General features: G+C 43.4%; 1 protein-coding gene across 1 annotated transcript; it reads left to right on the top strand.

Annotated features, from left to right (window-relative positions):
* The first annotated feature begins 41,920 nt into the window (after window positions 1-41,920).
* On the top strand, window positions 41,921-238,718 carry LOC126198686 (CD82 antigen-like). Its single transcript, XM_049935182.1, has 5 exons — window positions 41,921-41,986; window positions 164,243-164,458; window positions 176,746-176,928; window positions 213,463-213,675; window positions 237,806-238,718. The coding sequence occupies exons 1-5, from the start codon at window positions 41,927-41,929 to the stop codon at window positions 237,965-237,967; spliced, it is 834 nt and encodes a 277-aa protein (XP_049791139.1). The 5' UTR covers window positions 41,921-41,926; the 3' UTR covers window positions 237,968-238,718.
* Window positions 238,719-245,504: the final 6,786 nt, after the last annotated feature.

The raw sequence follows: 245,504 nt of genomic DNA, 5'->3' as shown, positions 1-245,504 counted from the left end.
TACAAAATCTGTGCATATAATACAGGGTGTCCCAGGAGGAATAGTTAGTATTCAGGAATAGGGCAGGAATGTTCATTCGAAGGAAAAAAGTCTAGCAAATGTGGGTTCTTAAAATGCATACATTAAGAGCTATAAGCACTTGTTCAGTGGAACAGATATGTTTCATATTAGTAAAGATGAACAAATGCTCATAGCTCTTAAGGTATGCCACTTTAAACCTCATGTTTATTGAACGTTTTGCTTCTTTTGGTCCATACTACCACCTCTCAAAATATGGGAAGCAAAGATATCTCACGAAAGGAGATTTCTTTCACAGCATTATGAAACGGGTAGATTGCTACTCACCAAGTAGAGGAGATGATGAGCTGCAAAAAGCCGCGACAGAAAGACTGCTGTACGGTTGAGCTTTCGGCCAAGAAGTCATTTTCCAAAGTAGAAAACAAATGCACATTCACACAAGAAAACTCGACACATGACCACTGTCTGTGGTAGCTGAGGCTGGAGTGCGTACAGTGACTGTGCTTGATGGGAGAGGCAATTTCTGCATGATGGTGGTGAGGAGGAGGCTGGAGCCGGGAGGAGGAGGGTATGGTGCTGCTTGTGAGAGCATGCAGGAATGTGGCAGGGACAGGGTATATATGGTATAAGGGATAATCAAAAAGTTTCCTTCTGAGGGTGTTGCTGCAGTGTATATGCAATATAGTGCTACTCCAATGCAGACATATGTGCTGACGTGTAGGCAAGGGCATTCATGTGGCATTTGTTACTGTCCCACATGTCTGCACTAAATGTGGAAATGTGAACTATGGTGACATTATTACCAAATGTTGCAAACAGAACAGTGTGCTGTTATTCTTCTCTTGGTGATGACAGCCTCAGTGCTCTCAGCAATTTTGCCTGGTTGGAATACTGATTCTGGAGTGTACGACCTTCAAACAGAAACTTGTCATCACCCCTTATGCACACTGACAGAAAAAAATTGCACTACGAAAAAACAATTAGTGTTGAGCAATGAAATTTCGGGAATACATTTGTCTAGCTAACATGTTTAAGTGATAACACTGCTAGATCACACACAAATGTAAGTGCAAGACAAGCCATTGCAAATGTGAAATGTTGATACATTAATAATCTGCATAACCACCAGAAAGCTGAATGCAAACGTTCATGAATTGCATTGTACAGGTGCTGGATGCCAATTTCGGGATGGAGTTCCATGCCCGTTGTACTTGGTTGGTCAATACGAGGTGGAATCCAAAATTTTTGGGACTGCTGCTGCCATCTGGGAAGTAGGAGTAGTAGGTCTTTGAACCGCTAGGTAGCGAGAGCTGCATATCTGATGAGTCAGTGTGCGGAGAGGCATTTTGCTGGGAGGACGAGTTGCCTGTCCACAGTGATTTCCGTAATACTCCGTGTTTGGTGTGTGGCGATTTTACGATGGATCCGCAAACAGAACAGTGCGTGTGTATCAAATTCTGTGCGAATCTCGGGAAAAGTGCTACAGAGAACCTTGCAATGATTCAACAAGTGTTTGGGGGACAAAGCATGAGCCGTACACGTGTGTTTGAGTGCTTGGTTCAGGGCCAGGCGTAGAGACGTCGAAGGTGATGCTCACACTGGAAGGCCCGTTAGCTGCACAACGCCAGACACTGTTGCCAAATTTCAACAGCTGGTTCATGCGGATCAACGTCAAACCATTCAAGACCTTGCAGATGAAGTGGGTATTGGTTATGGGACATGTCAACGAATGTTGACTGATGAACTGGGCATGCATCATGTCGCCGCAAAATTTGTTCCAAGGGTCTTGACTGCCGATCAGAAGGCACAGCGTTTGAAGTGTGCACAGACCTTCATCACACCGCATCTGATAATCCAACCTTATTGTCACGGGTTATCGCCAGCAACGAGAGCTGGATTTACGGTTATGACCCAGAGACAAAGCAACAATCATTCCAGTGGAAGAGCCTGGGCTCTCAAAGACCCAAAAAAGCGAGACAGGTGAGGAGCAAAGTGAAGAGCATGATCATCGTTCCATCCAACCAAACAGTGAATTCCATGTACTACTGTGATGATTTGCGACGGCTCCGTGAAAACGTGGCGATGACGGCCCAAACTTTGGTGTCAAGGGAACTGGCTGCTGCATCACGACAAAATGCCCTGTCACATGTCCAGGACCTTTTTGGCAAAAAACAACATGGCGGTTGTACACCACCAACCATACTTGCCAAATTTGGCACCTTGCAACTTCGCACTATTCCCAAAACTGAAACTCAAGTTGAAAGGACGTCGGTTCGACACTCTAGATTGGATTTAAGAAGCATCGCTGGCAGTGATAAACAACCTCAAAGAACGGGACTTCCAGAAAATGTTTGACCAGTGGCAGAAGTGCTGGAACCGGTCTGAACGTGCGGATGGGAACTCCTTTGAGGGTGACGGTGAAAATTACTTCAAAAGTAAAATTTTCAACAGGTGGCAGCACCAGTCCTGAAAATTTTGGATAGCACCTCGTATGTTAATGGTTAATGCTGTTTGTGGATGATGCTGGAGGTGTTGTCCGATGATGTCCCATTTGCGCTCTACTGGAGACACATCCGGTGATTGAGCATGCCAATACAACATGTCAACAGTCCGTAGAGCATGTTGGGGTACAACAGTGGTTTGTGGGCAGGCGGTATCCTGTTAAAAACCACCCCTCAGATGCTGTTAATGAAGGGCAGCATGTCAGGTTGAATCACCAGACTGACGAAAATTTTACGTAGGGGTAGGTGGGGTAACCACAAGAGTACTTCTTGTGTCATGTGAAATCGCACCCCAGACAATAACTCGTGGTTTAAGTCCAGTGTGTTTAGCATGCAGACAAGCTGGGTGCAGATCCTCAACTGGCATCTTTCTAATCAGCACATGAACATCTCTCACAGCAAGACAGAATTAATTTTCATCAGAAAACACAACAGACCTTCACTCTGCCCTCCAATAAGCTCTTGCTTGACACCACTGAAGTCGCAAATGGCGGTGATTTGGGCTCAGTCAAATGCATGCTACAGGGCATGTGCCTCAGATCTGTCCTTGAAGTAACGATTTGTAACAGTTCATTGTGTCACTGTGGTGCCAACTGCTGCTCACATTGCTGCTGCAGATGCAGTACAATGCGACGGAGCTATATCCTGAACATGATGGTGTTCCCTTTCTGTAGTGCCACGTGGCTGCCCGGAGGCCAGTCTTCTGTGTTTGTACCACCATCAGTAATCGTATAGAGTGGTTACATTCCTGCGAAGTGTTTCTGTAGTATTGTAGAAGCAACATCCAGCTCCTTGTAGCCCTATTACATGACCTCATTCAAACTCAGTGAGGTCTTGATAATGGCATCTTTGTTGCCTTAAAGACATTCTTGCCTAATATCAGCTCACCATATCCAGTCTCAACTATCACTCTTGACAGTTACAGTGTGTATTTAAAGCAAACCTGATCTACATCCTCATAATGGAACCATTAGTGCCAGTCTTATGCGACTAGTGTGACATTTGAATAGACATCTTCTTTCAGATGTAGAAAGCTGCCTAGCAACTTATGTTTGTCATACAATTTCTTGGAGTTATGATTTTGCATCAATGTATATGATGGAGTAGCAAACTATCCTTTTCATAATATTGTCGTTATTCTATTGTTGATTTTCAATGGTTTGTTTCACAGTATTGAAGATAAAGTAGTTCTCATAGCTCTTAAGGTATGCCTTTTAGAGTCCATGTTTACCAGACTTTTTTTGCTTTGAATGATCATTTCTGTCATATCCCTCAATATGGACCTTTCCATTCCACCTGTGACACCCTGTATATGACCCAATGTCTGTGTAGTAGTATTCTAAGGTAGAGACATTATTTTGTACTTTTTCTGTTTGGTAAATTGTGACAGGCATAAACAGTTGTTCTTCCAACCACTCCTTAGAGGAGTGGGGATAACCCACCTTGAAAGGTGTTCGCACTCAACTCCATGATCAGGCAGTCGTACAAGATACTGCATACCTGCCTCAGCAGGTTACCATATTTTTTATTGAAAACAGACTCAAAAAATGGGGTGATGTTTAATGACACTGTGCAACAATTTTTTTTTAAGCCACACGGAGTGGCCGCACAGTGTGAGGTGGCATGTCACTGACTGCGTGGCCCCTCCCGCCGAAGGTTCGAGTCCTCCCTCTGGCATGGGTGTGTGTGTTGCTCTTAGAATAGGTTAGTTTAAGTAGTGTGTAACTCTAGGAACTGATGACCTCTGCAGTTTGGTTTCTTAAGAACACACACACACTTTTTTGTAACCCTGTCATCTTCTTCCATTGTGATGCAGAACTTTGAAATTTGAGTCAAAGATGCCTACATCATTCCTCTGTAATGGTGCAAAAGCATAGTGCTCTATAGTGTCACCCTTGGGCTGGATGACACTTCAACCAACAAGGTGTTAACACATGAAAATAAGACCAGAGCTCAGGAGTTAAGATGAAGTCTAAAGAGGATTAATGATGTCACCTTGGCATGATATTTCACCACAGTTCTGCCCAATGCCTCTGTGGGTATGTCGCGCTAGGGGAAGGGCATCACACCTCCCCTTACCCATATTTCACCCCTTCTCTTGACGTCTCTGCGACAGAGATCAGAACTGTGATGCCCAGCATTGAAATCTCTCAGCCAACACGATACATCAGACTACTCGCTAGCAACAACTTACTGCTACACAGTTCCTACTGCATACAACACTGCTCTTTGGTCTCAAAATTCTTTAAATTGAAATGAATGCTTGTTAGAAATTACTTTATATGACAAAGTTTATTATTAGGACATTTTTTAAAAGATTTACATGGGAGTTCACATAACATTACTAGATGTGCGCGAGGCTGCTTTTACCTTATACTATAACGCTCAGGCTCCGCCATCGGTGCACCACGACCGGCCCAGCCAACACGATACACCAGACTACTCGCTAGCAACAACTTACTGCTACACAGTTCCTACTGCGTACAACACTGTTCTTTGGTCTCAGATTCTCTTATAGCTTACATATCGCAGGCAGCGAGGAAAACATTTTTATTAAAAATGAAACTCCTTAAGTACAGCTGGAGGAGCTTCATTTTTAATAAAAATTATACCAGCTGTGTCCCACCATCATCCAATTTAAATATAGATGTACGAAGATCAGTGGAGATTTGTGGAGAAACCAAACTGATCTGTGCTGCTTCGAGAATGGCAGTAGCCTTTCCAGTAGTTGCAGGGGCAACAGTCAGGATGACCAACTGATCTAACCTGAGTAGCCAATATGGGCTTGTTCTGAACGGCTAAAAGCTTGGTGAAACTACAGCCATTGTTTTTCCCAAGAGGATGCAGCTCTTCTGTTTAATTAAAAGATGATGTCATCCTTTTGGGTAAAATATTTTGGTCATAAAATATTCTCTTTTTGGATCTCTGAGTGGGGACTACTCAGGAGGATGTTATCAGGAGAAACAAGATTGGCATTCTATGGGTCGAAATGTGGAATGAGAGACTTTTTAATTGGGTGCATAGGTTACAGAATTTACAAAACGAAATTTACAGGTCGAAGCTAGATGCAATGAGAATAGCGAAGTGAGGTGGCAGGGAGAACAGGGCTTCTGGTCAATCAACAGTGTTATCAACACAAAATCAGATAGGGGAACTGCAGGAGCAGATCTAATAGTGAATAAAAAAAGTAGGAATGCAGATAAGGTGTTAATGGACAGCATAGCGAATGCATTATTCTAACCAAGGTGGACACAAGGTCAATGACCACTATAGTTGTAGTATTTGCAGCCAAGGGAAGCAACATGCTACAATTGATGTACCAGATAGCAAGGAACACACATTTGTTAATTCTAATGAACAAAATACAAGAAGCACAGTTTCTTCGGATTTGAGTCCGCACTGCTTGGTTCACACTGAAGTCAATGACTGACACTGCACTGGAAGGTTCTTGACAGAAATTCTATCACTGATGTTGCACAGGAATGTTCTTGTACAGATTAAGTTCATGAGGCTGGAGTTGGCAGTGAGCAGTAGAGTGCTTGAGGATGATTGGCGACTGATCCAGGGAGACAATGAGCTCGAGGACAGTTGAGACAAAGGTCAACGAGGTGGTGAGCTCAAGGATGGCTGAGACGAAGTCTAGTGATGCGATGAGCTCTAGGAAAACTGAGACTAAAAAGTCCAGTGAAGGGGTGAACTTGAAAACAGCTGAGACAATAGTCCTGCGAAGTATTGAGCTGAGAGTGCTCTCTACAATGGCTTGGTTGTGTGGATGTTGCAGTGAGATGCACCTCGTTCAGCTCAGCAAAGTGAACTCCTGATTGATGAGCTACTAAGTGCAGTTGGCATAAGCCTAAGTCCAAATCATGAACTGCTGTAGAGCGGCTGAGTTGTGCAATAAATACTGCTTGGCAGAAGGATGCAGGCACAACATTCAGCAGGCATTTATTTCATGGGAGAAAATGTTTCCATGATTGCAGTGCTGCTAGCAGGGAGGCTGGCGCCACATGGTACTGTGGCTGCTGCTGGAGATTCAGCTGAAAACACCCAGCATCTTTGCGTTTGGTGCTGGACTGTTTCTGTCCATGCACTGAGAGCAGTGTAGCTAGTAGACCTGAGCTGCAGCAAGCTGTGGTAAATGCCTGTATGGTTGGTGGCATGCTGCAGGCAGCAGCTTAGGTATGCAATATACCTCACCCCCTTAAGAAATAGTTGGTGGAGCTATCTCAGAAACAACGTGGAAGCCAAAGAGAGGGGGCACTGCCAGGACTGAGGAGCAATTCCTGATGTGGGTGCTCGCGAAGGTGGAGGCTCCGGGTAGGGCAACCTGGCTGCTACAAGTGTGGACGGGCAAATGCAGCGCAGCCAGGGTTAATGTTGTCGGAATTTCTAGGAGTGCACAACTGAAGATCTGAGAAAGTCCAGCTGGTGGCCTGCATAGGACATTCCAAGGGGGCACAGCAGCAACCCTGCATGATGCGAGAGATTCCCAGGGATGCACATCGTGCTACTAATGCAAGGCATCCAGGAGAGCTGACCAACCAGGGTAGGAGCAGGACGTAACCAGTTGGGCGGCACAACGTGTCTTGTGATGTCACCTGACTGAAAAAGAGAAGAAGTTTATATAATGTATGGCCATTCTGGAAAGGAGAACAGTGGGGTAAATGGAGAAGCATGTGAGAAATCACGGGACAATGCATAAGGGACAGAACAAAGATGCATCACCAACAGGCAGAAACCGAGGAGAACAAGCTGTGAGGTCCAGACCGAACATATAGGAATACCATGACTGGAGCAGCTTCTGCATGGTGTTGGCAGCCAATGAGAGGGAAAGCTCGACTAACAGCAGCGGCCATACATGTGACTGCTAAGTAAGTTCAGCTGCCAGGTGGAACCAAAGGGCAGAACAGTTGTCTGTTGGCTGTGGAGGACGCTTGGGAACACCACCGAAGATTCGTCATCCATGTGAACAGGAGTTTGAGGTACCTGAGGGATGCCCAAAAGAGAGAAGCCAGGGGCACCATATATGTCACACTCGATCAGTGCAGGATCCACAGAGAGAAAAGTTGTAGAGTATCGGAGGTGTAGGCTGAGTCTTGTCAACAGATGGGGGAAAAGGCGCTACCGAGGGCAGCATGACAATAAGCGATCTTCCTTGAGGGAAACTCACAGAGATGAATGACCGGCAGTCAGCTGAGCAAGTGGGAGATGGAACAATATCACTAGCGAATGGAGGGGAGGAGTGTCCAGGGTGTGCTTGCACAATGGTCACAGGAAACAGAGTGATGAGTGAGGCAGAAAACAAGCCCTGAGAAAAGGTAGGAGTACGTGTGAATCGGTGGTGATGGTGGCGCTAACAGTGATGGCAGGCCCAGCAGCGGAGGTGGCAGTGGCAGTTGGACCAAAGGTATTGGTGGAGGTGCCGGCGGCAGAAGAGGTGGTGATGAAGATATAGTGTTGAAACTGTGGCATCGTTTCAGACAATGTCACACATTCCATAGACTTATCAAAACTGTGAACAGCGACGGGGTCCCAAGAGAAGAAGGCATCTCCACAGATGCTTGGCCCTACACTAGTGCAACCTTCTCGGTGTAATTCTGCTCGTTGTTTGGGCAGCTCCTGCAGTAGCTTCAGCTGTAGTTGTTGCACTTGCATCTGCTTTTGGTGTTGTTCCTGCAGCGTTATGTGACTCTGTCAAAGCTCCAGAAACTTGGGTCCACTGTTACAAGCTAATTACGCAAACAAGAGTCAGCTTCATCACTACTTTAGTATTTGCGACTAATTGGAGCAACACGCTACAATTGGCGTACACAGATTGCAAGGAACAATGATACATTTTTTAAATCTGATGAACACAGTACAACAACGTAACTTCACACTACTTGGTTCAGGTTGAAAGTCAGTAACTGATGTTGCAGTGGAAGGTTCTTGATGGTAGGGGGACTGATGACCTTCGCTGTTTAGTCCCCCTTAAACATCCCAACAACCACCACCATCTTGATGGTAAGTCTATCACCGACATTGTACGGGAATGTTCTTAGATAGACTGAGTCTGTTGTTGGCAGTGAGCAGTAGGGCGCTCAAGGCTGATTGGTGAATGGGTCCAGAGAGACAGCTTGTAAACGGTCGAAACAAAGCTCAGACGGCTGAGATGGAAATGCTGCTAAGCACTGAGTGGAAGGTGCTCTCAATGATGGCATGATTGTGCGGTTGATGTGGTGAGATGCACCTCGTCTGGCTCTGTGAAGTGAACTTCAAATGATGGGATTGTAGGTGTGACAGCATAAGCCTGCAACATGAACTATTGTAGCACCCTAAATACCCGCTGGCAGAAGCAAATGGGCGCAGCATTCAGCCTGAAAAAGCGTACAGGTGCAGCATTCATCATGAACTAGCTGAAGAAAAGTGGTGCCCACAATTGCAGCACTGTTTATTGTGATACACGTTCCATTAGCTGTGAAGCTGGTACCATAAGGTACTGTGGTGGCTACTGGAGATTCACTTGGAAACAACTCTGTGTCAGTCTCTGGAAGGCAATGTTGCTAGCAGACCTGAACTGCAGCAACCTGCGTTATACACCTGTAGGTTGGTGGAGTGTCGCAGGAAGTAGCCTGGGTAATCATAAACAGAAGTACAAGAAAATATGCCAATTTGCTCCACAGATGACGAATAGATTGAAAGAATGTATGCGGAGTTACTCATATGGTTAAAGTGCGTGATGAGTGACTGGAATCTGTTACTGGGAGAAGGAAGGGAAGCAAAAGTAGTTGGAGTACAAGGACACGGGAAAGGAATGATAGAGAAACACGCCTATTACAATTTTGGACACAATTTAATCATCACTTTTTGGTTTAAGCATCATGAAACATGGTTATATCTGTGGAAGAGACCTGGGGCATTGAGTAGTTTCAGATTGATTGTATTATTGTAAGACAGAGATTTCGAAAACAAATTTTCAACTGTAAGACTTTTCCAGGAGAAGATCTGGACCCTGGCCTTAATTTACTGGTTATGAATTGGAGAGTAAAACTGAAGAAATTGCAAAAAAGTAGGAAATTACAGCGAGGGGACCTGCATAAATGGAAGGAACCAGTAATTGTTGAACATTTTGGAGGGGGCATTAGGTAACATTTGACTGAAACGGTGGAAAGAGAAAAAGTAAAAACGGAGCCAATAAAGCAGGAAAAATGGAATACTAATTAAAGGCACTGAGACAGAGATTCCGCAAAATATAGACACTAATGGACAAAAATAGCAACACCAAAAAATAATCAATCTGAGCAATTAAATTTCGGGAATACATATTTACACGATTAACATTAGAAAATCACATGTTAATGTAAGTGCGACATAAGCCATTACATTACTAAACTGTGTAACCGCCAGAATGTTGAATCCAAGCATCCATTGGTGTTGTATAGGTGCCATTATGTCTGTCTGTGGGATGGAGTTCCATGCCTGTTGCACTTGGTCAGTCAATACAGGGATGGTTAAAGCTGTTTTTGTGGACAACAGGTGGAGTTGTTGTCCATTGTACAGGGTGTTACAAAAAGGTACGGCCAAACTTTCAGGAAACATTCCTCACACATAAATAAAGAAAAGATGTTACGTGGACTTGTGTCCGGAAACACTTAATTTCCATGTTAGAGCTCATTTTAGTTTCGTCAGTATGTACTGTACTTCCTCAATTCACCACCAGCTGGCCCAATTGAAGGAAGGTAATGTTGACTTCGGTGCTTGTGTTGACATGTGACTCATTGCTCTACAGCACTAGCATCAAGCACATCAGTACGTAGCATCAACAGGTTAGTGTTCATCACGAACGTGGTTTGGCAGTCAGTGCAATGTTTACAAATGCGGAGTTGGCAGATGCCCATTTGATGTATGGATTAGCACGGGGCAATAGCCGTGGCGCGGTACGTTTGTATCGAGACAGATTTCCAGAACGAAGGTGTCCCAACAGGAAGACACTCGAAGCAATTGATCTTTCATTCCAGCCTATGACTCGCGACTGGGAAAGACCTAGAACGACGAGGACTCCTGCAATGGACGAGGCAATTCTTCGTGCAATTGACGATAACCCTAATGTCAGCGTCAGAGAAGTTGCTGCTGTACAAGGTAACGCTGACCACGTCACTGTATGGAGAGTGCTACAGGAGAACCAGTTGTTTCCATATCATGTACAGCGTGTGCAGGCACCATCAGCAGCTGATTGGCCTCCACGGGTACACTTCTGCGAATAGTTCATCCAACAATGTGTCAACCCTCATTTCAGTGCAAATGTTTTCTTTACGGATGAGGCTTCATTCCAACGTGATCAAATTGTAAGTTTTCACGATCAACATGTGTGGGCTGACGAGAATCCGCACGCAATTGTGCAATCACGTCATCATCACAGATTTTCTGTGAACGTTTGGGCAGGCATCGTTGGTGATGTCTTGATTGGGCCCCATGTTCTTCCACCTACGCTCAATGGAGCACATTATCATGATTTCATACGGGATACTCTACCTGTGCTGCTAGAACATGTGCCTTTACAAGTACGACACAACAGGTGGTTCATACACGATGGAGCTCCTGCACATTTCAGTCGAAGTGTTCGTACGCTTCTCAACAACAGATTCGGTGACCGATGGATTGGTAGAGGTGGAGCAATTCCATGGCCTCCACGGTCTCCTGACCTCAACCCTCTTGACTTTCATTTATGGGGGCATTTGAAAGCTCTTGTCTACGCAACCCCGGTACCAAATGTAGAGACTCTTCGTGCTCATATTGTGGACGGCTGTGATACAATACGCCATTCTCCAGGGCTACATCAGTGCATCAGGGATTCCATGCGACGGAGGGTGGATGCATGTATCCTCGCTAACGGATGACATTTTGAACATTTCCAGTAAGAAAGTGTTTGAAGTCACGCTGGTACGTTCTGTTGCTGTGTGTTTCCATTCCATGATTAATGTGATTTGAAGAGAAGTAATAAAATGAGCTCTAATATGTAAAGTAAGCGTTTCCGGACACATGTCCACATAACATATTTTCTTTCTTTGTGTGTGAGGAATGTTTCCTGAAAGTTTGGCCGTACCTTTTGTAACACCCTGTATATGCCCAACTAGCGACAGATCTGGTGATCAAGCAAACCAAGACAACATGTCGACACTCTGTATAGCATGTTGGGTTACAACAGCGGTGTATTGGCGAGTGTTATTGAGTTGGGCAACACCGCCTGGAATGCTGTTCATGAATGGCAGCACAATAGGTGGAATCCCCAGGCTGACGTATAAATTTGTAGTGAGGGTGGGTGGGATAACCATGAGAGTGCTCCTGCTGTCATATGAAATCGCACCCCAGACAATAACTCATGGTTTAAGTCCAGTGCGTTTAACATCCAGATAAGCTGAGTGCAGGTCCTCAACTGGCCTCTTTATAACCAACATATGAACATCTCTCGCGGCAAGGCAGAATCAGTTTTCATCACAAAACACAACAGATCTTCACTCTGCCCTCCAATGAGCTCTTGCTTGACACCACTGAAGTCGCATATGGTGGTGGTTTGAGGTTAATGGAATGCACGCTACAGGGTGTGTGGCTCACAGCTGTTGTTGAAGTAACAAGTTTGTAACAGTCCATTGTGTCACTGTGGTACCAAATGCTGCTCAAATTGCTGCTGCAAATGCAGTATGATGCAACGGAACCATACGCCATATGCGATGATCTTCCCTCTTGGTAGTGCAAACATACCCAACCCGAGCCCGATCTTTTTGTGACCATACATTCTCATGGCCACAGCTGCTAGCAGTCGTGCACAGTGGCTACATTCCTGCCAAGTATTTCTGCAATACAATGTTACTTATAATCCTTTTGCATTTGTGAAATAGTAAAGTAGTATCATTGTCGTTACAGATCTGAAGATGGTTCTAGATGAACCGAAACCGGTCATGTGAATAAACATTTTTGCAATCAAGACGGATTATAAGTAACATTGCATAACCAGTGATTGCCGTATCCCATCAGACATTATGTCTGTTTTTGCAAAATCTTTCTGCAATATTGCAGAAGGAGCATCCAGCTTCTCATAGTCCTATTACATGACCTCGTTCAAACTCAGTGAGGTATTGATAATCGTGTCTTTGTCACCTTAAAGGCATTCCTGATAAACATAAAGTCACCACGTCCAGTCTCAAAGGTAACTAACGCTTTCAACTGTTACAGCGTGTATTTAAAGCAAACCTGATTTTTCATCCTCATAGTGGCTTTACTAGCGCCACTTTTATCTACCTGGCGCGAAATTAGAATAGACATCTTTCACATGTAGAGACACGCCTATCAACTTTCGTTTATGTAGCACAACTCCTTGATGTTGCGATTTTTTTTCCATCAGTGTATTAAAACACATTAATTTGTTGGTGATGGACTATAGAAAATTTTTTAATTTTCAGTACACATTTTGAATATCTATCACTCGAATTTACAAAATGACAATAGAATTTTTGGAATAGTCGATATCGAGTGAGGTTTTTCGAAGCGACAGTAGCTAGTCTTAAGAGTGCACCTTGAAGTGCTGGTTAGGTCTACGTGACAGAGGTTTGGGGGTGCGCAGAGTCTCTTACAGGCCTCCCAGTCAGTCCCTTAAGCCTAGTCATCTTATGTCGCTTTGTACGTCAGGTCTGTGTCACAAGCAAAACTTGGGGGACACCATACTTGAGTTTGTCTTAATCAGTTGAAGCCCATATTTGATAGGTTTCATATTATAATGTACAGTGTTGCCAACAGTGAAATGAGATTTCCCACGAAAAAGCTTAACCACCAGAAACAACTAGAGCTTTTTTGTGTATTTGACAAAACCATTAGGTTCGTAGACCCATACAATGAGCACATAGCGTGTGGGGCAGAGTATATACAACATGATATTGTACAGAAATAATACTTCATTATGCTCAAATAGTACACAGCGAGAAAGTACATCTGCTCGTTTTTAATCCATAAAGTGCACTGTCAGCGCACAGTCAATACCATTATGAAGTGAAATCGATTGTAGCAGATTTACAGAACGAGGTGTCTCCACAGACACCCCCCTCCCTCGGAGTGCAGAACACTGGGGCGGCGGCAATGGTCGTGATTCAGTGATGATGCATGACCCTGGCATCCTTGTGATTTTGTGATGTGCCGTGAGCAGCAAACAGGATGGTGTCCAAGCTAGGGGTATGGCGATGTGGCTCTCATTGCAAATCATTAAGATGGCAGGTATGCGAGACAGCACTGAGTCCAACCATAGTGAGACTGTTGCGGGGTGTCAGCTGTGGCATAGTGGCAATGCCATATTTCATGGTCCTCCACTGTGGTGTCATGAGAGTGTGATGTTCTGGGAATGGTGACTGTTAGGAAACTATTGGGAGCCATGATGTGATGGCTACCATGTCCACATTATTGGGCAGTTTGTAAGAGTGCGTGAAATCCCATATGATGAAACCATTCCCAGCATCGCGTTTGATATGGTGACTTTCGTCGACCAAGAACTTGTCAAGCAGTTTAATTTTCAGGTCGTCTGGTCAGAAATCTTTGGTACCAAACTGTACTACAAAATCGGCGATGTCCACATTATGTCTCGTCACGTCGTTGTGTTGGTTGGTGGAGGCTGATGTACCATTGATGGACAGGTCATCCTGAAGTGTCCATGCAGGTTTCAGATAGTTTACAGATACTATGCTGGGTCTTTCATTCAGGAGTATTTCGAACATATGCGTACCACGTTTAAGAACCTTATGTAGACTTGTATAGGGGGGCTGTGAAGCAGACCAAATTGTATCGTCATGACATATGGTGTGGGTGATGTCCACAAGTACTTTATGAATGGAAACTGAGTGTACTGTGAGGTTGTGGAGATGGTATCTTAAGCCATGTGATGCGTTTTTCTGTTAACGTGGGCAGGAAATAAGAATGTTGCAGCTGGTGGTATTTGCAGCATGAAGTTTGAGGGAAGGACAAGGAACTCACCAGACAGAATTTCGACGAGGGAAGCACAGAGCTCTCTTTACTGGGATCTGCATTTGCCTAAAGCCACAGTAAAACTTCTGTCCAGTGTTCACCATGGCACATAAGAGTGGCTTTTAATGTGTGATGCCACCATTCTATAAGGCTACTGCTTTGCAGGTGGTAAGTGGTAATTTGATAATGATGGGTGCCACAATCGTTATACAGCTCATTGAACGGAGCACAATCATATTGTCGGCCTTGGTCGGTGGTTAAGAACACCAAACATCCAGGTGCCTATGAAGGGCTTGGCTGTTGATTTTGCTGACAAGTCTTGGGGAGGGTTGGCTTTGACCTACCATATCAGTGACTGAGACGATGTATTGATAACCTACAGATCAAGGTGCACATGCTGGAAACATCTGTTTGGTATTGTAAGCTGCCCGAGGGGTGGTTGTGTGTGGTAGCCCACTTCGCTTTTCTGACATGATACGCACATGCGTGTCCATTCCTTGCAATCTTTCGTGATATTTGGCCATACAATGTGATCTGTAGCAAGTCGTGTCATTGGTCGAATGCCAGGATGTGACAAGTTGTGCAGCATGTCAAAGATGATCTTTCAAAATGGCTGAGGTACTAAGGGACGAATTCTAATTTGTGAGATATGACACAAGATCTGTCTTGTGCCCAGTATTGCGCGATGTTGAGTTTTGAAATTCATAGTTGTATCATTGAGGAGGTCTTGGAGCTGTTTTCCTGCAGTTGTACTTCCGTGAAACTCTCGTAATCGATTTGTGCAGAGATGGCGTTGATCCGTGAAAGAGAATCAGTGATAATGATGTTCACATATCAACTGGCATACATTGGTTGTAAATTTTGCAATGTAATCCAGGTGGCAGAAGCATCTGGGGCACAAGTCTTTCGATGGGTTATGGCTGAGTCTGCTAGTGGTTGATGGTCAGTATAGATGACAGTGGCCTACCTTCAAGATCCCTCGTAACTGATGGATTGCGTCCTAGACTGTGAGGAGTTTGCGGTTGTAGGTAGACCATTTGCTTTGAGGAGGAGTAAATTTTTGCGAAAAAAAAAATATCTGAGCTGTTGTTGTATGCTTGCACTTCCTGTTGGAGGACGATGCCAATCTTGAAATCAGTAGCGTCTGCCACTATTGTTAAATGTGTGTGGGGAAGTGGGTGTGCCACAGTTGTTGCCTTGGTGAGACAGTCTTTGAACTGGTCAAAGTGTGCCAGTGTTCCATGTTAGTTTCCATTTACCGTTAGTGTTTCTTTCCTTCTAGGGCCCCTGTGAGTGGGACCTGATAGTGGGTGCCTGCAGAAGGTAGCGCCGGTAGTAGTTGCTCGTTCCTAGAAATCGACATGATTCCTGGTAGTCTTGTGGGGATGGTAGTTGGTGAGTGAATTTTGTTGATTGTGGGGTAGGGAGGGTGCCGAAGGAGTTGACAAAATGACCGATAAAAGCAACCTCAGGTTGTCAAAGGTGTGTTTTTTCATCATTAATTATGACGCCAAATGCAGTAAGTAAATGAAAATTTGTTACAGGTGGGAGTAATACGTATCATTATTCCGGGAAAAAATGAGCATATCAGAGTTGTAGCTTACATAGGATTCCGTCTAAAAACCATTACCATGTTTGGGCTGCATTTCTGAGGGAAAATGCATGAAAAGGTACTGGAATAGGCCAAAAGGTATGATGAGTACAGTATTTTGCACATCTTCTACACTCATCAATGTTTGATGATACGCATGTTTACAGACCAGGTCGCTGAAGACAGATACACCTGCAAAGTAAGGAGTAAAGTCCTATATCTCTGACGTCGATCTGTTGTAGAATTTTAGAACATGTTTTTTGCTCGAGTATCATGTCGTTTTTGGAAACCCAGAATCTACTCTGTAGGAATCAACATGGAATCCGGAAACAACGATCGTCTGAGACCCAACTCGCTTTATTTGTTCATGAGATCCAGAAAATATTAGATACAGGCTCCCAGGTAGATGCTATTTTCCTTGACTTCGGGAAGGCGTTCGATACAGTTCCGCACTGTCGCCTGATAAACAAAGTAAGAGCCTACGGAATATCAGACCAGCTGTGTGGCTGGATTGAAGAGTTTTTAGCAAACAGAACACAGCATGTTGTTCTCAATGGAGAGACGTCTACAGACCTCTGGCGTGCCACAGGGGAGTGTTATGGGACCATTGCTTTTCACAATGTATATAAATGACCTAGTAGATAGTGTCGGAAGTTCCATGCGGCTTTTCGCGGATGATGCTGTAGTATACAGAGAAGTTGCAGCATTAGAAAATTGTAGCGAAATGCAGGAAGATCTGCAGTGGATAGGCACTTGGTGCACGGAGTGGCAACTGACCCTTAACATAGACAAACGTAATGTATTGCGAATACATAGAAAGAAGGATCATTTATTGTATGATTATATGATAGCGGAACAAACACTGGTAGCAGTTACTTCTGTGAAATATCTGGGAGTATGCGTGCGGAACGATTTGAAGTGGAATGATCATATAAAATTAGTTGTTGGTAAGGCGGGTACCAGGTTGAGATTCATTGGGAGAGTCCTTAGAAAATGTAGTCCATCAACAAAGGAGGTGGCTTACAAAACACTCGTTCGACCTATACTTGAGTACTGCTCAACAGTGTGGGATCCGTACCAGATCGGGTTGACGGAGGAGATAGAGAAGATCCAAAGAAGAGCGGCGCGTTTCGTCACAGGGTTATTTGGTAACCCAAGTGGCAGACTCTGCAAGAGAGGCGCTCTGCATCACGGTGTAGCTTGCTCGCCAGGTTTCGAGAGGGTGCGTTTCTGGATGAGGTATCGAATATAGTGCTCCCCCCTACTTATAGCTCCTGAAGAGATAACGAATGTAAAATTAGAGAGATTCGAGCGCGCACGGAGGCTTTCAGACAGTCGTTCTTCCCGCGAACCATACGCGACTGGAACAGAAAAGGGAGGTAATGACAGTGGCACGTAAAGTGCCCTCCGCCACACACCGTTGGGTGGCTTGCGGAGTATAAATGTAGATGTAGATGTAGATGAATATCCGGAATGAGGTAACTGTCATTTATGGTACATGCATTAAGAGTTATGTAGTCACCAGAAAAGATCAAGTAACATCTTTCTTGGCGCTAGTTTAATCGATGAAGCCCATGAACTGTCCACAGGTCTGACTCTTACGGCTTCCAAAACTTCTCGGATCACTGTCTTAAGTGCATGAATTTTGTCTGGTCGGAGACGGTGTGGTCTGTGTCAGATAGCGAGGCCTGGTGTACTGGGAATCTTATGTACCATTTCGTTTGTGATAGCACACGGGATGAATAACACTCGGGAAAAATTCGTATCGTTGGGGTAAGAATGGGGAGCACTTGAGCAGGGGCGTATTACTAACCTTGTTGATATGTGAAGGCTGCGTAAACATTGCCACTTCCTCCGAGGCTATTTTAGGCATGTCTGAAGTGCGTGATGCGTCTGCATGATGGAGTCGTTGTTAATAGGTGAGGTTGGTCGAAGATTTTGTGTGTCATGTCGCGCTGCAGTGAGCTCTTCAGCCGTTTTTTGAATTGCCAGTCGTGGTGTTTCGTTTCCTCGTTGGAGATTTCATTTCTTTGTTGGAGATATAGTGACTCCAGCTGGGTGTCGAAGTAAAGAAACTCGTTTTCTTGAGTTTTAGCAAGTGAGCTGAGACAGTGAAATGGTTGATTGAAATGGTCATTTAATGGGGTACACTGATGATTGTCAGGACACCAAGTACTGGTTCATTGACATCCACGATTAGAAAGTTCCATGTGACCATTGTTCCGAAACCCAGGTCCGATGTGTAGGGTTCAGAGTCATAAATAGTGACCACTGAGTTGTTCACTGCACAGAGCTGTATAATGGTGTTGTCATGTGCCGCGACAGGGAAGGTCAGAAGTGCAGCACTTGTATCAGAGCCAGAATCGACTAAACAGTATTTCTGTCTGAGATAATCCAGGATATAGAGCCTGCCATAGTCCTGTGTGAGTGAAATGTGCAATGGTCCGTCGCTGTGTGTGAAGAAGTGGCTTGAATGATAGTCGCAGTCTGATGTGCATATTGTAGACCACGCAACTGTTTTGGGTAGTCACAGGGCAGACGGCATCTGCTGTGTGTGGTACCGAGAGAGGTGCAGGGTGGTGGCTTGTGGTAATGGTTGCCAGCGGTTTGTTTTGTTGAAAATGCTACGTACAGGTTGTTGTCCCTGATGCAGGCTGCGATGTACATTCGGTGGCTGTAGGGTAGAGTTGTGGCGATTCGTGAATGAGTCGTTCATTTGAACGACTCTAAATAAAGAATCGTAAGAATCGAATCGTGATACGGACGAATCGTCGTTCAAAAGAATCGTAAGAACGATTGCGTGTTTCCAAGTCGTGACGATTCCAAGTTCCAATGATTCATCGATTCTTAGTACGCTATGCTTCGAAGGCAACTTCCGATCGTGCCGAGTCGTGCCGAATAATTACGACCGCCAGATGCTTCTGCCACTACTATTTATGTGAGCAGACGACATATTTCTGAAGTGTAGGATACAAGCGTATACAGCGACATTACTTCACTGCTAATTTGCTAATTCTGTTAGTTCCACCAGTGCTGTCACTAAATGGCTGTCGCACTATACCAATATTACAGAGCCTATATAGAGAGAATGTAGGCTCTCTAACCAATACCTTTCTTGGCGGATTGCCGTGTAATACCGTCTTTAAACAAAAGCTTTTTAATTAATAATTTCAAGTTTGAGTTTTCGAATGTTTTCACGTTCAGATTCATATTAAATTTTAGTGAAGAAATGTCGCTGTATACGATTGAATCCTATTGTTCAGAAGTATGTCATCTTCTCACGTAAATAGTAGTGACAGCGGCAAGTTCTCAGACAAATTAAAAGCAAAATACCTATGCTTTGTATTTCGAAGAAATGACAGTTGAGCTAAATTTGCTGTGTGGGAGGGCTGTCAGCTGCGTTATGAATTACAAGGGTGATGTGGACTTGGAAAGACATCTTAGCACAGAAAAACATAGGATGATATGAACCAAACCACGTCTGCCTCACTGCTAGATTTTGTTACTAAAAAATAGATGTCTGTAGTTAGACACGTTCAAGCCACACAACCAAACTGGCATACCACGTAATTTTGCACCACCTTTCGCACAAATCGACTCCTCTCTCCTGGTATACTGAAATAAAACAATAGATGCAATCAAATCAAACGTGACCTTTCATCAATTAAGGCATTACACATATAAATCGAGAATCACACTTGTAACGTCATATGCATGTTTACTCATAAATAAACTATTTCTGGCATATCTTATCATGACACAGTTCAATTCTAATCCCATTGACAATTTCAGACATGTCCTGCCATCTGTGAGTAAGATGTAGAACTTTTCTGCATTCCGTAAGAATCGTGCAATCGCAGACTAGAATGAATTGTGAAAGAATCGTGAACGAATCGTAGGAATCGATTCGCAATGTGAGATAGAATCGTAGGAATCGAATCGGGAAAAAGAATCGTGTTGCCCAACTCTACTGTAGGGTATGGTCAGGTCGGATTGGCTGCTGTAGGGAGTAGTGCATGCTGAGGCTGGTACTTCTGTCCACACACAGTGGTACTGTTGTCAACTAAACTGATACATTGCCAGTCTTGAGTAACAGAGAAAATTCTATTAGCTAATTAAGCTGGTAGTCCAATGGTTCCTCCTCCGTGGTGATCCTGATGAGCTGCAATTGAGATGGTAGTTTAGCTACCCGCAATGTCCACAGCATCTGATTGGGCATCAATTAAGAGTCATTTAATGTGCATAACCATAGCCACAGTTCTGATGGGGCTCTGTTTCTTAATTGCTCAATGTAAATCACTTATTCCAGTTGGTCTTTCGGTGTCCTGGAAAGGCGTTGCAGGAGTGCTGATTTTGCTATAAGATATTTGTCATCTTCCGGTGGTGAAAGGATAATGTCACCTGCAACCTCTGCATATTCATCCAAGTGGCTGAGTAGAGTGTCGAATTTTGCAATGGCACCGGTGACGTCTTGTTTGGTGAAGATGCTGTCCACTATGGCAAACCAAACGGGTAGCTGATTGGGATGAAACAGTAGTAACTGGGCGTGAACACTAAATCAGTTGGAAGTGACATCAACGGTTGGTTGTGCTGTTGCCAAAGACGCATTGGTATCGGTAAGGTAATGCAGACAAATGTGCTTTATCAGACACGACATGTTTGATGGTGCAGGCAGACTGTATCAGCATTGGCGGGTATGACAACACCAGGTCGAAAATTAATTCCCACAGCGCTGAAGAGTGGTTATTTAAAACGGGATGTCGCGGATCCGATCAGTCGTGAACTGTCTGTGAAGCAGGGGTGGCGACGAAGTCACACAATTGGTGAGTCGTGGGAAACCGTTGTTCAGCACTATTGACAACTGTTGACAATGCACTGGCAAGTGCCACTGTCACTTTTAAGGTATACGCTTTGTTGGAGAGTCAGTTGCAGAGCACTGTATGCTGCAGCACTGCACTCATTGGTATAATTCGCAGATTGCAATGCACAATGGTTGCATCGTCATTGCATAGTATCTAGTTCGATGTTTGTATACCGCAATTCGGTCGTCATGGGTCACCAATGTGATGGTTTGGGGCGGAACATATACAACACGATATGGAACACAAAAGTAATACGTTATTACGCTCAGATGGTACAGAACGCGAATGCTTGTCTGTTCGATTTGAAACCATACAGCGCACTGTCGCTGGACAGTCAGCACCAAAGGTAGCCCGTTATGAAGCAGGATCGATTGTCAGGGGGTTAAACAACGTGGTTTCCCACAGACTTTTATATTTTTAAGCATTGAGTATGTCGAGTGACGAAAAAATGAGGCAGTTGAATTTATCCCCTGTATTTAAAGATAAAAAATATTATTAAATATGTCATGACGAACTTGCCTACGAGAAAATGAACGTCTTAGGATCATCAACGTCTTTCTCAATAGTATGTTAAACACCAGAGGCAGAGAGTAGCGAATAAAGCACATTGAGAAGCTTTATATGCCGTAACAGTTCCTATCTACTTCAAACTTCTGTTGGCAGTTCATAACTCTGGGAGCATTGTTTCTTCCTTCTCATTCCTGCTCGAATCTACAAAAGCGAGTCATCATTTCGGATTTCATCCTATTACTCGCTTGAGCTTTAACAATGTTCATCTGGCTAAAAGGTCTTCGCACATTAACATTAGACCATGGTAACACTAAATGTGACAATGCAAACGTTGCCATTCATGGAATGGGTTGATGTCACTTGCATCTCTATATTTAAACACTTCACACCAGAAACTAACAGTGTCTGTGGTTTCAGACCGTTTGACAACAGTTAAATTTTGCCTTTGAAAACAAATTTTGGTTACTGTGCCAGGGTCTCATCTACATCTACATTGTGGTGTCACCGCCAGACACCACACTTGCTAGGTGGTAGCTTAAATCGGCCGCGGTCCATTAGTACATGTCGGACCCGCGTGTCGCCACTGTCAGGATCGCAGACCGAGCGCCACCACAAGGCAGGTCTCGAGAGACGTACTAGCACTCGCCCCAGTTGTACGACGACGTTGCTAGCGACTACACTGACGAAGCCTTTCTCTCATTTGCCGAGAGACAGTTAGAATAGCCTTCAGCTAAGTTAATGGCTACGACCTAGCAAGGCGCCATTTGTACCATTGCATGTATCTCAAGATAGTCTCACTTGTATCATCAAGAATGCTGTATACCAAAGGACGATATAAAAGTTAAGTGTTCTAGTAGCTACGTTCTTTTCTTTATCACATTCATTACGAATCCTGTTCCAGACTTCGCGCCAGTCGGCGTGTGTGTACGTGTGCCCTTTCGGCTACCCGTCACTGTGGGCTGGCTGCCTTAACAGTCCACTACATTGGCGACGAGTCTCAAAAGGGACTTTAGCGTACGTATTGTATTAAATTGCTTGTGTCATGGCTTCGCCACATTCTCCAGATGTACTGTCCGAATTTTATCGCTTGCAGAATCAGCAGATGCAGGCGTTATTGGATGCCCTTGGACAGCTCGTCCAGGGGCAACGTGCACTGCAAACCGATGCGGCCGCCGCCGCTTCATCGCTACCGCAGCCACAACACGTCGTTGCACCGTCCTTCCGTAGTTTTGATGCAGCCAACGAATCTTGGACAGAATGGTCCCGACAATTTGGATTTCATCTCGCCGCCTACAGAATTCAAGGTAATGAGCGGCAGCCGTTTTTGCTTTCGTGTGTCGGTGTGTCCACCTACCGTGTGATAGTGAAATTGTTTCCCCGACGCGACGTAGCAACTCTGTCCTACGAAGAAATTTTGTCAGCTTTAGATGCCTATTTCAAGGAAACAGTCAATGTCGTTGCAAAATGGTATACGTTCTTTCGTACAAAACGTACGGCCGGTCAGACTCATAGGGAGTGGGTTGCAACTTTGCAAGGACTTACTAGGGAGTGTGCATTTGAATGTGACTGTGGACTCCCTTATTCAGATACTATGGTGCGTGATGCAATAGCACAGAACGTTTCTGATGTTCGCATACGGGAACAGATTTTGAAACTAGTTAATCCCTCCCTTCAACAAGTGATAGACATATTGGATAGGCAAGACACACTTGACTTTGCTCAGGAATCATTTGAAACTTCGCCAGCAGTGTGTCGCATTAACCGGCCTGCCGGGCGCGCTGCGCGGACCTGTAAACAGCCTTTGCGCACGTCCGCGCAGCCACGGGTGCCGCGCAAGCAAGCAAATGCAGTGAAATCATGCCCGCGGTGTGCAACTAGACATTCGCGTGAGAATTGCCCGTCACGCCAAGCTATTTGCTTTTACTGTCATAAGAAAGGACATGTTCAAAGTGTTTGCCAGAAAAAGCTCAGATCAGACAATCACAACCATTCCAGGCCCTTTGCTTCGCGCCGGAATCGAACCAAGGACAATCGGGCTCGTGAACCTTCGCCCATGGACATTCATGTAGTTACTTCCACCCCGTCCAGTGTTCCTCTCGCTAACAGTGACTGTGTTCGTCCCCAAAAAGTGTGCGTCGACGTCGACGGAAGTCCCGTCACGTCGCGCGTGATTCTGTTCCAGTGTCTGTTCAAGTTGCACAAAACAGTCGCTCTTGTCGTCAGCAGGACAATAAACTTTTTGTAGACTTGGACTTTGCCGGACAAGTGATACCGTTCCAGCTCGATACCGGAGCTGCAGTTTCATTGCTCAATCACGCCACGTACAAACAACTGGGCGCACCTCCGTTGCGTGCCGCAAATGTTCAGCTCACGAGTTATTCAGGACAAGCTATCCCTGTCTTAGGACAGTGCACTCTTCTTGCCACATACAAGGGACAAACAAAACTTGTGTCATTTTACGTTCTTCGTTCTTCTACTGCTGTGAACTTGTTTGGGTTAGATTTATTTCAGTTGTTTAACTTGTCTATCGTCAATCAGGTCCTATCAGTGAACCAGACTGTGCCTTCAGCCAGTGTTTCTAGTCTATGTGAAGACTTTGCAGACATTTTTGCACCGGGCCTTGGTTACGCTAAGAACTATAAAGCACCTTTGGACCTGAAAGTAAACGCGCAACCGGAATTTTTCCGAGCGCGCAATGTTCCCCACGCATTGTGTGATGAGGTCGCCAACCGCTACGATATCTTGTGTCGGTCCACTGCTAAGCACGGAAACGCTGATGCGTTGTCCCGTTTGCCTTTTGCTGCGGATAAAGCATTCGATTCTTCCGAACTTGCTTGCATGTTCATTGATGCGGAAACCGATAACGTGGTGGAATCGTTTCCGATTGATTTTCGTCGTGTCGCTACAGCCACAGCTGCTGACCCTGTCCTTGCTACTGTTTTGCGTTTTGTTGCTACGCAATGGCCCTTGTCGAAGTCACGGATCGAGGATCCGCTGGTTCGCCGATTTTTTGCTCACAAGGAGAGACTTTTTGTACGACGTGGTGTTTTGCTGTTGCGTTCTGATAATGACCAGTTCAGAGTCGTGGTCCCACGTTCGTTACAGTCCTCTGTCGTACGGCTCCTTCACCACGGACATTGGGGTATAGTGCGCACGAAACAACTTGCTCGTCAGCACTGTACTTGGTTCGGAATCGATGCTGCGATTACGACTATGTGCTCTTCTTGCATGGCGTGTGCCGAACAACAATCCGCACCGCCGCGGAAATTCTTTGCATGGCCGAAAGCCACTTCCCCTTGGCAACGCTTGCACATAGATTTTGCCGGTCCATTCTGGAATGCTCGATGGTTGGTTGTGGTCGATTCTTTCAGTACTTTTCCTTTTGTTGTCCGGATGTCTTCCACGACATCATCTGCCACCATCCAAGCGTTGTCTGCTATTTTTTGCATTGAAGGTCTTCCGCAGACTGTTGTTTCCGCCAATGGCCCACAATTCATGTCCGCAGAATTTCAGTCATTCTGCAAGGCCAATGGTATTCAACATCTGACATCCGCGCCGTTTTCGCCTCAGTCAAACGGTGCCGCTGAACGTTTGGTCCGGACTTTCAGGTCACGGATGTTGAAGTTGAAAGAGTCGCATTCTCGGGAGGACGCATTGTTGCTCTTTTTGTCCTCGTATCGCTCTCAGCCCCGAGATGGTCGCTCGCCGGCTGAGTTGCTCCATGGTCGTCCTCATCGAACCTTGATGTCTTTGCTGCATCCGCCGCATCAGGTTCCTGTGCAGCGGCAGACTCCTGCTTTTGCTCCTGGCGACGTTGTCTTCTATCGCAACTTTCGAGGTTCACGGCGTTGGCTCGCAGGGCGCATCCTTCGCTGACTCGGCCGCGCGATGTATTTGGTTTTGGGGGCCTCTGGTGAGGTGCGTCGGCATCTCAATCAGCTGCGCCTCTGTCGTCGCCCGGGTTCTGCCGCTCCCCGTCTGCTTTCAGCAACGGTGCCGTCCGGTCAGCGCCCTGGGGACCCATCTACTGGCTCGCCTCATCCCCAGGTGTTACCGACGTTGCCTTCCATTTTGCCCCATGGCGACGCGCCGCTGCCGCCGCCGCCGCCTGTTCTCCCGCCGGCGCCGCCCGCAGTGGACGCTTCGCTGCAGCCGCCCAGCGCCTCCCTGGGTCACGCGCCGCCGATCGTTTCCTGTGACCAGCTGTCCTCCGCCATGGAACTCTTGCCCGCTCCGGCCCAGATGTCATCGCGCGTCGGATCCCCCGACGCAATGGAGGTCGACCCTTCGGCCCCTCCTGTCTCATTACGGGCGCATACACCGCATGTTGACGTGCACCCTGGACTAGGTTTTCAGGCGTTTCCTAGCTCCCCTCGGACCGAATGGCAGGGTGCGGGTGGCACAGCCTCGCCTGTTGTTAGGCTCCCCACCTCATCGCATACGTCACCATGGGGTCCTCCCCACAGCGGGCGGAAGCCTTATCACACGACCGTTCGCCGATTTGCGGGGGAGGAATGTGGTGTCACCGCCAGACACCACACTTGCTAGGTGGTAGCTTAAATCGGCCGCGGTCCATTAGTACATGTCGGACCCGCGTGTCGCCACTGTCAGGATCGCAGACCGAGCGCCACCACAAGGCAGGTCTCGAGAGACGTACTAGCACTCGCCCCAGTTGTACGACGACGTTGCTAGCGACTACACTGACGAAGCCTTTCTCTCATTTGCCGAGAGACAGTTAGAATAGCCTTCAGCTAAGTTAATGGCTACGACCTAGCAAGGCGCCATTTGTACCATTGCATGTATCTCAAGATAGTCTCACTTGTATCATCAAGAATGCTGTATACCAAAGGACGATATAAAAGTTAAGTGTTCTAGTAGCTACGTTCTTTTCTTTATCACATTCATTACGAATCCTGTTCCAGACTTCGCGCCAGTCGGCGTGTGTCCTTTCGGCTACCCGTCACTGTGGACTGGCTGCCTTAACAGTCCATTACATACATAATACTCCACAAGCCACCTAACGGTGTGTGGCGGACGGTACTTTCGGTACCACTATCTGATCCCTCCAACCCTGTTCCACTCGCGAATAGTGCGTGGGAAGAATGATTGTCGATAAGCGTCTGTATTGGCTCTAATTTCTCGAATTTTCTGCGATATGTTGGCTGACTCCTCCTGAAAAGTACTGTCCCGAAATTTCAATAGTAACTCTCTCCGTGATGCACAGCGCCTCTCTTTTCACGTGACGGAACGCGCCGCTCTTCGTTGGATCTTCTCTATCTCCTCTATCAGTCCTACCTGATAGCGATCCCAGAGAGACGAAAAATACTCAAGAATCGGGCGAACAAGCACTTTATAAGCCACTTCGTTCGTTGATGAGTTTATGTTTCCTTGTGATTCTTCCGATGAATCTGAGTCTGGTGTCTGCTTTTCTCGCTATCTGTTTTGTATGATCATTCCACTTAAGGTCGCTCTGGATAGTTACGCCTAGATATTTTACGGCAGACGCTGTCTCTAGCTATTTGTCATCAATAGTGTAGCTGTACAGTAGTGGATTTCTTTTCTATGTATGCGCAATATTGTACATTTATTTACGTTCAGGGTCAACTGCTAGAGCCTACGCCAATCATCAATTCTCTGCAGGTCATCCTGCAAATTCTTACTACCTTCTGGCGTTGCTACTTTGGTATAGACAACTGCGTCATCCGCGATTAGCCTTAAAGAGCATCCGACGCTTTCTACTAGATCATTTACAAAACGTTTTGCATCACACCCGTTCCCAGAACTCCTGAAGATAGACGTTGACTGTGGATATGTGTCACAGACACAGTCCCTTTGAGTGTTCAGAGATGTCACTAAACCCGCCGAAAGATGTAAACAACCATGCATGAGCATCGCCTGTTAGATGGAGGGGGTCCGACCTGATCAGTTCCACTCATTCCACCAAGAAGGACGTAAAAGGCTTGTGTTGTCTGTAGTTCAACCATGCCTAGACGGTCAATACCTCAGTTTGATCGCGTCCACATTGTTACCTTGTGCCAGGAAGGGCTCTCAACAAGGGAAGTGTCCAGGCGTCTCGGAGTGAACCAAAGCGATGTTGTTCGGACATGGAGGAACTGTCGATGACATGCTTCACTCAGGCCGCCCAAGGGCTACTACTGCAGTGGATGACCGCTACCTACGGATTATGGCTCAGGGGAACCCTGACAGCAACGCCACCAAGTTGAATAATCCTTTTCGTGCAGCCATAGGACATCGTGTTACGATTCAAACTGTGCACAATAGGCTGCATGATGCGCAACTTCACTCCTGACGTCCATGGCGAGGTCCAACCACGACACGATGCAGTGCGGTACAGATGGGCCCAAGAACCGAATGGACCACTCAGGATTGGCATCACGTTCTCTTCACCGATGAGTGTTGAATTTATCTTCAACCAGACAATCGTCAGAGACGTGTTTGGAGGCAACCCGATCAGGCTGAACACCTTAGACACACTGTCCAGCGAGTGCAGCAAGGTGGAGGTTTCCTGTTGTTTTGGGATGGTATTATGTGTGGCCGACGTACGCCGCTGGTGGTCATGGAAGGCGCAGTAACGGCTGTACAATACGTGAGTGCCATCCTCCGACTGATAGTGCAATCATATCGGCAGCATTTTGGCGAGACATTCGTATTCATGGACGACAATTCGGGCCCCCACCGTGCACATCTTGTGAATGACTTCCTTCAGGATAATAAAATCGCTCGACTACAGTGTCTAGCATGTTCTCCAGACATGGACCCTATCGAACGTGCCTGGGATAGATTGAAAAGAGGTGTTTATAGAGGACGTGGCCCACCAACCACTCTGAGGTATCTACGCCGAATCGCCGTTGAGGAGTGGGACAGTCTGGACCAACAGTGCCTTGATGAACTTGTAGATAGTATGCTACGACGAATATAGGCATACATCAATGCAAGAGGACGTGCTACTGGGTCTCAGAGGTACCGGCGTGTACAGCAGTCTGGACCACCACCTCCGAAGGTCTCGCTGTATGGTGGTACAACATGCAATGTGTGGTTTTCGTGAGCAATAAAGAGGGCGGGAATGATGTTTGTGTTAATCTCTATTCCAATTTTCTGTTCAGGTCCGGAACTCTCGGAACCGAGGTGATGCAAAACTTTTGTTGATATCTGTATATTGTAAACAGCAACGGTCCTATTACACTTTCCTGTGGTACTCCAGATATTACCTATACATACGTCGATTTTGTTTCGTTAAGATCGGCGTGTTGAGTTCTATCTGCAAGAAAGTCTTGAATCCGATCGCAAGTCTGCTCCGATACTCCTTAAGCTCGTATTTTTTATATTAAACGGCAATTCGGGACGGCGTCAAATGCCTTACTGAAATCAAGGAACACGGCATCAACCTGAGCGCCATTGTCCACTGCACTGTGGATCTCGTGGAGGAACAGAGCGAGCTGAGTTTTGCAGGATCTGTTTACGGAATCCATGTTAAATTTTATAGAGGAGCTGTTCGTTTCCAAGAGTGTCATAATTCTTGAACATAATACATGTTTTATAATTCTACAACAAAAAAAATGGCTCTGAGCACTATGCGACTTAACAGCTGAGGTCATCAGTCCCCTAGAACTTAGAACTACTTAAACCTAACTAACCTAAGAACATCACACACATCCATGGCCGAGGCAGGATTCGAACCTGCGACCGTAGCAGTAATTCTACAACAGACTGAGGTCAACGATATAGGTCTATAGTTGTGTGGATCTGTCTTACGGCCTTTCTTAGAAACGGGAATAACCTGCGCTTTTTTTCCAATCCTTAGGTACCTTTCCTTGCTCAAGCGATCTACCATAAATTATTACTAGATGGGGAGCAAGTTCTTTCTCATAATCTTTATAGAATCTTATAGGTATCTCATCTGGTCCAGATGGCTTTCCACTACTAAGCGATTGTAACTGCTTTTCAGTTCCGCGATCGATTATCTCAATATCTGACATTTCGACGTTCGCACGATTCAAGGAGAGGAATTAGTGGCTCTTTAACGACCCGAAGAACTTTGGACACCGAAAGAAGTGAAATTCTCCTAAAAATTTCCACGTTGTCTGTAAGTCCTTGCAACAACTGAATTAAGAATTGGCAGACTTGATTACGACGAATGATGGCAAATTTGTTCTCCTCAGAGCCTACACACGGATACGAACATTGTGATGCAGTATGCAGTACCGGGGAACGTCTGAAAAGGCAATGTGCTGTTCCTTCTGAGTTTCTGTTATCGCCCTGCGCGTCATGGCTGGCGTGCCTCCCTCTGCTGCGCATGGGACACGTGGTAACACCAAGAAAGAAAGGTAACAATAAAAACGAGTTTCGTAGCAATTGACAGTGAGGATCAAGACTTTCGACAGATTGGTAGTAGGAGAAGTCGAATGAAAACTTTAAAAACGTACTAAACGTTGACTTCCTGCACCATTGTTCGTCAAGTTGGCATTACAGCTACTAGTGCTTTAAAGTACGCCCAACAGGTGGCAGCATGCTGCAAGCAAACGAAACGCTGCCACAGTACTACTTTGCAATGGCTGTTCAGTGTTCTGCTTGTGACGTGCACCAACGAAGACCAGCGTTATGTCATGAATTTCGTGATTAGTGAATGTACGAAACCACTTGGAGATCATTTGGCAAATGAGAGCCCATTATGGTGACGCGTGTTTATTACTGTGCAAGTGTGGGAGTGGAGTAGGAAGTTAAGAAATGTTGCGACTTCTGTGGCTGCAGTTCTCCCACCTGGTAAGGTACGGTATATCGCGTTTTGGCACCAGAGTCTACTGCTGCAGCTGAAGCCACTGCGAAGAACAGTCGCTCCATGAAGGGGGATGAAATATCTGTATGTCTGAAAATTAATCATGGCTCAGCACATAGCATAATTCATTACGTACTAAGGCTTTGCAAACAGTCTGAAAGGTGGATGCAGCGGTATCTCGCGCCAGAATTGAAAGATTGGCGGGTTGGCTTTAGTAAAAAACTTTTGGTGTGGTTTTGAAGCGGAAGATGATGGTTTCCTTGCAAGAACTATTACAGGAGGTGAAACCTGGATCCAGTACCACCAACTCGAATCCAAGAGAGCAAGCAAGGATCGGCACTATTCCTCATCACCAAAATCCAAGAAGATGCGGGCGCAGCCATCTGCAGGGAAGGTTATACTGACTCACTTCTGTGCTGAACCAGTCGTTATTTTGGAACACCACACGCCCAGCGGAAGCTCCACCCCCAGTTAATCATTTCCCGATTTGTTGTAAAATCATCTTCAACATGCAATCTGATCAAATCGACATGGACGTCTTATACGAGGGTTATTCGGAAAGTAAGGAACGATCGGTCGCGAAATGGAAACCACAGTGAAAAATCCGAGGAAGTTTAGCACAGGTGTGTTGGGCAGTGTCTCTAGTATGCCCGTCGATCGCATTACGTCGTTCGTTTTAGTTCTGAGCACACAGGGAGCACATAAAGATACCTAGAACAGTAGTGTCTCCCGCCAAGTACGAGGGCCTGGTGAGAAATTTTCAGCCAACATTACATAACTGTCGTGCGTTTTCTTCTTCAAGACAATTCTCAGCCTCATTCTGCAGGGGCAATGAAGATGCTCCTGCATCGTTTTCAATTGGAAATGTTTGATTACCCACAATACAGCCTGTAATTGCCTCCCTCTGAGTTTCATCTCTGCTCACATGAACCGCTGGCTATGAAGACAACATTTTGGCACAGCTAACGAGCTGTAGGCCGGCGAAGAGAATTGGCGGAAATCGCTGGTAGCAGCCTTCTATAACGAGGGTATTGGACAAACGTCTAAGTCGGATCGGCGACTATAGAGGTAAGTAGCTGGAAGTTGTAGCTAACTGTTTCAAATAAAACAGTTTTGATTTTTACTGTGGTTTGCATTTCGCGACCTATCGTTCCTTACTTTCCGAATAGCCCTCGTAACATACCTATAGTCTGCATTGTATATAAAGGTTTTTGTGACAATAATGGAACAAGGTATCGAATCCTAAGATCAATGCTTAGGACAGAATATAGATAGTTCCAACTTCATCGTTATCATACAAGCGTGTGCTGTGTACAACAACGACAGAAATGTAAAATAAATAAATAAATAAGTAAAAGATACATTGAAATTTCACTATAGTTAACCGTAATTTTGTATACCAAAATTGTTTGAATGAATTCAGATTGCAGAATAAAAGCGTTCGCCAACTCTAAAACGAGCAAAAGTTAAATTCTATAAGTGACTATATTGACTTCAAAAGCACATAAATACTGGGCAAGAATCAGAATACGGAACTGAACAAAAAAGCACTCGCGCGTGCTTAGATATAGAAAACATGTACAACATGAACTCTGAAGACGTTAATCTGGGATGCAATGATTATAAATATGAAAACCAATAACATGCAACGATTAGCAACACTTCATAGAAACTGTGCTGTATTACATAACTCACGGTAATGCTGTCTGCTGAATGTTTGCATAATCGTGACCGAATTTAATTACTGTTCTTTATTCATTACTTTCCAAATGATGCGCAAAAACATTCATTCATGGCACCAACTGTTTGTCAATACTAAAGTTACGTAGACATATGCATACAACATCATTTACAAAACATAACATAAAATTATTTTGACTGCAAGGGAGCCAGCATCCTTTTTCCACAGAAACATGAATTGCGTTTAAATCACTTTTACGAGGGGTGTTAAACAAGTAATGCAACACATTTTTTTTCTGAAAGCAGGTTGGTTTTATTCAGGATTCTAATACACCATATTATTCCCCACTCTTTTGGCCACCGAGCGAGGTGGCGCAGTGGTTAGCACACTGGACTCTCATTCGGTCGGGAGGACGACGGTTCAATCCCATCTCCAGCCATCCTGATTTAGGTTTTCCGTGATTTCCCTAAATCGTTTCAGGCAAATGCCAGGATGGTTCCTTTGAAAGGACACGGCCGATTTCCTTCCCCATCATTCCCTAACCCGAGCTTGCGCTCCGTCTCTAATGACCTCGTTGTCGACAGGACGTTAAACAACACTAACCTAACCTAACCTTTTGGCTAGAAAATCCTATTTTTGAACATAATCTCCGTTCGACGCGACGGCCTTACGCCACCTTACATGTGGAGGGCCTGCATGCCCGCTTGCTACCACTCTACTGGTCAACCTCGGAGCCAACGACATGCTGCATCAATAACTTCCTCATCATCCACGTACTGCTTCTTGTGGAGAGCATCCTTCATTGGGCCAAACAGATGGAAGTCAGGCGGTGCGATATCCGGGCTGTAGGTGGATGAGAAAGACCAGTACAGCAGACCTGTGTGAGCCCTTGCGTTGTCAAGGGAAGGAGAAGTTCGTTTGCATTATGATGCCGACAAACATGCTGCAGTCGTTTCTTCAACTTCCTGAGAACAGCACCACACATTTCAGAGTTGATCGTATTTCATGAGGGTAGACTTCAAATATAAAATACCTCTAGAGTGTTAAAAGATTGTCGTCATGAATTTACCGGCTGAGGGTTCGGCTTTGAACTTTTTCTTCGGAGGAGATGTGACATGGCGCTACTCCAAGAATTGCTGTTTTGTTTCTGGTTCGAAGTGACGAACCCATGTTTTATCACCTGTGACGATGTTGGACAGAAAATTGTCACAATCAGTCTCGTAATGCGCAAGCAATGCTGCACCGATGATCTTCGTTGCTCTTTACGGTCTTTGTTAGGCAGCGAGGGCTCCAGCAGGCACACACCTTCGAGTACCCCAAATGGTGGACGAGTGTATCAGCACAACAAGACGTCCAGTTGAGCCGCGAGGTGCTGGATTGTGATCCGTAGGTACTTTGAATGAGAATATCCGCACGTTCCAACATTGCAGGAGTCACACCTGTGTGCGGCCGACTTACACGCGGGATATCGAATAGGTTTGCCCGACATTGTTGCGATGATGACAGACACCACGCCCAATGCCTCACCGTGATTTTTTTTTTCACTGCCAGGTCTCCGTAGACATTCTGCATGCGCCTATGAATATCTGCAACACTCTGGTTTTCCGCCTAAAGAAACTCAATGACAGCTCACTGCTTGGAGAGCACTTCCGTTACAGACGCCATTTTTAAGACTACGTATTGCGCCGCCACCTATCAGAACTTCATGAAACTATAGGAGCTGAAGCGGGAATATTTCACGATGTCCCACAACAAATTCAGCATTTTCTTTTCAATCGAAACTGGCCGAGAAAGAACGTGTTGCATTAATTATTGAACGCCCGTCGTAAGTTGAGCTGATTGTCCGCAGTAGTAACACAACACTGTGTGAACAACTATTGTTAGTACTGCCTTTTATTACGGATAAATTCTAGTGTCCGATACCACCCGTCGGCTTTGACCAATGACGTCATACTAAGGCAAAGATGCTGCAATGGACAATCTATGAATGGAACGGATTATACTCGTAAGCAAATGAATGTAGTATGCCACAAAATAATACATTTAATGCAACTATTATTTACGCGCTAATTTCATTGAAACGAGTTGAAGATGACTGAAATAAATAAAAACACGAGAGCAATTACGAGTGCATATATTATGTAACATAATAGAACAGCGTTGTATAGAACCTGTTGCCAGCGATGTGGAAGGCGCAGTATACCGTTAGCAAAGCCTGTTCTATTATATTTTCCACACGTACTGCAAAACCGATCTAAATAATGAATCGTCGAATAGTTGGAATCGGTAACTAGAAGCAACCTATGTAGGAGGTCATTTCTAGTTACCGATTCCAATATTACTGTTTGTTGCGCAAAAATCTTATAACATATCAACGTGCGTAAAAAATGATCTTGTTAGTGAACTACAGAATACGACTAGACTTTCAAAAAAATTAAAATCTTTACGCACATTACTGCACACGCAAAGAAATAAAATGCAGAAAAGACCAAACCTTGCAACCGATAACTATACTACACGAAAGTCACACCAGCTGCAGTAGCTCCAAATAACACTCAGTAAAATCGATACACCAGGTATGACAGTAAAAATAAGACAAGTGTAGCAAAAACATCAAAAAGGAAAACATAATAGTGGCTACATAAAAAGAAACTTACCGCATATGAACTTCCGAAGGAATCAAAGATCGAGGCTGACAAGAATGAAATAAGAACATAACAAGAAATAACAGTGTTAGAAGGTCAAACTGCAACGAAAGAAGCAAAATCCAGAATAACTGATGAAAAATAATAAGAAACATAAAGTGCAGGCACGAATGAGGTACCACTCAAATCATTTCTTCCCTCCCTCAATCAGACGCAAAATTTTAAAATAATAAAAAGAATGAAACCACGAGTCAATCACATAAACCCTACGGCAAAGACACAGCAATACCCCTCGGCCTACCATTGTAACCAAAATATATTAAAACGACAGAAAAACCTCCCTCCAGAGAATTAAAAAAAGGAGCACTCGCACAATACAGTAACATAAAAAAACGCAACGTAAAACAAGGAAAAAGTATCAGACCCACCAACACATAACTAACAAAACGAGGCGTGACCATTTTGCTGACTACTTTCATAAATGCAAGAAATAAGCAATAGCCTTAAGTCATTGGTCAAAGCTGACGGGTGGTATCGGACAGTAGAATTGAGTCTTTCTTACAATAATTACTTGACTGAAAATCAACTGTAAATTTAACTGAATCTTTTTTAACTGTTTTAGTCACTCACTACTTTCTCGGAAGTTATAGTGAAGAAGATAGGACCCCGCTAATGGTTAACTACTTGGGTCAATAAAGTTTCACTTGCAAAGTTTATGCTTTGACTAAACACACTCTAATATTCCAAAAAAAGTTATTATTACGCTGGGGTGCCTATTACAAAGCTATAAAAAACTGGATGGCTCTTACGTTGCGATGAGCTGCTTGTGGTGTGATGTAATGCTTATTATGAAATTAATTATTGGCAATAGGCTCTTCTTGACTGGCGAGCAACTTGAATAAATTTGGGCCAGTAGAATCTTCGTTCGGCATTTGCGCGCCAATCCAGACGTCTGTACATCACAGATGCTTCGCTGCTCAACTCTGCACTCTCTGCTGCGACTGCACGCTCTCGCACCAACGACATTATTGTTACATGACACATAGTCTTTGCATTTCGTACAATATAAATTTCCCTGACATTGCCAGCGTGTTTACGACAACGATTTGACATAATTATTTCTTACTTATTTTTCCAGAATTTATTACATTTTCACAAACACTAGACAAATTCATAAATACCTTTAGTTAACAAAAAATGGTTTTAAACCCATGAAATTAAGTAGCTGAAAAATACGCGAGGTATATACTGAGTTGTAGTGTTACAGTCTCCAGGCGTCATTCTGTAGCATGCCAGTGCTTGACCTCATACTGGCCTTGCAGCAGTTGCAACTAACATAAACCGCCTTCGACATCCGCCATACACACCAGACCTCACCGAGTGGTTACCACATGGTTCCACCATTCGGAGGCGATAGGAAGATAAATTTCGTTTCGATGGTTAGGTGCACCAGGCAGTGCACGAGTGATTGTTCACACGACCACAAGATTTTTTTTTTTTCCGGAAGGAATCCGTGCACTCCCTGTATGCTGGAGGAAATCTGTTGAGCGTTATGGAGGCTACGTTGAAACTTGTTTCCACCTTTGTTCAAAGAATCATGAGTAAAAAAAATCTGTTTTTCGTTTGACGCATTCTTTTCAATGTTACGAGCCCTTTTGGTGAAGACAAACATCCAGTTCATATTGTGGGAGGAGAAACTCGCTACTGCTGCTTGTGTTGCTGTTTGAACGCGCACTGAAGGGGACAATGGGGGCGTAAATGCCTTCGCTGGCAGGTGCTGAAACCCCGTTGAGTCAGATACAACGGCTGCCGAGGAGCATGTTCTCCCTTGCCTTTAAAACTACGCTGATATAGGCCGGCACTTGAATTATGCATGTTATCTTTGCCATAAAAGGGAACCTAACTTCATTGCAAACAGGTGACGAGAGACTTTGTTCCAACTTGTCATCCGGGGAGAATTTTTTCATTGTACAACCGCCAGCTGATATATATATTGCAGATGATGCTGTTGTCTATAAGGAAGGATATATATATATATATATATATATATATATATATGTGTGTGTGGTGTTACAAAACCGTACGGCCAAACATTCCTCACACACAAATAAAGATGTTATATATATATATATATATATATATATATATATATGGTGTTACAGAAACGTACGGCCAAACATTACTCCACACAAATAAAGAAAAGATGTTATGTGGACATGTGTCCGAAAACGCTTAATTTCCATGTTAGAGCTCATTTTAGTTTCGTCAGTATGTACTGTACTTCCTCGTTTCACCGACAGTTAGCCCAATTGAAGGAAGGTAATGTTGACTTCGGTGCTTGTGTTGACATGTGACTCATTGTTCTACAGTACTAGCATCAAGCACATCAGTACGTAGCATCAACAGGTTAGTGTTCATCACGAACGTGGTTTTGCAGTCAGTCCAATGTTTACAAATGCGGAGTTGGCAGATGCCCATTTGATGTATGAATTAGCACGGGCCAATAGCCGTGGCGCGGTACGTTTGTATCGAGACAGATTTCCAGAACGAAGGTGTCCCGACAGGAAGACGTTCAAAGCAATTGATCGGCGTTTCTCATTCCAGCCTATGACTCGCGACTGGGAAAGACCTAGAACGACGAGGACACCTGCAATGGACGAGGCAATTCTTCGTGCAGTTGACGATAACCCTAATGTCAGTGTCAGAGAAGTTGCTGCTGTACAACGTAACGCTGACCACGTCACTGTATGGAGAGTGCTACGGGAGAACCAGTTGTTTCCGTATCATGTACAGCGTGTGCAGGCACTATCAGCAGCTGATTGGCCTCCACGGGTACACTTCTGCGAATGGTTCATCCAACAACGTGTCAATTCTCATTTCAGTGCAAATGTTCTCTTCACGGATGAGGCTTCATTCCAACGTGATCAAATTGTAAATTTTCACAATCAACATTTGTGGGCTGACGAGAATCCGCACGCAATTGTGCAATCACGTCATCAACACAGATTTTCTGTGAACGTTTGGGCAGGCATCGTTGGTGATGTCTTGATTGGGCCCCATGTCCTTCCACCTAAACGCAATGGAGCACGTTATCATGATTTCATTCGGGATACTCTACCTGTGCTGCTAGAACATGTGCCTTTACAAGTAAGACACAACATGTGGTTCACGCACGATGGAGCTCCTGCACAATTCAGTCGAAGTGTTCATACGCTTCTCAACAACAGATTCGGTGACCGATGGATTGGTAGAGGCGGACCAACTCCATGGCCTCCACGCTCTCCTGACCTCAACCCTCTTGACTTTCATTTATGGGGGCATTTGAAAGCTCTTGTCTATGCAACCCCGGTACCAAATGTAGAGACTCTTCGTACTCGTATTGTGGACGGCTGTGATACAATACGCCATTCTCCAGGGCTGCATCAGTGCATCAGGGATTCCATGCGACGGAGGGTGGATGCATATATCCTCGCTAACGGAGGACATTTTGAACAATTCCTGTAACAAAGTGTTTGAAGTCACGCTGGTTCGTTCTGTTGCTGCGTGTTTCCATTCCATGATTAATGTGATCTGAAGAGAAGTAATAAAATGAGCTCTAACATGGAAAGTAAGCGTTTCCGGACACATGTCCACATAACATATTTTCTTTCTTGTGTCTGGGGAATGTTTCCTGAAAGTTTGGCCGTACCTTTTTGTAACACTCTCTCTCTCTCTCTCTCTCTCTCTCTCTCTCTATATATATATATATATATATATATATATATATATATATATACTAGACGGCAGTTCGGGACGGTGTCAAATACCTTCCTGAAGTCAAGGAACAAACTTGAGCGCCGTTGTGATAGGGCTATGGATCTCAAGGAGGAATAGAGCGAGCTGAGTTTCGCAAGATGTCTGTTTGCGAAATCCATGTTGATTTTTATACAGGAGATTTTCGTTCTCCATATTTCTTGAGCTTACAACATTTACTGCTAGAAGTGGAGCAAATTCTTTTGCGTAATCTTTGTAGAGTATTACAGGTATCTCATCTGGTTCTGACGCCTTTACAGTAATAAGCGATTGTAGTTGCTTTGCGATTCCGCGATCGGTTATCTTAATATCTGCCATTTCGGCGTTCGTAAGATGATGGAAAGGAGGAACCGTCTCACGATCTTGCGCGGAGAAACAATTTCGGAAGGCCGAATTCAGTATTTCAGGCGTCTTTCTATCTTCCATTGCGATGCCAGTATGCTCACTGCGTGAAAGAATAGACGATTTTGAACCGCTACTGATTTTACATAAGACCAAAACGTCTGAGATTTTTCAGTCGGAAAGATTGATAAAATTTTAGTTAACTCGTTGAACGCTTCACTCTTTCCCTTCCTCACGCTCGTTTCCGCTTCCTTTAATTTTTGTTCGTCAGCTAGATTTTGATCTCTCTTGAATCTGTGATGAAGCTCTCTTTGTTTGCGTAGCAGTTTTCTAACACGGCTATTAAACCACGGTGTACTTTTCACATCCATTAAGATCTTGCTCGGAACGTACTTGTCTAAGGTGTATTGAACTATGCTTTCGAATTTTTCCCATTTGTGCTCCACATCTTCGTCCTTAGCACTGAATATTTGATGCTGACTAGTCAGCTACCTTGCGATTTGTAACCTGTCACTCTCCCTAATGAAAAATATTTTCCTACCGCTCTTAACAATCCTTGTACAACACGTGGTCATAGTCGGTATCACAGCATTATGGTCACTGATACTTTCCTCTTGCTTAACTGATTCGGTAAGTCTGTTTGTTGCTAGGAGATCTAAGATGTTACCTTCACGAGTTAATTCTTTAATTATCCGCTCGAAATAATTTTCGGACAACACATTCAGAATAATGCCACACGAATTCCTGGCTCTGGCACCTGTTTTGATGGCATGGCTCTCCCAAACTACACCTGGCAGGTTGCAGTCACCCCCTGTTACAACGTCACGATCAGAAAAATTGCTAACGCTATTCTGCAAATTCTCTCTGAAGTGCTGTATCACTACAGCTCCTGACCCAGGCGGTGTGTAAAAGCATTCGTTTACCATTTTTGACCGAATTTTGATGCCTAGCTTTACCCAGATTAATTCACATTCGGAGTCCACGATAACATCGCTAGATATTATCGAATTGTTTATCGCAATAAATACGTCACCTATGGGCGACTAACCTATCCTTACGATAAATTTTCCAATCTGAACTTAGGATTTAGTTACTGTTGACTTCTGGTTTCAACCACGTTGCTGTTCCTAATACTATATGGCCTTACAATCTTGAATAATAGATACTGAAACGTCCCTTAGAAAATTTTATAAATGACAGAACTGGAAAACCTCTACGTTATTTGATTTTCAAACAGTTCAGCAAAACTGAATGTACTCAGACATTTCACTCTTTACTTATTCTGATCAACGCTAAACTGACACACAATATTTTTTTTTAGCGCAACGCAATCTGACTTTCAATAATTCCTACAAAAGAATGGCCCTGACTAACAATAGCCTATACGTTTCACCAATCACTTACCTCACAAAAATCTTCGTTACTCAAACTACTGCAATACAGGGAGCGCCAATACTGCCAGCTAAATAAAAGATTCTAACTACTGAAGGCACTAACTACTGATAGGCATAGTTAGCAAATGAAAGATTTTGATGGAGAACAAACAATGTATTTACGTTAATAGTGTTCAAAAGTCCAGTCTTACAAATTTCCTTTTTCTGGCGGACACACGTCCAAATCGTCCGCTCTCAAAACTTTGCCATCTCTCTCCCCACATCCACCACTGCTGGCGGCTCACCTCCAAACTGCACAACGCTATGCGCTGTTCACTCCCAACTGCCCAACACTACAATAGAGAATATTCCAACAATTCCAACCAGTCACAGACTGCACACAGCACAGTCAGTGATTTTCATACAGAGCGCTACGTGGCGTACCAACATAGAAAGCTAAACAGCCTACTTACAATACTAATTTTGGAGTCTTTTCCTGGATACTCCAGCAGTTTAGCAACATCATATTAATACTTTCTATATCCGATCTGGGAGGCAATTACTCTCCAATCCCAAAGCGGTGGGGGGGGGGGGGGGGGAGGGAGGGGACGGCTGGGGGTTCTCTAACTGTGTTCAGTGATTATCATTGTAGCTGATGTATGCCTTTTAGTGATTAGCACTTCTCCAGTAATTCCCAAAGGTTAACTGTAAAAGAGACATGTTTATAGCAATAAATGTCTAGTCAACATGAGCTTCGTATATTCCTTTCCGGGTGGTTATCTAGCGGCGTTTTTCCTGCTGATGTTGTGAACCTACTATATGCAGAGTGTTTTGTGTCTCTGTTGTGCAAAAGGGCACATGGATGACAGTTTGGATTGGGAATAACGATGCTAGGGCAGCATAAAGCAGATCATGGTCTATTGGGTTCCGAAGGTGACGTAATTTCGCACACACTGGCGCTGCTGGGTCTCGGCATTGGACGTTACATTAGGGACTTCTCAAGCCGAAGGGAGTGCCATAAAACTCCCCGACCAATCCCCACTTCTCGTCATAACTCTTAGTATGTTACTTCCTGGCAGATTAAAACTGTGTGCCCGACCGAGACTCGAACTCAGGACCTTTGCCTTTCGCGGTCAAGTGCTCTACCATCTGAGCTACCGAAGCACGACTCACGGCCGGTCCTCGCAGCTTCACTTCTGCCAGTACCTCCTCTCCTACCTTCCAAACTTTACAGAAGCTCTCCTGCGTACGTTGCAGAAGTAGCACTCCTTCTGCAGAATGAAAATGTCACTCTGGAAACATCCCCCAGGCTGTGGCTAAGCCATGTCGCCGCAATATCCTTTCTTTCAGGAGCGCTGGTTCTGCATGGTTCGCAGTAGAGCTTCTGTAAAGTTTGGAAAGTAGGAGACGAGATACTTTGAGGACCGGGCGTGAGTCGTGCTTCGGTAGCTCAGATGGTAGAGCACTTGGCCGCGAAAGGCAAAGGTCCCGAGTTCGAGTCGCGGTCGGGCTCACAGTTTTAATCTGTCAGAAAGTTTCATATCAGCGCACACTCCGCTGCAGAGTGAAAATCTCATTATTAGTGTGTTATTTTGACAAATTCGTGCCTCCACAGTAGGAGGTGTGCGGCCCGTTGCCTGTCATCCGTGACAATAGCCACGGGGAAAGAGGCGCTGTGGTGTGGTGTGGTGCTGGCACGCTAGGCTACGCCACGCCACGCCGCGTCGGAAGCGACCACTGTGCACTGGAGTGTGTGTCCTGTACAGCAGTCACGCCCAGCCGACTAACCCGGCGCAGCGCAGCCCTGCGCTTGCAGTCTGCGTCGGCGCGCCGAGATGCCGAGTGACCTCCGCATCGGGAAGGCAGTGCTGTTCTGCTCCAACAGCGTATTCGTGGTAAGCTACTAGCAAGTGCTACACGCTGTTTACACCGTGTTTCTTTCCAATGAACTAACTCTCTTTTTTCCATAGAATATGCAATGCTTTGATTTATCTTTCTGAGACTGGTTTCGAGCGGAGTTTGTTATTAGGCGGTACCTGACCTAATGGAAAGGACTCGTATCACATGTTATAATCAGTAATACTACAGCTTATAAGCAAAATCATTAATCAGAGCCGGCCGGTGTGGCCGTGCGGTTCTAGGTGCTTCAGTCTGGAACCGCGTCACCGCTACGGTCGCACGTTCGAATCCTGCCTCGGTCATGGATGTGTGTGATGTCCTTAGGTTAGTTAGGTTTAAGTAATTCTAAGTTCTAGGGGACTGATAACCACAGATGTTAAGTCCCATAGTGCTCAGAGCCATTTGAACCATTTGAATCATTAATCAGAAGATGGTTTGGGCACCATAATGCTTTATTAGTCATGGTCCTGCTGCAGGTGGTATTACCTTCCTCCGACCTTAAACCAGCCATTAATGGGGGTGGGGGGTCTACAGTTCGGCGTGGATTCCGAACCACGGTGCAGCTCGGCATTTTTCACATCAACAATCATTGCCAGAAGTGAGAGCCGGCGGAGATTCGAGTCCTCCCTCGGGCATGGGTGTGCGTGTTTGTCCTTAGGATAATTTAGGTTAAGTAGTGTGTAAGCTTAGGGACTGATGACCTTAGCAGTTAAGTCCCATTGTGTTTCACACACATTTGAACATTTTTGAAGTGAAAGAAGTGTTAAAGTGAGAGATGAAAATCCTAGGATTGATCGGCGATCGAACACGAGACCTTTGGCTTGTAGTCTGGCACTTTATCACAGAGACACCCAAAATAAGTAAGATCTAAAACTTATTTTTATTATTGTATAAAGAAAGGGTCGGTCATTTTCAATCCCACTGGTTTTTTATTGTCCTTGCATATCCAGCTTTCAATTAGAAACAGCCATATTCAGTGCATTTGAGTGACTTACTTTGTTTTCTTATGCCTATATCCCAGTAAAGACATATGGTGGCATCTACTGCTGCGAATTTGTTGGAAAATAACTCACTCAGATGCACTGAAGGTGGCTGTTTATAGCTGAGAGCTGTATACGCAAGAGTAATAAGAAAAATGTGATTGATACTGATTGCTGTGTTCCTGTCCTTCCTTAACTGACGTACGGTAGCTGTGTACATCTGTTCCATATGGAATCAAATTTGCTTTTTACTGTATGTTAAAACCTTACGTTAAACGAATCGAATCATTACCGTTTGCGACTTAGTCATCGTCAGATGATACGTTGATTTATAACTTAGTTTCCTATTGTTTTACTAGCTCCATTTTTCGTCAAATCTTTGAGCGCAGCGAAAACGACTCCCTAGAAATTTGTCCCAGTTTTCATAGCCATACGAAGAGCGGCACATGGACAAATGGGGTATGAAATTGACCATCGTGAAGTCTAGTTTTGCAATAAAAAGATGTAATTGCTTCATAGTAATCAGCGTAATTAAGAAAGACTTAATTGATCTGAAGGAAAATTTTTGTCCGAAAGTTCACAGCCGAACGAAGAACTGGAAATGGACAACTGGGATATCAAATCAACCAGCGCGAGGTCAAGTTTCCAACAAAAAAATTGTTTGAAAATAATCAGGGCACTTAAGAAAAACATAATTAATGATCTGAGGGGAACTGAAACATTCCGCCAACAGCTGCTGCTAGCTATAAAAATGAAATGTCAAAAAGTTCACCTCTTCAAACTCCAGCTATTTTGTGCGTAAGAAGCTGCATTGGTGTAGAAATTGTGCAATTCTTTCTTTCATATTAAAAACATAAAATAAATATCAAATTGCAGCGTAAACTGAAACTTCTCTAATTTATTCATATAATCTTAATAATAATACAAAGCCGATCGGTATTATGATCAAAAAATGGGGAAAAATACCGTCAAATATTTTGTGAAATGATTTGCCTAAAAGTAGGAAGTGAAACAAATCTGAGAAATATTTGATGTACCACATTTACGGTACACGATTTCGAACACCATTCAAAGGCGCATCAAATGTTTCTCTAATCTATTTCATTTCAGAAAACATTTGACCACATTTTTTTCAGATGTTTCTTTCCTTGTGAAACAATTCAACGTCTAAATCTACATCCATACTCTGCAAAACAAAGTTCATGACAGTAGGTACTTCTAATTGTACCAGTTATTAAGGCTTCTTTGCACTCCATTCAAGTTCGGAACACGGGAAGGTCAGTTGTTTAAAGGCCTCTGTGCAATGATATAAGTAGTCTAATCTTGTAATCACGATCCTACGGCATCGATACATAGGGGGTTGTAGTATATTTCTAGATTCGTCGTTTAAAGCTGGTTCTAGAAACTTCGCAAGTAAATTTCCTCGGGACAGTTTGCGTCTTTCTTCAAGCGTCTGGCATTTCAGTTTCTTCAGCATTTCTGTCTACACGAGACACAACTTCCGGAAGACGAAAACCGAATTTCGGAAATAATTTTTTTGCTGTTGCGTTCACCTGAAGTGCTTTTGCTAGAACGGTCAAATATCGGTTTTCCGATCGTCAGTTGTTTTACACAAACAGCCACAGCAAATCACCCTTTCCGGTTTCTGGTTTTGTCAGCACAATGGCTGCTCCTCTTCAATTAAATAACGGAGGTAGACACTTTACGCTCAGTTTATTCTGCTTCTCCGCACTGCACAAAAAGTCACTCCGTCCAGATTATATGCAAATTTTTAAAAACAGCCTCATCACTGGAAAATCTCTTTCCTCCAGGGGCTCTTTCAGCTTGACGAAAAGATGGAAATCGCATGTGCAAGATGTGGACTGTATGGAAGATGATTCCCTAACCTCCCATCGAAAACGTTGAAGGAATGCTTATGTTGTGTACGCCGTGTGGGTTGTTGCATTGCAGTGCAGGAGAACAATACTTTTGCTTAATTTTCCACGCCACTTGCGCTCTATGGCGTTCCGCAGTGATGTCAGTGTTTCGCAGTACGAATCGGCATTAATGGTTGTCCCCTGTGTACGCAACTCCTTCGCTGTTTAAGAACATAGTGGTCGTGACCTTCCCTGCTCATGGCGCAACTTCGCGTGTCTTCCGCGGGGGCGAGAAGGTGTGTCTCCGTTCCATAGACGCTTTGTTGCAAGTGTGAAGTGATGGACCTATGTCTTATCGCCCGTGCGGCCTGGGAAAGCATTGGCTTCCGTGAACTAACCCTTAACCCTTTGTTTCCTGACGTAAGAAAAAATTTACTTTTTAACATTTTCTTTGCAGAATTTATGCTATTGCGGCCTCAAATGACGGTAGGATTTTTTGTAAAATTTTATTTCATTTTTCACAATTTTTTTTCCTCCTGGTACTCAGAAGTACCGTCAGACTCCATGGACAGAATCACAACATGCGCAGAAAAATGCTCCAATTTTTATAACTTGTACTTTATTCCATATAAATATTAAATATTTTTACATTAGAATATTAATTAACAGAAATATGATATTTCAGAATTTCTTTTTTAAAATTTCGCATAAATTTATTCTAGAGGAACTTCACAATACCTAGTAACTTAGCTATACATTTTTTACAGTATATACATATCACATATTTAGTGATACCTCATGAAATTGTAGGAAACTTCTTTTTCTCATTGCAGCACAATATATGTACTACATTGGGAATGTGGTCTCGACTGAATTTTATTTTTCGCACACATTTCGCATCGTCCTCTTTTACAACTGAACACTACAAAATGGTTTCCTCGTTTGCCAAGACGTACATCCTTCGGAACAGAAAGTTATCCTTCCTTCTCTTTGGGAGAGTTATTTCATCTTTACCAGAGTTTCTCTTTTTGAGATTTGGCACTTGCTGTTCATTCATTAGCCCTAGTGCCACAGCACGCCTGAATTCCAGCAGTGGCAGTGCCCCATGTAGATCACTGAAAATGACGTAAGCATTGACAAAAGCAATTTCTATTGCTCCCCAGAAGAGACGGTGCCAACATTTCTTTGATCGCTTGCCAAGACCATAAGTTGAACGTAATCTGTCTGCATGATCCACACCACCCATGTTTTTATTGTAATCACATACAATAACTGGACATGGTATAGTCATACTAGTTCCCTCTTTCTGTTTTCTTGTCACTACTCTCTGTTCAGTGCCATGAAAGTTTGACGCAAAATACACTACTTAATTTTCCTTCCATTGAAATACTGTTAGGTCTAAAGATGAATCTCTGTGATTTGATTTACACATTTCTCTTTAGGTAAATTCCCCGGCAAACCTTTCCTGTTTGTTCTAATTGTTCCACAGGCAAATGTATTTACGGATTTCTGTGTGAGAAAAAGTGGACAGAACAACTAGTGAGAGGTAACGCACTGTTGCTACAATAAAGTGTTCGCACAACCTGACGGTACTAATAAGTCCGCCTTATATTTTCCACTTTATCTCATTCACTTGTAATGCTTCAAACTATTATAAAACAACAAAGAAGGTAAGTACGTACAATGGAGAACTCAACGGGAGTTTCAATAAATTCCGCACAAATTCATGCAATACCATGGAAACAAGCACATACAATCTTCTGTTTTCACAGCAGCGCGCGAAAAACAATTTCAAGCTCTGACTGCCAGAGAGATCTATGTATTGCACAATAACATCTATGAAACAGTAGAGCAGAGTTACTGTTACGTACCAAAGACCGACAGGCTCTCAGATCACGAAACTGCACCACGAGAAAATAATGAGAATCAAAACTTACTGGTACTTTTAAGTACCGTCAGGCAACAAAGAGTTAAGGAAGTCCAGAGAAGCCATAACCTTGCGCATTTGCGTGCACGTGACGGTAATTGCGGAACCTAGTGCGAACACAATTTCCGATACTGCAGTCGATGTAGAACGACGGAATGAGCACTGCCTACTGAAGTAGGCACCTGCTGAGCGATGTCCTGGGTAGACACTCCGCGACTGCTGCGAATCGGTTTCTCGAATATCTGGACATTGTCGCCTGTGGTTAATGTCGACGATCTTCCTTGCAGATCAGTATCAACCACCTCTATCAAATTGTTGCCAACATTTCACTACGGTTGGACGCGATATGTCATTTGGTCCGTATACCGCCAGAATTTCACGACGAATAAGTGTTCAATTTAGCCGTTTTTCCGCACTTCATAGTACGTTTCCGGTTGCCGAACCATTTCACTCGCACTCTGCGAAACACCTGTTACCCGCACCGCAACAGAACTGCGCCTGCAGGAAATCCGGAACATGTTCTCTCTCCTGACTATGCGCCACTTTGTCGTGCAATGGCCTTCGCGTTGGACGACATGTTTAACTTACTTTTTGAACTACCTGCATGTTTCATGATACCCATAGTGGCTATTCTTGGCAAAACCGAGACGGTGAAAGTTAAGTTTGTCTGTTGACTTTCCAGTAGCGTTTTATTTCGCTTATCGAAGGACCTTAACTGCGACATTAACATGCCGGAAAGTCCATTGGTGAATGCTGCTGATTTCCAATGTATACTATATCATAATAAACTAACTTCCATAACAGTATTTGCGCTGCTACATAATATCACGTTGAAAATGGATCCTCAGCTGCGACAAGCTATTTAAATGACTTCATCCCACCTGCGACTGTCAGTTTTATTTAATTTTTTGTACTGCAGTACAATTTCGGCCTTGGGCCATTTTCGGGTACCTGGACATCTACAAGGTGTTACAAAAAGGTATGGTCAAACTTTCAGGAAACATTCCTCACACACAAAGAAAGAAAATATGTTACGTGGACATGTGTCCGAAAACGCTTACTTTCCATGTTAGAGCTCATTTTATTACTTCTCTTCAAATCACATTAATCATGGAATGGAAACACACAGCAACAGAACGTACCAGCGTGACTTCAAACACTTTCTTACAGGAAATGTTCAAAATGTCCTCCTTTAGCGAGGATACATGCATCCACCCTCCGTCGCATGGAATCCCTGATGCGCTGATGCAGCCCTGGAGAATGGCGTACTGTATCACAGCCGTCCACAATACGAGCACGAAGAGTCTCTACATTTGGTAGCGGGGTTATGTAGACAAAAACTTTCAAATGCCCCCATAAATGAAAGTCAAGAGGGTTGAGGTCAGGAGAGCGTGGAGGCCATGGAATTGGTCCGCCTCTACCAATACATCGGTCACCGAATCTGTTGCTGAGAATCGTACGAACACTTCGACTGAAATTTGCAGGAGCTCCATCGCGCATGAACCACATGTTGTGTCGTACTTGTAAAGGCACATGTTCTAGCAGCACAGGTAGAGTATCCCGTATGAAATCATGATAACGTGCTCCATTTAGCGTAGATGAACGAAACTAAATTGAGCTCTAACATGGAAATTAAGCGTTTCCGGACACATGTCCACCTAACATCTTTTCTTTATTTGTGTGTGAGGAATGTTTCCTGAAAGTTTGGCCGTACCTTTTTGTAACACCCTGTATAGACAACAATGTGCCATCGCTGATTTTTGGGAAGTATATTGTCTACAAATATTCACAAACCTGGAAAAGGCATAAGGTTGAAAATGTACAGTAACGTAACAAATAAAGTAAAACTGACAATTGGAGGTGGAATATATTTTACAGCATGGTCACAAACAGTCTGTAAAGCTTGTTGCAGGTCGTAGCGCTCGCAAATTCAAGCAATCGCACGCGCTAAAATTGGTAATGCACAGACATCTGTGGGTCCGTGAGTTACCACTTGTTCGAATGCTCATTACCGGTTAAAATGTGCCTTTTTCGGAAGTGATAAGTTTAGGCTAGATGAGCAGAAGCTGCGTTTGTTCGGTTTGAGGAAACCAAACGAAGTACACGTTTCGCGGCCTGTCAGGCTGCTTGAATTTTCGCGCACAATGGCCTGATTAGCTAACTTCAATGCTCATTAAATCGGAAACGGTGCAGCGTATAGAATTTTTTCCTTAAAAATTATTTCTCAGCACAGATTATCCTGCAACAACCATACAAGCTTTTCAGACTGTTTCTGACCACTCTGAGTGATAGCGTATCCACATGTTCTTTACGCTGGTATACAGAGTATTTATTTATTTGCTATTATATCTCTGTTTTGCTGCCTAGAAGTAAAAGCAAACCGCCCAACTGCTGCTACAACCGAAGAAACGAGAAGTATATCAAATTAATACCGAAGACTGACACAGGTGAATATACACGATACATAAAAACAAAAAATTTCCACAAATATGGGTCGATCTGTGAGGTAATTGGGAATGTGTCTGAACAATCCGTGACTGACTTCACTACGAAATTTTGTCTCAGTTAATACAAATACATTTTCAATGCTTTGTGATTGTGTCCCCATCTAATTGGGCTCAAATTTCATCCCGTAATTGTTACATGAGATATTCTAAGTGTTCTCGCATGTGAATGAAATCATGCACTCGTCTCCGGAAGGAGTTACATGTTCTTTCATATACCTCTATATCATTTCGGAAATCTTGACAAGACTACAATTCGCTGCTCTTTTTCTTCAACCGTATAAACGGGACTGCTCTGCACTCCACTTTTTACCTCCCTATACTTGGTATCTGTGTCAATACAATGAATGTCTCGTTGCAGAGGACCGCGGTAAAGGGAATCCCACGATACAACTTCACTCCAGCTCTATTTCTGGATGAACCTTGGGTCGGGTACTTTCTCCTTCACCTGTGCGTGTCCTACATCTTCTTTAATCGATAATCTTAGTGCACTGTCGTCCATAAGTCACGTCTTGTGAGAGAGTTATCGTTCTTGGCTCGACTCTATCCGTATCATTCGAAAAACTCTTCCATTGGCTACTGTGAAGCAACATCCACTCTGAGTCCCTCGGAATTCCCAATCATCACCATCATCATCATCATCATTTTAAGATGGTCGCAAACTGAAAAATCTTCTCTGTTTACGCTACCACTCCTACCTGGTACGGATCCAGTACTGATGAACAAAACTCAAGCGTTGGTCTAACAAGTTTTTTGGAAACTACTTCCTTTGATGATGGACTACATTTCCTGAGAATTCTTTCAATGACTGTCAGTCTGGCATCTGCTCTACTCGCGATTAGTTTTATGCCATCATTCCATGTGAAATCGCTCCATACACATACACCTAGGTATTTGATGGGAGTAACTGCTTCCGGTGATTGTTCTGCAATTGTGTAATTATAGAATAAAATGTCTTTCTATGTGTTCGCAATACGTTACATTTGTTTATGTTGAGGGACAATTGCCACTCCCTGCACCAAGCCTTTACCCTCCGCAGGTCTTCCTGCCTATCCCTGCAATTTTGTAGCATCATTCGCGAGAAGCCTCATGGAACTTCCAACGTTATGTCCTAGGTCTTTTATAAATATTGCCAAAAGTAATGGTCTCAAAAATATTTGAAAAGGTTGTATTCAAGTGTCTCCTTAAGCATCTGGCTGCAAATAATATATTGTCCAAGTCACAATTTGGATTTCTTAAGGGTTCTGATATAGAGAAAGCTATTTACACTTGCAGTGAGAATATACTTAATTCATTAGATAATAAATTAGAGGCTACTGGTATTTTCTGTAACCTGTAAAAAGCCTTTGACTATGTGAACCACAGCATTATTTTAAATAAATTAGAATATTATGGTGTCACTGGCAATGCTGCAAAACGGTTTGAGTCTTATCTATCTAACAGGAAACAAAGGGCGTCGTTGCAAAATACCTGTGCAGTAAGCAGCCAGTCTAAATCTGATTGAAATTAATTACAAGTGGCGTTCCCAAGGTTCCATCTTGGGTCCATTGCTTTTTGTTGTGTACATTTACGACCTCTCGTCTGTTACATTGCCAGATGCTAAGTTTGTTTTGTTTGCAGATGATGCAAACATTACAATAAGTAGCGAGTCAAGTACAGACTTAGAAATAGCTGCTAATCAAATTCTCACTGGTATTAATAAAAGGTTTAAAGCTAATTAACTGTCATTAAACTTTGAGAAGACACACTATATGCAGTTCAGAACCTGTAAGAGATTTCCTTCCTGCATGTGTATAACATAGGAAGACATGCAGATCGAAGAGTCTGACAGTGTTAAGTTTCTGGGATTAAAACCCAACAGTAAATTCCGTTGGGAAGGTCATACCACACAATTGGTTAAGCGCCTAAACAAGTCTGTATTTGCAGTGAGAATTATGCCAGATGTAGGAGATATTAATATAAAAAAAATTGCATACTTTGCTTACTTTCATTCTATTGTGTCACACGGGATCGTATTCTGGGGTAACTGATCAAAGCGAGCAAAAGTTTTTAGGGTGCAAAAACATGTGGTAATAATAATCATTTGTGGTGTAAATTCAAGAACATCATGTAGAAACTTGTTCAAGGAACTTGATATTCTAACCACTGCTTCTCAGTATATTTATTCCATAATGAAATTTGTCGCAAGTAATATACCTTTATTTCCAACCAATAGCTCAATACATAATATCAATACTAGGAATAAGAAGAATCTACATAGAGACCTAAAATCACTTACCTTGGTCCAAAAGGGGTCCAATATTCAGGAACGCACATTTTCAATAAATTGCCAGCAACCATTAAAAACTTGGTTTCAATATAGCACGGTTAAACAGAGTTTGAAAGACTTTTTGATAGGTAACTCCTTCTACGGTATAGATGAATATCTTAACAGAAACTGTTAAACCAGCTTAAGTTAAAATGTCTGTCAGTTTTCAGTTTCGACAGCACTTGGTCACAACAGCCAAGATTAGGTATTTTTTGTATGATAAATTTATTGATAGTGCTTAACAATGTTTCATTCTGACAGCGTGTTATTTCAGTAAATGTTAGCTGTTCCAGTTTACCGCGTTGTATTCAGCTATTTCGACAATCTCCTCACAAATGATCAGGGCAGTACGTATTATATTCAAATGTTTTATGTTTTTATGTTATACTTTCTGACATGTTCCACACCCACGAGAATCATCTCATTTTTTTGGTCTATGGAATGAAAAATGAATCTAATCCAATCCTGAAACACTCCCATGGGGCATAACCGAGGTTACTTTTACATCTGAAGATTTCGATCCATTCAGAATGACATCCTGCCTTCTTTTTGCTAGAAACTCTTCAATCCAATCACGCAGTTGGTCTGATACTCCGCACCGTCGTATTTTATTGATTAGGAGGCAGTGCGGAACTGTATCGAATGCCATCCGCGAGTTGGAACGAAAAATGAATCTAATCCAATCCTGAAACACTCCCATGGGACATTACCGAGGTTACTTTTACATCTGAAGATTTCGCTCCATTCAGAATGACATCCTGCGTTCTTTTTGCTAGAAACTCTTCAATCCAATCACGCAGTTGGTCTGATACTCCGCACGGTCGTATTTTATTGATTAGGCGGCAGTGCGGAACTGTATCGAATGCCATCCGCGAGTTAAGGAACACGGCATCTACCTGAGCGACTGTACCTACAGCCTTTTGGGTCTCGTGGACGAGCGGAGTGAGCTGGATGCCTGGAATGCCACGATCATCATTTCCTTGTGCCTTTGTCCCACTTCAACGCGGCGTCAGCCCTGTTAATATGAATTCGGTGATGTTAGTGTTAGAGGGTGGCTGGGTGCCCTTCCTGTCGCCACCCTGTACACCCCGGGATGGAATCAGTGTACCCTAGCTGTCTGTATCTAGTGTAAGCCATGGAATAGTGAGAACGTGTTCAGATGTCTGGGAGTCGTGTAACTGAGGCAGGACATTATAGCAAAATGCAGGAAGATCTGCAGCGGATAGGCACTTGGTGCAGGGAGTGGCAACTGCCCCTTAACATAGACAAATGTAATGTATTGCGAATACATAGAAAGAAGGATCCTTTATTGTATGATTATATGATAGCGGAACAAACACTGGTAGCAGTTACTTCTGTAAAATATCTGGGATTATGCGTGCGGAACGATTTGAAGTGGAATGATCATATAAAATTAGTTGTTGGTAAGGCGGGTACCAGGTTGAGATTCATTGGGAGAATCCTTAGAAAATGTAGTCCACCAACAAAGGAGGTGGCTTACAAAACACTCGTTCGACCTATACTTGAGTACTGCTCAACAGTGTGGGATCCGTACCAGATCGGGTTGACGGAGGAGATAGAGAAGATCCAAAGAAGAGCGGCGCGTTTCGTCACAGGGTTATTTGGTAACCGTGATAGCGTTACGGAGATGTTTAGCAAACTCAAGTGGCAGGCTGTGCAAGAGAGGCGCTCTGCATCACGGTGTAGCTTGCTCGCCAGGTTTCGAGAGGGTGCGTTTCTGGATGAGGTATCGAATATAGTGCTCCCCCCTACTTATACCTCCCGAGGAGATCACGAATGTAAAATTAGAGAGATTCAAGCGCGCACGGAGGCTTTCAGACAGTCGTTCTTCCCGCGAAACATACGCGACTGGAACAGAAAAGGGAGGTAATGACAGTGGCATGTAAAGTGCCCTCCGCCACACACCGTTGGGTGGCTTGCGGAGTATAAATGTAGATGTAGATGTAGACATGGGGACTAGCCTGGTATTCACCTCGGGGGATGTGGAAAACCGCCTAAAAGCCACATCCAGGCTGACCGGCACACCGGCCCTCGTCGGTAATCTGCCGGGCGGATTCGATCTGGGGCTGGGGGCGCACCTACCTGAGTCCAGGAAGCAGCGCTTTAGCGCTGTCGGCTGACCTGGCAGGTCATGGAATGTCACGATATGAGTGCCCAAATCATCATACAACCCTCGCCATGTTTCTCGCCTGGGACGTAAACTCGGCCAGAATTTGGAAACAGTGTGCAACAAGACTCATCCAACTAAATGACATTCTTCCATTGCTCCATAGTGCAGTTTCATGCCGGCCGCTGTAGCCGAGCGGTTCTAGTCGCTTCAATCCGGAACCGCACTGCTGATACAGTCGCAGGTTCTAATCCTGCCTCGGGGATGGATGTGTGTGATGTCCTTAGGTTAGTCAGGTTTGTTGTTGTTGTTGTTGTGGTCTTCAGTCCAGAGACTGGTTTGATGCATCTCTCCATGCTACTCTATATTGTGCAAGCTTCTTCATCTCCCAGTACCTACTGCAACCTACATCCTTCTGAATCTGTTTAGTGTATTCATCTCTTGGTCTCCCTCTACGGTTTTTACCCTCCACGCTGCCCTCCAACACTAAACTGGTGATCCCTTGATGCCTCAGAATATGCCCTACCAACCGATCCCTTCTTCTGGTCAAGTTGTGCCACAAATTTCTCTTCTCTCCAATTCTATTCAATACCTCCTCATTAGTTACGTGATCTACCCATCTAATCTTCACCATTCTTCTGTAGCAACACATTTCGAAAGCTTCTATACTCTTCTTGTCTGAACTATTTATCGTCCACGTTTCACTTCCAGGTTTAAGTAGTTCTAAGTCTAGGGGACTGATGACCTCAGATGTTAAGTCCCATAGTGCTTAGAGCCATTTGAACCTTTTATTTATTTATTTATTTTGCATTTTCATAGCTTCTCTACCACGTTGTCCCGTTACTGACGTTTGCTTCACTGATGAGTGTTCAAGGAAATTCCAGCTCGCCCTGCATTTCCCTGCTCATGGAGCTCCCTTCGTGTTGTTTTGGTGCTGCCAGTGTGCAGGGTTCAATTCTGCGGTGACTTCTGCTGCTATCGTGTTCTAATTTTTCGTCAGAATCCTCTTCCATGGTCGTACATCACCCAATTTCGTCCGCGTTGTGATTAGCGGATGATGTTTCTCAGCTTTCCATGTATGTGGTATACTTCTTCGATACGGTGCCTCTTGAAAGTCCAAACACTTCGGCCAACTTAAGGAGGCACCTCCCGTATGAGGACTAACAATTTTCCCATGATCGAATTCACTTAGCTCCGGGGAGCAAGGAAGGTGCCTCCACGTGTGCATTTTACTTACATGCTACATAGAAGAAAGTAAAATACCGGCGCTCCCCGGAAACGTTGCCCAATGGGACAACGGCCAAACCTTCCACCACCGGAAACCAATGCAATCAAAAGCCAAAAACAAAAACAGGTCCTCTTCAGGGCCAACCCTGACGATCGTCAGCCTGAACGTCGAGGGAATCACCAAGAATAAGGAGGATGTAATATCGCAACTATGCCGATCAGAAAAGTGGGACGTACTGTGCCTGCAGGAAACGCATAGAGATGAAACAGCAAGCAGACCCAATATCAAAGGAATGCGCTTGGCAGTAGAAGCACCTCACAGAAGGTATGGGAGCGCAATATTTACCAGACCCGAGATGCTGCTCTCTTCCACGAGGTAAGACAACCACCAACAACATTGAAGTGTTAGTGATAGAGAGTGGATCATTTACAATATGCTCCTTATATAAACCCCCCGGCCAGAACTTACACACTTCAACGCCAGTAAGCTTCAACAACCAAAGGACACACTTCGTTGTGGGCGACTTTAACAGCCACAGCACCACCTGGGGCTACGACGAGACAGACGCCAATGGTCAGCTGCTAGAACAATGGGCTGAGGCAAATAACCTCTCACTTCTCCACGACCCCAAGCTCCCCTGCTCCTTCAACAGCAAAATTTGGAAGCGAGGTTACAATCCCGATATTTGCTTCGTCAGCCGGAACATCTACGACACCTGCTGCAAAAGAGTATATGATGCAATCCCAAAGACACAACATCGACCTATTGGAATCCAAGTCTACTCAACAATCAAAACAACCAAAATACCTTTCCGTAGGAGATTCAACTTTAAAAAGGCTAGGTGGTCAGAATATTCCCAAGCGCTGGATGAGGAATTAGCCAGTCTGACCCCAACACCAAATAATTACCTTACCTTTGTTGAGACTTTGCGAAAGGTATCTAGACAATATATTCCTAGGGGTTGCAGACAACACTATATCCCAGGGTTCTCAAATGCCTCAAAGGACATCCTGGAGAAGTATCAAGTATTGTTCGCGGAAGACCCATTCAGCGACGAAACCATCACCTGTGGCACAGCTTTAATGTCAGCCCTCAGCGAGGCATGTGAGAAGAAGTGGATAGCAACCCTAGAAAGAATGGATATGTCCCACAGTAGCAAAATAGCCTGGAAACTGATTAAGAAACTGGATGGTGACCCAAGGCTAAGCAAGGCCCCGGCCAACGTAACTCCAAACCAGGTGACCAACCAACTCCTTCTAAACGGCAAGTTCAACTCCAAACGTCAGAAAACTAAAATCACACGCCTACTGCCAACGGAAAACACCAACTTCCAGAAACCATTTAGCATGAGAGAGTTGAACAATGGCATAAATACCATGAAGAATGGGAAAGCCGCTGGGTTTGATGAGCCGGCCGCGGTGGTCTCGCGGTTCTAGGCGCGCAGTCAGGAACCGTGCGACTGCTACGGTCGCAGGTTCGAATCCTGCCTCGGGCATGGATGTGTGTGATGTCCTTAGGTTAGTTAGGTTTAAGTAGTTCTAAGTTCTAGGGGACTGATGACCACAGCAGTTGAGTCCCATAGTGCTCAGAGCCATTTGAACCATTTTTGGGTTTGATGATATTTGCGTGGAACAGATTAAAAACTTCGGCCTTGGCGCCAGGGACTGGATACTTGGACTTTTTAACATGTGCCGTGAAACCTTTCAAATCCCGGAACTGTGGAGGAAGTCAAAAGTGGTAGCTCTCCTTAAACCCGGGAAAGACCCAGAGTCTCCGAAGAGCTATCGACCCATAACCCTTCTCTGCCATCTGTTTAAGCTCTATGAAAGATTGATCCTTAACAGAATAGAGAAGATCGTTGACTCGAAGCTAATTCCACACCAAGCAGGTTTTAGACCTGGAAAGTCCTGTACCAGTCAAATTCTAGCATTGACGGAACATATCGAGGATGGGTTTGAGAATAAACTAATCACCGGGCTGGCACTAGTCGACCTAAGTTCCGCCTATGATACAGTACATCACCGGACACTACTGCATAAAATCTACGAGACCCTGAAAGACTACCACCTAGTCAAGATAATCGAATCCCTGCTCCAAAATAGACAGTTCTTCGTAATGCTTGAGGGGAAAAAGAGTCGATGGCGGAATCAGAAAAATGGGCTCGCCCAAGGGAGCGTGTTGGCGCCAATCCTATTCAACATATATACAAATGACCAACCAACTCCAGACAAAACCAAAACTTTTGTATATGCAGACGACCTGGCAATAACAGTTCAAGGCAACAGGTTTGAAGCCATCGAGGAGAAACTAGAAACCGCCCTTTCTATAATGTCAACCTACTACAAAAAGAATTCTCTAAAACCCAATCCCTCCAAAACTCAAGTGAGTGCATTCCATCTGAACTCGAGGCAGGCAAAGTACAGGCTCAATGTTACCTGGGATGGGACATTACTAGAACACACAGATACTCCCACCTACCTTGGCGTCGTGCTGGACAGAACATTGACATACAAATATCATTGCGAAAAAACACGCAAAAAAGTAGAAGCACAAAATTCCCTAATAAGAAAGCTGTCCAACCGCAAATGGGGTGCCAGACCTACCGTGGTCAGAACTTTAGCCCAAGCTTTGTGCTTCTCAACTGCCGAATATGCCTGCCCGGTATGGTGCAGATCCGCCCACGCAAAAAAGGTAGATATTAGCTTGAATGAAACATGCAGAATAGTGACAGGCTGCATGAAACCTACCCCCATAGAAAATCTTTACAGGGCCGCAGGTTTCACAAACCCTGACGCACGTAGGAAAGCCCATGAACATACCGAGAAGCTAAAACAAACCTTTGATGCTCGTCACTCAATATTTGGCCTAGAGTGTGGCCCCAGCAGACTCAAATCCAGACACCGTTTCCTAAGTTGCGCCTTAGATGAGCCCCCCATCTACTATCCACTAAGAGAGGACCCACCAAGCGGCGTTTCTGGTGATTGGAAAAGCTGGAGAATGCTTAACCGCATCAGAACTGGGGTGGCTCCTATGAAATCTAATCTGATCAAATGGGGTTTGTTGGACGAAAATGACGACAAATGCGACTGCGGCGCTCGACAGGACATGGAACATCTCCTACAATGCCAAGCCTGCCCGCACAGATGCACCCTCGACGATCTATGGCTAGCTAAAGAAGAAGCATTGGACATTGCCCAATATTGGGCAAACAAATTGTAGTTTCCGGACACGAAAAAGTAAAAGTAAGTCACTTAGCTCCGACATAATGCACTCACAACTGCAGAAAAACACTTTTCTGTCCACCACCAACTCTTGCAACGCACAGAGTGCATTGCACACGCTCGTGGTCAAATTCAACAGCAACACATGCAGGCTTCACCAGCAACTGCTTTCATGTTCAAGCATGCATTTCTTGCGGTGTTTCCGTATTTTTGTACAACCCGTGTCGATAGGGACTTCGAAAAGTATAGATTTCAGATTCACTTATGCTAACTAGAACAATACTTCACACTAAAGCAGTGGTGGCTAGTCATCATGCATTCGCAGTACATCTCGCAAACGGTTCGCTTGGGGACCCAAGTGTACTGGTACGCTTTTGTTTCTATCGTTATGTCTTTTCACCCTTGTTAATTTCCGCCATTATTTATGCTTGTACCCTGCATATAGTGTAAATAACATCTGGAAATTTCTGCATTCCAATATGAGACGCAACAGAAATCGTCAAAATTTCCGCTGGTTTCGATGTGTGATATACACTTAACAAAATAAAATAAAACAAAAGCGACGCCTCACGAAGAAATTATCCGTATAGGATGGAAACAGTTAGATGTGATGTACGTCTACAGACAAACATATGATTACAATTTCAAAAATCTGGATGATTTATGTGACTTAAGAAGTCGGGATGAGGGGTACACTTAGCATGGAAGGTCAAGGCCCCTATAATGTCAAATGGCTCTGAGCACTATGCGACTTAACATCTGAGGTCATCAGTCGCCTAGAACTTAGAAGTAATTAAACCTAACTAACCTAAGGACATCACACACATACATGCCCGAGGCAGGATTCGAACCTGCGACCGTAGCGGTCGCTCGGCTATAATGTCACTCCTCAAACCCAACTAGTACCAAAACAATAAATTAGCAATTTCTTCAAGACAGTATTTATAAAACAGCTAAGAGACAATCAACACGTGTCCATCTTTAAGGTTAGACACTGGACTCGCATTCGGAAGGACGACGGTTCAATCCCGCGTCCGGCCATCCTGATTTAGGTTTTCCGTGATTTCCCTAAATCGCTCCAGGGAAATGCCGGGATGGTTCCTTTCAAAGGGCACGGCCGACTTCCTTCCTTCCCTGTCCTTCCCTAATCCTATGAAACCCATGACCTCGCTGTCTGGTCTACTTCCTCTAACAACCCAACCCCATCTTTAAGACAATACCAAAATCACAGATAGCTTGCTTCTTAAGCAAGGCAGCAAATTATAATTACCAAGACTGACTTAAAGAGATGAGCCACAAGGATTTCAGTAGTTAAAGGGACAATAAATTACCATCTGGAGGTGATTTAAAGAAATGTGAAACAGATAATTCTTTTTTAAAGAGCAATAATTTGTAATATGAAAGTGATTTATGAAACGCGAACCAGTTCATTAAGAACCCAAATACGACAAGCAGCAGAAAAAGTTACCGATTAATACAATTCACTCCCAAGTAAATTAAAAAACCTTATTTTTTAAAAAAATGTACATGAAACACGTTAAAATTTTACCAAACGGGCAGTAACGCCAGTCTGCCCTGGAAAAAGGTGAGTTAACTTAAAATGCCTGAAGCAGCAGACCAGTCGTCCAAAACAACACCTAAACGCCGGGGCCCAACCGGGAGCCACTTCTCGTTAGACGACACGTCGCAGCTTCTGTGCACCGAAGCGAAACGTGGCGCCGCTCCCACACACCCCAACTCGCAGAAAACTGGAACACAAACAGACTGCAGAAGACACGGCAAACACCAACAAAACATCAATCAATATAAGTTAAGAGATCAATAAATAACAATATAAATGAAGAGGCAATTGCTCTAATACTGAGTGAGCGCATTCAAATAAATGCACGTATATAAAGGAACTATGTATAAATGACTAGCTTTACAAAATATGAGTCTTTACTAATCAAAATATCCACGGGTGTACTGCCGGTCTACAGTGTCCAACGGGCACAATATTTCGGCGATCATACATGTCGCCATCATCAGGTGAACTGACGGACTGAGCTCCTGTGAACGTGCCGGCACGGAGATCCGTACGCTATGGCTGCCCCATTGTCAGCAAAATCAGGGCTCCTACATATTTGTTGGCCAAATACCTGAGGGAAATATTAAGTCCTTATGTGGGTAAATGCCCTCATCACATCCGTAATTCCGTGGATTTTGTTAAACGCCTTGATAGCTTCAGGTTGGATGAGTCAGATATCATGGTGAGTTTTGACGTCGTTTCCTTGTTTACGAGGGTACCCCTAAAAGAGTCACTAGAATTGATTAGTCAGAAGTTTGACGAGAAGACCACTGAACTTTTTAGGCATGTCTTGACTTCCACGTATTTTCTTTTTAATGGAGAATACTACGAACAAACGGAGGGAGTCGCCATGGGTAGCCCACTCTCACCGACCGTAGCGAATTTGTACTTGGAGAACTTCGAGGAGGAAGCCCTGTCGTCATCCGAATGGAAACCTACTTGCTTTTTCCGTTACGTGGACGACACGTTCGTCATCTAAAAATGGTTCAAATGGCTCTGAGCACTATGGGACTCAACTGCTGTGGTCATAAGTCCCCTAGAACTTAGAACAACTTAAACCTAACTAACCTAAGGACATCACACACATCCATGCCCGAGGCAGGATTCGAACCTGCGACCGTAGCAGTCGCACGGTTCCGGACTGCGCGCCTAGAACCGCGAGACCACCACGGTCGGCGTTCGTCATCTGGCCACATGGTATGGATAAACTCCTTGACTTCCTTACACATCTAAACTCCATACACCCCAACATCAAATTCACTATGGAGACTGAAACGGAGGGTAAATTACCTTTCCTTGACGTCTTGGTCAAGAGAAGGGCTGACGGCATCCTAGGTCATGGGGTGTATCGGAAGACAACGCACACTGATCTGTATTTGCACGCAGACAGCTGCCACCACCCTTCACAGAGGAATGGGATACTTAAAACTCTAGTACATAGGGCGTGCACTATCTCTACGCAGAGAGTCTACCCCAGGAATTGGAACATCTGAGAACTGTATTTCGAAAAAATGGGTACTCAGAGTGGCAGATTCAACGTGCTCTCCGCCAAACCACTACAGCACAACCCGTGGAGATGCATGAAATCACGAGGGAGGAGGTAGGCACTGCGTTTATTCCATATACAGGCGCACTCTCGAGGAAAATCGCCCGCATTTTGAAGAAACACCGGGTCGTAACTGTGTTTTGGCCTCCGAATAAAACTCGTGCACTGGTGGGGAGCGCCATAGATGACCTCGGTTTGAGGAAGGCCGGCGTGTACCAGATTCCGTGTCAATGTGGCAAGTCGTATATTGGTCACACGATGCGTACCGTCGAGGATCGATGCCGTGAACACCAGAGGCACACTCGACTGATGTATCCGAGCAAGTCGGCGGTCGCTGAACATTGTTTGTCGGAAAATCACGCTATGGAGTATGAACGCACGAGGATTCTGGTACAGACGTCGAGATACTGGGACAGCGTTGTTAGAGAGGCCATCAAAATTCGCACCAATGACGACCTCATAAACCGTGACTGTGGCTATAATCTTAGCAAGGCTTGGGAACCAGCGATTGGGTTAATCAAGAGTAAATCGAGCAAACGTATAGTTGTGACGACCACAGCGGACAGAGCCATCACTCCGACGTCATCTCAGACGCCGTCGCAGTCTGTTCCACCGCGCAACCGTGGCGCGGGGCGCGGACAGCGGGGGGAGCGCGCCGCGGGCGGAGGGTATTTAAATCGGCCGCCGCCGCGACCGAACCCAGTTCCCTCTGAGCAGCCGTAGCGTACGGATCTCCGTGCCGGCACGTTCACAGGAGCTCAGACTGTCAGTTCACCTGATGATGGCGACATGTATGATCGCCGAAATATTGTGCCCGTTGGACACTGTAGACCGGCAGCACACCCGTGGATATTTTGAGTATCAAATACGCCGGGAGAAACTCAAGAATCACATGAGTCTTTACTACTAATTGAATGAATGCTTTCAAATAAATGGACGTGTATAAGTGACCCAAATTTTTCAGCAATATACAAGGGACGTCGACTTGACGGCAATCAGTAGACACTGAAAATCTCATACAGACAATACATAAACTTCTGGATACAGTCCCAAAAAACCAAGAAATATAACACACACCTTCGTGCTAATCAGCTTCCTAATAGCAATCCAACCAGCGTATTTTTAAGAGGAAGTACGAGGGCAGTTCAATAAGTAATGCAACACATTTTTTTTCTGAAACAGGGGTTGTTTTATTCAGCATTGAAATACACCAGGTTATTCCCCAATCTTTCAGCTACACAACACTATTTTTCAACGTAATCTCCATTCAATGCTACGGCCTTACGCCACCTTGAAATGAGGGCCTGTATGGCTGCACGGTACCATTCCACTGGTCGATGTCGGAGCCAACGTCGTACTGCATCAATAACTTCTTCATCATCCGCGTAGTGCGTCCCACAGATTGCGTCCTTCATTGGGCCAAACATATGGAAATCCGACGGTGCGAGATCGGGGCTGTAGGGTGCATGAGGAAGAACAGTCCACTGAAGTTTTGTGAGCTCCTCTCGGGTGCGAAGACTTGTGTGAGGTCTTGCGTTGTCATGAAGAAGGAGAAGTTCGTTCTGATTTTTGTGCCTACGAACACGCTGAAGTCGTTTCTTCAATTTCTGAAGAGTAGCACAATACACTTCAGAGTTGATCGTTTGACCATGGGGAAGGACATCGAACAGAATAACCCCTTCAGCGTCCCAGAAGACTGTAACCATGACTTTACCGGCTGAGGGTATGGCTTTAAACTTTTTCTTGGTAGGGGAGTGGGTGTGGCGCCACTCCATTGATTGCCGTTTTGTTTCAGGTTCGAAGTAATGAACCCATGTTTCATCGCCTGTAACAATCTTTGACAAGAAATTGTCACCCTCAGCCACATGACGAGCAAGCAATTCTGCACAGATGGTTCTCCTTTGCTCTTTATGGTGTTCGGTTAGACAACGAGGGACCCAGCGGGAACAAACCTTTGAATATCCCAACTGGTGAACAATTGTGACAGCACTACCAACAGAGATGTCAAGTTGAGCACTGAGTTGTTTGATGGTGATCCGTTGATCATCTCGAACGAGTGTGTTCGCACGCTCCGCCATTGCAGGAGTCACAGCTGTGCACGGCCGGCCCGCACGCGGGAGATCAGACAGTCTTGCTTGACCTTGCGGCGATGATGACACACGCTTTGCCCAACGACTCACCGTGCTTTTGTCCACTGCCAGATCACCGTAGACATTCTGCAAGCGCCTATGAATATCTGAGATGCCCTGGTTTTCCGCCAAAAGAAACTCGATCACTGCCCGTTGTTTGCAACGCACATCCGTTACAGACGCCATTTTAACAGCTCCGTACAGGGCTGCCACCTGTCGGAAGTCAATGAAACTATACGAGACGAAGCGGGAATGTTTGAAAATATTCCACAAGAAATTTCCGGTTTTTTCAACCAAAATTGGCCGAGAAAAAAAATGTGTTGCATTACTTATTGAACTGCCCTCGTAGTAACTGCTGGTTTCCATGCGGTCACACACTTTGTCGACTTCTCTTGCTTTAACAACGCGTACATTAGGGCGACCAAGCAACAAGTACACTCGCTACAACGCAAATGGTTCAACGAAACGAAGGTACCAAATTCACTTACACCTTCGATGGAGAGCGTTGTTCGAGACGGTCTCCAGGGATGGGTCTCTCCGAGAAAACAGGCACCAAGGCAATGCGACGTACAGCGCCGGAGTTGACATCAGGCAGGTCCACCACAAACTCGCGACCGTCTTAGAAGGGGCCGGCCAGGGTGGCCGAGCGGTTCTATGCGCTACAGTCTGGAACCGCGAGACCGCTACGGTCGCAGGTTCGAATCCTGCTTCGGGCATGGATGTGTGTGATGTCCTTAGGTTAGTGAGGTTTAAGTAGTTCTAAGTTCTAGGGGACTGATGACCTCAGAAGTTAAGTCCCATAGTGCTCAGAGCCATTTGAATCGTCTTACAAGATAGGCCCGGCGTGCCGCTGCTGGCCGAGCACGTGTCTTTCGTCCATTCAAGCACGTTGTTGCGTCCCGTAGCGAGTCCAACACCAACTGCCGCGAGCGCGAAACACCCGCGAGATCACAACAGGGGCAAACATCCTAGTACAGCCGGGTAATCGATAGTGTCGTGCCAAAGAGCTGGTGTCCAGAAAAGGCGCACCACGGCAAAATTCAAGAGAAAATGAGCAAGTTAATGACGCGTTGGTACACTCTGGAGGTGGTTAGAGGGCCCTGCCCATAACTCAACTGGGGAGAGATCCGCCGACGTTGCTGGCCAAGGTAGGTTTTGTTAAGCATGAAGACAAGCAGTAGAAACACCCGCAGTGTGCCAGTGGGCATTATCTTGCTGAAATGTAAGCCCAGGATGGCGTGCCGTGAAGGGTAACAAAACGGGGCATAGAATACCGTCGACGCACCGCTGTGCTGTAAGGGTGCCAAGGATGACAACCAAAGGGGTCTTGCTATAAAAAGAAATGGCTATCGGGCCATAGTGTGGGCGACAGTCAGGCTGGCATTCCACCGCTGTCCGTACCGTCTCCAGACACGCCTTATATCTGGAGTCTCATTGGCTGGAGTAGAATTGTCTTCAGTGATGAGTCCCGCTTTGAACTGAGCCCCGATTACAGCGAAGACGTGCCTGGGGAAGCCCCAGAGAGCGGTAGGATACCAATCTGACTAACGCGCTAATTGGACATAATTTGGCATGACATCCCTCAGGAGGACATGCAGCAACTCTGTCAATCAATGTCAAGCCAACTAACTGCTTGCAAAGGGTCATAGATGGACCAACACGTTATTAAGTTTCTCAGTTTGTAAAACTGTTACTGTTAAATAAATGATCAAGCTTTTCTGAATCGGCAATCATTTGTTTGTCTGTACATGTACATCACATCAATCGATTTCCGCCCCATTCAGTTTATTCATTCGAGATCCATCTTTTTTCTTCTTCTTTATCTTAGAATGTATAAGAAATCGTTGATGGCGTAGCAATAAATGACCTTCGAACTCCAGCCTTGATGATGAAACTGTGATTCAAAAAGTACACTGGGTAAATAAAACGCCATCGAAAAGACAGTGGGCGTACTTCATTGTTAAGTTTGTATGAACTATGTACACTCCTGGAAATTGAAATAAGAACACCGTGAATTCATTGTCCCAGGAAGGGGAAACTTTATTGACACATTCCGGGGGTCAGGTACATCACATGATCACACTGACAGAACCACAGGCACCGCGGTTCCTGGTGTGTCCGCTGTGCCGTGCGTGTGATCATTGCTTGTACAGCCCTCTCGCAGTGTCCGGAGCAAGTATGGTGGGTCTGACACACCGGTGTCAATGTGTTCTTTTTTCCATTTCCAGGAGTGTATTTTACTGAACGTTGTACAAGCAAGGCGACAATCTGTCCCTCATATGGTATCAAACGTATGCCTGTTTTCATACAGTCGTTAGTTCTACACCTTATAACCACCTCGCACAAAACTGATATTACTATCTACAATGAACAAGAATGTAAGCTTGCAATTTTATGGAATCAACACTGATTTTGGAGTATTAATAAATTCGAATGAGAGAATGATGATCTTCAGCTTCGGCAGGGTTGTCTATGGGAAATTTCTTTCTGTTGCCGTCGTCGTATAATAATAGTCCAGGTTTTGATTTCAAGATTAAAAAACATTTCTTCTTGCTTGCGTATTCTGTTTGAAACTAATTTATGCACGTTGAAGATTGACATTCGTTTCCAGTTCGATACTAGTATTAGTTAACATCCACTCGAGTCTATTATCACATGACACAGAACACATTAATTACAAAAACTGGTCGTAACATAACAGTATCATAGTCACAACTTTTCACAGCTGCTCGCGCTCACTTATATATTCTATAGGTAAATTTTAAAGTATTTACAATGATTTAAAAATATAAATTGTGACGTTAATTGCGTACAACAAAACATGGAAATTCATGTGTTACTGTGAAATACGATTTGAATTGACTTTCGTAAATTGTTTTGTTTCGGTGTTTAAATTAACCAAGTATATACTAGGCTTACAAATTCTTCAAAGTTTCCATAAACTAGCACTCAAAACATACTGAAAATTATCGTTAAGTTTAAAAACGATAAAGATGCACTGTTGTTGTTGTTGTGGTCTTCAGTCCAGAGACTGGTTTGATGCAGCTCTCCATGCTACTCTATCCTTTCCAAGCTTCTTCATCTCCCAGTACCTACTGCAACCTACATCCTTCTGAATCTGTTGAGTGTATTCATCTCTTGGTCTCCCTCTACGATTTTTACCCTCCACGCTGCACTCGAATACTAAATTGGTGATCCCATGATGCCCAGAATATGTCCTACCAACCGATTCCTTCTTCTAGTCAAGCTGTGCCACAAATTTCTCTTCTTCCCAATTCTGTTCAATACTTCCTCATTAGTTATGTGACCTACCTATCTAATCTTCACCACATTTCGAAATCTTCTATTCTCTTCTTGTCTAAACTATTTATCGTCCACGTTTCACTTCCATACATGGCTATACTCCAAAGATGCATTAATAACCGAAAAACATGTTAGTAAACCGTTTCCCAGCAAAACCGAGAGTCGCATAATAACGAATAAAACGATGTCGGTAACAGTAGCAGAGATACCTGATGTCGGGAGATTCCATTTAGAAAAGATACTCAAAAATGGTTCAAATGGCTCTGAGCACTATGGGACTCAACTGCTGAGGTCATAAGTCCCCTAGAACTTAGAACTACTTAAACCTAACTATCCTAAGGACAACACACACATCCATGCCCGAGGCAGGATTCGAACCTGCGACCGTAGCGGTCGCGCGGTTCCAGACTGTAGCGCCAGAACCGCTCGGCCACCAGCGGCCGGCAGAAAAGATACTCCGAAGACACTGTGCACTGGGTGGTAGGAGGGGGGGGGGGCACTGTCAGCGACAAGAAGATTCGTAAAGGCTTGAAATCATGACTCAAGTTCCTTGGAAGTCGCTAAGTGCTTTCATTCTCAAATACTGCGTGAATATAGCCTGATAATTTGCACGCTATGAGTTACCCTGTCTTAGGGCATATATACAGTTTCTAACATTAATAGCTGACTTAGCCTATTGTGTTACACCTCTAACACATGATTACACACGGTCTAGTCACATTAATGTGACCACCGCCTATGTTCGACGTCGACTTTCAAAGACCACGCACAGACGGCAGGTGGCAGCACTAGCAGTGGAGGTTATATAAAGCGTGTTAGGGAGAAGTGGAAAACAGTGCAGTCGTTGTCGTAATGCGGAAATGGAACGATTTATATGGCTTCCAAAAGAGCATGATCAGTGACTATCGGACCAAGGGTGGAAGCCTTTCCCAAACAACTAAGTCTGCAAGCTGTTCACGTGCCACCGTTGTTAAAGTATAACGTGCATGTCAAAATGGCGCTATCCAAGCCGGCGCCGAGCTACCTGTGGTGCACCATTGATCATTGATGACAGGGGTGAACGACTGCTGTGGAGATGTGAGCGGATGACTAGACGTGCAACTGTTGAGCAACTGACCGCCCAGATGATCAAGGGGCTTCCAACCGTATCGCCTCAACGAGCGTTCAGGGAATGCGTCGTGCACCCATGCTGATTGCTGTTCACAGCCGATGAAGGCTGGAATTTATACGCCAATATCGCAATTTGACGTCCTCTGAGTGGCCAGGTGGCCTTTTCAAATGAATCACGTTTCGTGCTTCATTGGAGAGATGGTTGTTCGCGTGTACGCCCCTGCAACAATCGTTGGAAGGGTCCAGGGCAGAGGAGGGAGCGTTATAATCTGGGGAATGTTTTCTTGGCATTCTGTGGGTGATCTTGTCGTTCTGGAAGGCACAATGGATCAACACAAACATGCATCATTCATTGGGGATCATGTCGAGCCTTACATACAATTTGTTTTCTCCTTGCCACGATGGCATCTACCAGCAGGAAAATGCAACGTGTCATACAGCTCGCAGTGTACGTGCGTGGTTCGAAGAGCAGCAGGATGAGTTTACGTACTACCCTGTTCACTTTTTGGCTTTCTTCTTTCTTGTCGAAACTATTGTCATTATTGTGTACTTCCATAGTTTCCTTCTCTACAGCAAGAACTTTCGTGTCGGCGAATTTTCCTATGCGGTCGGTTTCACACAGCACGTGCTGTGCCACGGCTGATTTCTCAAACTGGCCGAATCTGCAATTCCTTTTATGTTCGGTGAACATGGTGTTGATTGCTCGTCCAGTCATTCAAACACAGAGTTTTCCACATGTAGGTGGCATGTGCTCTATTCCAAACAAATCCAGTGGGTCCCTTTTATTCCTTGCCAATCTGAGACAGTCTCTGATATTATACACACATCAAAAAAAGTTTTGCATCTCCTCAGTTGCCAGAGTTCAGGAACCTGTACATAAAAATGGAATAGAAATCAACATAAACATCATTTCCACCCTTTTTATTGCTCACGAAAACCACAAATTGCATGTTGTACCACGATACAGCGAGACCTTCAGAGGTGGTGGTCCAGGCTGCTGTACACACTGGTACCTCTAATACCCAGTAGCACGTCCTCTTGCATTGATGCATGCCTGTATTCGTCGTGGCATACTATCCACAAGTTCATCAAGGCACTGTTGGTCCAGATTGTCCCACTCTTCAACTGTGATTCGGCGTAGATCCCTCAGAGTCGTTGGTGGTTCACGTCGTCCATAAGCAACCCTTTTCGTTCTACCCCAGGCACGTTCGATATGGTTCATGTCTGGAGAGCATGCTGGCCACTGTAGTCGAGCGATGATGTTATCCTGAAGGAAGTCATTCACAACATGTGCACGATGGGGGCCCGAATTGTCTTCCATGAAGACGAATGCCTCGCCAATCTGCTGCCGATATGGTTGCACCATCGAGGAAAAACAATCTATATGTAGAAGTGGACCTGGTCCTCAAGAATAGATGCATACTTGTGTTGATCCATAGTACCTTCAGAATGACGAAATCATTCAAGGAATCTCATAAAAGCCTTCCCTAGACCATAATGCCCCCTCCTCTGGACTGCACCCTTCCTATAATTGTTGCAGGGCGTTTTCTTTATGTCTGATGGAGCTGTCGCCATTCAGTAGGCGTCCAATTGCGGTATTCTCTTTGGAGCCGATGAACAACAATCACCATGGATGGATGAAAAAGGCGCCTGGTGCGGAGGCCCATACATGCAACACAGGCATACACAGGCAACAGAGCATGCACAATGTCGGCACTAGTACAGTGTATATCCACCTTTCGCAGCAATGCAGGCTGCTATTCTCCCATGGAGACGATCGTAGAGATGCTGGATGTAGTCCTGTGGAACGGCTTGCCATGCCATTTCCACCTGGCGCCTCAGTTGGACCAGCGTTCGTGCTGGACGTGCAGACCGCGTGAGACGACGCTTCATCCAGTCCCAAATATGCTCAATGGGGGACAGATCCGGAGATCTTGCTGGCCAGGGTAGTTGACTTACACCTTCTAGAGCACGTTGGGTGGCACGGGATACATGCGGACGTGCATTGTCCTGTTGGAACAGCAGGTTCCCTTGCCGGTCTAGGAATGGTAGAACGATGGGTTCGATGACGGTTTGGATGTACCGTGCACTATTCAGTGTCCCCTCGACGATCACTAGTGGTGTACGGCCAGTGTAGGAGATCGCTCCCCACACCATGATGCCGGGTGTTGGCCCTGTGTGCCTCGGTCGTATGCAGTCCTGATTGTGGCGCTCACCTGCACGGCGCCAAACACGCATACGACCATCATTGGCACCAAGGCAGAAGCGACTCTCATCGCTGAAGACGACACGTCTCCATTCGTCCCTCCATTCACGCCTGTCGCGACACCACTGGAGGCGGGCTGCACGATGTTGGGGCGTGAGCGGAAGACGGCCTAACGGTGTGCGGGACCGTAGCCCAGCTTCATGGAGACGGTTGCGAATGGTCCTCGCCGATACCCCAGGAGCAACAGTGTCCCTAATTTGCTGGGAAGTGGCGGTGCTGTCCCCTACGGCACTGCGTAGGATCCTACGGTCTTGGCGTGCATCCGTGCGTCGCTGCGGTCCGGTCCCAGGTCTACGGGCACGTGCACCTTCCGCCGACCACTGGCGACAACATCGATGTACTGTGGAGACCTCACGCCCCACGTGTTGAGCAATTCGGCGGTACGTCCACCCGGCCGCCCGCATGCCCACTATACGGCCTCGCTCAAAGTCCGTCAACTGCACATACGGTTCACGTCCACGCTGTCGCGGCATGCTACCAGTGTTAAAGACTGCGATGGAGCTCCGTATGCCACGGCAAACTGGCTGACACTGACGGCGGCGGTGCACAAATGCTGCGCAGCTAGCGCCATTCGACGGCCAACACCGCGGTTCCTGGTGTGTCCGCTGTGCCGTGCGTGTGATCATTGCTTGTACAGCCCTCTCGCAGTGTCCGGAGCAAGTATGGTGGGTCTGACACACCGGTGTCAATGTGTTCTTTTTTCCATTTCCAGGAGTGTATTTTACTGAACGTTGTACAAGCAAGGTGACAATCTGTCCCTCATATGGTATCAAACGTATGCCTGTTTTCATACAGTCGTTAGTTCTACACCTTATAACCACCTCGCACAAAACTGATATTACTATCTACAATGAACAAGAATGTAAGCTTGCAATTTTATGGAATCAACACTGATTTTGGAGTAAATAAATTCGAATGAGAGAATGATGATCTTCAGCTTCGGCAGGGTTGTCTATGGGAAATTTCTTTCTGTTGCCGTCGTCGTATAATAATGGTTGATTTCAAGATTAAAAAACATTTCTTCTTGCTTGCGTATTCTGTTTGAAACTAATTTATGCACGTTGAAGATTGACATTCGTTTCCAGTTCGATACTAGTATTAGTTAACATCCACTCGAGTCTATTATCACATGACACAGAACACATTAATTACAAAAACTGGTCGTAACATAACAGTATCATAGTCACAACTTTTCACAGCTGCTCGCGCTCACTTATATATTCTATAGGTAAATTTTAAAGTATTTACAATGATTTAAAAATATAAATTGTGACGTTAATTGCGTACAACAAAACATGGAAATTCATGTGTTACTGTGAAATACGATTTGAATTGACTTTCGTAAATTGTTTTGTTTCGGTGTTTAAATTAACCAAGTATATACTAGGCTTACAAATTCTTCAAAGTTTCCATAAACTAGCACTCAAAACATACTGAAAATTATCGTTAAGTTTAAAAACGATAAAGATGCACTGTTGTTGTTGTTGTGGTCTTCAGTCCAGAGACTGGTTTGATGCAGCTCTCCATGCTACTCTATCCTTTCCAAGCTTCTTCATCTCCCAGTACCTACTGCAACCTACATCCTTCTGAATCTGTTGAGTGTATTCATCTCTTGGTCTCCCTCTACGATTTTTACCCTCCACGCTGCACTCGAATACTAAATTGGTGATCCCATGATGCCCAGAATATGTCCTACCAACCGATTCCTTCTTCTAGTCAAGCTGTGCCACAAATTTCTCTTCTTCCCAATTCTGTTCAATACTTCCTCATTAGTTATGTGACCTACCTATCTAATCTTCACCACATTTCGAAATCTTCTATTCTCTTCTTGTCTAAACTATTTATCGTCCACGTTTCACTTCCATACATGGCTATACTCCAAAGATGCATTAATAACCGAAAAACATGTTAGTAAACCGTTTCCCAGCAAAACCGAGAGTCGCATAATAACGAATAAAACGATGTCGGTAACAGTAGCAGAGATACCTGATGTCGGGAGATTCCATTTAGAAAAGATACTCAAAAATGGTTCAAATGGCTCTGAGCACTATGGGACTCAACTGCTGAGGTCATAAGTCCCCTAGAACTTAGAACTACTTAAACCTAACTATCCTAAGGACAACACACACATCCATGCCCGAGGCAGGATTCGAACCTGCGACCGTAGCGGTCGCGCGGTTCCAGACTGTAGCGCCAGAACCGCTCGGCCACCAGCGGCCGGCAGAAAAGATACTCCGAAGACACTGTGCACTGGGTGGTAGGAGGGGGGGGGGGGCACTGTCAGCGACAAGAAGATTCGTAAAGGCCTGAAATCATGACTCAAGTTCCTTGGAAGTCGCTAAGTGCTTTCATTCTCAAATACTGCGTGAATATAGCCTGATAATTTGCACGCTATGAGTTACCCTGTCTTAGGGCATATATACAGTTTCTAACATTAATAGCTGACTTAGCCTATTGTGTTACACCTCTAACACATGATTACACACGGTCTAGTCACATTAATGTGACCACCGCCTATGTTCGACGTCGACTTTCAAAGACCACGCACAGACGGCAGGTGGCAGCACTAGCAGTGGAGGTTATATAAAGCGTGTTAGGGAGAAGTGGAAAACAGTGCAGTCGTTGTCGTAATGCGGAAATGGAACGATTTATATGGCTTCCAAAAGAGCATGATCAGTGACTATCGGACCAAGGGTGGAAGCCTTTCCCAAACAACTAAGTCTGCAAGCTGTTCACGTGCCACCGTTGTTAAAGTATAACGTGCATGTCAAAATGGCGCTATCCAAGCCGGCGCCGAGCTACCTGTGGTGCACCATTGATCATTGATGACAGGGGTAAACGACTGCTGTGGAGATGTGAGCGGATGACTAGACGTGCAACTGTTGAGCAACTGACCGCCCAGATGATCAAGGGGCTTCCAACCGTATCGCCTCAACGAGCGTTCAGGGAATGCGTCGTGCACCCATGCTGATTGCTGTTCACAGCCGATGAAGGCTGGAATTTATACGCCAATATCGCAATTGGACGTCCTCTGAGTGGCCAGGTGGCCTTTTCAAATGAATCACGTTTCGTGCTTCATTGGAGAGATGGTTGTTCGCGTGTACGCCCCTGCAACAATCGTTGGAAGGGTCCAGGGCAGAGGAGGGAGCGTTATAATCTGGGGAATGTTTTCTTGGCATTCTGTGGGTGATCTTGTCGTTCTGGAAGGCACAATGGATCAACACAAACATGCATCATTCATTGGGGATCATGTCGAGCCTTACATACAATTTGTTTTCTCCTTGCCACGATGGCATCTACCAGCAGGAAAATGCAACGTGTCATACAGCTCGCAGTGTACGTGCGTGGTTCGAAGAGCAGCAGGATGAGTTTACGTACTACCCTGTTCACTTTTTGGCTTTCTTCTTTCTTGTCGAAACTATTGTCATTATTGTGTACTTCCATAGTTTCCTTCTCTACAGCAAGAACTTTCGTGTCGGCGAATTTTCCTATGCGGTCGGTTTCACACAGCACGTGCTGTGCCACGGCTGATTTCTCAAACTGGCCGAATCTGCAATTCCTTTTATGTTCGGTGAACATGGTGTTGATTGCTCGTCCAGTCATTCAAACACAGAGTTTTCCACATGTAGGTGGCATGTGCTCTATTCCAAACAAATCCAGTGGGTCCCTTTTATTCCTTGCCAATCTGAGACAGTCTCTGATATTATACACACATCAAAAAAAGTTTTGCATCTCCTCAGTTGCCAGAGTTCAGGAACCTGTACATAAAAATGGAATAGAAATCAACATAAACATCATTTCCACCCTTTTTATTGCTCACGAAAACCACAAATTGCATGTTGTACCACGATACAGCGAGACCTTCAGAGGTGGTGGTCCAGGCTGCTGTACACACTGGTACCTCTAATACCCAGTAGCACGTCCTCTTGCATTGATGCATGCCTGTATTCGTCGTGGCATACTATCCACAAGTTCATCAAGGCACTGTTGGTCCAGATTGTCCCACTCTTCAACTGTGATTCGGCGTAGATCCCTCAGAGTCGTTGGTGGTTCACGTCGTCCATAAGCAACCCTTTTCGTTCTACCCCAGGCACGTTCGATATGGTTCATGTCTGGAGAGCATGCTGGCCACTGTAGTCGAGCGATGATGTTATCCTGAAGGAAGTCATTCACAACATGTGCACGATGGGGGCCCGAATTGTCTTCCATGAAGACGAATGCCTCGCCAATCTGCTGCCGATATGGTTGCACCATCGAGGAAAAACAATCTATATGTAGAAGTGGACCTGGTCCTCAAGAATAGATGCATACTTGTGTTGATCCATAGTACCTTCAGAATGACGAAATCATTCAAGGAATCTCATAAAAGCCTTCCCTAGACCATAATGCCCCCTCCTCTGGACTGCACCCTTCCTATAATTGTTGCAGGGCGTTTTCTTTATGTCTGATGGAGCTGTCGCCATTCAGTAGGCGTCCAATTGCGGTATTCTCTTTGGAGCCGATGAACAACAATCACCATGGATGGATGAAAAAGGCGCCTGGTGCGGAGGCCCATACATGCAATATTCACTGAATGGTCGCTTTAGGAGACGCTGTTGGTAGCCCCTTGATTCGTATGGATAGCTGGTTGCACAACATTGGCACGTCTGTTCGCCTGTACGCATCTTTGCAGACATTGTTCACCCCTGTCATCTACGGCCCTTGGTTCACTACAGCTGCCTCGGCGCCGGTTTTGGATGGCGCCATTTTGCCATGCTCTGTATACTTTAAACATGGCGGCACGTGAATAGTTCGCAAACTTAGCCATTTTGGAAATGCTTCCACCTTTGGCCCGAAAAGCAATGATCATGCCCATTTGGATCTCTGATAAATCACTCCATTTCCATACTTTGACAATAGCTGCAGTGTTTTTCTGTTTCCCCGACACACTTTGTATACCCTCCACTGCTAGTGCTTCCACTTGCCGTCTGTGAGTGGTTAATGCACGTTGACGTCGAACATTAATATTACTGGAACGTATATTAAGGAACCTGTAGGTTTGCTCTAGAGAACTGTTCCATTGCATATGAAACTAAGTGATGTGTTTGACTGAAGACATTAGTTTATACAGAGACGAACAGCTTGCATCATAACAAGTTCATATAAGCCATATGAACGTACAACAGAGATGTTTATGAACATTGGATGAAAACCATTACCAAAGGGACGACGTGGTTATCACGAAGTCCTATTGATCAAATTTGCAGAAAAGGTACACGAGGTAGCGATTCTAATATCTCAATCGTATATCACACGATAATAAGCTGAAAGAACAGTGTGCGTGGAAGGCATGTAAACTTTCCTGTTTTGTCGTCCCGTAAACTAACGGAATGGGAGACAGTCAGTATTGTTACAAAGAAGAAAACTCCTAAATTACCTGTAGAACAACTTCCAGAGTATCTATGTAAATTGTGGAAATGTATGAAACACTTGAAATTTTATCTGTTTGCATGCAGGAATCAACAGACTCCATTTTTCAACGCTTTTGGATTCCCAGAGAAAGTAAAAAGAAATATTGTATTTATGTAAATTGCACCACTTGATCAGCCAGAGCTCCTAGAAATATATGTCACTATCCGGTCAGCAGATCATCAACCACTTTAGTTTCCACTATTTAGCCTGCGGCATGTACACTAGTTAACACAGGCCCTGACTGTACTACAATAAGGAGTCTGTTGATCTTAAAAGTGCAACGTAAGGAAAGATAACTAATAAGGAAAATTTACTTATTGTGTGTATACATAACTGTAGGAAGATTAAACCTGTAAGTAATTTGGGCTATATAAGGTGCTAAATGTAGCACACACACAGCTGCCCCCTCTGTCTGCAACAACGGCTCTATCCTGGCTGAATACTGGGTCGAGCTGAGCTTGGAGGTCACATGCTTGTACACTGCTGGGCATTAAAATTGCTACACCAAGAAGAAATACAGATGATAAACGGGTATTCATTAGACAAATATATTATACTAGAACTGACATGGGATTACATTTTCACGCAATTGGGGTGCATAGATCCTGAGAAATCAGTACCCAGAACAACCACCTCTGGCCGTAATAACGGCCTTGATACTCCTGGGCATTGAGTCAAACAGAGCTTGGATGGCGTGTACAGGTACAGCTGCCCATGCAGCTTCAACACGATACCACAGTTCATCAAGAGTAGTGACTGGCGTATCGTGACGAGCCAGTTGCTCGGCCACCATTGACCAGACGTTTTCAATTGGTCGGTGAGAGATCTGGAGAATGTGCTGGCCAGGGCAGCAGTCGAACATTTTCTGTATCCAGAAAGGCCCGTACAGGATCTGCAACAAGCGGTCGTGCATTATCCTGCTGAAATGTAGGGTTTCGCAGGGATCGAATGAAGGGTAGAACTCCGGGTCGTAACACTGAAATGTAACGTCCACTGTTGAAAGTGCCGTCAATGAGAACAAGACGTGACTGAGACGTGTAACCAATGGCACCCCATACCATGACGCCTATGGATTCATTCGAGAAAATGACGTTTTGCCATTCGTGCACCCAGGTTCGTCGTTGAGTACACCATCGCAGGCGCTCCTGTGTGTGATGCAGCGTCAAGGGTAACCGCAGCCATGGTATCCTAGCTGGTAGTCCATGCTGTTGCAAACGTTGTCGAACTGTTCGTGCAGATGGTTGTTGCCTTGCAAACGTCCCCATCTGTTCACTCCGGGATCGAGACGTGGCTGCACGATCCGTTACAGCCATGCGGATAAGATGCCTTTCATCTCGACTGCTAGTGATACGAGGCCGTTGGAATCCAGTACGGCGTTCCGTATTACCCTCCTGAACCCACGGAATCCATATTCTGCTAAGAGTCATTGGATCTCGACCAACGCGAGCAGCAATGTCGCGATACGATAAATCGCATTCGCGATAGGCTGCAATCCGACCATTATCAAAGTCGGAAACGTGATGGTACGCATTTCTCCTCCTTCCACGAGGCATCACAACAACGTTTCACCAGCCAACGCCGGTCAACTGCTGTTTGTGTATGAGAAATCGGTTGGAAACTTTCCTCATGTGTTCACGTTGTAGGTGTCGCCACCGGCGCCAGCCTTGTGTGAATGCTCTGAAAAGCTAATCATTTGCATATCACAGCATCTTCTTCCTGTCGGTTAAATTTCGCGTCTGTAGCACGTCATCTTCGTGGTGTAGCAATTTTAATGGCCAGTAGTGTACATCATTCCAGGCGATTCAACTCTGTGTCACAGTTCATCAATCGTAGTGGTTTGTGAGTGGTGGCATGCCAGTCTCTTGGGAACCTATGACGAGATGTTTTCAATGGGTGGCGGATGTGGAAAACGTGCTGTTAGTGAACAGTAGATCACTCTCTGTACTGAGGTAGGTGAGGACAGCATGGGCGACATGCCGTCTTGCGTTATCTTACTGAAAAATAGCGTCACACAGACCTTGAAGATAGAACACAGCCACTGACCTTAACACATCAGATACAGGTTATGTGTCAGCTGCTGTGCAAAGTACCAGGTATGCAAACCAGAAGTGATGATGTTGTGTATCTGATGGCACAGCACAATCAGGCCAATGCTGCTGAATGTGATCTGCCAATATTTGTACTCTTCAGAGACTCCACACAAGGGCACATCTTCCATGATGATGTACTCAGAACAGGCACTGTACTGACCATCAGTAGTTTTTCAGACATCATAGTACTGTCTTTGTGGACACCTACCTAGCTGCAAAAAGCTTATTTCCTGATCCAAGGTGTGTGACATGCCTGTATGATCCTGCATGGCCAAGCAAACAATACGTATGTCCTCTCAGGTGCTAATCTCGTGGTGCAGTTAACATCCAGTATGGCATTGAGAAAACACTCCTGAACTCATCTATTCCATATTTGAATGGCTGTCTAAGCATCCCATCAAACACGAGTACCAGAATGTGGAACCACAAACCAGTGTCTCAGTAGGCCATGATCCTGATACTGTCAAATTTCGACACAGTGCTGTTCAGCATACTCATAAGATGATGTAAGTCCGATCGCAGATGACGTACAGGGAAATGAAGCTCCCCATATGATCAAGCAAATTCAAATAAAACAGTGTCATCCACCACAAATGTCTTATTGATGGAAAACTACTAGGGGTGGCCCAATCAGGCATGAAAATATGAGTACCACGCCAAAGATTGGCATATTAATGAAAGGGCTCGTCCAAACTACAAAAGAAACTAGTAGTTCCTATAAGAATTTGGTTTATTAGCTTAAAGCTAAGAACAAATGAATTCCCACAGAGATAAGTAAGTAAATCTTTAATAAGTGGACAATGAAATTATGAAATATAACCTCGCCACAGGTGGGTGAACACATGAAAGCATAACGTGAAACCATTTTGCAAATACAGTCAATGAATGCGAGAATGCTTAGTGGTTTCAAGAAAGAAGCTGGAAAATTAATTACACCTTGAAATCAGACTATTTCTGCAAATCTAGGAATCTCACCAGCCAATTACTGCAGACCTTGTGAGTTCTAACCAATAATAATTATGTAAATAAGTTAAACAAATTCCTACACACACGGATTTTTCTCCTGGTTAACCATCGATGAGGAGGAAGGCAGAAAAACTCACCCACTCCATGAAGAGTTTCTATCGCTGGCCAACGACAAGGCTTACATGGAGACACTTGTGTGAAAGCATGCCTTCTACAGAAATAATTATTGCTAGCCAATCAGAGTGCTCGTTCTTTTGCGGCACGACTGTATGGGAATGGCTGGTCTCACGCTTAACCATTCTGGTGGCAACATCTGGTTTCACAAGTTATCTTCCCAATAGGCTCCTTTCTAGCATCTCACACGATATGGTTTTGTGGGAGATAGGCTGACCGACGTCACCTGCTATGCTGAGATGGCTGTTGCGAATTCTCTGTCTGCTATCTCCCCTGGCTGACAACTTTCAGCTCCGAACATGTTTATGATCCCTCGTGGTCATTTTAAGTAAACTTGTATATTGTGTGAGCCAGCTAGAAAAGTTTTAAGCCTGCAGAAAATAACAGGTTCTCTTTCACCGAAGTAAAAGGAGAGATGAGGAGAAGTAACTATATGAGGAATCATTGTCAGTATCGTCTCCAGTTATGGCACAGCATTAAATGGTCGACTGTATCGAGTATTGGGATATGCCTTGTAGTAATACCCCGCTTTTTGTCAGTGGGCGTGGTTCCAACATGACGGAACTCCAGTTCACTTTGGACTGAGGGTTCATGAACATCTGCATCAGATGTTCTCTGAAAAGTGGGCAGGCAGAGGAAGTACTGTTTCGTGGCCAGCACATTTACCTGATCTCACCCCACTTGATTTCTTCTTGTGGGGCCATGTGAGAAGGCTCCTGTGTGAGGTCGCCGTCGAAACTGAAAAGGATTTGCTGTAAAGAATTCTCACTGTATGCTGGAGCATTAGAACAGGTACAACAGAACTTTGTGCAACGATGCCATGCCTGTTTGACGGTGGGGAACATCGTTTTGAATAAGTATTGTAAATGTAGCTCTTGTGAAACTCGTACAAGTAAATGGAATTCATTATTACTGTACCGTAGACAGGATTTTCGCTCTCTCTGACATCAAGTTAGTGTGGCATTAATAATCCACCAACAGGAGAAATTTTGTGCGGGTATCAGTGGGAATTCTATATGCCATGACCATGGTTCAGAAGTTGGGGCTCTTGGTTTGGGTGCTGCAAGAGGCTGAGGCAGAATTTGAGTCGATTTCGCATATACTTTTCCGAACTGGGGTCCCTTACCTCAAGTTGATACATTTGCCCTTTTCCACCATCCATGAAAGTTTATAAAACCATCACAGAATCATACTGTATATTGATTTACTACATTTCATGGCAATCTGACATTTTTTTGCAGACTTACTTCGTAGTATTGCTCTTTCTACGTCTACATCTACAGGATTACTCTGCAATTCACATTTAAGTATTTGGCAGCGGGTGCATAGAATTACTTTTGGCCTACGAGTATTTCTATATCGTTTCACTCTCGAATAGCACATGGTAAAAGTCACTAAATCTTCTTGTGCAAGTCTTGATTCTCTGAATTCATTGCGATGGTGAATTCCTCAAATGGTTCAAATTGCTCTAAGTACTATGGGACTTAACATCTGAGGTCATCAGTCCCCTAGACTTAGAACTACTTAAACCTAAGGACACCACACACATCCATGCCCGAGGCAGGATTCGAACCTGCGACCGTAGCAGCAGCACGGTTCCGGACTGAAGCGCCTAGAACCGCTCGGCCATTCCGGCCGGCTTGAATTCTTGCTATGTAGGTGGGAATCAACAAACTATTTTGGCACTGGGAGAAGAAAGTTAGTAATAAAACAAAACGAGCTGTCATGTGAACTTTTTCGACGTTCTCCGCTAATCTCTTTTTTTTTATTTTTTATTTTTTTTATGAGAATCCCACACTGTGGAGCAACGATCCAGATGAGGACGAACAAACGGAGTGTAGGTAATCTCTAGTAAAACTGCTGCACCTCCTAAGTGTTGTTCCAATAAAATGCAATCTCTGTATCACATTTTCCACAACTTTTTCTGTCTAGCGGCTCCAATTTATGTTATTCGTAATTGTAATCCCGATGTATTTACTCGAATCAGCAGCTACTTTTCACGCCATGCAGATGTCTTGCCTTCTAGAGTCGTTCTTATCTTCTGATGACTTTACTAGACAATAAACGACAGCATCACTCACAAACAATCCAAGGTGGCTGCACAGATTGTCTCCCAAACCGTTTATATTGTTTAAGAACAATATAACGCTACTTTGGGGAGCCCCAGATAAAACTGCAGATTCAGTCTATGACTGACTGTCAGTTACTACGAACTGTGGCCATTTCGACGGCAAATCACGAATCCAGTTTTACAGTTCAGATAGAATCCATAGGCACGCGATTTGATTAGAAGCCGCTTGTGAGAAACTGTGTCAAAAACCTTCTGGAAATCTAGAAATATAGAATCAATTTGAGGTCACTTATCAACGGCACACATCACTTCGTACGAATAAAGAGCCAGTAGTGTGTTAATAAGAACGATATTTTCTGAAGCTCTGGCGTATTTTGTGTCAATAGAGCGTTTTTTTGAGTTATTTTTGAAGTTCAAGCACGGTATACAATCGAAAATCCTTCTAGCGCCAGGTTAACTATTCCTGGGTGCCGTAACACAAGCCCGACCAACCTGTCCCTATTGCTAAATTTCTGTACCTACTTATTAATTTCCTTTTACTTCATTACGTCGTCCTTTATTCTTTATCTTTGCATTGTAAAAGCCACAAAGCTCCTCGTGCGTCTGAAGACAGTCTCTGCTCATACTTAGGAGGAGCATGTACAAGGCAAATCGACCTATCTGACATAATTAAGTGGACCTTTTATCAGCAGATTTGTTGATGGATATTTCCGGCGTTTGCAATACAAAATAATGCAAAGACTACCTACAGGAAGATTATTTCTGTCAGTCATGTTACAAGAATTGTAACGAGAGTAATACTAAGAAGAACTGAAAAGAAATTGGAGGAGAAGACCGGGGAAAACAAGCTTGGATTTAGAGAGGATAAAGGAACAAATAACACTATAGGTTGTGAGATGATGACGGGAGAAAGAATGATAGAAATGAACAAGGAGGAGTAGATTTGTGTTACCGACTGGGGGAAGACATTCGATAGAGTCAACTGGAGTATATCGCTGAGAATTTTATAAAACGGCAGAATAGCCTGGAGAGACAGAAGGTTAATAAAGGAGATGTACACCAAGCCGGACGTAAGAGAGTAGAGAATAAGGAGACGGAAGAGATTAGCATTGTAAGGGGTATAAGGCAAGGATGCTCACTGATGCCGAAGCTCTACTACTGGCCATTAACATTGTACACCAAGAAGAAATGCAGATGATAAACGGGTATTCATTGGACAAATATATTATACTAGAACTGACATGTGATTACATTTTCACGCAATTTGGGTGCATAGATCCTGAGAAATCAGTACCCAGAACACCCATCTCTGGCCGTAATAACGGCCTTGATACGCCTCGGCATCGAGTCAAACAGGGCTTGGATGGCGTGTACAGGTACAGCTGCCCATGCAGATTCAACACGATACCACAGTTCAGCAAGAGGAGTGACTGGCGTATTGTGACGAGCCAGTTGCTCGGCCACCATTGACCAGATGTTTTCAATTGGTGAGAGATCTGGAGAATGTGCTGGTCAGGGCAGCAGTCCAACATTTTCTGTATCCAGAAAGGCCCGTAAAGGACCTGCAACATGCGGTCGTGCATTATCCTGCTGAAATGTAGGGTTTCGAAGGGATCGAATCAAGGGTAGAGCCACGGGTTGTAACACATCTGAGATGTAACGTCCACTGTTCAGAGTGCCGTGAATGCGAACAAGAGGTGATCGAGACGTGTAACCAATGGCACCGCATACCATCACGCCGGGTGATACGCCAGTATGGCGATTACGAATACACGCTTCCAATGTGCGTTCACCGCGATGTCGCCAAACACGGATGCGATCATCATGATGCTGTATACAGAACCTGGATTCATCCGAAAAAATGACGTTTTGCCATTCGTGCACCCAGGTTCGTCGTTGAGTACACCATCGCAGGCGCTCCTGTCTGTGATGGAGCATCAAGGGTAACCGCAGCCACGGTCTCCGAGCTGATAGTCCATGCTGCTGCAAACGTCGTCGAACTGTTCGTACAGATGGTTGTTGTTTTGCAAACGTCCCCATCTGTTGACTAAGGGATCTAGACGTGGCTGCAGGATCCGTTACAACCATGCGGATAAGATGCCTGTCATGTCGACTGCTAGTGATACGAGACCGTTGGGATCCAGCACGGCGTTCCGTATTACCGTCCTGAACCCACCGATTCCATATTCTGCTAACAGTCATTGGATCTCGACCAACGCGAACAGCAATGTCGCGATACGATAAACCGCAATCGCGATATGCTACAATCCGACCTTTATCAAAGTCGGAAACGTGATGGTACGCATTTCTCCTCCTTACACGAGGCATCACAACAACGTTTCACCAGGCAACGCCGGTCCACTGCTTTTTGTGTATGAGAAATCGGTTGGAAACTTTCCTCATGTCAGCACGTTGTAGGTGTCGCCACCGGCGCCAACCTTGTGTGAATGCTCTGAAAAGCTAATCATTTGCATATCACAGCATCTTCTTCCTGTCGGTTAAATTTCGCGCCTGTAGCACGTCATCTTCGTGGTGTAGCAATTTTAGTGGCCAGTAGTGTATTTAACGTATACGGAGGAGTACTGATGGTAAGGCCATAGAGGACGCAAGAGACATTCTACACCGATGGAAAAAAAATCGCAACACCAAAAAAATAATTAATGTAGAGTAATGACATTTTGGGAATACATTTGTCTAGGTAACATATTTAAGTGATTAACTTTGGAAGCTCACAGGTTAATGTAAGCGCGAGGTAAGCCATTGCAGATGTGATATGTAGGTACGTTAATGCATTGTGTTGACGGTGGCGAATGTCAGTTTATGAATGGAGTCCCTTGCCTATTGTGCTTAGCTAATCAGTACAGGGACGGTTAATGCTGGTTGTGGATGGCGCAGGAATTGTCGTCCGATAATGTCCAGTATATGCTCAATTGGAGACAGATCTGGTGACTGAGCAGGCCAAATTAATATGTCGATACTCTGTAGAGTATGTTAAGTTACAACATCAATTGTGGGCGATGATGTTCATGAATGGGAGCGCAACAGGTAGAATCACAAGGCTGACATATAAATTTGCAGTCAGGGTGGGTGGGATAATCACGAGAGTACTTTTGCTGTCATACGAAATCACACTTCAGACCATAACTAGAGGTATAGGTCCAGTGTATGTAGCCCGCAGACAGGTTGGTTCCAAGCCCTCAGCTGGCCTCGTTGTAACCAACACACGGCCATCCCTGGCATCGAGGCAAAACCATCTTTCATCAGAAAACACAATGGACCTCCACACTGTCCTCCAATGAGCTCTCGCATGACACCTCTAAAATCGCAAATGGCGACGGTTTGGGGTCAGTGGAATGCATGCTCTAGGGCATGTGGCTCGGAGCTTTGCTTGAAGTAACCGATTTGTAATAGTTAGCTGCGTTATTGTGGGGCCAACTGGTGTTCAAATTGCTGCTGCAGATGCAGTACGATGTGCCAGAGCCATACGCCGAACACGATGGTCCTCTCTTTCGGTAGTGCCACGTGATCGTCTGCGGGCTACATACACTGGACATACACCTCTAGTTATGGTCTGAAGTGTGATTTCGTGATTATCCCACCCACCCTGACTGAAAATTTATATGTCAGCCTTGTGATTCTACCTGTTGCGCTACCATTCATGAAGATCATTCCACGGAGTGTTTTCCAACAAGATAACGATCGCCCATGATGTTGTAACCCAACATGCTCTACAGAGTGCCGACATATAATTTGGCCTACTCGATCACCAGATCTGTCTCCAATAGAGATCGTGTGGGATATCATCGGACGACAACTCCTGCATCATCCACAACCAGTGACCGAGTTCAACAGGCGTGGGACTCCATCCCCCAAACCGAAAACCGACACATTGTGTTTAACATTCTGGTGGTTACACCGATTGTTAATGTATCAGCATTTCACATTTGCAATGGCTTATCTTGGGCTTACATTAACCTATCATCTTGCAATTATAATCTCTTAAGTATGTTACCTAGGCAAATGTATTCCCGAAATTTCATTACTCTACATTAATTATTTCTTGGTGATGGGATTATTTTCCGTCAGTGTATGTCACCTGATAATGCTCCGACGTGATGTTAAACCATAAGTTTACTTCCCTCCTTGAGAAAATCTCGAGATTACTATGAACATCATGACTGGTGAGCAAATGGACAGACAACGGAAAGGATTTCGTGAATTGACCGAGGAATATGAAATTGGAAGCCACTTTTCTGTCGGCCTATGAGCCAGACGTGTAAACGAAAATCTACATCTACACTACTGCCCACTAAAACTGCTACACCAAGAAGAAATGCAGATGATAAACGGGTATTCATTGGACAAATATATTATACTAGAACTGACATGTGATTACATTTTCATGCAATTTGGGTGCATAGATCCTGAGAAATCAGTACCCAGAACAACCAACTCCCGGCCGTAATAACGGCCTTGATACGCCTGGGCATTGAGTCAAACAGAGCTTGGATGGCGTGTACAGGTACAGCTGCCCATGCAGCTTCAACACGATGCCATAGTTAATCAAGAGTAGTGACTGGCGTATTGTGACGAGCCAGTTGCTCGGCCACCATTGACCAGACGTTTTCAATTGGTCGGTGAGAGATCTGGAGAATGTGCTGGCCAGGGCAGCAGTCCAACATTTTCTGTATCCAGAAAGGCCCGTAAAGGACCTGCAACATGCGGTCGTGCATTATCCTGCTGAAATGTAGGGTTTCGAAGGGATCGAATCAAGGGTAGAGCCACGGGTTGTAACACATCTGAGATGTAACGTCCACTGTTCAGAGTGCAGTGAATGCGAACAAGAGGTGATCGAGACGTGTAACCAATGGCACCGCATACCATCACGCCGGGTGATACGCCAGTATGGCGATTACGAATACACGCTTCCAATGTGCGTTCACCGCGATGTCGCCAAACACGGATGCGATCATCATGATGCTGTATACAGAACCTGGATTCATCCGAAAAAATGACGTTTTGCCATTCGTGCACCCAGGTTCGTCGTTGAGTACACCATCGCAGGCGCTTCTGTCTGTGATGGAGCATCAAGGGTAACCGCAGCCACGGTCTCCGAGATGATAGTCCATGCTGCTGCAAACGTCGTCGAACTGTTCGTACAGATGGTTGTTGTTTTGCAAACGTCCCCATCTGTTGACTAAGGGATCTAGACGTGGCTACAGGATCCGTTACAACCATGCGGATAAGATGCCTGTCATGTCGACTGCTAGTGATACGAGACCGTTGGGATCCAGCACGGCGTTCCGTATTACCGTCCTGAACCCACCGATTCCATATTCTGCTAACAGTCATTGGATCTCGACCAACGCGAACAGCAATGTCGCGATACGATAAACCGCAATCGCGATATGCTACAATCCGACCTTTATCAAAGTCGGAAACGTGATGGTACGCATTTCTCCTCCTTACACGAGGCATCAATCAATATAAGTTAAGAGATCAATAAATAACAATATAAATGAAGAGGCAATTGCTCTAATACTGAGTGAGCGCATTCCAATAAATGCACGTATATAAAGGAACTATGTATAAATGACTAGCTTTACAAAATATGAGTCTTTACTAATCAAAATATCCACGGGTGTACTGCCGGTCTACAGTGTCCAACGGGCACAATATTTCGGCGATCATACATGTCGCCATCATCAGGTGAACTGACGGACTGAGCTCCTGTGAACGTGCCGGCACGGAGATCCGTACGCTATGGCTGCCCCATTGTCAGCAAAATCAGGGCTCCTACATATTTGTTGGCCAAATACCTGAGGGAAATATTAAGTCCTTATGTGGGTAAATGCCCTCATCACATCCGTAATTCCGTGGATTTTGTTAAACGCCTTGATAGCTTCAGGTTGGATGAGTCAGATATCATGGTGAGTTTTGACGTCGTTTCCTTGTTTACGAGGGTACCCCTAAAAGAGTCACTAGAATTGATTAGTCAGAAGTTTGACGAGAAGACCACTGAACTTTTTAGGCATGTCTTGACTTCCACGTATTTTCTTTTTAATGGAGAATACTACGAACAAACGGAGGGAGTCGCCATGGGTAGCCCACTCTCACCGACCGTAGCGAATTTGTACTTGGAGAACTTCGAGGAGGAAGCCCTGTCGTCATCCGAATGGAAACCTACTTGCTTTTTCCGTTACGTGGACGACACGTTCGTCATCTAAAAATGCTTCAAATGGCTCTGAGCACTATGGGACTCAACTGCTGTGGTCATAAGTCCCCTAGAACTTAGAACTACTTAAACCTAACTAACCTAAGGACATCACACACATCCATGCCCGAGGCAGGATTCGAACCTGCGACCGTAGCAGTCGCACGGTTCCGGACTGCGCGCCTAGAACCGCGAGACCACCACGGTCGGCGTTCGTCATCTGGCCACATGGTATGGATAAACTCCTTGACTTCCTTACACATCTAAACTCCATACACCCCAACATCAAATTCACTATGGAGACTGAAACGGAGGGTAAATTACCTTTCCTTGACGTCTTGGTCAAGAGAAGGGCTGACGGCATCCTAGGTCATGGGGTGTATCGGAAGACAACGCACACTGATCTGTATTTGCACGCAGACAGCTGCCACCACCCTTCACAGAGGAATGGGATACTTAAAACTCTAGTACATAGGGCGTGCACTATCTCTACGCAGAGAGTCTACCCCAGGAATTGGAACATCTGAGAACTGTATTTCGAAAAAATGGGTACTCAGAGTGGCAGATTCAACGTGCTCTCCGCCAAACCACTACAGCACAACCCGTGGAGATGCATGAAATCACGAGGGAGGAGGTAGGCACTGCGTTTATTCCATATACAGGCGCACTCTCGAGGAAAATCGCCCGCATTTTGAAGAAACACCGGGTCGTAACTGTGTTTTGGCCTCCGAATAAAACTCGTGCACTGGTGGGGAGCGCCATAGATGACCTCGGTTTGAGGAAGGCCGGCGTGTACCAGATTCCGTGTCAATGTGGCAAGTCGTATATTGGTCACACGATGCGTACCGTCGAGGATCGATGCCGTGAACACCAGAGGCACACTCGACTGATGTATCCGAGCAAGTCGGCGGTCGCTGAACATTGTTTGTCGGAAAATCACGCTATGGAGTATGAACGCACGAGGATTCTGGTACAGACGTCGAGATACTGGGACAGCGTTGTTAGAGAGGCCATCAAAATTCGCACCAATGACGACCTCATAAACCGTGACTGTGGCTATAATCTTAGCAAGGCTTGGGAACCAGCGATTGGGTTAATCAAGAGTAAATCGAGCAAACGTATAGTTGTGACGACCACAGCGGACAGAGCCATCACTCCGACGTCATCTCAGACGCCGTCGCAGTCTGTTCCACCGCGCAACCGTGGCGCGGGGCGCGGACAGCGGGGGGAGCGCGCCGCGGGCGGAGGGTATTTAAATCGGCCGCCGCCGCGACCGAACCCAGTTCCCTCTGAGCAGCCGTAGCGTACGGATCTCCGTGCCGGCACGTTCACAGGAGCTCAGACTGTCAGTTCACCTGATGATGGCGACATGTATGATCGCCGAAATATTGTGCCCGTTGGACACTGTAGACCGGCAGCACACCCGTGGATATTTTGAGTATCAAATACGCCGGGAGAAACTCAAGAATCACATGAGTCTTTACTACTAATTGAATGAATGCTTTCAAATAAATGGACGTGTATAAGTGACCCAAATTTTTCAGCAATATACAAGGGACGTCGACTTGACGGCAATCAGTAGACACTGAAAATCTCATACAGACAATACATAAACTTCTGGATACAGTCCCAAAAAACCAAGAAATATAACACACACCTTCGTGCTAATCAGCTTCCTAATAGCAATCCAACCAGCGTATTTTTAAGAGGAAGTACGAGGGCAGTTCAATAAGTAATGCAACACATTTTTTTTCTGAAACAGGGGTTGTTTTATTCAGCATTGAAATACACCAGGTTATTCCCCAATCTTTTAGCTACACAACACTATTTTTCAACGTAATCTCCATTCAATGCTACGGCCTTACGCCACCTTGAAATGAGGGCCTGTATGGCTGCACGGTACCATTCCACTGGTCGATGTCGGAGCCAACGTCGTACTGCATCAATAACTTCTTCATCATCCGCGTAGTGCGTCCCACAGATTGCGTCCTTCATTGGGCCAAACATATGGAAATCCGACGGTGCGAGATCGGGGCTGTAGGGTGCATGAGGAAGAACAGTCCACTGAAGTTTTGTGAGCTCCTCTCGGGTGCGAAGACTTGTGTGAGGTCTTGCGTTGTCATGAAGAAGGAGAAGTTCGTTCTGATTTTTGTGCCTACGAACACGCTGAAGTCGTTTCTTCAATTTCTGAAGAGTAGCACAATACACTTCAGAGTTGATCGTTTGACCATGGGGAAGGACATCGAACAGAATAACCCCTTCAGCGTCCCAGAAGACTGTAACCATGACTTTACCGGCTGAGGGTATGGCTTTAAACTTTTTCTTGGTAGGGGAGTGGGTGTGGCGCCACTCCATTGATTGCCGTTTTGTTTCAGGTTCGAAGTAATGAACCCATGTTTCATCGCCTGTAACAATCTTTGACAAGAAATTGTCACCCTCAGCCACATGACGAGCAAGCAATTCTGCACAGATGGTTCTCCTTTGCTCTTTATGGTGTTCGGTTAGACAACGAGGGACCCAGCGGGAACAAACCTTTGAATATCCCAACTGGTGAACAATTGTGACAGCACTACCAACAGAGATGTCAAGTTGAGCACTGAGTTGTTTGATGGTGATCCGTTGATCATCTCGAACGAGTGTGTTCGCACGCTCCGCCATTGCAGGAGTCACAGCTGTGCACGGCCGGCCCGCACGCGGGAGATCAGACAGTCTTGCTTGACCTTGCGGCGATGATGACACACGCTTTGCCCAACGACTCACCGTGCTTTTGTCCACTGCCAGATCACCGTAGACATTCTGCAAGCGCCTATGAATATCTGAGATGCCCTGGTTTTCCGCCAAAAGAAACTCGATCACTGCCCGTTGTTTGCAACGCACATCCGTTACAGACGCCATTTTAACAGCTCCGTACAGGGCTGCCACCTGTCGGAAGTCAATGAAACTATACGAGACGAAGCGGGAATGTTTGAAAATATTCCACAAGAAATTTCCGGTTTTTTCAACCAAAATTGGCCGAGAAAAAAAATGTGTTGCATTACTTATTGAACTGCCCTCGTAGTAACTGCTGGTTTCCATGCGGTCACACACTTTGTCGACTTCTCTTGCTTTAACAACGCGTACATTAGGGCGACCAAGCAACAAGTACACTCGCTACAACGCAAATGGTTCAACGAAACGAAGGTACCAAATTCACTTACACCTTCGATGGAGAGCGTTGTTCGAGACGGTCTCCAGGGATGGGTCTCTCCGAGAAAACAGGCACCAAGGCAATGCGACGTACAGCGCCGGAGTTGACATCAGGCAGGTCCACCACAAACTCGCGACCGTCTTAGAAGGGGCCGGCCAGGGTGGCCGAGCGGTTCTATGCGCTACAGTCTGGAACCGCGAGACCGCTACGGTCGCAGGTTCGAATCCTGCTTCGGGCATGGATGTGTGTGATGTCCTTAGGTTAGTGAGGTTTAAGTAGTTCTAAGTTCTAGGGGACTGATGACCTCAGAAGTTAAGTCCCATAGTGCTCAGAGCCATTTGAATCGTCTTACAAGATAGGCCCGGCGTGCCGCTGCTGGCCGAGCACGTGTCTTTCGTCCATTCAAGCACGTTCTTGCGTCCCGTAGCGAGTCCAACACCAACTGCCGCGAGCGCGAAACACCCGCGAGATCACAACAGGGGCAAACATCCTAGTACAGCCGGGTAATCGATAGTGTCGTGCCAAAGAGCTGGTGTCCAGAAAAGGCGCACCACGGCAAAATTCAAGAGAAAATGAGCAAGTTAATGACGCGTTGGTACACTCTGGAGGTGGTTAGAGGGCCCTGCCCATAACTCAACTGGGGAGAGATCCGCCGACGTTGCTGGCCAAGGTAGGTTTTGTTAAGCATGAAGACAAGCAGTAGAAACACCCGCAGTGTGCCAGTGGGCATTATCTTGCTGAAATGTAAGCCCAGGATGGCGTGCCGTGAAGGGTAACAAAACGGGGCATAGAATACCGTCGACGCACCGCTGTGCTGTAAGGGTGCCAAGGATGACAACCAAAGGGGTCTTGCTATAAAAAGAAATGGCTATCGGGCCATAGTGTGGGCGACAGTCAGGCTGGCATTCCACCGCTGTCCGTACCGTCTCCAGACACGCCTTATATCTGGAGTCTCATTGGCTGGAGTAGAATTGTCTTCAGTGATGAGTCCCGCTTTGAACTGAGCCCCGATTACAGCGAAGACGTGCCTGGGGAAGCCCCAGAGAGCGGTAGGATACCAATCTGACTAACGCGCTAATTGGACATAATTTGGCATGACATCCCTCAGGAGGACATGCAGCAACTCTGTCAATCAATGTCAAGCCAACTAACTGCTTGCAAAGGGTCATAGATGGACCAACACGTTATTAAGTTTCTCAGTTTGTAAAACTGTTACTGTTAAATAAATGATCAAGCTTTTCTGAATCGGCAATCATTTGTTTGTCTGTACATGTACATCACATCAATCGATTTCCGCCCCATTCAGTTTATTCATTCGAGATCCATCTTTTTTCTTCTTCTTTATCTTAGAATGTATAAGAAATCGTTGATGGCGTAGCAATAAATGACCTTCGAACTCCAGCCTTGATGATGAAACTGTGATTCAAAAAGTACACTGGGTAAATAAAACGCCATCGAAAAGACAGTGGGCGTACTTCATTGTTAAGTTTGTATGAACTATGTACACTCCTGGAAATTGAAATAAGAACACCGTGAATTCATTGTCCCAGGAAGGGGAAACTTTATTGACACATTCCGGGGGTCAGGTACATCACATGATCACACTGACAGAACCACAGGCACCGCGGTTCCTGGTGTGTCCGCTGTGCCGTGCGTGTGATCATTGCTTGTACAGCCCTCTCGCAGTGTCCGGAGCAAGTATGGTGGGTCTGACACACCGGTGTCAATGTGTTCTTTTTTCCATTTCCAGGAGTGTATTTTACTGAACGTTGTACAAGCAAGGCGACAATCTGTCCCTCATATGGTATCAAACGTATGCCTGTTTTCATACAGTCGTTAGTTCTACACCTTATAACCACCTCGCACAAAACTGATATTACTATCTACAATGAACAAGAATGTAAGCTTGCAATTTTATGGAATCAACACTGATTTTGGAGTATTAATAAATTCGAATGAGAGAATGATGATCTTCAGCTTCGGCAGGGTTGTCTATGGGAAATTTCTTTCTGTTGCCGTCGTCGTATAATAATAGTCCAGGTTTTGATTTCAAGATTAAAAAACATTTCTTCTTGCTTGCGTATTCTGTTTGAAACTAATTTATGCACGTTGAAGATTGACATTCGTTTCCAGTTCGATACTAGTATTAGTTAACATCCACTCGAGTCTATTATCACATGACACAGAACACATTAATTACAAAAACTGGTCGTAACATAACAGTATCATAGTCACAACTTTTCACAGCTGCTCGCGCTCACTTATATATTCTATAGGTAAATTTTAAAGTATTTACAATGATTTAAAAATATAAATTGTGACGTTAATTGCGTACAACAAAACATGGAAATTCATGTGTTACTGTGAAATACGATTTGAATTGACTTTCGTAAATTGTTTTGTTTCGGTGTTTAAATTAACCAAGTATATACTAGGCTTACAAATTCTTCAAAGTTTCCATAAACTAGCACTCAAAACATACTGAAAATTATCGTTAAGTTTAAAAACGATAAAGATGCACTGTTGTTGTTGTTGTGGTCTTCAGTCCAGAGACTGGTTTGATGCAGCTCTCCATGCTACTCTATCCTTTCCAAGCTTCTTCATCTCCCAGTACCTACTGCAACCTACATCCTTCTGAATCTGTTGAGTGTATTCATCTCTTGGTCTCCCTCTACGATTTTTACCCTCCACGCTGTTCACAGCCGATGAAGGCTGGAATTTATACGCCAATATCGCAATTTGACGTCCTCTGAGTGGCCAGGTGGCCTTTTCAAATGAATCACGTTTCGTGCTTCATTGGAGAGATGGTTGTTCGCGTGTACGCCCCTGCAACAATCGTTGGAAGGGTCCGGGGCAGAGGAGGGAGCGTTATAATCTGGGGAATGTTTTCTTGGCATTCTGTGGGTGATCTTGTCGTTCTGGAAGGCACAATGGATCAACACAAACATGCATCATTCATTGGGGATCATGTCGAGCCTTACATACAATTTGTTTTCTCCTTGCCACGATGGCATCTACCAGCAGGAAAATGCAACGTGTCATACAGCTCGCAGTGTACGTGCGTGGTTCGAAGAGCAGCAGGATGAGTTTACGTACTACCCTGTTCACTTTTTGGCTTTCTTCTTTCTTGTCGAAACTATTGTCATTATTGTGTACTTCCATAGTTTCCTTCTCTACAGCAAGAACTTTCGTGTCGGCGAATTTTCCTATGCGGTCGGTTTCACACAGCACGTGCTGTGCCACGGCTGATTTCTCAAACTGGCCGAATCTGCAATTCCTTTTATGTTCGGTGAACATGGTGTTGATTGCTCGTCCAGTCATTCAAACACAGAGTTTTCCACATGTAGGTGGCATGTGCTCTATTCCAAACAAATCCAGTGGGTCCCTTTTATTCCTTGCCAATCTGAGACAGTCTCTGATATTATACACACATCAAAAAAAGTTTTGCATCTCCTCAGTTGCCAGAGTTCAGGAACCTGTACATAAAAATGGAATAGAAATCAACATAAACATCATTTCCACCCTTTTTATTGCTCACGAAAACCACAAATTGCATGTTGTACCACGATACAGCGAGACCTTCAGAGGTGGTGGTCCAGGCTGCTGTACACACTGGTACCTCTAATACCCAGTAGCACGTCCTCTTGCATTGATGCATGCCTGTATTCGTCGTGGCATACTATCCACAAGTTCATCAAGGCACTGTTGGTCCAGATTGTCCCACTCTTCAACTGTGATTCGGCGTAGATCCCTCAGAGTCGTTGGTGGTTCACGTCGTCCATAAGCAACCCTTTTCGTTCTACCCCAGGCACGTTCGATATGGTTCATGTCTGGAGAGCATGCTGGCCACTGTAGTCGAGCGATGATGTTATCCTGAAGGAAGTCATTCACAACATGTGCACGATGGGGGCCCGAATTGTCTTCCATGAAGACGAATGCCTCGCCAATCTGCTGCCGATATGGTTGCACCATCGAGGAAAAACAATCTATATGTAGAAGTGGACCTGGTCCTCAAGAATAGATGCATACTTGTGTTGATCCATAGTACCTTCAGAATGACGAAATCATTCAAGGAATCTCATAAAAGCCTTCCCTAGACCATAATGCCCCCTCCTCTGGACTGCACCCTTCCTATAATTGTTGCAGGGCGTTTTCTTTATGTCTGATGGAGCTGTCGCCATTCAGTAGGCGTCCAATTGCGGTATTCTCTTTGGAGCCGATGAACAACAATCACCATGGATGGATGAAAAAGGCGCCTGGTGCGGAGGCCCATACATGCAACACAGGCATACACAGGCAACAGAGCATGCACAATGTCGGCACTAGTACAGTGTATATCCACCTTTCGCAGCAATGCAGGCTGCTATTCTCCCATGGAGACGATCGTAGAGATGCTGGATGTAGTCCTGTGGAACGGCTTGCCATGCCATTTCCACCTGGCGCCTCAGTTGGACCAGCGTTCGTGCTGGACGTGCAGACCGCGTGAGACGACGCTTCATCCAGTCCCAAATATGCTCAATGGGGGACAGATCCGGAGATCTTGCTGGCCAGGGTAGTTGACTTACACCTTCTAGAGCACGTTGGGTGGCACGGGATACATGCGGACGTGCATTGTCCTGTTGGAACAGCAGGTTCCCTTGCCGGTCTAGGAATGGTAGAACGATGGGTTCGATGACGGTTTGGATGTACCGTGCACTATTCAGTGTCCCCTCGACGATCACTAGTGGTGTACGGCCAGTGTAGGAGATCGCTCCCCACACCATGATGCCGGGTGTTGGCCCTGTGTGCCTCGGTCGTATGCAGTCCTGATTGTGGCGCTCACCTGCACGGCGCCAAACACGCATACGACCATCATTGGCACCAAGGCAGAAGCGACTCTCATCGCTGAAGACGACACATCTCCATTCGTCCCTCCATTCACGCCTGTCGCGACACCACTGGAGGCGGGCTGCACGATGTTGGGGCGTGAGCGGAAGACGGCCTAACGGTGTGCGGGACCGTAGCCCAGCTTCATGGAGACGGTTGCGAATGGTCCTCGCCGATACCCCAGGAGCAACAGTGTCCCTAATTTGCTGGGAAGTGGCGGTGCTGTCCCCTACGGCACTGCGTAGGATCCTACGGTCTTGGCGTGCATCCGTGCGTCGCTGCGGTCCGGTCCCAGGTCGACGGGCACGTGCACCTTCCGCCGACCACTGGCGACAACATCGATGTACTGTGGAGACCTCACGCCCCACGTGTTGAGCAATTCGGCGGTACGTCCACCCGGCCGCCCGCATGCCCACTATACGCCCTCGCTCAAAGTCCGTCAACTGCACATACGGTTCACGTCCACGCTGTCGCGGCATGCTACCAGTGTTAAAGACTGCGATGGAGCTCCGTATGCCACGGCAAACTGGCTGACACTGACGGCGGCGGTGCACAAATGCTGCGCAGCTAGCGCCATTCGACGGCCAACACCGCGGTTCCTGGTGTGTCCGCTGTGCCGTGCGTGTGATCATTGCTTGTACAGCCCTCTCGCAGTGTCCGGAGCAAGTATGGTGGGTCTGACACACCGGTGTCAATGTGTTCTTTTTTCCATTTCCAGGAGTGTATTTTACTGAACGTTGTACAAGCAAGGTGACAATCTGTCCCTCATATGGTATCAAACGTATGCCTGTTTTCATACAGTCGTTAGTTCTACACCTTATAACCACCTCGCACAAAACTGATATTACTATCTACAATGAACAAGAATGTAAGCTTGCAATTTTATGGAATCAACACTGATTTTGGAGTATTAATAAATTCGAATGAGAGAATGATGATCTTCAGCTTCGGCAGGGTTGTCTATGGGAAATTTCTTTCTGTTGCCGTCGTCGTATAATAATGGTTGATTTCAAGATTAAAAAACATTTCTTCTTGCTTGCGTATTCTGTTTGAAACTAATTTATGCACGTTGAAGATTGACATTCGTTTCCAGTTCGATACTAGTATTAGTTAACATCCACTCGAGTCTATTATCACATGACACAGAACACATTAATTACAAAAACTGGTCGTAACATAACAGTATCATAGTCACAACTTTTCACAGCTGCTCGCGCTCACTTATATATTCTATAGGTAAATTTTAAAGTATTTACAATGATTTAAAAATATAAATTGTGACGTTAATTGCGTACAACAAAACATGGAAATTCATGTGTTACTGTGAAATACGATTTGAATTGACTTTCGTAAATTGTTTTGTTTCGGTGTTTAAATTAACCAAGTATATACTAGGCTTACAAATTCTTCAAAGTTTCCATAAACTAGCACTCAAAACATACTGAAAATTATCGTTAAGTTTAAAAACGATAAAGATGCACTGTTGTTGTTGTTGTGGTCTTCAGTCCAGAGACTGGTTTGATGCAGCTCTCCATGCTACTCTATCCTTTCCAAGCTTCTTCATCTCCCAGTACCTACTGCAACCTACATCCTTCTGAATCTGTTGAGTGTATTCATCTCTTGGTCTCCCTCTACGATTTTTACCCTCCACGCTGCACTCGAATACTAAATTGGTGATCCCATGATGCCCAGAATATGTCCTACCAACCGATTCCTTCTTCTAGTCAAGCTGTGCCACAAATTTCTCTTCTTCCCAATTCTGTTCAATACTTCCTCATTAGTTATGTGACCTACCTATCTAATCTTCACCACATTTCGAAATCTTCTATTCTCTTCTTGTCTAAACTATTTATCGTCCACGTTTCACTTCCATACATGGCTATACTCCAAAGATGCATTAATAACCGAAAAACATGTTAGTAAACCGTTTCCCAGCAAAACCGAGAGTCGCATAATAACGAATAAAACGATGTCGGTAACAGTAGCAGAGATACCTGATGTCGGGAGATTCCATTTAGAAAAGATACTCAAAAATGGTTCAAATGGCTCTGAGCACTATGGGACTCAACTGCTGAGGTCATAAGTCCCCTAGAACTTAGAACTACTTAAACCTAACTATCCTAAGGACAACACACACATCCATGCCCGAGGCAGGATTCGAACCTGCGACCGTAGCGGTCGCGCGGTTCCAGACTGTAGCGCCAGAACCGCTCGGCCACCAGCGGCCGGCAGAAAAGATACTCCGAAGACACTGTGCACTGGGTGGTAGGAGGGGGGGGGGGGGGGGGGCACTGTCAGCGACAAGAAGATTCGTAAAGGCCTGAAATCATGACTCAAGTTCCTTGGAAGTCGCTAAGTGCTTTCATTCTCAAATACTGCGTGAATATAGCCTGATAATTTGCACGCTATGAGTTACCCTGTCTTAGGGCATATATACAGTTTCTAACATTAATAGCTGACTTAGCCTATTGTGTTACACCTCTAACACATGATTACACACGGTCTAGTCACATTAATGTGACCACCGCCTATGTTCGACGTCGACTTTCAAAGACCACGCACAGACGGCAGGTGGCAGCACTAGCAGTGGAGGTTATATAAAGCGTGTTAGGGAGAAGTGGAAAACAGTGCAGTCGTTGTCGTAATGCGGAAATGGAACGATTTATATGGCTTCCAAAAGAGCATGATCAGTGACTATCGGACCAAGGGTGGAAGCCTTTCCCAAACAACTAAGTCTGCAAGCTGTTCACGTGCCACCGTTGTTAAAGTATAACGTGCATGTCAAAATGGCGCTATCCAAGCCGGCGCCGAGCTACCTGTGGTGCACCATTGATCATTGATGACAGGGGTGAACGACTGCTGTGGAGATGTGAGCGGATGACTAGACGTGCAACTGTTGAGCAACTGACCGCCCAGATGATCAAGGGGCTTCCAACCGTATCGCCTCAACGAGCGTTCAGGGAATGCGTCGTGCACCCATGCTGATTGCTGTTCACAGCCGATGAAGGCTGGAATTTATACGCCAATATCGCAATTTGACGTCCTCTGAGTGGCCAGGTGGCCTTTTCAAATGAATCACGTTTCGTGCTTCATTGGAGAGATGGTTGTTCGCGTGTACGCCCCTGCAACAATCGTTGGAAGGGTCCAGGGCAGAGGAGGGAGCGTTATAATCTGGGGAATGTTTTCTTGGCATTCTGTGGGTGATCTTGTCGTTCTGGAAGGCACAATGGATCAACACAAACATGCATCATTCATTGGGGATCATGTCGAGCCTTACATACAATTTGTTTTCTCCTTGCCACGATGGCATCTACCAGCAGGAAAATGCAACGTGTCATACAGCTCGCAGTGTACGTGCGTGGTTCGAAGAGCAGCAGGATGAGTTTACGTACTACCCTGTTCACTTTTTGGCTTTCTTCTTTCTTGTCGAAACTATTGTCATTATTGTGTACTTCCATAGTTTCCTTCTCTACAGCAAGAACTTTCGTGTCGGCGAATTTTCCTATGCGGTCGGTTTCACACAGCACGTGCTGTGCCACGGCTGATTTCTCAAACTGGCCGAATCTGCAATTCCTTTTATGTTCGGTGAACATGGTGTTGATTGCTCGTCCAGTCATTCAAACACAGAGTTTTCCACATGTAGGTGGCATGTGCTCTATTCCAAACAAATCCAGTGGGTCCCTTTTATTCCTTGCCAATCTGAGACAGTCTCTGATATTATACACACATCAAAAAAAGTTTTGCATCTCCTCAGTTGCCAGAGTTCAGGAACCTGTACATAAAAATGGAATAGAAATCAACATAAACATCATTTCCACCCTTTTTATTGCTCACGAAAACCACAAATTGCATGTTGTACCACGATACAGCGAGACCTTCAGAGGTGGTGGTCCAGGCTGCTGTACACACTGGTACCTCTAATACCCAGTAGCACGTCCTCTTGCATTGATGCATGCCTGTATTCGTCGTGGCATACTATCCACAAGTTCATCAAGGCACTGTTGGTCCAGATTGTCCCACTCTTCAACTGTGATTCGGCGTAGATCCCTCAGAGTCGTTGGTGGTTCACGTCGTCCATAAGCAACCCTTTTCGTTCTACCCCAGGCACGTTCGATATGGTTCATGTCTGGAGAGCATGCTGGCCACTGTAGTCGAGCGATGATGTTATCCTGAAGGAAGTCATTCACAACATGTGCACGATGGGGGCCCGAATTGTCTTCCATGAAGACGAATGCCTCGCCAATCTGCTGCCGATATGGTTGCACCATCGAGGAAAAACAATCTATATGTAGAAGTGGACCTGGTCCTCAAGAATAGATGCATACTTGTGTTGATCCATAGTACCTTCAGAATGACGAAATCATTCAAGGAATCTCATAAAAGCCTTCCCTAGACCATAATGCCCCCTCCTCTGGACTGCACCCTTCCTATAATTGTTGCAGGGCGTTTTCTTTATGTCTGATGGAGCTGTCGCCATTCAGTAGGCGTCCAATTGCGGTATTCTCTTTGGAGCCGATGAACAACAATCACCATGGATGGATGAAAAAGGCGCCTGGTGCGGAGGCCCATACATGCAATATTCACTGAATGGTCGCTTTAGGAGACGCTGTTGGTAGCCCCTTGATTCGTATGGATAGCTGGTTGCACAACATTTGCACGTCTGTTCGCCTGTACGCATCTTTGCAGACATTGTTCACCCCTGTCATCTACGGCCCTTGGTTCACTACAGCTGCCTCGGCGCCGGTTTTGGATGGCGCCATTTTGCCATGCTCTGTATACTTTAAACATGGCGGCACGTGAATAGTTCGCAAACTTAGCCATTTTGGAAATGCTTCCACCTTTGGCCCGAAAAGCAATGATCATGCCCATTTGGATCTCTGATAAATCACTCCATTTCCATACTTTGACAATAGCTGCAGTGTTTTTCTGTTTCCCCGACACACTTTGTATACCCTCCACTGCTAGTGCTTCCACTTGCCGTCTGTGAGTGGTTAATGCACGTTGACGTCGAACATTAATATTACTGGAACGTATATTAAGGAACCTGTAGGTTTGCTCTAGAGAACTGTTCCATTGCATATGAAACTAAGTGATGTGTTTGACTGAAGACATTAGTTTATACAGAGACGAACAGCTTGCATCATAACAAGTTCATATAAGCCATATGAACGTACAACAGAGATGTTTATGAACATTGGATGAAAACCATTACCAAAGGGACGACGTGGTTATCACGAAGTCCTATTGATCAAATTTGCAGAAAAGGTACACGAGGTAGCGATTCTAATATCTCAATCGTATATCACACGATAATAAGCTGAAAGAACAGTGTGCGTGGAAGGCATGTAAACTTTCCTGTTTTGTCGTCCCGTAAACTAACGGAATGGGAGACAGTCAGTATTGTTACAAAGAAGAAAACTCCTAAATTACCTGTAGAACAACTTCCAGAGTATCTATGTAAATTGTGGAAATGTATGAAACACTTGAAATTTTATCTGTTTGCATGCAGGAATCAACAGACTCCATTTTTCAACGCTTTTGGATTCCCAGAGAAAGTAAAAAGAAATATTGTATTTATGTAAATTGCACCACTTGATCAGCCAGAGCTCCTAGAAATATATGTCACTATCCGGTCAGCAGATCATCAACCACTTTAGTTTCCACTATTTAGCCTGCGGCATGTACACTAGTTAACACAGGCCCTGACTGTACTACAATAAGGAGTCTGTTGATCTTAAAAGTGCAACGTAAGGAAAGATAACTAATAAGGAAAATTTACTTATTGTGTGTATACATAACTGTAGGAAGATTAAACCTGTAAGTAATTTGGGCTATATAAGGTGCTAAATGTAGCACACACACAGCTGCCCCCTCTGTCTGCAACAACGGCTCTATCCTGGCTGAATACTGGGTCGAGCTGAGCTTGGAGGTCACATGCTTGTACACTGCTGGGCATTAAAATTGCTACACCAAGAAGAAATACAGATGATAAACGGGTATTCATTAGACAAATATATTATACTAGAACTGACATGGGATTACATTTTCACGCAATTGGGGTGCATAGATCCTGAGAAATCAGTACCCAGAACAACCACCTCTGGCCGTAATAACGGCCTTGATACTCCTGGGCATTGAGTCAAACAGAGCTTGGATGGCGTGTACAGGTACAGCTGCCCATGCAGCTTCAACACGATACCACAGTTCATCAAGAGTAGTGACTGGCGTATCGTGACGAGCCAGTTGCTCGGCCACCATTGACCAGACGTTTTCAATTGGTCGGTGAGAGATCTGGAGAATGTGCTGGCCAGGGCAGCAGTCGAACATTTTCTGTATCCAGAAAGGCCCGTACAGGATCTGCAACAAGCGGTCGTGCATTATCCTGCTGAAATGTAGGGTTTCGCAGGGATCGAATGAAGGGTAGAACTCCGGGTCGTAACACTGAAATGTAACGTCCACTGTTGAAAGTGCCGTCAATGAGAACAAGACGTGACTGAGACGTGTAACCAATGGCACCCCATACCATGACGCCTATGGATTCATTCGAGAAAATGACGTTTTGCCATTCGTGCACCCAGGTTCGTCGTTGAGTACACCATCGCAGGCGCTCCTGTGTGTGATGCAGCGTCAAGGGTAACCGCAGCCATGGTATCCTAGCTGGTAGTCCATGCTGTTGCAAACGTTGTCGAACTGTTCGTACAGATGGTTGTTGCCTTGCAAACGTCCCCATCTGTTCACTCCGGGATCGAGACGTGGCTGCACGATCCGTTACAGCCATGCGGATAAGATGCCTTTCATCTCGACTGCTAGTGATACGAGGCCGTTGGACTCCAGTACGGCGTTCCGTATTACCCTCCTGAACCCACGGAATCCATATTCTGCTAAGAGTCATTGGATCTCGACCAACGCGAGCAGCAATGTCGCGATACGATAAATCGCATTCGCGATAGGCTGCAATCCGACCATTATCAAAGTCGGAAACGTGATGGTACGCATTTCTCCTCCTTCCACGAGGCATCACAACAACGTTTCACCAGCCAACGCCGGTCAACTGCTGTTTGTGTATGAGAAATCGGTTGGAAACTTTCCTCATGTGTTCACGTTGTAGGTGTCGCCACCGGCGCCAGCCTTGTGTGAATGCTCTGAAAAGCTAATCATTTGCATATCACAGCATCTTCTTCCTGTCGGTTAAATTTCGCGTCTGTAGCACGTCATCTTCGTGGTGTAGCAATTTTAATGGCCAGTAGTGTACATCATTCCAGGCGATTCAACTCTGTGTCACAGTTCATCAATCGTAGTGGTTTGTGAGTGGTGGCATGCCAGTCTCTTGGGAACCTATGACGAGATGTTTTCAATGGGTGGCGGATGTGGAAAACGTGCTGTTAGTGAACAGTAGATCACTCTCTGTACTGAGGTAGGTGAGGACAGCATGGGCGACATGCCGTCTTGCGTTATCTTACTGAAAAATAGCGTCACACAGACCTTGAAGATAGAACACAGCCACTGACCTTAACACATCAGATACAGGTTATGTGTCAGCTGCTGTGCAAAGTACCAGGTATGCAAACCAGAAGTGATGATGTTGTGTATCTGATGGCACAGCACAATCAGGCCAATGCTGCTGAATGTGATCTGCCAATATTTGTACTCTTCAGAGACTCCACACAAGGGCACATCTTCCATGATGATGTACTCAGAACAGGCACTGTACTGACCATCAGTAGTTTTTCAGACATCATAGTACTGTCTTTGTGGACACCTACCTAGCTGCAAAAAGCTTATTTCCTGATCCAAGGTGTGTGACATGCCTGTATGATCCTGCATGGCCAAGCAAACAATACGTATGTCCTCTCAGGTGCTAATCTCGTGGTGCAGTTAACATCCAGTATGGCATTGAGAAAACACTCCTGAACTCATCTATTCCATATTTGAATGGCTGTCTAAGCATCCCATCAAACACGAGTACCAGAATGTGGAACCACAAACCAGTGTCTCAGTAGGCCATGATCCTGATACTGTCAAATTTCGACACAGTGCTGTTCAGCATACTCATAAGATGATGTAAGTCCGATCGCAGATGACGTACGGGGAAATGAAGCTCCCCATATGATCAAGCAAATTCAAATAAAACAGTGTCATCCACCACAAATGTCTTATTGATGGAAAACTACTAGGGGTGGCCCAATCAGGCATGAAAATATGAGTACCACGCCAAAGATTGGCATATTAATGAAAGGGCTCGTCCAAACTACAAAAGAAACTAGTAGTTCCTATAAGAATTTGGTTTATTAGCTTAAAGCTAAGAACAAATGAATTCCCACAGAGATAAGTAAGTAAATCTTTAATAAGTGGACAATGAAATTATGAAATATAACCTCGCCACAGGTGGGTGAACACATGAAAGCATAACGTGAAACCATTTTGCAAATACAGTCAATGAATGCGAGAATGCTTAGTGGTTTCAAGAAAGAAGCTGGAAAATTAATTACACCTTGAAATCAGACTATTTCTGCAAATCTAGGAATCTCACCAGCCAATTACTGCAGACCTTGTGAGTTCTAACCAATAATAATTATGTAAATAAGTTAAACAAATTCCTACACACACGGATTTTTCTCCTGGTTAACCATCGATGAGGAGGAAGGCAGAAAAACTCACCCACTCCATGAAGAGTTTCTATCGCTGGCCAACGACAAGGCTTACATGGAGACACTTGTGTGAAAGCATGCCTTCTACAGAAATAATTATTGCTAGCCAATCAGAGTGCTCGTTCTTTTGCGGCACGACTGTATGGGAATGGCTGGTCTCACGCTTAACCATTCTGGTGGCAACATCTGGTTTCACAAGTTATCTTCCCAATAGGCTCCTTTCTAGCATCTCACACGATATGGTTTTGTGGGAGATAGGCTGACCGACGTCACCTGCTATGCTGAGATGGCTGTTGCGAATTCTCTGTCTGCTATCTCCCCTGGCTGACAACTTTCAGCTCCGAACATGTTTATGATCCCTCGTGGTCATTTTAAGTAAACTTGTATATTGTGTGAGCCAGCTAGAAAAGTTTTAAGCCTGCAGAAAATAACAGGTTCTCTTTCACCGAAGTAAAAGGAGAGATGAGGAGAAGTAACTATATGAGGAATCATTGTCAGTATCGTCTCCAGTTATGGCACAGCATTAAATGGTCGACTGTATCGAGTATTGGGATATGCCTTGTAGTAATACCCCGCTTTTTGTCAGTGGGCGTGGTTCCAACATGACGGAACTCCAGTTCACTTTGGACTGAGGGTTCATGAACATCTGCATCAGATGTTCTCTGAAAAGTGGGCAGGCAGAGGAAGTACTGTTTCGTGGCCAGCACATTTACCTGATCTCACCCCACTTGATTTCTTCTTGTGGGGCCATGTGAGAAGGCTCCTGTGTGAGGTCGCCGTCGAAACTGAAAAGGATTTGCTGTAAAGAATTCTCACTGTATGCTGGAGCATTAGAACAGGTACAACAGAACTTTGTGCAACGATGCCATGCCTGTTTGACGGTGGGGAACATCGTTTTGAATAAGTATTGTAAATGTAGCTCTTGTGAAACTCGTACAAGTAAATGGAATTCATTATTACTGTACCGTAGACAGGATTTTCGCTCTCTCTGACATCAAGTTAGTGTGGCATTAATAATCCACCAACAGGAGAAATTTTGTGCGGGTATCAGTGGGAATTCTATATGCCATGACCATGGTTCAGAAGTTGGGGCTCTTGGTTTGGGTGCTGCAAGAGGCTGAGGCAGAATTTGAGTCGATTTCGCATATACTTTTCCGAACTGGGGTCCCTTACCTCAAGTTGATACATTTGCCCTTTTCCACCATCCATGAAAGTTTATAAAACCATCACAGAATCATACTGTATATTGATTTACTACATTTCATGGCAATCTGACATTTTTTTGCAGACTTACTTCGTAGTATTGCTCTTTCTACGTCTACATCTACAGGATTACTCTGCAATTCACATTTAAGTATTTGGCAGCGGGTGCATAGAATTACTTTTGGCCTACGAGTATTTCTATATCGTTTCACTCTCGAATAGCACATGGTAAAAGTCACTAAATCTTCTTGTGCAAGTCTTGATTCTCTGAATTCATTGCGATGGTGAATTCCTCAAATGGTTCAAATTGCTCTAAGTACTATGGGACTTAACATCTGAGGTCATCAGTCCCCTAGACTTAGAACTACTTAAACCTAAGGACACCACACACATCCATGCCCGAGGCAGGATTCGAACCTGCGACCGTAGCAGCAGCACGGTTCCGGACTGAAGCGCCTAGAACCGCTCGGCCATTCCGGCCGGCTTGAATTCTTGCTATGTAGGTGGGAATCAACAAACTATTTTGGCACTGGGAGAAGAAAGTTAGTAATAAAACAAAACGAGCTGTCATGTGAACTTTTTCGACGTTCTCCGCTAATCTCTTTTTTTTTTATTTTTTATTTTTTTTATGAGAATCCCACACTGTGGAGCAACGATCCAGATGAGGACGAACAAACGGAGTGTAGGTAATCTCTAGTAAAACTGCTGCACCTCCTAAGTGTTGTTCCAATAAAATGCAATCTCTGTATCACATTTTCCACAACTTTTTCTGTCTAGCGGCTCCAATTTATGTTATTCGTAATTGTAATCCCGATGTATTTACTCGAATCAGCAGCTACTTTTCACGCCATGCAGATGTCTTGCCTTCTAGAGTCGTTCTTATCTTCTGATGACTTTACTAGACAATAAACGACAGCATCACTCACAAACAATCCAAGGTGGCTGCACAGATTGTCTCCCAAACCGTTTATATTGTTTAAGAACAATATAACGCTACTTTGGGGAGCCCCAGATAAAACTGCAGATTCAGTCTATGACTGACTGTCAGTTACTACGAACTGTGGCCATTTCGACGGCAAATCACGAATCCAGTTTTACAGTTCAGATAGAATCCATAGGCACGCGATTTGATTAGAAGCCGCTTGTGAGAAACTGTGTCAAAAACCTTCTGGAAATCTAGAAATATAGAATCAATTTGAGGTCACTTATCAACGGCACACATCACTTCGTACGAATAAAGAGCCAGTAGTGTGTTAATAAGAACGATATTTTCTGAAGCTCTGGCGTATTTTGTGTCAATAGAGCGTTTTTTTGAGTTATTTTTGAAGTTCAAGCACGGTATACAATCGAAAATCCTTCTAGCGCCAGGTTAACTATTCCTGGGTGCCGTAACACAAGCCCGACCAACCTGTCCCTATTGCTAAATTTCTGTACCTACTTATTAATTTCCTTTTACTTCATTACGTCGTCCTTTATTCTTTATCTTTGCATTGTAAAAGCCACAAAGCTCCTCGTGCGTCTGAAGACAGTCTCTGCTCATACTTAGGAGGAGCATGTACAAGGCAAATCGACCTATCTGACATAATTAAGTGGACCTTTTATCAGCAGATTTGTTGATGGATATTTCCGGCGTTTGCAATACAAAATAATGCAAAGACTACCTACAGGAAGATTATTTCTGTCAGTCATGTTACAAGAATTGTAACGAGAGTAATACTAAGAAGAACTGAAAAGAAATTGGAGGAGAAGACCGGGGAAAACAAGCTTGGATTTAGAGAGGATAAAGGAACAAATAACACTATAGGTTGTGAGATGATGACGGGAGAAAGAATGATAGAAATGAACAAGGAGGAGTAGATTTGTGTTACCGACTGGGGGAAGACATTCGATAGAGTCAACTGGAGTATATCGCTGAGAATTTTATAAAACGGCAGAATAGCCTGGAGAGACAGAAGGTTAATAAAGGAGATGTACACCAAGCCGGACGTAAGAGAGTAGAGAATAAGGAGACGGAAGAGATTAGCATTGTAAGGGGTATAAGGCAAGGATGCTCACTGATGCCGAAGCTCTACTACTGGCCATTAACATTGTACACCAAGAAGAAATGCAGATGATAAACGGGTATTCATTGGACAAATATATTATACTAGAACTGACATGTGATTACATTTTCACGCAATTTGGGTGCATAGATCCTGAGAAATCAGTACCCAGAACACCCATCTCTGGCCGTAATAACGGCCTTGATACGCCTCGGCATTGAGTCAAACAGGGCTTGGATGGCGTGTACAGGTACAGCTGCCCATGCAGATTCAACACGATACCACAGTTCAGCAAGAGGAGTGACTGGCGTATTGTGACGAGCCAGTTGCTCGGCCACCATTGACCAGATGTTTTCAATTGGTGAGAGATCTGGAGAATGTGCTGGTCAGGGCAGCAGTCCAACATTTTCTGTATCCAGAAAGGCCCGTAAAGGACCTGCAACATGCGGTCGTGCATTATCCTGCTGAAATGTAGGGTTTCGAAGGGATCGAATCAAGGGTAGAGCCACGGGTTGTAACACATCTGAGATGTAACGTCCACTGTTCAGAGTGCCGTGAATGCGAACAAGAGGTGATCGAGACGTGTAACCAATGGCACCGCATACCATCACGCCGGGTGATACGCCAGTATGGCGATTACGAATACACGCTTCCAATGTGCGTTCACCGCGATGTCGCCAAACACGGATGCGATCATCATGATGCTGTATACAGAACCTGGATTCATCCGAAAAAATGACGTTTTGCCATTCGTGCACCCAGGTTCGTCGTTGAGTACACCATCGCAGGCGCTCCTGTCTGTGATGGAGCATCAAGGGTAACCGCAGCCACGGTCTCCGAGCTGATAGTCCATGCTGCTGCAAACGTCGTCGAACTGTTCGTACAGATGGTTGTTGTTTTGCAAACGTCCCCATCTGTTGACTAAGGGATCGAGACGTGGCTGCAGGATCCGTTACAACCATGCGGATAAGATGCCTGTCATGTCGACTGCTAGTGATACGAGACCGTTGGGATCCAGCACGGCGTTCCGTATTACCGTCCTGAACCCACCGATTCCATATTCTGCTAACAGTCATTGGATCTCGACCAACGCGAACAGCAATGTCGCGATACGATAAACCGCAATCGCGATATGCTACAATCCGACCTTTATCAAAGTCGGAAACGTGATGGTACGCATTTCTCCTCCTTACACGAGGCATCACAACAACGTTTCACCAGGCAACGCCGGTCCACTGCTTTTTGTGTATGAGAAATCGGTTGGAAACTTTCCTCATGTCAGCACGTTGTAGGTGTCGCCACCGGCGCCAACCTTGTGTGAATGCTCTGAAAAGCTAATCATTTGCATATCACAGCATCTTCTTCCTGTCGGTTAAATTTCGCGCCTGTAGCACGTCATCTTCGTGGTGTAGCAATTTTAGTGGCCAGTAGTGTATTTAACGTATACGGAGGAGTACTGATGGTAAGGCCATAGAGGACGCAAGAGACATTCTACACCGATGGAAAAAAAATCGCAACACCAAAAAAATAATTAATGTAGAGTAATGACATTTTGGGAATACATTTGTCTAGGTAACATATTTAAGTGATTAACTTTGGAAGCTCACAGGTTAATGTAAGCGCGAGGTAAGCCATTGCAGATGTGATATGTAGGTACGTTAATGCATTGTGTTGACGGTGGCGAATGTCAGTTTATGAATGGAGTCCCTTGCCTATTGTGCTTAGCTAATCAGTACAGGGACGGTTAATGCTGGTTGTGGATGGCGCAGGAATTGTCGTCCGATAATGTCCAGTATATGCTCAATTGGAGACAGATCTGGTGACTGAGCAGGCCAAATTAATATGTCGATACTCTGTAGAGTATGTTAAGTTACAACATCAATTGTGGGCGATGATGTTCATGAATGGGAGCGCAACAGGTAGAATCACAAGGCTGACATATAAATTTGCAGTCAGGGTGGGTGGGATAATCACGAGAGTACTTTTGCTGTCATACGAAATCACACTTCAGACCATAACTAGAGGTATAGGTCCAGTGTATGTAGCCCGCAGACAGGTTGGTTCCAAGCCCTCAGCTGGCCTCGTTGTAACCAACACACGGCCATCCCTGGCATCGAGGCAAAACCATCTTTCATCAGAAAACACAATGGACCTCCACACTGTCCTCCAATGAGCTCTCGCATGACACCTCTAAAATCGCAAATGGCGACGGTTTGGGGTCAGTGGAATGCATGCTCTAGGGCATGTGGCTCGGAGCTTTGCTTGAAGTAACCGATTTGTAATAGTTAGCTGCGTTATTGTGGGGCCAACTGGTGTTCAAATTGCTGCTGCAGATGCAGTACGATGTGCCAGAGCCATACGCCGAACACGATGGTCCTCTCTTTCGGTAGTGCCACGTGATCGCCTGCGGGCTACATACACTGGACATACACCTCTAGTTATGGTCTGAAGTGTGATTTCGTGATTATCCCACCCACCCTGACTGAAAATTTATATGTCAGCCTTGTGATTCTACCTGTTGCGCTACCATTCATGAAGATCATTCCACGGAGTGTTTTCCAACAAGATAACGATCGCCCATGATGTTGTAACCCAACATGCTCTACAGAGTGCCGACATATAATTTGGCCTACTCGATCACCAGATCTGTCTCCAATAGAGATCGTGTGGGATATCATCGGACGACAACTCCTGCATCATCCACAACCAGTGACCGAGTTCAACAGGCGTGGGACTCCATCCCCCAAACCGAAAACCGACACATTGTGTTTAACATTCTGGTGGTTACACCGATTGTTAATGTATCAGCATTTCACATTTGCAATGGCTTATCTTGGGCTTACATTAACCTATCATCTTGCAATTATAATCTCTTAAGTATGTTACCTAGGCAAATGTATTCCCGAAATTTCATTACTCTACATTAATTATTTCTTGGTGATGGGATTATTTTCCGTCAGTGTATGTCACCTGATAATGCTCCGACGTGATGTTAAACCATAAGTTTACTTCCCTCCTTGAGAAAATCTCGAGATTACTATGAACATCATGACTGGTGAGCAAATGGACAGACAACGGAAAGGATTTCGTGAATTGACCGAGGAATATGAAATTGGAAGCCACTTTTCTGTCGGCCTATGAGCCAGACGTGTAAACGAAAATCTACATCTACACTACTGCCCACTAAAACTGCTACACCAAGAAGAAATGCAGATGATAAACGGGTATTCATTGGACAAATATATTATGCTAGAACTGACATGTGATTACATTTTAACGCAATTTGGGTGCATAGATCCTGAGAAATCAGTACCCAGAACAACAACCTCTGGCCATAGTAACGGCCTTGATACTCCTGGGCATTGAGTCAAACAGAGCTTGGATGGCGTGTACAGGTACAGCTGCCCATGCAGCTTCAACACGATACCACAGTTCATCAAGAGTAGTGACTGGCGTATTGTGACGAGCCAGTTGCTCGGCCACCATTGACCAGACGTTTTCAATTGGTCGGTGAGAGATCTGGAGAATGTGCTGGCCAGGGCAGCAGTCCAACATTTTCTGTATCCAGAAAGGCCCGTAAAGGACCTGCAACATGCGGTCGTGCATTATCCTGCTGAAATGTAGGGTTTCGAAGGGATCGAATCAAGGGTAGAGCCACGGGTTGTAACACATATGAGATGTAACGTCCACTGTTCAGAGTGCCGTGAATGCGAACAAGAGGTGATCGAGACGTGTAACCAATGGCACCGCATACCATCACGCCGGGTGATACGCCAGTATGGCGATTACGAATACACGCTTCCAATGTGCGTTCACCGCGATGTCGCCAAACACGGATGCGATCATCATGATGCTGTATACAGAACCTGGATTCATCCGAAAAAATGACGTTTTGCCATTCGTGCACCCAGGTTCGTCGTTGAGTACACCATCGCAGGCGCTTCTGTCTGTGATGGAGCATCAAGGGTAACCGCAGCCACGGTCTCCGAGCTGATAGTCCATGCTGCTGCAAACGTCGTCGAACTGTTCGTACAGATGGTTGTTGTTTTGCAAACGTCCCCATCTGTTGACTAAGGGATCTAGACGTGGCTGCAGGATCCGTTACAACCATGCGGATAAGATGCCTGTCATGTCGACTGCTAGTGATACGAGACCGTTGGGATCCAGCACGGCGTTCCGTATTACCGTCCTGAACCCACCGATTCCATATTCTGCTAACAGTCATTGGATCTCGACCAACGCGAACAGCAATGTCGCGATACGATAAACCGCAATCGCGATATGCTACAATCCGACCTTTATCAAAGTCGGAAACGTGATGGTACGCATTTCTCCTCCTTACACGAGGCATCACAACAACGTTTCACCAGGCAACGCCGGTCCACTGCTTTTTGTGTATGAGAAATCGGTTGGAAACTTTCCTCATGTCAGCACGTTGTAGGTGTCGCCACCGGCGCCAACCTTGTGTGAATGCTCTGAAAAGCTAATCATTTGCATATCACAGCATCTTCTTCCTGTCGGTTAAATTTCGCGCCTGTAGCACGTCATCTTCGTGGTGTAGCAATTTTAGTGGCCAGTAGTGTATTTAACGTATACGGAGGAGTACTGATGGTAAGGCCATAGAGGACGCAAGAGACATTCTACACCGATGGAAAAAAAAAATCGCAACACCAAAAAATAATTAATGTAGAGTAATGACATTTTGGGAATACATTTGTCTAGGTAACATATTTAAGTGATTAACTTTGGAAGCTCACAGGTTAATGTAAGCGCGAGGTAAGCCATTGCAGATGTGATATGTAGGTACGTTAATGCATTGTGTTGACGGTGGCGAATGTCAGTTTATGAATGGAGTCCCTTGCCTATTGTGCTTAGCTAATCAGTACAGGGACGGTTAATGCTGGTTGTGGATGGCGCAGGAATTGTCGTCCGATAATGTCCAGTATATGCTCAATTGGAGACAGATCTGGTGACTGAGCAGGCCAAATTAATATGTCGATACTCTGTAGAGTATGTTAAGTTACAACATCAATTGTGGGCGATGATGTTCATGAATGGGAGCGCAACAGGTAGAATCACAAGGCTGACATATAAATTTGCAGTCAGGGTGGGTGGGATAATCACGAGAGTACTTTTGCTGTCATACGAAATCACACTTCAGACCATAACTAGAGGTATAGGTCCAGTGTATGTAGCCCGCAGACAGGTTGGTTCCAAGCCCTCAGCTGGCCTCGTTGTAACCAACACACGGCCATCCCTGGCATCGAGGCAAAACCATCTTTCATCAGAAAACACAATGGACCTCCACACTGTCCTCCAATGAGCTCTCGCATGACACCTCTAAAATCGCAAATGGCGACGGTTTGGGGTCAGTGGAATGCATGCTCTAGGGCATGTGGCTCGGAGCTTTGCTTGAAGTAACCGATTTGTAATAGTTAGCTGCGTTATTGTGGGGCCAACTGGTGTTCAAATTGCTGCTGCAGATGCAGTACGATGTGCCAGAGCCATACGCCGAACACGATGGTCCTCTCTTTCGGTAGTGCCACGTGATCGCCTGCGGGCTACATACACTGGACATACACCTCTAGTTATGGTCTGAAGTGTGATTTCGTGATTATCCCACCCACCCTGACTGAAAATTTATATGTCAGCCTTGTGATTCTACCTGTTGCGCTACCATTCATGAAGATCATTCCACGGAGTGTTTTCCAACAAGATAACGATCGCCCATGATGTTGTAACCCAACATGCTCTACAGAGTGCCGACATATAATTTGGCCTACTCGATCACCAGATCTGTCTCCAATAGAGATCGTGTGGGATATCATCGGACGACAACTCCTGCATCATCCACAACCAGTGACCGAGTTCAACAGGCGTGGGACTCCATCCCCCAAACCGAAAACCGACACATTGTGTTTAACATTCTGGTGGTTACACCGATTGTTAATGTATCAGCATTTCACATTTGCAATGGCTTATCTTGGGCTTACATTAACCTATCATCTTGCAATTATAATCTCTTAAGTATGTTACCTAGGCAAATGTATTCCCGAAATTTCATTACTCTACATTAATTATTTCTTGGTGATGGGATTATTTTCCGTCAGTGTATGTCACCTGATAATGCTCCGACGTGATGTTAAACCATAAGTTTACTTCCCTCCTTGAGAAAATCTCGAGATTACTATGAACATCATGACTGGTGAGCAAATGGACAGACAACGGAAAGGATTTCGTGAATTGACCGAGGAATATGAAATTGGAAGCCACTTTTCTGTCGGCCTATGAGCCAGACGTGTAAACGAAAATCTACATCTACACTACTGCCCACTAAAACTGCTACACCAAGAAGAAATGCAGATGATAAACGGGTATTCATTGGACAAATATATTATGCTAGAACTGACATGTGATTACATTTTAACGCAATTTGGGTGCATAGATCCTGAGAAATCAGTACCCAGAACAACAACCTCTGGCCATAGTAACGGCCTTGATACTCCTGGGCATTGAGTCAAACAGAGCTTGGATGGCGTGTACAGGTACAGCTGCCCATGCAGCTTCAACACGATACCACAGTTCATCAAGAGTAGTGACTGGCGTATTGTGACGAGCCAGTTGCTCGGCCACCATTGACCAGACGTTTTCAATTGGTCGGTGAGAGATCTGGAGAATGTGCTGGCCAGGGCAGCAGTCCAACATTTTCTGTATCCAGAAAGGCCCGTACAGGATCTGCAATAAGCGGTCGTGCATTACCCTGCTGAAATGTAGGGTTTCGCAGGGATCTAATGAAGGGTAGAACTCCGGGTCGTAACACATCTGAAATGTAACGTCCACTGTTGAAAGTGCCGTCAATGAGAACAAGACGTGACTGAGACGTGTAACCAATGGCACCCCATACCATGACGCTGGGTGATACGCCAGTATGGCGAATGGCGATGACGAATACACGCTTCCAATGTGCGTTCACCGCGATGTCGCCAAACACGGATGCGACCATCATGATGCTGTAAACAGAACCTGGATTCACCCGAAAAATGGCGTTCTGCCATTCGTGCACCCAAGTTCTTCGTTGAGTACACCATTGCAGGCGCTCCTGTCTGTGATGGAGCATCAAGGGTAACCGCAGCCGTGGTCTCTGAGCTGATAGTCCATGACTCTGCAGACGTCGTCGAACTGTTTGTGCAGATGGTTGTTGTCTTGCAAACGTCCCCATCTGTTGACTAAGGGATCGAGACGTGGCTGCACGATCCGTTACAGCCATGCGGATAAGATGCCCGTCATGTCGACTGCTAGTGATACGAGACCGTTGGGATCCAGCACGGCGTTCCGTATTACCCTCCTAAACCCACCGATTCCATATTCTGCTAACAGTCATTGGATTCCGACCAACGCGAACAACAATGCGCGATACAATAAACCGCAATCGCGATATGCTACAATCCGACCTTTATCAAAGTCGGAAACGTGATGGTGTGCATTTATCCTCCTTACACGAGGCATCACAACAACGTTTCACCAGGCAACGCCGGTCAACTGCTGTTTGTGTATGAGAAATCGGTTGGAAACTTTCCTCATGTCAGCACGTTGTAGGTGTCGCCACCGGCGCCAAACTTGTGTGAATGCTCTGAAAAGCTAATCATTTGCATATCACAGCATCTTCTTCCTGTCGGTTAAATTTCGCGCCTGTAGCACGTCATCTTCGTGGTGTAGCAATCTTAATGACCAGTGGTGTATACTCCACAAGTAGTCGGTGTGAGTACTTCCAGCACCACTGTGTTTAACGCCATTTCCTGTTCCAATTACGAATGACACGTGGGATGAACAGTTGTCGAGTTAGCTAGAATTACTATAATTTTCCCGTTATTGTGATTTCGCGAGATGTACGAGGGGTCAGGAAGAGGAGTTAATGTCCTGCCGACAACGAGGTCAGTCCGCAGCTCGTGGTCGTGCGGTAGCGCTCTCGCTTCCCGCGCCGGGGATCCCGGGTTCGATTCCCGGGGGGGTCAGGGATTTTCTCTGCCTCGTGATGACTGGGTGTTGTGTGATGTCCATAGGTTATTTAGGTTTAAGTAGTTCTAAGTTCTAGGGGACTGATGACCATAGATGTTATGTCCCATAGTGCTCAGAGCCATTTGAACCATTTTTGACAACGAGGTCATTAGAGATGGAACACAAGCTCGGATTAGGGAAGGATGGAGGAGGAAATCGGCCTTTCTCCATCAAAGGAACCGTCCCGGCATTTCACTCGAACTGGAATAACGACAAAATTCCTAATGTATAAGTAAGGGCTACTTCTAGCGGTCTGACGGCACCAGATGCGTAAGCTACGCAGCCATGAACAGTGGCAGATCATACGTTTGTTTACACGAGAGATCAGCTTAGATGAACAAGATGAACAGAGTATATAAGGTGTCTGTGATAGAGGTATAAAAAAACATTTCCTTATATTTCAGTACCTATTAAAGTTTATAGCTTTATTTGTCCAAAACTGTATTTTTATACATGTTGCTACAGTTCAGGAGAGCGCCGTTTGTAGCTCGACAGATATCGAAACAGTACTCCGCTTCTCGCCACATGTTCATAAGCATAACAGGTGTTATGGCCTCTACTGCGGCGTAGATCCGTTGTCTAAGATCTACCAGATCTCGGACCCTTGTTGCCGGCCGGAGTGGCCAAGCGGTTCTAGGCGCTACAGTCTGGAACCTCGCGACCACTGCGGTCGCAGGTTCGAATACTGCCTCGGGCATGGATGTGTGTGATGTCCTTAGGTTAGTTTGGTTTAAGTACTTCTAAGTCCTAGGGGACTGATGACCTCAGAAGTTAAGTCCCAGAGTTCTCAGAGCCTTTCGGAACCTTGTTCTGTAAACAATATCGTTGATAAACTCCCATGCACTGAAATCCAGCGGAGTCATATCTGAAGAGCGAGGGGGCCAGGTAATGGGATCCCCCTTCTGATCCAACGCTCAGTAAACGTCTCATGGAGAAATTTCGCAACATCCCCATAATAGTGGGGTGGGGCACAATACTGCTGGAAAATGACGTTGAGATGATTCTGTGTAAGTGCATAGTTCGAGGTAGGTATGCCCTATCACTGTAGACACCATAAAAATAGACCAATTACACCATCTTTATGTAATCCAAACCACATATTAACTTATCGTGTGTCCTTTCTCGCTCATTCACTTCTCCTGGAGTCTCACTTCCGATATTCGACGGTTATGTCGTTTAACGTTGCCACATACGTGGAAGGTAGGATCATCATTGAACAGCACTGCACTGAGGTAGTCGTTCTTTCCGTCTATACGATGCAACATTTCAGCAGCAATGTCACATCGTATGAGGTGATCCTCAGGCTCAGTGCGACACAAAAGTTGGAGCTTGTAAGCACCCAACAGCAAACGTTTGTGCACAATATCGTGCACCGTCGAAGGGGGGTACGGCTAGTCTCCTACTAGTTTTTCTAACGGACTTGGTTGGCTTATAGCGAATGCTTCGCGCGCACGTTCCACGGTCTTTTCAGTCACATGCTTTGTAGGATTTTCCAGCGTTTGAACAAGCTCTCCGTTTCTCGAAGGGTTTTGTTGCACTGGTAAATGGATTTACGCGTGGAAAGGATCCATGTTGCATTCTCTTCTTCCACGCTGCTGAACACGTGTTAGCGATTTTAAATCTGCTAACCATAGCACACACTGTACCGTTCGTTGAGGGGTCCACATGTTGCCTGTCAGCAATACGTCTGCCTACTGCACTGTAAACATTTGTGCGTGTGCGCCATACGACTCAACGCTGTTCACGAAATTAGGATCACTTCTCGGAGAGTGTCTCTAACGACTGCGTATTTACCCAACAACGTAAAATATTGAGTTCTTCCGTTATAAGCATTGATCGTGTATACCTCTTACTCGGATAGCCTTTAGCTGTCTGCAGGCACAAGGACTACCGACTTCCGTAATATTATTAATCATCTACAGAAGGATTAATCTTGAGTTTTGTTTTATTTAAGTAACAGATGGTATCAACCGATACCTGAGGGAACAGAAAGTGCTTGCTGAAGGGGAAAGTAAATTATTCATACCTTCAACATTTTTTGCTTGCATTTTCCACTGTCGTGTCGTGTCCCAGTCTTAAGTCAACAAAAGATCGGTAAAAATCGGAATTCATCGCTGAATTAACATATTTGCTCCAGCACCCGCTCGTCCCCCTTTGAGATTCTGCAACACCGCGACGAGATAGCAGCAAGAACTCCGTTAAGGACACGAGCGAGCTGTGTAGGTGGCAGTAACTGTGTGAAGCAAGAGCACTGTTGCACGTAAATCATGTTGCGGTAGATGTCTTTTCGGTAGCAGTCGTTTCCTTACGATGATATTTGGAAGAAAAGACACAATAGAAATGGGACTGTGACGACGGCTTACGTTTACAGTTGCCGACCGAGGGGAAGGCTTCTTCTCATAGGCAGAAGACAGGGACTCCCGAGGTATGAGAAATCACATACTTCTTCCAATTAATTCATAAATCTTCGTTCTTTTTCTTCTCCTTCTGCACCCTATGAATAAGGCAATGTTGCTTGTTTCGGCTTCAAAACATACCTGATCATTGTTTACTTCTTCTCTTGGGCCTATAGTACAACACTCTTCTTGGGATTCTCTCCTTCGGCTTTCTATCAACATGCTGTCTCCAATCAATTTATAGTTTACAGTTTTTCCTTCCAAAGAATTTATTTCTAGTTCTTTCCTCAATTTTTCATTTAAAATTTTATCTTTTTTTTCATTTTTTAGAGTTTCGTACGTCAGTCGGTAAAAAAGGAACCCTTGCAGGATCACTTCCTTGCCCGTCTGTCTTTCTGTCTGACTGTTTCACCAACGGGTAGGCGTATCAACCTGAAATTTATGCCACGTACTAATGTCTACTGTCTCATGTGGGGAAAAAAATTTAAACTTCTAAGTCAATGAAATCAAAACAGACGGTGATTTATGTCACATATTTTAATATTAGAAAACTCACTCACTGAAACCTCTGGAATACTTCCCGTTGACCTGGAATCTTGAAATTTGGCAAGAAGCTGGGTTCCACAGTATAAGTAAAAGAAAAAAAATCAGAAAACTGTTAATTTCTAATTAAATCACAGCTAAAATATTCCTTTTGTCATTTGTTGTACGACTTCAAACTTAAAATTAAAATATTCTCGAAAATCATGGACTTCCCGGGGTCCGATATATTGACAGTATTAATGTCGATAATAGGTCAAACTCATCGAGATTCTGGATTCCCAGGATGGGTGAACTATCTATATGCATAATTAAGTTTTAGTGAAGCCTGAAATTGTGAGAGAGGAGACAGCAGTCTTAATGTAATTTATTAAATGATTTTTACAGTAAAAAACGTTTAAAGCCTAGATCACAATTTTCCTGTTGGAATTAAAGTACAATAAACAGTGTCGGTTGCTTCGTACAACCATCTTCAGATCGTTTAAAACGTAAACAAGTGGTGAATATGCACTGTAAAGCATCATTAACTGCAGCGATGCAGCGATATTCGTTCGTAAATACTAAGACAATGACAGTACGTAGTTTACAAACATCACCGTGAACAATCCAGGTTGTAGATCGTAATCTCTACGGTAATAATGAAGGAGAATGGCCAAATGTTACTGCGAGAACAGTATATGCAACGGTTCCAAAAATTATCAGCCTTACCGTAGCCTGGGTTACCTGCGTGGTGTATGACATAGTCGTCTTTATAAAATACGCACAGGCTGAATAATAAGAGGAAAGTGCCACAAGCTGACCAGCCTGACGAGACACGTCAATAAATAAGTTGATGCAGAAGCCTAGTGAGCGAGTCGTACTCGCACCTGACCAATTTTTTTACTCATTTATTTATTTATTTTGTCCCTTCTCATCTTGCGTTCTTGATAGAAGCTCTTTTACCACCCGCTTGGTACGGCGTAGTGAGGACTATACTTCTCAGAAGGTTAGCCACATTCGTACACGGCATGTGTTGCGTGGTGAATACGTCAGTACGCCAACAACAGCATCCTTGCAGTTCGTTACCTATTGTTAATGAGGCGCTGAGTAGTAGCGGTAACAACTGCTGAAGCCTTCTCCGCTAAGCTGGGCAAGAAAGACGGCAAGGTACAAGCCTGCAGTCCAATAATCCGTCCTAATTTCTTTTCCAACTACGTTCCACTACGCTCAGATAATCACTTCAGTCTTGAGGACCAGCCATTAAACTATTTTCTCCATCCTAATTTGGCAGCATCCGTGGTGTATCAAAAGAAACACTCTAGTGTTAAGAAATTCCATCCTTTCATCCTAGATACCACGTATGAAAGAAGACAAAACCACTTAAGCACCTACGCAGTCAAAGCTGTAGAGAGCCGGCCGAGGTGGCCGAGCGGTTCTGGGCGCTACAGTCTGGAACAGCGTGACCGCTACGGTCGCAGGTTCGAATCCTGCCTCGGGCATGGATGTGTGTGATGTCCTTAGGTTAGTTAGGTTTAAGTAGTTCTAAGTTCTAGGGGACTGATGACCTGAGAAGTTAAGTCCCATAATGCTCAGAGTCATTTGAACCATTGAAAGCTGTAGAGAGCTTTTGAAGCCTACTGCAGCTACGAATAGATACTCATTACAAATTTTTTATTGGTATAGTGGAGCACAGTTGTGATGAGACTATCAACTTTTGGGTTTAGAACTGGAATGGGTTGTTTCAAATGCCTCTGCTGCTTTATGTAGGCAGTATTGTGCATTCACGTCCCAGTTTTCGAAGAATGAGCCACTAAATCAGTTAGCAGAAATGTTAGAGAGGCCAACATGCAGCTTAAGACTAATGGTACTAACAGTTTTGGAATTTCGACAGTATAATTATAATTGATGTTAATGAAAATTAAGAGAAGAATCTCACGAGAAGAAAATTATGACCAAGTTACAACTAAGCTCAACAAATTGTAGATACGGAAATGCTTTGCAAAATGAATAGCGTGGAGCGCATTTCTCTACAGATGTTAAGCCGGCCGCTGTGGTCGAGCGGTTCTAGGCGCTTCAGTCCGGAACCACGCGGCTGCTACGGTCGCAAGCTCGAATCCTGCCTCGGGCATGAATGTGTGTGATGTCCTTAGGTTTGTTAGGTTTAAGTAGTTCTAAGTCCAGGGGACAGATGCCTCAGATGTTAAGTCCCATAGTGCTCAGAGCCATTTGAACCATCTACAGACGTTAAAATTGGACACTGCGGTAACAAGAGATTAGTTGATTGGAGACCACAGAAATGTGAATATAGCGGAAACTTAAAGAGCAGTCAGATCAAATTGAGACATGTGGAAAAAAGTCAGTAAATTGTTTATTATTGCAAAAGTAATCGCCATAAATGCCAATACGTTTATCCCTGTGTGAGACAAGACGGTCAAAGGCTTCATAGAAAAATGTTTGCGGTTGCCTATGAAACTACGATTTTACTCAGGAGTCCACGTCTTCATCAGAAACAAATCGACGGTCGCGAATGACTTTCTCTACAGCACCAAAAATATGGAAATCTTATGGGGAGATATTGGAATTGTGTGAAGGACGTGTAAGGGGTTCATAGCGTAAATTCTGCAATGTGGTCGAAATGAAATGCCAATAAAGTGCCCACATGTTTCCAAGGTTGTTCGAGTACGTTGCAGAAGTTTCACTTGGAATCCCTTACACATCCTCCGAACAGTGCCGATGTCTTCCCATGCGTTTTCCATAATTCTGGAGCCCTGAAGAAAGACGTACGTGGCTCTCGGTTTGCTTCGAACAAAGAGGTGCACACCTGGGTACAACCATGCTTCCATAAGCAATCGCCAACATTTTTCCATGAAGGCATTGACCGTCTTGTCTCACAGTGGGAAAAGCGTATTAAAAGTTATAGCGATTACTTTTGAAATAGTAAACTCTCGCATGTGTCTTTGGGAAAGTGGGTCTCAACCGAACGAAGGAGCATTCTGAGTGGCACTTGGAGATAGAGGGCAAGCATCTTCTGAATTAGAAGCCACATGTCCGCAGCGGGTCCACATTCCATGTGATGCTCATCCATGTCGGTCACACGATACCATATGCAAATTATCGAGTCAGCTAGAGCAATGTCGAGCAGTCGACATCTCGTAGAAAACTTTTCCCGGAGGTATCAGGTGGCATGGATCTCCGAAGTGAAATACACTACTGGCCATCAAAATTGCTACACCACGAAGATGTCGTGCTACAGACCCGATTGCGATTTATCGTATCGCGACATTGCTGCTCACGTTGGTCGAGATCCAATGACTGTTAGCAGAATATGGAATCGGTGGGTTCAGGACGGTAATACGGAACGCCGTGCTGGATCCCAACGGCCTCGTATCACTAGCAGGCGACATGACAGGCATCTTATCTGTATGGCTGTAACGGATCGTGCAGGCAAACGTAGATCCCTGAGTGAACAGATGGGGACGTTTGCAAGACAGCAACCATCGCATTGGGTGAGATCCAATGACTGTTGGCAGAATATCGAATCGGTGGGTTCAGGAGGTCAATACGGAACGCCGTGCTAGATCCCAACGGCCTCGTACCTCTAGCAGTTGAGATGACAGGCATCTTATCCGCATGGCTGTAACGGATCGTATAGCCACATCTAGATCGCTGAGTGAACAGATGGGGACTTTTGCAAGACAACAACCATCGCGTTGGTTGCGATCCAATGACTGTTAGCAGAATATGGAATTGGTGGGTTCAGGATGGTAATACGGAATGCCGTGCTGGGTCCCAACGGTCTCGTACCACTAGCTGTCGAGATGACAGGCATCTTATACGGAACGCCGTGCTAGATCCCAACGGCCTCGTACCTCTAGCAGTTGAGATGACAGGCATCTTATCCGCATGGCTGTAACGGATCGTATAGCCACATCTAGATCGCTGAGTGAACAGATGGGGACTTTTGCAAGACAACAACCATCGCGTTGGTTGCGATCCAATGACTGTTAGCAGAATATGGAATTGGTGGGTTCAGGACGGTAATACAGAACGCCGTGCTGGATCCCAACTGCCTGGTATCACTAGCAGTCGACATGAAAGGCATCTTATCCGCATGGCTATAACGGATCGTGCAGGCACACCTAGATCCCTGAGCGAACAGATGGGGACGTTTGCAAGACAACAACCATTGCTTTGGTCGAGATCCAATGACTGTTAGCAGAATATGGAATCAGTGGGTACAGGGTGGTAACACGGAAGGCCGTGCTGGATGCCAACGGCCTCGTATCACTAGCAGTCGAGATGACAGGCATCTTATCCGCATTGTTGTAACGGATCTTGCAGCCACGTCTACAAGCCTGAGTGAACAGATGGGGATGTATGCAAGACAACAACCATCGCGTTGGTCGAGATCCAATGACTGTTTTCACAATATTAAATCGGTGGGTTCAGGAGGGCAATATGGAACGCTGTGCTGGATCCCAACGGCCTCGTATCACTAGCAGTCGAGATGAAAGGCATCTTATCTGCATGGCTGTAACGGATCGTGCAGGCACACCTAGATCCCTGAGTGAACAGATGGGGACGTTTGCAAGACAACAACCATTGCGTTGGTCGAGAACCAATGACTGTTAGAAGAATATTGAATCGGTGGGTTCAGGACGGTAATACGGAACGCCGTGCTGGATCCCAACGGTCTCGTGTCACTAGCAGACAAGATGACAGGCATCTTATCCACATGGCTGTAACGGATCGTGCAGCCACGTCTAGATCCCTGAGTGAACAGATGGGGACGTTTGCAAGACAACAACCATTGCGTTGGTCGAGATCCAATGATTGTTAGCAGAATATGGAATCGGTGGGTTCAGGACGGTAATACGGAACGCCGTGCTGGATCACAACTGCCTCGTAACACTAGCAGTCGACATGACAGGCATCTATTCCGCATAGCTGTAACGAATCGTGCAGGCACACCTAGATCCCTGAGCGAACAGATGGGGACGTTTGCAAGACAACAACCATCACGTTGGTCGAGATCCAATGACTGTTAGCAGAATATGGAATCGGTGGGTTCAGGACGGTAATACGGAACGCCATGCTGGATCCCAACGGCCTCGTATCACTAGCAGTCGACATGACAGGCATCTTATCCGCATGGCTGAAACGGATTGTGCAGGCACACCTAGATCCCTGAGTGAACAGATGGGGACGTTTGCAAGACAACAACCATCGCGTTGGACGAGATCCAATGACTGTTAGCAGAATATGGAATCGGTGGGTTCAGTGTGGTAACACGGAACGCCGTGCTGGATCCCAACGGCCTCGAATGACTATTAGTCGAGATAACAGGCATCTTATCCGCATTGTTGTAACAGATCTTGCAGCCACGTCTACATGCCTGAGTGAACAGCTGGGGACGTATGCAAGACAACAACCATCGCGTTGGTCGAGATCCAATGATTGTTATCAGAATATGAAATCGGTGGGTTCAGGTGGGCAATACGGAACACCGTGCTTGATCCCAACGGCCTCGTATCACTAGGAGACGAGAGGACAGGCACCTTATCTGCATTGCTGTAATGGATCGTGCAGCCACGTCAAGATATCTGAGTGAAAAGATAAGGACGTTTGCAGGACAACAACCATCGTGTTGATCGAGATCCAATTACTGTTAGGAGAATATGGAATCGGTGGATTCAGGACGGTAATACGGAACGTTGTGCTGGATCCCAACGGCCTGGTATCACCAGCAGCCGAGATGACAGGCATCTTATCCACATGGTTGTAACGGATCTATCAGCCACGTCTACATGCCTGAGTGAACAGATGGGACGTTTGCAAGACAACAACCATTGCGTTGGTCGAGAACCAATGACTGTTAGAATAATATTGAATCGGTGGGATCAGGACGGTAATTGCGGAACGCCGTGCTGTTTCCCAACGGTCTCGTATCCCCAGCAGACAAGACGAAAGGCATCTTATCCGCATGGCTGTAACGGATCGCGCAGCCACGTCTAGAATCCTGAGTGAAAAGATGGGGACGTTTGCAAGAGAACAACCATCGCGTTAGTCGAGTTCCAATGACTGTTAGCAGAATATGTAATCGATGGATTCAGGACGGTAATACGGAACGCTGTGATGGATCCCAACAGACTCATATCACTAGCAGTCGAGATGACAGGCATCTTACATGCGTAGCTGTAACAGATCGTGCAGCCACGTCTAGATCCCTGAGTGAACAGATGGGGACGTTTGCAAGACAACAACCATCGCGATGGTTGAGATCCAACGACTGTTAGCAGAATATGGAATCGGTGGGTTCAGGACGGTAATACGGAATGCCGTGCTGGATCCCAACGGTCTCGTATCACTAGCTGTCGTGATGACAGTCATCTTATCTGCATGGCTGTAACGGATCGTGCAGCCATGTCTAGATCACTGAGTGAACAGATGGGGACGTTTGCAAGACAACAACAATCGCATTGGTCGAGATCCAATGACTGTTAGCAAAATAAGGAATCGGTGGATTCAGGACGGTAATACGGAATGCCGTGCTGGATCCCAACGGCCTCGTATCACTAGCAGTCGAGATGAAAGGCATCTTATCCGCATGGCTGTAACAGATCATGCAGCCATGTCTAGATCCCTGAGTTAAGAGATGGGGACATTTACAAGACAACAATAATCGCGTTGGTCGATATCCAATGACTGTTAGCGGAGTATTTTATCGGTGGGTTCAGGATGGCAATACGGAACGCCGTGCTAGATCCCATCGGCCTGGTATCACTAGCAGTCGAGATGACAGGCATCTTATCCCCATGGCTATAACAAATCGTACAGCCACGTGTAGATTCCTGATTGAACAGATGGGGACGTTTGCAAGACAACAACCATCGCATTGGTCGACATCCAATGACTGTTAGCAGAATATGGAATCGGTGTGTTGAGGAGGGCAATGCGGAACGCCGTGCTAGATCCCAACGCCTCGTATCACTAGCAGTCGAGATGACAGGCATCTTATCCGCATGACTGTAACGGATCGTGCAGCAAAGTCTAGACCCCTGAGTGAACAGATGGGGACGTTTGCAAGACAACAACCATCGCGTTGGTCGAGATCCAACGTCTGTTGGCAGAATGTGGAGTCGGTGCGTTCAGGACGGTAATACGGAACGCCGTGCTGGATCCCTACAGACTCGTATCACTAGCAGTCTAGATGACAGGCATCTTACCTGCATAGCTGTAACAGATCGTGCAGCCACGTCTAGATCCCTGAGTGAACAGATGGGGACGTTTGCAAGACAGCAACCATCGCGTTGGTTGAGATCCAATGACTGTTAGCAGAATATGTAATCGGTGGGTTCAGGACGGTAATACGGAATGCCGTGCTGGATCCCAACGGTCTCGCATCACTAGCAGTCGAGATGACAGTCATCTTAACCGCAAGTCTGTAACGGATCGTGCAGCTATGTCTAGATCACTGAGTGAACAGATGGGGACGTTTGCAAGACAACAACCATCGCATTGGTCGAGATCCAATGACTGTTAGCAAAATATGGAATCGGTGGATTCAGGACGGTAATACGGAATGCCGTGCTGGATCCCAACGGCCTCGTATCACTAGCTGTCGAGATGACAGGCATCTTATCCGCATGGCTGTAACGGATCATGCAGCCATGTCTAGATCCCTGAGTTAAGAGATGGGGACATTTGCAAGACAACAACAACCGCGTTGGTCGATATCCAATGACTGTTAGTGAAATATGGTATCGGTGGGTTCAGGAGGGCAATACGGAACGCCGTGCATGATCCCAACGGTCTGGTATCACTAGCAGTCGACATGACAGGCATCTTATCCACATGGCTGTAACAAATCGTACAGCCATATATAGATCCCTGATTGAACAGATGGAGACCTTTGCAAGATAACAACCACCGCGTTGGTCGAAATCCAATGACTGTTAGCAGAATATGGAATTGGTGTGTTCAGGACGGTAATACGGAACGCCGTGCTGGATCCCAACGGCCTCGTATCACTAGCAGTCGAAATGACAGGCATCTTATCCGCATGGCTGTAACGGATCGTGCAGCAACGTCTAGATCCCTGAGTGAACAGATGGGGACGTTTGCAAGACAACAAACATCGCGTTGGTCGAGATCCAATGACTGTTATCAGAATATGAAATCGGTGGGTTCAGGAGGACAATACGGAACTCCGTGCTTGATCCCAACGGCCTCGTATCACTAGCAGTCGAGATGACAGGCATCTTATCCGCATGGCTGTAATGGATCGTGCAGCCACGTCTAGATCCCTGAGTGAACTGATGGGACGTTTGCAAGACAACAACCATTGCGTTGGTCGAGCACCAATGACTGTTAGAATATTATTGAATCGGTCGGTTCAGGACCGTAATACGGAACGCCGTGCTGGTTCCCAATGGTCTCGTATCCCTAGCAGACAAGATGACAGGCATCTTATCCGCTTGGCTGTAACGGATCGTGCAGCCACGTCTAGAATCCTGAGTGAACAGATGGGGACGTTTGCAAGACAACAAACATCGCGTTCGTCGAGATCCAATGACTGTTAGCAGAATATGGAATTGGTGGGTTCAGGACGGTAATACGGAACGCCGTGCTGGATCCCAACTGCCTCGTATCACTAGCAGTCAATATGACAGGCATCTTATCCGAATGGCTGTAACGGATCGTGCAGGCAAACCTAAATGAACAGATGGGGACGTTTGCAAGACAACAACCCTCGCGTTGGTCGAGATCCAATGACTGTTATCAGAATATGAAATCGGTGGGTTCAGGAGGGCAATACGGAACGCCGTGCATGATCCCAACGGCCTCGTATCACTAGCAGTCGAGATGACAGACATCTTATCCGCATGGCTGTAACGGATTGTGCAGCCACACCTAGATCCCTGAGTGAACAGATGGGGACGTTTGCAAGACAACAACCATTGCGCTGGTCGAGAACCAACGACTGTTAGAAGAATGTTGGATCGGTGGGTTCAGCACGGTGGTACGGAACGCCGTGCTGGATCCCAACGGTCTCGTATCACTAGCAGACAAGATTACAGGCATCTTATCCGCATGGCTGTAACGGATCATGCAGCCACGTCTAGATCCCTGAGTGAACAGATGGGGACGTTTGCAAGATAACAACCATCGCGTTGGTTGAGATCCAATGACTGTAAGCAGAATATGGAAACGGTGGGTTTAGGACCGTATTATGGAACGCCGCACTGGATATCAACGGTCTCGTATCACTAGCAGTCGAGATGACAGGCATCTTATCCACATGGCTGTAACAAATCGTACAGCCACGTCTAAATCCCTGATTGAACAGATGGGGACGTATGCAGACAACAACCATCGCGTTGGTCGAGATCCAATGACTGTTAGCAGAATATGGAATCGGTGGGTTCAGGACGGTAATACGGAACGCCGTGCTGGATCCGAACGGCCTCGTATCACTAGCAGTCAAGATGACAGGCATTTTTGCAACGGATCGTGCAGCCACGTCTAGATCCCTGAGTGAAGAGATGGGGACTTTTGCAAGAAAACAACCATCGTGTTGGTCGAGATCCAATGACTGTTAGCAGACTATGGAATTGGTGGGTTCAGGACGGTAATACGGAATGCCGTGCCGGATCCTAATGTTCTCTTATCACTAGCTGTCGAGATGACAGGCATCTTCTCCGCATGGCTGTAACGGAACGTGCAGCCACGTTTAGATCCATGAGTGAACTCATGGGAACGTTTGCAAGACAACAACCAACGCGTTTGTTGAATTCCAATGAACGTTAGCAGAATATGGAATCGTTGGGTTCAGGATGGTAATACGGAACGCCGTGCTGGATCCCAACGGCCTCTTACCACTAGCAGTCGAGATGACAGGCATCTTATCCGCATGGCTGTAACGGATCGTGCATCAACGTCTAGATCCCTGAGTGAACAGATGGGGATGTTTGCAAGACAACAACCATTGTGTTTGTCGAGATCCAATGACTGTTAGCAGAATATGGATCGGTGGGTTCAGGAGGGCAATACGGGGCGCCGTGTTGGATCCCAACGGTCTCGTATTACCAGCAGTCGTGATGACAGGAATCTTATGCGCATGGCTGTAACGGATCGTGCAGCCACGTCTACATCCCTGAGTGAACAGGTGGGGACGTTTGAAAGACAACAACCATCACGTTGGTCGAGATCCAATGAATGTTAGCTGAATATGGAATTGGTGGGTTCAGGACGGTAATATGGATCGCCGTGCTGGATCCCAACGGCCTGGTATCACTACCAGTCGAGATGACACGCATCTTATCCGTATGGATGTAACGAATCGTGCAGCCACGGCTAGATCCCCCCTGAGTGAACAGATGGGGACGTTTGCGAGACAACAACCATAGTGTTGGTCGAGATCTAATGAATGTTTGCAGAATATGGAATCGGTGGGTTGAGGACGGTTATACGGAACGCCGTGCTGGATCTTAACTGCTTCATATCACTAGCAGTCGAGATGAAAGGCATCTCATGCACGTGGCTCTAACGGATCGTGCAGCCATGTCAAGATATCTGAGTGAACAGATAAGGACGGTTACATCACAACAACCATCGTGTTGTTCGAGATCCAATGACTGTTAGCAGAATATGGAAACGGTGGGTTCAGGACAGTAATACGGAACGCTGTGCTGGATCCCAACGGCCTGGTATCACTAGCAGTCGAGATGACAGGCATATTATCCGCATGGTTGTATCGGATCGTGCAGCCACGTCTAGATCCCTGAGTGAACAGATGGGGACGTTTAAAAGACAACAATCATCGCGTTGGTTGTGATCCAATGACTGTTATCAGAATATGGAATCGGTGGGTTCAGGAGGGCAATACCGAACGCCGTGCTTGATCCCAACGGCCTCGTATCACTAGCAGTCGAGATGACAGGCATCGTATCCGCATGGCTGTAACCGATCGTGCACCGAGCGAGGTGGCGCAGTGGTTAGCACACTGGACTCGCATTCGGAAGGACGGCGGTTCAATCCCGCGTCCGACCATCCTGATTTAGGTTTTCCGTGATTTCCCTAAATCGCTCCAGGCAAAGGCCGGGATGGTTCCTTTGAAGGGGCACGGCCGACTTCCTTCCCCATCCTTCCCTAACCCTCTGAGACCGATAACCTCGCCGTTTGGTCTCTTCCCCCAAACAACCAACCAACCAACCGATCGTGCAGTTACGTCTAGATCCCTGAGTGAACAGATGGGTACGTTTGTAAGACAACAACCATCGCTTTGGTCGAGATCCAATGACTGTTAGCAAAATATGGAATTGTTGGGTTCAGGACGGTAATACAAAACGCCGTGCTGGATCCCAACGTCCTCGTATCACAAGCAGTCGACATGAAAGGAATCTTAACCACATGGATGTAACAGATCGTGCAGCCACGTCTGGATACCTGAGTGAACAGATCGGGACGTTTGCAAGACAACAACCATCGTGTTGGTCGAGATCCAATGAGTGTCAGCGGGATATGGAATCGGTGGGTTCAGGACAGTAATACGGAACGCCATACTGGATCTCAACGGCCTCGTATCACTAGCAGTCGAGATGAAAGGCATCTTATCCGCATGACTGTAACGGATCGGGGAGGCACATCTTGATCCCTGACTGAAAAGATGGGGACGTCTGCAAGACAACAACCATCGTGTTGGTCGTGATCCAATGACTGTTAGCAGAATATGGAATTGGTGGGTTCAGGACGGTAATGTGGAACGCCATGCTGGATCCCAACGGCCTCGTATGACTAACAGTCGAGATGAGAGACATCTTATCCGAATGGCTGTAACGGATCATTCAGGCACATCCTAATCCCTAAATGAACAGATGTGGACGTTTGCAAGACAACAACCATCGCGTTGGTCGAGATCTAATGACTGTCAGCAGAATATGGAATCGGTGGGTTCAGGATGGTAATACGGAATGCCGTGCTGGATCCCAACGGCCTCGTATCACTAGCAGTCGAGATGACAGGCATCTTATCCACATGGCTATAACAGATCGTGCAGCCACGTCAAGATATCTGAGTGAACAGATAAGGACGATTACATGACCCAAACACAGAATTGTATTCATCTTCTGCAGCAGGGCTACAGACCCGTATAGTAGCCCTCTGCCAACTTCTATGGCCATCTTCATGCTGCTGCCTGATATATTCGCATACTGCTCGATCCATCCCAGCGTCATCCGGATCTCCTCTTTAGGACAGGCGAGAAAGACTAGCTCATATGCAAAGCATTGGATTGAATATTGTGTCGTCTCAGCGAGATCACCAAAAGACGTTGTTTCAGCCCATATACAACCGGTTATGTCGCTATTGCATAGAGGGTCATTGAAAGGGGACAGCCTTGTTGGACCGAATATAAGATTAGGGGGTATCCTTCCACCCTATGTTTAATCATCACCCTCGACAAGGCACTAGTTAAAGGTGGCAGGGAACGCCATACAATCCATCACAGCCAGGAAACAATAACTCACTTTATGAAATGCACTATCAAAGTCCATGGAGACCAGGGCACCGCGTAAGCTACGCGACGGGCCAGCCCAGGGCCATTCACATCTCGATTGTCAGTGAGGCTGTCTGAATATTAGAGTACCTACCGCCCCTCCCCAAAAGACGTTTTTTTTCATATGAAGTAGGCGCAATACACGCTTAAGATGCAACTCCAGAATTCTTGTGAAGATCTCGAAAACACAGTTAAAGAGGGTGATTGGTTGGTAATGTCCAATCCATGTGGATCCAGCTGGTTTGAGAGCTGGTAACGAGACCTGCCACGAAAGTCGGCAGAATGGGCACAGCTAATGACAGCGACTCTTGGTGCATCTCCTTCCAATGCATGGCTGTTAGATCCTTGAAATTCTGATGTAATTCCAACGGAAAACTATCTAGACCTGGTGATTTATTAACTGCCGCCTTTGCAAGGGCGTCCACAACATCATCGCTCGTAATCTCCTCCAAAAGAGATGCCAACACTATATCATCAAGAACTGCTGCCAAGGCCGCATTATCATGGCGCACCTCCTGATACATTCAGTGATACTGGTCGACGAATGCACGTGCGATATTTACCTGGGACGTTGCCCTGCTACTGTCAAGGACATCCAGAGCACGTAAGAATATTCGCTGTCTTTGTCGTCGTTCGGAGATAATGTGCTGCATAGAGATATATTTTCGACGATCCTGTCTTAGCATCTCGTTCGCACCATTACACCGTCAAGCTTATGGTGGGTAAAGGTGGGAATCTTCCTTCGGCATGATTGATCTCCGCCTGAAAACCGGGGTATGGTGGGAGCAATGTAAGTTATCAGAGAAGCGCATAATAGTAACCCGTTGTCTGTCAGTGTGAGAGCGATCTTTCCCTATTGTAACCGATCAGCGCACGTCATAAAGCTGGTTTGACTCATTTGAGCCACCATTGAAGTCACGACGTACACTGAAGCAACTGATGTTCACATGAGGCCTGTGTACTCACTGTGAGTTGCTTAGATTCCTGTAGGAGTGGCGCAATCAATTTCCATAGTCCCGACTTCTCTACACTGTCTACCTCCGGAGGTTGACTGTGCAGTTGTATGGACCGAGAAAGCCGAGGGCCATCACTCCACTACTAGAATTGCCCTCGCAAGGTCAGAGGAGATGCAGATACGATCAGGTCTGCTGGTGGAATTACTTGTCACACAAGTAAAGCCAGAGCGATCACCATGTAACACCTCCCAAGTATCAGCAAAACGCAGGTATTGAGCCAAGAGGCGCAGTCTTTTTCCCATGAATCCCTAGGAGGAGGTGGCGGTCGAGTGACTTAGGTTAGTGGAGGTAATCTAAGTGTCCTTTCTTTCGCGCTATTTTCTTTGATTAGTAGAAATACATGAATTGACCTTTCTTTACCACCAAAATTCAAACTTGGTGCCAGTTCCTAGGAAGAGGTGGCGGTCAGATGACTTAGGTTAGTGGAGGTAGCCCAAGTGACCTATCTTCCTGTGATTTTCTTCGGTTAGTAGAGATAAACTGGTGTGACGCATTATCCTTTTGGAATTTGAACTTCCCACCATTTTTCTGGGGTAGTGCGCCAATAGCCGCCATCTTGAATGACGTCATCGCCGCCATCTTGGATGACGGTACTTTGGGGTGGTGTCCCTCTTGCCCCAATACTCGTACTGTCTCTCCTACTAACTCGTGTTGCAGGGCAAAGCTTCGTTTGGCGTTGACTTTACACTCTGTACACGGTTGGTGGAGCTATGACAACATGTTCCTATTTCCTCCGAGTGGTCTAAACAAGCTCCTGTTGCATTAACTCAACTAGTCCTGTTTCCCTACAGGATGCAGAAGGTCTTCGATATAGTGCACTATGACATCCATACAGGTCAGACTTGAAATGGGACGATCATATGGACTAAGCTGCAGGGAGGGCGGGGCAGAGACTTAAGAGCTGTTACAAGATGCAGAGGGACTGTCTAAAAACAGCGCTGCAGTTCTTGGAGTATGGAATCCTTAGGAGATAGGTTCGAAAAAAAAAGAAAGAAAGAAAGAAAGAAAAAGATGACACGTTTCGAGATACGCGAGTGGCACAAATATGATTTACCAGTGGCTGGAACCATTAAAAGACGTCTCTACAAGATACAATTTGCGTACATGGTAGAATGGATAGACTTGATCCAAATGACAGACAGCATTTCTACCTGAAAGAGTAACACTATCAGCGATTTGTGTGTGTGCCTGTAGACTCAAGACCGCTTTTTATGCAGGGTGACGGTAACATAGGCGTTATGATCGTGTTTCAATAGCGCAGTTCTTATGTGAAATATACACTCCTGGAAATGGAAAAAAGAACACATTGACACCGGTGTGTCAGACCCACCATACTTGCTCCGGACACTGCGAGAGGGCTGTACAAGCAATGATCACACGCACGGCACAGCGGACACACCAGGAACCGCGGTGTTGGCCGTCGAATGGCGCTAGCTGCGCAGCATTTGTGCACCGCCGCCGTCAGTGTCAGCCAGTTTGCCGTGGCATACGGAGCTCCATCGCAGTCTTTAACACTGGTAGCATGCCGCGACAGCGTGGACGTGAACCATATGTGCAGTTGACGGACTTTGAGCGAGGGCGTATAGTGGGCATGCGGGAGGCCGGGTGGACGTACCGCCGAATTGCTCAACACGTGGGGCGTGAGGTCTCCACAGTACATCGATGTTGTCGCCAGTGGTCGGCGGAAGGTGCACGTGCCCGTCGACCTGGGACCGGACCGCAGCGACGCACGGATGCACGCCAAGACCGTAGGATCATACGCAGTGCCGTAGGGGACCGCACCGCCACTTCCCAGCAAATTAGGGACACTGTTGCTCCTGGGGTATCGGCGAGGACCATTCGCAACCGTCTCCATGAAGCTGGGCTACAGTCCCGCACACCGTTAGGCCGTCTTCCGCTCACGCCCCAACATCGTGCAGCCCGCCTCCAGTGGTGTCGCGACAGGCGTGAATGGAGGGACGAATGGAGACGTGTCGTCTTCAGCGATGAGAGTCGCTTCTGCCTTGGTGCCAATGATGGTCGTATGCGTGTTTGGCGCCGTGCAGGTGAGCGCCACAATCAGGACTGCATACGACCGAGGCACACAGGGCCAACACCCGGCATCATGGTGTGGGGAGCGATCTCCTACACTGGCCGTACACCACTGGTGATCGTCGAGGGGACACTGAATAGTGCACGGTACATCCAAACCGTCATCGAACCCATCGTTCTACCATTCCTAGACCGGCAAGGGAACTTGCTGTTCCAACAGGACAATGCACGTCCGCATGTATCCCGTGCCACCCAACGTGCTCTAGAAGGTGTAAGTCAACTACCCTGGCCAGCAAGATCTCCGGATCTGTCCCCCATTGAGCATGTTTGGGACTGGATGAAGCGTCGTCTCACGCGGTCTGCACGTCCAGCACGAACGCTGGTCCAACTGAGGCGCCAGGTGGAAATGGCATGGCAAGCCGTTCCACAGGACTACATCCAGCATCTCTACGATCGTCTCCATGGGAGAATAGCAGCCTGCATTGCTGCGAAAGGTGGATATACACTGTACTAGTGCCGACATTGTGCATGCTCTGTTGCCTGTGTCTATGTGCCTGTGGTTCTGTCAGTGTGATCATGTGATGTATCTGACCCCAGGAATGTGTCAATAAAGTTTCCCCTTCCTGGGACAATGAATTCACGGTGTTCTTATTTCAATTTCCAGGAGTGTATGTTGTGTGCTGTAGAATCCCTCTGTGGTCAGCTTCAAATCTCATTTCTGAATAGTGTTCCTCGTAAGGAACATCGCATTCCCTAGATGGATTCGCAGTTGTCCTACTTGGCGAGTGTAATACGACTGCTGAAAAAGAAATTGCTCGTCATACAAAGTGATTCTCATGACCAATTTAATTAATTAACCTATCAAATTTATATCAATGACGTACCGCCTGGTGGGTGGAAGAGATGGCTTGGGCACCGCGGAATGATTCTTGACAAGCGTTTCTTTTCTTTCGTTTTGGCAGTATCTGTTAACGAAATTTCAATCAGCCACCCACACAGGGCGAGACAGGCTCTCAAGATTTGTTTTGTAAACGCTAGTATGATATAGCATCACACTGGTAAAAGGGGTCCTCTCATAGAGTACAAAACAGCTACCTTCTCTTAAATTATAGCTTCTTCTTGTCAGACGAAAAAATGACTGTTTTTTTCCCGACATGTGTGCCAATGGCGTGAAAGATTGTCTGAAATGTTTGTAATACACACGTGCATGACAGTTTATGACGGTTTCGAGGACACTCTTTTATGCAGGGTGGACTTGTCTCTGCTGATCGTTTGTGATCGGTGGCGGTACACTTATGCTGGACGTCACAATGCATGCACAGGATGCATTATAAGATGCGACTGCAGTCGAGTGTAGATACTATACCGATTTTGCTCATAACACTAAAAGAAAATGGACTTTACCTATTTTCGTGGAAAGAGGACAGTTACGAGAGGGGACCCAAAAGTAACCGGAATCGTAATGCTGCACATCGTATACTTGTAGTAGCAGGTTGTGTCACCATAGGGTTGTAGTAGGAGCTCTGCTGAGTCATTCTGCCATGCGGCGTCACCCAACAGTGAAAAGTGTGGTTTCTTTGGCAGTTCTTTGAGTGTGCGTACAGTGCAGACGTGACATGAGGAAATGGCTAGTTCTTACGAACAACGTGCGGCAGTGAAGTTTTGTTTCTTGCTCGACGAGAACGCAGCAGAAACTGTTGCGATGATTCAGACAGCCTACAAAGACCATGCTCTTAGTAAACCGCAGGTGTGTGAATGGTTTTCTCGGTTTAAAAAGGGAGAAATGGTGGTTGAAGATCAGCCCCGTTCCGGTCGACCTTCAACTGCTCGAAGCGAAGACAAAACCCTTGATCTTATCAGTGAAGATCGACGCAGGACAATCGACCAACTCGAGAACTTGTCAGGGTTGTCCTGGAGCTCAATTCAGCGCATCTTGACCAACATTTTGGGGATGCGAAGAGTGGCAGCAAAATACGTGCCGAAGCTTCTTACCGGAGATCAAGTGTTCAAGTGTGTGTGAAATCGTAGGTGACTTAACTGCTAAGGTCATTAGTCCCTAAGCTTACACACTACTTAACCTAAATTATCCTAAGGACAAACACACACACCCATGTCCGAGGGAGGACTCGAACCTCCGCCGGGACCAGCCGCACAGTCCACGACTGCAGCGCCCGAGACCGCTCGGTTAATCCTGCGCGGCTTACCAGAGATCAAAGGGATCATCGCGTTCAAGCCTGTCTCGAAATGAAGGACGCGTTCAAAGATGATCCACATTTTTTCAACAAAATCATTACAGGTGATGAGTCATGGTGCTATGGGTATAATCCAGAAAGTAAACGACAGTCATCACAGTGGAAGTCATCCATCCGGCTCACCTCGACCAAAAAAAGCTTGACAAGTGAAATCGATTGTGAAAACGATTTTGATCTGTTTTTTTGTCATCAAAGGGATCGTACACTCAGAATTTGTCCCTGAAAACCAGACAGTAAACCAACAATTCTATTTGGAGGTTATGAAACGGCTTCGCAGTAGTTTATCACAAAAACGTACGGCTTTGTGGGATGCTGGCGTGTGGTTCTTGCATCACGACAACGCTCCTGTGCACACGGCTCTCAGCGTTCGCCTGTTTTTGGACTCAACGAAGACGACTACCTTGACCCAAGCGCCGGATTTAACACCCTCGGACTTCTTCCTATTCCCGAGGATGAAAAGAGACTTGAGAGGGAAGGGTTTGCGGATGTGGAAGATGTAAAACGCAATGTCATGAAAGTGCTAGCAGGTATCAAAGAGGACGAATTTAAAAGGTGCTTCGAACACTGTAATGAACGTTTGGACAAGTGTATTAATGCTAATGGAGAGTACTACGAAGGAGATTAAGGTTGTATTTGAAAACAATAAATATATGCTTTCTAGGAATAAATTCCGGTTATTTTTGGGTCCCCCCTCGTATTATGGTTGCAAATGTGTTTTGCTTTTTTTAATAGATGCTTGATTATAGATACATTGACCTCAAATAAATTGTTCTCCATCACGGAACGGCGGGCTGCTCTGTGGGCAGGGGAGCGGGGGGCGGGGGGGGGTCTACACTCCTGGAAATTGAAATAAGAACACCGTGAATTCATTGTCCCAGGAAGGGGAAACTTTATTGACACATTCCTGGGGTCAGATACATCACATGATCGCACTGACAGAACCACAGGCACATAGACACAGGCAACAGAGCATGCACAATGTCGGCACTAGTACAGTGTATATCCACCTTTCGCAGCAATGCAGGCTGCTATTCTCCCATGGAGACGATCGTAGAGATGCTGGATGTAGTCCTGTGGAACGGCTTGCCATGCCATTTCCACCTGGCGCCTCAGTTGGACCAGCGTTCGTGCTGGACGTGCAGACCGCGTGAGACGACGCTTCATCCAGTCCCAAACATGCTCAATGGGGGACAGATCCGGAGATCTTGCTGGCCAGGGTAGTTGACTTACACCTTCTAGAGCACGTTGGGTGGCACGGGATACATGCGGACGTGCATTGTCCTGTTGGAACAGCAAGTTCCCTTGCCGGTCTAGGAATGGTAGAACGATGGGTTCGATGACGGTTTGGATGTACCGTGCACTATTCAGTGTCCCCTCGACGATCACCAGTGGTGTACGGCCAGTGTAGGAGATCGCTCCCCACACCATGATGCCGGGTGTTGGCCCTGTGTGCCTCGGTCGTATGCAGTCCTGATTGTGGCGCTCACCTGCACGGCGCCAAACACGCATACGACCATCATTGGCACCAAGGCAGAAGCGACTCTCATCGCTGAAGACGACACGTCTCCATTCGTCCCTCCATTCACGCCTGTCGCGACACCACTGGAGGCGGGCTGCACGATGTTGGGGCGTGAGCGGAAGACGGCCTAAAGGTGTGCGGGACCGTAGCCCAGCTTCATGGAGACGGTTGCGAATGGTCCTCGCCGATACCCCAGGAGCAACAGTGTCCCTAATTTGCTGGGAAGTGGCGGTGCGGTCCCCTACGGCACTGCGTATGATCCTACGGTCTTGGCGTGCATCCGTGCGTCGCTGCGGTCCGGTCCCAGGTCGACGGGCACGTGCACCTTCCGCCGACCACTGGCGACAACATCGATGTACTGTGGAGACCTCACGCCCCACGTGTTGAGCAATTCGGCGGTACGTCCACCCGGCCTCCCGCATGCCCACTATACGCCCTCGCTCAAAGTCCGTCAACTGCACATACGGTTCACGTCCACGCTGTCGCGGCATGCTACCAGTGTTAAAGACTGCGATGGAGCTCCGTATGCCACGGCAAACTGGCTGACACTGACGGCGGCGGTGCACAAATGCTGCGCAGCTAGCGCCATTCGACGGCCAACACCGCGGTTCCTGGTGTGTCCGCTGTGCCGTGCGTGTGATCATTGCTTGTACAGCCCTCTCGCAGTGTCCGGAGCAAGTATGGTGGGTCTGACACACCGGTGTCAATGTGTTCTTTTTTCCATTTCCAGGAGTGTATTATGGTGGTCGCCGGAGACACAGCTGCTCTCTGTCTGGGGGGGCGGCTTGTGGGGGCTATATTTAGACGAACAGGTTGCACTTGAGGTGGCCGTCCTCTTATCTCCTTTTGCTTAGTTGACTATACACGCTACTGTGTTGGCATAGGAGCGTCGCCTTAAGGCGGCGGCCAGATGGTGGAAAGCCGAGTGCGGCCAGCGACCGCAGAGGGTGGCAGCAAAGGAGAGACAGCGGCTTGCCCACGCCGCGAGGCGGTTGGCTGAGCAGCTGGCCGTTTGAAGGAGCATGTTGTCCCCCCCACCCGCAGGTGGATGGATGGAGGGAGTGAGGGAGAAAGGGGGCCTCGATTTTCGGCAGTTTGTGGACGCCTACCGAGGAGAACGCACATTCAACTACCTCCTCCTCTGCAGTCTTTTAGAACGACAAAAAAATGGCTCTGAGCACTATGGGACTCAACCGCTGTGGTCATAAGTCCCCTAGAACTTAGAACTACTTAAACCTAACTAACCTAAGGACAGCACACAACACCCAGCCATCACGAGGCAGAGAAAATCCCTAACCCCGCCGGGAATCGAACCCGGGAACCCGGGCGTGGGAAGCAAGAACGCTACCGCACGACCACGAGATGCGGGCTTTAGAACGACAGTTTTCCCCAATACATGTGCTGCATTATGACTCCTTCATTACGAGTGCTGGTGTTTTCACGACAGTTACGAAGTGTAATTAGAACTGTGACACATTTTTGTCCATCAGTTGCGGTAGCGTGTATTGGCTTCGATTACCTGGGCTGCAGGATGGTTTATTTGAACAGGCATCTGTAGCGAACTCTGACGTCAAACAGCGATAGATACTGAATGCTTACAGGTAATACACTTTTTAAACACCTCTCTGTCCAACACCAGCATCTCGTCAGTTGAACATATTTCCCACCAAAAAGAATAAAGATAGCACCTTACACCCCAGCCTTTTTCCGACCAGCTTTTAGGTCTAGGGTAGACTTTGAATGTGTCTGTCGCTAGTTTAGAGTGGTATTGCGCAATTTTTTCCCAGCAGGATAAGTCCAGTTGTATGGTATCGTCAGTTTCTGGTCTGTATTACGCTTTTATGCCGCCCTTGTGTAGCGCTATGCATATAGTGGTGTAATTAGGACCAATCTATGTGATTAATTACATAATTTGGATCGGTCTTTGTTTCAGTTTCCCGACTAAAATAAATGAAGTACACTAAACTAACCTTCCTCTTCCGCATCTGGACTGTTTCCATGTGTTAGTGGGTGCACTTGGGCTTTCCATCCAGGAGCACCAGGTTTCGAGTCCCAGAAAGGACACAGCAATTTTTAATTTTCCGTCAGTTCCAAGCGCCTCTAGTGGTTTAATTGTGTTAGAGGGGTACACTTGAGCTTTCCGCTCAGGAAAGGGTACTGCCATTTTTAATTTCCAGTCAGTTCCCGGGTGGGATGGGGTGGAATGTCAGCGCAGCCCTGGGACGAAGAAATACCCATGAAAATTCGAAATTCCCGTCAAAATTAGAAAAACCCGGCAAAATTCGAACTTCCTGCCAATAGGGTAGGTTGGGGGATGGGGGTGGGGGAGGGGGAGGAGGAGGCTGGGGCACACGTGCAGGCTGAGAAAACACGTGACATCACCTGGGGGCGGGGGTGGGCGAGGTTGGGGGCAGTGGTGGGTGGGGGCTGGGCTGGTTAATATATCGATTTAATTAATTTGCATATCAAGTTGATATCAAAAGTGTCCTGACGCCGCCAGTTCCCTACTACTAACGAACAGTTTAAAAGGAGCGATAAAAATGTTTTCAGACAGCACAGTTTAAAAAACACACGAAGGACACTAAAAAAATCGGGAAAACACTGGAACAACATCAAACAACACGGAAGAGACACTGACCATTAAAAATTGAGCACTGTACACTTTCAATAAATCTCGAAAGGACCTGTCCTGGAATAATAGACGAAAAGGAGAGAGGAGAGGGATGGGGATGGGAACTGAGGGCTAGTAAGAGTTAGTTAGTGAGATAGGGATGGCTGTTGGGGGGGGGGGGGGCAGGGAGAGAGACATATCTGGCACTGGGATCTGTGAATTTGAAAGAGAAAATGGAAATAGGAACGACTGGGAGGGGAAAAAGAGGAGGTGGAGGAAGGGGGAGAATAAGGAGAGGAATACCCTGGGGGGGGGGGGGGGTCAGAGTTGGTATGAGGGGTATATTTTGGGGCAGAGTTCTTGATCTGAGAGAGGGAAATTTTTGACATTTCTTTGGGAGAGGATATGGAGGGTGTGCAGGTGGAGCGTTGGTGGGATGCGTAGGTAGAGGCGCAGCAGCACTCTAGCACTGGAGAAGAGAGAGGACACAATAGGACTGTTGGGATTGAGCTTGCAGATGGAGTAGATTACCCGGAGGTGTTCTACATGAGGGGGAGAGGTGGGAATTTGATAAGTTGGTAAAGGATCTGTGTGGCGGAAGATAAGCGGTATGCGGAAAGCTAGGCGGAAAGCATGGCATTCGATAATCTGTAGGGACTTATAGAACTTGAATGGGGCGACAGCGCCGGTAAAGCACTGCCCTTTTATACCTTGTGTACGCGATACTACCGCCATCTGTATGTGTGCATATCGCTGTCCTACGACTTTTGCCATTTCACAAGGGAAAGCCCCCATTGCACCCATCTCAGACTTAGTGGTAAGAGAGACCAGTGCACAGTCCGTCAAAAACTGAACACAGATAAGCATGAAAAAAGGAAGAAGATATACTGGACTGTGAAAAAAAGCAAGATAGAAACAGTGAACGGTCCAAGAACAAGAAGTGCAATACGGAGCAGTCAGTAACAGAAATGGCGACGTTGTTAAGTGCTTACGATGTTGGACTGCCTAACGGGTGAGCTGTGCTCAAATCTCCTCGTGCCTTTTTTTTTATGATCGCTTTATTCAAATTTGTGTCTGTTTCATGGTGTAACATCTGTTTGCAACAGCGAGGTGTATGATAGGGACCTGAATGGAAACCGGAAACGTTGGTGACAAGGCGACAAGTCAACCGTATGCTCCATCAGACGATGTGTCATACACGCCATTAGAGACAGTTATTGTGTCATATGACAGAAATCCCTTATCGATGCACCTAATTTGTACGACTGGTAAGTGAGTGGATATGCCTCTTTGCCGATATAGGTTGGTTGGGTGGGTTGTTTGGGGGAAGAGACCAAACAGCGAGGTCATCGGTCTCATCGGATTAGGGAAGGACGGGGAAGGAAGTCACCCGTGCCCTTTCAAAGGAACCATCCCGGCATTTGCCTGGGCCGATATAGGTGTTCGTATGAATGTGAAAACTCCCAACGAAATGAAGAAAACATAATAGTTTGCCGCATAAGCTGCAATAAATGAACGCAAGAATTTCACAATCACACAGTTTCTCTGTGCTCTGTCAAAACGTATGTTTTTAAACTTTTTGAAGTTGTGTTCCATTTTGGAAGTCTGGACTCTCGAATTCCTTTGTTGTAACATAGTTCACACCCGTTTATTTGTTGTTTTCATTTCTGTGAGACGTCTATGTGGTATCTCACTATTCATCACATGTACTTGCGATGGTAACGTATTCTTGCCTCATGACTCATATTCTACAACCAGTCTGTTGCATAACAAGTGCCAAGACTACAGAAAGAGAACAAACATTTCAATCACCGGACGGACAGTTCATAATGTTGTGGACAAAATAAAATAAAAATAAATCGCGCAAGGAAGTTTCGAATACGCTTGCTCGTTTGGTAGTCCAACATCATGATCACTTTTTTTATCTCATGTTGTTCTTTATTGGTTGTTGCATTTGTTCGGGGTGGACATTCCACGACATCTGTTCAGGTTCATCGTTGATCTGTTCACTCAGTTTATTTATTTATTTGGTTACAGAGGATAGTTAACCGACCGAACATGCAGAGCTACCGTGCCAGCGGTCAGAACATGTGTTTTTAACGTTTTCGAACTTGCGTTCCATTTTGGAAGTCTTGACTCTTGAATTCCTTTGTTGTAACATAGATCACATTGTTTACTTGATGTTTTCATATCTATGAGACGTCTATGCAGTATCTCGCCTGCTCTCACTGTTCATCACATTTACTTGCGACAGTAACGAATTTTTATCACATGACTCATATTCTATAAGCACTGCTTAGTATGACAACTACCAAGACTACAGAAAGAGAACAAATGTTTCAATGACCGAACTGATAGTTCATAATGTTGTGGGAAAAAAATAAAAATAAAGCGCACAAAGAAGTTTCGAACACAGCTTGCTCACTTTTTTTTTCCCAGGGGAATCTAAAATGGATTCAAATATGATGAAGGAAAACTGCCACAGCCACTTTTACCCTACACAAAAAAACACCACTTCAGACGTTGGCCCCTTAGTCATACTTCAAGTATGGCTAACCTACATCTACGAGGGGGCAAGAAAGAATAACGGAAAGGAAACCACAGGGGAGTCATCAAAACTAATTGTAAGCATAATTAGTTTTTTCGTTTTATTTATTTATTTTAAATATGAGCGCTTTGAGTAGCGAGTCCTGTGTCGGCCAGGATGTCCAAGTATGTCTTCTCGTTGAGTGGGTGTAGATTCTGTTATCGGTTCCGTTCGGTTCGGGTATGTATGTATGTATGTATGTATTAAACTGGGGACCTAGAAACGAGGGAGAGGCTTCGTCCCACCTTAGCCCTCAGTGGTTCACAACCCTACAGCTGACCACCCACCCCACCGCTGCCCCACGCCGAAACCAGGGTTAACGCACACCGGGAACGTCTCAGACCAGACTAGTGTAGCCCCAAATGTTTGCGTGGTAGAATAATAATGGTGTTCGCGTATGTGTAAATGCTGTTTGTGCAGCAATCGCCAATACAGTGTAGCATTCACTGAGGTAGATGTAAAACTGCCTTAACAACCATCCACAGGCTGGTCGGCACACCGGACCTTGACCCTATAATCCGTTCATCATAAGAATAAACCTTATGTAAACAAACACAAACGCGATGATTGCTCAGAAGCCATAGCACATGTACTCTGGTGTTGTTACGCTCTTGGAAGTAGGTCCTACTTATGTATTAGATATCTTATTACTAAGTTACGTTGAATGAAAATTTAAGATATTCAAATGTATTAACAGCCATCAACGTTTTTCTTATTCACGCTTTAGCCACGTAGTTTGTATTTCAAAAATCGTGTACAGTCATAGCCTCTGCGGCGTTGTGCTTGGATTGTCGCGCTGTTAATGCCCAGTATGAAAATGGCTGAGGCTGCTTTCTGTTACGTAGTGGATCACGTGCTGAAGTTTTCCCAGCGCTGTATGTACACTCTTTGACATAAAACTTGACCGGCGGCCGGCCGCTTCAGAGGCTAAGTCCGCGCCGATCGCGACATGGGACAAAAAAACTGGCCAAATCGCTCATTCTCTAAGTCCGGTTATCTGCACAATCTGGCAACACTGTAGACTGCGGCACTTCCTGGAGGAAAACTTGTCCCATGATAGAGAAACTCTAGGCTGATTACGCCTGTGGTCTAGCGGTAGCGTGCGTTGTTTCTGTTCATAATGTCAGTGGATCGAGAGCGGCTGGCATAAAATATTTTTATAGCCTCTTCTGTCTGAATGCTGAAGACGTGAATGTAATGGTAGCGCAGATTCAATCTATTTCGCTTTGTGACACACCGATATCAAAATTTTATCCAGTAACGATTTTGCGGCAGATTTCCTGCAGACTGTCCTCCTCTGGACGCCGTATGCGGCAAAGCTCCGGGATCCATTTGCTGGCTACTGGCAGCGGCCGTGGCGACAGCAGCGGCGCTGCACTCCCCCGTTCTTTATCGAAAGCGCCTGCTACCGCTCATCGCTTTTGATGATTTAAAACGCTTTATTATTAAATGTTGCTCCACAGAAAATTTCTACAATTTCCATTCACGCTCAAAAGCAACGGAGACAGACGCCCTGATTAGTAGGCGGGTATTATATTACATTAATCGGCAAGAGCTGAGTATGGCCCGAAATTAATTTTATAGACTGGGACGAAATTAAACCACCTCACTACATTCGATGAATTTATAAATGCTTCATACCTCGTTTCTTTTCCTTTCAAACTCAATTATTTGTGCAACTTTTGGTCAATGTTTGGATGTTTTCGTCAAGCCAGAGTGAGCGTCTGTGGTGTAAAGTGTATTACAGTTCTTGTTTCATTCCTTATGGTAAGTCTATGCGATAAACTGTGTGAATACCTTGCAATGCATGCTCTGTAGCAGTGCAGGAACACTGCACATTTGGAGTTCCATGTATGGGTTCATGAAGTATTTATTGTTGATCGGAAGTGATAGTTAAGGTCATCAGATTTAAACCAGAAGAATTTGTCGTTTTGAAGGTTTCAGAGAACGGAAAGGAATTGCTAACGCCGGTGTTAGAAAACGTCTACAGTTAAATGCTATTGCAAAAATTTAGAAGAAGGGAACTATATTAATGAACATGTGCACTTCATAAACAACCTTCTGACATGTTAGACCTATATGACGAACAAAGCTCAAATTTATATCGTTGACAGTCGGTTTGAATCTTTTCAGGGTCTATTTTACAGTGAAGCACCTTGGAATTTGCAAAGCAGAAATCCATGATATTAACTTAATTTACTAAGTCGAAATCGGACGAAGATTGATGTTTAAAGGCATTCTTCAGATTTCGCATAAGAAATTTTTACTAGCAGTTTGCAACTCCATTAATTAAAATGGAAAATAAAAGGTTGTAGTCAGCGGCTTCTACCGTGATTCGAACTGCTATGTCTTATAGTACAAGCACTGCAACGCACAGGGGAACCTCCGAGCTAACGACACACTGGCGGCCTGAGGCGGAATATAGTCACTGCGATGTTGCCTGAGCCTCAAAACGCAACCTTAAACACACGAACAGAGGAGGTGGAGATTACTGTTTTAACGTCCCGTCGACAACGATGTCATTAGAGACGGAGCACAAGCTCGGATTAGGGAAGGATGGGGAAGGAAATCGGCCGTGCCCTTCCTAAGGCACCATCCCGGCATTTGCCTGAAGCGATTTAGGGAAATCATTGAAAACCTAAATCAGGATGGCCGGGCGCGGGATTGCACCGTCGTCCTCCCGAATGCACACACAAACAGGTGTTACTTATGTGAAGAACGCCGTTCTTGGCGTCCAGAAATTAAATATACTTTCTAACTGTGTCATCTTGCAGTGGATTATATCGTACGAGTCTTCGATGTGGAAAACGAATGTCAAGTGAATTTAGCGAGGTAACGCCGACCTACACCCGGAAGTAAATGCACTATCAGAGTGTTGACAAATACTTGCTACGACGCTGCCATTTCTAGGCTCTCTGACGAGGCAGCTCTTCAGCGAAATGCTTGCCGTGATTCTCCGATACGGTTCTTCAGAGTGGAGACGCGCGCGCACTTTTGGTTTTTATGCGGCGTTCTCCCCTGATGGTTTCTGACGTCGCCTTGTGGGCTATGTATACATATGAGACATTCAATTATCATTAATCCAGAATCATACAAGTTTCAGCTTCCGGCGTGGAAGAAGGCTGTTGACGCCGACATTATATCATTTCAACGTAGGGAAAGCAAAACGGATCATTCAATGTTTCTCATTCAACATAAAGCATGTGAGATACTTTTCCGTAACGTTCATAATCATCTAAAAATACAAACGAAGTAAAAATACACCGGAAGCTTATTCGAATTGAATTTAACGCTTTGCACCTCGATGTCGAATTTGTCCACTTGCAATCTTTTGCAGCATACACATAGAATGTCATGATTACCACGAGAATGAAGAAATATGTTGGTAAGGATGGAAGCAAGAAGAGACGCAGTCAACAAATATTCTATTCCTCATGGCATTCATTTCATTTGACACGTAAGAAGAGGTAAAGCGGGAATTTACTTTCGTTAACACGAAAGATATGCCGCACATATTGATAACGAGGAAGTCTGCGTCTTCATACGTTTCCTCCTTGAAATCTGTATGCTCTATTATATACTAAGTAGCCCGATCATTGTTTCAGTAATGTTACCCTCTTGTTTGACCCCGTAACGATGAACAGATTCCAAATGCATGTCTCCCTTCCTGGGTTGTTTTTTGTGTTTTATTGCTTGGAATTCCTGAAGCAGACCACTGTGCCTTCCCCCCTCGTGGGTTAGGTCTCAAAACTAAACCGCTTTGTAACCAATGGCATAATTTATTCAGACAGCATCAGCATAAGACTATCAAACAAAGCCTTCCATTTACAGTTGCAGCACTCTAACCAGCACTGACCAAAGTGTAATCGACGGTCATGGTCCTAAATTACCAGCTGTCTGCTACTGTGGCAAAGTCCGTACTACACTTTCGATTCCGCAGCACCATTTTATCTGGTAACACTGTGTAGTTGCACAGTTGTGCTACCAGGTCTGTCCTCACACTGTCAACTTTATGTATCTCACTTCTCCTGTAGCGTAGATCACGAGGAGCCGAAGTAAATGAGTGTATTCTGCATGACGTAACATTCAGTATTCCCTTCTTTCATAGCCACTCTTCATGTGCATCGATACCAAATAGGAATGCGAAAACTCTTGCGAGTGAGAGAATGACAATAACAATCGTAACAAGAACAAGCAAATAATGAATGATGTTTATTCCAACGCAGAACTAGAATGGCTTTAAATATAAAAATCTGTATCTATATCTATATCCATATCTATTGATCTTTGAGTTGGCACAATGCAAATATATTCTTAGCATTTAGTTACTGAATTTAGTTCTGGATGTTTGCAGAGAAAAGGAAAAGTCGGTACTTCTCGCTAGTGTAATATAATGTGAACCAGCAACTACCCTTTCCTTAGAACACGACTCAAGCAGGTCCTCAAGTAGGTAGCAAGGCACTGCTGCATTCTGTTCCCTGACATTGCTCTGATGACGGTTAATGCAGATAGTTCCGATTATGAAACACAAAACGTATTGCAGGTTAGTTCCTAGGATAGTAACATTAAATTTGCGTTGTAGACGGCACATGAACGTGACGACTATCCATATTACTCATCAATATAAAAAGACAATATTTTGGGAATTGAGCAGGATTACTCAAAATGAATTCTGAAATTGGGTGACTGACTGCACAGGTGCTAAACGTCGTCAAGAGTATACGATGTCCTAATCGCATTAGGAATATGAAGATCGTCTTCGACAGCTCGCAACTTTCACATTGCTATCTCCACCCTACTCCAGACAGCCCTCGGCGGAGTTGCACTACGTTGCCGATGTTATGGAAGGCCTTCAAACCGACAACAGACCACATATTGAAAAATACAAGCGAATTCTCTTGCAGCGTAAGCTTATTGTAACTAATCTAAAAATTATTGGAGAGGAACATTGTCCTATTCAAAAAAAGTAAAATGTTACACACTGTTGACGTCAAACGGACATTATCTATGTCCTGTCTTGTGTCCTACTCATCTATAATATCAAGTGTACTATGAAAATGATTATATATAATGGATGATAGGGTAATGCATTGATACCAGATGGTGGGGGCCGGCCGGTGTGGCCGTGCGGTTCTAGGCGCTTCAGTCTGGAACCGCGTGACCGCTACGGTCGCAGGTTCGAATCCTGCCTCGGGCATGGACGTGAGTGATGTCCTTAGGTTAGTTAGGTTTTTCTAAGTTCTAGGGGACTGATGACCTTAGAAGTTCAGTCCCATAGTGCTCAGAGCCATTTGAACCATTTGAACTATTTAACACAAAATGACATTAAAAATTAAAGTTATTCACGAGCAGCTAGTTGAGAATATGTATGAACATTAAATGACACGACGAACTGAAATAATATGACGAAGAGTTCAGCGCTCACTGGGAATAGAGCCCCACACATATCGTTGTTGACTACACACAAAGAGACGTCAGCTACCGAATTTTTCTCCACCAGCTGCTCAGAATAGCATCTTGAACAGTCATCTCGCAAATAGTTCTGTGTCTCACTGGGAGGTAAAAACGTCAGATATCGTTAGTGTTGACAACGAATGAAAATACATTAAAAATCAAAATTATTACCCACCAGCAGATAGGTGTTCTCATGATAGAGCTTGATAATACATAATTAAATCTTTAGTGCCGGGCCAGGATTCGATCCCATTCACGCGTAATATGTGAAGGTGTTGAGGAATCTGCAGTTTTGAACAAACAACAAATTGTAGCCGAGCTGTATTGCCACGAAGGGATCGAATTCCGCGTTAAGGGCGGTCTGAGTTGCATTCCCAGTTTAGAACCAATTTTATCGACATACAGAAGCTCAAATAAAAGATGGAATAAGTGTCCTGTGACCATACATAGCGTTTGTGTCGTCACTTGAAATAAATAACTAGTATAAGAAAGGTTACTGGTGATAGAGTTTCTACATGTCGCCACTCCAGACTTTATTGTGGTTCAACCTACCGTCTACTTGGTAAAGAAGGAATATCATCTTTAATGTGAATTTTCAGACCACGCAGCCATTATATCTCCTTCACTTGGTGTAGCCAGGAGAGAATGGAATCTGTCTCTCCCTATCTAAAATCGTTGACGGAAGTGGGAATCGAACCCAGACCATAGGTATAACAACCTACCATCCGTCCAACAGACCACGAAATCCTCTTCTCTGCGAGTCATTTTTCTATCGTAACGCAGTTGCGCCACACTGGATGAGAATTCTGACACACAGGCTCCCTGTAGTAATTTGCAGCATGTTCAGTAAATTCATTTACTTGGTTGACCGAATCACCATGAACTAGCTGCCTCGGCTACCCAGTGCATACATTCGACTATTTTGTAATCACAGAAATAAAATCACGTAACTGCCACCTACACACAACTACCAACAGTGTAGGATGCAGAAGTTTAAATAGGAAGTGTTCCTTTCCACTTGAGCTATTCTATTGCGCTATCTGTTACTAGAAAACGTCGTTCAGCCCAAAAGAAAAGCTGTAACTGTTTGTCTCTCAGAAGTCAAGACCTGGCCATATGCATAATCTCACAGTGCTGTGGAATCCAAAAGTTCTGGAGGAATAGTTGCCGAGCTCTGGAGCTGCTGTAGCTACGTGTCAGCTTGTAGCATAGATAAGATGTCGCGAGTTCGAATACATTCAGTGCTACATTTTTTAAAACGCAATTCTGCTCTCTGCTGAAGGTATCAATCTAATGGAACTTTGAACATAATTCCCTTCACTTCTCAACCCAAAGTAGTCGCATGTGGAAAAAGGGCTAACTACTGTGACATTTTGTTCTATTCAGGTTTAATAGACAGCAGGCAGCAGATGCATCTCGACGATGTGCAGGGAGAGCGCATCGTGCCATAATATGTCAGAAAAGTATTTTCTACATTAGCCGTCGTGTGGTAGTGATATTTTATTCTTCTTCAAACTTTGTTTGACAGCTTTAACTCAGAACAAGTTTTCTACATGCATGTAATCAATAAACTGCATGTGCATTGTCAGACTGTCATAGGTAACATCAGAGAATTCGCATATATCGTTGATGATTAATTTCTCTCTCATGTTTACTATTGTTTTAACAACACTAAAGGAAACCTTACGAAAATTGTGCACTGTATTATAAGACATGAAATAAAACTAACCATGATAACCTTACGACGAAAGTATCTGTATACAAGCATGCCTCTATCGACACGAATTAGTAAAATACTACTCACTTAGATTTTGATTGGGTCTGTGTTTAATTGGTATGCTGTGTCATACTCAAGAGGTATGCAAATGTGGCAATTCATAAATATAGTTACGTCTTCCTAGAAACCCAAAATTCGCTTGGCAGCAGCGGAAAGAGGCCTTACCTGTTGTGCAGCATTGTAAGTTTTTCAACATTGCACTATGAGCTGAAAGCATTTTCTTGCGATTTCCTTATTGATGTTTGATCTGACTGCTTGTAGCTCTTTCACAGAAGGGATAAAAACATTACAGTCAGTGAGACTGGAACTGCGAACCGTAACAGACGCTTTCTCACAGGTCAGCACGTTACCACAGAGCTGGCGAGGAGGTATGGGTCTTAGCTTCCTATTACGAGGACAATAGTAACTAGAACTCGTAAACCGCTATTTGAAGGTCGAGATTAGTTGCGGTTTCCACCTGCAACGACTTTCCTGGGCTGAAAACCGTAAATTTTCAATCTTTTGTTACCCTTCAAGCGATAATAACTCAGATTATTCAATGGAAATGACAGGTAAAATCAAGTGAACTTTGAGGCTTAATTCCGTGCACACCAGGAAGTAACTCGTCGATCACAGAGTTGCCAAACATACGTTGCCTTGTTGCCAAATCTCAGTTACAGTACCAGCAGGAAGAAGACGAACCGATGTGATCCTACAGCGGTCTGGGAAGTGACCATAGCTGGTGTCTCCAAGTCGCGGCTGCTACGGCCTGGAATACGTAATGCGTCTGTTTCGCTTTCTGTAACTAGGTTTAGGGACTGGAGCGTAGTTACTAATAATACTCAGAAATGACTGCAAACTGAGCATCATAAATCAGTAACTCTCATTGTTGTTTTTATATTTCTTTCGTAAGTGTACTCAAAACTAAGAAAGTCATTCACAGGCGTTTTCGTGCCTCGCCGATAGTCGAGCACAACAGACAAATAAAAATAAAAAAGAATGTGTGTGTGTGTGTGTGTGTGTGTGTGTGAGAGAGAGAGAGAGAGAGAGAGAGAGAGAGAGAGAGATAAATAAAAAGCAATGAGAGAGAGTGTAAAAAATTGTTGTAAAGAAATTGAATCATGGTATTTAAAGAAATCTTTCATTAAAATGACACGTTCCACATCATTACGAAATGTCGTATTCATGATCTATGGAACAAGAGTTAATCTAATGTAATGTAATCTAATCTAATCACATCATATTGATGATTAGCCATGAAGAGTCATGAATTACCGAAATTTTGGCCCATACCAGTAACCAAATCTAAACTCGAAAATAAAAGACGACAATTTTTGTAATAAACCGTGACTCCTATCAAGACTCTTTCGTCCCTGTTATCTAACCACGAAAGATGTCTGATATACCTCCATTCTGAAGTAACAAAGTGTGCATGCATTTAAAGATGAAGTGCATGATGTGAAGTTCTGTGACGGAGATACGAACCCAACACGTAATCCGGTTGTTAACTAAGAAAAATCAAATGTTACGTATCGGTTTTTCTTACGAGCCGCTAGGTGTCTGAATCTAAAATAAGGATACAAACTTTTGTGCCTAAGCGACAATCGAACTGCACACCTACCGTGCATCCACGAATATAGCTTAAGTATCAGTTGCTTACTCATGAACAGTAAGATGTGTGCGTGTTTGACCAGAAATAACGACACCTGTTGCGATTGTTGGAAACACATGAACAGACATTGAAATTGCGCGTTAATTTTCACTAGCAGGTGGGTGTGCACTTGATAAAGCTAGAAATGAAATTATGAATATTTTTGTACTGGATCAGGTTTCAGACCCACATACTTACCTTTGGAGGAGACCTAGAGAAGATTGCAGTCTTGGGAAAAGGAACGAAATGACTGAACTATACTGTTCCGAGAGATTCAGGTCCTCGAAAGAGGAGATACGAATTCGAATCACAGTCCAGCACCAAATTTTTAAACGTCTCTAGTTCAATCAAGTACAAGTAAAATAAGAGCCCTGTCCCTTTAAATGGCTATCGGTTCATCAAATAAAATAAAATTTTCTAATGTAAGTAAGCTTACTGGCGACTGTATTTCTGTTTACCATGACTTCCGCTGTGTCATTTCCCAACGTAAACCGGCTCTGCCCAGTTGGTAATGAAGGAACGTGATGTTTAATGCGGATTCTGGATTATAACGTCTTTCTCTTGAGGTTACCAGAGGTAAAATAAATCTGTTTGTGCCTCTTAAAAGTAAATGCCTGAACCCACGCATTGCACCTGTGATAGCTCGTTCCACCATACCATTGTGGCCACATTACCCAGCCCCAAGAGTGTGCTGTAACGGATGATGTGCTTAGCTTACATAATTAGTCACGGTGGAAAAAATGCGAGTCTATTAAATGGTCAAGTAGAAGCAAGCTTCTGACGCAGAGATTATGCTATTCTCATGTCAGCAGGATGTAAAGACTCTGCTAGGCATCATAGGCTGGATGTGAAGCCATTTTGATTTTGCACAAATTCAGCAAATTTCTTAGTTCGAGAAAATCCACTGGTGTTTGATATTAACATGAAAAGGATTCCGTAGACAGGGAAAGAACCTGTTCTTGGGAAACTACATCTATAGTGACCAAAAGGCATTAAATGATGTTCAAGCATTTGTGTTCCAGCAGCGGTATGAATAAAATGATATTAATAATAACAGCAATAATCGAATTATCCGGCAACTTCACACTTCACAGTGGATTTTCTCGAACTAAGAAATTTCAATGTCTGCTCATGTGTTTCCAACAATCGCAACAGGTGTCGTTATTTCTGGTTAAAAATGGTTCAAATGGCTCTGAGCACTATGGGACTCAACTGCTGAGGTCATTAGTCCCCTAGAACTTAGAACTAGTTAAACCTAACTAACCTAAGGACATCACAAACATCCATGCCCGAGGCAGGATTCGAACCTGCGACCGTAGCGGTCTTGCGGTTCCAGACTGCAGCGCCTTTAACCGCACGGCCACTTGGGCCGGCTCGTTATTTCTGGTCAAACACACACACATCTTACTGTTCATGAGTAAGCAACTGATACTTAAGCTATATTCGTGGATGCACGGTAGGTGTGCAGTTCGATTGTCGCTTAGGCACAAAAGTTTGTATCCTTATTTTAGATTCAGACACCTAGCGGCTCGTAAGAAAAACCGATACGTAACATTTGATTTTTCTTAGTTAACAACCGGATTACGTGTTGGGTTCGTATCTCCGTCACAGAACTTCACATCATGCACTTCATCTTTAAATGCATGCACACTTTGTTACTTCAGAATGGAGGTATATCAGACATCTTTCGTGGTTAGATAACAGGGACGAAAGAGTCTTGATAGGAGTCACGGTTTATTACAAAAATTGTCGTCTTTTATTTTCGAGTTTAGATTTGGTTACTGGTATGGGCCAAAATTTCGGTAATTCATGACTCTTCATGGCTAATCATCAATATGATGTGATTAGATTAGATTACATTACATTAGATTAACTCTTGTTCCATAGATCATGAATACGACATTTCGTAATGATGTGGAACGTGTCATTTTAATGAAAGATTTCTTTAAATACCATGATTCAATTTCTTTACAACAATTTTTTACACTCTCTCTCATTGCTTTTTATTTATCTCTCTCTCTCTCTCTCTCTCTCTCTCTCTCTCTCTCTCACACACACACACACACACACACACACACACACATTCTTTTTTATTTTTATTTGTCTGTTGTGCTCGACTATCGGCGAGGCACGAAAACGCCTGTGAATGACTTTCTTAGTTTTGAGTACACTTACGAAAGAAATATAAAAACAACAATGAGAGTTACTGATTTATGATGCTCAGTTTGCAGTCATTTCTGAGTATTATTAGTAACTACGCTCCAGTCCCTAAACCTAGTTACAGAAAGCGAAACAGACGCATTACGTATTCCAGGCCGTAGCAGCCGCGACTTGGAGACACCAGCTATGGTCACTTCCCAGACCGCTGTAGGATCACATCGGTTCGTCTTCTTCCTGCTGGTACTGTAACTGAGATTTGGCAACAAGGCAACGTATGTTTGGCAACTCTGTGATCGACGAGTTACTTCCTGGTGTGCACGGAATTAAGCCTCAAAGTTCACTTGATTTTACCTGTCATTTCCATTGAATAATCTGAGTTATTATCGCTTGAAGGGTAACAAAAGATTGAAAATTTACGGTTTTCAGCCCAGGAAAGTCGTTGCAGGTGGAAACCGCAACTAATCTCGACCTTCAAATAGCGGTTTACGAGTTCTAGTTACTATTGTCCTCGTAATAGGAAGCTAAGACCCATACCTCCTCGCCAGCTCTGTGGTAACGTGCTGACCTGTGAGAAAGCGTCTGTTACGGTTCGCAGTTCCAGTCTCACTGACTGTAATGTTTTTATCCCTTCTGTGAAAGAGCTACAAGCAGTCAGATCAAACATCAATAAGGAAATCGCAAGAAAATGCTTTCAGCTCATAGTGCAATGTTGAAAAACTTACAATGCTGCACAACAGGTAAGGCCTCTTTCCGCTGCTGCCAAGCGAATTTTGGGTTTCTAGGAAGACGTAACTATATTTATGAATTGCCACATTTGCATACCTCTTGAGTATGACACAGCATACCAATTAAACACAGACCCAATCAAAATCTAAGTGAGTAGTATTTTACTAATTCGTGTCGATAGAGGCATGCTTGTATACAGATACTTTCGTCGTAAGGTTATCATGGTTAGTTTTATTTCATGTCTTATAATACAGTGCACAATTTTCGTAAGGTTTCCTTTAGTGTTGTTAAAACAATAGTAAACATGAGAGAGAAATTAATCATCAACGATATATGCGAATTCTCTGATGTTACCTATGACAGTCTGACAATGCACATGCAGTTTATTGATTACATGCATGTAGAAAACTTGTTCTGAGTTAAAGCTGTCAAACAAAGTTTGAAGAAGAATAAAATATCACTACCACACGACGGCTAATGTAGAAAATACTTTTCTGACATATTATGGCACGATGCGCTCTCCCTGCACATCTTCGAGATGCATCTGCTGCCTGCTGTCTATTAAACCTGAATAGAACAAAATGTCACAGTAGTTAGCCCTTTTTCCACATGCGACTACTTTGGGTTGAGAAGTGAAGGGAATTATGTTCAAAGTTCCATTAGATTGATACCTTCAGCAGAGAGCAGAATTGCGTTTTAAAAAATGTAGCACTGAATGTATTCGAACTCGCGACATCTTATCTATGCTACAAGCTGACACGTAGCTACAGCAGCTCCAGAGCTCGGCAACTATTCCTCCAGAACTTTTGGATTCCACAGCACTGTGAGATTATGCATATGGCCAGGTCTTGACTTCTGAGAGACAAACAGTTACAGCTTTTCTTTTGGGCTGAACGACGTTTTCTAGTAACAGATAGCGCAATAGAATAGCTCAAGTGGAAAGGAACACTTCCTATTTAAACTTCTGCATCCTACACTGTTGGCAGTTGTGTGTAGGTGGCAGTTACGTGATTTTATTTCTGTGATTACAAAATAGTCGAATGTATGCACTGGGTAGCCGAGGCAGCTAGTTCATGGTGATTCGGTCAACCAAGTAAATGAATTTACTGAACATGCTGCAAATTACTACAGGGAGCCTGTGTGTCAGAATTCTCATCCAGTGTGGCGCAACTGCGTTACGATAGAAAAATGACTCGCAGAGAAGAGGATTTCGTGGTCTGTTGGACGGATGGTAGGTTGTTATACCTATGGTCTGGGTTCGATTCCCACTTCCGTCAATGATTTTAGATAGGGAGAGACAGATTCCATTCTCTCCTGGCTACACCAAGTGAAGGAGATATAATGGCTGCGTGGTCTGAAAATTCACATTAAAGATGATATTCCTTCTTTACCAAGTAGACGGTAGGTTGAACCACAATAAAGTCTGGAGTGGCGACATGTAGAAACTCTATCACCAGTAACCTTTCTTATACTAGTTATTTATTTCAAGTGACGACACAAACGCTATGTATGGTCACAGGACACTTATTCCATCTTTTATTTGAGCTTCTGTATGTCGATAAAATTGGTTCTAAACTGGGAATGCAACTCAGACCGCCCTTAACGCGGAATTCGATCCCTTCGTGGCAATACAGCTCGGCTACAATTTGTTGTTTGTTCAAAACTGCAGATTCCTCAACACCTTCACATATTACGCGTGAATGGGATCGAATCCTGGCCCGGCACTAAAGATTTAATTATGTATTATCAAGCTCTATCATGAGAACACCTATCTGCTGGTGGGTAATAATTTTGATTTTTAATGTATTTTCATTCGTTGTCAACACTAACGATATCTGACGTTTTTACCTCCCAGTGAGACACAGAACTATTTGCGAGATGACTGTTCAAGATGCTATTCTGAGCAGCTGGTGGAGAAAAATTCGGTAGCTGACGTCTCTTTGTGTGTAGTCAACAACGATATGTGTGGGGCTCTATTCCCAGTGAGCGCTGAACTCTTCGTCATATTATTTCAGTTCGTCGTGTCATTTAATGTTCATACATATTCTCAACTAGCTGCTCGTGAATAACTTTAATTTTTAATGTCATTTTGTGTTAAATAGTTCAAATGGTTCAAATGGCTCTGAGCACTATGGGACTGAACTTCTAAGGTCATCAGTCCCCTAGAACTTAGAAAAACCTAACTAACCTAAGGACATCACTCACGTCCATGCCCGAGGCAGGATTCGAACCTGCGACCGTAGCGGTCACGCGGTTCCAGACTGAAGCGCCTAGAACCGCACGGCCACACCGGCCGGCCCCCACCATCTGGTATCAATGCATTACCCTATCATCCATTATATATAATCATTTTCATAGTACACTTGATATTATAGATGAGTAGGACACAAGACAGGACATAGATAATGTCCGTTTGACGTCAACAGTGTGTAACATTTTACTTTTTTTGAATAGGACAATGTTCCTCTCCAATAATTTTTAGATTAGTTACAATAAGCTTACGCTGCAAGAGAATTCGCTTGTATTTTTCAATATGTGGTCTGTTGTCGGTTTGAAGGCCTTCCATAACATCGGCAACGTAGTGCAACTCCACCGAGGGCTGTCTGGAGTAGGGTGGAGATAGCAATGTGAAAGTTGCGAGCTGTCGAAGACGATCTTCATATTCCTAATGCGATTAGGACATCGTATACTCTTGACGACGTTTAGCACCTGTGCAGTCAGTCACCCAATTTCAGAATTCATTTTGAGTAATCCTGCTCAATTCCCAAAATATTGTCTTTTTATATTGATGAGTAATATGGATAGTCGTCACGTTCATGTGCCGTCTACAACGCAAATTTAATGTTACTATCCTAGGAACTAACCTGCAATACGTTTTGTATTTCATAATCGGAACTATCTGCATTAACCGTCATCAGAGCAATGTCAGGGAACAGAATGCAGCAGTGCCTTGCTACCTACTTGAGGACCTGCTTGAGTCGTGTTCTAAGGAAAGGGTAGTTGCTGGTTCACATTATATTACACTAGCGAGAAGTACCGACTTTTCCTTTTCTCTGCAAACATCCAGAACTAAATTCAGTAACTAAATGCTAAGAATATATTTGCATTGTGCCAACTCAAAGATCAATAGATATGGATATAGATATAGATACAGATTTTTATATTTAAAGCCATTCTAGTTCTGCGTTGGAATAAACATCATTCATTATTTGCTTGTTCTTGTTACGATTGTTATTGTCATTCTCTCACTCGCAAGAGTTTTCGCATTCCTATTTGATATCGATGCACATGAAGAGTGGCTATGAAAGAAGGGAATACTGAATGTTACGTCATGCAGAATACATTCATTTACTTCGGCTCCTCGTGATCTACGCTACAGGAGAAGTGAGATACATAAAGTTGACAGTGTGAGGACAGACCTGGTAGCACAACTGTGCAACTACACAGTGTTACCAGATAAAATGGTGCTGCGGAATCGAAAGTGTAGTACGGACTTTGCCACAGTAGCAGACAGCTGGTAATTTAGGACCATGACCGTCGATTACACTTTGGTCAGTGCTGGTTAGAGTGCTGCAACTGTAAATGGAAGGCTTTGGCTCAAATGGTTCAAATGGCTCTGAGCACTATGGGACTCAACTGCTGAGGTCATTAGTCCCCTAGAACTTAGAACTAGTTAAACCTAACTAACCTAAGGACATCACAAACATCCATGCCCGAGGCAGGATTCGAACCTGCGACCGTAGCGGTCTTGCGGTTCCAGACTGCAGCGCCTTTAACCGCACGGCCACTTCGGCCGGCATGGAAGGCTTTGTTTGATAGTCTTATGCTGATGCTGTCTGAATAAATTATGCCATTGGATACAAAGCGGTTTAGTTTTGAGACCTAACCCACGAGGGGGGAAGGCACAGTGGTCTGCTTCAGGAATTCCAAGCAATAAAACACAAAAAACAACCCAGGAAGGGAGACATGCATTTGGAATCTGTTCATCGTTACGGGGTCAAACAAGAGGGTAACATTACTGAAACAATGATCGGGCTACTTAGTATATAATAGAGCATACAGATTTCAAGGAGGAAACGTATGAAGACGCAGACTTCCTCGTTATCAATATGTGCGGCATATCTTTCGTGTTAACGAAAGTAAATTCCCGCTTTACCTCTTCTTACGTGTCAAATGAAATGAATGCCATGAGGAATAGAATATTTGTTGACTGCGTCTCTTCTTGCTTCCATCCTTACCAACATATTTCTTCATTCTCGTGGTAATCATGACATTCTATGTGTATGCTGCAAAAGATTGCAAGTGGACAAATTCGACATCGAGGTGCAAAGCGTTAAATTCAATTCGAATAAGCTTCCGGTGTATTTTTACTTCGTTTGTATTTTTAGATGATTATGAACGTTACGGAAAAGTATCTCACATGCTTTATGTTGAATGAGAAACATTGAATGATCCGTTTTGCTTTCCCTACGTTGAAATGATATAATGTCGGCGTCAACAGCCTTCTTCCACGCCGGAAGCTGAAACTTGTATGATTCTGGATTAATGATAATTGAATGTCTCATATGTATACATAGCCCACAAGGCGACGTCAGAAACCATCAGGTAAGAACGCCGCATAAAAACCAAACGTGCGCGCGCGTCTCCACTCTGAAGAACCGTATCGGAGAATCACGGCAAGCATTTCGCTGAAGAGCTGCCTCGTCAGAGAGCGTAGAAATGGCAGCGTCGTAGCAAGTATTTGTCAACACTCTGATAGTGCATTTACTTCCGGGTGTAGGTCGGCGTTACCTCGCTAAATTCACTTGACATTCGTTTTCCACATCGAAGACTCGTACGATATAATCCACTGCAAGATGACACAGTTAGAAAGTATATTTAATTTCTGGACGCCAAGAACGGCGTTCTTCACATAAGTAACACCTGTTTGTGTGTGCATTCGGGAGGACGACGGTGCAATCCCGCGCCCGGCCATCCTGATTTAGGTTTTCAATGATTTCCCTAAATCGCTTCAGGCAAATGCCGGGATGGTGCCTTAGGAAGGGCACGGCCGATTTCCTTCCCCATCCTTCCCTAATCCGAGCTTGTGCTCCGTCTCTAATGACATCGTTGTCGACGGGACGTTAAAACAGTAATCTCCACCTCCTCTGTTCGTGTGTTTAAGGTTGCGTTTTGAGGCTCAGGCAACATCGCAGTGACTATATTCCGCCTCAGGCCGCCAGTGTGTCGTTAGCTCGGAGGTTCCCCTGTGCGTTGCAGTGCTTGTACTATAAGACATAGCAGTTCGAATCACGGTAGAAGCCGCTGACTACAACCTTTTATTTTCCATTTTAATTAATGGAGTTGCAAACTGCTAGTAAAAATTTCTTATGCGAAATCTGAAGAATGCCTTTAAACATCAATCTTCGTCCGATTTCGACTTAGTAAATTAAGTTAATATCATGGATTTCTGCTTTGCAAATTCCAAGGTGCTTCACTGTAAAATAGACCCTGAAAAGATTCAAACCGACTGTCAACGATATAAATTTGAGCTTTGTTCGTCATATAGGTCTAACATGTCAGAAGGTTGTTTATGAAGTGCACATGTTCATTAATATAGTTCCCTTCTTCTAAATTTTTGCAATAGCATTTAACTGTAGACGTTTTCTAACACCGGCGTTAGCAATTCCTTTCCGTTCTCTGAAACCTTCAAAACGACAAATTCTTCTGGTTTAAATCTGATGACCTTAACTATCACTTCCGATCAACAATAAATACTTCATGAACCCATACATGGAACTCCAAATGTGCAGTGTTCCTGCACTGCTACAGAGCATGCATTGCAAGGTATTCACACAGTTTATCGCATAGACTTACCATAAGGAATGAAACAAGAACTGTAATACACTTTACACCACAGACGCTCACTCTGGCTTGACGAAAACATCCAAACATTGACCAAAAGTTGCACAAATAATTGAGTTTGAAAGGAAAAGAAACGAGGTATGAAGCATTTATAAATTCATCGAATGTAGTGAGGTGGTTTAATTTCGTCCCAGTCTATAAAATTAATTTCGGGCCATACTCAGCTCTTGCCGATTAATGTAATATAATACCCGCCTACTAATCAGGGCGTCTGTCTCCGTTGCTTTTGAGCGTGAATGGAAATTGTAGAAATTTTCTGTGGAGCAACATTTAATAATAAAGCGTTTTAAATCATCAAAAGCGATGAGCGGTAGCAGGCGCTTTCGATAAAGAACGGGGGAGTGCAGCGCCGCTGCTGTCGCCACGGCCGCTGCCAGTAGCCAGCAAATGGATCCCGGAGCTTTGCCGCATACGGCGTCCAGAGGAGGACAGTCTGCAGGAAATCTGCCGCAAAATCGTTACTGGATAAAATTTTGATATCGGTGTGTCACAAAGCGAAATAGATTGAATCTGCGCTACCATTACATTCACGTCTTCAGCATTCAGACAGAAGAGGCTATAAAAATATTTTATGCCAGCTGCTCTCGATCCACTGACATTATGAACAGAAACAACGCACGCTACCGCTAGACCACAGGCGTAATCAGCCTAGAGTTTCTCTATCATGGGACAAGTTTTCCTCCAGGAAGTGCCGCAGTCTACAGTGTTGCCAGATTGTGCAGATAACCGGACTTAGAGAATTAGCGAGTTGGCCAGATTTTTTGTCCCATGTCGCGATCGGCGCGAACTTAGCCTCTGAAGCGGCCGGCGGCCGGTCAAGTTTTATGTCAAAGAGTGTACATGCAGTTGATACTGCAACCCACATCTAACGTGTAGTGCAGACAGTAGCGTAATGGAATGTGAATGATATTCAGGAAATGGTTCATTGATTCAGATCACTCCAGTCTCATTCTTTTTCGTTCAGTTTGAAATACTTACATCTCGTAATTTTAAAACTCGTCATCATTTTTTTATGAATAATGCACGTCTTCTTGTTTCTAATTACATATTGGACGCGAAATTCCTGTTTCCATTTCAAATACAAATCCTTAATTATCGATGTTTTATGAAAGACTGTTCATAAAAGTTGCTTGAATTAAGAAAACATAACAATTTAATTTTGTAAGGGAAAAATGAAAAACCAAATCCTCTGTATTTGGACTATGTCCATCGTTTTATACCACGGAGGTAGATAAGTATCGCAGGCACATGAAGAACAATCATTTTCACAGCATCGAGCACATCATACAAATGCTGCATTTTTACATTTGCTACTGTAACATTACAATACGAACCCAGCAGAACTGATGTAGACTGATGTTGGAGGATTTGACCCGAGTGGTAAAAAGACTGTTAAGTTGCCAGACATGCTGGAACTAACACATGCAGCCTTTTCACATGTCACTGCCAGATGCTGACGGGATATATGAGGTGCTATCCCAAATTTTCGGGACTGGTGTTGTCATCTGCTGAAAACCTTACCTTTGGACTAATGGTCACCATCACCCTCGTAGTTCCCATCCGCACGTACACAGCAGTCCTAGTGCTTCTGCCACTGGTCAAACGTTTTCTGGAAGTCCTGTTCTTTGAGGGTGATGCTTCTTGAATCCTCTCTAGAGTGTCGGACCGACGGTCTTTCAACTTGAGTTTCAGTTTTGGGAATATCTCGAAGTCGCAGGGTGCCAAATCTGGTGAGTACGGTGGCTGGGGTAAAACCACCATGTTTTTTTGCGAAAAAGGTCCTGGTGAGCAAGGACGTGTGACAGGGCGCGTTGTCGTGATGCAGCAGCCAGTTCCCTTGATGTCAAAGTTTGGGCTGTCGTCGCCGCATGTTTCCACGGAGCCGTCGCAAAACGTCATAGTAGTAGGCGGAATTCACTGTTTGGTTGGGTGGGACGAATTCTTTGTTCACAATTCCCTTGGTATGAAAGGAAACGATGATCATGTTCTTCACTTTGCTCTACACCTGTCTTGCTTTTCTGGGTCTTGGAGAGCCCGGGCTCTTCCACTGTGACGATTGTTGCTTTGTCTTTGGGTCATAACCATAAATCCAGCTCTCATCGCCGGTGATAACCCGTGACAAGAAGGATGGATCATCAGATGCGGTCTGACGCGCTGTTCTGTTTGCGGATCCGTTGTAAAATCGCCACACACCAAACACAGAGTATTACGGAAATCACTGTGGAGCCGCAACACGTCCTCCCAGCAGAATGCTACTCCACACACTGACTCATCAGATATGCAGCTCTCGCCGCATAGCGGTGCAAAGATCTACTACTCTTACTTTCCAGATGGCAGCTCCAGTCCCGAAAATTTTGGATTGCACCTCATAGAACGGCTCGTCATAAAAGAAGAAGAGAAAATACTGCGCCTGGTTGGCTTCGTGGATTCTGTTGTTGATAGGTTCGTTATCAACGTAGCAGGTGACACTTCCAGCACTGAAATGTATTTCTCGGATTTGGATAAGGAAGGAGCTAATAGACTACCAGACGACTGACCGTAATACCTCCAATGGTTTCAATATATAACCATACGGTGAAATCCTTCAATACTCTCTTATGTTACACACAGCTTATGCAGAAAAATTACCTTGTGGTTAAGTCAGGAATTTATATCATTCTTTTTTCCTCAATTACTAAAGTACTTTAGCTAAAAACAATAAGGTGTTGCTGTTTTCGTCTAGTCGTGTAAGGAGCGTATTGTGGGAGATTTTCAGTGTTTTGTTTCAACCCGCTTAAAAATTTAATGACATTCGAACCTGTATTCCTCCTCTGCTCGTCTCTTTTTACGTGTGAACTGCAGCTGGCCACGTCGCTGCAGGCTAGCTGTACCACCTGACCGGCCAGTGCTGTCCATGTTAAATGCGCCGGTAAAGCTGTTGTCCCGTATTATCACTAAGTCACTGTGCGCGTAAGGCACAGCACAAAACGTACCCTTATTATCGTTCTTGACAGTACTCGAGACAGCTTGGCTGCAGCCCCACGTGAAACAGAAATCCAATGAGGTTCCAGCTGTAGTGTTGGCAGAAGAGCCAACACCGTGTTGCTAGAGGAGGCCGAAATGCACGCGTTTAATTACGCGCAGACTGGCGTGAGGTCTGGAACAGGACAATGTCTTGAGAATTGCAAATAAAGTACGTAGATGATGTAATACTTAACTTTAATCCATAATTGGTGTACATCGCTCTTGACGGTACAGGTTTTACAATAAGCTCAATATAACTGGTAATGGCGCCTTGCTAGGTCGTAGCAAATGACGTAGCTGAAGGCTATGTCTCGGCAAATGAGAGCGTATTTGTCAGTGTACCATTGCTAGCAAGGTCGGCTGTACAACTGGGGCGAGTGCTAGTAAGTCTCTCTAGACCTGCCGTGTGGTGGCGCTCGGTCTGCAATCACTGACAGTGGCGACACGCGGGTCCGACGTATACTAATGGACCGCGGCCGATTTAAAGGCTACCACCTAGCAAGTGTGGTGTCTGGCGGTGACACCACACCAGCAAACGTGGAAGGATACATAGTGTAATTTTTACATAAGGTTTATTCTTATGATGAGCGGATTATAATCCGCCGGCACGCCTTCCCAGTCGGGAAGCGGCGCGTTAAACGGCGCGGCTAGCCGGGAGGTCTCGGTTCGGGTAGGTTCAGATCAGTTCTGAGCTTCTCATGGCTTGGACGTTTCAGCTGTGAGGCGGATCATTGCAGAAGTAGTGCTGATAATGTGGTAGTTGGTAGTCCAACACCATGGTTATTTCCCCACGACGCCGTTGCTGTTTCAGTCTGCTCTTTATTGCACTTCTGGACATTGGATGGTTCACTGTTTCTATTTTGCTTTATTGTCACATTTCAGTACACCTTCTTCCTATTTCCATGCTTGATCTGTGTTCAGTTTTTGACGAACTATCCACTGACCCATCTTACCACTAAATCTGGGGGGGGGGGGGGGGGGGGGATGCGATGGGGAGTTTCCCTTGTCAGTGTATAGCGTGCCTCCTGGGCGGCTGGGTCTTACGCGACTGACGATCGCCGCCTGCTGCAGGTGGTGGGCCTGAGCGTGGTGGCGGCGGGCGGCGTGCTGCTGACCGACTCCGGCCGCGTGCTGCTGTCGCGCCTGCTGACGTCACACGACGCGCCGCGCCAGCCGCTCTTCTACTACGTGGGGCTGGCCGCCGTCTGCGCAGGCGTCGTCGTGGCGGCCGGCGGCGTGCTGGGCTGCTGGGCCGCCAGCCTGCACAGCCGCTGCTTCCTCGCCGTGGTGAGTGCGGCACGCGCGCTGCGTTCAGAGGGAGAGGCGGCGCCTGTAATAGTAGCTAGAGGGGGGGGGGGGGGGGGAAACCTACCCTTTAAAACAGATACCGTAACTTTAGTTACCGTGTTTTACGGACTGTAAGATGCCACATTTTTCTTCGAAACATTGCCCTCCAAAATTAAGATACATCTTATACTCGAAATTAATATAAAAATGTCCAGTATTTGATTTAAAATTTCCACCGGTCTTAAAAATGGCCGTATATTCGATGTCGCGGGAATCCTATATCTATTTGGCAGTGGCGGCTCGTGAATATACGTTCTGGGTGCTCACAAATTTTTACATTCAGATAAATTTGAGTGTGTGAAATTAATAGCATCTGCTGTATAAGAGTTTTGCTTATCAACAAGTTAACACAACTACAGCCACAGCCAACAGTAATAACAGTGATGATTATGATACTGATAATAATAAAATACATAACTTACCTGACAAAAGAAAGGATTATCGTGAAATTTTGTTGTTATGGGGTCAGGGATTTTCCCTACCTCGAGATGACTGGGTGTTCTTATGTCGTCATCATCATCATCATCATCATCATCATCATATCATCATCATCATCATCATTCATCCCCATTATGGTCGGAGGAAGGCAATGACAAACCACCTCCGCTAGGACCTTACCTAGTAGGCAGTGCGGGTCTCCCACATCGTCCCCTACGCTCCTCGGAGTATGGGACCTCATCATCATCCTCACATGATTAAGTAAAGTTTAGGGCAAGAACGAAATAACGCGTAAGCTTTCGAGCTCTCCACTTCGCATTTTTGTGTAAGAGGGAGTTTTCGGTCTTTTCCATTTTTTCTGACAAATGTACAAGATCCATAACTTCCGGGCTGAAAACCAGATATTCTTAAGCTGCACTCTCACAACACTTCTTTGTTAAACGTTCGCCTGTGGTCACGCTCATTTCATTTCGTCACTCTCTCAATCAAAGGGGAATTGTTCTCGGAGGCCCTAGTTCCTTTGCGGCCAACTTTTCCTGGTAATTTACTTTTATGTTCCCAGAATAAGATTTTCACTCTGCAGCGGAGCGCGCGCTGATACGAAGTGCTGGCAGATTAAACCTATGTCCCGGACCGAGATTCGAACTCGGGGCCTTTTTGCGGGCAAGCGCTCTATCGACTGAGCTACCCAAGTTCGACTCACGGTCCCTCCTCACAGCTTTATTTCTGCCAGCTGCTAGCACTTACAGTGTTTACACTGCACACGAAAGTCGATTCCCGATAGTAAACAACCATCTCCAAACACAAAGTGCCGTTTGTGGGAATGATTAAAATCAAGTAGTAATGTCTACCAACATGGTCACTTAACTAGAATACAAATGAGGCACTGATATCCATAAGGACCTAAAGCACACCGCCGTCGATTCCACTTTTAAGTGAGTATCAGAAAGAACAGTGATACAGCTTTTCGTGAATTTTCATATACGCAATGTGGGCCGGCAGCACAGATAAACCTGACGCACCATAAGATAAACAGATTTCAGAAGCATGAATAACTGGTACAATCTCACAATCGACAGTGATGTGCTTTAGGCCCTTATGATTCTCAGCGCCTCAAATGGATTACTGTATGATAAAATTCGTAAGTTACTATACTACTACGACTAGGCCGGCCGAAGTGGCCGTGCGGTTAAAGGCGCTGCAGTCTGGAACCGCAAGACCGCTACGGTCGCAGGTTCGAATCCTGCCTCGGGCATGGATGTTTGTGATGTCCTTAGGTTAGTTAGGTTTAACTAGTTCTAAGTTCTAGGAGACTAATGACCTCAGCAGTTGAGTCCCATAGTGCTCAGAGCCATTTGAACCATTTTATACTACAACTCATTCAGAAACCAACAAAACAGGTTTACTGCCAGTACAGCTTTAAGACCATATACTGACGTCTGACGTAATTTTACTACAGTATATGTGAGTGAATTTGGATATCTGAGGCGTGTGCTATCATCTAGCAGTGTTTATGCCGAGTGAATGGGGATAAAAATCTGCTGCAATGTGCTACCGCCTGGTGGCGCTGACGTAAATTTCTGGTTGCATGGCAAGGACTAGCTGTGCACGTCGTGAAAAGTGCACGTTGTTGTGAATTTCGTATGTTTTTGGCCTGGAAACCAATTACGTCACGCGAATTGCGCTTGCGCAAAAGCTCCTTAAACCTTGCACAACTGAAGATTTGCTCCCGCTCCTGATGCCAAGTTTCACGAGTCAAGAGGGGCAGTAGCTGTATCTTTCAGAGTCCAGTATCTATGTTAAGTTTACAGAATTCAAGGACAAATAATCAATAAATCCGCAAGGTGTCGAAAGTTAGGGTGTTTGCGTGCTCTTGTGCCCTTACACAGACCAGCCACTGCCATCTGGCAACATTGGATTCAACTCCCAGCAGCAGTAACCGATGCAAAGAACATGAATTGTGGGGATTCACAACTTTGCTAACACTGTCTCCATCCCAACCTGCAAACACAAACCCAGAAACACTATCTAGCCTATGATGCGTCATTGCAGTCTACGGTGCGAGTGAATTTGAATTGAAAGTGATATATGTTATCGGTAACAATACAATATTTTTGTTCGTAGCAAGTTTCGTAAAGGTAAAAAATAAAAGGTACTGACATGATGCGGGCTATAAATTCGAAGAAATAGCATATGCAGAAGAACATGGAAACAAAGTAGTTGAGCGGAATTTCAGCCCTCCATCGACAGAAAAAAATCATTCGCGATTGGCGGGCTAATAAAGAACAAGTGAAAAAATAAGGAAGTTTAAATGTGTAAGCCGGCCGCAGTGGCCGAGCGGTTCTAGGCGCTTCAGTCCGGAACCGCGCTACTGCTACGGTCGCAGGTTCGAATCCTGCCTCGGGCATGGATGTGTGTGACGTCCTTAGATTAGTTAGGTTTAAGTAGTTCTAAGTTCTAGGGGACTGATGACCTCAGATGTTAAGTCCCACAGTGCTCAGAGCCATTAAATGTGTAAATAGAGGACTGAATGCAAAATGGCCAAACGTAGAAGGTGACGTTTTGAATTGGATTCAAGGACACTGTCAAGATGGTAATGGATTTAACATAAAATGATTCAAATACACGTTCGTGAACCAGCAATGCCTTGGAATGGTCGGAGTTGGTTGGTGCCACAGGTTTTCGAAGCGTCATTGTCTTAGCATGCGAACTATAACCAAAATATCTCAGAAGATGTCACAAGAGTATGAAAAGAAAATACCACCTTTCCATCGCATCACTGGAGAACTAAGCCAAATAGCGAATATTGATGAAACTCTCTGATATTTGATGTGCCGGGCAACAGAACTGCTGCCATGAAAAGTGTTAAAACTATAAAAACAAATGGACATGAAAAATGCACTACACTGCTGCCCTTTTATGTTTACTGACGGTACTTAACTTAATCCAGTTATCATTTTCCAGCGTAAAACAATGCCAGAACCTTCTCAAATACCGCCAGGTGTTATTGTTCACGTGCATGACAAGGGTTCGATGGACGAGGCTGGTTTTATGGATTTATAGAGTGTGAGATAGAAGGGAAGATACTTTACTGAAGAAGAGTTCCCTTCTTGTGCTAGATCAATTTAGCAGTCGTTTGAAGAACTCTGTGAATGAGAAATTGAGACAGGGAAATATAGAGGTTGCTGTTATTCCGAGAGGACTTAATTCACATTTGCGGCCTCTTGATGTCTCGATAAATAAACCACTTAAAGGGTATAGGAGAGAGGAATGGAACAAATGGATGATGGATGAAACCCACCATGAATTCACGCCGAAGGGAGATTTAAAACGACCTACAATCAAACAAGTGTGACACTGGATAAAACAGTCGTGATCTAGAGTGAAAGAAGACATTACTGTAAAATGTCTCAAGAAGTGTCGCATAAGTAATGCCCTCGATTCCAGTGAAGACCATCTTATATCTGAAAAGGACAAATTACGACGAAGAGGAAGGTGAAGAAGCAAGGTCAGATGATTTTCAGGTGTTTTAAAGGTCAGTTCGATTTTATAAACTAAGAATTGTTTTAGCTCGCTTGGCAACCTAATAATAAAAATGGCAGAAATGTTATTTTTTTAAAAATCTCTTAAAAATTAAGGTTTTTCTTATAGTCCGCAGCGTCTTATAGTCCGTAAAATATGGTATGAATAGCCGGTATCTTCAGTGTATATGTTTTCTCTCGGTTGTAAAAAAATGGTTCAAATGGCTCTGAGCACTATGGGACTTAACATCTGAGGTCATCAGTCCCCTAGAACTTAGAACTACTTAAACCTAACTAACCTAAGCACATCACACACATCCATGCCCGAGGCAGGATTCGAACCTGCGACCATAGCAGTCACGCGGTTCCGGACTGAAGCGCCTAGAACCGCACGGCCACCGCGGCCGGCTGTCGATTATAACTGGTGTCTTTTGTGCTTTACTAATAACAGACGAAATATCGATTACCCGTAGCAGCAGCGCTACAATTCTTCGTTTTTAATAAACTTTTTTAAAAAGTGAAGTAACTTTTATTCTTAAGAATGGTATTTTAATAACACGTGGCATAAGAATTGGTACAGCATTGCAGAGACAGTAATGCCCCCGTTGCTGTCATCGCCAGATATCCTTTGTTTTGTAGAATGGCAGTGTCCGTAATCTGGAAATATTTTTACAAAGTAATACAATGCTTCATTTGTTTTAAAAGCTTGGTTTAAAATTGGTCTGTGACTTCTATGGGATACTAAAACAGGAAGGTTCAAAATGGTTCAAATGGCTCTGAGCACTATGGGACTTAACTTTTAAGGTCATCAGTCCCCTAGAACTTAGAACTACTTAAACCTAACTAACCAAAGGACATCACACACATCCATGCCCGAGGCAGGATTCGAACCTGCGACCGTAGCGGTTCCAGACTGTAGCGCCTTTAACCGCTTGGCCACTCCGGCCGGCAAACAGGAAGGAAATTATGGTAACAGTAGTAAATAAAAAGTTAACGACAGTTCATTCATATTATACAATACAAATAAAAAGTTGCTGATCCACTGCCTATGACTATGCAATGAACCTTATCTGTTTGTAGCCACTGAAAACGAACAGAGTAACACGAAAAAGAGTTATTCAACCTCAGTTTGCACCATTTAGCATTCACTATTCTAATCCCCAAATAGTGGTATGATCCCCAATGAAAATATGATTTTTGAGCAATTAAAGAAAATAGAATCAATAAGAGAACACAGGTGATTTTTTGTAGTATTCAACCACTTATCACTTCTGGAGAAAAGCAGCGAACGTTGATAGACTCAGTTTCCTATTGTTTGCATATTTAATTTAATTTCAATATATCTTGAAACTGAGAGAGTCAAAATTATTCAATCTTTATTCGATTTCTACGTTTATTATAGGAAATAATAGGAATCGGCTGTTTCGAGCGGTTGTAACAGTCAGGTTAAAATGCTGTGGGGAGGAAAAAAAAACACTATATAGGCTAACGCAAAACTTGTTTTTTCAGCGATAACCGCTATCCCCACTAGTAGCCCAGTCACCGAAGACCATAAAAGGTATAAAATGAAAAAAAAAGTGGAATCGCGAGTTTTTTGCACAGTGGTAGGAGGGAGTGTCATGAACAACATAGGCCTACTAAAAACCTCCACCGGTGGAATGTGAGATTGGGGATGGGGGGGAAGGGATGGGGGCGTTTAAAGGTCACTTTTTTATGCTTTTCTTGAGTAACTCGAAAATTGTGATATCTAGCGAAAATGTTAGTTGTTGTGGTCTTCAGTCCAGAGACTCGTTTGATGCAGCTCTCCATGCTTCTCTATCCTGTGCAAGCCTCTTCATACCTGAATAACTACTGCAACCTACATCCTTCTGAATCTGCTTAGCGTATTCATCTCTTGGTCTTAGTCTACAATCCTACCATCCACGCTTCCCTCCAGTACTAAATTGGTATCCCTTGATGCCTCAGAACGTGTCCTACCAACCGATCCCTCTTTCTAGTCAAGTTGTGCCACAATTTTCTCTTCTCCCCAATTCTGTTCAGTACTTCCTCATTAGTTACGTGATCTACCCATCTAATCTTCAGCATTCTTCTGTAGCACCACATTTCGAAAGCTTCTATTCTCTTCTTGTCTAATCTGTTTATCGTCCACGTTTCACTTCCATACATGGCTACACTCCATACAAATACCTTCAGGAAAGACTTTCTGACACTTAAATCTACACTCGATGTTAACAAATTTCTCTTCTTCAGAAGCGCTTTCCTTGAAATAGCCAATCTAGATTTTATATCCTCTCTACTTCGAACATCATCAATTATTTTGCTCCCCAAATAGTAAAACACATTTACTACTTTAAATGTCCCATTCCCTAATCTAATATCCTCAGCGTCACTTGATTTAATTCGATAACATTCCATTATCCTCGTTTTGCTTTTGTTGATGTTCATCTTATATCCTCCTTTCAAGACACTGTCCATTCCGTTCAGCTGCTCTTCCAGGTCCTTTGCTGTCTTTGACAGAATTACAATGTCGTCGGTAAATCTCAAAGCTTTTATTTCTTCTCCATGGATTTTAATTCCTACTCCAATTTTTTCTTTTGTTTCCTTTACTGCTTGCTCAATATACAAACTGAATAACATCGGAAACAGGCTACAACCCTGTCTCACTCCCTTCTCAACCGCTACTTCCCTTTCATGCCCATCGACTCTTGTAACTGCTGTCTGGTTTCTGTACAAATCGTCAATAGCCTTACGCTCTCTGTATTTTACCCCTGCCTCCTTCAGAATTTTGACGAGTGTGTTCCAATCAACATTGTCAAAAGCTTTCTCTAAGTCTACAAATGCTAGAAACGTAGGTTAGTCTTCCCTTAACCTATCTTCAAAGATAAGTCGTAGGGTCAGTATTGCCTCGCGTGTTTTTACGGAGTTCAAATTGATCTTCCCCGAGGTCGGCTTCTACCAGTTCAGTTCTTCTGTAAAGAAGAATCCGAAAATGTTTACCAGCACAATATAAAACTGCATTAAATTTCGTACAAAAAACGTCCGATTCATTTTTTCTCTAAGACTAACAGTTTCCACATTGCAGTGGAGAGAACGATCACAGATTATTAAAAATAGTTCTTTGATGGTATAAAATTACGGTTTGCTGTTAAATTAAGTGGATTAAGAACTAATATTAAAATTGTGTACCATGTATCAGTGCAGTAGAATCGTATTAAAGGATAAACAGCGTTCTGTTAGTGTAAAGGTGTGGATATGGTAGAGGCGGAGGGGAAGAGAGCAAGGGAAGGTACATTGCAGGATTGTAGTTATGGGCTTCTCTCCTTCATAGGTCTGCAAACTGAGGAGTGAGCACATGACTCGCCACTCTGTCTTCCCCACTATGTTACAAGAAGCAACTTGCTTTTCAACTTGCAGACAGAACATACCTCCCCACCTTTTTCTGTCCAGTTCTCTTATGTGAGCAGACAAACTAACTTCAGTCAGCTTGTGTTTTTACAGCGGAGCTCTTTTCAGTTTATTAAATGAGTAATTATTTGGAATTGTTAAGTTGGATTTTATACAAAAAAAGTTCAACATCTAGAGCTGTCAACTGTCTGCTACACTGAGAAGCCTGTCTCAAGTTAACATGCTGTCAATACGTATTTGTCAGTGTCAGTTTCGTTGTCCACATTACCATTGGCTGGAATATTTTTCACACCATAGGGAATATGAAATGCATCACCCCAACCTCAGCTCTCCCAACATTTGAAGAATCCACGAGGCTTAAATTGTCTCCCTCTGGACCAGAAGTAGGTCATCTAGGTGATCTGGAGCTTCAGATATTTCAGCATAAGTCAAGCAGTTCATTACAGCAGATTACTGCCGATTATTCGTATGAGTTTGAAACGCATCCCAGTTGGCTTTTGAGCATTTTTAATACATTCTAAGCTGATTTCTGAACGAAGTAACGAACTGTAATTTGGTTTTTGAATGCTTGCATAGTGTACGTGATGTCTCTGCCAGGGGAATCCCGCTCGCAATTAGAAATAAAAAACTTGCACACAGGCAAAAATTGACGAGGCCGTAGAGCAGACCCGAATAAACCCGAACGGGCGAATGCCAGTCGCTGTTTTGGTTGTATGACTGATTAGGTGTGTGATAAGCGTTGTTATAATTATTAGCGACATTCGTAGATTCCGTCTACAAGAGTGGAAATAAACGACTAACAGGAATAACAGGTAAGAAAGATCACATATTATCTTCTCGGTGTATCCAAGAAAATGAAATTTTGACAGAAAATCTTTGCCAGATCGCTACAATACCAGTTGTACATTCCCCGGTTAGCAGTCGCTTTAAGTGCTGTTCTCGGAATAGTGCGGAAAACGCATTGTACGGGCACGTAATAATGGCTAACCGGTGAATAAATGCGGAATAACTGAACTTGTGGTTCTAGCAGGGTCAGTGAAGTTAATCGGAGAATAAGTTTTGACAATGGCGGGAATATTTACAGAACTAGTGGGGACAAGATTGATTGTTAGAACAAGGAAGGAGAAGAAAAGGGGACATCACACATATTGTATGGAAGAATATGATGATTCCAAATTTAAATAAAATTTTCGTGCTACCACTTTTATCTCAAGCTTGAGAAAGTGGAGCATGTGAATGAAATGTCAAACTATTCCCTAACATAGAATTTTCTGCTTGTGATAGGCCTAATAGGCATTTGATATTGGTACTTCTTGAATTATTTTCTGCCTTCGTTATTTAGGGAAAAGGAAGTACATAAAAATGACCATTTGTGCCAAAACCGTCTTACTTATGTGGCGTGTGTTACAACTACTGCAATCTTCGTTTTATCTAACTGACAGTGACAAAATTGACATAATCAAATCAAGAAACCACACCAGTCTTGTGTTATTATTCATATTAACAGCTTTTTCAGTGTTAGACTACGACATTACGATTCTTCATGTAGCAACGCGTTTAACGGACTTTGATGAAGTAAGGGATTCAGTCGCAGAATTCGTGTAAAGCTGTAGAAAGATTAGAGAGAAAAAATGCTGAGACCTAAGGAGTGAAGAAATGTGTACTGTCTTGCTTCTCTCTTGTCCTGTCTTCCCAAAACAGAAAGTTACTATAGTAAACAAACGCAATGATTGGTCAGAAGCCGTAGCACACGTACACCGGTGTTGTTGCGCTCTTGGAAGTAGGTCCTATTTATGTATTAGATATCTTGTTACTAAGTTACATTAAATAAAACTTTAAGGTATTCAAATGTATGAACAGCCATCAACGTTTTTCTTGATGACGCTTTAGCCACGTAGTTTTTATTTCAAAAATCGTGTACAGTCACAGTCTCTGCGGCGTTGTGCTCTGATTGTCGCGCTGTTAATGCGCAGTATGAAAATGGCTGAGGCTGCTTTCTGTTCCGTGAAACACGCGAGTGGAACACAGTCGACATCACGTAATTATCAAACTCATCATAATTTGTTATGAATAATGCACGTCTTCTTATTTCTAATTTAATATTAGGCGCGAAATTCCTTTTTCCATTACAAATACAAATTATTAATTATCGATGTTGTTTAAATTAAGAAAACATAACAATTTAATTTTTAAGGCAAAAATGAAAAAAAACAAATCCTCTTTATTTGGACTATGTCCATCGTTTTATAACACAGAGGTAGATAAGTATCGTAGAAACACGAAAAACAATCATTTTCGCAGTATCGAGCATATCATACAAAGGCTGAATTTTTACATTTGCTGCTGTACCATTACAATATGAACCCAACAGAACTGATCTGGACCCATGTTGCGGGATTTGACCCGAGCAGTAACAACTTAACAAGACTGTTAAGCTGCTAGACGTACTGGAACCAACTCACGCAGGTTTTACACTCGTCACTGCCTAACGCTTGCGGGATATACAACGGCTCATCATTAAAGAAGAAGAGAAAATGCTGCGCCTGTTTGACTTCGTGGTTTCTGTTGTTGATAGGCTCGTTATCCACGTAGCAGGTGACACTTCCAGAATTGAAATGTATTTCTCGGATTCGGATAAGGAAAGAGCTAAGATATTACCGGACGACTGAATGTCAGTAATAGCTTCACTGGCTTCAATATTTAACTACATGGCGAAATCCTTGAATACTCTCTTACGTTACACACAGCTTATGCAGAAAAAATACCCTGTGGTTAAGGTTCAAATGGCACTGAGCACTATGCGACTTAACTTATGAGGTCATCAGTCCCCTAGAACTTAGAACTGCTTAAACCTAACTAACGTAAGGACATCACACACATCCATACCCGAGGCAGGATTCGAACCTGCGACCGTAGCGGTCGCGCGGTTCCAGACTATAGCGCCTAGAACCGCTCGGCCACCTGGGCAGGCGCCCCGTATTATCGCTAAGTCGCTGTGCGCGTAATGCACAGCTCAAAATGTACCCTTATTATCATACTTGACAGTACTCGAGACAGCTTGGCTGCAGTCCCACGTGAAACTGAAATCCAATGAGGTTCCAGCAAATGCGGTAGAATACATAGTCCAATGTTTACATTAGGTTTATTCTTATGATGAACGGATTATAGCTAACAAACAGTGAAGCGCGTAAAATTTTCTGAAGAGTTCTTATTCTCCCTGTCACAAATAATTCCACCAAGTATTAAATGAGCTTTTTTAAAGGGGGGTAGGGTGTCAATCTAGTAGACTGAGAGCAGGAGAGACACCACAGGTCATTTTAATATCCACTGTCCTGAATATACTGGGAGCAGGAGAGGCGCCACAGGACATTTTAACTTTCGCTGACGTGAATTTAGATTTGACGGCTTCCATTACAAAATATGCACGTTTGAATTACACAGAGTGAAATACAGCAGTAGAAGAATGCTGTGGAAGAGGTGTTGCACTGCACTTTGGTACACTTAAGAGTGAATAACATGCAGTACATTTCCTCGAACATTAATGTTTTATATATGAAACTATTTGGAAGGATGTGCACTCCAAAATGAACATATTTTTAAAATGTAATTTTTTTTTTAATTTTTGGCGTCCGACCTCAAACGCTTGAGGTGTGTGTGGGTGAGGGGGTGGGGGGCACTATAAAGTTTTTGCCCCAGTTTGGAAATAAAGGAGTGTAGTAACTTTCCGGCCATTCATAATTCAGCACCAAGTGACTACAACAGAATTGTGCAGCCTTAGGATATGCTCTCAATCACAAATAGAAGCAAGATGCCACATTTACCAATCCCTTTCCCATCAACACTAATAAGGTCACTGACAACATCACACTTACAAATTATACACTTCTCAGCCACTCTTTATAGAAATGTGCTATACATAAAAACTCCAAATGAGTACTTATTTAATAAATTGAAAAAACTCCCTTACCTAAATAAAAGCTCCATTCTACTCATATAAGGAAACTAGATAGGACGTGCTAATAAATTATAGTCTGTCTGTAAACTTAAAACCCTGCAGCATTCATGGTGAGGGAAGTTGCCTTTCTTGGCAGAATGTTACAGTGCTGTACAGAAAACTAAGAATTAATTTCCCCTCTAGCAGTGTAGAACAGTGAGCAAAGATTTACATAAATTCTGTCCGTTTGCATTATTATTATACTATCTGAACCTCTATCTACAAACCATTTAGTATTAACACACTTCGTGGAAAATAAACACCTCCCGGAGCGTCTCTGCACATTGCATAGCCAGTGGTTCACACAGCACGCTGTAGAGGGTTGGCATAACTTTGTGCAGCACCTTGTGTTGATCCTTGTGGAGTGTGAGATAGACAGCGTGGGGAATCAACTGCTCGCTCTCCAGTTTGCAGACCTATGAAGGAGGGAAGTGCATGACCACAGACAGGCTATCTACATTCCCTTGCCCTTCTTCCCTCCATTCCCACCCCTTTACCCTGTTACACCACAGAACACTATTTATCTCTTAATACAGCTCTAACTGCACTTAGATGTGGTACACACATTTAATATTTGTTCTTCTCCACTTCATATAACAGTAAACATAATTTTATACCATTGGAACAATATGCAACATGGAAATAATCAGTCCTGGAGACGAAAATGGATAGGACCTTTCTTTGTAGGAAATTTAATGTAGTGGCAAGAAACATTTTCGCCAAAAGCCATAGTTTTCTAGTTCTCCGAATGCAATATGCTATCTTGCCCACCATATCTATGTTAATTTAACAATTTTCTTTGCAAAAGTATCCTTTTTCCCAATTCAGAGTTGCTTATTTATTGGTTTTGTCATCTTTTTTTGTTTCAGTATCTGTTTGTGCTGGTGTTGTTACTGCTTGCTGAATGCTCTGTCGGAGTGTTGGTAACAGTGTGCCCTCGGTACCTGGGGGTTGGACTGTCTGCTGAGGATCTTATGGATAACCTACAACGCTATTATGCCACTCCAGGAGCAGACCAGTTTACAGCAGCCGTTGATCTGGCACAGGCGCAGGTACATGTAACTCAAGCTGTTGAGCTCCTGTGTTTTATTCAGTCAGCAGTAACTGTGCAAGGGTCATCCAACCCCGTCTCCTTACAATTAACATTCTGTCTTTTAGTGTGGAAGAATGAAATTTTTTTGCATACAAAAAAAAAAAAATAATATAGAACATAAACTGAATTCTCCCAAGAAAACTTATAAATCTAGAGTCAAAATTGTTGGCCAGTAGACAAAATGTGTAATACTGGCAATATACAAGGGTAAGTCAATTATTATCCGCAAAGTAGTTATAAATTTTCATTGTAATCAAATAGGAAACTTACAAGAACATCATTTTTCGATATAATCTCCTTGCATTTCAACGCACGTGGTCCATTGTTGTACAAGCTTCCTGATACCCTCATAAAAGAACATTCTCGATTGAGCTGTGAGTCAGGAATGCACTGCTTCTTTCGCTGCTTCGTCTGAGGGTAATCGATGGCCCCTTAATGCCTGTTTGAGTGGACCAAACAAGTGATAGTCAGAAGGGGCAAGATCGGGACAATATGGAGGATAATCCAATACTTCAAATTTGAGTTTCTGGAGCATTTCAGCAGTGTGAGTAGCAGTATGCGGACGGGTATTGTCGTGCAACAACATAGTGCCTTTTGACAGCAATCCTCGGCGTTTGCTTCGAATTGCAGGCTTTAGCCTGGCAGTAAGCTTCTCACTGTAACGTACACTGTTTATTGTTGTGCCCTTTCCTCATAATGTTCCAGTACTGGACCTTGTGCATCCCAAAAAACAGTACGCATCACATTTCTTGCAGACTGTTGGGTCTTGAACTTTTTCTTGCATGGCGAATTTGGATGTTTCCATTCCATACTCTGCCATTTACTCTCCGGCTCGTAATGATGGATCCATGTTTCGTCACCAGTAACGATCCTGTCTAAGAAGTTGTCCCCTTCATTACCATAGTGATCAAAATGTTTTTTGCAGATGTCCAAGCACATTTGTTTATGCATCTGTGTGAGTTGTTTTAGGGCCCATCTTGCACAAACTTTATGAAACCTAAAATCTGTTGTGGATGATTCCTTAGGCAGAACCATGACTAATTTGGAGACAATGTGCCACTTTATCAGTAGTTAATTGTCTGTCTAAGAGAATCATTTCACATGAACGCTCAATGGTTTCTTCATTTGTGGCAGTAAACTGTCGTCCAGCTCCTTCATTGTACATAACACTTGTGTGACCATATCAGAATTTTTCAATCCATTCTTAGACAATCCGTTGTGGCAAAACACTGTTCCCGTACTGTACCGAAAGTCTTTGATGAATTTTGACCTGATATGCCTTCCGACCACAAAATACGGATCAATGAACATTACTCTTCTTTGGTGCAAATAGACAGCGGAGCAGCCACGATTAACAGCATGGCAGCGATAACGAAACTAACCTAGCAGCTTGAAAATTACAAAAATATAACAACAAATAAACAAAGCATGCATCATCAACGAAAAATGACAGTACTACCAAAGTAAACAAAAATATAACTAAATTGCAGATAATAATTGAATTACCCTTGTACATACAAAAGTGAAAGAGACACACTTCCTAGCTTTCAGAGCTAAGAGTCACAGGGGAGATGGATTGATACACAATTTCTGCCTCACTGCTATGGTTACAATACTGTTACTTTGATAGGCTGACAATGAGTGTAAACATTCCAGAATGGCATGAGGTCGGGTGACTTTCACTGATCAGCTCTCTGGTAAGCATGTATTTTCACATCTTGTTGACATTAATTGGCCCTGGGTATCACCTGATTTGTCAATGTGCAATTTGTAGAACCTCCTCAAAAGCAAAATGTACACATCTCTCTCAATGACAGTTACCAAGCTGAAAACAAGGTTTTGATGTGAAATTGCTGCAAAGTGTCTGAAACTATTTCAAAGTACCATGCAGTATCTCAGCTTGCATACATCTGAATAGCCGTCATCTTATGGACTTTTTTTCTTTTCAAAACTAATGCTTCTGTTGCACGACTTAATGGCTTGGAATTTCATGTAAATTCATTTTATTTGCTTTTTATGTATGAAGATGGTATCTGTTCTTTCGGACATGTCAGAAAGAACAGATGGGCACGGGCACTATGAGCACAGTGTGGGACAATAAGTTGCGAATGTGGGTCTCACAGGAAGTATGCCAGAGATAAGTCCCTGCAGTCGCACTATCCTCTGTGTCCTCGATGGCTCAGATGAATAGTGTGTCTGCCATGTAAGCAGGAGATCCCGGGTTTTAGTCCCAGTCGGGGCACACATTTTCAACTGTCCCCGTTGACTTATATCAATGCCTGTATGCAGCTAAGGGTATTAATTTCGTTGTGCCACCCTGTATAAATATTACCGCAGAACTTATACAGTTTGCATAATATGTTGTACTCACTGGTGGTACACTGATGCATTTCTGATTGGATCCTACTGTGGAGACCCATACAATATTTGAACACTGGGTATTAAATCTATTCAGCAGAACTGAGGAGGGTCCTTCGTGGTATACAGTCACTGTAAAGAAATTTCTAAAGAAACAGATATTACTGCATAATTATGAGTAAAGCAAAGTACAGGGCAACAGAAAGAGACATTGAGCATCAAGAGAGCAATGTCTGATGCCTTCATTGACCAACATAGCAAATATTGCCAAATGATATTTCACAAAACCCAAAGAAATTCTGGTCATATGTGAAGGCTGTTAGTGGCACCAAAGTTAGTGTCCAGCCCCTAGCGAATGAGATGGGAAATGAAATTGAGAGTAGCAAAGCAAAAGCTGAAATGATTAACTCCATCTTCAAATGTTCCTTTACACAGGAAAACAGAGGAGAATTGCCCCAGTTTAATCCTTGTAACACTGAAAAGATGAATGAAATAAGTATTAGTGTTAGTGGTGTTGAGAAACAGCTAAAATCGTTAAAACTGGGCAAACCTCCAGGGCACAAAGGAATGTCTGTCAGATTGTATTCTGAATTTGTGACTGAATTAACCGCTCTTCTAACTATTGTCTATAATAGATCCTTTGAACAAAAAACCATACCCAGCTGTAGGAAAAAACCACGCGTCACACCCGCCTACAAGAATGGTAATAGAAGTTATCCACAAAACTACCATCCAATCTCCTTTACATCAATTTGTTGCAGACTCTTAGAACATATTTTGAACTCAAACATAATGAGGAATCTTGAACAGAATGGCCTCTTGCAAGTCAACCAACATAAGATTCCGAAAACGTCAGTCATGTGGAACCCAACTTGCACTTTTCTCACATGACATACTGGAAGCTTTGGATCAAGGCAGTCAAGTAGATGCAGTATTCCTTGATTTCTGAAAAGCATTTGATTCATTACCACACCTATGCTTATTGTTAAAAGTATGATGATATGGGGTATCAATTGAAATCTGTGACTGCATTGAGGACTTTTCAGTAGGGAGAATGCAGCTTATTATCTCAGGTGGAGAGTCATTCTCAGATGTAGAATTAACTTCAGGTGTTATTATAGCTTCACAGTTGTGGACATATTCAGTTTACAAACACAAGAACATTAAAAAAAGTTTAGAACTAAAGGTGAATTATACACAGTAACATTAAAAAATCCTTGATGGAGTACAAACATTTATCAATTAACAGTTGCTTTAATTTTGCCTTAAGAGAATAGAAGCTTTTGAAATGTGGTGCTACAGAAGAATGCTGAAGATAAGGTGGGTAGATCACGTAACTAATGCAGCTGTACTGTATGATTAAATGATGATGGCGTCCTCTTGGGTAAAATATTCCGGAGGTAAAATAGTCCCCCATTCGGATCTCCGGGAGGGGACTACTCAAGAGGATGTCATTATCAGGAGAAAGAAAACTGGCGTTCTACGGATCGGAGCGTGGAATGTCAGATCCCTTAATCGGGCAGGTAGGTTAGAAAATTTAAAAACGGAAATACATAGGTTAAAGTTAGATATAGTGGGAATTAGTGAAGTTTGGTGGCAGGAGGAACAAGACTTTTGGTCAGGTGATTACAGGGTTATAAATACAAAATCAAATAGGGGTAATGCAGGAGTAGGTTTAATAATGAATAAAAAAATAGGAGTGCGGGTTAGCTACTACAAACAGCATAGTGAACGCATTATTGTGGCCAAGATAGACACAAAGCCCATGCCTACTACAGTAGTACAAGTTTATATGCCAACTAGCTCTGCAGATTACGAAGAAATTGAAGAAATGTATGACGAGATAAAAGAAATTATTCAGGTAGTGAAGGGAGACGAAAATTTAATAGTCATGGGTGACTGGAATTCGTCAGTAGGAAAAGGGAGAGAAGGAAACATAGTAGGTGAATATGGATTGGGGGGAAGAAATGAAAGAGGAAGCCGCCTTGTAGAATTTTGCACAGAGCATAACTTAATCATAGCTAACACTTGGTTCAAGAATCATAAAAGAAGGTTGTATACCTGGAAGAATCCTGGAGATACTAAAAGGTATCAGATAGATTATATAATGGTAAGACAGAGATTTAGGAACCGGGTTTTAAATTGTAAGACATTTCCAGGGGCAGATGTGGATTCTGACCACAATATATTGGTTATGAACTGCAGATTGAAACTGAAGAAACTGCACAAAGGTGGGAATTTAAGGAGATGGGACCTGGATAAACTGAAAGAACCAGAGGTTGTAGAGAGTTTCAGGGAGAGCATAAGGGAACAATTGACAGGAATGGGGGAAAGAAATACAGTAGAAGAAGAATGGGTAGCTCTGAGGGATGAAGTAGTGAAGGCAGCAGAGGATCAAGTAGGTAAAAAGACGAGGGCTAGTAGAAATCCTTGGGTAACAGAAGAAATATTGAATTTAATTGATGAAAGGAGAAAATATAAAAATGCAGTAAATGAAGCAGGCAAAAAGGAATACAAACGTCTCAAAAATGAGATCGACAGGAAGTGCAAAATGGCTAAGCAGGGATGGCTAGAGGACAAATGTAAGGATGTAGAGGCTTGTCTCACTAGGGGTAAGATAGATACTGCCTACAGGAAAATTAAAGAGACCTTTGGAGAGAAGAGAACCACTTGTATGAATATCAAGAGCTCAGATGGCAACCCAGTTCTAAGCAAAGAAGGGAAGGCAGAAAGGTGGAAGGAGTATATAGAGGGTTTATACAAGGGCGATGTACTTGAGGACAATATTATGGAAATGGAAGAGGATGTAGATGAAGATGAAATGGGAGATAAGATACTGCGTGAAGAGTTTGACAGAGCACTGAAAGACCTGAGTCGAAACAAGGCCCCGGGAGTAGACGACATTCCATTAGAACTACTGATGGCCTTGGGAGAGCCAGTCATGACAAAACTCTACCATCTGGTGAGCAAGATGTATGAGACAGGCGAAATACCCACAGACTTCAAGAAGAATATAATAATTCCAATCCCAAAGAAAGCAGGTGTTGACAGATGTGAAAATTACCGAACTATCAGTTTAATAAGTCACAGCTGCAAAATACTAACGCGAATTCTTTACAGACGAATGGAAAAACTGGTAGAAGCGGACCTCGGGGAAGATCAGTTTGGATTCTGTAGAAATGTTGGAACACGTGAGGCAATACTAACCTTACGACTTATCTTAGAAGAAAGATTAAGAAAAGACAGACCTACGTTTCTAGCATTTGTAGACTTAGAGAAAGCTTTTGACAACGTTAACTGGAATACTCTCTTTCAAGTTCTGAAGGTGGCAGGGGTAAAATACAGGGAGCGAAAGGCTATTTACAATTTGTACAGAAACCAGATGGCAGTTATAAGAGTCAAGGGGCATGAAAGGGAATCAGTGGTTGGGAAAGGAGTGAGACAGGGTTGTAGCCTCTCCCCGATGTTATTCAATCTGTATATTGAGCAAGCAGTAAAGGAAACAAAAGAAAAATTCGGAGTAGGTATTAAAATTCATGGAGAAGAAGTAAAAACTTTGAAGTTCGCCGATGACATTGTAATTCTGTCAGAGACAGCAAAGGACGTGGAAGAGCAGTTGAACGGAATGGACAGTGTCTTGAAAGGAGGATATAAGATGAACATCAACAAAAGCAAAACGAGGATAATGGAATGTAGTCAAATTAAATCGGGTGATGCTGAGGGGATTAGATTAGGAAATGAGACACTTAAAGTAGTAAAGGAGTTTTGCTATTTAGGGAGCAAAATAACTGATGATGGTTGAAGTAGAGAGGATATAAAATGTAGACTGGCAATGGCAAGGAAATCGTTTCTGAAGAAGAGAAATTTGTTAACATCGAGTATAGATTTAAGTGTCAGGAAGTCGTTTCTGAAAGTATTGTATGGAGTGTAGCCATGTATGGAAGTGAAACATGGAGAATAACCAGTTTGGACAAGAAGAGAATAGAAGCTTTTGAAATGTGGTGCTACAGAAGAATGCTGAAGATAAGGTGGGTAGATCACGTAACTAATGAGGAGGTATTGAATAGGATTGGGGAGAAGAGAAGTTTGTGGCACAACTTTACTAGAAGAAGGGATCGGTTGGTAGGACATGTTTTGAGGCATCAAGGGATCACAAATTTAGCATTGGAGGGCAGCGTGAAGGGTAAAAATCGTAGAGGGAGACCAAGAGATCAATACACTAAGCAGATTCAGAAGGATGTAGGTTGCAGTAGGTACTGGGAGATAAAGAAGCTTGCACAGGATAGAGTAGCATGGAGAGCTGCATCAAACCAGTCTCAGGACTGAAGACCACAACAACAACAACAACATGTTTTCTTTTAACAATTTTATATTATTTGGCAATATGTTATAAAAATTTCTTCCAGCAGAAAATGGACTATGATCTGTTGCTCTTTTATTGCTAAATTTTATGTGGTAATTCTCTCTTTTTCTTGCATTACAGTTATGGATTTCACTATTGATTACAGTACGCTCCATATTTTCTTTTACAAACAATATAGTTCTGAGAACATACAATGAATACACTGTTAGTATGTTGTATTTAATGAAATATTCTCTACAGGACCGACACTTACTGATATTAGCTATTATCCTAATTGCTCTTTTCTGGGATTTAAAAACCCTATCCATATAGATAGTTGGTGCGCCACCCCAGATGTTGATACCATATTGCAGTGGGAGTGTATAATTCCAAAATAGATGTCTTAAAACAGGTTGCGCTATTATTCTAGAAAGGCGTTTTTGCAGGTAGGTCTTACAGGAGACTTTTTTACACATGTGGCTGATGTGCTCCTTCCATGTAAGATGTTTGTCTACTATAATACCCAGGAATTTATGTTTGTCATTTGTTTCGATTGATAGCTCTGGTTCTGTATCCACTTGTCTTGATTTATAATTTAACAGAAACTCCATCAGAATTGTCTTGTCCTTATTTAATGCCAATTTGTTTTTGGTGAGATATTCTGTGATGAGGCTCTGCATTATTTTGCACTGCTAACAGTTTTGTAGGACTCCGACTTATGAAGGAGGTATCATAAGCAAAATTTACTAGATTTGAATTTTGTGGAATTATTATATCATTGATGTACACAATAAATAAAAAAGGCCCGATAATGCTTCCCTGAGGGACTCCACAGTTAAGAATTTTATAAGATGATTTTACTGTTTGTGTATGTCTCCCAGTAGTATAATACGGCTTTACACATTGTCTCCTGTCTGCAAGGTAGGATCTTAACAAATCTAATGCTACTCCTCTGACCCCATGGGTTTCTAATTTATGTAGAAGAACAGAATGATTTACAGAGTCAAAAGCCTTGGATACTTGGATAGGTCTAAAAAGGTGCCAATAACTTTGTTTCCATCATCAAGCTTATTAAATACCATTTGCAAAAATGAAACTACAGCTGTTATTGTAGACCCTCCCTTCCTGAAACCATTCTGACAGCTTTTTAATCGAGTGTACTTACAGAAAAATGATTCAAGTTGATCAAGAAGTGATCTTTCCAACAGCTTACTAAGTATTGATATCAATGAAATAGGCTTATAATTTTGTGTATCTGTAATTATTCCCTTTTTATGCAATGGTCTTATTTCAGTGACTTTTAACAGGTCAGGAAATGACCCCTGACTGAAAGAGCTGTTTATTAAAGTTGCAGTGACTTTGTTGATTCATTACTGCATTATTTTAGGAATTTCAATGAGATGTCATCCCAGCCACTGGATGTATTTGATTTTAAGTTGGAAATGGTTTTCAGATTTCCAATTCTGTAACACACTTCAGGAATTACTGACATTTCTGGGATTTAGCACCTATGGTGGGTCGATTACATCCTCCCTACTCATCTTACTAAACGAGTCTGTGAATCTCTCACATACTTCCTTTGGGTCATTCAGCAATTTTCATTGTCACTTAATATTCTGTTATTACACACTGCATTGTCACTCCCTCTTCTTTCCTTATTTACTATATTCCATACTGTTTTGGTAACATTACTAGCTTGCCTCATCTGTTCAGCATACATCTGTGCTTTTAATGTCTTAAGCGCTTCCCTGTAGGTTTTTCTACAGGCTTTGTTTTAGATTGGAAGTACTGCAGTTTGGTGTCTCTAAAAAGAATATATAAATCCTTCATATCTTCCTTTAATTTTATCAAGTTAGGAGGAAGTTTAAGATTCCTGGAACTGTCAGTTTTCTTTAGTGTTTTGACCACTGGGCACATTTGGTTAAGACAATGGATTAATGTTGTATAAAACTCGTCCCACTTTTCATTAATATCTTCGATTTCATATAGGCCTAACTGACGTCAATTTATGTGTGCCAGGGTTTCCTTTAATGTACATAGTCAAGCTTTCTTTTATAGATAAGTGGGTCCCCACCAGATACTATTTCTTTGTCTGTATGAAGCTCTAGGACTAATGCACTATGAACTGAAATGTGATTCTCAACAGTTCTGACTACAAGGTCTTCCTTTCTTAAGTTTGTAATAACATGGGCAACACATATCTGAGATTCACATGTCATTCTTGCTGGGGTTGAATTCACAAGGGTGTAGTTATAGGACTGCAAAATATCAATATATCTAAGATAAACTATACTATTAGTTAAAGAATCTATGTTCACGTCCTCTACTATTATACCGGTAGTCTGTTTTTGATGAGATGAGAGTTTGTCAACAAGTTCCTCTAGCTGACAGAAAAATTCTTCCCTGTTACTGTTAGGGGATCTGTACAGGCTAGTTATTATTAAACTGCTATTTCTAAGCTTTATTCCTATTGCAGCTATTTCAAAAACCATCTCACATGCAAGTTTATCTACTCAATCAATTTTTTCGCACTGGACATTATTTTTGACATAAATAATGATACCCCCACCTTTTTGTTTTTGCTACAATAGGCACTGACCATTTTATAATTACTTAAATTAATGCTTCTGCAGTTTTGCACCCTAGTTCATTCACAAGATAAATATGAGGACTACTAACACTTAAAATTTCGTCAATTTGTTCTGTTTTGTAGGTAATGCATTGGACGTTACATTTCAAGTCAGCGCCATGTACAATGTTTTTTGTTTTCACGCCAGATTTCACAGCATTGCTCACTTGAAGATGATTGTTTGAGTTGTTTAGGATTTCAGCTAGATTTCTTCTATGGCTATCTGCGAGTAAAATCACATTGCACTTTGGTGTATGTTTCATTGAAGAATTACGGAGTTCATTGAAGGAGTCACTAACTGCATTGCCACGATTATATTTGCACTGTGTACTCCACCCATTTTTCTTATTAACAGTCTTTTTTTCGTTAGTTTTTGGGAGTTCATTACACTTCATTACAATAGTTTTCAGGGGTTCACTACACTTTTTACTGAGAATCTGGTGTTGTATCTTACTTTCATACTTTTCAGTCTGTTTCTTCCAACATCACATGTACGATGTTTGTTATTGGGTTCTGCATATTTACTGCAGTCACTATGACCACTTAATGAGAGTACACTATAGCTGTTTTTATCAACAAACTTTTGTTCATTTGCTATGATTGATACCTTTTTTGCTTTCACAGCACTTACTTGTTTCCAGTCTTGCAATTTAGGCCTACTTGTTTGAAAATCAGGAACTTGTGTTGTCTGTAGCTTTCACAGCACAAAATTTTCAGTACCGTAGTTAGGCAGTAATTTTTATGTCAGTGCATCCATTATGAACTGTAGGCTTATTAAGCGTTCATTTAGCTTCACAATTTCCCCGTTACGATCACTACAAAATCGCGTTTTCACCACCTCACTCTAAATTTTGTTCACTTTATTGAGACATACAACTTCAAACGGCGCCAGCTTGGCCAAAGTCAGTATGACCTCACAGACAATATTAATTAATAAATTCTTTTGTAGAGTCTTGCCTTTGTTCTCATTCTGTTATAATCTGTTTCTACGTAACTTGCCCGATAAGTTGATAATGCTATCTTTAATGTTTTACGCATACAGGCCTGAAGAAGACGCAATGAAGCATTGAAACTGGTAGCAACAAAATAAAATAAAATCGTAAGGACGGCTGTAGGTGTTCTTATTTTTTGTCACTAATATTAACAGTAATCTCAGACATTTTAGCAGATGATGCAGTTATCTGTAATGAAGTACTGTCTGAAAGAAGCAGCATAAATATTCAGTCAGATCTTGATAAGATTTCAAAGTGGTGCCAAGATTGGAAACTTTCTTTAAATGTTCAGAAATATTGGCCAACTCATAGAAATACTTGGGTGTAACACTGTGTAGTGATATGAAATGGAATGATCACATAGGCTCAATCGTGTGTAAAGCAGGCGGCAGATTTTGGTTTATTGGTGGAATACTGGGAAAGTGCAATCAGTCTACAAAGGAGATTGCTTAAAAATCACTTGCGCGACTCATCCTAGAAAAATCACTTGTGTGACTCATCCTAGAGTATTGCTCAAGTGTGTGAGACCTGTACCAAATAGGACTAACAGAGAATATTGAATGTATACAGAGAACGGCAGCACAAATGGTCACAGATTTGTTTGATCCATGGCATCGTGTCACAGAGATACTGAAGAAACTGAACTGGCAGAATCTTGCAGATAGATGTAAACTATCCTGAGAAAGTCTATTAGCCAAGTTTTGAGAACTGACTTTAATTAATGAGTCTAGGAATATATTATTACTCCCTACGTATTGCTCACACAGGGATTGTGAGGATAGGATTAGAATAATTACTGCATGCACAGATGCATTCAAACAGTCATTCTTCCCACACTCCAAACGTGAATGGCATGGAAGAAACCCTAATAACTGGTACAATGGGCTGTACCATCTGTCGTGCAGCTCATGGTAGTTTGCATTGTACAGCTGTAGATGTAAACTGTGCTTGTCCTTCTTCCGGGCTTAGCCCACATCTCAAGACTATTTTGGTTACATTTCAAACAGTGACAATAATGTGTTGTACCATTTCAGTCTTGTAATTTCATCCCTGTGACTTGTAATTGTGTACTTGCTGTGTATATGCAGTTCTTTCTTGTTTTCAATAAATGTCTGTCTATAACAGAACAACTATTGCGCATTTGTGCCTCATGAGATGAGGGTAGTTTTGATGAAAAGCCAATGGTATAGTTACAAAGTGCTTCAGTTTTAGAGACTGTTCTTCATTAACTCATGTGGAGTATTGACCCTATACACATGAATGTTTATTGTCATTTTTATGATAACGAATATCAAGCTCTTTTGTGGATGAATAAGAAAGTCTTCAGAGAAGAGTGTTCAAGTACAATCAGTCTCCCTTATAATGGAATACATTTGAATAAGTTTACGACTTACTAATGCAGCTGAAAAGAATTTAAGGCCAGTCAAGTTTCTCTTACTTTAACCTAGTCCCAAAAATCAGTCTTGTTTCAGTCCACATAAGTTGTGCTGCTCCATACAAAATTCTTTAATATGACATACAAAATTTTTATTGTTTGGAGACAATCATAATTACTTTGTTTATTAGAATAATTTTTCCCAGACAAAAACAAATTTAGGCCTTCAGATTACCAGTTTTAATCATCTCAAGCATTTGTCCATAGTAATGTGACATGATGGCATATTATTTTTCTTGTTCAACCATGAAACACAGTCCCAGACTGTAAGCCACCCTCTCCTTGGCACTACATATGATGACAGATAACATTCTCCAGGCATTCACCAAACTCAAACCTTTGCATTGGATTAGCACAGGTGATTCGTTACTCACTGCCAGTGATCCACCGTCCTGTGACATCACTCTTTACATCAAATCAAGCGTCACTTAGCACTGACTAGAGAATGTGTGGCATATGAGGAGCCCCTTGACCATTGTTCCTCATTCACTATGGACAGTCTACGGCAAGAAAAAAGGAATAAAAGTGAGATAGTGTTAATACTTTCATCCTTCTTTACCTCCTCTGCATTACTGCAGATGTCGTGTCACTGAGCACATTTGTACTGTGCATGCAGGACACGTGAGGTGCCTAGTTGTTTCCACTGCCCTGTGTGGAATACATAAGTTCTTGTACACTTCACTAACCTGCTGTCTTCATGATGATGATGTCCCTAGTGCAGAAAACATCACGCAGGTCGTAGGTTCTTTTTCTTGAGGCTGAAATTAACTTTGCGAGGAACTGCTGCTATGAATAAACTATAACTCATTTGGGATGCCACTCGCATTTTTATTCATATAGACATGAGAAACTATTCTTGATCACAACGTATTGAACATATCGTTCCACAATCATTATATCTGGCTAAAATAACATGAAATACATCCTGCCACAGTCAACATGTCTGTCTACTGGAACCGTCAGAACTGGAGAATAAAATTACATGAATCAAATACTGCTATTACAGACAACATGTCTGTACCTAGCAACGGTCTGAACTGTAGTAAATAAAATTGCATGAAACAAATATTGCTATAACAGACAACATACTGGAACGGTCAGAACTGGAGAGCCGGACTGCCTGAGACACTTCGCATGCCAAGCCAGCAAGGCCTGACCCGAACGCCACCGAAGTGCATTGGCAGTAATATCGTCAGTCCTTTGTTTTAGTAATACTTTGATTTTAATACTTTTGAAATGACTGATTGATAGCTGGCTGTTAAGAGATGTTTATTTTTTTAAAAAATGAGGTAATTTGGATGACAGGTTTAATTAATAATAGCAACTAAAGTTTAACGTTTTGGCGCCCTACCGCCGAACACAGCAGCCAATCACAGAGCAGCAGCATCATGCAGGTGGTCTTTCTCACGGGAATGGTACCGAATCTAACATCTGTCACCGGTACCTCATCCCACATTGCGTCATCTCTATGCTTCTTGCATCTCCACTGCCCTGGGAATAGCTTCCTGGAGCCTAATATGATGGCTGAATAAACCAGAAATATTACAAGCCTCATGCATTTTTGTTTTACATTCACCCTCTACTATGCTGAATGGTTCCTGGTTGTCAGTAAATGAAGTCTCTCTGGTTTAGCTGTGGTTGTTTCTTCATGTTTCCATTTCACTGTCCCATCAACATCAGTCAACTTGGGCAGCCTTAGAAGGGTTATATGACAGTGAGGGATTTTTATTTCTATGCGGATATCCAATGATTAGTCTATTTTCAAAGTCACTGAGCTACCCTGATTGACTCATTCTGTTGTTACTGCTTCTTTACTGACAACACGATTTTGGTGACTTTACCTCTCATGACATCTACTGATCAATTCTGCTTGACATAGGGGTGTCCATATGCTTTTGATCAGATAGTGTACTACTGCTGATAGACAGGCAAAAGTAAAAGTTACAACTTCCTAGCTTTCAGAAATAATAGCTCCTTCCTCAGGGAGGAGAGAGGGATAGGTTGGTAGAGGCTGAAGAGGAAGGGCAGGTAACTCAGACCTCATGATGAAATACACACATCAAAAAAAGTTTTGCCTGAACCCAGTTCCCAGAACTCCTGAAGATAGACATTGACTGTGGATATCGTATCATGAACCATGGACCTTGCCGTTGGTGGGGAGGCTTGCGTGCCTCAGCGATACAGTAACCGTACCGTAGGTGCAACCACAATGGAGGGGCATCTGTTGAGAGGCCAGACAAACGCGTGGTTCCTGAAGAGGGGCAGCAGCCTGTTCAGTAGTTGCAGGGGCAACAGTCTGGATGACTGACTGATCTGGCCTTGTAACACTAACCAAAACGGCCTTGCTGTGCTGGTACTGCGAATGGCTGAAAGCAAGGGGAAACTACAACCATAATTTTTCCCAAGGGCATGCAGCTTTACTGTATGGTTAAATGATGATGGCGTCCTCTTGGGTAAAATATTCCGGAGGTAAAATAGTCCCCCATTCGGATCTCTGGGTGGGGACTACTCAAGAGGATGTCATTATCAGGAGAAAGAAAACTGGCATTCTACGGATCGGAGCGTGGAATGTCAGATCCCTTAATTGGGCAGGTAGGTTAGAAAATTTAAAAAGGGAAATGGATAAGTTAAAGGTAGATATAGTGGGAATTAGTGAAGTTTGGTGGCAGGAGGAACAAGACTTCAGGTCAGGTAAAGCAGGAGTAGATTTAATAATGAATAGGAAAATGGGAATGCGGGTAAGCTATTACAAACAGCATAGTGAACGCATTATTGTGGCCAAGGTAGATATGAAGCCCACGCCTACCACAGTAGTATAAGTTTATATGTCGACTAGCTCTGCAGATTACGAAGAAATTGAAGAAATGTATGATGAAATCAAAGAAATTATTCAGATAGTGAAGGGAGACGAAAATTTAATAGTCATGGGTGACTGGAATTCGTCAGTAGGAAAAGGGAGAGAAGGAAACATAGTAGGTGAATATGGATTGGGGCTAAGAAATGAAAGAGGAAGCCGTCTGGTAGAATTTTGCACAGAGCACAACTTAATCATAGCTAACACTTGATTCAAGAATCATAAAAGAAGGTTGTATACATGGAAGAAGCCTGGAGATACTGACAGGTTTCAGATAGATTATATAATGGTAAGACAGAGATTTAGGAACCAGGTTTTAAATTGTAAGACATTTCCAGGGGCAGCTGTGGACTCTGACCACGATCTATTGGTTATGAACTGTAGATTAAAACTGAAGAAACTACAAAAAGGTGGTAATTTAAGGAGATGGGACCTGGATAAACTGACTAAAGCAAAGGTTGTAGTTTCAGGGAGAGCATAAGGGAACAATTGACAAGGAGGGGGGAAAGAAATACAGTAGAAGAAGAATGGGTAGCTTTGAGGGATGAAGTAGTGAAGGCAGCAGAGGATCAAGTAGGTAAAAAGACGAGGGCTAGTGGAAATCCTTGGGTAACAGAAGAAATATTGAATTTAATTGATGAAAGGAGAAAATATAAAAATGCAGTAAATGAAGCGGTCAAAAACGAATACAAAGTCTCAAAAATGAGATCGACAGGAAGTGCAAAATGGCTAAGCAGGGATGGATAGAGGACAAATGTAAGGATGTAGAGGCTTATCTCACTACGGGTAAGATAGATACTGCCTAAAGGAAAATTAAAGAGACCTTTGGAGAAAAGAGAACCACTTGTATGAATATCAAGAGCTCAGATGGAAACCCAGTTCTAAGCAAAGAAGGGAAAGCAGAAAGGTGGAAGGAGTATATAGAGGGTCTATACAAGGGTGATGTACTTGAGGACAACATTATGGAAATGGAAGAGGATGTAGATGAAGATGAATTGGGAGATACGATACTGCGTGAAGAGTTTGACAGAGCACTGAAAGACCTAAGTCGAAACAAGGCCCCGGGAGTAGACAACATTCCATTAGAACTACTGACAGGCTTGGGAAAGCCAGTCCTGACAAAACTCTACCATCTGGTGAGCAAGATGTATGAGACAGGCGAAATACCCACAGACTTCAAGAAGAATATAATAATTCCAATCCCAAAGAAAGCTGGTGTTGACAGATGTGAAAATTACCAAACTATCAGTTTAATAAGTCACGGCTGCAAAATACTAACATGAATTCTTTACAGACGAATGGAAAAACTAGTAGAAGCCAACCTCGGGGAAGATCAGTTTGGATTCTGTAGAAATGTTGGAACATGTGAGGCAATACTGACCCTACGACTTATCTTAGAAGCTAGATTAAGGAAAGGCAAACCTACGTTTCTAGCATTTGTAGACTTAGAGAAAGCTTTTGACAACGTTAACTGGAATACTCTCTTTCAAATTCTGAAGGTGGCAGGGATAAAATACAGGGAGCGAAAAGCTATTTACAATTTGTACAGAAACCAGATGGCAGTTATAAGAGTCGAGGGACATGAAAGGGAATCAGTGGTTGGGTAGGGAGTGAGACAGGGTTGTAGCCTCTCCCCGATGTTATTCAATCTGTATATTGAGCAAGCAGTAAAGGAAACAAAAGAAAAATTCAGAGTAAGTATTAAAATCCATGGAGAAGAAATAAAAACTTTGAGGTTCGCCGATGAAATTGTAATTCTGTTAGAGACAGCAAAGGACTAGGAAGAGCAGTTGAACGGAATGGACAGTGTCGTGAAAGGAGGGTATAAGATGAACATCAACAAAAGCAAAACAAGGATAATGGAATGTAGTCGAATTAAGTCGGGTGATGGTGGATGAATTAGATTAGGAAATGAGACAGCCGGCGGGTGTGGCCGAGCGGTTCTGGGCGCTTCAGTCTGGAACTGCGCGACCGCTACGGTCGCAGGTTCGAATCCTGCCTGGGGCATGGATGTGTGTGCTGTCCTTAGGTTAGTTAGGTTTAAGTAGTTCTAAGTTCTAGGGGACTGATGACCTCCGATGTTATGTCCCATAGTGCTCAGAGCCATTTTTGAAATGAGACACTTAAAGTAGTAAAGGAGTTTTGCTATTTGGGGAGTGAAATTTGTTAACATCGAGTATAGATTTAAGTGTCAGGAAGGCATTTTTGAAAGTATTTGTATGGAGTGTAGCCATGTATGGAAGTGAAAGATGGATGATAAATATTTTGGACAAGAAGAGAATAGAATCTTTTGAAATGTGGTGCTACAGAAGAATGCTTAAGATTAGATGGGTAGATTACATAACTAATGAGGAAGTACTGAATAGGATTGGGGAGAAGAGAAGTTTGTGGCACAACTTGACTAGAAGAAGGGATCGGTTGGTAGGACATGTTCTGAGGCATCAAGGGATCACCAATTTAGTATTGGAGGGCAGTGTGGAGGGTAAAAATCATAGAGGGAGACCAAGAGATGAATACACTAAGCAGATTCAGAAGGATATAGGTTGCAGTAGGTACTGGGAGATGAAGAAGTTTGCACAGGATAGAGTAGCATGGAGGGCTGCATCAAACCAGTCTCAGGACTGAAGACCACAACAACAACAACATCGTATCACAGACACAGTCCCTTTGACTGTTTAGAGATGTCACTAAACCCACCCAAAGATGTAAACAACCATGCATGAGCAGTGCCTATTAGACATATGGGGTCCAATAGCCCATCAGTTCCAGTCATTCCACCAGGAAGGAGGTACACAGCTCTTGTTCATCATAGTTCAACAATGCCTGGACTTTCAATACTGTGGTTCGGTCACGTCCGCATTGTTACTTTGTGCCAGGAATGCCTCTTAACAAGGGAGGTGTCCAGGTGTCTCGAAGTGAACCAAAGCGATGTTGTTCGGACATGGAGGAGATACAGGAACTGTCAATGACATGCCTTGCTCAAGCCGCCCAAGGGCTACTACTGCAGTGGATGACCGCTACCTGCGGATTATGACTCGAAGGAACCCTGACAACAATGCCACCATGTTGAATAATGCTTTTTGTGCAGCCACAGGACATCATGTTACAACTCAAACTGCACAAATGCTGCATGATGAGCAACTTCCCTCTCTACGTCCATGTTGAGGTCCATCTCTGCAACCATGACACCATGCAGTGTGGTTCAGACGGGCCCAGCAACATGCTGAATGGACTGCTCAGGATTGGCATCACGTTCTCTTCACTGATGAGTGTCGCATATGCTTTCGACCAGACAATGATTGGATACGTGTTTGGAGGCAACCCGGTCAGGCTGAACGCCTTAGACACACTGTCCATTGAGTGCAGCAATGTGGAGATTACCTGCTGTTTTGATGTGGCATTATGTGGGGCCAACGTGTGCTGCTGGTGGTCATGGAAGGCGCCGTAACAGCTGTATGATATGTGAATGCCATCCTCCAACCGATAATGCAACCATGTCGGCAGCAAATTGGTGAGGTAGTCTTCATGGACAACAATTTGCAACCCATTGTGCACCTCTTGTGAATGACTTCTTTCAGGACAATGACATTGCCCGACTAGAGTGGCCAGTATGTTCTCCAGACAAGAATCCTATTGAACATGCCTGGGATGGATTGAAAAGGGCTGTTTACAGATGACATGACCCACCAACCACTCTGAGGGATCTACACCGAATCGCTGTTGAGGAGTGGGACAATCTGGACCAACAGTGCCTTGGTGAACTTGTGGATAGTATGCCACGACGAATACACACATGTACAGTGATCTGGACTACCACCTCTGAAGGTCTGACTGTATGGTGGTACAACATGCAATGTGTGGTTTTCATGAGCGATAAAAAGGGTGCAAATGATGTTTATGTTGATCTCTATTCCAATTTTCTGTACAGGTTCCAGAACTCTCGGAACTGGAGTTATGCAAAACTTTTTTTGATGTGTGTAAATCCATCTGTAGCAAGCACAAGAGAAGACAAAGATGACTTAATTTGGCCCCACTATGTGGATCTGTATTTATGTAGATTTCATGATAATACTGTTCCAGTGGTCAGTGGTTTGGCATAACAAATTTGTATTCTCAATTTTTTATTCTCGGAGTCAAAAGTGTGTGATTCTTCCTGCACTCCATATGTGAATGGAATGGGAAAAAGCCCCGATAGTTAATTCAGTGGGACTGAGGCTCTTCTTTGCACTTTACAGTGGTTTGCAGAGTACAGATATAGATACAGATGTAAAAGTGTCAAATAGCTACCACTGATGCTCAGACATTATGGGCCATGATGTGATTCTTCAATTTCTCCAGGCGTATTTTATGGCGAAATAAATCTCAGGTGAACAGCCTGGTATGAGTGTGCATAGGACACAATATTTTGGCAATCGACCATGTTGCCATCATCAGGTGTGCGGGAGCATGGACACTGTAACTGGATCGCGCATGGGGCGCGGACCTCACCGACTCATAGGAAGCGCCTGAGGGAGGTGCGGGAGGGGGATTGTCCTATATATACATGGCACCGGCTCACCGCCGGTCAGTACATCAGCGCACCTGATGATGGCAACGTGGTCGATTGACGAAATATTGTGTCCTATGCACACTCATACCAGGCTGTTCACCTGAGATTTATTTCATCATTATGGGCCCTGGTTCTATCTTGTTGAAAATAAGGAATATGAAGTCTTGGAATGTTCTGAAGTTTTTCTGCTACAGAATGCTCAGAGGTATCATTGCATTCCCTTTATTGTCTTCAAAGAAGTAAGACCCTAAGACTCCATCATACATCACACTGACATGGCACACTGTAAACTGTAACATTTACTCTGAGTAATGTTCATTCTTGCAGTGAGCAACAGTTTTCAGATTATCAGTGTGAGTTTCTGTTTGTTTACATACCTATTGATATGGGAATGGGCCTAATACTGCATGAAAATACTGACAACAAAATGACATCTCATGATGGATTGCAGACCTAAATGTATGTTGGAATTCTTGTTAAGTAGCAATCAGAGTGTCACCTCTTCATGTCAACAGCATGTTGTGAACCAAATCAGTCCTCCATGATCAGTAAATGGCAAGGAGTTCCACTTACAGATGCCACACTCATTTTTCTACAAACTTCTCAGGGCTGCCACTACTCCTCTCAAAATTTCCAGTTTCCCCGTGCCACCCTGTATTATGACCATAAATAGATGGGCAGCTCGTAAGACTAATCATGAAAATGATGTAACTTCACACAGTAATACAGGCATTTATAGAATAAGTAATTTTTGACCTTGCTATGTCCCTAGAAGATTGTGCCACAGGATTGGGTTGAGTGAAATGAAAAGTATGCTAACAATAATGTCTACAGATCAACAAATTACAGATTTCTAAGTGCAAAGCATGCAGAACTGAATGTTTTTATTAACTTATTCATATTCTGGTGATGCAAACTTGGTTTATTATCCATCAGTGTTAGCCCATTGATCTCTACTTACAATAACTGTTAGACATTTTTATTTGTGAATGTAGACTTTCCAATCATATATTATTGTCAAAAAGCTCTGTTTTCAAGCCAGATGTTAGCATTAAGATACCACAAAGTTTTGATGAGTGCCATACTCATTGTCTTCTGGTGTAGCATCAAGATTTGTTGATGTCTCAATACTTATATCAGTGATGCACCCCCTGCACCCACCTGGCTATGTGTAGCTGGATTCTATGTGGCTAATGTGTCTGGAGGGTAGTGAGGGGGGGGGGGGAGGGTTGGGTAAGTGCAAGGTGGGGATGGTAGACAAGTTGGAGGCTGTGATCAAAATTTCTACATGGGCATTCTGGTTGTATCTTGTGTGCTGGACAGTGCTGAGCAAACACTTATTGTATTGGTGCTAACGTGGGATTCCATGCCAAACTAAGTTGATAACCCTAATCCCTTTGGATCCGATTTTTGTGAATCCATATTTCTATGGATTTCTTAACAGCATGCACAAATAGCCAGTTGTTGGCAAGGCAACTTTATGTTCTCAGAGTCAAACGTTTGATGTTTGTTTATGCTATGTTCTACCACTGCTAATTTTTCTGTGTGTCTCAGCTGGAAACACTTGATGTGTTCCTCACAGTGTTTTGAGATACAGTGCTATGTGTGTCCAGTTTGCCACATTCACATGGGATGCTATATACCCCTGGGAGATCAGTTTTGGTGATTCTTTAGCAGAACCAAGAAGTTTTTTCATCTTAGGCAGTGCTCATAATATGGTTTCGATGTTGTATTTTCCAAGCAACCTTACAATTTTGGCTGAGAGCATAAAGGAGGAAAGAGCATCTCTGGTTCCAGACCAGACAACTTTTCGAGACACTTCTTTAATTTGAGATTCACTGCACCCATTTTTGTGGAATATTTTCCTCTGATGTTGTAGCTCAGCTGGGAGGCTTTCTTTGTTGCAGAGGATGTGTGTACTAACCAGGGTGGTTAGCACTGTCTGCCTTTGTTCTGGGGTGATGGCAGTTCAGTGCATGCAGGTACAAGTCCTTCCTGCAGACAAAGCTAATTCAATGGTGACAGTGTGAGTTCTTCAGAGTACTGAATTACGTTAATGTTACCAGAAAACACAGACACACACCTTACTAATTATGGGAAGTTTATTCCCACAAAAGAAATATAATAGTGATGATGTGAGGTATGATTAATGAATAACTGCTTTTAATACACATACAATGGTAAGTGTTCAGTACTCAGTTACATACACATACAATGAAAATAATTCAGCACTTGGTGCTTACTCACCATTGTCTTTACATTAACACAATCTTCAATTACTTTTGTAGTATCCCTACATGATACCCTTGACAATATTGAAATAAGCTTTCACCATTGCAAATAACATAGTCCTTGCTCTGATGAATATACTGCCCAGATGCCTCATTCAGCCTTGATTCTGTCTATTTAAAGTTTTTCTTTTTGGCAGCATCTTGCAATTTCACAGTTTCTCATCAGTTACTAGAAAATGATGAACTGAATAATAATACTAAAGACAGAATGTTACTGAGTTAGCCACAATGAGTTTTTGTGACTATGTATTTCATGTACTAAATGATTTGTGAGCTTGTGTATTGCAAATACACAAGGCCCTAACTTTTGATATTGTAATTTTGTGTGCAATAAATTTTCTCCAGCTTCCAGTACAGCTGCCATTTATAATCTGTTCAACAAAAGTTTAAATTTCGAATATTTCCATCAAAATCAGAAACATGGAATGTCCAACAACATCACTGTGTTCAGGAAATTTTGTGTTACTACATTATCAAAACAGAATTTGAAAATATGATGGAGGTATCTTGAAACTGGATCTAAATCTGCACATATAAAAGTGTATGTATGTATGTATGTTCGTTCCACATCTCCTCCTAAGCTACTGGACCATTTTCAACCAAACTTGATATACATGTCACTTCCTCTCTGGAAAGAATCACTTTTGTAGTAAGAACAACCTACCTTGTCAAACTGGTGGGGGTTTGAGTGAGAAAGAAGTATACCCATGATGTGCAAATATCCAGAATTTATTCATGCAATATCTGAGAATGAGAGCACTTAGTATCTTGCAATAAACTATAAACATAATTTCACACCTCTAAAAATCTTTTTGTCACTGACAACCCACAGAATGATGAAAGGAAGAAAGTTTATCACTTACTACATTTTCATTGTTCATGCAATAAAACGGCCACATGGAGCATGGAATTTTAATTATTACTTCTTTACTACTAACTGTATTCATGACACATTTTTCAGAAAATACTCATATATACCGCTGAATGTACCAGCAAAGAAGCATGAAAAAGTGCCGCATCATGCATGGCATTTTAATATATTACTTCTTCACTAGGGAGGAGGAGATTAAGGAACAGCTGGATGCTTGGGAAGAAACTGTGAGAAGTAGGGGATGAAACTTAATGTAAACAAATGAAAGAGCCTGATACTAATTAGAAAGAAAAATAGATCAACTAGCAGAATAAAGATTGGAGATGAACATCTGAAGAAGATGGGAAATATCAAGTATTAGGGGAGTGTGACAGAGGAAATTGGAACAAATGAGAAAGAGATCAGTGAACATTGCAGCCAAACAGAAGAATTCCTGTGAAGCATTAGGAGCCTGGTTTGTAACAATGATGTCCCACAAACAGCAACTTACTATAGCCCATTATTGACCTACGCATCTGGAACTTGGGTATTGAAGAAAAGATGTGTAAGCAGATTACAGGCATGTGAAACGAAGTTCCTCAGAAGTATTATAGAAGCATCAAGCAGAGATAGGATGCGGAATGAGAAGGTACGGGAAATAGTGAAATAGGAACTCTTGCAGAGCAGGATTGAAAATCAAGGCTAAGATGATACAGGCACTTAAAGAGAATGGAAAACAAGAGGATTCGCTAAATGGAGATGCAAAGGAAACAACCAAGAGGAAGACCAAGAGATAGTTGGGGAAAGGTGTAGAGGAGTGTGCTGGAAAAAGATAAGAAAGAAAGCCTGGGACTAGACTAGAGTGACACAGAAAGCTGGTGGGAGAACAGGACTAGATGGAGAGGCTTGTGTTCCAAGCAGACTCAGCATGGGACTGGAAACTGTTCAAGATAATGATGATGACTTCTTCACTACTAACTCTATTCACAACACATTTTGGATGCACCTGCAAAATTATATCATTGTAAGACACATAGTTCGAAAGGTATGGTGTCATAAACACCTGAGCTGCATGAAAACGAAACTGCGGGATGAAATTTAGTAGACATCTAGGTGTACATGTGAAACATATTAAATATATGTGATGTGTGTGTATGGGTGCAAAGCCGTGGATAAAAAACTCTTCCTAAACCTCTGGATTGATTTCAACCTAACTTGATTTGCATATTACTTACTATCTGGTAGTGTGTGCTGTGGGGTTAAAAACCAGGAATGTTTTATTGGGATGGGAAGGCAACATGGAAAGAGAATGGTGGACAGAAGAGGTGGAGGGGCAGAGAAGATAGAGGGCTTGAGGAGGAGACAAAGGGGCAGGAGCAAATGGACTTAGTTGAGGGAGGAGTAGGAAGTGGACATAGAGGGAAGGAGCACATGGTCAGAGAGAGTGGAGAGAAGCAGATGGGCAGAGAGAGAGGTAGGAGGAGATGAAGAGAGAAAGAGGTTGGAGGATGCAGACAGAAAGTGGCGGAAGGAGGAGGTAGACCAATAGAACTGGAATAAATACATACCAGGGCAAAGTGAAGTACTCAGCTAGTTAATTAATAACTTTTGAATTATTAAGATAGATTAATTACTTTATATGAATCAGCAACAATGGGTCTACAAAACTGACTAGGTTGTTGGTTCTTAAGTTTCAATTTTGACACATGTATTTTCCCATAGTAGTGACAATATCTACATCTACATCTACATCCATACTCCGCAAGCCACCCGACGGTGTGTGGCGGAGGGTACCCTGAGTACCTCTATCGGTTCTCCCTTCTATTCCAGTCTTGTATCGTTCGTGGAAAGAAGGATTGTCGGTATGCTTCTGTGTGGGCTCAAATCTCTCTGATTTTATCCTCATGGTCTTTTCGCGAGATATACGTAGGAGGGAGCAATATACTGCTTGACTCTTCGGTGAAGGTATGTTCTCGAAACTTTAACAAAAGCCCGTACCGAGCTACTGAGCGTCTCTCCCGCAGAGTCTTCCACTGGAGTTTATCTATCATCTCCGTAACGCTTCTTGGGAAGAATAGATTGCTACTCACCATAAACAGGATACAACAAAAAGACTGCTACACATTTTAGCTTTTGGCTGAAAGACCTCCTTCTGAAGTAGAAAACACACACAATTACACAATCCTTGCAATGACCTAGTTGCAAGACGTGCCCCCCCCCCCCCCCCCCCCCCCCCCCACAGCCTCTCATCACCACCTACTCCAGTCCACTTCCTATCCCATCGAAGGCAGGGCTATGTAAGAAAGCAGTCAGGTGAGCAAATGACTAAGCTGCGACCAGTGTGCTGCTTTCTAAATGGGCATGATGACTAACAAGCTGTCTTGTCTGCTTGAATGGCCACTGACAGATTGTGGCCGAGAGACAGCTGGACCATTCAGTTGCTGAATATGCTACCCAGTACAATGTGCTTCACTTCAATGACTGCTTTACAGCCTGTGCAGCCTGGGACCTTTGTACCAACACCAGCTTTTCAGAACTGTGCAGGCTGGAACTCTCCCTACAATATATCCTATATTCCCATAAGCCCCCCAGGCCTGAAACTTCACTATTCCCTGTCCTCCATTTACCAATCCCCTTCCCTGCTCCCACTCCAGCACAACACAACATTTCATTCCACCAACACACCCAGTAGTCCTTTTCCACTTTTCTACTTCTCTCCTCCCCCCCCCCCCCTCCCCCCAACCTCCAACTGCAGCCCTACCTCATCCCAACCAAGTCCCTGCAGCTCCCAGCCTACCCTGCTATTTCCACCCAGTCTCCACCTCATGCCTCCTCCATAGCCCCCCCCCCTCCCCCTCCACTGGCTTACTGTTCCCATCAGGCTCAGTTACAACTAAGTCCGTACCCAACAGTCAAAAATAGTGATTATGTGTGAGTGAATTGTGCTTGTGTGAATATATGTGTGTTTTCTACTTCAGAAGAAGGCATTTCGGTTGAAAGCTAAAATTTATAGCAGTCTTATCATTGTGCCTGTCTGAAAGTCAATGTGACCTCTATATAGTGAGTAGAAACCTGTCCTTTTCCTAATATTGTTGTTATTCCATCCTGGAGTTTCCAGTGTTTGATTTTTCATCATAATGAATTTACGATATCATCAGATCCCGGTATCCTGTTAACTAATTAACCCTAAGTAAAAACAATTACATTAAAACATTCAGGATTGAATAAATTACATCTGTAATAATAAGAATATTTAATCATTGAAAAGGTTGACAATTATCGGAGCATTTATGGTGCAATTATGCTTCTATATTTATGATAAAGGGATAATGAGGGATGTCTATAGCATGTTAATGACTGGATTAAACACGCAGCATGTCAAGTGCTAATTCATACTAATGATTACAAGCACAAAATTAGCTCTCTGATACAGGACTAGGTCTACAAGAAGTATCCAATCATTACAGTAATTAGGAAATTCATTTCTATGTTAAGGAGCTCGGGTTCACTATAGGAAGTGAAGAAGCAATTGTATCCCAGACCACCAACCATACCTCAAGTGTATGGACTTCTGAAAATCCGCAAGGAATGGGCACCTCTTCAGCCAATACTTGACACCATTAATCTACATAGTCATGGACCAGCCAAATATATAGCTTAATTTCTAAAACCTCTTGTGGCACACAGTACTAATTGTGTAAAGAATTTGGCCAATTTTGTGAAAGTTCTTTAGGGCACACCATTCCAGAGGGTTGGCCTGCTTATGAGATTTGATGTTACATCACTCTTCGTGAAAGTACCTCTTCAAGACTCAACATTTTGAGCTTCAAATGGATAAACTTTCTAAGCATCACTGACTAACTCCTACTTCAAGTGGAATGGGGAGTTTTTGGGACAAATTGATGGGTTTACAAATCTCCACATGGAATGCTTTGAGGAGATGGTACTTCATACTGCCTGTAAATAAACCCGAGCACTTATTCCACTATGTCGATGAACTCTTTAAGCTGTGAGAGCATGGCAGACAAATATTTAATGAGTTTTGTGACCATCTTAATAGCATCCATCCAAATGTAGCATCCACTATGGAAGAAGAGAAGAAAGGATGTCTGCCTTTCTTGAATACCCTAAAAAAAGAAGAAGTCAGATGGTGCACTAGACTTGCAGTGTCTAGGAAGAAGACATGTACCTATAGTGCCAACCATGCTACTACCTAGTGCACACATCATCTGTCAAAAAGAAAACCTCCCAGCAGAGCTACAAAATGTGATGGAAGTGTTCTGTAAAAATAGGTACAGTGGAGCATAGATTAGAAGGGTGTACAACAAAAGATAACGTGCTGCAAACTCAGAAGAGAGGAAGGAAACAAGAGAATCATTCCTTCTTACTTGGGACTGCTCTCAGCCAAAATTTTGAGGCTGCTTAGAAAATACAAACATCAAAACTGTCCAGCCACTGCCTAAGATTACAGAGTTCCTTGATTCTGCAAGAGACCCACAAAAACTGAGCATACCAGGCAAGTATAACATTTCGTGTGAATTTGGTCACAAATGCATTGGGCAAATGCAGTGCTGTGTCTCAAAATGTACAACTGGGAGACACAGAGAAATCAGCAGCAGCAGAGCATAATGAAACAAAAATCTCACTTCTGACTTTGAGAACACGAATTTGCTATGCCAAGGAACCAGCTTCAGGACAGGAATGTTAAAGAATACACAGAAACATGAATGCACAAGAGACTGGTCAACAGGAATGAAGGTTATCAACTTAGTTCAGCATGGAATCCCATGTTACTGATAATATGATAAATGTTCCCAGCACTGCCCATAACACAACATATATCTGGAGTGCCCATGCAGAGATTCAAGCATGGCCTTTGACCCATCCTTCACCCATGCAACTGCACCTCCACTGCCCTCCGCACCCGCCATCCAAACATGACTAGCCTCACGCAGCTGGGTAGAGAGGCACACTTATAGTATAAATATTGTGACATCCACAAATCTTGACACTTTGCAAGAAGATTATGAATATGACTCTTGTTGAAATGTCATGACATCTTAATATTGTCACCCAGCTGGAAACCAAACAGCTTATCACCCCAAAATGTTTAAGAATACAGGAATGAGGAAGACAGGTCTATTATTAGAAATTGGTTGCTTATCTCCACTTTCATAAATGGGTTTTACTAACACATAATTCAGTCTTTCAGGAAAGACATCTTGACTGATCAACTGGTTACAAAGATACCTCATGTGGAATGCTGCCAGGACAGCAAAAGATCTTATTGTTTTGACTGAGATATAAGAATTAATGCTTTCAGTGACCTAATAATTTTTTGAGTTGTCTTAAACAGCTGATTTGCCAAAACTGGTGTCTAGCTGTAAAGTATGCAATATCTGTCTAAGTAAGTCTAAAGACCCTGCTTTCGAATGTCTAATTTTTTGTCCCCATGTTTTCAACTATTGTTAGCTAGAGTAAACTGAATTTAGTGAACAATAATTTGAATTTAACTTCATTTGTCTCATAGCTGCTGTCATCAGGGAATTGAATATCATTTTCTTTATTTAATTTATTCATTTAATGCTTATTATAGCTTCAGATTGCCTTTACTTTGTTCCGGGAATATGGGATGTTTTGGGTAAATTGCATGGTTTTGCCATTTTGAGGACACAGTCAAGAGATTTGCAATACTACTTGCAATGTAGCTTCATAACTTGATTAGAGCTAGTCCTCTGAATTAAATAAAGTTCTCTCATCCATGCACAAAATACTATGATCCTGTATGTTAGCTGCCATTCCTCTCAGTTTCCATTATAACTGTCATCTACCTGTTGTAAAGGGGAACTACATTCACAGTGTTGTACAAATATTTGTAAGAAAGAATACAGTCCTTCAATTACTATGGGCCATGGTTAACTTCTTCTCATTGTTCATTCAGTATATTCCCTCTCAACAGTTTAACTACATTTATGATTTGGGTGAAACTGTACTTTTTCTTCCTTAGCAAAGCCTGGTTGATAGAGACAATTGATTGCTGCCATTTGACCATCATTGTCAGGTAAACCATTTGCTACACGGCCTACATCTATGTAATGAAATGTAATTAGATTCAGAAATTGCCAACCATTATTGTGCCATTTCAAACACTCACAGGGAATATTACTAAGGGGAACAAACCAAAGCTTGACATCAGTAACTGAAATGATTACTGAAGTCTCCACAAACAGTGATTTCCCAGTTATTTCTGCTGGGTATTATTAATATTCTCTCTGAATGATTTATGAAATTTAAAACATTTCTTGCTAGAGGCTTGTATATTTTCAGAACCACTATCTTGTATGTTTCCATATGCTCTAAAGTACAAAGAGCACTTCAGTACCCATTTATATTGGTGCCCTGGGATTTGGAGTAAACAGTAATAAGTGTCAGAAACAAAGCAGGAATTTGATAAGTGTAAAAGTTAATCTGACACATAGTTTGACAATCTGTGTGCAGTGGGGAACATGAAAAGCAAAGTGATTCCACTCATTACTGGAACCCAGGTAACAGGTTCAGGGTAGGAAAGGATCAAACATCAACATGACCTTCGTCACCTTCTTTAGTGGCTGCCCAGCATTTGACTAGTTGCTTGGCAATCTGACTGGGTACATGCTTTGTCAAACCCAAATTGGCCCAACTAAACCCCGCTGCCAGGCACTGCTGCTCCAGCCCTCCTCCTTCTGTCACGTACCATTCACAACACACCATTGCTATGGTGAGCCCCCACCTCAACCAGGAAAACCAAAGATAAGTCACAAGGGAGGTGACTATCAATACCGGTGCCAAAGGTAGTTAGGCCAGCAAACCGAGCCGCCATGGCTCAACCTCCATCTCCCAAACCTAAAGACGTCCCCCCATCCCTTTTTTCTGTTCTAAGTCACAAGGGAGGTGACTATCAATACCGGTGCCAAAGGTAGTTAGGCCAGCAAACTGAGCCGCCATGGCTCAACCTCCATCTCCCAAACCTAAAGATGTCCCCCCATCCCTTTTTTCTGTTCTCTCTGAGGGAGGTTCTAGGGCAGTACTTAATTCACAAGTTTCACCTGACTCAAATGGACCCTGAAGGTCTTACCAGTAGCCAACTCCATGACCCTAAGATTGACCAGGTTGAAGAGTTTAACCATGACGCACGGGCCCCAAAACGCGGGAGACTCTCATCCTTCCCCGCCCGGCCTACAAAATTCTTAATGAAAACTTTATTGCCAACCCTGCCCTGGAAAGGTCTTCTACCCTGATTATATTGACAGGCTTGCCACTGGTGAGCCAATCTGAGGTTCCTCTTGGCATGCTCCCAGTTCTTCCTAAGTACACCAGGAGTAATCAAGGTTGGCAACAGATTGTTGATATTCCATAAATTAGAAAGTGGCAAGTTAAGGGGGTTGGAGAACATAAAGGTGGCAGGGACTGCTCTGGTGGCCTCATGCTTGGCAGAATTAAATGCTAGTTTAAGCCAGGGGAGGGTAGTGTCCCACTTATTAGGAGCCCTAGCATGGTAAATGCTCAAGGTTACCTTGAGATTTCTGTTTACCCATTCAACGAAGGATGCCTGTGGATAATACGGGGTAGTGCTGACATGCTTGATTGCCTGATTAAAGCAAAAACCTTTAAATTGCTTAGAAGTGAAGGCTGGGGCATTCTCACTCACCAAGACTCTCAGGGTACTGAACCAAGATTTAACATTAACCAGTTGCTGGAGTGTAATGGATGCAGTATCTCTGCAGGTAGGGAAGAGCCAAATGAACCGGGAAAAGTAATCCACAATGGCAAGTGTGTACCTATTGCCTCTCATAGTCTTAGGCAGAGGGCCTATAAAATCTATGAAAATTTTGTCCAGAGGATGCTGTTCCTGTTCAGATTGCAAAAAAACCACGAGGTGAACTGGAATTTGGTTTGCCCCTCCTGTGCATCTCACACTGCTTGACCAAGCATCGTAAGTCTCAATACAAGGATGGCCAGATAAAGTTAGCCTGCACCTTGGTGAGGGTTTTATATAGTCCAAGGTGAGAGTTGTGGAAGTAGCAAAATAGCGAGGGAACTAATTCAGCCAATAGGCATATCTTTGATTCTGGGAGTTCTTCTACTTCCTTGCAAAAATGCCTTCCCTCAGGAAGTACTTGGGCAGAGACTCCCCCACTACCAACTTCCTTCTGATAGGACCCCAAATTGGATTGGCATCCTGCTTATCCTTCAGATTGATGAATAGCTGGGGTGCCTCTGCCAAAACAGTATTTACAATGCTCTGAGGTTCCTGGTGTTGGGCTCCTAATTCACTACCTTCTCGACTAAACGTGTGGCTAAGGGCATGAGCTACCTGGTTCTCGAATCCCCGAATGTATTTTACTTGGAAGCGGATAGCCGATATCTGAACAGCCCAGTGCACAATTCTACCAGTCTTGTGTGGCCTGGCCAAAACCCAGCTAAGGGCTTGATTATCCATTTCCAAAACAAATTGCTTATGTTCCAGGTAAAAGCTGAACTTTTCCAGGGCGAGCAACACCGCTAATGCCTCACATTCATAGACAGAGTAGTTGAGTTCCAGACCTGACAGATTCCTCGGGGCATAAGCTAATGGACGTTTTTCCCTGTTACATTCTTGGAGCAGGACCTTGGCAATCCTGGCATGGGAAGCATTAGTTTGTACAACAAAGGTTTTTGCAAAATTTGGAACAGCCAAAACGAGAGGGCTGGTAATCGTAGTCTTAACTGCTTCAAATGCCCCTTTCTGACTCTCTTCACACGTAAATTCAAACCGCTTCATATGCAAAGCATTAAAGGGGGGGGATGGCCAGCTGTGTGAAGTTGGGGGACAAACTTCCAGAAATAATTCACTATTTTGACAAACCTAGCGATTTCCCTCTTATTCTTGGGTGGAGGGAAAGCCTTTAAATCTTTAGTTCTCTCCTGATCAATCCTTATTCCATCAAGAGAAACCAAGTGTCCCAAGATGGATATTTGTGGTGTGCACAAGGTTCCTTTGGAAGACTTAACCGTCAAATCTGCCACCCAAAATTTAGATAAAAGGTGGGAGAGGTGTTCAGTAAATGAACAACTATAAACTACAATGTCATCCAAATAATTATACACAAACACATAAACTTCAAATCACCCAAAACCACTTCTAGTAAATGAGATAAAACAGCAGTGCCAGTAGCTAACCCAAGGGGAACTCGGTTATACTCAAAGAGATTCCAGTCGGTGCAAAAGGCTGTCATCGGCTTGGATTGTTCTGCCTGGGGAATCTGGCTGGTAGTAGCCCTGACTGAGATTCAGAATTGTAAAATACGTTGCACACAAAAACCAAATGAAGCAGTTATGAAGATCAGGTAATGGGACTGATTCCATAATAACTTTCTTATTGAGAAGCTGATAGCCAATGATGGTTCAAAAATCCTGCCCATTATCCTTGGCAAAAAGAGAAATATGGAAGAAGTGTAAGGGAAGTAGACAGTCTGATCACCCCGTCCTGTAACATGCCTTCATCCTTTTCCGTCAAGATCCTCATCTTAGGAAGCAACAGTCTGTAAGGAGACTGACAGACCAGTACATTGTTGACTAAGTGGATTGTGTATTCGACCATATTGGTAACACCCAATTTATTGGACAACATGTCAGAATATTGTCCCAACAGCTCAACTACCTGCCTTGCCTGATCAAGCGGTAGGTGACTCAACTCAAACCCAGTGCCATCACTACTGACTAAATTAACCCACGAAGGGCAATGGCAAGAACAAAGGGAAATCTTTTGAGCTGGTGAAAATTTAAAGAAAATAGCACCACTCACACAGTCAGGGACCATACCAGAGTGCTGTATGAAATCACAACCCAATAGTGAAGGTAATTCAAGATTCTTTACCAAAAACCAGATCAACCAGCCAAGAAAAATTCTCAACAGACAAGCTGCCCCACACCTTACCCACTAGAGTTAACTCCCGCCCATCGACTACATGACATCTCTGAGTGACAGGACACGGGGAAGAGAATTTACACAAATGGTGGAAACCCAAATACTCCAAAGGCCAGGTACCTGAGCACTTGCAACCCCACCTCTTATGGCACCATCTGGTAGATTTAGGATTTCTCTTAACAGGATGCTCGCACACTAAATGATCTGGAGTTCCACAATGATAACACCGTCTGTAATCAGAAACCTGATTTACTGCTCGTGCACTTGGGGTTCATTACTAAAGGGCAATATCCGCATTCCACCGTCCCTCTCACATTGTTCATCTAAAAATGAAACTGCCTCTATAGAGTTAATCAGGTCTCAAAACTGATCAAAAGTACTAGGCCAGTGGGAAAAGTTCAAGCAAGAGTGATCCTGAGGTCGCATCCCATCTAACATATTAGAAACACTCTCCACCCCAGTCACACACATATCAAGAGCTGACACTGCCATATGCATATGTTCAAAGTACTGGCTTAACATTTCTGAGTCCCTTGCACCCTCCAATAAAACTCACACTCCAGTTCAATGTGCTTATATGCAGGTAATTTACTATTTAGAATCTGCATCCTTAATTGCTGTAAGGTGCCCTGTTGCTGCAAGACTTCAGAGACTACAATACTCAAAAAACTCCTTATTAACAGATATAACAAGGACAGAATCACAGAGTGAGGCATTCATAATGCATCAGCATGAACCTGAAAACATACCAACAACCAAAGGACTTAGTGGATGTGAAGCTCTTGACTGCCAATTCTGAAATCTCACTAAGAAGACCCATGATAGTGTTTGGTAGTTTACTAAAATGACCCAAGAAACTACTGATTCCTTGAGCTTCAGGTTCTCTACCAGTGACTGACTGACCATTCAGTGAAAGTTCCTGCTCAGGACCTGAACTGCCGCCCTCTAAGTTCAAGGACACTACCCTGAATTGCAGCTCACTGAGTGTATCAAGCTAACTGCTGCCGAAGCTGTCTATTGGAATCTTTAAGATCTATAAATCCAAGATTGGTTAGATGGTTCCCCAGGTGAGCTAAATGTGCCTGCAGCTAACATTTGTTTTGAGGTAGGCTGACTCACCTCAAGAAATGAAATATTACGGCACATTTCCTCCAATGCAGTGGAAATATTGGAGAGAAAGTCACCTAACTCACCAAAGGTGTCTGTGGAGGATAAAAGGGGGCAACCAACCGCTGCATGCAGCTGGGTCGCTAACTTGGGTATGCTTCCATCTACGGGAAGCCCACAAATTCACAGTACAGAGAGAAGATGTTTGCGTTTGCAGTGGGAAATCCCAGGACATGCTCTGGAGCTCAAAGTGGAGGCGAACCCTCTGAAAACAAATAAAAGTTAGTGCACTGGTACGAGTACCGTATTCTGACAACTACTTAAGGTGAACTACGTAAGGTGAAAATGACATTCAAGCCAGGAGTGAAAATACGAAAATCCCCCTCCCTCCAACCTCCTTTAAGCTAGCAGATCATTCTGCTACCAATTGAAACCCAGGCAACAGGTTCATGGTAGGAAAGGATCAAACATCAACACATGGAAGGGAGACCCATCAGATAGTTTGTCGTTTGCACCAAATTAACATTTGTTTAAGAAAAACATACTGATCAGTTAAATTCCAGATTAATAACAAAATGAAAACCATCAGAATTATAGTGACAAACTACTGAAATTTACCAGTATAAGCAAAATAAAACAGTATTCAATAAACACAAAGCATCTGAGTTTATAACAGTAAGTATGAAATTTGAATCTTAATTTACAAAAGTTCATGAGTTAACCCCACCAAACTCCACAGCCTAAAACCCTGGCAGCAGTCACTCAACCTAGGTATAGCTCCAAGGAACAAGGCAACTACTCACCTTTTGCTAGGTATGGCGGATGACATGGCAAAGCACTCCCACAGCAATAACTTAGACCTCAGGCTTTGGGCAGGATGCCACCAAGGTAGCGACTCAGAAGTCATGGCTAAAATCACCCAGGTAGACTTTTGTGTTTTGCAGTCAACTGTGAACATGAATCGCATGCAACTGTAACAGAATATACACTCACAAATGTTGAGACTCGCTTTAGCGAGATAAATACAGCTCGTATCCACACACACACACACACACACACACACACACACACACACACACACACACATATATATATATGCCTTTACAAGGCTTTTAATCAGATCAGGGGAAACTTGCTAAGATTGACAAAGCTAATTAGAAAGGATTTGGTCGTATACAATAAATACATATGCCTCTGTCTAGGTAAGATGATAAGTGAGTACATGTAACTGACAAGGTGCAGGTACAGACAGAGCAGTTGCAATTAAACCCTTAAGCAAGGCAGAAAATTACACTCAGTAGTAGCCCTACATAATTCAATTATGACTAAAACCCATCAACGTAGGTTAGAGTGAATACACTTTACTAAATCCCAATTAGATTTCAAATTCATACGCAGTACCTGATACAGTACCATGACATTGCCACCGGGGACAGTGCCACTCACTGCTGTTACCACTTCAATTCATAACATCGTACCCCAATTGGGTGCACACAAGCTGTTTACCAATTAACAGAAACAGGTGGCTTCAAAGAAGATGCACTAACAACAATTGGCCACTCTCAAGCCAAGGCACACTGTGGAACAAACAAATACATATTATTCACTGGACACGACACAATAATATTGCGCCAATTTTCCTTTAAACAATAAAAGCCCAAGGCCAGAATGTCCATAGGCAGTATGTTATGGTGCAGTCTCTCCACCATGAATTATCCTTTTAACTCCTCTTCAAATAACAAAAGGAGGCCCCCATTACCAGAGCTCCAGAGCACGACCTTCATCATCTTCTTTAGTGGCTGCCCAACATTCAACAAGTTGCTCGGCAATCCAGCTGGGTACATGCATTATCAAATCCAAATCGGCCCACCCAAGACCTGCCACCAGGCACTGCTGCTCCAGTCTCCTTCCACCATGTGCCGTTCACAACACACTGCTGCCATGCCGAACTTCCACCTCAACCAGGAAAACCTAAGATAAGACACAAGGGAGGTGACTATCACTATCGATACCGGTGCCAGAGGTAGTTAGGCCAGCAAACCGAGCTGGCATGGCTCAATTACCATTCATGTTAAAGTGTGGAAATTACTTCGATCTTGATTAGACTCTTACAATCACTCCTGGCTAAATGTTAGTGTGTGAGATTTATAATTACCTTACTGACAGATCTGAAATTCTTTAGGGGAAGGATGTTGATCTGTGCAGGAGTTTATAGTCAGTAATTATTTTTCATTACTGGATTCATAGAAAGCCCTCTATATGAATGACCATTTCCAGAGAATAAGTACATGAAATTGATAGGTCTGTATTGCTGTCATCAGTGGTTTCCCTTGATCTATTGCTGGTAAATGTATTTGTTCCCTGGTCTTTCTGTTTGACAGACTAACTTATTCCAGCCAATATGACAGAAAGCAAGAGCTTTCAGTGTAATAAACAACACAGTGATCAGTTAGTCCATTTGCGAAAAAGAAACTTTTTGTTTTTGTATCTTTGTTGGGATATTTGCATTGACTTTCCATTTCTTTCAAAGCCTCATATGTAGCATAGTTTCTTGAACTATAATTTTGACACATTTAAAATGGGAACCTAGTTCAGTGAATTGTAGGACATAATTGGTCAGCATTCATGTAGCATTGCAATATAATCCCATCTTCCCCCAATTATCAATGGGATAAATTGTTTCAACATTTCATTGTTGGTTACTTGTATATGACTCATGTTAGGATTTTACTGTAGCGACATACCAAGAGCTTACAAACGCTACAGTCTCCTGTCCTTTTTTCAACTTAGATAAATTGTGTTGTTAATTCAGGATAGCCATTGACTTTTTTTTTTTTTGCATGCTGTTATTCAGAGAGCTTCTGTACCCATATGGCATCTCATCATGGCTATGTAGCTTACAGACATATGCTAATGATGTAAAATATTAGTAATAATAATAATAATAATAATGTCTGATTTAATTCTGTAGTAACTGTGTATCAGAGATAATGCAAAAGTATTCTTCATGCAAATTATTTTGTTTCTGTTTTGTTGAAAATGGTTTTTTCTTTTGAAACAGCTACATTGTTATTACTATTAAGGACTATTTGCATTTTTTTACTTACATTCACAATAATTTGCGACTGTTACCTCTTTAGCTCAAATGCTGTGGAATGACACAACCATCAGATTATGAAATGTCATGGTGGAAACTGAGAGATATTGGTCAGAACGAGCTTATAGTTCCGCTGTCTTGTTGTATACTGAAAAACAAAGATGATCATGGGGCATTTCTTGATCCTATACCACAGAACAACTCGCTCTGCCAGTCAGTAGATGAGACCATCAACAATAAAGCACGACATACTGAGGTAAGACAAATACTATCAATTTTTAAGTGCACTGAAAAGTGCCAATACCGCTAAGTTTTAGGAGCATACACATATTTTAATGCAGTTTGTGTCAGTATATATTCTTCTTACTAAAATAAAATAGACTATTTTGGCATTGTGTATTCAGCTGGCGCAGCGTAGTAGCTGTACAGGTGTGTGGTGTATGTGTGTGTGTGTGTTTTTTTTTCCTAACCTATTTACACTAAGCCAACATCCATAACTTTCCACACAATATTTAAAAGATCAAATTGGTGTAAAAATGAATACTGTGATATTGAGTGGAATAATGACAATGTTATGAAAAGGATATATTGCTACCCACCATAGATGCTGAATTGCAGGCAGGCACAACAAAAAGATATACATTATTTGAACATTTGGCCAAAAGACCCTCTTTTAAGTAGAAAACATACACACAATCACACAACTGCAACTCACACATACATGACCAATGTTTCTGGGTGTTAAGGCCGGGCTTGTACACCAACTGCACTTGATGAGAAAAACAATCTTTAGATGGAGACTAGGGTGAGAAGGGGAAGGGATAGCAGGGGAAGGGGGGGGGGGGTATGGGAGTGTAGCATTGCTTGCAGAAGCACACAGGGACTTGGTGGGGACAGTGTGGGGGCAATATGTGAAATCGAGAAGTTTGGGTGGGGTGGGGGTGAGAAGGGAAGTGGAAATGATGAAAAGATAGAAATAGAGGAAGGGGGAAAGGCCAGTGGGTGTATTGATGAAACAGAAGGCTGTGTAGTGCTGGAGTGGGAGTGGGTAGGAACTCTCCCTGCAGTTTATCCTACATTCCTGTGACTTCCAGGCCTCAAACCAGTCTTTTCTTCCCCTCATCTACTTCTCCCCTTTCCTGCATCCTTCCTCCACTCCCCTTCACCTCAAATCACCTGTCTGACCCTATCAGCCCTAGTCTGCCCTGCTATGTCCCTGCATGCTCCTGAAAGCTACACTTCACATTCCCCCACACCTACCTTGCTATCCCACCTCATCCCCACACCTCATTTTACTGACCCCTACCACCTACAGATTGCTTCTACCATCAGGTACAGTCGATGTATGCAGTGTGCTCTCAGCAGCCAGAGACAGTGGTCATGCATATGTGTATGTTGTGCATGTGTGAATTTGTGTATATTTTCTACTTTGAAAAGGGAAATTTTGGTGAAAACTTAAATGAATAGTGGTCCTTTCGTTGTGCCTGTGTATGACTCAGTGTCTCTTCAGTATGATGAGCACCAATCTATCATTTTCATAACATTGTCAAAGATATGATATATCCATTCATTCATTCATTTATTCATTGCATTCTTTGCCACTATTTTACTAGGTTATATTTGGCCTAAATAAGCAAAAATGTAGCATTTTACAAATTCTCTTTCTTTCCTGTCGGACTTTATTCTGCTTCAACGTGGGGTCGGCTGTGTTACAATGGATTTGGCAGTGTTAGTTGCAGAGGGTGGTCAGATGCCCTTCCTGCCACCACCCTGAACCTCCCGGGACAGAATTAGTGAACTCCAGTTGTCTGCGTTTAGTGTAAGGCATTAAACAGTGTGAACATTTTCAAATGTCTGCGAGTTGTGTAACTGAGGCAGAACGTGGGGATCAGCCAGTATTCACCTAGCAGGAGGTGGAAAACTGCCTAATTTCCATATCCTAGCCATCTAATGTACCGGCCATCATCGTTAATCTGCAGGGCGGATTCGATCAGAGGCCGGCGTGCCTACCCTAGTCCAGGAAGCAGCATATTGGCACTCTTGGTTACTCTGGCAGGTGTAGCATTTTAGGAATTATTAGATAGTATTTCAAATCCAGTCTCAGAAAAGGTTATGGTGTACCATTTAGATGACAAACAATTTTTGGGGTGCTGGGGGGAGCTATGAGAAGCGGGCTGTTAGTCACCGATGCATCGAGGGTGGGTATCTTTAATGTGATGACCCCAACCAGAAAGACAGTTGGTTGACTTTATGGAGGAGTGGAATGTAGGAATGTCAGGCCTAAGGAGAACAGGAAGGAGAAATTTAAGAAAAGGATATACACTTTTCTGAAGTGATGGATAAAAGGCCAGAAATGAAGTGGGTATAATAATAAAGCCAACCCTACAAGAATATGAGGAAGAAGTGGAATATACAAGTGACAGGATGTGAAGATTCAGCTGATGGTAAATAAAGGAGTGAAGGACTTCATCCAAGTATATGCACCATAAACAGAAAATAAAGAGGAGAATATCAAAGAATTCCTAACTAGAAAATGAAATTATGGATGTGGAAGCAATAGTGGTGGGTTACTTAAATGGATAGGTGAGAAATGAAAGACTATGGAGGGAAAAGATAATTGGTCTGCTTGGATAGGAAGGAGAATGAGGAAGGAGAGAAGCTGGCTGATTTTTGTGAAATAAATATTTTGATTGTGGGCAACTCATGGTTCGGGAAGATAAACAGCGAAGAGATAACAAAATATGGTTAGGGAGAGAGAAGGATGAAGATGTTCATTGACTAGTTTCTGGTGGAAAAGCAATGTCATATGCAACTTATAAAAGTAACTTCACTCCCAGATGATGGAGATCATTAAGTAGGGGTGGTAAAGGTGAGGATGGATAAAATGATGGGAATACGGGTAGACAGGGAGAAGAAAATAAAAGTGTGTAAACTAAAGATAGACAAAAGGAATGTACTTCAAAGAAGCATTTGTAAGTTCTGCAGATAACACCTGTGGCAGAATGGTTGGAAGGGCAAAGGGTAAGGAGACACCATGGTGGAATGAGCAAGTGGAGGAAGAAGCAAGAGAAAAGAAGTAAGCATAGTAAGACTAGAACAGAGACAAAGAGAAAGAAAGAAAAAGGAAATACCAGGAAAGCTGACATAAGTACAAGAAAGTGGTATTGGAAGAAAAGAGAAAGAGTTGAAAGGAATTCACATAAGTCCTGGGAAAGTATGTTAAGCAGGATGGAGGAGGGGGGGGGGGGATAAAAGGATGCTGTATGGAATTAGGAAAAATAAGGGAAAGGAAAGCACTTACACAATGCTGGTGAAATGGTGAAGTGGATAAATAATAAAGCAACTAGAGAAGATAGGGAAAAGATGGAAAAGTACTTTGACAAACTACTAAATCTGTGAAAAAAAACCAATGTAAAAGGGAATACTAGTAAAATGGTTGGACTTGGATATGGAAGAAGAGAAACATATTATTATGTTGGGATTGTAACTAGCAGTTAGAAGAATGAAAACAGGAATGACAGCTAGGATAGACAAAATAAGTGTGGAGATGGTGAAGGCAGCTGGACCTACTGGGTTACAGTGATTATATAGGAGGTTAAGATGGATATGGACTCAGAAACGTGTTCCTGAAGAATGGGAAAAGGTGATAATAATTTCTGTGTCCAAGGAAAAAGACAGAAAAGTAAATAGCTATTGAGGGATCACAATCATATCAAAAGTAGCAAAAATAATGGAGAGGTTATTCAACAGAAGATTGAGGGAAAAAGTGGATCAGGTAGTAGAGGAGTAGTATGGCTTTTGGCATGGTAGATCAATAGTGGACCAAATCTTTAGTATGAAACAGGTCATGGAAAAGCATCGGAAGTATAGAAAAGATCTGGTGATGGTATTTCTGGACTTAATTATGACATATAATGGTGTCCCCAGAGAAAAGATGTGAGAAACCTTGAAGAGAAAGGGAGTTGGGGAACAAACAAGTGAAATTGCTCAAGTAGTGCATGAGAAAAGCTTCAGCTGTGTCCAGACCCAAGTTGGAATAACTCGTTGATGTAGGAATGTTATGAGGCTGAGGCTAGGAAATATAATGTCAGCACTATTATTTATGGTACTGAAGGATGAACCTGTGAAAAGGATAAACAAGACCATAGAGGAAAAGAGTTGAAGTTATTGCTATTTCCTGAGGATATGTTTTGGAGAACCAACAGTATGGATGTACCAGAACAACTATACAAACAACTAAACAAAAAAACTGAGAAATACAACATGTCATTCAGTGTGAAGAAAAGCAAGACCATGATGGTAAACAGAAGTGACAGAGAAGGGAAAATACTAATTAATTTCAGTGGACAGCAAATTGAAATGACTAACAACTTTCAATATCTAAGAAGTGAGGTACGTAATCCAAAACGCAAGGATGGAGGTGGAAAGTGGTAGTGGGTACAATAACACATTTTATCATTGTGTAAGGATTTTAGTCTGTGGAAGGGAGATGCCAATGAAGCGTACAAGATGTATGTTATGCCTATATTGACATATGTATTGGAGGCCTTGACAATGAGAAGAAGAGATGAGAGTAGAATCCAAGACAAAGAAATACAATTCCCAAGAAGTATGTTAGGAAAAATGATGAGACAGAGTGAGAAATGAAGTTTCTGAGAAAGAAATTGCAGTAGAAAAATTCAGTGATGGAATTGAGAGGAGTAGGTTAAAACAGTTAGGACATGTAAAGAAAATGGAAGGTAGAAGAATACAAAAACAAATCAGGGAAGGCAAATCTGAGGGCAAGAGGTAGACCCAGAGAAAACAGATTGACTGGACTCGAAAAACAGGTGCAGAAGAAGAATTGCGGAAAAACAGGAAAACGGAGAAGCAACCCAGCCTGATACTGGACAATGGAGTTGTAAATATAGATAACATAATATAAATATAAAATAAAAATGAATAACTGAAGAAAGTGACTCAAACACTACAGTCAAGGTGCAGCAGTGGCAGTATGAATAGAATGTCATGCATAAGTTGGCTGCTTTCCATTCTTTCTCATATGATTTTGAGGAAAATATTTGGTAAATGAAAGAAAACAAAAAAAAAAAAAAGATTGCATCTTGTGACCTCTTTTGTCTCCCTCATGATGAACTGCCTGTCTTTTTTTAATGTTCTTAGTTATTGTGATATTCCAAAATTAAGTAACCCCCTGCACAAAATTTGAATTGTTTGCAATAATAAATTGGAGTCATTATGTTTTAAGCTTGGTGCATGTTAGGTCATGCATTTGCTACATATGCAGTTTAGATAAGACACTGAAACAATTCAGCCGGCCAGAGTGTCCGAGCAGTTCTAGGTCTACAGTCTGGAACCGTATGACCACTACGGTCACAGGTTTGAACCCTGCTCGGGCATGGATGTGTGTGATGTCCTTACGTTAGCTAGGTTTATGGTAGTTCTAAGTTCTAGGTGCCTGATGACCTCAGAAGTTAAGTCCCATAGTGCTCAGAGCCATTTGAACCATTTTTTTGAAACAATTCATTGCACCTATCTCCAGACTCAAGAAAGCAAAACTTCTGTATGCAACCCCAGACGGTACAGTGAGAGTGAACTATTCTTAACATCTATGGTATTTCATAAATGGTGAAACATATCAAAATAAGTTTAATAGCCAGCAGAGATGAGAGCATTTTGAAATTTGCTGGACCTGTGAAACCATCTTATCTGCTATTATATACTAGTAATTACAGAATTTTTTTAATGTAATAATATAATTTTTAATAGTTATCAATAGCTGGTGAAGTTAGAATTGGTTTGGGTTTGCTACAGCGTATGTGAAGAAATTACTAGTTTATTTTTATACGGACAAGTTATTGACCTGTCTCAATCTCCATTGCTTGCTTGCTGATTCAGGATTCCATGTCTTGCTGAGGGATTCCACCAAAACTGCAACAGAAAGAATAATTTATTCTTTCCAGATATGTTACTCTTTTTTTTTTCTTCAGAGACCCATTATCAGTGGCAAGTTTTGAGTAACACTTTCACTTCTCTTTCTGTCATTTTAAAAATTAACTTCTTTTACCAAAATGGACATGGAGTTTACAAATTTTTGCCTAACTAACATGTTAATGCAGTTGCAGTTGTGATAGCACCCTGAAACAATGAGAAAAGGCATGTCAAAAGCTTATGAAAGAAACTTTGATTTTTATTTGGTCCTGTAGAATACATGATGTGCAAGTAGTTTACTATTAATATAGGGCCAGTCAAGTCAAATAGTATGATATTACATGAACATTTTGTACACAAAAGTTTAAATATCACATAGGTACTGTTTTAGCTATTTTCTTCATTGTCACTATAAAAATAAACTTGTGTGTTATTCACTTTTCTTCCTTCAAACCCATTCCAATTCTCATGTTACAAGTAAATCATGGTAGACAGGAGAGTTTTACGTATTAACCATATGGCAAAATACTCTCCACTTTGTGTGATGTTGTTTGCTAAAAATCTTTTCGTGTACCTTGAACTGTTTATGAAATGCAATGATATTATGAGTGGATCACTCTTGCTGTATAGTTTTATCACAGGCAAAAGTGAGAATGCCAGATATAAGCCATTTTCTCAAAACGGATGATAAATAAAGACCTCCTCCAATGTTAACACAAAAGTTTAATCTGTTTATATGTAAAGGATTATGATTTAACACGCAACTCCTATTTTTCACTGAAAATTTTGTGCAGTGAGTTACTTAATCCTTTAATATCTTAATAACTATAACTAAATAATTCATATTGTAGGCTTTTGTACTCAGAAAACTTCACCTTGGCTTGATGAGTTACCCCAAAAACATTATTGTGTATGACATTATGGAACAAAAGTGAACAAAGTGTGCTAGCATTTTTACTCTTATACCACCTATGTCTGATTGCATCTGCAATACAAATAATGAGTGTTTTGGCAGTCCTGTGCTGTGGTGTGCCACTTACAGTTGAATATATTATTGAGTCATAATTATAAGAATTTTACACTGTCAGTTTTTTCTATGTACTTGTCATCATATTTTAGACATGTACTCAAGAGGGGGGGGGGGATGAGAACCCCTTAAAAATTCTGAATTGCATGTGGTTTTCTTTTCAAAGCTTTGTTGTGAAGAATTGACTAGGAACCATGTATTAACATTCATGAAAATTTCATTAATAGTTCTTTATCATATACAAATCAAATGGATTGCATTTGGTAATGTTAATGATGAAAAGTGTATGTAAGGAGAAGTAAAGACCCTAAGATGGAATCTTTTGGAACTCTAAACACATTAGTTACCACTTGGATGGTGACTGATAGTTTAACACAATACTATTTTCTTTCAGTGCCCTTTACTTACAGTCAGAGAAATTTGTGAAACATTTTGTGGTGTTTTCTGTTACAATATAGTATCCTAATTTATTTGAAAGTGTTTGTGATTCATGGAGTGAAATTCCTTTGATATAACAGAATATAGCAGTGGACCGTAATTTATTGCCAAATGAATTAAGTAATTCTAATTGTATGTGTAACAACTTCTCATTATTAGAACCTTTTCAGAAACAATGATAATATATTATTTGCAGTCGGGATGTTGAGAAGCCACTTGTGTATTACATTTTCTAAAATTTTTGATATTGCTGGTAAAAGTGAAACTGGATGGAACTTTGGCAGCATCTCTTTACCTCCTTTCTTATATGGGTGCTTAACTGCAACATGTCTCAGCTAATTGAGGAAATGTTCTAGTGATAAATGACTGGCTACACAAATAACTTAATATGTTACAAAATTCAGAAGAACACTCTTTCATTAATTTTATTGATATTTTTCCATAAGCACTAGAATTTTTGATTTTCTATATCTACACCTACAAAAACACTCCACAAGCCTCTACACAGTACATGGTGACGGGTACCTTTTAAAGATTATAAGGTGGAGATTATTTTACTGGTGTAGTGAGTTATATTCATATTACTGAAGTTATCTGTAATGGTTAGTCTGTGATATTCCATGGCAGCATCTACAGTAACAGTTATGAAACTGAAATTATCTCTAATGGTTAGTCTGTGGTATTCCATGGCAGCATCTACAGTAACAGCTATGAAGTAGTTGTTACAAAGCTTTGCAACGCTGTGCTCATATGTTATCAATGTATCATTTACTCCTAATACCACCTGCCAGTTTGCATCTCTGGTTCTACCTGTCTCCTCCTTCACTACATTCCATAATGTCTTTATTTTGTTACCTAATGTGCCTATCTTTTTTTCATGTGGCATTTACTCTGATGCCAGTATTACTAAATTCAGTATTCTGTTGCAGGTTTTGAAATGAGCTATAGCATTAACATAAGACATGTTTCTAACTGGCAGACACAGTTTCCTTTTTGTCTTCTTGATCATCAATCCAGTTGATGGTTTTAGCTAGGGTGATCCAATTCATTGACTGAAGAGATTCCAATAACGGTTCATTGATTTACAGCAGATGTCAAAACCATTCAGGATTTTCTGGATTGTGCAAGTTATTTATTTGGTTGGAACTTCAGTTATAGTTGCACTTTCTTTTTCAATGCACAGAATACTCTTGAGAAAATAGTTAACTAGTCTGAAGGGAGATGAAGGAGAGCACACTTTAAAAAAATGCTTCTGGTGAGGGGGCACTTGTCAAGGGGCAGGAAGGAAAAACATAAATGACTCCTTTAGTGGCTGATAGAGTCATTTTATTAGGACCTAAAAGATTGTTGTAGTCTGCTTCAGTGAACTCACAGAGAGATTTCCATTTTTCAACATGTAGAGTGTAAATACTGAAATGTTGGAAAAATGTTACCAACTAGGAGCTGTACATCAGTGAGTAAGCAGTCTATGTCAGTTTGGACACCATTATGATTTACACATTGTGAGAAGGAGCCCTACATGTATTATGTTGTTTGCACTATTTGGTCCAACTTATAACAATGTTTTTACACTTCCTGTTCTTCTTTCCAGAATGAGTATTTATGTTGTCAGCCAAAATTGGCAACCTTTTTCTTTTTAAGACTGGATATTTCTAAACACCTCTGAGACACACAAAGCCAAAGAGGCTGCACTTTTATCACTGCATTTCAACTCCAGCACTCACACTATGCTGCCTTTATCTGGTATGTAACCCTAACCACTGAAAGAATCAACTTGAAATCTGTGTGGCTGGAAGAATCATCCTTCAAATAAGCTGTATGTCTTGCAGTTCCATCTATTTTTCTTCCATATCACACTATGCAATCACATTCATGATGATTGATTTGGTTTTGTATTCGTAGTGTCCTACAGCCTGTACAAACTTGATGAATTGCATTATTTGTGTGTACATAGAAAAGACTCCTCATTTTTTATTGTTTATTTGCATTTTGGCTGGATTGACAAAGGGCTACATCCTCATCTTCTGTGCTCATGTAATTTATTATTGTGGCTCCATAGAATTTTAATAGATTTTCATTAGGTTTCAGATGAGGCAGTGTGCTTTACAAACTGAAGTAAAACTTCCAAAAGAAACAACAGATATTTTAAGAGGGCCTAACAATAGATTATACAATGGCTGAAGATGGTCATCAACTAAATTAAATATTTAACCAAAGCCTTAACTACACACAATACTGTTGTGGTGTCATTCTTCTAATCAGCCTTGTCCTCAACTGTATCATAATGCGAGCATGTTATTATTATGGCCTTGTTGTTTTGTGGTCTTCAGTCCAGACACTGGTTTGAAGCAGCTCTCCATGCTACTCTACCCTGTGCAATCTTCTTTATCTCCCAGTACTTACTCCAACCTACATCCTTCTGAATCTGTTTAGTGTATTCATCTCTTGGTCTCCCTCTACGATTTTTGCCCTCCTCGCTGACCTCCAATACTGAATTGGTGATCCCTTGATGCCTCAGAACATGTCCTACCAACCCATCCCTTCTTCTAGTCAAGTTGTGCGACAAATTTCTCTTCTCGCCAATTCTATTCAATACCTCCTCATTAGTTATGTGATCTACCCATCTAATCTTCAGCATTCTTCTGTAGTACCACATTTCGAAAGCTTCTATTCTCTTTTTGTCCAAACTATTTATTGTCCACATTTCACTTCCAGATATGGCTACACTCCATACAAATACTTTCCCGGTTATTTTGCACCCCAAATAGCAAAACTCATTTACTACTTTAAGTATCTCATTTCCTAATCTAATTCCCTCAGCATCGCCCGATTTAATTCGACTACATTCCATTATCCTCATTTTGCTTTTGTTTATGTTCATCTACCCCCCCCCCCATGAACCATGGACCTTGCCGTTGGTGGGGAGGCTTGCGTGCCTCAGCGATACAGATGGCCGTACCGTAGGTGCAACCACAATGGAGGGGTATCTGTTGAGAGGCCAGACAAACATGTGGTTCCTGAAGAGGGGCAGCAGCCTTTTCAGTAGTTGCAGGGGCAACAGTCTGGATGACTGACTGATCTGGCCTTGTAACATTAACCAAAACGGCCTTGCTGTGCTGGTACTGCGAACGGCTGAAAGCAAGGGGAAACTACAGCCGTAATTTTTCCCGAGGACATGCAGCTCTACTGTATGATTAAATGATGATGGCGTCCTCTTGGGTAAAATATTCCGGAGGTAAAATAGTCCCCCATTCGGATCTCCGGGCGGGGACTACTCAAGAGGACGTCGTTATCAGGAGAAAGAAAACTGGCGTTCTACGGATCGGAGCGTGGAATGTCAGATCACTTAATCGGGCAGGTAGGTTAGAAAATTTGAAAAGGGAAATGGATAGGTTAAAGTTAGATATAGTGGGAATTAGTGAAGTTCGGTGGCAGGAGGAACAAGACTTTTGGTCAGGTGATTACAGGGTTATAAATACAAAATCAAATAGGGGTAATGCAGGAGTAGGTTTAATAATGAAAAAAAAATAGGAGTGCGGGTTAGCTACTACAAACAGCATAGTGAACGCATTATTGTGGCCAAGATAGACACAAAGCCCATGCCTACTACAGTAGTACAAGTTTATATGCCAACTAGCTCTGCAGATGATGAAGAAATAGATGAAATGTATGACGAGATAAAAGAAATTATTCAGGTAGTGAAGGGAGACGAAAATTTAATAGTCATGGGTGACTGGAATTCGTCAGTAGGAAAAGGGAGAGAAGGAAACATAGTAGGTGAATATGGATTGGGGGGAAGGAATGAAAGAGGAAGCCGCCTTGTAGAATTTTGCACAGAGCATAACTTAATCATAGCTAACACTTGGTTCAAGAATCATGAAAGGAGGCTGTATACATGGAAGAAGCCTGGAGATACTGACAGGTTTCAGATAGATTATATAATGGTAAGACAGAGATTTAGGAACCAGGTTTTAAATTGTAAGACATTTCCTGGGGCAGATGTGGATTCTGACCACAATCTATTGGTTATGAACTGCAGATTGAAACTGAAGAAACTGCAAAAAGGTGGGAATTTAAGGAGATGGGACCTGGATAAACTGAAAGAACCAGAGGTTGTAGAGAGTTTCAGGGAGAGCATAAGGGAACAATTGACAGGAATGGGGGAAAGAAATACAGTAGAAGAAGAATGGGTAGCTCTGAGGGATGAAGTGGTGAAGGCAGCAGACGATCAAGTAGGTAAAAAGACGAGGGCTAATAGAAATCCTTGGGTAACAGAAGAAATATTGAATTTAATTGATGAAAGGAGAAAATATAAAAATGCAGTAAATGAAGCAGGCAAAAAGGAATACAAACGTCTCAAAAATGAAATCGACAGGAAGTGCAAAATGGCTAAGCAGGGATGGCTAGAGGACAAATGTAAGGATGTACAGGCTTGTCTCACTAGGGGTAAGATAGATACTGCCTACAGGAAAATTAAAGAGACCTTTGGAGAGAAGAGAACCACTTGTATGAATATCAAGAGCTCAGATGGCAACCCAGTTCTAAGCAAAGAAGGGAAGGCAGAAAGGTGGAAGGAGTATATAGAGGGTTTATACAAGGGAGATGTACTTGAGGACAATATTATGGAAATGGAAGAGGATGTAGATGAAGACGAAATGGGAGATAAGATACTGCGTGAAGAGTTTGACAGAGCACTGAAAGACCTGAGTCGAAACAAGGCCCCGGGAGTAGACAACATTCCATTAGAACTACTGATGGCCTTGGGAGAGCCAGTCCTCACAAAACTCTACCATCTGGTGAGCACGATGTATGAGACAGGTGAAATACCCTCAGACTTCAAGAAGAATATAATAATTCCAATCCCAAAGAAAGCAGGTGTTGACAGATGTGAAAATTACCGAACTATCAGTTTAATAAGTCACAGCTGCAAAATACTAACGCGAATTCTTTACAGACGAATGGAAAAACTGGTAGAAGCCGACCTCGGGGAAGATCAGTTTGGATTCCGTAGAAATGTTGGAACACGTGAGGCAATACTGACCTTACGACTTATCTTGGAAGAAAGATTAAGAAAAGGCAAACCTACATTTCTAGTATTTGTAGACTTAGAGAAAGCTTTTGACAATGTTGACTGGAATACTCTCTTTCAAATTCTGAAGGTGGCAGGGGTAAAATACAGGGAGCGAAAGGCTATTTACAATTTGTACAGAAACCAGATGGCAGTTATAAGAGTCGAGGGGCATGAAAGGGAAGCAGTAGTTGGGAAAGGAGTGAGACAGGGTTGTAGCCTCTCCCCGATGTTATTCAATCTGTATATTGAGCAAGCAGTAAAGGAAATAAAAGAAAAATTCGGATTAGATATTAAAATTCATGGAGAAGAGGTAAAAACTTTGAGGTTCGCCGATGACATTGTAATTCTGTCAGAGACAGCAAAGGACTTGGAAGAGCAGTTGAACGGAATGGACAGTGTCTTGAAAGGAGGATATAAGATGAACATCAACAAAAGCAAAACGAGGATAATGGAATGTAGTCAAATTAAATCGGGTGATGCTGAGGGAATTAGATTAGGAAATGAGACACTTAAAGTAGTAAAGGAGTTTTGCTATTTAGGGAGTAAAATAACCGATGATGGTCGAAGTAGAGAGGATATAAAATGTAGACTGGCAATGGCAAGGAAAGCGTTTCTCAAGAAGAGAAATTTGTTAACATCGAGTATAGATTTAGGTGTCAGGAAGTCGTTTCTGAAAGTATTTGTATGGAGTGTAGCCATGTATGGAAGTGAGACATGGACGATAACTAGTTTGGACAAGAAGAGAATAGAAGCTTTCGAAATGTGGTGCTACAGAAGAATGCTGAAGATAAGGTGGGTAGATCACGTAACTAATGAGGAGGTATTGAACAGGATTGGGGAGAAGAGAAGTTTGTGGCACAACTTGACTCGAAGAAGGGATCGGTTGGTAGGCCATGTTTTGAGGCATCAAGGGATCACAAATTTAGCATTGGAGGGCAGCGTAGAGGGTAAAAATCATAGAGGGAGACCAAGAGATGAATACACTAAGCAGATTCAGAAGGATGTAGGTTGCAGTAGGTACTGGGAGATGAAGAAGCTTGCACAGGATAGAGTAGCATGGAGAGCTGCATCAAACCAGTCTCAGGACTGAAGACCACAACAACAACAACATGTTCATCTACATCCTCCTTTCAAGACAGTGTCCATTCCATTCAGCTGCTCTTATAGGTCCTTTGCTGTCTCTGACAGAATCAAAATGTCATCGGCAAACCTCAAAGTTTTTATTTATTCTCCATGGATTTTAATTCCTACTCTGAATTTTTCTTTTCTTTCCTTTACTGCTTGCTGAATATACAGATTGAATAACATGAGGGATAGGCTACAACCCCGTCTCACTCCCTTACCAACCACTGCTTCCCTTTCATGCCCCTTGACTCTTGTAACTGCCATCTGGTTTCTGTACAAATTGTAAATAGCCTTTTGCTCCCTGTATTTTACCCCTGCCACCTTCAGAATCTGAAAGAGAGTATTCCAGTCAACATTGTCAAAAGCTTTCTCTATGCCTACAAATGCTAGAAACGTAGGTTTGCCTTTTCTTAATCTAGCTTCTAAGATAAATTGTAGGGTCAGTATTGCCTCACGTGTTCCCATATTTCTACGGAATCCAAACTGATCTTCCCTGAGGTCGGCTTCTACCAGTTTTTCCATTCGTCTGTACAGAATTCGCGTTAGTATTTTGCAGCCGTGACTTATTAAACTGACAGTTCGGTAATTTTCATATTTGTCAACGGCTGCTTTCTTTGGGATTGGAATTATTATATTCTTCTTGAAGTCTGAGGGTATTTCGCCTGACTCATACATTTTGCTCACCAGATGGTAGAATTTTGTCAGGACTGACTCTCCCAAGGCTGTCAGTAGTTCTAATGGAATGTTGTCTACTCCCGGGGCCTTGGTTCGACTTAGGTCTTTCAGTGCTCTATCAAATTCTTCACGCAGTATCATATCTCCCATTTCATCTTCATCTACATCCTCTTCCATTTCCATAATATTGTCCTCAAGAACATCGCCCTTGTATAGACCCTCTATATACTCCTTCCACCTTCCTGCTTTCCCTTCTTTGCTTAGAACTGGGCTTCCATCTGAGCTTTTGATATTCATGCAAGTGGTTCTCTATTCTCCAAAGGTCTCTTTAATTTTCCTGTTGGCACTATCTATCTTACCCCTAGTGATATGCGCCTCTACATCCTTACATTTGTCCTCTAGCCATCCCTGCTTAACCATTTTGCCTGTCGATCACATTTTTGAGACGTTTGTATTCCTTTTTGCCTGCTTCATTTACTGCATTTTTATATTTTCTCCTTTCATCAATTAAATTCAATATCTCTTCTGTTACCCAAGGATTTCTATTAGCCCTCGTCTTTTTACCTACTTGATCCTCTGCTACCTTTACTATTTTGTCTCTCAAACCTACCCATTTTTCTTCTACTGTATTTCTTTCCCCCATTCTTGTCAATCGTTCCCTAATGCTCTCCCTGAAGCTCTCTACAACCACTGGTTCTTTCTGTTTATCCGGATCCCATCTTCTCAAATCCCCACCTTTTTGCAGTTTCCTCAGTTTTAATCTACAGTTCATAACCAATAGATTGTGATCAGAGTGCCTTTAAACATTCTTTGTTTAATGTGTGAGTATTTCTTTGTTTAAATTGCTTAAGTATTTTAATTTAAAATATTGACATTAATTTTGTAACTCTACAATAAATCTTCTTACATAGTAAATTAGAATGTGGAAGTGAGACTATGATTTACATACTATATTCAGATCACTTACTGTTGCTCGATGTCACCATGGCTAATATTGTGATTATCAAGAACATGGTTTCATTGTAGTGTTATGACAATTTCATCTCTGTTTCCAAGCCATCATTGAATGCCACACTCTTTTAAATATATGTTGACAATGAAGGACACAGATTAAGTGATTCAAACATGTCATATTTCTGCTCATGGCCTTTCTGTTCGCAGCACATTATCGTAATGTAATGCCTACTAACTGCTAAGAAAAGTTATACCTAACAGGTCATAGAAAAATCCAACACATCAACTACAAAAATCTGGCAAATGGGTATTCATACATCCAATGACAGGTCATAGGTAGTGAGATAGCATGAGACAGTAAGTTTATAAAATTCACTCACAGAGTTATTGCACTTTATGACCAGCATGCTACCTGGAATTCAGTTAGATCCATGCATGACAACAGCTTTATGATATATTGATTAAATGAGAGACTGGACACAGAAGATTTAAGCAAATTCCAACTATAGAATATTCAAGCAAGTTTCAACACTTGAACTTTATGAGGACTTCATGAAAATGAAGAACAGAATTTAAAAAAAAATACCATTTCCAAAAATTAGGTATATCCATTCTCTTATCTATTAGCAAGTCAAATCTGGCAGGGCTTGCAGAATAAGCAGTGCAGTCAAAATCTCCAAACAAACAGCTCTTAAGCTGCAATAAATGGAGTTTTTACAACCACAGGCAACATTTCTGCAATAGACATGTTTTCTTAAACCTGGAACAGTGGGAACTCCAGGTGAGAATATCAAAAATGCAAGAAAAAGATAGATTGCTACGTACTGTAGAGATGACACATTATGTTCCAGACAAGCACAACTAAAAAACACTTACACATTGGCTTTTGGCCACAACCTTCATCAAGAAAGAAAAGATTCACAAATTCATTCACACAAGCAAGCACTTAATGCATGCGTGATCGCCATCTCTGGCAGCTGGGACCAGATTGCTGTGACCAAAAGCTAATGCATAACCATCTTTTAGTTGTGCCTGTCTGCAACTTAATGTGTCACCTTTATGGTAAGAGGGAATCTATATTTTCCTTAGTTTGTTAAAACTTGTTTATAGAAACACATTATGCAAACTCCACATTAGAAGCTCTGCCAAAATCATGTATTATTCCAGTTCTTAAGGATATCATCAGTCTTTCTCTTGTGTTAGTAAGTAACAGACTGAGTGAAAACAAAGCTAAATTCATTTATAAGAATACTTAAGTATTTTAATGAAATATAATCAGCCAAATAAAAGTGATTCTTCATATTACCAATAGTATCAAAATTTTTGGAGTACAACGGTCATCATCAGATCCAGAATTACCATAACGTGACAACAGCGTTAATCAAACTGAGCAACAATCTCAGGTAATAGCTAGACACGAAGCAAACATTTTAACACTGAAAAATTTCAGTGAGGTATTGATTTTGGTATCTTACTTTTAAAAACAAAATGGTTGTATTTATCAAATATTGTATGTCAGCTGCCTAACAAAGATATAACAATTCATCATTGAAAAAAATAAAAAATAAAAATAAAAAACCCACTAAGTCAGCCATTGGTCCTCCTTATGCTCAAAGTGTTTGTAACTAGCTAAGCGATGTAATTTTCACGTTCTCTATCTTCTTCATTGCTTTGTTAGTCACTAGAGTTCTCAACATCTTACATAGTATCTTAAGTAATTATCATCATTCCAAAACTGCAGTACATGGTTTGACTCATCTAGCATCTTGGCATTACATTTTCTGTGTCATCTTCTACACCACAGCCACAAACTAAACCACTAACCAGTAAACTGTGACATATCCACAACTATGCTGTATTGGCAAGTATATTGACATCTTTTATCATTGGAATAGTTTTCCCTTGCAATATTCTGACTATCTTCCTCCTGTTTAACAGTGAACAACTATTTCCAGCTCATTTTTAACATTTTTTTCTGTTCCTTTAAAAAAATGGAGCTTCTATAGCATTATTTCAGCAACCTGGATGATTGAATGGCAGACCTGACACAACAAGAGCATGTCAATAGCAACCTATGCAATGACGTAGTGTAACGAACCTTCAACACAATTCTTTCAACAGGTCAAGTAGTGCTACAATACAAATCGAGACCAAAGAGGAGAACCAATACCAAAGCAAATTTGTTGATGAGTAGACAGTAGTATGGTAGAGACCGAATGAATGCTATCAGCCAAAGTCCACAACTGACTGACTGGTCGAGATGAGGTGGTATTTATGCCGGCCAGCTGTGAGGGACACTATTAGCCAGTGTATTCACATGGTGCACTGCAGGGACACTGCCCTCTATCAGCCATCAAAATCCATTTGTTCCAGTGGGAATTCAACTTCTGCACAGCCTGATACCAGATCCCTTCCACCCCAAAACTGGTGCACATGGGCGGAAATGCCCCAGATGGTGCCATGAAAAGTGAAACAAAGGTATGGGCAAAGGTGCAGTCTCATCAAGTGTAGGCTGTGAGGAGGAAATGTGGTTGCCAAATGTGGTTGCCAGTGTCCATTGGAACATTGCTGGAGATGGGCATGCCACGGAAAACCACTGATCTACAGGGAGAGCCTGGGTGAAAAAGAGAGACATTTGCAGCCACTCGGGGTTCTGGCCATTGTGGCACATTGGTGCCAGAAGGCAGTGGAAGAGGGACTGTGGAGGGGATGCTTGTGTCTTGAGTTCAAATCTGGATGTGAGAATGGTGCTCAAGCCCCTTCTGTCTTTGGACCAATGTAACTTGTCACCCACGGATGGACATTACCATTGCTGGTGTCCAAGCCTCTGTACTCCTGCAGGAGCATGCCTACACCACAGTGCCAAGGGGTTAATACCCAGACGGACATAAGCGAGGTTCCAGCATCAACGATGTCAGCAGATGAAGCAAGGGCTGATGCTGGTGACCATGGTGGTGCTCTGCAGGCTATGATTGTTAATCAGTATGGTGTGATAAGTGCTCTAAACCAAAGTAAGTGCCGCTGTAGAGGAGGATGATTCAATAGCCATCTTCATCAACTGCTTAAAAGTCCAGACCAGACATTCAGCTTCACCATTGGAGGAAGGCTGGAATGGGGGGCTACAGATGTGTTTTATGCTATTGTTGGCAAAGAAGTCCTCAAAGGCAGAGGCCATGAATTGTGGGCCATTGTCAGAGACCTATGTGCTAGGCAACCCTTCGATGGCCTAAATTTGGTCTAAGACAGTAAGCATGCCCCGGGTGTGGTGGATGCCATGCATATGACTTAGGGGTACTTTGAATAAGCATCCAAAATGAGCAACCACAAAGAACCCAAGAATAGGCCTGTGAAATTGAGATAGATACGGTTCCAAGAGAGGTGAGGATCAGGCCAGGGGGCAAAAGAGTGAGGGGGCACTGCCTAGTATTAGGCGTATGCTGCACAACTACAGACCACTTTTTCAATATCGCCATTGTTCCCAGGCCAGTACACATCATGGCATGCCAGAATCTTCATGCAGGACATGCCCCAATTACTCCGTTGGAGCAAACTCGACACCTGAAGATGCAGTTGCACCAGAATAACCACTTGAAGTGCATACATATTAATATCTAAAAGGATGATACCATCAACAACTGAGAGGCAGTGAGAAAGCTGTGTCCAAGGATGGAGCACTGTTGTCAATTGATGAGAGAGATAATGGGGCAAGCCATGGATTACATAGTGAAGGACCTGTCACTGGGTTGGGGCCCGGCACAGTGTTCTGAGATGCCTCAAATAAAGGCAGCTGGAGGTACTCATCAGAGAGGTGAGATGATCTTCTTGCTGGGAATAGATTAGGTTTCTCATAATAGCCTGGAATATTTTATTAACTGTGGTAATCCCCACACAAGCAAAGAGACCCATTCAGCTTCCAGATGATGACTGAGTGTTTGACCCATGCACTAGATTTGACAGGTTCGACAACCTCAGCTGCCTGGAGACAATTGAATTCCTGCTTCACAGCAGCCACCAGAATTAGTGTGGCTTGGTAAAAAGGAGACGTGTCACCTGACCAAAGGGTTATGTGTGCCTGAAAGTATGAAGCACAACCCAAATCTTGTTGAAAGGAGATGGAAACTCCCTTTCCTGGAAAACACCTTGACTTAATCTGAGATAGAAAATCCAAATGCCATGAAGGCATTAATATCAAAAACGTTTTTAGCTGACAGATGGTCGATGACAAAGAATGTCAAAAGCTGGGTAATATATTTTTACACTGCTGCAATCAAAAACCGCCCACAAAGAGGAATCACATTGTCTCCATAGGCCAACAAATTGCACGAGGGTGGAGACAAGTCAGGTGAACCCCATCAGACATAAGTCGCCTGATTGATCAAAGTGATGGTGGCCCCAATGTCTACATGAAACAGGATGTCCTGGCGAGACATACAAAGCATGAGAATCAATTTTTGTTTGAAGAGGTTTCCCTGGGGCACCACTGTGTGCAGCACCTGTACCTTGTCCTGGTGTGGTCATGGTGCTGGGTGGGGCCAGGTCATGTGATTGCAACATACTGAGCAGAAGTGCCACTCCTTGCCACAGCGTGTACAGTAACACCAGCAATTTGGACAATGTGCTTGGGAGTGAGAGGAAAAACACTGCGAGCACAAAGGGCGCGGCCCCCATAGCTGTCGTTGAGCGGCAACTGGAGGCTCAGAAGTCACAGAGACATTGGACAACCATGACATTGCTCAACCTGATATCATTCTTTGTTTATGATGATGTGGTGGGGCATGTGGTAGCATGTGAAATGCAGCCACTTGAAGCCTTACCATGAAATATTCGTTAGCCACCTGTGCAATTTCAAATGAATGAGTGATGTGTAAGATGTCTTCCAATGTGAGGTTATCCAGTTTCAATGCCTCCTTGTGAACCTCTGGGTCAGCTGCACTGAATCATCACATCACAAATCAAGGGGTCGTCAGCATAGGAAGCCTTACAGCCTTGATTGGGGACAAATAAAATCACATTTTAGGCTGAGTCCTTGTAAATCTGTGACCCTTGAGTGATATGACTGTCCCAATTGTTTACGGTATTGATGAAATTCTAGCCTGGAGGCATGCACATGGTACCGCTGGGAATAATAATTAGTCAATAGAGTGCATATCTCGTGGTAGAGGAGGGCAACGGGGTCAGACAGACACACCAATTCTTGGAGGAGATAAAACTTGTCCGCTGACACCCAAGACAGACAGAACAATTATTGCAATGAATCATCCATGACTTGAAATGCCATGAAATGCTGCTTCAGTTGATGCAAATATGTGCCCCAGTCCTCTGTAGTGTCAGTGAAAGGAGGAAGCGACAGAGGACGGAATGTGGTGTCGAGTGCAGGGGGCGCTGGTCCCCGGGGCGCAGTGGCCTCCTGCACACAAAGTTTGTCCAACAAGAGCTGAAGCAACTTTTGTAACAAGTCCATCTGTATCTGCTGCTGGTGCATCAGCAGTTACTGTTGCTTGAGCAGGCTAACCAATTTAGCTTCCTTGCTACAGAACAACTTCCTTTTTCCTCATTGCCAATCGCGGGGTCCATAAGCGGCTGGATACTGGTGCACACATCAGAAAACATAGAGAAACTGTGGTGATGCAAGGTAGGAAGACAACCTACAGATGGGACTCAAAACTCACACCCAAGTCGAGCAACCGGGCTGACTGAACAGTGGACCCGGCACAACAAGAGCAAGTCAATAGCAACTTATGCAACAATGAAGAGCAAGAAACCTTCGACAAAGTGCTGCCGACAGGTCAAGTAGAGCCACAATCTCAATTGAGACCAAAGAGGAGAACCAGTGCCAAAGTGAAGTCGTTGACCAGTGGACTATAGTACAGTGGAGACTAATAAACCTTACCAGCTGAAGTACACAATTGACCGAGGGGCTGAGGTGCAGCAGTATTTATTCCAGCTGCAAGCGACACTATTGGCCAGTCTACTCACATGACGAGGTGGTGGTATGCTCACTAGGCAAGTGCAGCACTGCCATCTATCAGCCATTGAGATCCATTTGTTCTGGTGGGCATTCAACTTCTGCATGGCCCAATACCAGAGTTTTTATAGATGATTTGATAAAAAGTTATTCTAAAAAAATGTTTAACAATTAATGCACTTTTAAACTCAGCTGTTTGAAATCCTAGAGCCCCCATCCGACAAACCTACTGTTGTCCAAAATAATTCAAGAAGTACATTAGTAAAGGAAGTTTTAGTATAACCTGCATGCTACACTTAAATAACATACAGTGTTAATGGCAGGTCCACCAATATAATATCATTCCTTCAATTTGTGGTGCCATAGCGACTGTTTATCATCTCTAACTGTAAACATTGATACTGCTGCCCTTAGCAACAGGCAATAGTAATGTCCTGGACTCTGATTTCAGTTTGCTCTGTGCCTTTGACTTGAGTGTCACAGTTTATTGTCTACTTTGCTAATAAAGTATGGAATTGTCTACTAGTATCGATGCGTATTATTTTGTATATGCACCTACTAGTACCACTCTTCCTACATATTTGTTTCACATTTTCGTGCTTAAAATGCCTGTAATGTGCAGCTGCGCCCCCCTCCACACACACACACACACACACACACACACACACACACACACACACACAAACAGCTACTTTGACTAATATTACTGGTTTTTGTTTTACTAGAAACATTACTCCGTAAAGCACTAACAGTGTCTCCACTATTAAAATTTAGATAATTCATAGAAGTTGCCAGTACTTGTCATGTTCTTAAATTCCTGCAGCCTATAGTTTCTTGCCTAATATGTGTAGGCTTCTTTAAAATTTTACATCAGAGTAAAGACTCTCTCAAGACAACTTATTGGCAAATGTCTTCCCAAGCTTTATTTCCTGAAGGTTTCAGTCTATGTTAACCAAGCAAACTAGAATCATTTAATGAAGTGTGAGATACAAATGAAAAACTATATGTATATTGAAGGGGGATGACTGGTATCAGCTGCAGCAGGACATTAAGTGGAATTAGCAGTGATGAGCGAAAATGTGTACTGGACCAGTATTCAAACCCGGGACCTCCTGTTTACTAGGCAGGTGTGGTAACCACTGCAGCATCCAGGACACAGCATTATTGCAACTGTACGGACTATCTCAGTACACCTCATGGCTGATCCACACTACCACTGAGCGCCACATATCCACAGTCCCTGTCACTTAGTGTCCCACTGCAGCTGGTGGCAGTCATCTCTTTTCAGTATACATATTGTGTTTCACAGCTGCAGGATCTGCATGTGTCTATTCTTTTGAAGGAACAGACACCATGCATTTGAATAACAAATGAAAGGCTGTGGTAAGTTGGCATTGCAAAAGCCTTCAATGAGGTTTCCTTTAAGCAGCTGGAAATGTGGTTAACATATTGCACCCAATTACTCAGGACAGTTATGTTTCAAACTTGTATTTCTATACTGATTACAAATGCTAGTCATTTTACAAGTGGCAGATGAATACGATTAGTCTCCTATCACCTAGCATCAACTGAAGCTATATCCTCAACATGCTGAATATTCACTGCAGTCCTGAAGCATTTTAGTAAGCATATAATGTAAGATAACAAAGAAATAATTGTTGCTGGTTTATAAAAGAGAAGAAAGTAATTTCTGTATGAATGTCTAAAATTTTTAAAAGTGCATGGATTTTCACATAACTGTCATGTTAACTCATTTTCATGAGGACAGAATCATACTTTTCTCTCTTGAAATATACAGGGTGCATCAAAAACAATCTTACAATTTAAAAAATCATAACTATTATGTTCTTTGAGATATATGCTTGAACAACATACTGTTGGAAAGAGCAAACTCTCTAGTTTTACATGACTCGCACTAGGTAGCAGCAGTGTACGCCCAGTTCAGTTGTAGTAAAAATGGTGTTGGGACAACAGAAAGCGATTTTTGTTCTATGTTTTGCACAGTGCGGGTCAGTAATAACTGTTCATCATGACTTTTGTACTCCTACTACAGCACGGAGCATTAGATGATGGCATGAACAATTCCGAGAAACAGGTTGTCTGTGTAAAGGCAAATTGCCGGGCTGTCCCCGAGCGTCTGATACAGACGTAGAATGCATCAGCCATAGTTTCACAAGGAGTCCACAGAAATCCATTCACCGTGCAGCTCAACATGCCCCCAATGCCTGTCTGATGTGTGTTGCATTGACATTTACACATGAAACCATACAAAATCCAGCTACTGCAAGCTCTTCATGAAGATGACAAACAAACACATGTGGAGTTCTGCAATTTTGTTCTTAGGAACATGGAAGATACAGTTTTCTTCCATGCTTAGTATTTAATGATGAGGCAATATTCCATTTAAATGGAACGGTGAACCATCATAATGTGAGAATGTGGGGTATGGAACAACCACATGAAGTTGTACACCATGAGAGGGACTCTCCAAAATGTAATGTGTTTTGCGCAGTTTCATAGGAAAAGGTGTATGGTCCATTTTTCTTTGCCAAGAACACTATTACAGGAAACACATATCTCAAAATGTTTGAGAACTTTCTATTCCCCCAGATAGATGACTTTATTTACCAACAGGGCGGGGCACCACCACACTGGCATCTGGAAGTGCGGGGGTTTTTAAATCAAAGGATTACTGAATGATGGATCAATTGCACTGGACCAAATGATTCAGCCTTACATTACCCAAGGTCACTGGATCTGGCTGTATGTGACTATTTCTTGTGGGGGTTTATAAAAGACTCTGTTTATGTGCCTCCATTACCAACAACAATGAATGAACTGAGACATCACATAATGGCAGCTGTGTAAGCTGCAGTGTGGGAACAATTTGAATACCGCATTGACATATGCCATGCATCTCGAGGGGGACATATTGAACACCTATGAAAAGTCATGAAAAAAAATACTTTTAAAGTTTTCCATTCTGCAAAAAACAAAATTCATTGTATATGCTTATTAATTTTTGAGATATAGACATGCCAAATTGGATGATTCTTTTTGATATGCCCTGTATTTTGTTGTGTTATTTGTCTATAAATTTTCAAATTATTTCATACTTTCAGTAACCCTTTCAATGGAAGACTTTTAATTCCGTCAATCATATGTCCCTTAGTAACAATACTAAGTTACATTGTTTGTTGCAGGGGTGTTCAAAGAGGCTAGAGGCTTGGCTAAAGCAGCACAGTGCTATGTTTCTAGCTGGGAGTTTGACACTAGTACTGGTAGAGTTGTCTGTTGTCTTGAGCACTTTGCTTGTATGTGTGAAACTGCCGCGCGATCCATCTCATCTGGATCGACCTGCGTGAAGGCGGCTAGACCTCCCAGGATGTGACTTTACAAATGCAGAAACAGCATATCCTTGGGAGGATCGTCACTGGAGTAGAGGAAGATGTGGAACATTCTGCTATGCTCCCAGTGCTGAAATAATAGCTCGCGTAACTGCAAAGCAGAACCCTCCCAGTGTTGCAGGTACTGACAGAAGAAGGTGGTGCATTTATGAGAGTGACATTTCCTCATATACTGCTAGTCTGAGATTCTTGAATCCACAGAGTAGGCTAAATGTAACTGATGTAACAGAAACTGGCAGTATGATTTGGTAACTCATTTCCAGAATTACCTTATACCGCTAAAATAATATGCACTGGTTAAAAGCTACTTGTGGTACACAGTGAAAGTAGAATAACTAGTTCAAAACATATGTTTTTGAAATAAATGCCATACCAATATTGCAGTTCTTGTGTTTAACAAGAGCACATGATGAATGAAGACTTTCAAAGCAATATAATGTTATGTAAATATTGTAGATACTTGTATAATTTAATTAAAACACCATTTAATATAGACTGCTGTAGCTGTTAGCCCTGTGTCAGCTCTGTGGTTTATGTTCCTCTGATGTAAGAGTCAATGTAATGTTATGTAAATATTGTAAGGTAGTGGCATATTTTAATTAAAAACAAATCTGATTATCCACTACTGCAGATTTTGGTGCTTTATTTTCGTCTGACGTCTTCAAATTTATTATTTGAAATCCTGTGAAATACAAATATACTTCGCCATTGTTTTGGTTTTGTTAACATTTTCTTTTGTTTTATTATAATAAATAAATTTTAATGTAGAATGCATTTCATGTCGAATATCTAATTATGTAGTAGATGGAAATTATGGCAAAAGTTATCTATTTAATGGATATAACATATTTTTTCAAAGTTAACACAGTCTCCATAAAACATTATTTTCAAAATGGTATTGCTAAACCTGGATTATAGTAGTCAATCATTAATGAGATGATAGTTTGAGTTATACATTGAAATGTTTATATAAAATAGCGACTGTTTCTTATAATTTTTTAGTGGAGTGAGACAAATTTTAATTTCTGAGATGGTATACCATTAACTTGGAAACACACACTATTGTATATATTCAGTATCTTTCAAAGTATGTAATTTTAAACATGAATAATTATAGTGGGAAAGATCTGGTAGAATTTAAATATTGTGGGAGTAAAGGAGACCCCTCATTGAAAAGCATTATATGTCCAGCCAGCACCATGTAGGGGCACAGGTGTATTTGTGTTTGTAGTCTAGCCTAAGAAAGAAAGGATTCATTCAAAAAGCTTGCAATTTTTTTCTTTTTTTTTTTGTGTAAGCATGTTGACAATTCAATGTTTTTGCATTTTGGTGATTGGTCTCCTTTACTTGTAAGGTATTTTCACATGAATGCTTTTATTTAAAAAATATTCATAAATGCATGTAACATGTCACAGTGATTTACATGTTTCTGAGTTTCATTTGAACTGAAACTGAAAACAGTTTTTATTGTTGTCATTTTATCTACAAGCAGAAAGATGTTTCATATCAAAAGGAAGACCACGTAATATATAAGAAACTGATAAAATAATCACATCATAAATAGTTTTCATATTTGTGTTTCTGTACCATTAGTTATTTACTTGATTTATTCTGATTCTTATTTGGCTGAACTAACTGAAGTTTGCTATTAATATCAGAAACATTGAGGCAGAAGTTCTCACAATCTGTGCAATATAATGTATAGTCCAAAATCTAGTATTTTTGACAGTGTCAAAAATTTTAATTTTCATATGTACATACACTTTAACCGTGGCAGTTTTTCTCATTGCCTACTCAGTAATTTACAAGTTGCTGGAATGATTTTATGATTTTAGGTTAAGATGTGGTTGTTCCCTTTTAACTATGCCAAAACATAAATAAAAAAAAAATTACAAAGATGAGATCAGCCTGCCAATTAATGTTCAGCATTAGAGTTCAGTACCTGCTTTTGTGAGGTGACTATATTAATATCATGCCCTGAAAGTATGTGGTTCAGTGGGTACATCTACAGCTGCATACACTGATCAGCCAGAACATTATGACCACAGACCTATTATCGACATATACCCATTCAGCTCTCCGCTCAGGAACTGGGTGTTGTGCTGTCCTAATCATCATCATTTCATCCCCATCGACGCCCAAGTCACCCAAGTGGCATCAGATCGAAAGACTTGCACCCGGCGAACGGTCTACCCAACGGGAGGCCCTAGTCACATGACATTTACATTTATTTTACCCATTCAGGTGACACTAGCATCACCTAGTGAGGAATAACTGCTAGTCAGACACAAACACAGTGCATGTAGCACCAGTGAGTGTGCTGTCCATGTGTGGAATGGGGAAGGTGTGTGATCTATTTAAGTTTGACCAGGGACAGATTGTGACGGCCCGCAGACTCGGTACCAGAATTTCAGAAACAGCATGACTTGTCAGGTGTTCGAGGAGTACTGTGGTGAGTGTCTTCAATACATGGTGAAACCGAGGTAAAAGCACGTCCAGATATCATGGGGTTGGGTGGCCACCCCTCATTAAAGATGTCAGATGTCATAGGCTGGCGAATTAGTAAAACAGGACAGGTGGCATCAGACTTTAATGCTAGGCAGAGTACAAGTATGTGTGAACACATAGAGCACTGAACACTCCTAATGATGGGCCTCCGCAGCCTGTGACCCATGCAAGTGTCAATGTTAACACCACAAAATTGGCAACTATGACTGAAATGGGCACTTGTCAGCCAGTACTGGATGTTGGCACAGTGACAGAGTATTGCTTGATTTGATGAATCCTGATACGTTCTTCACCATGTTGATGGGAGGGCACGAATCTTTCATCTTCCAGGGGAACAGTTCCTTGACACATGTACTGCAGGACAGAGATAAGCTGTTGGTTGCTCCATTACGCTCTGGGAATCATTCACTGGGCATCCATGGGTCCACTGGACCCCGAACAAGGCACTACCATCACCAAGGAGTATTATACACTGGCTGCAGACCACATACACCCCTTCATAACAATCATTTTTCCCTATGGCAGTGGCATTTTTCAACAAGATAATGCACCAGGAGTGTGATGGAGTGGTCTGAAGAACACAGTGGTGAGTTAACAATTGACATGCTAGGCCCTGAAACCACCAGATATGAACCTGATTGAGCAAGTCCCAAAAATGGACATACCAGCTATTAGGTATGTTGTCATAGTGTTCTGGCTGATCAATGTACATTCCAAGCCACCAGAGGATGAACAGCAGAGGGTATCTTGTTCCACTGCTAGTCATTGCCTTTCACATCCATCTCACAAATGGAAAGGGGGAAAAACAACTGTCTATATGTTTCCATATGAGCTATAATTTCTCTTATCTTGTTTTTACAGTCCTTTCAGAGGTGTACATTGGTGGCACTAGAATAGTTCTGTAACCAGTTGCAAATATCAGTTCTTTAATTTTTCTCAATAATGTTTCATGAAAAGACTGTCGTCTTACCTCCAGCAATTCCCATTTGAGTACATGGAGCATTTCTGTAATACTCATATGTTGGTTGAACCTACCAGTAACAAATCTAGCAGCATGCCCCTGAACTGCTTTGCTGTCTACCTTTAATCTGGCCTGGTGGGGATTCAAAATACTCAAGCAGAATTCGAGAACGGGTCATGAAAGTCCTCTATACATAATGGGACTGTGTCAAGCAGCATGCCTCTAATACTGCATTTGAACATTACAAGATTGATTCCCCTAATCATGTGTATTAGGTTACATTTTTCTACATTTAGAACAAGCTGTCATTCATCACACACACACACACAAAAAAAAAAAAAGATTTCTAAGTCATTCTGTATCTTCCTACAGTCACTCAATGATGACACTTTCCTATACATAGACTGTACCACAAAAAGTCACAGACTGCTGCTTACTCTATCCATCAAATTGTTTATGTAATTGTTTATGTATGTAGAGAACAAGAGTGATCCTATCACACCACCCTAGTGCACTCCTAACAATACCCTTGTCTCTGATCAACAGTTATCACTGAGAACAATGTACTGGGTTCTATACTTAAAAAGTCTTTGAGTGACTCACATATCTCAGAACCTACTCTGTGTGTTCAGACCTTTGTTAACACTTTTCAGGGAGCCACTGTGTTAAATGCTTTCTGGAAATATAGGGATATGTAATGTACCTCTTTCCCTTCACCCATGATTTGCAGGATTTTGTGCAAGTAAAGGAGGAGCTGAGTTTTGTACAAACGATGCTTTCTAAATCCGTGTTGTATTGTGGACAGAAGTTTTTCTCTCGAAGAAATTTATTATGCTTAAACTTAGAATCTGCCTAAGAAAATCTGATGTTAAGTGTATTGGTCTGTAATTTTGTGGATCTGTTATTTTATCCGTATATATGAGAGTCAGCTGCGCATTTTTCCGGTCACTTGGGACTTTGGACTGGGTTAGAGATTTTTTTGATAAGTGCAAGCTAAGTAAGGGGCCAATGCCTAAGATACCCCAGTAAAATCAAAATAAAATTCCATCTGGACCTTGTGACTTGTATGATTTCAACTCTTTTGATTGTTTCTCAGTCCTAGAAATGCCTATTTCTATGTCCTCTATAGAAGAATCTGCATGATGGTCAAACAGTGATATGTCTGTATGATCTTCCAACATAAACAATTTTTTTAAAGGTGAGCTTTAAAACTTCAAGTTCCTTTTGGTGTCTTCTGTTATATACTAGATTAGTTGACTGATGATTGCATAGATTCCTTTGACTCACTTAGCAATTTTATGTAGGAGCAGAATTTTCTTGGGTTCTGTACAGTTTTTGCATCATTCTTTTTGTAGACACATTAAGTTCTACTAACTTTTGAGTGGCTACATTTCTGTAATTTTTTAACAAAGAGTGCAACAATCTCTTGTTTGCACAGTATTTCCTGAATTTTGATATTAAACAGTGGTGGGCATTTTTCACCTTTAATCCACTTACTCAGTACATACTTCTTCAGAGAGAAATTTATGATCAATTTTAACTTTGCATGTAATTCCTGTACATTCATCATACTGGAACTAAATGATGTGCATTCATTGTGAAATAGGATGCCCACAACTTCTTATCTGCTCTCTCCAGGATAAAACCTCTCTTAGCTTCCTTGATGGGATTTATTAATTTCAGTAATCATCGTTGCTATGATATCATGATCATTAATCCCTGTCTCTGTATTGACACTATCAATAAGGTCAGACTCATCTGTAGTTACAAGTTCTAAAACATTTCCACCGTGTGTGTAGATTGTCAAACTAGTTGCTGAAGGAAGTTTACGGAGAACATGTTCAGAACTAATTTTTAGTCCACAGGCATCCCAGTGTATACTTGGTAGATTTAAGTTACCTCCAACTAACATTGCATGATAAAGATATTTCCAGACTACTGATAACAGAATTTCTTTGAATGATTCTACTGCTATTACAGCATAATTGGGTGGCCAGTAAAAACATTTGACGATTAACTTGTGAACACCTAGGCAAGTTACTTGCGTCCAGATAACTTTGCATGAAGATGGTATCTGCGTCCTCGGTGGCTCAGACGGATAGAGTGTCTGCCATGTAAGCAGAAGATCCTGGATTCAAGTCCCAAATGGGGCACACATTTTCAACTGTCCCCATTGATATTTACCAATCCCTGTAAGCAGCTAAAGTTCTGGATTTCACTGTAACTTCAAATTCAATTTCATTTAACTTTGCAGTCAGTCTCACTTTTGACCTTGATAGACATAAGACTTTTTCTGTTTTGGTGGAAGTAAAGCTGTGAGGGCACATTGTGGTTCATGCTTGGATAGATCAGTCATTAGAGCACTTACCTGTGAAACGGAAAGGTCCCAGGTTCAAGTTCTGGTTGAGCAAACAGTCTTCATCTGCCAGGAAGTTTCAAATCAGTGCACGCTTTGGTGCAGAGTGAAAATACATTCTGTAATATTTTTGCTAATTCAACAAATACTCTTTCTCCTTTACAATAAATGTTCCATGCCTCTTTAAATATTTAAAAATCTTTTATCTCAGTTTTGAGTATAATTTGAGGATGACAGCATTTGGGGACCTTGTTACAAATGTTTTGGAAATTTACTGTTAAAATCTTGACATTCAATGTGTCTTTACTTTGTATGCAGTATGACTTCTGATGAGTGTTCCTCAGAGAACCTCACAGTATTGCCAAGTGCAAAAAAGTGTCTAAACTATAAATCCAAAGGTCTGGGATTAAAACGTAAGTTAGTCCCAGGGTTTTTCTGACTATTCTTACTTCTTTTACCTCTGGCAATGGTTTGTTGATATAAAAAATTGCAAATTGCACCATGGACTACACTGAACTTTAGGTCATCATATACTGTCCGAGTAGAAAATGTTGTAGGAAGATGATGATATATCCTCTCCAATAAGACCACACATATGTACTGTGGTGTCCAAATAAACTTTTAATTTGAGCACAACCTCTTTATTAAATTTTTTGTGTTGCAGGCAAACAGTTTACAGTCTTCAGTTTAAAAAAATGATGCACCATGAAGGAATCTCATTGAGTTGAGTAGAATTTTCTTCAGTGACGGGTCCCACTTTGAACTAAGCCCCAACGACCAATAAAGACATGCCTGGAGATGCCGCGACAGTGGTAGGATACCATTGCCCGCAATAAGGCCCAACAACCAGGGCTGGTTGTCTCGAGTGCCATTTCTTTTCACAGCAGGACCTTTTGATTGTCATGCATGTCACCCTTACAGTACAGTGGTACACTGATGACATTCTATGCCCTGCTCTGTTGTCTGGCTTACATTTCAGTAAGATGATGCCACCCACATACAACAAGAGTTTCTAGAGCTGTCTTTGAGCTTACCAAAACCCATCTTGGCCAGCAAGGTTGCTGGATTTCTCCTCAACTGAGAACGTTTAGAACATTGTGGGCAGGGCACCCCAAAACAGCTTGGGATATCTAAGATCTAACATGCCAAGTAGACAGAATTTGAAATTGGCACAATATCCCCCAGGAGGACATCTAACAGCCAGACCAAATAACTGCTTGCATAAGGGCCAGAGGTGGACCAACATGTAATTGATTTGCTCAGATTGTGAAGCTCTTTCTCTTGAATAAATCATCCAATTTTTCTGAAATTTTAATAATTTGTTTGACTATATATGTACAGCACATCTACTGATATCTGTCCCATTTGGATAATTCCATCATGGTGTATCTTTTTTTGCCTTAGAGTGAATACACTTCTCTCTCTCATCTCACTCCCCAACCCTTCTCTCTCTCATCTCACTCCCCAACCCTTCTCTCTTTTTAATTCAAACTTAAGTGTGCTAATACAGTCAGTTGAAACTTAATAAAACTCATTAAATGGGTTTGAAGAGAAATCAGTTTCAAAGTATAGCAAAGCTACAGCAGCACGTAATGACTAATTCACAGCAAAGTTTGCACTGTCATGAAATTTTCTCAGAAATTAGAATTTTGTGCAGAACCCGTACTTAA

This window comes from Schistocerca nitens, chromosome 8, assembly GCF_023898315.1.
Source record: "Schistocerca nitens isolate TAMUIC-IGC-003100 chromosome 8, iqSchNite1.1, whole genome shotgun sequence".
Taxonomy (NCBI): domain Eukaryota; kingdom Metazoa; phylum Arthropoda; class Insecta; order Orthoptera; family Acrididae; genus Schistocerca; species Schistocerca nitens.
The sequence above is the reverse complement of the archived record's forward strand: the minus strand, read 5'-3'. Positions and strand labels throughout refer to the sequence as shown.

Coding starts and splice junctions, on each gene's coding strand:
- LOC126198686 (XM_049935182.1), top strand. CDS start 41,927: ATGCCGAGTGACCTCCGCATCGGGAAGGCAGTGCTGTTCTGCTCCAAC. Junction 41,987..164,242: donor GCTCCAACAGCGTATTCGTG/GTAAGCTACTAG, acceptor CGCCTGCTGCAG/GTGGTGGGCCTGAGCGTGGT. Junction 176,929..213,462: donor TTGATCTGGCACAGGCGCAG/GTACATGTAACT, acceptor TTACCTCTTTAG/CTCAAATGCTGTGGAATGAC.